This window comes from Arachis ipaensis, chromosome B3, assembly GCF_059453495.1.
Source record: "Arachis ipaensis isolate K30076 ecotype BB chromosome B3, ASM5945349v1, whole genome shotgun sequence".
Taxonomy (NCBI): Eukaryota; Viridiplantae; Streptophyta; class Magnoliopsida; order Fabales; family Fabaceae; genus Arachis; species Arachis ipaensis.
The window spans coordinates 117,459,288-117,747,645 of record NC_142438.1 but is presented as its reverse complement, the minus strand read 5'-3'; the positions used below and the strand labels follow the sequence as shown (position 1 = coordinate 117,747,645).

At 36.0% G+C, this 288,358-nt stretch overlaps 16 protein-coding genes, 1 long non-coding RNA gene and 3 pseudogenes across 18 annotated transcripts; 13 read left to right on the top strand and 7 right to left on the bottom strand.

Moving 5' to 3' along the window:
- Positions 1-6,582: 6,582 nt before the first annotated feature.
- LOC148572198 (zinc finger BED domain-containing protein RICESLEEPER 1-like) lies at positions 6,583-7,098 on the bottom strand. The gene has a single exon (XM_088507403.1). It carries the CDS (start codon positions 7,096-7,098, stop codon positions 6,583-6,585), a length of 516 nt encoding a protein of 171 aa, XP_088363529.1.
- Positions 7,099-58,288: 51,190 nt separating this feature from the next.
- LOC148572197 (uncharacterized) lies at positions 58,289-61,433 on the top strand. The gene is made up of 3 exons (XM_088507402.1): positions 58,289-58,639; positions 60,666-61,146; positions 61,233-61,433. The coding sequence occupies exons 1-3, from the start codon at positions 58,407-58,409 to the stop codon at positions 61,431-61,433; spliced, it is 915 nt and encodes a 304-aa protein (XP_088363528.1). The 5' UTR covers positions 58,289-58,406.
- A 1,376-nt stretch (positions 61,434-62,809) lies between these two features.
- LOC107630824 (bifunctional UDP-glucose 4-epimerase and UDP-xylose 4-epimerase 1) lies at positions 62,810-66,858 on the bottom strand. Its single transcript, XM_016334075.3, has 9 exons — positions 66,218-66,858; positions 66,065-66,114; positions 65,834-65,969; positions 64,278-64,379; positions 63,937-64,164; positions 63,654-63,735; positions 63,438-63,520; positions 63,240-63,331; positions 62,810-63,047 (listed from the first exon to the last, which is right to left on the bottom strand). The coding sequence occupies exons 1-9, from the start codon at positions 66,410-66,412 to the stop codon at positions 62,963-62,965; spliced, it is 1,053 nt and encodes a 350-aa protein (XP_016189561.1). The 5' UTR covers positions 66,413-66,858; the 3' UTR covers positions 62,810-62,962.
- Positions 66,859-77,792: 10,934 nt separating this feature from the next.
- On the top strand, positions 77,793-78,682 carry LOC107630823 (protein P21). The gene has a single exon (XM_016334074.3). It carries the CDS (start codon positions 77,836-77,838, stop codon positions 78,511-78,513), a length of 678 nt encoding a protein of 225 aa, XP_016189560.1. The 5' UTR covers positions 77,793-77,835; the 3' UTR covers positions 78,514-78,682.
- Positions 78,683-80,745: 2,063 nt separating this feature from the next.
- Positions 80,746-81,617, top strand: LOC107630822 (Calcium-dependent lipid-binding (CaLB domain) family protein). Its single transcript, XM_016334071.3, has 5 exons — positions 80,746-80,826; positions 80,908-80,973; positions 81,049-81,175; positions 81,307-81,421; positions 81,552-81,617. Exons 1-5 carry the CDS (start codon positions 80,760-80,762, stop codon positions 81,615-81,617), a joined length of 441 nt encoding a protein of 146 aa, XP_016189557.1. The 5' UTR covers positions 80,746-80,759.
- Positions 81,618-82,192: 575 nt separating this feature from the next.
- On the bottom strand, positions 82,193-88,032 carry LOC107630821 (uncharacterized). Of its 2 annotated transcripts, none has more exons than XM_016334068.3 (9): positions 87,760-88,032; positions 87,455-87,535; positions 87,235-87,342; positions 86,539-86,673; positions 85,565-85,660; positions 85,160-85,279; positions 84,689-84,752; positions 84,380-84,562; positions 82,193-84,242 (listed from the first exon to the last, which is right to left on the bottom strand). In XM_016334068.3, the coding sequence occupies exons 2-9, from the start codon at positions 87,533-87,535 to the stop codon at positions 82,465-82,467; spliced, it is 2,565 nt and encodes an 854-aa protein (XP_016189554.1). In that variant the 5' UTR covers positions 87,760-88,032; the 3' UTR covers positions 82,193-82,464. The 2 variants fall into 2 exon arrangements, with proteins under 2 accessions (XP_016189554.1, XP_020974869.1); XM_021119210.2 differs by having other exon boundaries at positions 87,235-87,336; positions 87,760-87,995.
- Positions 88,033-94,955: 6,923 nt separating this feature from the next.
- Positions 94,956-97,942, top strand: LOC110270275 (protein FAR1-RELATED SEQUENCE 5-like; annotated as a pseudogene).
- Positions 97,943-110,431: 12,489 nt separating this feature from the next.
- On the top strand, positions 110,432-111,620 carry LOC148572196 (uncharacterized; annotated as a pseudogene).
- A 609-nt stretch (positions 111,621-112,229) lies between these two features.
- LOC110270274 (uncharacterized) lies at positions 112,230-117,259 on the top strand. Its single transcript, XR_002359626.2, has 4 exons — positions 112,230-112,370; positions 112,584-112,717; positions 116,345-116,903; positions 117,039-117,259. It is a non-coding gene; the product is annotated as an uncharacterized LOC110270274 (long non-coding RNA).
- A 1,441-nt stretch (positions 117,260-118,700) lies between these two features.
- On the top strand, positions 118,701-121,931 carry LOC148572195 (uncharacterized; annotated as a pseudogene).
- Positions 121,932-122,524: 593 nt separating this feature from the next.
- Positions 122,525-142,542, top strand: LOC148572192 (uncharacterized). The gene is made up of 16 exons (XM_088507401.1): positions 122,525-122,551; positions 122,654-122,921; positions 123,042-123,070; positions 135,158-135,240; positions 135,381-135,508; positions 135,592-135,676; positions 135,791-135,923; positions 136,208-136,365; positions 136,592-136,715; positions 136,806-136,988; positions 137,100-137,243; positions 140,286-140,372; positions 140,988-141,409; positions 141,681-141,897; positions 142,006-142,215; positions 142,318-142,542. The coding sequence occupies exons 1-16, from the start codon at positions 122,525-122,527 to the stop codon at positions 142,540-142,542; spliced, it is 2,523 nt and encodes an 840-aa protein (XP_088363527.1).
- Positions 123,600-124,308, top strand: LOC148572194 (uncharacterized). The gene is made up of 2 exons (XM_088509013.1): positions 123,600-123,623; positions 123,673-124,308. Exons 1-2 carry the CDS (start codon positions 123,600-123,602, stop codon positions 124,306-124,308), a joined length of 660 nt encoding a protein of 219 aa, XP_088365139.1.
- Positions 124,385-131,824, top strand: LOC148572193 (uncharacterized). Its single transcript, XM_088509012.1, has 3 exons — positions 124,385-124,576; positions 124,656-124,738; positions 131,122-131,824. The coding sequence occupies exons 1-3, from the start codon at positions 124,385-124,387 to the stop codon at positions 131,822-131,824; spliced, it is 978 nt and encodes a 325-aa protein (XP_088365138.1).
- A 3,017-nt stretch (positions 142,543-145,559) lies between the features above and the next one.
- On the top strand, positions 145,560-147,224 carry LOC107630820 (small ribosomal subunit protein uS17). Its single transcript, XM_016334067.3, has 6 exons — positions 145,560-145,705; positions 145,806-145,846; positions 145,952-146,052; positions 146,513-146,657; positions 146,750-146,839; positions 146,925-147,224. Exons 1-6 carry the CDS (start codon positions 145,694-145,696, stop codon positions 147,016-147,018), a joined length of 483 nt encoding a protein of 160 aa, XP_016189553.1. The 5' UTR covers positions 145,560-145,693; the 3' UTR covers positions 147,019-147,224.
- Positions 147,225-159,680: 12,456 nt separating this feature from the next.
- Positions 159,681-160,583, bottom strand: LOC107633497 (uncharacterized). The gene is made up of 3 exons (XM_016337116.1): positions 160,363-160,583; positions 160,049-160,302; positions 159,681-159,865 (listed from the first exon to the last, which is right to left on the bottom strand). The coding sequence occupies exons 1-3, from the start codon at positions 160,581-160,583 to the stop codon at positions 159,681-159,683; spliced, it is 660 nt and encodes a 219-aa protein (XP_016192602.1).
- A 407-nt stretch (positions 160,584-160,990) lies between these two features.
- LOC107633496 (uncharacterized) lies at positions 160,991-161,401 on the bottom strand. The gene has a single exon (XM_016337115.1). The coding sequence runs from the start codon at positions 161,399-161,401 to the stop codon at positions 160,991-160,993; it is 411 nt and encodes a 136-aa protein (XP_016192601.1).
- A 22,535-nt stretch (positions 161,402-183,936) lies between these two features.
- On the bottom strand, positions 183,937-185,810 carry LOC107633495 (uncharacterized). Its single transcript, XM_016337114.2, has 3 exons — positions 185,312-185,810; positions 184,707-185,233; positions 183,937-184,029 (listed from the first exon to the last, which is right to left on the bottom strand). Exons 1-3 carry the CDS (start codon positions 185,808-185,810, stop codon positions 183,937-183,939), a joined length of 1,119 nt encoding a protein of 372 aa, XP_016192600.2.
- A 6,662-nt stretch (positions 185,811-192,472) lies between these two features.
- LOC107630819 (uncharacterized) lies at positions 192,473-194,965 on the top strand. The gene is made up of 5 exons (XM_016334066.2): positions 192,473-192,566; positions 193,103-193,360; positions 193,599-193,730; positions 193,822-193,938; positions 194,362-194,965. The coding sequence occupies exons 2-5, from the start codon at positions 193,103-193,105 to the stop codon at positions 194,698-194,700; spliced, it is 846 nt and encodes a 281-aa protein (XP_016189552.1). The 5' UTR covers positions 192,473-192,566; the 3' UTR covers positions 194,701-194,965.
- A 544-nt stretch (positions 194,966-195,509) lies between these two features.
- On the top strand, positions 195,510-198,024 carry LOC107630818 (Stress responsive alpha-beta barrel domain protein). The gene is made up of 10 exons (XM_016334065.3): positions 195,510-195,690; positions 195,802-195,904; positions 196,029-196,156; positions 196,239-196,378; positions 196,498-196,566; positions 196,787-196,925; positions 197,132-197,194; positions 197,283-197,326; positions 197,536-197,638; positions 197,719-198,024. Exons 1-9 carry the CDS (start codon positions 195,525-195,527, stop codon positions 197,620-197,622), a joined length of 939 nt encoding a protein of 312 aa, XP_016189551.2. The 5' UTR covers positions 195,510-195,524; the 3' UTR covers positions 197,623-197,638; positions 197,719-198,024.
- Positions 198,025-199,950: 1,926 nt separating this feature from the next.
- Positions 199,951-203,742, bottom strand: LOC107630817 (DEA(D/H)-box RNA helicase family protein). The gene is made up of 10 exons (XM_016334064.3): positions 202,701-203,742; positions 202,516-202,622; positions 202,386-202,441; positions 202,087-202,311; positions 201,708-201,914; positions 201,507-201,593; positions 201,217-201,312; positions 200,928-201,143; positions 200,612-200,794; positions 199,951-200,480 (listed from the first exon to the last, which is right to left on the bottom strand). The coding sequence occupies exons 1-10, from the start codon at positions 203,561-203,563 to the stop codon at positions 200,250-200,252; spliced, it is 2,271 nt and encodes a 756-aa protein (XP_016189550.1). The 5' UTR covers positions 203,564-203,742; the 3' UTR covers positions 199,951-200,249.
- Between the last annotated feature and the right edge of the window lie 84,616 nt (positions 203,743-288,358).

The window sequence follows — 288,358 nt, the reverse complement described above, 5'->3', positions numbered from 1 at the left end:
TTTATCCCACCACTTGGCTGTGAAACTGGGGGCAAAGCCCATCGCACAGAGAAAATGAAGGATGTCCACAAAAAGAGAAAATGAGGTGGCAAAGTAGATGACCAGCTTGTTGGAAGCTGGCTTTATCACAAAATTAGACTTCTCCATGTGGTCGTCGAATGTGGTTCTCGTAAAGAAGGCGACTGAAAAATGGAGAATGCGCATAGATTACTCAGATCTTAATAAGGCCTGCCCAAAAGATTCGTTCCCCTCCTCAATATAGACTCCTTGGTGGATGCGGTGGCAGGATACAAGTTCCTGAGTTTCATGGATGCTTACTTAGGATACAATTAGATCTCGATGCACCGATCTGATGAGGAGAAGACGACGTTCATAACGCCAGGGGGGACATATTGTTATAAAGTCATATCATTTGGGTTGAAAAATGCGAGTGTGACCTACCAAAGACTGATGAACAAGGATCACATAGGAAAGTCGATTGAAGTATATGTCGACGATGTCCTTGTCAAAACGACAAAGCCAAAGTCTCTGGTGGCCGACTTGCAGGTCATCTTCGACTCCCTCCAAAGATACAGTATGAGGTTAAACCCCCTGAAATGTGCTTTCGCCATGGAGGCGGGGAAGTTTCTGGGATTTGCGATTACTCAGAAAGGGTAGACGCTAACCCGAACAAGTGTGAAGCCATGCTTCGCATGGCAAGCCCCAAGTGCGTGAAGGACGTACAAAGTTTAGCAGGGAGGTTGATGCCTCTTTCCCGCTTCCTCGAGGCGTCGGCAGCCAAGGCACTGTCATTTTTTAACTAGATGAAAAAGGAGATGGCCTTCGAGTAGGGCCCATCTTGTGATGAAGCCTTTAACCATTTCAAGAGGATATTGTTGGAGCCCCCCATACTTGGTAAGCCGAAGGAAGCGGAGTCCTTATACTTGTACCTTGTAGTGACGGAAGAGGCCCTTGCCACCGCTCTGGTGCGTGAAGAAGGCTAAACAATAGCAACATGTATACCTCATAAGTAAAGCGCTCCATGAGGGCAAAGCTCAGGTATACAAGGCTAGAAAAGGTGGCTTTCCCCTTGCTGATTTCCTCTCGGAGGCAAAGACAGTATTTTCAGGGGCACTCGTTACGGTAAAAACTGACTAGACGATCAAGCAGATATTATAGAAGCCCGACCTAGTAGGGCGGATGATGACTTGGCTAATAGAGTTATCCTAGTATGAGATTCAATACGAGCCTCGCCATGCCATAAAAGCCCAAATAATGGTTGACTTCCTTAGAGGAGGTAGTCAGGGACCCCCGAGTCCCCGAAACAAATGGTGAAAACTCCATATTGATGGAGCATCTAACCAAGCATTTGGTGGGATAGGAATAATATTAGAGAACTCGGAGAGGATTACTTAAGAGCATTCCATAAAGTTTGAATTCCGGATCTCGAATAACCAAGTGGAGTATGGAGCCATGATTGAGGGCGTAGCGCTAGTAAAAGAAGTTAGGGTAGCAAGACTCGAAGTCAACAGTGACTCGTAGGTGGTAACAACCCAAGTGAATGGAACGTACCAAGCTCATGACCTGCTATTACAAAGGTCCCTGGACAAAACCAAACAGATATGTAGGGGTTTCGAAGAGGTGGTGGTACAACATGTTCCCAGGGAAAGGAATGCTAGAGCAAACCTATTCATTAAACTGCTAGCACTAAACCTGGAGCGAAAAATTGATCTCTCATTCAAGGCTTGGCGAAGGCGCCATTGATAGCCTTGTGCTTGACCCAGGATCATCACCGGAAACTTCCTTCTTGGATAGACCCGATTCAATGGTTCCTTGAAGAGAGAGACCTACCCGAGAACACGAAAGAAGCCAAGCTCATGAGAAGAGAGGCGCCGCCAAGTACACGATAGTGCAAGGCCATCTATATAACAGATGGCTCAACCAACCTTTATTGAAATGTCTATGGCCCGGGAAGATAGAATACATCTTGAAAGAGGTACACGAGGAATGTTGTGGGCATCACATCGGTGGAAAAGCTCTAGCCCAGAAGCCTGTTAGGGTTGGTTACTATTGGCGCACAATGATGGCTGATGCCAGCGAGTATGTAAGAAAATTCCCCAATTGCCAAGAAAATGTAAACTTTCGCAAGGCACCAGCATAAGAGTTGAGCTCTATCATGGCCTGCAAACTTTTCTCCCAATGGGGAGTTGACCTGCTAGGACCATTCCCAATGGCTCCGGGTAAGTAAAGTATCTGATAGTGGCTATTGACTACTATAAGAAGTTAGTGGAAGGGAAGCAGAGCCACTAGCGAGTATATCATCAGCAAATTGCCACAAATTTTTGTGGAGGCAGGTAATCGCCAGGTTTGGAATCCTTGAAGTCGTGATATCAGACAATGAGACGCAATTTTCCGATAAGAAATTCGGAGAGTTCCTAGCAGGTTTTGGTATCAAGCAGCGGTTCTCTTTTGTTGAACACCCTCAGAGTAACGGGGAAGTAGAGGCGGTGAACAAGGTCATCCTAAATGGATTGAAAAAGCTCCTAGAACAAAGAAGGGCTTATGGGCAGATGAGCTAGCCTCAGTCCTATGGTCCTACAAGACGACACCATATTTCATAACCGATGAAACGCCTTTCTGCCTTACGAAGTAGATGCCATTATTCCTATCAAGATAGGGGAACCTAGTCCAAGGCTCCTACTAGGGGGCAGTGACGAGGCAAATGAAAAGAATTTTGTATACGAGATAAGGGAGATGGCCCACTTGTCGGAAGCAGCATTGAAGAAGAGGTTGGCACTGCGTTACAATCGCAAAGTGGGGAGCAAAAGATTTGAGGAAGGAGATCTAGTCTTACGGCACAACAACATTAGGCTACTGACACAAGGAGAAGGAAAATTGTCTCCCGATTGAAAAGGGCCCTACAGGGTGAAAGCAATATAAGGGAAATGTGCATACAAACTTGAGCGACTAGACGGGAAGGAGCTCCTAAGAACATGGAATGCGGCGAACCTCAGGCGATTCTACTCATAAGGGATAACGCTGATAAACCCCAATTTTGTGGTTTATCTTCTGTTGAATTTAAGGAATTTTATCATCTTTTCTAACATTTATTCAATGAAATAGCATGGTTTTGTGAATTTCTCCTAATTTGTGTTTAAGAGTAAAAACATGCTTTTTAGGCCTTTAAATCGCTAATTTTAATTCACTTTAATTCCATTTGATGCCTTGATATGTTTGTTAAGTGATTTCAGGATTAGAAGGCAAAGGTTGGGTTGAAGGAATGAAGAAAAAGCATGCAAAAATGGAGAATTTGTGAAGAAATGAGGATTTGCTGAACTCAAGACCACGCGCACGCGTCACCCACGTGTACACGTGGGAAGGAGATCTGCCAGCAACGCGCACGCGTGAAGAGGAATTTTGCAATGTGACGCGTACACGTGACCCATGCGTACGCGTGACAAGCATCACGTGACCAACTTAAGGGCAATACGCTAGGGGAGATTTCTAAGCTCAAGGAGGCCCAAATCCAACTCATTTCTTATGCTTTTGAACCCAAGGATTGTAAGAAAATTAGGGGGAAGTCATCATAGTTTAGTTTTTTACCATATTTTAGGGTAGAATTTTAGAGATAGAGGCTCTCTCCTCTCTCTAGATTTTAGGGTTCTTATTTCAATTCCTTTTAGATCTATATTTTAATCTTGTTTCATTTTATTCTTCCCTTACTTTTATTTGTTCTAACACTTTAGTTTATCTACTTCACTTGTTAATTTCTTATTTTGCTCTCTTTTATGTTTATGAACCCTTGTTGGATTTTAATTTTCTTTTAATGCAATTTTATATTTCTATGTCTCTTGATGTTTACCTCACTTTCTATTGTTGATTTCTTGCTTTTGTTAGTTATAGCTTTTATTAATTCTTGCATTTTGTGATGTTTACTTTTATTGCACTCTAGGTGTTTGATGAAATGTTTTCACTAGTTTTAGAGTAGTTTTCTTTACTCTTGGCCTAGGCTAAGGGAATTGAGTGACCTTGAGTTATTGGATCTCATTGAATTAGTGATTTGAGAATCTTTAGTGGTCAATTTGATACCTATTAACGCTAGCCTACTACTAAGTCAATTAGTAGCTAGGTTGGAACTTATGGGTTGATGTTGATCAAGCCTATTTGACGTACTTCAAGCATTGAAGTAGACTTTTGACGTACTTCAAGCATAGAAGTAGACTTGATGGGTTGGTCCCTCATAATTGTCAATACATGGTTTATAGACTAGGATGGTGATCTCAATTTCCATGCCTTAGCCAAGAGTTCTTTTCATTTTCTTTATTAGTTAATTGTCATTTACTTTCTTGTTATTTACTTTTCTTGTCAAATACCAAATCAAACCCCCTTGTTCCTTCATAGCCAGTAATTGAGCACTTCATTGCAATTCCTTGTGAGACGACCCGAGGTTTAAATACTTCGGTTCATTTTTATTGGAGTTTGTACATGTGACAACTAAATTAAAACTTTGATGGAGAGTTATTAGTTGGTTTGGAAATATGCTTACAACGAAGAAGTTTTTTTTATATTGAGAAATTATAAACCGACAATAATTCTTCCATCAAGCGCCCTTTCCGCCGCAATGACATCCCAGGAATGATTCGGTTGTACTTTGTTATTTTTTGTTTTCATTTTATTACGTTTGATATGCTTATGCCAAACTTTAGTATCACCTTTCTTGCGCACATCTTTGCATTGACCATTTCAGTTTGTAAGAAAGGGGTACTTTTTCCCCTCTCCATTAGTCTAGAACGGCAGCAAGGGATTTTAATGAGGCCCACTTTTAATAAAATTCCTTTTTTCTTTTCAAGAAAATTATTTTTAAGTTACAACTATGGCTTCTCGGGAACTGATTAACCCGAGAGCCCCCTACATGGGAAAAAATAGATATCCATCGAAAGACGACTAAACGGCCAATTTAGCATAAACATCACACAACTAGGATGCCAAACTAGCATATACATGCAAATACGAGTTTGAAAATTCAAAAGATTACAAAATCACACCCAAGTTCAAAAGTCTACAAATAGGGCAATAAATCGGCCACCAACACAAAACGACTAAAGTAAGAGAAATAAAGTTCAACTACAGAAACAAAAACAACTACCTCCTCGTCATGTCCACAACCTTGCCATCCTTGATCATCTTGAAAGCTCTGATGGAAGAAGTGTCAAAATCGGGAGCAAGTAGGAGCACTTGAGCCTTCATCGCCTCCTTGATAGCAGATATGGCATCCATGGCATCCCTTATGATCTTTTTATTCTTTTTTCGCATATTGGTGGCCTCAAGATGAGCAGAATCCACCGATTTCACGGCTTCAGCCAAGTTCTTCTCTAGCTATTTTACTCTATTTTCTACCGTGATGGCCCGACCTTGAGCATAATTGATCTGCTTCAGAAAAGTGGCATCTCGGTCGACAAGGCATTGGATCTTCTCGCTGGCCTCCGTCAGCTGCTTCTCAGCATCTACCAGCTTTGTTCCCATAAGTTCCCCCTCAGCCTTCAAGTTAGAAATTTCATGCTAAGCCATCCTATACTTCCCATCCAAAGTCTAGCATTGGGCCAAGACTGGCTTCACTTTCCTCGCAAAAACAGCAGCTCGGAGAAGGCTCTAATTAGTCCACTTGGCCTGTGTCCCCAGGTCTTTATCGCAAAAAAAATTTCAGTACCCGACAGCAGTTGAGAGTAGGGGTGAAAACAGGTCAGGTCAGACTTTACTCTTAATAGGCCAGACCTGTGATAGAGTATATTCACCTATGACTGGCTTGTAGCCTGGTATAAGCTTTTTAATGAGTACTGAGCTTAGCCTGTTGTCAAATCTGGCCTGGCCTGAAACTTGTCAGTAGGCCTATTTTTTTAATAAATAATTAAATTTAAGGTATAATTTAATTTCAAAATTATAAAATATAAAATAACAAATTTATGGATAATATTGATACAAAAAAGATAAAATATTGATAAATAACTATCATTGATTAAAAAAAAGACAATGTATATGAGTATATTCTCACTTGGCTACCTCCAAAATATGTAACATATCAAAATAAAATACTTCATCAATATCGAGAGTTGTAATAAACCAACTACACATAACATCAAATAAAAGTTAATAACTACTTAAATCAAAACAAAGTAAAGGAAATGTTGGACAATTAATCGATTAATTCTCCAAGCTTGAAAATGATTTAATCTTCTTGTTCTAAAACCTTGAAAAAAAAATCACACATACATATATCATTAGATTTTTAAACAATGTAAATGCAACAAATACTTTTTTTTTATTAGTACAAAAGAGAATGATCAAAATAAAATTACGGTCATAATCTTAGTATAAATTATATGATACCTCATTCATATATCATGAAAATTCAACTTTATTATTCTAGTTACTCACATCATACCAATACCAATGTTCTCAAATTTAAAAAGAGAAATATTTTCTATAACATGGATTCTTAGTCAAAAAGAGAAATATTAGAAAATTGATTTTTACCTTTGGTTTTTTCTTCAAACCATACTTGTTGTGAAGCCAATATCCTCCATAAATGAGAGCTTCAATGGACTCTTAATTTAGTCGAGAACGATATTTATCAATAACTCTTTCTCCAGTACTAAATGAAGACTCTGAAGCCACCATTGAGATAGGAATTGCTAATATGTCTACTGCCATTTTAGATAAAATCTTAAACTTCAGGCTATTATTTTTCCACCACTTCAAAGCACTAAAAGACTTAGAATTGCCTTCAGAAATGTAAGCACTCTCATCAAAATAAACCTCTAATTCTAATTTTGTTGCATGAATGGCTTCTTTTTTCTGAACCACATTCCATATTTCATCAATTTTACTGATTTCAGAACTAACCACATTAGAAGAAGAAGCAACTGGACCATTAGTGTTAACTCCACTTATTGTTGTCTCACCATGACATTTTTCAGCATAGTCATCATACATTTGTTGCAATGTATTCTTCACTTTATCAACATTTTCAATAGCCACAGGTTTGTAAATTAAAGGAAAACAGAATTTCATAACATGTAATTTGCACCTAGGATCCAAAACACAAGCTAGAAACATTGCCATATTGCACTATCCCCAATATTTGTCAAACTTTTCTTTCATTAAGGTTGTCATTTCTCTCGTGAAGGAATATCTATCCTCAATAGCATGTCAATTACTTGTTTCAATCTCTAAACTTCAAAGGTACAAATTTGTAGTAGGATACTCACTACCAGAAATGACATGAGTAGAAGATTAAAAACTTTTAGAAGTTTGTAAATCTTGTCAACTTTCTTCCAATTATCCTCTAGTAATGGTTCGTAACTGTAGTGGGGTTCTCTTTTCCTATACACGGGAAACACAGATTTAAACTTCAAAGTCACAGATAACATTGTAAGTAGAATTCCATCTTGTTGGATAATTAATGATGAGTTTTTTTCCTTTCAAATGCTTGTTCTCAGCAATCTCAAAAAAATTTTTGAATCTTGAATCATTAAAATTGACATACTAGACACTTTCATGAACTTTGTGAATAATACCTTTAATTTTACCTAGTCTATCTTGTACCAACAAATTCAGAATATGTGTGCAGCACCTAACATGAAACAAACTACCACCAACCAACAGGTAATGAGTTGTTATCTGAAATAGTATCCTTAAGAGCCCTTAGACATGAATCATTATATGAAGCATTGTCAACAGATACTGAGAAGACTTTGTTTTCAATTTCCCAAGTCTTTAAACACTCGAAAATAGCATCTGCAACATCAATGCCACGTCTAGGAGCAGGTACTTGAACAAGACTTAAAATCCTTTTATGAAGATTCCACCCTGCATCAATAAAGTGACCTGTGATAACCATATATTCAACAATTTGATGGCTTGATCTCCACATGTGAGTTGTCAAACTTATCTTTCTAACATCTTCTAACAACGCCTTTAATTGTTTCTTTTCTGCCTCATATGTTTCCAAGCAATCACTTCGAGCAGTTTCGCGAAAAACTTTATGAAATTCAGAATTAGCATATTAGAAGCCCCACATCTAAACTTTATCCTCAACAATGCTGAAAGGATGCTCATGAATTATAATTACTATAGCAATTATTTGTGTCATCTTCTCTTGAAAATATCTTGCTTCTAGTGTCACAAAGGGATTAACACTTGAATTGGAAGGTTGAAATGGAATCAATGGTTGCTCCTTTTGTGCAGTAACATGCAATCTTCTTTGTAAGCAACTACTAGAATGTATCCATAAATGAGAAGTACTAGCTCCTGTTTCAGCGTAAGAAAACATTGATTTGCAACATTTGCAAATATCTTTTGTACCTGATACGGATTATAGCAATCTATAATTCGACAAGTGTACCAAATCGTTTCAAGTAATACTATGGTGGATGGGTTATCATTCTCACAAGGACAGCAATGATTAATTGATTAGTTTAGCTAAATGATTCAAAATATGGTTAAGGATTGTGCAAAAAATAAAGATCAAATTGAAAGCAACAATCTAGTGGAAATTAAAGGCAATTAACTGAAGCAATAATGACTTTAAAGGAAAGCAAGTAAATAAGCATAAGTAATTGAAAGCAATAATATGAAAGCAAATGGGATGAAAGCAATTTAATGAAGGTAAGTAAACAAATGAGAGAGTAATTTGATTAAAAATATTAAGGGTTGGAGATGCGAATTTCTCAGGATCAATGATTCTCACTTTCCTTTTAACCATGCAAAGATAGATCTCTGGCAAATCATAAGTAATTGAATCTCAATTCCTTGATAATTTAGTTTTCTTTGACTTAATCAATTGCCAGTTTCTTGATTAATTACTCGTGAAAAGAGATGAAGCATAATATCTTATTCAAAGCCACACAATTCTTAAGATCTAAATAAGGTTAATTCCATGTGACTTATCAAACCCAAATCTAAAATTATAAGAATTGTGAGAAAGAAGTTTTCAAGCTCAATTACCATGACCATTCTTCCAAGTGAATCATAGAATTCAAGTGAGATTCAAACTATTTTTCAATATATTTAAATCCTTATAATGAAGAACAAAAACTCTTTCTTAGAACAACAATGCTTGAATTAGAAGAAGAGAAGTAATAACATCAATTCATTACAATTCCACAGAGCTCCTCCCTTTAATGGAGAGAATTAGTGACTCATGTTCAGAGCAAAACTAGAATTCAAAAAGAAGAAGAAAAGTGTATGAAAAAGATAGGTCCCTAACAAAGTGCTCTCTGTGCCCTTTTAAAATCCTAAATTACAATCTTCAAATTCAAATGCAAATTTAATTCAAATTACATTAAATTTAAACTTTTCTAATTAACTATCACTAGATGATTCTTGCTTGTAACTGGAACTTCAGCCTTGATGAGTTACTAATTGTGGGCTTCACTTGGCTGGGCTTGCGATGGACTCTCATACTAGGTGTACAACACCCCAATCCTGGTGTACGAAGCGCCACCAATGTGTGTGATATTGGGCTTTTCGCTTGGCGTACAGCACGTCAATGTGTGGCATACAGAGCGCAAATTCCATGTTGAGTTGGGAAGGCCTGGGTTGCGTCAAAGGTGTCTCAAAATGGTACGCTTCACAAACCTGGCGTACAAGATGCCAACAACATGGACCTTCTTGGATGACTTCATTTCTGGCATATAGGACGCCATGTGTGGCGTAAGGGATGCCAACTTTGCATGTCCCTGGGGGCTTCCCCCTTCTAGCATACAACACGCCAATGTAAGCATACAAGATGCCGCTTCATTGCACCCCTGGCAGCTTATTGGGTTTGTGGCATTTGGAGTGTCATTTCAGGCATGCAGAGTGCTAGCAAAATTGAATGTCTACTATAGAGTATTATATATTGTTGGAATAAACCTCGATGTTAGCTTTCTAACACCGCTGAAATCACTTCATTTGTACCTCTATAGCTCAAGTTATGCTCGTTAGAGTATGAAAAGGTTAGGGAAGTGGAGCTGGCGTGCAACACACCAGCCTTGGTGTGCAACATGCTGGACTTTTTTGTTGATTTTTCTTGCGACAATGAATGGTGATTTGCGCTCTCAGATTCAGTGTTCACTATAGAGTATTATATATCATTGGAAAGCTCCAGAAGTTAGGTTTCTAATACTACTGAAACTCCTTCATTTGGACCTTAATAGCTCAAGTTATCCTTGTTAGAGTATTAAGAGGTCAGGGTTGCAAATTCTCTTTGAACTTTCCTGGGCTTGTTTCCAACTCTTGCTTTCCTGGGAGGTTGCTTCCTCTTGCATGCCACCTTTCTTGCTTCTCTCAAAAGCTTCTTTGATTGTCCATCTCCTCCTTTGTTCTTGTCTAAAATCTTTCAATAATTTTCTACACATATCAAAGCATAAAGCAACTCCAAAAAATATTGATTAAAGTACAAAAATCTCAATTAAAATAAAAAAAATCCCTAACTTTGTTCAAAGAAAGAAACTCTAAGAAACCTTGATTAAAAGCATAAAAATCTTAATAAAAACAAGAGATCATTAACTTTATTCAAGAAAATAATAACTAAAAATAACTAAAGATTCTCATGCATCAGTACCTTCAAAACTTTCACCTTGATCAAAATCGTCCCAAATTGGTGAAGTCATCTTCCTTTTTTTTGTAATAACGGTTTCATTACCACCATTTTCATCAGTAACTTGTTGATTTGTAATAGTTGTTGTATATGTTGGTGCTGATGTAGTTGTTGGTGTTTGTAATAGTACAATCATAGTATCTGTTGTTTGCACTGTTGGTACTGATTAATTTCTTCTCCATTTAAAGAAATAGAATTGGCTAATGGATCACTTGGAGTTATAGATTCAGCCATTTTTAAAGCCTATTGTAATGCCTAAACAAAAAATTAACAGACAACATTATCTTATGACTTTTTTTTACTTTCATTATATCAAAGGCATAAAGTAAGAACCTTTTAATAAAGCAAAAAATTGATAAAGTTTTATGTTTGAAAAAGTAAAAACAATATCACAACACAAACAAAAAAAAAATCAAACTTAAAAAAATCTTTGAAAAAATAAAACCCTAACTAATGAATGATAATTAACATTATAACAACAAAGATTAAAAAATAAAAAAATAATGACATGAAGAAGAAGAACAAGCACATACTAAAGAAAAGAGTCAAAGAGAGAGAAGATGAAGAGGGTGGTAGAGAAGCATGTAGAGTGGATAAGAAAAGAGAGAATTTTGTGGGAATATAAACGTGTATGTTTGTTTATTAGCGTGGATGGAATAAGTTTTTAGAATTATTTTCTTTGATTGACTTTTGATATTCCAGCATAAAAGATTAAAGATATTAAGAAAATAAAAATGCATATTTAATTAAAGAGACAAATGGCTTAGTGGATAAAGATGTTTTAATATTATAGAAGAACCAAGTTCAAATCCTTCCAATTGTATTTTTACTAGTCTAATAAAACTCTACATATATCTTTGCAGACCCAGACTGGCCTAACAGGTCCAACAGGCTATTTCAAAAGCCTAGGCCTAACTTTTTAAAGAACTTAGGCTTTTTAAATATCCTGAGCCTGGGCCTGTTTTCTATCAGGCCAGGCTGTAGGCTGCCTAACCTTTTTTCACCCCTAGTTAGGAGTTAATAAAGGTGTTCGCATCGAAGTATTTTTCCATAACAAAGAGAAGTTGCTCGGGGATGAACCCAGCTTTCCTTTTCTCAGGATTAGGAATTTCTAAATCATCATCGTCCCCCTCCTGAACTCCCGAAGAGGACCCAACTATGGCCCCCTTATCCTAGTCAACCTCGCCATATTGTTGTGCCCAGGTTAGGATTCAGGTTGGACCTCTGGCCCCTCGGGCTGAGGAATCTCCACCCGGGCTTTGGGAGAATCGAGGGCGTCGTCATCTCCATCAAGGAAAAAGTGCATCATCAAGCAACTAAGGGTAGTGTTCCCACCTTCCATCTCAATTGCAAAGAAAAACCAAAAACCAAGTTACCAAGTTGTTAAGGAAACAGAAGCAAACAAGTTGGAAAAATGGAAAGAACAGTACCCTACTCTTACCCACACAGTTTTGGCTGACGTTCTGATCACCCATCAAAAGATTAGGGTTAAGGGTATTAGAGTCGTACACAGCCAGCAGAATGTTAACAATCTACTAGTTCTGCCGACCTATACCCTTGTAAGTCACTTTGATCAAGTAGTTGGAGCCGGCGCCAAGACTCCAGAAGGTCAGGATACGCCTCTCCTCCTCAAGGGTAAGCCAAAAGGGATCGCGACCTCGAGCTGGTCTTACTTTGAAAAAAGTTTCTTTGAAACCATAGAAGGAGACTTTGAAAAGGCTGAAGAGCCTTCAATATTGCACAGCTCAAAAGGAAAGATACCCCTTCTTGTGCTTACCCTCCCAGGACAAATTTGTAAGTCGAAAAAAGGAAAGGAAGACTTCTACAGTAGCCGAGAACTCCAGGTACTTGCAAACCATCTCGAAGCACCAGATAGCAGCCCAACTATTCAGATGAAATTAAGATGGGCAACATCACACCTATTTAATAGATCCTGGATAAAGAGGAAAAGAGAAATCGGACACCTAGAACAGTAAACATAGGTTTGTACACCCACCTCCAATCGGAGACACGGGGGACATCAAGGTTAAGGTGACAAATATGTTCGCGGAGGCCCGAAACTAAAAGCTTGTAGTTCCCTCTCCTTGGGACTGCCTCCGCATATCGCTCATGTGTCATAAAGCTCCTGTAGGTCCTCGGGGGTCACTCTAGTTGTGGTACTCGTCACGTTGGATGTACACTATATATAACGATTCATGAGCCTAGGTAGAGGGAGAGCCATACTGTGAGGTCACATCGTCATAACTACTGTGGGACACCACTTAAGTTAATCACAAGGCTAAAAGAATATCCTAAGCCAAGGCTAAGTCATTCTACACCAAACCACCCTAGCCTAAACCACGAAAATGACACCTAAAAGCTACCTAGCAAATACCAATTTGATTCAGAAGTAACAACAGCAAGAACACCAAGGCAGCAATGGTAGAGAATAAACAAAATGACACAAATGAATAATCACTTACCAGTGTTTGTGGCGCAGAAGGGTGCTGAAAGCATGCAATGGCAAATCCCTCACGGTGGCAGAGCAAAATCCACAAGCAATGGTGGAGGTAATATTTGTAGAAAGGTGGCAAAAGAAGTAAATGGTGGTGGCAGTTACAGAGGGAAAAAGGGAGGAATGAAAATGATAATATGGAGTAAGGGAGGTAACCGTAACTGTAACTGTAGAAGAAGAAGCACGAAAGGTCAAGGACAAAATCGACTTTTTCGTGTGCTTTCAAATCACATTTAAACGTATTTAATGCCTTGAGTATGATAAGCAAAGTGACGCCCTCGAAACAGGTGTTGGGGCAATTCCCAAGCGCGAGGAAAGCACCAGAAGCCTAGACCCTCGCCGACGAACCCATGTTGGGTGGAAAGTAGGCGAATGCGCCACTTCTGGCCCAACCATGTTGTTACAATCGGACCAGACCGAATGGTTCGACCAAAAAATTGGTGAACCAAACCCTATCGATCTGGGTTAGTATACAGACCGTTTAAGGAGATGAATTGGTCAAAACCAGCACGAACCGATCAAACCGGCATAAACTAGTCCGATCAACAAGTGCAGTCTGGGAGTCGAACTTGGCTCTTCTCATATAAAAACTAAGTTGACAACCATTGCACTAATATGTTTTCTTGGTATCATTCATGCTTTTTATAGTATATATTGTATTTTATATAATATCCTAACTAATACACATATATATATATATATATATATAGAAATACTTAACTCGGTATTTTTTATTTTCAACATTTTTTAAATTAATTATTTTTTAATTGAAGTACAAATAAATTAATTTTAAAATAAAAATAATCATTAATATAAAAATAAAATAAAATTACTTATTTTGAAAAGAAAAATAAATTTATATATAATTATTTAATTATATAAAGATATTCAGACTTTGAAATTACTCTTTGGATATAGTTCATAGATTGTTATTCTTATTGTGTCCAATTAAGATACTATTATCGTAGTACAGACTAATTCTATGTCTATCTTTGTATTAGTTATTTATAGAATTCGAGACTTAATTGTTTTTAAAATGTTAGTAAAAATATGTATTTCAAATTTTAATTTTAGGTTTTTGAATATTTTATATTTTCTATTTACGTGAGACCGATTTTACCAGTTGGACCAGTAATTCATCAGTTAAACCAATAAACTAGTGAATGGTAACATTACCGGTTCGGTTCTGACAACTATAGGCCTAACCAAACAAGAGCCGGGATTCTACTAAGCGGACACGCTCCCCTTCCGTATGGCTAGATGCACTCAGGGGAGCCGATCTTCTTTAGGAAAATCTCAACAGCTAGTAGAATGAGGGTCCACCCGAAAAAATAGGGATAAGGGAGGGGGACCTACCCCTCTCCCCAGGCACGTCACTATTACCTTAAATTAGCCACCTCATCGTACGGACGCTAACTTAAACATCGGAGTGTCCTTGTAAGTAGCTACCCCAGCTGACCAACCGACGATCCATTGGTGCAGCTCCCCACTTTAGAACCCGTACTCAAGTCCTGATCCTCTTCCCAACATCTCATAACCGACCGACTGAGCGAACTACCAAATAATATCTTAAATGAAAATATTCATATAGCAAATGGTAAAAAAGTCCAAGAAAAGGCAAAAGTAAAAAGGAATCTCTTTAGATCTGTACATAATTGGCCTTTTTGTTATCTACGCTATATAGAACTTTCCTAAAGCAAAAAGGTGAATTGTCTCTATACATCTCTAGAGTATATACATCATAAAATATGCACGATCACAATTTCATTAGATTGACCATAAATTAAACATAAGTTATTGGTTGGTTCTGAGCAAACCTGAGCTTTACCGCTATCAACAACTACCGGTTTACCTGAATCGGCAGCTTCCAACATAGTTGGGCAAGAACAAATGGTGAAGATAATCCGTTGCAAGTTTCTAATCAAATCATGAAGATTATTACCCGTATGCATTTTGAAATGTATTTCAACATGCATAAAGCGATGATCTATGAATATAACCCTCAGATTGGGGTTAGGTAACAAAGATTCTGCATGGACAGGTGAGTTGAGTAAGTTACTGACCATTTTGGTAGCCGATTGGCCCAGGTCTGCTCATCGCTCCACTCGACATGAAGTAATGTAGTTGCTGACTCTTGATCTTACATGGTAGCAGAATAAAAGAATGATCACGGTGGATTCTCAGACGTTTGAAAGGCATAACAGATGGGGGCCCAATCACCAGAGGCAATAAAGGGGCCACAAAATTTGAATAAAAGACAAGTCCTGATAGGTTCTCATGATGTGCAAAAGGCAATAACAAATGGGGCTCAATTGCCGGTGGCAAGAAAGGAGCTACAGAGTTTGAATAAAAGACGGGTCCAGGTGGGTTCTCAAACATGCGGAAGATAGTAACAAATAGGGGCTCAATCGCCCAAGGCAAGAAAGAGGCCACAAAATTTTATAAAAAGACAGGTCCCAATGGGTTCTCAGACATTCGAAAGGTAATAATAGATAGGGCCCAATCGCCGGAGCCAAGAAAGGGGCCATAGAGTTTGAATAAAAGATAGGCTTCGATGGGTTTTTAGACATGCAAAAGGCGGTAACAGATGGGAGACCAATCGCTGGAAGCAAGAAAAGGGCCACAAAGTTTAAATAAAAGACCGCTCCTGGTGGGTTCGTAGATGTCCGAAAGGCGGTAACAGGTGGGGACACAATGGACGGCATGAAGAAAGGATGGTTTAAATAACAGACTGCTCATGGTGGGTTCTCAGATGTCCGAAAGGCGGTAACAGGTGGGGGCGCAATGGCCGGCGGGAGTAAAGGGTGATATGAATAAAGGACCGGTCCCAGTGGGTTCTCAGGCGTGCGAAAGGTGGTAACAGGTGAGAGCACAATGACCGGCAGGAAGAAAGGATGATATGAATAAAAGACTGATCCCGGTGGGTTCTCAGACATGCGAAAGGTGGTAACAGGTGGGGACACAATGGCAAGCAAGAAGAAAGAGCGATATGAATAAAAGATCAATCCCCGTGGCTTCTTAGATGGGCAAAAGGCGGTAACAAATGGGAGCCTAAACGCCGGCAGGAAGAAAGGGATGGAATGTGAAGAAAAGATTAGGACCGCTGGGTTTTCAGACATGTGAAAGACGGGAACATATGGGGTTCCAATCGACTGCAAAGAGAAGGTGGCAGGAGAAAATGGTGGAGGTATCTCCTCCATGACAGAAAGAAAGGAGGGGAGGGGTGACAAATAATGGTGTTGGTAAAAGAGTTGAATTACAATTTGGTTTACTCGAGGCCTCTACTCCTCATGGGTGAGCTTTCTATAGAAGTTGGAAAATGAAGAATTGAGAATGAAGTTTGACCAGGTGACTTAAATTATTAGAAAAAAAGAGTTCCCACACACACTTGATGACCACTTCAACCTCCCTCCTCTCCAAAACCCATTCTCACTACCACGGCCTTAGCACTTATCAGTTCTCAAAACAGTTTCGTTCCCGCCTGATTCTTTACCATAGCAAAACCACCATATCCTCCAAATCCGAATATGATTCCCCATTCTCCTTCCCAACTCTTCCCACTTTATTCCTTTATCTCAGCTCAAAGTACTCTCTCAAACAATTTTGAAATGGATTTTAGCTAAAAATCGCTATGATGCATGTTCATGTTCTGTGTGTTTGATCGTTGGTGCTTAAGCATTTTTGCGCTATAGGTGTTTTTGGTAATGCGTGTGTCTATCTTGCTATGCCTTTGTTTATTTGATTATGTGGTTGTTACTTGATCTTGTTTTTACAGTAAAAGAACTTCGGCTTGTCGTTGAAGATCAATGAAGGATTCGGACCCAATGGATTGGGGATCCTCTTGGTTACCGATGTATGTATGTTCCTGATGTTGCATTTGACTTGTTTGTTATTTACTTATTCATTTATTGTTTCAATCATTCGTAATTGTAAATCACAGTTTTCTAAAGTTATTGATGTGATGAATTATGGATATTATTCAATAAATCAAGTTGCTGGTTCTATATCCTATGAACACATTTAACGAATAAGAATAAATGCATCACTTGTTAACACTTAGCTTCGCCATAATAAGTACTTCCTATTCCTTTGGTTTTACGATGTCTCCCATTTCTATATTATTGAAAGTATTTTATTGGAATTGATTATATGTTCCGAGATACTCTTTATTGCAGGCAAATTTGCTGCGTCTTGCTCCAAGGTATCCTTTGCATGTAGCAGGTGCATTAGTGTAGATTCATACATCAAAGTGGTAATGGAAACGACCTAGTTTTTGAAAATTAAATAATTAATTATTTGTAATTTATTTTATTTGTTGATAATTTTATTTTAAGAAAAATTATTTTACTAAAGGTAATTAAATGGAGTTTCATGATAATTGAAGTTTAAATTAATTAGAATTTTTATATAATCTTTATTAGATATTTGATACAATTAAAATTATAATTTTGATAATTGAAAAATAAGAAGAATTGTATAATTTAATTTAAATAAATTCTATTTTGAATGAATTATGTTATTAATTTGAACTCCTAGAAATTATTTTATTAGAAATGATTAGATTGATATTTATAAATACTTTAAGTTTACGTCAATTAATATTTATGTACAATTTTTATTATAATTGGTTATTTTATAAATTGAAATTAAAGTTTAGTGATAGAAAAATAATGAAAAGTTATATCATTTAATTTGAATGATTAATATTGAGTTTGAACTATATTTTATAATTATATGATTAATATGTTTATTTTATAATTTAAATTAGAAATAATTGATTGAACTTAGCAATATGTTGATAAATAATGTTTCTAAATATTTTTAATAAAGTAAATTTGATTTTAAAATTATCCTACCCTTCAATTTTATCAAAATATCTACTCATATCTATCCTTATTTCTTTATAAAATCCTAATTTCTAACCCTAATTTCCCAAATTGGAAACCCTAAGTTACTAATGAGAAACCCTAAGCCTCCCCCACTCTCCTCAGCGCCGTCACCCTCATCACAAGGGTACAGACTCACCCTCTCTCCCTCAGCTTCACCGCGGCACACACACACACTCAGGACACCACACTCATTCAGCCCACACCCCTTCTGTCACACACCCACACCTCGTGAACGGAGCTGCACCACGCCCAGCCCGCCTCGCCATCGCCACCGTCATTATTGCCGACGAAGAGGACGCCGTCGTCGCTGTTCAAGGAGGAAGGAAGAACCGCACGAGAGCCAAGCGAGGAGAGAACCTTTGCTGCGTCGCCGCCATGCCTCCATTGCCACCGAACGCCATCAAGCGTGGAGAGAGAGCCAGACACCACGAGGAAGAAGCCTCTCGTTGCCCTCACAGTCACTGTCGCTGGGCCTGTAAATCGCCGCTGTGACCTATGCGAGCGACCAGCCTTGTCGCCGTCAGCGCTGTGGGTTGCCGTCGCCATCCTCGCGAGCTGCCACCGCGTCATCGTTACTGAGCCGTAGCGCCGCCGTTGCCACACTCTGCTGCCTCCGTGTCTCACCAAGCCGCCGCTGGACGAGGAGCGCTCGCCAGTTCTGCCTCTGCCTCTGGGTTCTGTGAGTTGCCGGAGCTCTCTACCACCGGGAACTAACATTCGAGTTGCCCAGGAAACCACCATTAGAACCACTACTGTTTTGGTAAACTCTACCCCCTGTTTCTTCTTCCTTGTCCTACCAATTTGTTTCTACTTTGAAGCTTGTCCCTGAAACTGTTTGTATTGTATAAAGAGATTATTGTAAAATTACCTTGTCGCCGCCGTTACTGGAGGTAGCTGCCGGCTCTATTTGGAGATTGCTAGTGCCATTGGAGTCGCCGGGAACCAATGTTGGAGCCGCTCTTGATGATTCTGATGCTGCTACGTAGGTCCCGAGCTGCTGTGTTGTTGCCAGACGAAGGGAACTCATAGGAAAAACATCACCGATGCTGCTGCTTGGTTTAATTACGTTGTTAATGCGACATTGAGGTAGGAGATTTAACGTTTTTATTTTAGAATGCCTATAAAGTTATTCGGATAACTGCAAATAGTTAATAATGTTTAAGGGTTCATTAGTTGACGTGAATTGTTTGAATTTTGTTTGAGAATAGTTAGTTGGAGTGATTATTCTGATTTATTATTAGAATTGAATGTGGTTGTGATTACGCTGAATTGTAATTGAAATTAGATGTGGTTGTGAATTGCATTTCAAATTATTGATTTTTGGCAATGAATTGGCTGAGATTCTGATCCTGAATGAATTACTTTGAATTGTTTGATATTGAATTGGAAATTTAATATATTAGGAATGGCTGTAAAATGGATTTGTGACAGGTTGGAATTGGTTGAAATGTAGCTGCAAATGGTAATTCAGTTAATTTTACTTATTAAATTGAGATGTGCTGAGCTGATTATTGAAAAGCTGGAGTATGGATAACTGATAATTGAGTTTAGATTATGGCTGTGATTGTGACCGGTTTTATTGTTGTGAGTGATTAACTAATGAGATTGATTTTGGTTGGAGATTGTGATTCTTATTGGTTTCAGATTGTTTTGTAATTGCTGAAAATCCTGACATTATTTGAGTATGCTAAATTGGTTGAGTTGTGTCTGTATTCTTGATTATTGAGAATAACTGCTTGTTGTTAATTTTAGATATTTGATGTATCGGGATGGCTATGAAACTGATTTGGGATTGGTTGAAAATGGTTTTGATGGTTGTTAATATTAATTCATGACTAATTAGAATTAAGTTTGAGGACCATTAAAAGATTGAAGTTTGTTTATTAAATTATTTTCTTGAAATCTGACTTTTATACTAAAATAGTAACGTTAATAATAAATAAACAACTTAAAAACATGGAAGGCTGATTCATGGAATACTAGTTTATTGAGTTTAATTTTGAAAGAATCCTATAATAAGTGAAAGTTAGTTACGAATTGATGAGGTGAAAGTTGAATTGATGGGTTATGTAGGAATTGTGGGTTATGACCGAACTGTTGGCTATTGTAAATTGTGAATTTTCTGACTGATTTGAGAACCTCTTATTTGGTAATTGTTGAGGAAAGGGGGAGACCTGTTGAGAAAGAGGGAACCCGTAAGGGTGGCTAATTTCGAGTTTTAGGGGAGGTGCTGCCGAAATTTTATAAACTCTGAAGTTTTATTTGAAAAGTCATTTTAGAAGATTTGAACTTGGAAAATTATATTATTTGAGTTTTATTTAGGTAAGAAAAGAATTATACTATTTTGAATTTGAATTACCAAGGTTTATGTTCAAGTTTGAATTATTTATAAAAGAAGTTATGTTTTGAGATTTATTCAATATGAAGAGAGTTATGCATGGGGTTTGAAATAAAGGATTACTTTTTAGAAGTTTAATGAATATATAATATTTGAATTTGAATGGTAAAGAGAGATGGTTTTTGAGTCTTTGGGAAGTTAGTAAACTTGAAAAAGAGTTTTATTTCGTTACTTTTAGTAAGAGGGTGATGTTTTGAAAAGTATTTAACGAATTTAAAATAAATGATTTTCTTGAGTCTTTTGAAAAAAAATTAAACCAGAAAATAGTTTTAAAATTGGTTCGAGTTAAGAGAGAGATATTGTATAAGAATATGTAACTGGAGATGAATAACGAGAATGAAGATATTGTATAAGAATATGTAACTGGAGATGAATAACGAGAATGATAACTTATGATGATAATTATACTGATTCTTGTTTGGAAAGGTATTCAATTTATGAAATTGTTGGCAAGGACGTGGGTTTTGTCCCGCTTGCGTATTTATGATTATAAAAGAGAATAAAAAGCAGAGGACCTATTGAAAGGTCATTTGTTGCTTGAGGCAACCCAAGAGATGTGTTTATTAATTTGTTGCGTTAAGGCAACACCGGATATACTTGTATGAAGATCTACTGCGTGAAGGCAGTCAGATAGATGGTGGTACGACCACTGAGAACGCTTTCCTGCGGTACAGATCCATATTTTAATTCTGTAAGGCAGAGGGGTTATTTTCTGCTACAGAAGTACCGTGACCACCTGTTCCATTTCTGTAGTGGCAGAGGGGTTATTTCCTGTATACAAAAGGTGTGTCGGCATACATCCTGCAGTGGCAGATGTGTTATTTTCTGCGTGCAGTGGACCTTGTGGTGGCAGAGGGGTTATTTCCTGTATACAGAGGTATAGCCAACTGGAAAGCCTTACCTGGTCAAAGGACTCCGTGTAACGTCAGGAGCAGGTCTGTAACCGACAAATGAGCTCATTACCTGCACTAGGGCTAGACATGCATCATCCTTATTTGCGCATCTGCATTTGATTGTGTTTGCTTGTTTTATTTCTTGTAATTTGTGTTGCTTGTCTTGTTTCTTTGTGATTGTGCTATTTGTCTTGGTGACTTGCTTGTGTGTTTGATTAGATATTTTTGTTGATGCTGTGAACTTAGTAAAGTATTGAGGAATGGTATTTGTGAAATGAGGTTTGGGTATATTACTTATGTTGCTGATTTACTTAGTTACTGTGATGGTTGAGGAATGCTATTTGTAGCTGATGAATTGCTAATGCGGTTGAGACTTTATGTAAGTAATATGATTTAAAGAAAGGGATTTAAACGGTTTCAAGTAAGTCTTAAGAAATTTTTGAAAAGGTTTGATAAAGAAAACTACATTGGAAACTTGAGTTAATTATTTGCATGTTAATCATTACATTTACAGCATTCCCATTCCCTACTGAGAATGTGTGGTTTGTTCTCACCCCAAAATCCTCTACCTTTTCAGTGACACAGGTTCGAAGACACAGTGTGAAGCTGCGGGCGATTATAGAATTTATTTATGAGTTAAGTGTGAGTTAATTTGCTTTCATAGAGTTCCCTCACTCTTATTGCTTAAGATTTATATTTTATACAGAGGGATAGGATTTGTTTCTGAGTTTTACTTGAAATCTTTTTTATGACAGATATTATTATTAATAATTATATGATTATTACTACTTTGAAATGTTTGATATATGATTTTGATAATCAAAAACAAAATTTTCTGGAATTTTTTCTATAAAATTGAAACGCAATATCGAACTAAAGGCTCAATAGTAAATAGTTAATAAAGGAAAGCAGGTTGGTAACGCCTCACTTTCGGTACGATCATGACGTTCTGGAAGTTGGGTCGTTATAAATGGTATCAGAGCAGTTCGTTCCTGTTAGAGCCTTGGGAATGGACTGACTATGCTTCACTGCATACTCTGAGTGTCTGTCATGCTTTGTGACTTGTTCTGATAACAAGTGTTTGAGTTTTATATGCATGACTGTCTGATGATCAACGCTGTTAGTCTACCATTGCATACTTCATGGTATTAGGTCTGGCCAACTTAATACTAATGATTTATGTATATGGGAACACTAATGGGTTATCATAGACGAAATAGAAGAATAGGTAATACGATTCACGGGGTTTGGGAGCGTTAGAAGTTATGAAGTTAGCTTCGATTCAACGTATAATCTTTATTCATGCCACATGAACTCGTGCCATCTTTTTCTTAGTTGCTTTCATTAGAATTCTCTAGTTTGAATTTCCTCCTTAGAATGTGATTTGATTGTTTTCCAACCATACCTTGTCATTCTTGTATATCTTTGCTTGCCTATGAATCTATTTGCTTACTTAACTCTTTGAATATTCATCCTTAACATTGCCTATACTTTTGTCCATATATTCTGCTTTCTTTGATTTCAGTTTGAATTTATTTTATTCTAGCAATTTTCGAGTGTGAAAATTTTTCTAAGGTGGGTAGAATGTAACAACCCTAGTTTTTGAAAATCAAATAATTAATTATTTGTGATTTATTTTATTTGTTGATAATTTTATTTTAAGAAAAAATATTTTACTAAAGGTAATTAAATGGAGTTTCATGATAATTGAAGTTTAAATTAATTAGAATTTTTATATAATCTTTATTAGATATTTGGTACAATTGAAATTATAATTTTGATAATTGAAAAATAAGAAGAATTGTATAATTTAATTTAAATAAATTCTATTTTGAATGAATTATGTTATTAATTTGAAATCCTAGAAATTATTTTATTAGAAATGATTAGATTGATATTTATAAATACTTTAAGTTTACGTCAATTAATATTTATGTACAATTTTTATTATAATTGGTTATTTTATAAATTGAAATTAAAGTCTAGTGATAGAAAAATAATGAGAAGATATATCATTTAATTTGAATGATTAATATTGAGTTTGAACTATATTTTATAATTATATGATTAATATGTTTATTTTATAATTTAAATTAGAAATAATTGATTGAACTTAGCAATATGTTGATAAATAATGTTTCTAAATATTTTTAATAAAGTACATGATTTTAAAATTATCCTACCCTTCAATTTTATCAAAATATCTACTCATATCTATCCTTATTTCTTTATAAAATCCTAATTTCTAACCCTAATTTCCCAAATTAGAAACCCTAAGTTACTAATGAGAAACCCTAAGCCTCCCCCACTCTCCTCAGCGCCGTCACCCTCATCACAAGTGTACAGACTCACCCTCTCTCCCTCAGCTTCACCGCGGCACACACACACACTCAGGACACCACACTCATTCAGCCCACACCCCTTCTGTCACACACCCACACCTCGTGAACGGAGCTGCACCACGCCCAGCCCGCCTCGCCATCACCGCGGTCATTATTGCCGACGAAGAGGACGCCGTCGTCGCTGTTCAAGGAGGAAGGAAGAACCGCGCAAGAGCCAAGGGAGGAGGGAACCTTTGCTGCGTCGCCTCCATTGCCACCGAACGCCGTCAAGCGCGGAGAGAGAGCCAGACACCGCGAGGAAGAAGCCGCTCGTTGCCCTCACAGTCACTGTCGTTGGGCCTGTAAATCGCTGCTGTGACCTATGCGAGAGGAAGAAGCCCGCGACCATCCTTGTCGCCGTCAGCGCTGTGGGTTGCCGTCGCCATCCTCGCGAGCTGCCTCCGCGTCTCACCAAGCCGCCGCTGGAGGAGGAGCGCTCGCCAGTTCTGCCTCTGCCTTTGGGTTCTGTGAGTTGCCGGAGCTCTCTGCCACCGGAAACTAACATTCGCGCTGCCCAGGAAACCACCATTAGAACCACTACTGTTTTGGTAAGCTCTACCCCCTGTTTCTGCTTCCTTGTCCTACCAATTTGTTTCTACTTTGAAGCTTGTCCCTGAAACTGTTTGTATTGTATAAAGAGATTATTGTAAAATTACCTTGTCGCCGCCGTTACTGGAGGTAGCTGCCGGCTCTATTTGGAGATTGCTAGTGCCATTGGAGTCGCCGGGAACCAATGTTGGAGCCGCTCTTGATGATTCTGATGCTGCTACGTAGGTCCCGAGCTGCTGTGTTGTTGCCAGAGGAAGGGAACTCATAGGAAAAACGTCACCGAGGCTGCTGCTTGGTTTAATTGCGTTGTTAATGCGACATTGAGGTAGGGGATTTAACGTTTTTATTTTAGAATGCCTATAAAGTTATTCGGATAACTGCAAATAGTTAATAATGTTTAAGGGTTCATTAGTTGACGTGAATTGTTTGAAATTTGTTTGAGAATAGTTAGTTGGAGTGATTATTCTGATTTATTATTAGAATTGAATGTGGTTGTGATTACGCTGAATTGTAATTGAAATTAGATGTGGTAGTGAATTGCATTTCAAATTATTGATTTTTGGCAATGAATTGGCTGAGATTCTGATCCTGAATGAATTACTTTGAATTGTTTGATATTGAATTGGAAATTTAATATATTAGGAATGGCTGTAAAATGGATTTGTGACAGGTTGGAATTGGTTGAAATGTAGCTGCAAATGGTAATTCAGTTAATTTTACTTATTAAATTGAGATGTGCTGAGCTGATTATTGAAAAGCTGGTGTATGGATAACTGATAATTGAGTTTAGATTATGGCTGTGATTGTGACCGGTTTTATTGTTGTGAGTGATTAACTAATGAGATTGATTTTGGTTGGAGATTGTGATTCTTATTGGTTTCAGATTGTTTTGTAATTGCTGAAAATCCTGACATTATTTGAGTATGCTAAATTGGTTGAGTTGTGTCTGTATTCTTGATTATTGAGAATAACTGCTTGTTGTTAATTTTAGATATTTGATGTATCGGGATGGCTATGAAACTGATTTGGGATTGGTTGAAAATGGTTTTGATGGTTGTTAATATTAATTCATGACTAATTAGAATTAAGTTTGAGGACCATTAAAAGATTGAAGTTTGTTTATTAAATTATTTTCTTGAAATCTGACTTTTATACTAAAATAGTAACGTTAATAATAAATAAACAACTTAAAAACATGGAAGGCTGATTCTTGGAATACTAGTTTATTGAGTTTAATTTTGAAAGAATCCTATGATAAGTGAAAGTTAGTTACGAATTGATGAGGTGAAAGTTGAATTGATGGGTTATGTGGGAATTGTGGGTTATGACCGAACTGTTGGCTATTGTAAATTGTGAATTTTCTGACTGATTTGAGAACCTCTTATTTGGTAATTGTTGAGGAAAGGGGGAGACCTGTTGAGAAAGAGGGAACCCGTAAGGGTGGCTAATTTCGAGTTTTAGGGGAGGTGCTGCCGAAATTTTATAAACTCTGAAGTTTTATTTGAAAAGTCATTTTATAAGATTTGAACTTGGAAAATTATATTATTTGAGTTTTATTTAGGTAAGAAAAGAATTATACTATTTTGAATTTGAATTACCAAGGTTTATGTTCAAGTTTGAATTATTTATAAAAGAAGTTATGTTTTGAGATTTATTCAATATGAAGAGAGTTATGCATGGGGTTTGAAATAAAGGATTACTTTTTAGAAGTTTAATGAATATATAATATTTGAATTTGAATGGTAAAGATAGATGGTTTTTGAGTCTTTGGGAAGTTAGTAAACTTGAAAAAGAGTTTTATTTGGTTACTTTTAGTAAGAGGGTAATGTTTTGAAAAGTATTTAACGAATTTAAAATAAATGATTTTCTTGAGTCTTTTGAAAGAAAATTAAACCAGAAAATAGTTTTAAAATTGGTTCGAGTTAAGAGGTTGCAAAAGTGGAAGTCGTAAAGTCTGTACAACATGATTGAATAAAGAAAGAGAGAGATATTGTATAAGAATATGTAACTGGAGATGAATAACGAGAATGAAGATATTGTATAAGAATATGTAACTGCGGATGAATAACGAGAATGATAACTTATGATGATAATTACATTGATTCTTTTGAGGAAAGGTATTCAATTTATGAAATTGTTGGCAAGGACGTGGGTTTTGTCCCGCTTGCGTATTTATGGTTATAAAAGAGAATAAAAAACAGAGGACCTGTTGAAAGGTCATTTGTTGCTTGAGGCAACCCAAGAGATGTGTTTATTAATTTGTTGCGTTAAGGCAACACCGGATATACTTGTATGAAGATCTACTGCGTGAAGGCAGTCAGATAGATGGTGGTACGACCACTGAGAACGCTTTCCTGCGGTACAAATCCATATTTTAATTCTGTAAGGCAGAGGGGTTATTTCCTGCTACAGAAGTACCGTGACCACCTGTTCCATTTCTGTAGTGGCAGAGGGGTTATTTCCTGTATACAGAAGGTGTGTCGGCATACATCCTGCAGTGGCAGATGTGTTATTTCCTGCGTGCAGTGGACCCTGTGGTGGCAGAGGGATTATTTCCTGTACACAGAGGTATAGCCAACTGGAAAGCCTTACCTGGTCAAAGGACTCCGGGTAACGTCGGGAGCGGGTCTGTAACCGACAAATGAGCTCATTACCTGCACTAGGGCTAGACATGCATCATCCTTATTTGCGCATCTGCATTTGATTGTGTTTGCTTGTTTTATTTCTTGTAATTTGTGTTGCTTGTCTTGTTTCTTTGTGATTGTGCTGTTTGTCTTGGTGACTTGCTTGTGTGTTTGATTAGATATTTTTGTTGATGTTGTGAACTTAGTAAAGTATTGAGGAATGGTATTTGTGAAATGAGGTTTGGGTATATTACTTATGTTGCTGATTTACTTAGTTACTGTGATGGTTGAGGAATGCTATTTGTAGCTGATGAATTGCTAATGCGGTTGAGACTTTATGTAAGTAATATGATTTAAAGAAAGGGATTTAAACGGTTTCAAGTAAGTCTTAAGAAATTTTTGAAAAGGTTTGATAAAGAAAACTACATTGGAAACTTGAGTTAATTATTTGCATGTTAATCATTACATTTACGGCATTCCCATTCCCTACTGAGAATGTGTGGTTTGTTCTCACCCCAAAATCCTCCACCTTTTCAGTGAAACAGGTTCGAAGACACAGTGTGAAGCTGCGGGCGATTATAGAATTTATTTATGAGTTAAGTGTGAGTTAATTTGCTTTCATAGAGTTCCCTCACTCTTATTGCTTAAGATTTATATTTTATACAGAGGGATAGGATTTGTTTCTGAGTTTTACTTGAAATCTTTTTTATGACAGATATTATTATTAATAATTATGTGATTATTACTACTTTGAAATGTTTGATATATGATTTTGATAATCAAAAACAAAATTTTCTGAAATTTTTTCTATAAAATTGAAACGCAATATCGAACTAAAGGCTCAATAGTAAATAGTTAATAAAGGAAAGCAGGTTGGTAACGCCTCACTTTCGGTACGATCATGACGTTCTGGAAGTTGGGTCGTTATAAATGGTATCAGAGCAATTCGTTCCTGTTAGAGCCTTGGGAATGGACTGACTATGCTTCACTGCATACTCTGAGTGTCTGTCATGCTTTGTGACTTGTTTTGATAACAAGTGTTTGAGTTTTATATGCATGACTGTCTGATGATCAACGCTGTTAGTCTACCATTGCATACTTCATGGTATTAGGTCTGGCCAACTTAATACTAATGATTTATGTATATGGGAACACTAATGGGTTATCATAGACGAAATAGAAGAATAGGTAATATGATTCACGGGGTTTGGGAGCGTTAGAAGTTATGAAGTTAGCTTCGATTCAACGTATAATCTTTATTCATGCCACATGAACTCGTGCCATCTTTTTCTTAGTTGCTTTCATTAGAATTCTCTAGTTTGAATTTCCTCCTTAGAATGTGATTTGATTGTTTTCCAACCATATCTTGTCATTCTTGTATATCTTTGCTTGCCTATGAATCTATTTGCTTACTTAACTCTTTGAATATTCATCCTTAACATTGCCTATACTTTTGTCCATATATTCTGCTTTCTTTGATTTCAGTTTGAATTTATTTTATTCTAGCAATTTTCGAGTGTGAAAATTTTTCTAAGGTGGGTAGAATGTAACAACCCTAGTTTTTGAAAATCAAATAATTAATTATTTGTGATTTATTTTATTTGTTGATAATTTTATTATTTGTGATTTATTTTATTTGTTGATAATTTTATTTTAAGAAAAAATATTTTACTAAAGGTAATTAAATGGAGTTTCATGATAATTGAAGTTTAAATTAATTAGAATTTTTATATAATCTTTATTAGATATTTGGTACAATTGAAATTATAATTTTGATAATTGAAAAATAAGAAGAATTGTATAATTTAATTTAAATAAATTCTATTTTGAATGAATTATGTTATTAATTTGAAATCCTAGAAATTATTTTATTAGAAATGATTAGATTGATATTTATAAATACTTTAAGTTTACGTCAATTAATATTTATGTACAATTTTTATTATAATTGGTTATTTTATAAATTGAAATTAAAGTCTAGTGATAGAAAAATAATGAGAAGATATATCATTTAATTTGAATGATTAATATTGAGTTTGAACTATATTTTATAATTATATGATTAATATGTTTATTTTATAATTTAAATTAGAAATAATTGATTGAACTTAGCAATATGTTGATAAATAATGTTTCTAAATATTTTTAATAAAGTACATGATTTTAAAATTATCCTTCCCTTCAATTTTATCAAAATATCTACTCATATCTATCCTTATTTCTTTATAAAATCCTAATTTCTAACCCTAATTTCCCAAATTAGAAACCCTAAGTTACTAATGAGAAACCCTAAGCCTCCCCCACTCTCCTCAGCGCCGTCACCCTCATCACAAGTGTACAGACTCACCCTCTCTCCCTCAGCTTCACCGCGGCACACACACACACTCAGGACACCACACTCATTCAGCCCACACCCCTTCTGTCACACACCCACACCTCGTGAACGGAGCTGCACCACGCCCAGCCCGCCTCGCCATCGCCGCGGTCATTATTGCCGACGAAGAGGACGCCGTCGTCGCTGTTCAAGGAGGAAGGAAGAACCGCGCAAGAGCCAAGGGAGGAGGGAACCTTTGCTGCGTCGCCGCCATGCCTCCATTGCCACCGAACGCCGTCAAGCGCGGAGAGAGAGCCAGACACCGCGAGGAAGAAGCCGCTCGTTGCCCTCACAGTCACTGTCGTTGGGCCTGTAAATCGCTGCTGTGACCTATGCGAGAGGAAGAAGCCCGCGACCATCCTTGTCGCCGTCAGCGCTGTGGGTTGCCGTCGCCATCCTCGCGAGCTGCCTCCGCGTCTCACCAAGCCGCCGCTGGAGGAGGAGCGCTCGCCAGTTCTGCCTCTGCCTTTGGGTTCTGTGAGTTGCCGGAGCTCTCTGCCACCGGAAACTAACATTCGAGCTGCCCAGGAAACCACCATTAGAACCACTACTGTTTTGGTAAGCTCTACCCCCTGTTTCTGCTTCCTTGTCCTACCAATTTGTTTCTACTTTGAAGCTTGTCCCTGAAACTGTTTGTATTGTATAAAGAGATTATTGTAAAATTACCTTGTCGCCGCCGTTACTGGAGGTAGCTGCCGGCTCTATTTGGAGATTGCTAGTGCCATTGGAGTCGCCGGAAACCAATGTTGGAGCCGCTCTTGATGATTCTGATGCTGCTACGTAGGTCCCGAGCTGCTGTGTTGTTGCCAGAGGAAGGGAACTCATAGGAAAAACGTCACCGAGGCTGCTGCTTGGTTTAATTGCGTTGTTAATGCGACATTGAGGTAGGGGATTTAACATTTTTATTTTAGAATGCCTATAAAGTTATTCGGATAACTGCAAATAGTTAATAATGTTTAAGGGTTCATTAGTTGACGTGAATTGTTTGAAATTTGTTTGAGAATAGTTAGTTGGAGTGATTATTCTAATTTATTATTAGAATTGAATGTGGTTGTGATTACGCTGAATTGTAATTGAAATTAGATGTGGTAGTGAATTGCATTTCAAATTATTGATTTTTGGTAATGAATTGGCTGAGATTCTGATCCTGAATGAATTACTTTGAATTGTTTGATATTGAATTGGAAATTTAATATATTAGGAATGGCTGTAAAATGGATTTGTGACAGGTTGGAATTGGTTGAAATGTAGCTGCAAATGGTAATTCAGTTAATTTTACTTATTAAATTGAGATGTGCTGAGCTGATTATTGAAAAGCTGGTGTGTGGATAACTGATAATTGAGTTTAGATTATGGCTGTGATTGTGACCGGTTTTATTGTTGTGAGTGATTAACTAATGAGATTGATTTTGGTTGGAGATTGTGATTCTTATTGGTTTCAGATTGTTTTGTAATTGCTGAAAATCCTGACATTATTTGAGTATGCTAAATTGGTTGAGTTGTGTCTGTATTCTTGATTATTGAGAATAACTGCTTGTTGTTAATTTTAGATATTTGATGTATCGGGATGGCTATGAAACTGATTTGGGATTGGTTGAAAATGGTTTTGATGGTTGTTAATATTAATTCATGACTAATTAGAATTAAGTTTGAGGACCATTAAAAGATTGAAGTTTGTTTATTAAATTATTTTCTTGAAATCTGACTTTTATACTAAAATAGTAACGTTAATAATAAATAAACAACTTAAAAACATGGAAGGCTGATTCTTGGAATACTAGTTTATTGAGTTTAATTTTGAAAGAATCCTATGATAAGTGAAAGTTAGTTACGAATTGATGAGGTGAAAGTTGAATTGATGGGTTATGTGGGAATTGTGGGTTATGACCGAACTGTTGGCTATTGTAAATTGTGAATTTTCTGACTGATTTGAGAACCTCTTATTTGGTAATTGTTGAGGAAAGGGGGAGACCTGTTGAGAAAGAGGGAACCCGTAAGGGTGGCTAATTTCGAGTTTTAGGGGAGGTGCTGCCGAAATTTTATAAACTCTGAAGTTTTATTTGAAAAGTCATTTTATAAGATTTGAACTTGGAAAATTATATTATTTGAGTTTTATTTAGGTAAGAAAAGAATTATACTATTTTGAATTTGAATTACCAAGGTTTATGTTCAAGTTTGAATTATTTATAAAAGAAGTTATGTTTTGAGATTTATTCAATATGAAGAGAGTTATGCATGGGGTTTGAAATAAAGGATTACTTTTTAGAAGTTTAATGAATATATAATATTTGAATTTGAATGGTAAAGATAGATGGTTTTTGAGTCTTTGGGAAGTTAGTAAACTTGAAAAAGAGTTTTATTTGGTTACTTTTAGTAAGAGGGTAATGTTTTGAAAAGTATTTAACGAATTTAAAATAAATGATTTTCTTGAGTCTTTTGAAAGAAAATTAAACCAGAAAATAGTTTTAAAATTGGTTCGAGTTAAGAGGTTGCAAAAGTGGAAGTCGTAAAGTCTGTACAACATGATTGAATAAAGAAAGAGAGAGATATTGTATAAGAATATGTAACTGGAGATGAATAACGAGAATGAAGATATTGTATAAGAATATGTAACTGCGGATGAATAACGAGAATGATAACTTATGATGATAATTACATTGATTCTTTTGAGGAAAGGTATTCAATTTATGAAATTGTTGGCAAGGACGTGGGTTTTGTCCCGCTTGCGTATTTATGGTTATAAAAGAGAATAAAAAACAGAGGACCTGTTGAAAGGTCATTTGTTGCTTGAGGCAACCCAAGAGATGTGTTTATTAATTTGTTGCGTTAAGGCAACACCGGATATACTTGTATGAAGATCTACTGTGTGAAGGCAGTCAGATAGATGGTGGTACGACCACTGAGAACGCTTTCCTGCGGTACAAATCCATATTTTAATTCTGTAAGGCAGAGGGGTTATTTCCTGCTACAGAAGTACCGTGACCACCTGTTCCATTTCTGTAGTGGCAGAGGGGTTATTTCCTGTATACAGAAGGTGTGTCGGCATACATCCTGCAGTGGCAGATGTGTTATTTCCTGCGTGCAGTGGACCCTGTGGTGGCAGAGGGATTATTTCCTGTACACAGAGGTATAGCCAACTGGAAAGCCTTACCTGGTCAAAGGACTCCGGGTAACGTCGGGAGCGGGTCTGTAACCGACAAATGAGCTCATTACCTGCACTAGGGCTAGACATGCATCATCCTTATTTGCGCATCTGCATTTGATTGTGTTTGCTTGTTTTATTTCTTGTAATTTGTGTTGCTTGTCTTGTTTCTTTGTGATTGTGCTGTTTGTCTTGGTGACTTGCTTGTGTGTTTGATTAGATATTTTTGTTGATGTTGTGAACTTAGTAAAGTATTGAGGAATGGTTTTTGTGAAATGAGGTTTGGGTATATTACTTATGTTGCTGATTTACTTAGTTACTGTGATGGTTGAGGAATGCTATTTGTAGCTGATGAATTGCTAATGCGGTTGAGACTTTATGTAAGTAATATGATTTAAAGAAAGGGATTTAAACGGTATCAAGTAAGTCTTAAGAAATTTTTGAAAAGGTTTGATAAAGAAAACTACATTGGAAACTTGAGTTAATTATTTGCATGTTAATCATTACATTTACGGCATTCCCATTCCCTACTGAGAATGTGTGGTTTGTTCTCACCCCAAAATCCTCCACCTTTTCAGTGACACAGGTTCGAAGACACAGTGTGAAGCTGCAGGCGATTATAGAATTTATTTATGAGTTAAGTGTGAGTTAATTTGCTTTCATAGAGTTCCCTCACTCTTATTGCTTAAGATCTATATTTTATACAGAGGGATAGGATTTGTATCTGAGTTTTACTTGAAATCTTTTGTATGACAGATATTATTATTAATAATTGTGTGATTATTACTACTTTGAAATGTTTGATATATGATTTTGATAATCAAAAACAAAATTTTCTGGAATTTTTTCTATAAAACTGAAATGCAATATCGAACTAAAGGCTCAAGAGTAAATAGTTAATAAAGGAAAGCAGGTTGGTAACGCCTCACTTTCGGTACGATCATGACGTTCTGGAAGTTGGGTCGTTAAAAATGGTAACAGAGCAGTTCGTTCCTGTTAGAGCCTTGGGAATGGACTGACTATGCTTCACTGCATACTCTGAGTGTCTGTCATACTTTGTGACTTGTTCTGATAACAAGAGTTTGAGTTTTATATGCATGACTGTCTGATGATCAACGCTGTTAGTCTACCATTGCATGCATCATGGTATTAGGTCTGGCCAACTTAATACTAATGATTTATGTATATGGGAACACTAATGGGTTATCATAGATGAAATAGAAGAATAGGTAATATGATTCATGGGGTTTGGGAGCGTTAGAAGTTATGAAGTTAGCTTCGATTCGACGTATAATCTTTATTCATGCCACATGAACTCGTGCCATCTTTTTCTTAGTTGCTTTCATTAGAATTCTCTAGTTTGAATTTCCTCCTTAGAATGTGATTTGATTGTTTCCCAACCATACCTTGTCATTCTTGTATATCTTTGCTTGCCTATGAATCTATTTGCTTACTTAACTCTTTGAATATTCATCCTTGACATTGCCTATACTTTTGTCCATATATTCTGCTTTCTTTGATTTCAGTTTGAATTTATTTTATTCTAGCAATTTTCGAGGGCGAAAATTTTTCTAAGGTGGGTAGAATGTAACAACCTTAGTTTTTGAAAATCAAATAATTAATTATTTGTGATTTATTTTATTTGTTGATAATTTTATTTTAAGAAAAAATATTTTACTAAAGGTAATTAAATGGAGTTTCATGATAATTGAAGTTTAAATTAATTAAAATTTTTATATAATCTTTATTAGATATTTGGTACAATTGAAATTATAATTTTGATAATTGAAAAATAAGAAGAATTGTATAATTTAATTTAAATAAATTCTATTTTGAATGAATTATGTTATTAATTTGAAATCCTAGAAATTATTTTATTAGAAATGATTAGATTGATATTTATAAATACTTTAAGTTTACGTCAATTAATATTTATGTACAATTTTTATTATAATTGGTTATTTTATAAATTGAAATTAAAGTCTAGTGATAGAAAAATAATGAGAAGTTATATCATTTAATTTGAATGATTAATATTGAGTTTGAACTATATTTTATAATTATATGATTAATATGTTTATTTTATAATTTAAATTAGAAATAATTGATTGAACTTAGCAATATGTTGATAAATAATGTTTCTAAATATTTTTAATAAAGTACATGATTTTAAAATTATCCTACCCTTCAATTTTATCAAAATATCTACTCATATCTATCCTTATTTCTTTATAAAATCCTAATTTCTAACCCTAATTTCCCAAATTGGAAACCCTAATTTACTAATGAGAAACCCTAACCCTCCCCCACTCTCCTCAGCGCCGTCACCCTCATCACAAGCGTACAGACTCACCCTCTCTCCCTCAGCTTCACTGCGGCACACACACACACTCAGGACACCACACTCACTCAGCCCACACCCCTTCTGTCACACACCCACACCTCGTGAATGGAGCTGCACCACGCCCAGCCCGCCTCGCCATCACCGCCGTCATTATTGCCGACGAAGAGGACACCGTCGTCGCTGTTCAAGGAGGAAGGAAGAACCGCGCGAGAGCCAAGGGAGGAGGGAACCTTTGCTGCGTCGCCGCCATGCCTCCATTGCCACCGAACGCCGTCAAGCGCGAAAAGAGAGCCAGACACCGCGGGGAAGAAGCCGCTCATTGCCCACACAGTCATTGTCGGTGGGCCTGTAAATCGCCGCTGTGACCTATGCGAGAGGAAGAAGCCCGCGACCAGCCTTGTCGCCGTCAGCGCTGTGGGTTGTCGTCGCCATCCTCGCGAGCTGCCACCGCGTCATCGTTACTGAGCCGCAGCGTCGCCGTTGCCGCATTCTGCTGTCGCCGCGTCTCTCCAAGCCGCCGCTGGAGGAGGAGCGCTCGCCAGTTCTGCCTCTGCCTCTGGGTTCTGTGAGTTGCCGGAGCTCTCTGCCACCGGGAACTAACATTCGAGCTGCCCAGGAAACCACCATTAGAACCACTACTGTTTTGGTAAGCTATACCCCCTGTTTCTGCTTCCTTGTCCTACCAATTTGTTTCTACTTTGAAGCTTGTCCCTGAAACTGTTTGTATTGTATAAAGAGATTATTGTAAAATTACCTTGTCGCCGCCGTTACTAGAGGTAGCTGCCGGCTCTATTTGGAGATTGCTAGTGCCATTGGAGTCGCCGGGAACCAATGTTGGAGCCACTCTTGATGATTCTGATGCTGCTACGTAGGTCCCGAGCTGCTGTGTTGTTGCCAGAGGAAGGGAACTCATAGGAAAAATGTCACCGAGGCTGCTGCTTGGTATAATTGCATTGTTAATGCGACATTGAGGTAGGAGATTTAACGTTTTTATTTTAGAATGCCTATAAAGTTATTCGGATAACTGCAAATAGTTAATAATGTTTAAGGGTTCATTAGTTGACGTGAATTGTTTGAAATTTGTTTGAGAATAGTTAGTTGGAGTGATTATTCTGATTTATTATTAGAATTGAATGTGGTTGTGATTACGCTGAATTGTAATTGAAATTAGATGTGGTTGTGAATTGCATTTCAAATTATTGATTTTTGGCAATGAATTGGCTGAGATTCTGATCCTGAATGAATTACTTTGAATTGTTTGATATTGAATTGGAAATTTAATATATTAGGAATGGCTGTAAAATGGATTTGTGACAGGTTGAAATTGGTTGAAATGTAGCTGCAAATGGTAATTCGGTTAATTTTACTTATTAAATTGAGATGTGCTGAGCTGATTATTGAAAAGCTGGTGTATGGATAACTGATAATTGAGTTTAGATTATGGCTGTGATTGTGACCGGTTTTGTTGTTGTGAGTGATTAACTAATGAGATTGATTTTGGTTGGAGATTGTGATTCTTATTGGTTTCAGATTGTTTTGTAATTACTGAAAATCCTGACATTATTTGAGTATGCTAAATTGCTTGAGTTGTGGCTGTATTCTGATTATTGAGAATAACTGCTTGTTGTTAATTTTAGATATTTGATGTATCGGGATGGCTATGAAACTGATTTGGGATTGGTTGAAAATGGTTTTGATGGTTGTTATTGTTAATTCATGACTAATTAGAATTAAGTTTGAGAACCATTAAAAGATTGAAGTTTGTTTATTAAATTGTTTTCTTGAAATCTGACTTTTATACTAAAATAGTAACGTTAATAATAAATAAACAACTTAAAAAGATGGAAGGCTGATTCTTGGAATACTAGTTTATTGAGTTTAATTTTGAAAGAATCCTATGATAAGTGAAAGTTAGTTACGAATTGATGAGGTGAAAGTTGAATTGATGGGTTATGTGGGAATTGTGGGTTATGACCGAACTGTTGGCTATTGTAAATTGTGAATTTTCTGACTGATTTGAGAACCTCTTATTTGGTAATTGTTGAGGAAAGGGGGAGACCTGTTGAGAAAGAGGGAACCCGTAAGGGTGGCTAATTTCGAGTTTTAGGGGAGGTGCTGTCGGAATTTTATAAACTCTGAAGTTTTATTTGAAATCTTTTGTATGACAGATATTATTATTAATAATTATGTGATTATTACTACTTTGAAATGTTTGATATATGATTTTGATAATCAAAAACAAAATTTTTCTGGAATTTTTTCTATAAAACTGAAACGCAATATCGAACTAAAGGCTCAATAGTAAATAGTTAATAAAGGAAAGCAGGTTGGTAACGCCTCACTTTCGGTACGATCATGACGTTCTGGAAGTTGGGTCGTTACAGTAATCAGAAGCAATTTAGTTTGCTAACGTTTTCATTTTATTTTGTCAGATTGACAAATTTTCCTAAAGAAATGAAAGAGTATGTTCTCCATTATTCCATGTGCATGCTTCAAAGATTTATCTGCCATTTTTAATGCTATCCTTGTTGGTTGTTCCTTTTTGATCTGTAGCTTCTTCATCACAGATAAGGGCATTAAATCGATGCTTGCTCCCAGATCACATAGGACTTTCTCAAAGGTTGTGTTTCCAATGGTACATGCTGGTATTTGAAAGCTCCCTAGATTAGGCATCTTCCTTGGCAAATTACTCTGAACTATAGCACTATATTCCTTGGTCAAAACTACTGTCTCATCTCCCTTTAAAGGATTCTTCTTTGATAACAACTCCTTCATGAATTTAACATAGAGAGGCATTTGCTCCAAAACTTTAGCAAAAGGAAATTTTAATTTATAACTTTCTGAAAACTTCCAAGAACTTTGAAAACTGCTTGTCCTTGGTCTCCTTTTGAAGTCTTTGCAGATATGACATCTTAGGCTTGTACTCAAGAGGCTTAGGTAATGTCGGATGTGTGTCAAGAGTGACTAAAAAAAGATTGTCTGCACGCCTAGGTGGGGCGTGTTCGACCTCCTCCTTTTTCTCCTCAACCGGCTCCTCAGTAACTTGTGCTTCTGTACTTGCCACTTGTCCACTTATCAAGGTGATAGCCTTGCACTCCTCTCTTGGATTTGGAGTTGTATTACTAGGAAGGGAATTGGTGGACCTCTGATTAATTTCAGCAACTTTTGTGGCTATTTGACCCATCTAAAGTTAGTGGTCTTCTGAGGTTGAGAAGTTGCTTGCTGAGGATATTGTGGCTGAGATGAATGAAACTGGCAATTATTGAAGTTATTTTTATTAAAACTGCCCTGAGAATTATTGAAATTCTATGGCTTCTGAGGTTTCTCTCCCCACCCAAAGTTTGAGTGATTTCTCCACCCTTGATTAAAGGTCTTGGCATATAGATCATTGTTGGGGTTTTTAGGAGCATTCCCCATAAAATTGACTTTTTCAGGATAAAATTGAGCATATTTATAATTCTCACATTGAGTGAAGCCACCATTAATGTCATATGGAGTCTCTTGAAGGGCATTCTGAGCATTAACAGCTGAAACTTGCATCCCACTCAAATGTTGAGTGATAAGACTCATTTGTTGAGATAAAAGCTTATTCTGAGCAAGAAGAGCATCTACTCATTTGTTAAGACTCACTTGAAGGTTTGGACATCTGTTCCCAGCTTAGTCAGCTTCTGAAGAGGGAAAAACTTGGTTAGAAACTTATCAACCAATTTTTCCCATGTGTCCAAGCTTTCCTTGGATTGTGTATCAAGCCACTGCTTGGCTCTGTCCCTCACAGTAAATGGGAAGAGCAACAACCGGTAAACTTTAGGCTGGACTCTATTGGTCTTCACTGTGATGACAAGTCATCTTATCCTAGTTTTTCAAGAAATTTTTCACTTGTTTAATAGGTTTTATACACTTTCTTGAGTTACAAGTAAGCCATTTGGGTAGAAATTCATGTGTACTTGGATTCAATCAACCATGAGTAAATTGATACATTTTCATGAGGTTTTGTAGTATAATTCCTTATATGTCAAGGATGAGAAGAAGTCTCATGATTTTAGCATAGTTTTGATGCATTTGTTGATTGATGATAGGTGACCAAAAGGCTTGGAGGAAGGTTGAAGAAAGGGGATGGCAGGAATGGAAATGAAGGCAACATTAAGAAGATCACGTTTGAGTCAACATTTGCCTCAAACGTGGAATACAGCTAAGAAGCACCTGGGAGGAAGCTAACGTTGGCTTAAAAGAACACCCTGGAGGAAGCCAACGTTTGCCTCAAACGTGAGGTCAAACGTTGGCTCAATAATACACCCAAGAGGAGCTAATGTTTGCACCAATGTTTGCCTCAAACGTGAGGTCAAACGTTGGCTCAATAACACACCCAGGAGGACTTAACGTTTGCGCCAACGTTTGCCTCAAACGTGAGGTCAAACGTTGGCTGCAAAATTGCCTTGGAGGGAGCACGTTTGAGCTCACGTTTGACCTCAAACATGAACTCAAACGTGAGTGACAGCAAAACTCCATTCTGCATAATGCTAATACAAGACGTTTGAGTCAATGTTTGCCTCAAACTTTGACTCAAACGTGAATGATCCCAAAGTCCATAGTGCAAATGGATTTCTTCTCAAGACCAAGAGAAATCAACCGGGGCTATCTTCAATCCAATTTCATCAAGGCCAAGGCCTAAATTCAAGGCTTAATGATCAATAGAAGGAAGTGTATAAATAGAAGCTAGTTTGATTTAGAAAGGACTTTTACTTTGAACCTTTTACCTCTTTTAGAATTTTGACTTGTAATTTTGAGAGCTTTCATTTGGATCTTGGAGAATTGGGAGGAGAATTGAGTTCTCTTCCTCTGGGTTTTCTTGTTTTCTTTTCTGCAAAGCTTTATTTGAGTCTTAAGTGTGAAGAATTGAGGAAATTCTATCTCACTCTCCTCTTAAGATCTCTTTGTTCAATTTACTGCACAATTCAAGAATTTGTGTTCTTCTTTACTGATTTTCATCTTCAATTCTCTTTAAATTGTCTTCTAGATTGGATCAAGGAAGGTAGTGAGATCTAGAGTTAGTTCTCTAGTCTCTTGACCCCTGAGATCTTGCATTTCCATTTAGTTCATATGCTGAATGTTTATACAAGCAAATTTACCTTTCTGTTTGAGATCTACTTCAATTCAATTCATCTTCTACTCATCTGCTTGTTGCAATTTACTTGTGATTGTTTAATTTCTGCACTCCCAGTCCCCAAATCCTTTTATTATTCAAGCCATTTACATTTCTTGCATTTTAAGTTTTGGTTATTTACATTTCTTGTAATTTAAGTTTCTGCAATTTACATTACTTGCACTTTAAGCTTCAGCTCTTTTAATTCTTCTGCACTTTAATTTCTTGTCAATTACCCTTCTCCCTTTAAATTTCTTACAATTTACCTTCTGTTGGATACAAATCACTCAAATCAACTCTTGTTCGCTTGACTAAATCAACCATCTAGCTAAAATTTCTCAATCCTTCAATCCCTGTGGGATCGACCTCACTCACGTGAGTTATTATTACTTGATGCGACCCGGTACACTTGCCGGTGAGTTTTATGTTGGATCGTTTTCCACACATCAAATTTTTGGCGCCGTTGCCGGGGATTGATTAGGTTGACAATGATTAAGTGAGGTGGTGATCTAGATCAAGCATTTTTCTTTTCTGTTTCTTTAAATTTTTGACTAACCCACTAACTGTTTGAATCTTTGCTTAAGCTAACCAAAACCTCACTTTAGCAATAGAGTAAAGTTTTCCTGGTTTTTCTGGTCCTGTGCGTTTCTTTTATTTTTGCTTGCTGAGTAAACGACAGAAGCAATATTTTTCCTATTGATCTTTCAAGCCTATTAACTATTTGACACATTGTGTCAACTAACCCTCTAACCACATTTTGGCATGAGTATATTCAATCTCCATTTGGACTGTTTGTGATTATGCAGATCATGGAGGAGAACCCAACAAATCCCAGTCATTGTGGGAGTAGTGTCCTCACCCCAGATGACAATGTAACCCATGAATTGAAGCATCCGCTCATCACCATGAACGAAGTTGCTCAATGGCTTGAAGCCTTCCCACAAGGAAGCATCACCAGATGGGAGGATCTAGTGAGTGAATTCCTGGCCAAGTTGAAACCACCCCAGGAAATTGGTAAGCTAAAGGCAGAAGTCAACCATCCACACAATTGAAGGGAGTGATGGAAATTGAATGTGTAAGTGCAATCATGGCCCAAAACAAGCAGATACACCAACAACTTCAGCAACAAATAGACTTGATGGTCAGAAAAATCAATGAGCTACGAACTGCTGTAGTAAATGCACACAACCTACCTCAACACTCACATGGTTGGAATCAATCTGAAAAAAAAATTTGGAGCAATTAACTATGAGCAACAAAGTCCTAAGCGATTACACTCTCCAAACAGTACCTCAAGCCTGTTCCAACACAAGTCTCAGGGTGGTGTGTACAACCTACCTTGGAGGACTCATTCCAACTCGAGGAGAAGTGAGCACCAAAATCAAGGACCAAGGGACCTCAATGACAACAACCCTAGCTTCACAAACCACTACACACCACCACAACACATATATTTCCAACCCCATTACACTTCACAATTCTCCCAAAATAACTTTCATCAACCATCCCATTTGACGCAACCACAACCAAATCCAAACTTCCAAAGAATCTCTAGTCTAGAGATAATGATGGAGAAACTCATAAAAATTCAAGAGATGGCAAGACAAGATCAGGAAGCAACAAGTAAAGATCAAGAAGCCTCAATCAGAAAACTTGAGAGGCAGATGGAACAAATAGCTAAACACATTGCAGAAATGGATGAGAAAAGGGCGAATACCATCCCCAGAGCCACTGAAGATGACCCAAAAGACAACGAAAAAGCTGCTAGGTGGGAGAAATGGAAAGCAATCATAGAGGAAAGTGAGAGGGCTATGGAAAAAGAAACAATCATCCAAGAAAAGCATCACAGAGAAGTTCCACAAGAAGAAACAGAAGAAAGGAAGCCCATAGTGAGAGGAGAAAATCAAAGGCAACATGATTTTCAACTTCCATGATCAAAGAATGGAGGATGTCAAGCTAATGACAATAAAGAAGCGCTTGTTGGGAGGCAACCCAATCTGAGGTAGTTTTCTTTCCATTCAATAAAAAGGCTAAGTAGCTTTCTCTATATTGCAAGGAGCTAAGTTTGGTGTTGCACACCAAAATAATTTAAGGGAGAATGAAGAATGCTAAGTTTGGTGTTCTACCAAAAATCTCATTTAAAAAACACATTCTCACCTTCTGCATAAAGGGTTGCTAGCTCCAAGCAATCAGAGAAACTACTTAACCAATGTCTATTTTCTAGTTTTTAGTCTTATTGCCTTTAGCAAAGAAAAAAAGTTTCACATATGGTTAATTTGATGCATGAGAACCATTGGCAAGGTACTAAGTTTGGTGTTCCCACACCAAAGTAAGTTCAAAAGCCCACAAATAATTCATGCATGCTAACCATTTCTTCTTTCAAGTGCTTGGGGAACAAGCAACTTTCAATATCATTACAGAGGTTTATCCAAGTTTTTGGGAGGACTAAGCATCATCAACTAAAGAGATAAAGAGGAATGTGAAGACCAGCGATGATGATGATGAGGAGTAAAGCACGAAAACTCCAAAAGGTTGTATTGTTAAGTGATTATTTTGCATCAGACACTGCTATGATTGGAAGTGATATTGTATTCCTGTCTGTCTGTCTGTCTAGTATAGTTTCTCTATAATTCAGTAATTGAGATGCTTGATTATTCACAACACTACACTCTTCAAACTTGCTTGCTCTCAATATTTAACAAGACATCAAAGGACAATTCTTTGAAAAGAAGGATTGAGGAATTAAAAAAAAATATTTTTTTGAGGCAAGCAAAAGATCAGGAGAAGTGGTGGTTCTAGTTGTATAATTATGCATTGAGGTTGCATGCTTATGAAAACTTGCATGGGAGCTCATAGGCAGGACATAGAGTTCAAAGAAGTATGGTGGAGATTCTCAAACATTTATTGATCCAAGAAGCAGCAAACAAAAGAAAGAAAACACAAAAAATGAAAGAACATGGCCCAAGGCTCTGAGCATCAATTACTAGGCAAAAAGAAGGAAGAAACAAAAACTTAAAGAGTTGTTATCCTAGTAAATGCTTGTGGTCAAATTGTGTCAAAGAGAGAGGCTTGAGCAAGTAAATCCTTAGGGGTGTTTTAACACCTAATACATTAAAACCAACTGGTTTAGGAGTATTGATTAAAAGCTTATCTAAAGAGCCGCTTTGAGACATGACACTTAGAGTCAAGGCCAAAACACAAAAATTATAAGCTGCTTCAAGGTGATTACCTATAGAGAGATCTCCATGATATTATTTGGATAAAAGTCCTAAGACCTAAGACTTCCAAGATGTAGGGACTAGTAAGCATTGAAGCCCTTGCATGAGCATATAATTTAGAGTTCACCCCACTGTCACTTAATCACTTCACTCACAGGACAGTACAAGTTATTCTTCAATCCACTTCTAATTGAAAGAACCTTTGAGCATAATTATTTTTTCTTGCTTGGGGACAAGCAAGGTTTAAGTTTGGTGTTGTGATGACAAGTCATCTTATCCTAGTTTTTCAAGCAATTTTTCACTTGTTTAATAGGTTTTATACACTTTCTTGAGTTACAAGTAAGCCATTTGGGTAGAAATTCATGTGTAATTGGATTCAATCAACCATGAGTAAATTGATGCATTTTCATGAGATTTTGTGCTATAATTGCTTATATGTCAAGGATGAGAAGAAGTCTCATGATTTTAGCATAGCTTTGATGCATTTTTTTATTGATGATAGGTGACCAAAAGGCTTGGAGGAAGGTTGAAGAAAGGGGATGGCAGGAATGGAAATGAAGGCAACATTAAGAAGATCACGTTTGAGTCAACGTTTGCCTCAAACATGAACTCAAACGTGGAATACAGCTACGAAGCACCTGGGAGGAAGCTAACATTTGTGCCAACGTTTGCCTCAAACATGAGGTCAAACGTTGGCTTAAAAGAACACCCTGGAGGAAGCCAACGTTTGTGCCAACGTTTGCCTCAAACGTGAGGTCAAACGTTGGCTCAATAATACACACAGGAGGAGCTAACGTTTGCGCCAACGTTTGCCTCAAAAGTGAGGTCAAACGTTGGCTCAATAACACACCCAGGAGGACTTAATGTTTGCGCCAACGTTTGCCTCAAACGTGAGGTCAAATGTTGGCTGCAAAATTGCCTTGGAGGGAGCACGTTTGAGCTCACGTTTGACCTCAAACGTGAAATCAAACATGAGTGACAGCAAAACTCCATTCTGCATAATGCTAATACAGGACATTTGAGTCAACGTTTGCCTCAAACGTTGACTCAAACGTGAATGATCCCAAAGTCCATAGTGCAAATGGATTTCTTCTCAAGACCAAGAGCAATCAACCGGGGCTATCTTCAACCCAATTCCATCAAGGCCAAGGCCCAAATTCAAGGCTTAATGATCAATAGAAGGAAGTGTATAAATAGAAGCTAGTTTGATTTAGAAAGAACTTTTACTTTGAACCTTTTACCTCTTTTAGAATTTTAACTTGTAATTTTGAGAGCTTTCATTTGGATCTTGGAGAATTGGGAGGAGAATTGAGTTCTCTTCCTCTGGGTTTTCTTATTTTCTTTTCTGCAAAGCTTTATTTGAGTCTTAAGTGTGAAGAATTGAGGAAATTCTATCTCACTCTCCTCTTAAGATCTCTTTGTTCAATTTACTGCACAATTCAAGAATTTGTGTTCTTCTTTACTGATTTTCATCTTCAATTCTCTTTAAATTGTCTTCTAGATTGGATCAAGGAAGATAGTGAGATCTAGACTTAGTTCTCTAGTCTCTTGACCCTTGAGATCTTGTATTTCCATTTAGTTCATCTGCTGAATGTTTATACAAGCAAATTTACCTTTCTGTTTGAGATCTACTTCAATTTAATTCGTCTTCTACTCGTCTGCTTGTTGCAATTTACTTGTGATTGTTTAATTTCTGCACTCCCAGTCCCCAAATCATTTTATTATTCAAGCCATTTACATTTTTTGCATTTTAAGTTTCGATTATTTACATTTCTTGCAATTTAAGTTTCTGCAATTTACATTACTTGCACTTTAAGCTTTAGCTCTTTTAATTCTTCTGCACTTTAATTTCTTGTCAATTACCCCTCTCCCTTTAAATTTCTTGCAATTTAGCTTCTGTTGGATACAAATCACTCAAATCAACTCTTGTTCGCTTGACTAAATCAACCACCTAACTAAAATTGCTCAATCCTTCAATCCCTGTGGGATCGACCTCACTCACGTGAGTTATTATTACTTGATGCGACCCAGTACACTTGCCGGTGAGTTTTGTGTTGGATCGTTTTTCACACATCACAATGTATCACAAATTTGCAGGAAACTGGCGATAAACAAGTTAGGATCTTCCTGCGAAAGTCCATGAAATTGACAATTTTGCTGCACCAGAGTGATGAGTTGAGGCTTCAACTCAAAGTTGTTGGCTCCTATAGTAGGTACAGCAATACTATTTCCATAGAAATTGGGATTAGGTGCAGTGTAGGATCCAAGTGTTCTCCTAGGTTGTGCATTGCCATTAGGAGGATTGTTGTTAGGGGGATCCATGGTGAGCTCTTCAATCTCTTCTTCAAAATTCTCCTTGAGATTTTCAGCAATTTTATAGAGTCTAGCTTGTTACAAACGCCATCTCAAGGTCCTCTCAGGCTTAGAATCAAAATCTATAAGAGGTTCCTTGTTCCTGTTCCTGCTCATAAACAAACAAAAAACAAGAAAAGTGGGAATCTCTACGTCAAAGTACAGAGAATTCCCAGTAAGGCAACCTAAGTACAAGAAATAATATAAAGTAAACTATATAAATAAAGCAATAAAAATTCAAAAATTATAAGCAAAAATTGGAACTGAATTTTGAAATTTTTAAGACAAATAAACAAGAAAATTAAGATAAAATAACTAAGGGACACTAAACTTAATTTTTGAAATTAAGTAAAAATAATTGAAGTAAAATTTGAAAATTAAATCCAAAAAATTAAATAAAATGAAATCTAAAATGCCTAATCTAAACAATCAAATAACTAGTAGTTGTCAATCACAGTTAATTCCCGTCAATGGCACCAAAAACTTGGTGTGAAATTTAAAGTCCACAAACTAACCGGCAAGTGCACCAGGTCGTACCAAGTAATACCTCTGGTGAGTGAGAGTCGATCCCATGAGGATTGATGGATCAAGCAACAATGATTGAGTAATTGGCTTAGTCAGGCAATCAGAAATTGGTGTTTTGAGAATTAATTGCATTAAATAGTAAATTTAGAGAATTCAGAAAACAAGCAGTAAACGGATTGTGAAATATATATGAGAAAACAGTTAAGGTTTCAGAGATGTTTATCTTCCGGATTAACTTTTCTTACCAACTATTTTAATCATGCAAGATTTAATTCATAGCAAACTGTATGTGACTAAACCCTAATTTTTTAGTAATTTAGTCTCATCTAACCTTTATTAACCGCCATCATCGTGGTCACTGAATTCAGATTAGAGGGTTAAGTTCAAAACTAGTTTATGGCCACAAAAATTCTAATTATCCAAAGTTAACAGAATTATATGTTACGTATCACAATTAGTTCATGTAATTAGAAATTTATAAGAAATTTACTTTTAAACTGTGTTCAGGTGAGAGACCTCTTCCAAGGGTCACAAGAATGCATCTAGAATAAGGGCCATAAAATGGAAGAATAATAGTATCAATCCATACAATAAACAGAGCTCCTAATCTTAACAATGGAGGTTTAGTTGCTCATGGAGAAAATAAACCCTAGCAGAGAAAACGTAAAAGTGCGGAAGAGAGAAGTCTCCAGAAGGGCTGAATCTTTTCCCTTTTATATCTAATCCTAATTAATGTAAAATATATTTTCTAAAACTAAATAATATCTTTTCCTATTTGTAAATAAAATAAAGTTTAATAAAAAAATATAAAAAGATCTCGTGCTGCTTGTAGAGACGTGGGGACCACTTCGAAACCTTGAACCTGGCGTCAAACTTGGCTAGTGCCACACCACCCATTTGTACACATAAAGGAGCTTCATCCTGGTGCCAAACTTGGAGAATCCCAAGTTTGGCGCCACCAAGGCAGTGTGTTTGGCGAGTTTGCAATGATCATAGCGCCAAACTTAGAGAATCCCAAGTTTGGCGCCACCAACGCCATATGCTTTGGAAAAAAAGTGTATACTATTATTATATATCGTTAGAAAGATCTTGAAGTTAGCTTTCCAATGCTACTGAAACCACATCAATAGAACCGTTGTAGCTCAAGTTATGCCCATTGGAGTGCAAGGAGGTCAGGGTTAACAACATAATCCACTTTCTTCCTTTTCTTCTACACCAAACCCTGTTAAATCCATTCGAATGCTACCTAAAATAAACCAAATTGCACACGACTCAAAGTAGCATTCATAGTGGCTCAAAAATACTTAAATCTTGGTTAAACTTAACAAATTCAAATGCAAATTCACTAGGAAAAGATAGGAAATATGCTCATACATCACAACACCAAACTTGAATTGTTGCTTGTCCTCAAGCAACCAAAACTAATATAAACTTAGGATGTGAATTTGCTAGGGGTGAGCACGGGTCGGTTTGGTTTGGATTTATGGTAAAATTAGAATCGAACCGATCAAATGTAATTGGTTCGGTCTGGTTCGGATTTGTATTTTTTTGTACATGTACCTGAACCAAACCAAACCGATTAAGAACGGATTGGTTCGGTTCGGGTAATTGGGTACCCGATGACTTTGAAATTCATAAAAAAAACCAAATTTTCATCTTAAAAATTCAACAAGTACAATAAACATGTAACATTAATAGAAATAATCCAAACATGTTAAACACCAAATACATTAAAAACTAAACTAATTAAAATCCAAACATATTAATAATGAATAATCATTGTCTAATGGAAAAACCATATATATTTTTTATTTTTTTATTTAATTAATATATGATCGGGTTCGCGGGTTGGTTCGGGTTCCGCACCCCCAAAACCGATACCCGAACCAATCACTAACAAAAGCCATCGGTTTGGTTCGGGTTGGACCCAATTACTCGTTAGTTTCAAAACCAATTTAATTGGTTTGGTTCGGATTCGGATGGGTAATCGAGTACCCGCTACCCGTGCTCACCGCTAGAATTTGCATGAGAGGTGAGTGCTCAATTAAGCTCCTGCCTATCTCAAAGTGGGGTTAACAATACTGAAGTTCTGAATAGTTTTGGCATCTCACTATCCTTTGAATCTTAGGAATGTCACTGTCATTTGGAATTAGAATTCGGATAATATTATGAATTTTCTGGCCTTTTAACTTCGGATTAATCCTTGAACACAGCAAATTTTTTAATATGTTTAGTTTAGGAGACAGAGACAAAATACATATTTTTGTACATGTCTCTTAGTCAAATTTCTGTATTAGTCTCTACTTGGGACATCTGGAGACACAGGATTTAGAGACCATTTTAATATTTTTTCCTTCTTTACCCCTAATATATTTCAAAAATACCAGAGCTTATCCTTCCTTTATCAAAACCCTAGCTTCATCTTCTCCTTCATTCTGTAACTGCGCAACCAACAAAGAAGAAGAGAAGCTCGTGCCTCTTCCTCTTCTTCTTCATTTCATTTCTAACCCTTTTCATTTCTCTCTTTTTTTTTATCTTTTCTAAGGTGAAACTTCCAACTATTTTCCATCCTAAAGCATCACATAACTACAGGTATATAGAGTTTATTGTTTGTGTTTGTTTGCTAACTCTATTATTTTTATTTTTCATTTTTCTTTGTAGATTTGGTAGCTTTAACACATTTGTCGAAAAAATTTTGCTTCAGTTAAAATGTTTTATTTTAAGTAGTATTCTATTTTTAATTTATATTGCTTCTTCATTTTTTGAATATGTAATCTTCTTTATCATGGATTCTCTTAATTTTTTCTTATGAATCAGTAATATTTTTGGATTTTAACAACCATGTAAATACAAGCATTTTAGATATATGATTCTTCTTCTCTTTTTCTGAATCAGTAATGCTTTTATCATGTTTTTCTTGTAATATTATTTGAAAAAAAATAGTTTATATCAATTCAAATTGTAAATAATTTTTTGATTTATTGATACTATTTTTTTATATTCTTGTCTTTATTTTGCTTTTCATATATTCTAATACAACTCTTATCCCTGGATTTGAGTATTTATAGGAAGAAATAGACCGTAATAAACAAATTAGATAATGTGTTAGTTATTATATTTAGATGAGGATGCAACTTGGCACAATGTTGTTGATTATTTTTTAACTCTATTTTTGCATGTAAAAAAGAAAAGTAGTGGTCGTCATTTGTTTGGATTAAGGACAAATACAATTCTATTAAGAGAAGATGCATTAGATCGGATCATTAGCGGGAGGGATAATGATATGAATTGCATGTGGGAGTTGAGAATAAGTATCAATGCATTTGTATTATTGTGTGAGTTACTTCAAGTTTAGGGTGGGTTAAATGAAGATGGATTTGTTTGTATTTCTTAACAACTAGCAATTTTTGTTACTAATTCTAGCTCATCATACTAAAAACTATAGCATTCAAATTAGATTTTATAGGTCACTATAGCATTCAAATTAGATTTTATAGGTCAGGTAAAACAATTAGTAGGTATTTTTACAAAATATTATGTTCAATTATACGTGTTCAAAGTATTTTATTTGTGAAGGCAAATCCGATCTCAGATGACTGCATAGATCCTAGATAAAAGTGGTTTAAAGTACTATGGTACTCCACGTGCATTGCCCGTAAGTTTAGATAACCACCTCAGTTGAAGGACATATTTTGGAGCCTTGAAGATAGGAAATGGATCCTCTCCAGTTTTTTCAACACTTGAGAAAATGCAGTGTAATCTCTCACCATTAATGTCATAAGTGGGGCTAAAATTAAATATGAGAGAGAGAGTAATGAAGGGTGAGAGATCACAATTGACACCATCCAGTTTTTTCTTCACCGGAGAGGATCCACTTCCTTGAAGATATGCAAAAAGCTGCCTATGTGAAAGCAATTATATATAATTAGTTGCAGGCTCTATGATATAGTATTTTTTGGGTACAATGGTACTATATTTTTGGGTATAGGCTTTAATGGATACATAATCTATTACTTTAAACTTAGAATGAATGTTATTTTGGTTTGGATTAGGTAATGTAACTGAATTATGCAGCAAGTAGTATGAATGTTATTTTGGATTGGATTATGTAATGTAACTAGTATGAGTGTTATTTTGGATTGGATTATGTAATGTAACTGGTTATGTATGCAACCATAGTATGAATGTTATCTTACATGATTTGTAGCAAAATTCTTAGGAGGTGGAGATTACATTATGCAACTAGATATTTTCATATATACAGTACACAATATATCTTTTGATTTATGCACTATTTTTTATTTTTAAAATATAATTGACAACCAAGAAGTAATAATGCAATAGTAATTTTATGAATTTGTTCGTTTAATTATTTGACTACTTTTATGAATTATTAAAACTTGATTAATGAACGTGTGAGAAATACATGATTTTGACCTTAGTTTGAGTAAGCATATTTCGTGAAATAGATTTTTCCTGAGTTGTATTATTGTTGTACCCAGATAACATGTAAGTTCTCTAATTAAAGATACTTTACTATTAGATGAGGAATATTACTTTATTCAACGTTACTATCTTGACAGCAAAGACAATGCTATTTTTCTCTTGGCATTTGGCGATGCTAGAATGTTCGGCAATATGCAAATAGAAAAATGATTAAAACCTTATGACAATACGCTTATTGAAGATAGACATGTAAAATACAATAAAAATAAAATAGACATGTGAATAATGAGAATAATGATATAACTCGGAGTAGTCAAATTGATGTCCTCTGCTTTGGACTTTCTAAGTGCATGAAATAACCTCTTTGAAAAATGGGAATAATGATAACTTAGAATTAAGTGCATGTTACAATAATTATTAAACTCGAGTATTCATAGGCATGGCAACGGGTACCCACAGGGACGGGGACATGCCTCCCGCCTCCATATTCAGTCCCTGTTCCTGTCCCTTCCCCCCACGGGTAACGAAGACCCTGTATCCGCTGGAGATCGGTGACTCCACGGATATTCGTGAATTTTTAAAATATTAAAAAAAATTAGAAAAAAATTAAAAAAAATCATATCAATCATCATGTTCCTTGTCTCCAAAGCATTAACAACAACAAAGATATTAACAACATGTTTCTTATCTCCAAAGACATTAACAACAACAAAAACATTAACATGTTCATAGTCTCCAAACACATAACAACAACAAACAATATCAAACATGTTCCTTGTCGCTCCTTCATTAGTAGTTGCGGTATCCGTTGGGAGTTCTTGAGGTTGAGATTGAGGAGCTTCTTGTGTAGTTTGAACATCAGTGCCTACAGACAGGGATGGCAATACCACCCGAATTCGCAGGTACCCACCCCGCTCCTACCCGTTCAGGGTGGGTACGGGGCGGGTTCTTGTGCAGGACGGGACGGGGCCGGGTTTAAGTACTACCCGTCCCGGTATATATATAATATATAATTTTAATATATAATATGTGTAATATATGTAAAATAATTAGTAAAATGATTGATAATATTGTATCATATGTAAATTTTACTTTAATTTATGTTATGTATGTGATGATGGTTATATAAATTTTGAAATTTAATTTTATTTATTAGATTTTAATAATTATAGGGGCGGGGCAGGTACCCGCAGGGGCGGGGCGGGTTAGGGTTCAACTTTTTACTACCCGCCGATAGGAGCGGGACAAATTTTATGCGGGTTATTGTAGAGCAGGACGGGGTCGGGTAGAGCAAAAACCCGCCCCTACCCGCCCCGTTGCCATCCCTACCTACAGATTCTTCTGATGGAGTACTTTTCTCAAGAGTATTACTCAATGCATCCGAAGAAGACATTCTATAAATCATGAAATATAAATCATGAATCAGAATCACATTAATCCAAAATATAAATCATGAATCAGAAATACATTAACCTAACTCCAGATTAACTAAAAATTGACTCAGAAATATAAATCAAAATCAGAAATCAGAATCACATCAACCTAACTCAGAAATATAAATTAAAAATTAGAAATTCAAAATCAAAATCTCATTAACCTAAATTCAGATTAACTCAAAATTGACTCAGAAATATAAATCAAAATCAGAAATCAGAATCACATCAACCTAACTCAGAAATATAAATTAAAAATTAGAAATTCATAATCAGAATATGATTAACCTAACTCAGAAATATAAATTATAATTAAATTAGAAATCAGAAATTAGAATCTAATTAACCTAACTCTAGATTAACTCAAAATTGACTCAGAAATATAAATAACAATCAGAAATCAGAATCACATCAACCTAACTCATAAATATAAATTAAAAATCTGAAATTCAGAATCAGGATCTCATTAACCTAACTCCAGATTAACCCAAAATTAACTCAGAAATATAAATCAAGAATATTCATTCAAAATCACATTAACCTAACTCAGAAATATAAATTATAAATCAGAATAAAAAATTTAGAAATTAGAATCTAATTACCCTAATTCAGAAATCTAAATTCAGAAATTCTTAAATCAGATCAACCTAATTCAGAAACATAAATTCAGAAATCACAGGGCTAACTTATCCGACGGAGAAGAGGAGCAGACTAGCGAAGACCGCCGATTTGGCGGACGAACGGCCAAGATGCAACGGTCGGCGATGAGGAGAAGACGCTGCTCTGCCGTGACGAGGAGAAGACGATGACCGGCGATGACACAACGAGGAAAAGACATTGCTCTGCCACGACGAGGAGAAGACGACGACCGGCGATGATGCGACGAGGAGAAGAAGATGACGTGGCCGCGACGGTGAGCTCGAGATGTGCAGTGAGCGACCGAGCCACTCAGGGGTGAGAGGTGGTGCTGAGGGACCTAGGGGGTAGGAGGTGGCGGTTGGCGGTCGACGGTGTTCGGGAAGGAGACAGGAGGGGCTAAGGGTTTGAACTTTGACGAGGAGAAGAGACTCTCTGTCTCTAAACTCTGAAGCAGTGAAGCATATGTTATGACTAAGGTTTTTCTCAATGGCTCGCATATATATATATATATATATATATATATATATATATATATATATATATATATATATATATATATATATATATATATATATATATATATATATATATATATATATATATATATATATATATCAGGGGTATTTTCATCTTTTCATATAAATGGAGATTTAACGGGTCTCTACGGGGTGTGAATTTCTACCCCTCCTGCTCCCACCCCGTTTATTATACGCGATGCCGTCCTCCGTCCCCGCGGGTAAAAATTATCCTTCATACCTGCCTCCCGGCGGGTAAATCCCCGCAGATACCCGTCCCGTCGGCAATTTTTGCCATCCCTAAGTATTCATATTTTGCTGCATAAATACATTACAAATCCTACTAGAGTAAGCATATTTTGTTGCATAATTCATATTTGTTCTTCATAAAGATACACATCCAAATAGAGTTTTCCAAAATAAAAGTATCTATTCATGAGTCTAATACAATACAAAATAACAACTCCTATTAAGTATTAATAATTCCAAGCAAACAATCACCACTATTTGACAAAGGCCTTTCTCCTCTCAATATGAAATTTTTTCTTAATTTTCATATATTTTTTATGCATTCTTCATGTGAGATGGCATGTGCAATAGAGGGATAATACACTTCTTCAACCCACCTAAAAAAACCACAGCTTTGTGACTTATTCTCCTAAATTGGACACCTCTAAAATTTTTTACCAAAAATATATGGCTTTGTAGACTCAATATTGATCATGGTTCTGAAAATTGGACTGGACCGGCCGGTTAAACTGGTTCAATCGAGAACTGACAATGAAAACGGTCCGGTCTATTGCCAATAACTACTAATTAGAGAACTGTTCAAAAATCGTTGAACCGACCGAGAACCGGTCGGTTGGATCGGACCGAAAACCAGCCGGTTCTAAAAAACAACGTCATTTTACGTTTAAAAAAAAAATCAAAACCAAGTTGAAGGCACTCGTGACCCCCCCCCCCCCCAATTCCCTGATCATTCATGCAAAGCAACTCCCTCTTTGAAGCAAAGCAAAGCAAAATTAAAACGGAAAAACCCTAGCCTTAGGTTCCTTGCCGCCGCCGTCCCTAGGTTCTAGGCGCCTCCGCTTCTTCTTCTTTCCCCTGACCGGAACCTAGGTAGCTCGGCACGTCATCCACTGGCTTCTCTGTTCGTGGCTTGGAGCAGCTTGCCGTTTGCCGTCGTCTCACCTCTCCCTGTCGTCTCGCCTCTCGCCGTTGTCTCGCCGGTTGCTGTCCGTGTCTCCGTCGAAGGTGAGTGATCGTGCTTTGCTTCCTTTTGATTTTGCTCTGATTACTGTGGCTCTGTTTAATTTCTAAATGCTCGATTCTTCTTCTTACTTTTAATTTCTGAATTTTTTGTTCAAATAATGTTGCTAATGTTCTTCTTCTTCTTCGCTAATGCTCTATTTAATTTAGTGTCATCACTATTGAGTCTGTTTCAATGTTTTGAATGTCTGATACTCTGATTTGTGATTTCTGAATCTGAAAATAATTAAATCATTGATTTTGTGTTGTTGAAATTATTGATTAAAATAGATTTGTTATGTGTTGTTGCCGTTTTTTAATTTTTGAATATGATGTTTCTGAATTTTTGTTGAAATAGTTATTGATTTTAGGGTTTATAGTGATTATTTGTTGCTGATATTTAAATTTTGTTGCTGCTTCTTTTTTATTTCTGGTTCTGTTAAGTTCTGTTAAGTTGCTACATTCAAACTTGTGCATTGGCCTGTTCATCTTCACTTGCAACAACAAAAAGCTTTTTATTTGATGATCTATTAACTACCTCATTTTCTAGTACCATTCCTTTTGTTATTGCTTTAGCTGAAGAAATTAGAGGGCTGGATAAGAAGACATTGATGCCTCAGAAGACACCACCACCATCACCATGTCCTTGTTACTTGAAGGTTTCTTTAGCACAATAGTTAAAATCACAATCATAATTACATAATATGTTTAAATAATTATCCCAAAAAAAAAAAGAAATTCACAAGAACATCTTGGGGTTTTGATGAATTAGACTTCGATGATAATTTCTTGCCCAGAATTAAGTTTCTACTCCACTTTCTAACATTTTGTCTTCCCATCATTCAAAAGATCAATCTGCAAGAATCATGTACTAATAAAAAACTCAATGTCTTTTAAATTAGAAAAAGGCTAAACTAAATAAAACAATCCCAATCAATATCAATTTATACCATTTCTCTATTCTTTTACTCAGCAGGGTGAAAATAAAGGTGAAGATGATCCCACTGAAGTAAATCTACATCAAGTTCTTGTGAATTTTGATAATTGATAAATCTTTATATTGGCATTTAATATTTGATATTTTTTTATACTATTTAACTTGAGTTTGTATATTAATAAGATCATATGAATTTTGACTGATGACATTTAATGTAGTGTTTTAAATTTAAAAATTATTTTAATATTTATATTAGACTATAATTATATTTTAGGATGTTTATTTATAATTTATTTATTTTATTTTAAAACAATTTTTTCGGTTGAATCAATAAACCAATAACTAAAATGATTTGATGACCGGTCCGATTTTTTAAACCTTAATATTGATTTAAAACTGCATCTAGAATAACAGCTATTTGCAGATGCATTTGATGATAAAGATGAGGACCTGAAACACAAAATTTTAAAAAAATAATCATAAAAATTAGATAAAGTAAAGTTATACAATTATCCAACTAGTATTCATTAAGGGGAACAACATAGAACATTCGTGCAAAAAAATATATGGTTGTATTAAAAATCCAATATCAAATTATGAAATGAATGAAAAAGTGCAATATTAGGTAGAATTTGATAAAAAAAAATCTATTACATTTTTTTCTAACAAAAGAGCAAGAAACATTACATTTTGCTCGATGTTATTGTAGCGTTAGCTATCAATCGAAACAAAATTTCAGTAACTCAAACTTTATTTAAGAATCAACAAATCCTAAACACAAAAAATTACTAGAATCAACAAAAATTTTAAAGAAATGTAAAAAATCAATATTTACCTTGCTGCCATGACAACCTCCTGCTAGTTGGTTATCGTCTGTGTTATCTTGGGTTCATCGTCTCCGAAGTTTACTCCCACCTATGCGTACTCGTATTGTAACTGGAGAAGCAAGAGTGAAAAAGATGAAAGGGCGAAGAAGATGAAAGAAGAGTATGAAGGGGAGTAAAGAAAATGAAGGATTAGAAAGATGAAGGAAGAGTATGAATGTGAAGTAAAAAAGATAAATATTGAACTAGTTGAAATTTGATCGAAATAGATCAAGAGGACACAGGGAAGGGAAGTGTTTTCTTTTATTACAAGACGGGATTTGATCGCAAAAATAAAATCAAAATGGTATATAATGTCTTTTGTTATGTATTTAATAAATTGTGTCTATCTTTCCAAACACAATCTATCTCTTTTTTTTTTTTTGTGTATCTTTATCTTTATATTTTTGTCTTAGGTACAACATCCAAACATAGCCTAAGAGTCATAAAGGCTTGATCTATTTTTATGATTGGGTTATTTGAGCCTAATATTTATCTTCTTTTTTATCTACCAATACAATTTAAAATTTTCTAAAAATATTCTAAATGAAAAAGGGACTAAATGGAGTTATATATTAACATTATGATTGTTAATAATTAATTACATATTTAGATTACTTTGAGTGTGTTAGTTGTTAATAAAAATGAATGTCAAAATATGAGTTAAACCCCAAAGTGGTCCCTAAGATTCACGATTTGCACCAATTTAGTCCCTAACTTACCAATTGCACCATTTCTGTCCCTGACTTTGTTAAAATTGCACCAGGGTCGTCCCTCCCCACAACTCCGGCCAAATTGACTGCCGCCGGCAGTGACATGGCACTGAAATGCCATGCTGGGTGCCACGCTGGATCACGTTTGGCGCTAAAAGATGGAACGACGTCGTTTGATATACGATTAGAAACAAAACCCAAATAACCCATGATCACTTCATCTTCCTCTTCGTCTTCTAAAAACCAAAACAACACACCATGAAGTTCTGAGTTCTGGGCACTGTATAAAGGTTTGAAGGTTGAAAACGTTTTGTTCCGTGGAGTTCGCTGCGACTGTGATAGTTTTCTGTGATCGTTGTCGTTGACGGAAGCAGAAGGAGTTCATTGGGAGCACACGAAGGTACGTCTGAACTCGGAAAAAACAATGCTTTTCAACAAAAAAATATGTATCAATGTCTGTGTTTGTTGAAAACTTGATTTTGGGTTGATGAAAGTTTAAAGTTTTTCATTATCTGTTAGGGTTTATGTGGGTAGTCCCCTAATTTTTTTCATGCTCTGTTTTTAATGCAATTTTAGTTAGGTTAGTTGATGGGTGTTTCTGGTGTTTTGTATGTGATTGAATGTCAATTTTTGTTTTTGCATGTGTGAAATCTAATTGTTTGATTCTTGAATTTGGTTTTTTGCATAATGTAGATGGAGACTTTGATGGATATCATGTTCCATCATGGAGGGACATTTAAAAAAAATGATGATGGAATATTAGTGTACTCACCAGATAACAGAACTTGCTTAGGAGATTTAGATGAGGACATGTTGGATGTGTTCTTTGTAAGGAACTATTACAAGGAGCTTGGGTATGACAACATAATTCAGTGTTGGTGGCTGCCTCCGGGGAGGATCTTAGATGGTGGACTGAGGGCTCTTACATGTGATGGTGAGTTAAGAAAGATGTGTTTTGCTGCACAGAATAATGATAGAGTTGTTGATGTGTATTTTGAGCATGGGGTGTCTACACCAGAGGTGATTGCAGGGAAGGAAGTTGTACTATGGCTTGATGATACTTGTGAGGGAGACTTGGTGAGCAAGAAGAACACTAGTGAGGGTCCCAAAGCTGATGGCAACATTTCAAACCCAACTACAGAACCGAATCCCATCCCAAATGCAAACCCAAGTCCCAAAAACAATCCTATTCCAACCCCCCCCCCTGAAACCAACCCTGTCACTATTCCAAATCCCATTGATGATAACACAACCCCCAATCCAAATCCTGCTAGGGGTCATGACAAACCTATTCTAAAGCCCAATTCTGGATCAAAGCCCAAGCCAAAGTCAAAGCCCAACCCAACATCCATCTCCAAACCCAAACTGACTGAAAAGCCCATTCAGAAACCCATCCCAAGCCTGAAAACCAAGCTGAGAGAGACTACCAAGGCATGCTCCACAGCAAAAGGAAAAGACAAATAAAAAATGAAGTCCAAACCTCAGTTCTTACCTAAGAGAATTACAAGATCTCAAGCTGCTGGAACATATAGAAGGTCTGCTAATAAGGGCAAGGAAGCTCTTCATGTTGACTTAACTGTAAATGATGAATCCAGTGATGATGATAGTTCAGATGATAGTTCCTTTAAGCCAATCCAAGAAGACAGTTCTAGCAGCGAAGACAATGCAAGTATGTCCAAACTGAGAAATAGGAAACTAAAAGAAGTCAAGAGACGTGCATATGCTGCTGCTAAGACAAAAGAGAACATAATGCAACCAGATGATGCATTGGTTGAGGATGTGTCAGATGGAGAGGTAGACTTGGGGTTTGTGGGAACTCCAGGGATTGTTGATGTGTATGAAGCACTTGACCCAGGTGCAGAGTCTGATGGTGCTAATTCTTGGCACTCAGAGGAGATGAAGACTCCTCCTAATTCAGAGGATGAGCTGCAATCTGATGAGGACTCAGACGAATTCCCAATCTTTAGAAATGGTGCAAGATTCGGTGAGCTACAACTACAAGTGGGGATGAAATTCAACACCAAGTATGAGTTCAGAGAGGCTGTAAGAGAGTATACTATCCAAGAGGAGAGGAGAATTAAGTTCAAGAAAAATGACAATATTAGATGCAGGGCTGTATGCAAGGTGAAAGAGTGTGCATGGGTTGTGTATGCCTCAAGGGACTGTGATGACTCATGTTGGCAGATCAAAACTTTCAATGATGATCATACTTGTGCAAGGGAGAACACTAACAGGGTTGCTAATAGGGCTTGGCTTGCTAGTAAATTAGTGAAAAAGGTAAGAAAATACCCCAATTTCAAGCAATGTGAGGCTGCTGTGTACTTCAGGACAAAGTGTGACCTTATGCTGAATAGAAATTCCATTGCAAGGGCACTGGCAGATGCAAGGAATGTAGTATATGGGGATGAGAGGGCACAATATGCAAAGCTAAGGGACTATGCTGAAACTTTACTGAAGACGAATCCTGGATCTACGGTTCAGATCTGTGTCGAACCTCAACCAAACGGAGAGGTCATATTTGATAAGATGTACGTCTGTTTGCATGGTTGCAAGATGGGATTCAAAGCAGGTTGTCGCCCCTTGATTAGGCTTGATGGGGCATTTCTGAAGACACAATTTGGAGGTCAGATCTTGGCTGCTGTAGCACAAGATGCCAATCATCACATTTACGTGATTGCCTGGGCTATAGTTGAAATAGAGAATACGGACACTTGGAAATGGTTCTTGGAACTGCTTCATGCTGATCTTGGAGACTACAAGACTAACGGATGGTGCTTTATTTCTGATATGCAGAAGGTAATGTTACCTTTCATATGCCTTTAACAATCTATGAGACTCTGGATTTATAATGAACTGTCTTGGAATATTGGTTGTTACATATGGCTGGATTTTGTATGCATGAGGTTGCTTCTGGATAATATGCATAGTTAATTATGTAGCTATAGCAGTAAGGATGAACCGTGCATTTTACACCTAAATTAAGGGACTAAATTGTATTGAAATGCGAAAGTCAGGGACTATATTAGGGTCATTAATGTAAACTCAGGGACTATTCTGTGGCACGATAAAAGTGTGTACATCACTTTTTTTGTTCTGACACATAGTGTACCAACCATATTTTGCAGGGTTTAATTCATGCTGTCCAGGAGGTGATGCCAAGAGTTCACCACTGTTTCTACGTTTGGCACCTCTGGAGGAACTTCAACAAACAATGGAAGGACCTTGAGTTGAGGGGACTGCTTTGGGAATGTGCCAGATCAAAAACATTCCAAGATTTCATTGATAATCTAAACAAGATTAAGAGGGTGAACGAGGAAGCTTGGGCATATCTCAACAAATGGCCTAGAGAGTCATGGACAAAGTCCCAGTTCAGCCATAGGCCAAAACTGGACAACATTTGCAACAACGCCTGTGAGGTTTTCAACGCAAGAATCAAAGAGGCCAGAAGCAAACCCATCATCACATTACTTGAGGAGGTGAGAATGTTTGTGATGAGAACTATTGCGAAGAATAAGGTAAAACTGGCAAATCATGTTGGCATACTCCCCCCCTGTAATTCAAAGTCGCCTAGATAAAATCAGAAAAGAATCAAAGAACTGGATGCCTATCTGGACTGGTGATGAAGACTATGAAAAATTCGAGGTTCATGGCCATCCAACAAACATGGTAGTGGATCTTGGAAAAAGACTATGCACTTGCCAGTTTTGGATGCTGACCGGTGACCTTTATCAATCTCTTTAACTTAATTATTAATATTTGTGTACTTTGATGACTGTGATTGTCTTACTTTGCATTTGTGTTACTAACTGTAGGCATTCCTTGTGTTCATGCCTGTGCTGCCCTTGCAAGGGTAAACAAGAGGCCGGAAGACTTTTGTCACCAACTGTATACTATGGAGGCATACAACAAGACTTATGCCCATCACATTAACCCTCTTCCTGGCCAATCATTGTGGGAGAAATCTATGTACACTCATCCACAGGCCCCTAACATTAGGAGGAGGCCTGGAGCTCTGACAAAAAAAAGGAGAAAGGATGTTAATGAGGGGAACAGTGGTAACAAGAAAGCCAAACCAAGTGGAAGTTTGAAAAGGGTTTTGAAGCCATTCACATGTAGGTATTGTGAGGTAAAAGGGCATACTAAGAGAGGGTGCTCAAAGAAGAGACTTGATGAAGTTGCTGCTGCTGTTGCAGCTGCAAAGGCTGCTGCAGATAAAGCCAAATCAAAGGCTGCTTCAGAGGCTGGCCCTGAACCTCATACTGCTGCTTCTGCTACTCAGGCTGGCCCTCAACCTCAAACTGCTACTTCTGCTTCAAATCTTGGCCCTCAACCTCATACTGTTGCTGCACCAGTTGATAAACCTCCTGCTGTGGAGATTGAGATATCACAACCAAACTACGAAGGATCACAGGTAATACAGTTCTTGACATCACAACATAGCAAAATATATTTTTGTTGTTTTCTGGGCTCATGTGTTGAGCTATTTTCCTACTGTAGGACATAGCAAGATCTACTGCACCTGCACCATCAAAGCCGGAGAAGTTTCCCACCAAAAGGAGGAGCTCACCACCACCTCAATCCATTCATGTGGATCCAATGCAAGGAGCCAGTGAGGCAACATCTTCTAGATTGGCCAATTTTATGAAGTTTGTTCCAACTCCCGGTTTCAGAGCACCAAGAAAAAAGAACAATTCATGACTTTGACATCAGGATGTTTAGGACAATACTTGATTGTTTTGTTAAAAGCAGTTAATAGATAGTAGCTTTGTGTAGGTTGCTTGTCAAAACTTTTGTATTGCCAGCCTTGATATATTAGTTGTGGCACTTCTTTTGTTCCTTTAATGTAATGTTTGCTAATGTTTGCAACTCAAACATGTTAATGTTTGCAACTCAGATATGTTTATCTTTGCTACTCAGATGATCTATAATTATTTCTCTTTATGATAACTAGTCTATCAAAAACAGGGCATAATATAACTGAAGATAAAAAACCAACTCCTATTTTCATTCATCCATGAACACATTACATACAACATAACATTGTCAGAACTTCAAAGTCATAACCAATACAACAACTACAACGAACAACACCACTATGCCTAAGAATTGTATCATACATTTTTGGGTCCTCACTTCAGCTTCCAATTTTCCAATCCTCCAGGCTAAATTGACTCTCACTTGCTCATTGTCAACTACAGTTGCATCCACTCTTCCTTCATGTTCCTCTTCTTCTGCTACATCATCAGCCCAGAGAAAAAATCCACACCATATTTTTTCCCTAGTCTGAATATGAGATATGATAAGAAGTAAAGAACAGAAAATCACTAAACAATTTTTGTCACCAAAAACTCACATTGTAATTTGGACAACCGAAGAAGGGCTTATCTGGGTTGGTATTTGTTCCGGACCAACGAAGCACAGGCCGGCAGCCGCATCCACAGCGGTCAGGCACCCGCGACGGTCTGGTCCGACTCCGCGTTCTCGTCGTCGATCGTGTAGAGCTTCCCTGACCCTGGCTCGGACGCCCAATCATGGTTTTCGTTTCACTTCCACGAGTCACAAAAAGGAAGCATGAGAAGAACGTTGCTGGGCAGAGACAAGAAGAACGTTGCTGGTAAAACTAGGTATAGGGACCAAATTGGGTCAAAAAGTTTCAATTACCACCTCAGCTAGCCGTTATCTACGCCAGCGTGGCATCTCAGCGCCGTTATCTACGCCAGCGTGGCATCTCAGTGCCATGTCACTGCCGGCGGCAGTCAATTTGGCCGGAGATGTGAGGAGGGACGACCCTGGTGCAATTTTAACAAAGTCGGGGACAGAAATGGTACAATTGGTAAGTCAGGGATTAAATTGGTGCAAATCGTGAATCTCAGGGACCACTTTGGGGTTTAACTCGTCAAAATATTGAGTTAATGAATTATGTTAATAAATTTTACATAGTCGTCCAATCACATCTGTTCTTTTAAATGACCCATTCACACAATTGTAGTTATTTTTGCTGATATGTAATTACGTAATTAGATATAAGTGTAAAAACTAGTTTATATTACCAGTGCATCAAAATTAAATTCATATTTTGAAATCAAAAGAAAAATTTTTAGATATTATTCATTTTTTTCTTGAAAAATAACAAACTTTATCCTCATGATATTGATATCGAGGGCGTAAAATATAGACAATTGAAGTTGTTGTACATATATAACTCAAATTATGTTGTCAAGTTTCATTCAAGGCTTCCCTTTGTAGCCCCACGGGTTGTTCTTTGCCCAATTCCATTGGTCCCTGCACATCTCCTCTACGCCATATTTTGCCCTGAATGTAAGAGTAAAATAATAACAAACCAAGAGCGTAAATGGAAAGGTAACTGCGAGTTGTTTAGTGCAATGATGCTAATCTTTTAAATATAATTATCTCAGCCAATAAACACAACCTGGATAGTTACCAATTTGACCATGTTTGTTACTTGTAAAAGATATAAGATAAAGATTGCAATTGACTACTTACTTCCAACCAAGTTCTTTCTCAGCCTTCGCTGTAGATGCATATACCTCAGTAGCATCTCCCGGCCTTCTTGGACACAATTTTATGGGAATTTTCTGAAAGATTAAACATCCAATGGAAAATGAGAAACCTGTGAGTGCGATCCAATGAATTCATTCATTTGAATATTCATGAATGTATGTGGGGAAGTCCCACAATTACCTTGCCAGAAGCTTTTTCAAATGCTGCAACCATTTCAAGCACAGATGTACCTTGGCCAGTTCCCAGGTTGTAAGCAGTACAGCCTGAGTACAAATTTATTTACATCAGTATACAAAAATGCAAAACAATCGATCTATAAATAACAAAACACTTGAAATGTCAACAGTACTGCAGGGAAAAACAATATGTAAGGGAAGAAAAGGGGGACAAGGTGACCTATGTTATCCGATGTGAACAGCTTTCTCAAGGCAGCAATGTGGCCATCAGCTAAGTCCATCACATGGATATAGTCCCGTACCTAAATTCGTATATGGAAAAAGAAAGAAGGGTTAAGCTTTTTCAGGGAAAATACATATATCTCTCCCATGTAATTTGGTTTTATCACTATTAATTGCTTCTATTTACGCTTGTCCAGTTTGTGAAGAAAAATTATTCTTATTCTTGTTACAATATTATAACATGAAAAAGAAGTTGCAACGTTTGTGTGAATTTTACGAACCGCAGAGCCATCCTTTGTGGGATAATCATGACCGTATACATTAAGTTCGGGCAGCCTTCCAACAGCAACTTGTTGAATGTAAGGCATGAGGTTATTTGGGATACCCCTGGGATCTTCACCCAGTCTACCACTTTCATGGGCTCCAACTGGATTGAAGTATCTCAGTAAAATGATCTTCCACTCTGGCTCAGCCTTTTGGATATCTCGAGCAATTTCTTCAAGGAAAACCTACAATTAATTTATTAAGTTCAAGAGAGCAAACAATTAGGCCTAAAACAAAAAGTACGCATTTTCAACTCAGTAGTTTATAATTAATATTATGTAGCTAATACAGTAACTACCTTGGTCCGTCCATAGGGATTCATAGCCTGTAACTTGAAATCCTCCATGCAAGGTATCTTTTCAGGTTGGCCATAAACAGTTGCAGATGATGAGAAAACCATCTGTCCAAGAGAATACACATGCTAAGTAATAATCTTTGGTACCACAAGATCCAAAGAAGATATTAAACAGAAACCATCCCAGTTATTAGGGGCCTAAACCATTTGCAATCGCTTATATTTTAATTCAAAAACGGTGAAAGATTAGAAAATAGAGATAAACAAGTGATCAAGTTGAGCGTTCAGGAGTTTATGTTAAAATATAATAAATTTAAAACCGAACAAGTAGTAACTAGTTTTGTTTGATTCCAAGAAATGATTTGAATGATCCAACTAACCAAACTAAATTCTATTAATATTTGAGTAAAGTGATAAGTAAACCCCGGATAATTTATACTTCGGAAAAATTAGTCCCTAAAGAAAAAAAAAAGTACTAATAAAGTCCTCCAGGATAGGAGATGTGAAGACACTACCTCTAAATTAGCCCCTATGATTAACGTAGAAGGTCTTAATTTTAAAATAATTTGTCTGCGTTTGCTATCGTGGAAGCCTTCATTAATACTTTTTTTTCTTTTCCTTTAGGAATTCATCTGTCTAAGATGTATTTGTCACTTTACTCTTAATTTTTTATCTTCAGCTTCGTTTGATGAATCCAATCCCGACATTCCTATAAGTTTGATATACAATTCTCAAATATTATATGCAGAAACAGGGAAGGGAAGACCACATGTTATGAACCACTATTCATTGTTTCAGTTACACTCCAGCAAACAGATTCAAGATATCTTTGGCTTACATGAGGACATGAGGTTTAAATTGTGGATAAGACCATGTTTTAACGAAAATGACAACGAAATAATTGGCTAAGAAGAGACGAGAACCTAATACTTCATCACTTGGTACAGACGTACAGTGATATATGTATATAACTATATATATCTTCAATTATTGAAATCATTTTAAAAACATATTTTATTTTATTCTTTGAGCTTCTTTATATTGTTTCAAAGAATAAAAAAAGGTAAATTATTAAATTGGTCCCCTCCATTTTGGAATAATCTTGTTTTGGTTTTTTAAAGTTTAAAGTATTCTATTTATATTCAAATAATTTTATTTAGCTTCAGTATAATCGCACCGTGAGGTCAAAATTACACCCAAACTTAGGACACCAATTTAATACTTTACCCTAAAAACATAAAAAAAAACCCTAAACGGCCCCTGACAATTACCTCTAAAGACAAAGAGACATTTTACTTTTATGGGACTGATTAGCCCATATCTTAGTTTTTTTTTTTTTCCTGAACTAATCAATCCCATAAAAGTAAATTTTAGGAACTGGGTTGGTACTTTTTTGTCTTAGTCTTTTCGAGATAATTGTCACAGTCGGGTTAAGTATTCACTCAAAAAAAAATAATGCCGACTTTAATGATTCCTCTCCATCTTAATCCAAAGACTGACCTCACTTAGCTTGTATTCATTTCTATCCCAATTTGTTCCAAAGAAAATAGAAGACGCACCTTTTTGCAATTATACTTGGCCATAACTTCATATAGATTGATGGTTCCAACCAGATTGAAATCAAAATAGCGACGAGGCTTGGCAACGCTTTCTCCAACAGCTTTAAGAGCAGCAAAGTGGATAACAGCATCAAACCTGTTACATATGAAAAATGAAAAACAACGCTTCCACATATATTTTCGAAGAAAAACATCACAAAAACAGAGTCTGAATTCTAATGTTTCACTAACTTTGTTTTGGAGAAGAGTTTCTCCAAGTCATCCTTATTCCTGAGATCGCCCTGCGAAAAAGGAAGGAAAGGAAACATAAAAATTCAATTGAAGGCAACGCAGATTCAAAAAAAAGAGCGTTGCTCGAAGAAAACGATTGAAATTGGAACATACGAGGTTGAATTCGAGGTTCTGAGAGAGGTGAGGACCGACGAGCTCTCTGACCCGGTCAACAGCTTCCATGACGGAATTGTCGAGATTGTCAATGATTGAAACCCTAAAACCTCCCTTGAGGAGTTGAACCACAGTGTGAGTGCCGATGAAACCGGCACCACCGGTCACCAGTATCGTTTGATTGGACGACACCATAGTCTCTCGGAAAGAGAGAAGAAAGTGTTTTACTGTTTTGAGCGAACAGAGAGTGATTAATGAGAGCGATGGAAAAGAGAGAGAATGCGATTGAGGTGTGAGAAGGAGGAGTACGGGTTGTTTATAAAGGATAAGTAATGGGTACAGGAATCTTTAATGTGTGAAAAACAGTTTCTATTGTGTTCCCTGTATCCCTATTAATCCGTTTGATTAGTTTGGTTTGGCGCCTCTTTTTTCATCGTCTTTTCTTTTCTTTTCTGGTTTGTAATGCAATTCAGTTTAGGCTTTGCGGATTGGGTTTACACGTCAGGTCCCACTATTAAGTGCGATTCATTAATGAACTGGGACTACAATCACACTCCCATTCCCATTGGGATCGCTCAATTACAGCTGCACAACGCAAAAGCTTAGGATTACGTTAGATGTGTTGTGATAAGAATAAAAGTGGATATCTATTAAACGGTTCGATCTTTTTTATGATAAAAATCATGTTATTAAGAGAATTTTATTAAATGAGGGTTGAAAAATAAATATTTTATATATTTATAAATAGGATATGATTTGAGATTATATACACATGAATAATCAATAATAATTCCTTTTTTTTATATTGTTTATACACAATTTTTTTTTTTTCATATGTTACTAATATAATAATAGTTAATATATAAGTTACTTTTATTATTATAGTGAGATAATTATATTGGTAAATATTAATATTAGAGTCTTTTTTTTATATCTTATTTATTTATTTATTTATTTTACAACACGTTATCAGCACGAGACTCTGATCAAATTTTAGAAAGACTCGAGGTAATAAATTTTCATTATGTCGAAGTTCTCTCATCTTGAATTTAATGCTCTTGATATATCTAGAAACAATTATTTATCATAGATACTAGATGCTGAAATCCATTTTGATTCAATGGATCTTGAAGATACTATTAAGGCTGAAAATAATGTATTCCAAAAGGATAAAGCCAAGGCCATTGAAAAATGAATATCTTACAATAAAAGATCCTGCAGATCTATGGGAAGACCTTGAAGAAAGGTATAATCATAAAATGACGGTGATACTTCCTCAAACCTGATATGAATGGACGCACTTGCGTCAACAGGATTTTAAATCCATAAATGATAAATGAATATAATTCAGCAATGTTTCGAATCACCTCACGAATGAAATTATATGGGGAAAGGATATCTAATAATGATATGTTAGAGAAAACTTTCTCGACCTTCTATGCCTCGAATGTGCTCCTGCAGCAGCAATATCGATAAAAAGGATTTAAAAAGTATTTTGAGTTAATTTCTTGACATTTTGTTGCTCGATGAATTACTTTTAAGGAATCATGAAGTGCGTCCAGTTGGCGCCGTCCCATTTCCTGAAGCAAATGCGGCAAATCATTACCCCCGAAGAGGTATGTGGCAAGGTTTTGGTAGCAAAAAAAATTATGGAAGGAAAAAGAATTATATTCACAAGAAATGATCTCACCAGAAGTGGGATAAAGAAAGAAACAATGGGCAAAAATAAATCAATTGAGGATCCTGAAGAAAATATTAGCTATTTAATCAATGATGGAATAGTTTAATACGTGAATTTGTTAAGTATTCATGTAAATAAATAATAAACTTTTTGTTAAGTTTTATTTTTATGCATCTGAATTTCAAATATGATATTTATGAATTTCAAAATTATTGAATGTGTATTTCTACTCATTTTATTATTATTTATCTTTGAAAAAAATGGCAAGGATATATAATGAGGATGTATGCCTTGTGGATAGTGCAAGTTCGCACACGATTCTTAAAAGTAATATATATTTTACCCATCTTGTGCTAAAAGAAGAATATGTTAATACTATTATTGGCTCAGGCAATGTGATAGAAGGCTCCAGAAGAGCTATAATTTTGTTTCCTGGAGGAACAAAATTCATAATAAATAATGCATTATTGTCTACTAAGTCTCTAAGAAACTTATTGAGTTTCAAAGATATTCGTAGAAATGGATATCATATTGAGACAATGAATGAGGAAAATTATGAGTACTTGTATATCACAACCCATGATTCAAATAAAAATGTTATATTAGAAAAGTTACCCTCACTTTCATCTGAGTTGTATTATACTAGAATTAGTACAATAAAATTAGTTATCCTCAATTAGGTTTTTTCTCATTGGGTTCTTTTTGACAAGGTTTTTAATGAGTCAGTTCCCAAAGGATATTCTACTCTTTTTCCTTCACTAGAGTTTTTTTCCATTGGTTTTTCTTTAGTAAGGTTTTAACGAGGCAATAATCCTAAACGGACATCCAAGAGGGAGTGTTGTGATAAGAACAAAAGTGGATGTCCATTGAACGGATCAACCTTTTCCATGATAAAAATTATGTTACCAAGAGAATCTCATTAAATGAAGGTTGAAAAATAAGCACTTCATGCATGTATAAATAAGACATAATCTGACGCCATATACACATGAACAATCAACTCTCTCTCTCTCACACACAAAACTTTTCTCTTCTCTCTTTTATACGTTACTAATATAATAGTAGTAAATATATAAGCTACTTCTATTATCATAATGAGATAATTATATTGGTGAATATTAATATTAGAGTTTTCTTCTTATATCTTATTTATTTATTTATTTTACAACAAGATGCGCAATTATTGAAAAATATATAAAACTAAAAATAAGTTTTTATTATCACATAAAGGATAAATAAATAAATTTGATTTAGATAAATCTTTTTTATAGAATATTCTCTTTTTAATTTTATTCTTAGATAAATTTTAAAATTGAGACACTTTATTATACAGAATAAAGTTATATAAAAAGAAAATATAAATTTTTTTTATAGTTATTTTTTATTATATTATTATTATTATTCAAAGTATGACCCTAGTTTCTCAAGTAATATTTCATTCCATAAGAAGAAAGATTTATAAATTTACATCTTTATCTTATAATTATTATTTATAATAAGAAAAAATATATTATTTATTCGTTGGATTAATTGTGATGTTAGTTGATTCTGGTGATAGTGTTGATTTTGTTTGCGTTATTAGAAATTATAATCACTACAACATTTTGGGTCTATGGCCATGGTTTTTTTTGTCACGGTAAAAAACCGTGACCATAGACCCTCTATAGTCACGGTTTTTTACCGTAACAAAAAAAAAGCTATGGTCATGGTTTTTAGGAAAAAGGTGACTATATAGTACCTATGGTCACAGTTTTTTAAAACAAGGTGGCCTAAAGGAGTCTATGGTCACGATTTTAGGGGGTGACCTAAAGGGGTCTATGGTCACGGTTTTGGAGGGTGACCTAAAAGGGTTTATGGTCACGGTTTTGGGGTGACCTAAAAAGATCTATGGTCACGGTTTTTCAAAAAATGATGACCTAAAACGGTCTATGATCACGATTTTGGGGGTGACCTAAAGGGGTCTATGGTCACGGTTTTAGGGATGATCTAAAGGGGTCTATAGTCACAGTTTTTCGAAAGAATGACCTAAAAAGGACTATAGTCACAGTTTTGGGGGTGACCTAAAAGGGTCTATGGTCACGGTTTTGGGAGGTAACCTAAAAGGGTCTATAGTCACAGTTTTGGGAGGTGGCCTAAAGAGGTCTATGGTCACAGTTTTTGGGGGTGACCTAAAAGGGGTCTATGGTCACGATTTTTTGAAAGGGTGACCTAAAAGGGGGTATGGTCACGGTTTTTATATATTTTTTATAATTTTAAATATTTTATATATTAAAATTTTTAAACTAATAAAAATTTTATATGATTTACTTTAAATATTAAAATTTTAAATCTAATTTAATAAATAAAAAATTAAGTTGAATACTATTAATTTTAAATTAAAAATTATTTAAGACTTAAAACTAATTATTAAATTGACAAATAAATATTATATTTTTATAATAATTTAAATAAATTATGGTTAATTTTTAATTACTATTCTACCTTCTAATTTTATTAAAATTTCTAAACTACTCTAGTCCTAACCCTAATTCTAATTACTATTCAAAAATATTTTTGTAACTAAATCAGATTTTGATCATCTAAATATAAATTAATTAAGATTCTTATATATATATTTTTATAATTTTGGGTATTTTATATATTTAAAATTTAAAAATTTTAATAATTAAAAACTAATGATAATTTATATGATTTATTTTAAAATATTTTTAGTGGAGTATATTTAATTTAAAATTATTATTCTATCCATCAATTTTATCAAAATATCTATTCTATCCAAATTTTTTTATAAAATTCTTAATTTCTAACTCTAATTCCCAAATTAAAAATCACAAACCCTAACCCTAAACCCCCAAACCCCTAATTTCCCAAAATACAAATCCTCAACCCCCCTCTTCACGGTAACACACGCACACACCCATGGAAACGCAGAGAGAGAGAGGGGGAAAACGGAGAAGGAAAGAGAGGGAGGAGGAATGAGATGGCACCGACGGAGCTGGCAGCCGCCGTCGCAATCAATGCTCGCAAGAAAGAGAGGGAGAGTGAGGGCAATCGAGCTGAGAAGAAGCAGAGAGTGAGAAGACACGAAGAGGAGGAGCCATCCCGCACCGCCACTGCGTCGTCGTCACTATCACGTGATGGAGGAGGAAGCCGTTGTCGTCGCCATCGAGTACGAGGGAAAGAGAGAGGTTGGCAGTGGAGTGAGAGGGAGATAGAGACAGGCGTGATCGAGAAGGAAGCTCGCGACAGAGATGAGAGGGATCGTCGCCATCACCGCTGGTGTGGTCGGAGTTGCCGTCATCCTCGATTGAAGGTGTCGTCGTCGTAGTGGAAGAAACCCAAAGAGAGAGATGAACAAGGCCCGAAGAGAGTGAGCGTCGCTCCTCCGCTGTTTCTGCTCAGCGTCGCTACCGCCGGAGTTCATCTCTGCCGCCACCATTGGAGATAAACCCAGTTGTTCTCTTACTGCCGGAGGTATTGTTGTCACTGTTCTGCCTCAATTATGTATTGTTACTGTTGTTGGCTCAAGTACTTTGGTAATATATACAACTATCTCTTCAAGTACTTTATATTGTTTTATGTGTCATATACTATGATGTGGATGTGTGTTGTATAGTGTGTACTAGCTATTATATGTGTGATGTATATATGTTTTAATGATATGTTTTATTTTTCCTAAGTTGAAGAAGAATAAATGTAGGTGTTTTTGTCTAATGTGACTTTACTTTGCATGTTAATGAAGCAGATGCTGAGCTTTCAAATGTTTAAGTGGCTGAAACAAAAGTTCTCGAGCATTGAGAAGAAAGAATAGCAATACCAGAAACAATCTATCCTGGCAAAGTCTAAATTGTATTGCTCTCACGCCTGTGGAACAATTTTGTTAATAGTGTCTACTTAGTGTTAGTGTATATATCATTGTATAAAACTAAGATTGAGACAAATGTATTTACTCAACTATATTGATATATTAGCTGGTTACTTTAATCACAACTTATCTTAATTGTTGATTATCATTTATTTTTAAATTTATTTTGTGATCATCATCATTTTGGGATGTGATTATGCTTTAAAAAAAAATTAAATCTCATAAAACAAAATAGGTTTTGGTCACGGTAAAAGCCGTGACCATAGATAAGGCTATGGTCACGGTTTTGTGGGGTGACCATAGATAAGCTATAGTCACGGTTTTAAGGTGGGGGTGATCATAGAAGCTATGGTCACAGTTTTAAGGAGGGGTGACCATAGAGGCTATGGTCACGGTTTTAAGGTGGGATCTATGGTCACAGTTTTAAGGAGGGATGACCATAGAATCTATGGTCATGGCAAAAACCATGATTATAGATAAGGTTATGGTCACAGTTTTAAGGAGGGGTGACCATAGAGGCTATGGTCATGGTGAATAGATAAGACTATAGTCACGGTGAAAAAACGTGGCCTAAAGTATCAGAATTTGAAAATTGAAACCGTGACCATAAAAATCGCGACCTTAGATAAAAAAACCGTGACCATAGACCTATGGCCACAAGAGAATAGGCCACGGTAAAAAACTGTGATCATAGGTCCAAAACTGTGACCATAGATCTATGGTCACGATTTTTTACCGTGACTATAGGCCTTTTTTTTGTAGTGTAATGGGAGTTAGCAAATAAGTGTGTGTTTGGATTACAGTTTGTAAACGAGAGTTTGCATAGAATTGATTTTGCAAACTTGATTTTGATGAAAAGTAAGTTTGTGTTAACGTGATTTATGTTTGGCAATCTTTATATTAAAATGGATTATAGTAAAATAAATGTTGTTTGGATTTTGCTACTCAAAATCACTTTTAGGAAAAAAATTACTAAAAGAGACATCAATTTAAATAATATTTTATATTATTCTATCATTTTATTTTAGATATTTGAATAGATCTTAGTAATTTATTTTATAATAAAAATATTTATTATATAAATAAACATTATTATTTTATAATAATAAAATAATATCTATCTTTTGAGAAAAAAATATAATAAAAAATAAAATTATAAAAGAGAGTACGTACTATACATTCTATAATGTCAAACAAAAAGAAAATGTTCTATAATCTTTTTAGTATTTTATTACTCTTTAATTTATATCATTTTGGAATATACATTTTTATTATTTATAACTCTTTTGTTACTTATATTTAGTATATAATAAAAATAAAATAAAATACAATAAAAAATACAATAAAAAAAATTTTCATATCAAACATAGTATATAATAATTACAACCAACAACATGTATCATATGAACAAAAAAATTACAATAAGAAGTAAATAAAATTGATATGAATAAAACAAAATAAAATAAAAAATTTATACACAACATAAATATAGTACAATAAAGGATAGAAAAAAAGGAATTTATATAAATAAAAAATAATAAAAATTAATAAAAATAAGAATTTATATCAACAATAGTTGTCATATGAATAAAAAATTACAATAAAAATATAATAAAGCACTAAAAAAATAACATCAAAATACTAAAAAAATAACATAAAAAATATTTATCGTATAAATAAAAAAATACAATAAAAAATATAAAAATCAAAATATGAAAGAGAGTACTAAAAATAATAAAAAATAATTAAATTTTTTACCTTAGTAGTGATTGAAACAGATCTGAAAATTTTTAATAGAAAAAAAAAATTCAGAACAAAGAACATACACAACAAATGAACGAAGAACTACTGTGAAAGTTATGGTTACTTGCATCCTTTTTATAGAAGAGAATAGAGGGTAGGATTGGTAGAAAAGGAATAAATTTTTCACTTAATTCCTCCAACGGTAATCAACTTTCTCAACGTGAACGCAGAAGTAAGAAATTTTAGCTTCACGTGAACGTACGTTAAGAGGTGAAAGCACTTCTGAGTTTAGAGTTCTAACAAATTGCCAAGCATAAAAGTGGGACGTTCAAGACACTCAAACGGGCTTCTTTCTTCTCCAACGTGAACCCCAAACACACCCTAAAATGTTTGGGAATGATTGGGAGTAATAGTATTTTTCAATAGAAATTTTTGCTAAGGATATCTTTTAGCTTGAAATGTGGGTTAACGAGATGTTATTTGTGAGATGAATTGTATAGAAGCGATTAATCTTGTTACTATCACCAAGATAATTTTAAATTTATTGATCCATTAATGCTCAAAAATAAAGAATATCATGCATTAGAATTAATATGTTAACTTTGGTTTGATTATGAGAGATACAAATATAGTGACAAATACCATAACAAAAATAGTGATGAGATTATAATTTTATCATGTGAAGTTTTTTTTAAAATTTAAAAATAATTTTAAATAAAATTATCTTCTATTTAAATAATTTTTTTATTTAACTTATTTAAGTCACAAAAAATATTCGTTGGTGATGGGTTAAAAATTTTAATTGCTGACAAAACTGTTATTATATGATTGTGATCCGATGAAATCATGAAAAGAGAAGGGAGTCAGCGCAAAACAAAATAACAGAAGAACATGGGCATACATAATGAGTTGAGCAATTGACCGGCACAGCTGAATCCTTGCTGAAGATTCGAATATGAATATGTACGAGGTGACGTAATACGGCCAGCAAATGATATGGATAGGATAATCAATAGAAAGAAAATGGAACGGATAAACATTTTAATTAAATAAATACATATATTATTGGAATTAGTATAGACATAAAGATAATGGCATATCTGTAATGTGTCCCTACATGTGTTTTTAGCTTAGAAATGATGCGTATCGAATATCGGTTACCTTAGCCTATTCCCAAATCCCAAGAGATATTGTTCCGTGAACGAAAGCCTTTTCCCTTTGGAGAAAAACAATAACATCTAAGAAAACTTTGTATCTGTCTGCACTGTGTTTTCAGAGGTAAAAATAGGGCAACAAAGTAATTTACGTGATTTATAAGCATATAATAGGCTAACAGCGACTCCTATCAAAGCATGTATCTGATCTTGCAACGCTATATGAGACGACAAACCATGACATGTGAGGAAATAGGCCATATATACAGCATCTAATTATCCTCAGAAGAGGTGAACATGGCGCTAATTGGTAGGGACCATATTATTTGGTGAACATCACAGTGCTTTTTTGGTCAGGAACATCACAATGCTTGAGATAGGAAAGGAGAGGAACTTTTATGATTTTTTTTTTGGTCTGGACTTTAGCTGATTATTGCATTTGGTGGATTTATCTTAACCTTATTAACGGCCCATTTTCATAGAGAAGAATATTTTCTTTATCTGAATACAGAAGAATTCAACCTATGATGGAAGTTTTTTTTTTCCCTAAAGTCTATTCGGCTTAGCCCAAATGAATTTGATTATATATGATTTAGAAGAAAAAACGTTCTGACCAACAAAAAAGAAAAGAAAGGGTTTTTTTTGTTGGATTTAGGCATTGTCCAAAACCAACTCCCCACCCAACCCAATACTACAAATATTTCATCCTCAACTCCAATACATATTCCAAGAGGAGAAAGTATGAGGAGTCAATGGAATATAAGACTCATAGAATAGTATCTTCAGCCACTAATTTTTTTTTTAAATCGTTCTTACAAATTCGACTCTAAACAAGGAGAAAAACAAAGAATTTGTAATTCTTACAAAATTCACGAGTTTTTAGCCACAACAATTATAACTCAAAATACACCAAACATACACACTAAAATAATCCACACCAACCATGCAACACATCATTAAGATCATAAGAAAAGCATTGTACACAATTATTTATAACAAAAAAAAACTATTGAAATTATGGAGCGCTGCCAATGCAATCAAAATGAACACCACCATATTGCCATGAGCTTATTAGATTTAAGCATACCATTCACCTATGACATGCATGTCTCGGTCTAGCTATAGCCACTGCACCCAATTGTTATTATTGTCTCACTAGAAGGAAAAGAAGTTTGATGATGTAATTGGGGCTGCTTGGCCTCCTAGAGTTGTTTCTTCTGTGTAGTCTCTTTGTTTGGGCCTCTGTCCCCTCTGTTTAGAAAAAAAATAGATCAAACAAACAAGAAAGACTATGAAGGTGAGACTATTCTAAGTCATAGTTTACACTTTACACGGCATTGGATAGTGAATTAAACGAACGAAACTTCCCTGTCCAAAAAAAACGAATGAAACTTCCAAGCAATCTTTAATTCTAGAAGAGCTCGATGAAAAGGCATTGCGTCTCTATACTTTTATCCACTTTACTTGTTTTCAATTGAACAAGATATTTTACGTTTTATCTGTCCAAAATTATTTTTTTTTTTTGAGAATAATTTTTAGCTAGATATCTTTTCTTTTTTTTTCTTTCTTTAAAACAAATTAAAAAACCTCGTCTCGTGCGTCTATATTTTGAAGGGAAAACAAACTCGCATTGTGAAGACTGGCGTTTACATTTGTCATATTAATCATGCATATTTTGACTGATTACTTAGTGTGTGTTTGGATTTCAGTTTGTAAACGATAGTTTGTGTAAAATTGATTTTGCAAACTTGATTTTGATAAAAAAGTAAGTTTGTATTAAAGTGATTTATGTTTGGTAATCTTTATATCAAAATGGATTATAGTAAAGTAAATATTTGTTTAGATTACACTACTCAAAATTATTTTTAGATAAAAAATTACTAAAATAGACATCAACTTAAATAAACTTTTTATATTATTCTATCATTTTAATTTAGATATTTAAATAGATATTATTATTTAATTTTATAATAAAATTAATATTTACTTACTAAAATAAAAATAATATATAAAAATTGACAAAATATATTTTTATATCAAAAACAAAAATAATATATGAAAAATATATCAAATATATTTTATTAAATTATATTACTTATAATTCTTTTAATACTTTTGGTACTCTTTTATTTAATACTATTTTAAATTATAAATTTTAATTATTTATGATTTTATTCTTAGTTATAATTAGTTTTTATTTACTTTGTTCTTTTTAATGGAATCAATAATTTATATTATAATAAAATTATAATAATAAATTAATATACAAGAATTACACTTACAAATTTTAATAAAGTCAAATAAAAATATATTTTTTATACAAAATTAAAAGTAAAAATTTAATAAAAAAATATAGTTATATATTTGAAATATTTGAATACTAAAGAGACTACAAGCAAGGAAGTAAAGGATAGAATTGGTAAAACAAAATAAATTCAATCCTAAACGTTATTTTTTTAACGCAGAAGCTACAATTTCCAACTTCTTATGAACGTACGTTACGAACCTGAAATCACGTTGGCGGCCTTGGCGCGTTTAAAAAAAAAAAAGACATCCAAACAAAAAGAAGAAACGTTAAATGCACTCAAACGTGCTTCTCTTCCTTCTAACGCAAAACCAAATACAGTACTATTTGTTCATTTATACGTGTTGAGCGCACATGATTTGACCACGTCTGAAAATGTGTGTGTTTAGACTTTAGCCGTGTGCAGATTTTCCACATATAGTTGATCGTATCGCCGGTGAATAATTTGGTTGATTAATATTGCCATCTCTTCTTTTTTCAACGGTAATGCTGGAAAAATTAATAATAATATCACCATCCAAGATTCATTATAGAGCAACAATAAAATGTTCAACACACGAATTTCTCAGCCTTGGCTTTGGCTAAATTAAATAGTTTGCGATAATCACGGCAAAACTCCTTTCGTAAATATATAAATTCAACAGTTGATTAAATATGTATTTTATTATTGGAAATTAAAGTGAAGTACATTTTTATACACTAACTATGGTGGCCTATATGTTGAACTTTCCAATTACATTGCTTGTTGACTAGTCTATGATTTCATCATATTATCTTTCAAGAACACGGCATCGATCGTCACAAAAAAAAAATCCTATATATAAAGCACAACCCTCTTGCACTCAACTGAAACCAAACTCAACAATAATAATGGCCATAACCAAAACCCTCTCCATCTTCCTCGTCCTCGCCACCACATACCTCACTGCCGCCAGGGCAGCACAGTTTGACATAATCAACAAATGCTCCTACACCGTCTGGGGCGCCGCGGTGCCCACCGGAGGCGGCCGGCAGCTTAACTCTGGCGAAACATGGACCATTCAGGTTGCCGCCGGCACGACCGCAGCACGCATTTGGGCCCGAACAGGGTGCAGCTTCGACGGTTCAGGAAACGGACACTGCAACACCGGCGACTGCGGCGGTCGGCTCCAGTGCAGCGCATACGGCCAACCACCAAACACGCTGGCAGAATTCGCCCTAAACCAATACAACAACCTGGACTTCTACGACATATCCTTGGTGGATGGTTTCAACGTTCCGATGCAGTTCAGCCCCACCTCAAACGGGTGCACGCGCTCTATTAGCTGCACTGCCGACATCATTGGACAGTGCCCTAGCCAGCTGAAGACTAATGGCGGCTGCAACAACCCTTGCACTGTTTTCAAGACGGATCAGTATTGTTGCAATTCTGGTAGCTGCAGCGCCACTGATTATTCAAAATATTTTAAGACTAGGTGCCCTGACGCATACAGTTACCCTAAGGATGACCAGACAAGCACGTTTACTTGCCCCGGAGGAACCAACTACAAGGTTGTCTTTTGCCCTTAAAACCTCCCCTACACCGCCGCTAATTAATTATGTTAATTAGCACCTCCAAATAAAGGGCCCACTTTGTACGTCTTGGGCGTATATAAATCTCTGTCATTAACATAATAATTAACACATGGAGTGTTCTTAATAAATTATTCATGGTGACAATAAAAGATTAAGGCTGTCAGGCTGTGTGTACATTTTCATTGTCATTACAGTTAGTGTTATTGGCATCCTTCAGATAATTAATTTAAATTGGTCTAATAGTTAACTTTTTAATCCGTTTTAAGTAAGTGTTAGTTCGAATTATACAGTCCTTAAGCTAAGGACAAGCTCTTAAATGGATACTTTCTAATAAAATCGAAAGAATATATAAAGAGTATGCAAGGATAATAAAATTCTAAAAGAATAAGAAAAAAAGATAAGAAGAATATTATACTTTATATTTTTTTATTGATTGAATTGTATTATGAAGATAAAACTAAATATATATAGAGCATTGATCTAAGAAAGATAAAAGCAAGTAAAGATAAGATAATAACAACTAAAGATAAGATAAGATAAAATAATAAAAGACTAAAATTATAACTAAATTTATGTATTCTTTTGGGCTAAATTTGTGGGTGACTTCTTTATTGTTGTGATGGGCTAAGGTAAAAGAGCAGTTTAATACGCCCCCGCAAGCTGAATCCATAGCTTGGATAAATTCTGATGAAATTGTTGAGGAAGACGACGCGTCTGACGTGGTGACGCAGAGGGAGATGCATGCGGCGGAACTACAGCTGCCGACGGCAAAAATATAAAAGGAGATGCTGTGCTTGAGCAGCGATATTCAAAAGAAAAAAGAAAAAATAAGCGCGTAGAGCGCAATAAGATTGATCTTTAAAGGACGCGTATGGCGCAATAAGAGTGGTCTTCAAAGGATGCGTAGAGCGCGATAAAAAAAGAGGGCACATGGAGCGCAATAAGAGTGCATATAGAACTGCTAAAACAGATGCAGATTGAACTGCTGAAACAGAACGCAGACGCTGGAAGAAGGTGCAGGAAGAAGGCGCAGATAGGTCATAGTAACTATTCCATGAATGATAGTTGTTTCCTATTAGAACAGGTGTAACCAAGACTGATGTTGGATTTTTACTTGGATGGACGTAATAGAAAATGGTTGAATTTTGAGCTAAATTAAAAGATTGATTATTCATCGTGGGAGGAGGTTGAAAAAGAAGTAGGGTGATTTTTCACCGAAAAGATGATAGCTTATGTATCTTCTTCAAGGAGGATATCAAGGCTCTGATATGCCATAATAAAACGGAAAGAGTACATAAAAAGTATGCAAGGATAATAAATTGTAACTGAATATTCTGTTGGCCTAAATTTATGGACCACGAGACTTCTTTATTGTTGTCATAGGCTAATATTGATTATTTATCGTGGGAGGAGGTTAAAAAAGGAGTAGGGTGATTTTTCATCGGAAAGATGATAGTATATGTATCCTCTTCAAGGAGGATATAAGACTATGATGCCATAATAAAACGGAAATAGTACATAAAGAGTATGCAAGGATAATAAAATTGTAACTAAATTTATGTATTTTGTTGGACTGAATTTGTGGCCATGAGACTTTTTTTTTTTTGTAATTCAATTTCATGGAATATATCGAGAGTAGTGATGGGTGCATGCGTGGAGTCCACTAATAATGAGGAATTCTTTCTATATATGACTAGAAGTGATACTGTAAGGGCTGCCATGGAAAATTATGTTGGATATAGTGGAGTGAGTGATAACATTTTCCATAGAGAGAGAAAGGAAGAAACAATAAAAGCTTTATTGAAGGCGACGATAATAAGTTATGCATTCTTGATGGATGTGCGAAATCCTCTTTGTTAGTACTTGGTGCTTTATTGAAATAATGAGGTTAAAGCAAGCTTGCCGTCAACGTTGCTTAGCTTGAATGCTTTGCATCCGGATGGATCGGAAATTCGGAATCGATAGTCCAGAGCCATCAATTATGAGTAGGAAAAATCATAATGCTATTTGTTGAATTAAACGTTAATGGACGTGAATGTCCCAAATTTTAACTAAAGAATTAAATGGCAAATATGGAAAAGCAAATAATAGAGCCTCGTTCGTTCTCATTAGCATCACATGATGATTCCTAATCACTCGCCTTGGAAACCGCTTAATGTGTTGTTAGCAGGCATAAAATAAATAATAATTTCCGCCATTTTATCTTCCCAGATGATAGTCTCTCTCCCCGTAAGCCCATAATGCCGCAAGGAACCCTTGAAGTCCTTCTTGTTAGTGCCAAGAAACTTGAGAATACTGATTTTCTTTGTAAGTTCATCATGCACAAACATACATATACAATTATTACATTTATTATTTTTACCCATATATGAAATAATGATGGAGCAGGTAAAATGGACCCCTTCGTGATCCTCACATGCCGTACTCAGACGCAGCAAAGCAGTGTTGCATCAAGTATGTATGCATGTGTCTACTACTTGTTAATTAGTTCGTTTTTCATTCTAATTACTTACATTATTGATCATGCAGACCAGGGAACGAATCCAGAATGGAATGAGACGTTTGTGTTCACCGTGTCTGAAGGCGTTAAAGATATCCATTTGAAGATCATGGACCAAGATCTCGGCACACGTGATGACTTTGTTGGAGAACTTACGTGAGTATATATTGCATGCAATAACATACATTTTCTTTTCTTTTCTTTTAGATAATTGTTAGTGGGATTATTGATTCAAACAACATCCCTGTTATTACAAGTTTAATTCTAGTTTTGATAATTTTTTATAGCATTCCACTGGCTTCGGTGTTTGCTGAAGGAAGAGTTCCACCCCATTCATACACCGTTGTCAAGAATGACCACTATTGTGGGGAGATTAGACTTGGCCTGAAATTTACGCCCGATGTATATTCTTTATTCAGCTTTCTCTCTCATATCAACCACAAGAAAATTTCAATTTAAAACATCGTAAAAACAAACCCTTTGTTACTTGATTATTCTTCTTCTATTAACTTACATTTGTTCACTAATGCAGCAAAACCGTAATCGGGGTATGGACGAAAGTTTTGGTGGATGGAAGGAGTCTGCTGCTTATTACTGAGACCAAATATTTTTGAATTCTTTATTAACATTAACATTAACATAATTTAATTTCTAAACTTGTACCACATGAGGATCTTGATATTAGTTGGCCATTGTAGGAAGTTTATTTTGAGTAGAATTAGTACTATACGCGCTAAATTAGTTATAATTTGGTGGCTTCATGTATGTAAATCTCTATATCACCAATGAAGTTATAATTTTGAAAATGCATGCATCCATTCTAAATGAGGCCATGCCTATCATTGCATATTTGCATTTGACTTTTTATGTAATAATCGAGATTACATCAGTGGACATACCGAGACAGGTAACTTAAATCTGCAATGCAAAACGACATTGCGATTTGGGAGGCACGATAAGACCTAATGTGAGTTTGATTTGAAAGAGGGAGGAGAGGTTTGAAATATAAAGGTTATACTTAATTTCATTTTAATCTTTCCCATCTCTCTCTAACACAGTAACACTCCAATAAAACCTCACAACATACCCTTAGATAAGAAAGTGGCAGTAACACTCTAAACAAGCAGAGTGAGATCTTAGGATGGAGGCAATAAGCTTAAGGATTTGACAGCATTTGGTAGGAGAAGTAAACAATACTACACAATACAACATAGATACAATAGTTAGATAGCTTAGCGAAGGATGACAAGATCGGAACCTGCCTGCTTTACCTACCTACCTGCCTAGACATTTTCCAGAAACAATGCAGAGCACCAACCAAACTAGGTCTTATGTTCATAATGTATTCACAAATGTCACCATCAAAACTAAGAAAATATGGTGACAATCTATAAAGTACAATCAGTAGCAATATTTCTGGGGCATGCATCAAATCTTTTACTAGTTTACCTTGGAAAATGATTCTGGAACTGAGAATATTGATTTTGAGGATCAACTTCAGGATAACCTCGCTGGCTCGCCTTTTCTAAGGGTGGAATTGGATTGCTACGTGATGATTGTTGCCCCGGCATGGAATTCACTCCTATGTCATGGTAAAATGAGAAATTACTCTGAGAAAAGCTGGAAGATCCAAAGTCAGGAAACAATGAGCCACCATCGATCTGGTTATGGAAATTTGGAGGTTGCTGTAAATTATTGTCCGCTGATGTCGCACCTGTAAGAGTCTTAAATGCAAATTCAAGGCATGGATCAGACCAAGAATTTGCAAAGGAGGCACAGAACTGTGACTTAGAGTTATCATGGTTTACAGTTCCAGTTTCAACCAGAGGTGGCCCGATTATAATGGATTCACCCTTATGAACCTGTGCACCTTCCTTCAATGGCTCTTGGTGTATCACTGTATGATGCATGAGTGGCATTACGTTTCCAACTTCACTATGTAAAGATTCTCCAGCTAAATTCCTTGTGTAGCCTTCATCACCATAAGGTTCACTAGTTGTAAATTTAGGAGCATTCTCTAGTTGCCTTGGGAATGGTTCTGCGGGATTAACCATATTAAGCTCTTTCTTGCTCTGGGGTTGGTTTGAGTTATCATGAGCTTCTTCACTGGTTATCATCACCCCATGCAATTCAGTATTTGGTAGGTAATTAAGATCGGGAGTTATAACAGGCAAAATGTCAGTGGCAGGATGAAATAGCACATCGTCAGTAAGAGTCTTGAATGCAAATTCTAGGCATGGATCTGACCAAGAGTCCCCGAATGGCACTGGAAGCTGTAGCTCTGATCTCTCATCACCGGTATTTTCAGCTTCAATAACTTTCTGCAATTGTTCCTTGGGAACAGTTGGGGCATCGCATGACTTCTCACTCTGGTTTGATGATTCTCTTAGTACTTCTGTTTTCAAACTATGAGATGCATGACATGTAAGCTTGGTTTCTTCCTCAAGGTTAAGATGGTCAGATGCCCCATCAATTGAAATTTCAGTAGCAGTTGCAGGTGGTGGTTCTTTTCTTGATTTTCTAGTGGCATATTCAAGAGCTCTTCCGGAAGGCTGTACCTCAGGTTCAAGGCCAGCAAGTCGCTTTGATACTCGCATAGGCACTTTAAGCTCTTTCTTCTTTTTGGATTTATTTGAACGTACCTGTGGGTTTCCATCCCCGCTTCTTCCAGTAACACTGTCAACCGATTTCTTTTGAATATCAGTTTGAAGAACTGTAGTGATTCCAGTAGTATTAGGTCCATTCTCAACTAGTAACATACTCTGCAGATTATTAGTTGCATTTTCTAAGCTTGGGTCAGACGAAGTGTAGTTGAATGCCGACGACACTTGGGGTTCTGATTTCTCATCATACATTTCTTTACCTCTCAGTTTCTCCAGTTGATCACCTGTAATAGGTGGGGTTTTATAAGATTTCCGTCTTTTATTTGCTGACTCTCTTTTTGGCGGTGCACAATCTGCAAGCTCTGCAGCTGACACACCCTCACGTTGTTGCAAGTCTGCACTGATATCAACTTTTGACCTTTTGCGACCTTGTTTGGGGGTCTTTTCACAGGATATGGAATTATTCGTCTTCATGTCATCATCAAATCCACCAAGTTGCTTCAAAACCTGGGAAGGACTGTGCAGCTCTCTCATATTATGGAGTTGTGGTGAAGATTGGCGATGCACATTGAACTCCCCCTCTCTCATCCTATTCCCAACATGCTCCTCTTGCATATCATCTGCAGAAATTCAGTCCAACTTCAGCAAGGAGCAAAGTTTATGATTCTTTTGAGAATTCATTTTCTTTTTTTTTAATCTTTCTTTTTCTTTTTAGAAAAATGCATCAAAAAATATAAAAGAAGCAATGATGAGCTACCTGGATCAGACATTTTTTCAATTTCAGAAAGGTCTTCAGCACTATCATCCTCTAGTGAATGCATCTTTACAACAGAAATAGGAGCAACCATCATCATTCCAGATTGGATGTTCACATCTTGTCCTTTTCTTGAGCTGTTGTCATCTATCAGTTCTAAGCTGCTTTTATCAAATGTTGCTCCACCTGAAGTTAGAAATGTATACAAGTGGGTTTCATATGTGAATGACATAATTCTCCACCCTATTAGCATTATGAATTTGTTGAGCAATTGATCAAGAAATCCAAATATATGCATGCATGACTTCTTACCAGCAGAAAGCTGTTGTTCAGGTGCAGACTCATTCAGTTTGTGTCTTTTACCAGCAGGTGATGGCTAGATCCAATGAAAGCAGAGAAATAACTAAGAATTATTTTCAACTTGATTTCTCACATGCAAAAGTCAAACAATAAAATAACTGATTGGAAGACCAACGTTATATAGCATGCTTAGATTTTAGACAATTAACGGCAAAGGACATATCTGGAACATACATATGCAAAAGGGAAACACTTCATGAAAGAAAACATCATTGTTATCTAACACTAGAGACGTAAATTTATCATTAAAATGTCAATATGGTTGAACTCTTGCAATATGTCACAAGTCTGACATGATTGAAGAACCCTTATATTCTTTTTAATCTTTTAGCAGTTCAGAGTTGGCACCAATAGAAAACGGGAATCCTAATAACAGAAATAATAGTAAGGTGGTACTCATAGTGATTAGCCAAAAAGCCTTACAGTTAACTTGTCTCCATCCTGGATTCTTTTTCTAGAAGGCCTAATATACCCAGATGCAAGATAACGCTGTACATCCCTCTTGGAACGGAATGCATGGCCACTTACTGGATCTTTATATACCTGTTGGAAGTATAAGTATAATGTATTCATAATTTATATAAGCAACACAATTTTGGAATATTATCCAATCATAATTTACATAATACATGGGACTTATTGCAGCCCACCTCTTCAAATGGGAAAGGAGATAGCTTTTTAAGGGGAAGAAAAACCTTGATTTGAAGCAAAAAAAAGAATGTGGTTGTACGAATATCCTAGCTTGTATATACTTAAATAAGATGTCTTTAGGGCAGAGGGGGACAATGAATCTTGAATCTCTACCAATCATTGAATGAAATGTCATACCGGATCTTTCCTGATGCCGTTGTGGTTTTTTCTAATTGTTACTTCTTTTATCCACCCAGGTGGTAGATCCTCTGCAATGGATTTCTCAATCGCAACCTAAAAACAAAGCAAAACTATGAAACTATATTTTTTAAAAAGAATTTTACAGATACAAGTACACATCTTATTTCTTCTAACAGTAATCACTGGATTAAATCGAGGTCATTCAGTAATCAATATCAAGAAACTTACTGTGCCTTTTGTCTAAGACACGTGCACCAGACGGCACCAACGGCAGATACCCCAAGTGAAGAAGAGTAACAAAATCACACAAAATGTGATGCAATTTTAGAGGCAAATACCAACCAGGGGCTAATTGTCTTACAGTTCATAATATATAACACATAATCTTAAGGCCTAAAGCTGATGCAGCCATTTCCAGTAACAGAATAGCTTTTCATTATGTGTTGTACATTCTTCCATGATTTAAATTTCCTTGATTATGGTTGTATGTTCATGTTATTTATCATGTCCTGGCACAAAGCCCAAGTAAAGAAGAATCAACAAAACACTAAAACTTATGCAACTTTAGGGGATAATTCATAGCATGAAACATACAATTGTAATTTGTAAGGCTTCAAGTGGTTGTGGCCATTCTCATTATCCGACTAGCTCTTTCACTATGGGTTCTGCATTCTTTCATGGTTTATTAATGTATAACTTTGTCTTTATTTTGGTTGTACTTTTATGTTATTTACAATGCCATAGTCCTTTGTACAGAGTTAGACACACACAAGAAGAAGAAGAAAAAGAGATTCTGTTAAGTGTACTTGACACTGGCTCCATTGGTTCATGAATAGTTCTTAATTATGAAAATTATAACTCGTGTGTCTCACAGCAACATAATGAATGCTGATAAGAAAGAAAATATGATAAATTGACGGTAGAATAATAGAATTCACCCGAAACCAAACTAAGGATATAGGGATACTAACGATGCTTGGGGACCCTGTGGCCGGGGATTTCGCTTTCTTCTTCTTCGGAATGCATGTATTGTCCTTAGGTTCCAGATATCGTAATACAGCAGGTTTGGAGTAGAATGTGTATCCATTTAATGGTTCAATGTAACACTGCAACAAGAAAACAGTTTAATAGTGAACAATAAGATGCACTACTGATGTTGACAGGTACATAACACATTCATTCAGAGACTTCATTAGCAATTTCAAAGAATAATTAATAGATGGGAACAGAATAAGTACAATATGAAGGATAATACTGCATTATAGAATTAATCTATCTAAGCATTAATTGTTAGTCCAACAAGGCAACAACAAAACAACAGAAAATAGATTACCACCATTTGCAAATAATTAGGATATTAATGTCAAAAGATGTCTCTAAATCCAGCACAGCAATTTAGGATGACTATTTGAAGGCAACACTTCAGAATAATCAGATTTCAGAAATTATTCTACTATTATGAAACTTAGTCACGTTTCAAGGCCAGAAACCTAAGTCCTGTCTCCTGTGTAAATAAGAGTTAGTGGCAATGTTTACCTTCTCAAGACGGTCCAGAAAACAAGTATAAAGAAAAAAAAATAAAGAAGACGGTCTAGAAGTTGCTAAAGTTCCAGAAGATCTCTGAAAAGAATATCCAAACAAGTAATTTTGGAGAATATATGTACCACCTTATATCCAGATCCCGTAAGCGAACCAGTTTTGCGAGTTCTGATATCCACAGTCCACCCATCAGGTAACCACTCAGGGCGATCAATAGCTTTGTCTACAATCTGAAGCTGTCATGCATCAAGCAAGTGAAAAGTGATAAAAGGCTAAAAAGCTTAGCTGATTGGGGGAATATATTACTTAAAGAAACAATCCAAATTCAAATTCAAAATATATACTAACTTGTTGTTCAGGTGTGCATTCTGCGTTACTGCTTATCTGGGTATTTGTTTGTTCAGGCGTTTCGGTATCAGGTTCGGCCATCTTCAGAAGGCAAGTTGGATCACCAAAGATTAATTGATATACAACTATTCTATCATCCCAACAAATTAATTCAAGATAACACCAACAGTCAAAGGTAAAAGTCGCCTATATGAATTTTTTTTCTTCTTCAGTTAAGAAAAAGTGTTGATGAAAACTGAAAAACATTGAAGCAAGTGATAATTAAAATTGAAAAGACAAGCGGTGAGGGTTAGCGGTGAACTTACGGTGCCGTAGTTTAGGGAATTAGGAATTGGAGGATCTGCAACTGCATGTGAACCTGTTTGTGCGTCTGAAACCAAAAGAGCTTTCAGTTCAAAGGATGTGTCTTCAATCTCTTAGTTGAGTATTGATGCCAAATGCCACTAGTACAATTACAATAATATATCTATCAATTTTAATTTTAATTTAATATTTAATATAATTTTAGTCCAGCCCACGTGTTCCTCTCAATCAAAGATTGAGGTGCAACTTCCTTCGCACCTCTTTTCTACTTTCCGCTTTCAACCATCTTAATTGATTCAATTAAATTAATAAAAACTCGTGTAGTTGAGTTTCAAAGTCTAGGAGTGAGCTGGTCCACGGTGCGTTTTAGTCACAGTTAATTGTTCCCGAAAAAGGAGATTCTTTTGGATAATTTGCATCAATTACAGCTGAATGTGTTAATTTTATGAATTAATATTCGTTCTTGTTACGTTAAATTAAAGAATTACTCTACTTGCAATATTTTTCCCCTTTTTCATATTTCAGTTAATAAGTTCTGCATATGTTGAAGACTTGAAGTGTTTTTCACTTTTTAAAGTCCAAAATCGTTGAGTGTAATAAAAATGTAAACTTGTTTTCATCAAATTATTTTGTTTTCACCGCCAATAAGTTCTCAGTGTGGGCCTTCCACGGTCCTTATTGGGTGTGATGGAATTTTGTTTTTGTTTTCGTAATTCTGGACCCTCATTGCAGTCTTAGGCTTGAGAATTGGTTTAGGGGTGGCAAAAATAGTTCTTCTTCGCAACGAAGTAGTCTTCCTCTTGTTAGGGTAAAGAATATTGTAAACAATTAAAAAAAAAATCGAAATACGGGGATCTTTGCAGATATTGCTTCAAATGGGATTCAAAAATAGAATTTTTTTTCTGCAGAAATAGAAATAGGAGATGAAATTCTTTCAAGACAACTGCGAGACTCCGAACCGAATAATACGAATTTATTTAATTATCCTTAATATCTTAGGTATTACTATAAGTATTTTAATAATCTCATGTATTATATATATTTTTTGTATCAAGACTTATTTTAATTTTTTATATTATGTTGTGTTATATTATTTTTTGGATTTAGAGGTTGAATTTTAATTAATTTAATATTTTAAAATTAAAAAAAGATATATTTATATATTGTTTTAATGTATTATATGTTTTTTCTATTTTTAAAAAGTTTTTGGTTAAAAATTTTTACAAGAATATGAAGAGATGAAATCACACTTTTGGACCAAAAATATAAAATAAAAAATACCTGCTTAAATGAATTTTGACTCGATGATGATTGATGAATTATTCTTAGACTAGAAGTTAATGTAAAAAAAATTTACTTGTGTTTTTTTTTAAATAATTAAAATAGAATATAATTATTATGTATTATTATTCTTTTCATCTTGAAATTGTTTTAGCGAACATTTCATCTAATTTATAAGAAATAAAATTAAAATAAAAAGCTTACAAAGTTTAATAAATTAAAAGAAAAAGTGTATTTTATAAATTTTTTAAATAAATAATATAATTATTTTATTATTGACATAATTTTTTATACTACAAATCATATGATGCAAATTAATAAATATACTATAAATTATATGTTTTGGTAAATAAAATAATTAAATTATTTATTTAAAAAATCCTATTTTATAAGAACAAGTAAATTAACTAAAAACTAAAATAAAAAATAATTACTTTTGTCCACCGTTTAAAATTACTTATTTATTGCATTTTGAAGATGGTGGTAAGCTTAGCAATATAAAATTTAGGATTCATCAGTTGAGAACAATGATTTATATAATTATTTTATTACTTCATATATTTGTGGCCTTTTCAATTCATACGAATATATTTCTCATAAGTTATGATTTTAATTTTTAGTTATTCCTGAATTTTTTATTTGCCTTTACGGTGATTAGTTTAGCGATGAAAATTCAAGGGTTCACCATTTGAAAAAAAGAGTTTGTATCATATTTTTATTACTTTTTATATAATTTAAAATATGACCATAAATAATTAGTCTTTTTATTTTAGAATATATGATTTAATATACTAAGTGTAACACCCTAACTTTTAGTATTTCATGATCGCACTAAAAGCAAGGCGTTACTAACCTAATACATTTTATTATCTATGTAATATTGAGCCTTTACGCGTAAATCTGTCGATGGTTTTTACTAAAATTTATAACATTTCCAACAAGAACAAACAACACATATTCACATACTTAATATTGATAATACATTGTAGTATTACATACAAAAGCAATTACAAAATCTACCCTTCTGAATAAAACTCTAACTAACGAGTTGAGGGGAAAACAAATTCTAACAACTCAACTCGTAAACATATTCTTCTGTGCTATCGCCGCTTCGCACCTGTAGCTGAAAGGGGGTGGAGATAGGGGGTAAGAATTGGGGAGTTCTTAGTAGGGTTGGGGTGTATAGTTATATCCATTTTATATATACTTGGTTAGCAACAACAGTCAACAAAGTACGAGCCAATTCAGCAATTATAGAACACAGAATCCAATCACAAGCACACACAATCATAGAAAACACACTCACAAACAAATATGCGCAAACAAGTATGATGCATGTCTATCCCTAGTGCAGGTAATGAGCTCATCTGTCGGCTTCAACTCGCTCCCGACGTAACTCAGCAACCTTTGTCTGAGTTTGGTTTCCAGTGTCATAACCTCTATAAGCAACATCTGTCTTATAGGTGCGACTCTCTTGAGCCGATGTATGCAAACATAACCTCTGTAAGCAACCTCTGTCTTACAGGTGAGGCTCTCTCTGGCCAATGTATGTATCGATAACCTCTGTAAGCAACATTTGTCTTACAGGTGCGACCATCCCCTGAATTGGCCAATGTATCTTTGGAAAGCAAATCTCAGTGGACTCACCACCATATCTCTGCTCATTTTCAGCAGGTACACAATCATTTCAACTCATTCTTTCTTTCGTTTCTTTTATTCCTGCTCTCTGTTCTCCTGTGACAGAGGTTCTTTTTACTTAAAATATCCTTTTTTTCTGTGCTTCTTTTTTTCTTTTATTCTCTTTCTCATCTTTCTCTTTTATTTTTCTTACTTCTTTTCTTTCTATCTTCTTTTCTTCAATCTTTTAACTCCTTATCATAACCCAACTTCATAATCTTCCCTCGCCTTTCCCTAACTGTCTTATGGAAAAGAATTATAAAGTACTTTAATTAAGTCTGCGTTCTCTAAAGCTTTTAAGATCACTCTGTTTACTCTTCCCTGACTTATAATACTATTAATAATATCTTTACTATATAATATTCTTAATAAAATAATAATAACAATAAAATAAGATATTTTAAATGGTAAATAAATAATATTTATATCTATTCTTAAAAACTTAGTTTCGTAAAACTTTTATTCTTCAACTCTTGCTATCTATGTTTTAAACCTCAAACTCTTAAATATTTTATTTTTAACTCAACATCTTTATAAAACTATGTTTGAAGCTTCACTTATCTCAATATTTATAAAAGTAACCCTGAATTTTTATAAAATACCCATTTCTATCCATGAACTTTATTTATTACCTAAAATACCCGAAAAACTTATATAATTATAATATTAAACTCAATCTTTTCATAAAAATACAAGTATATTTTCTCAAAAATAATTCTTCTTGGTTGATTCTTCTCTTCACCAAAAATGAAACCCTCCTTATTTTCTTTTTAAAATATACATTTAAATCTTAATCCGTTTTTAAGTTTTACGGTTACCGATTTTTCACAACTTTTAATTTAATTTCTCGGCCATTGAACCTCATCTACTTTATTCAAAAACTAACACAATGACAGTCCCAAATCAGCCTCATTATCATAGTTTGGGCAGCACAAACATGACCAAATCACAAGCTTAATCACATATAATAATATATCAACAAAATTCAATATAAAGTCAATAAAACTCCATCAATAATCCATCATAACAACCATTCACTTATCCAATACAAATTTAATCGGTGAGAATTTACCAAAACCCTACCTCCGTAAAAAATGAAAATACTCGAGGCTAAGGAGAAGCTTTCTGATCGAGCTGTTGAAGAAAAAAATGTCAGAAATCATCTGTGCCTCCTAAAACTCCAGTTGGTCGAACTCAAAGGGTAGGGGAGCTACGTCACTGTCAACTTTCACGATCAAATCTGGCACTAATGTGTAGAGAAAGAGGATACGAACACTTTTATCGGATTAAATTTTTTTATTGAAGTTACGGATCTCAAGAATTCGAAACTGGAAGTTTTTGGAAAGTTCACTGTTTCTTTCTTTTCTCTCTCGGTGCTATCTCTCTTGTACCACCCAAAAATGAAGCATGCAATGCTAATTAGGTGCTAATGATCATGATTTATGAAAAAGGTTACACATAAGAGGGTTTAGGTATCATAAGTATATATATATATATATATATATATATATATATATATATATATATATATATATATATATATATATATATATATATATATATGGCAAGTTCTATGGTATAGATATTAATTTAGTATATATATATATATATGACAAGTTCTATGGTATAGATATTAATTTAGTATCTACATGCGTAGATAATTGGTGGTAAGCTGTGGTGATGACAGGTGGTATAGGTAGGGGACAAATTGTTCGGGGTTTCAGAGAGGTTGCAGGAAATGTTTATAAAATCACGTGAGGGGAGTCATAATTAGATTGTATAACTAAATGTGATAATGAGTAATTAATTTTGGGTGTTTAGGGGCCAAGCCTTGGCCCTTTTTTTCGTTCTTGGACAAAAATATTTTCTTTTTGGTGTCATAGGCCTTTACAGTAAATACCCAAAAGAAATGGATCCAGGTCATTCCCAACCCCCCCTCGTGACCCAACCCCCCCCCCTCGTGACCCAATCATTCATTCATTCATGTAATGGAGAACACAGAATCAAAGAAACCCTTGTCGCAGCCCTCCGCCTAGCCCTCCATGGTTGCCGCCTAACCCAGGTCCTCAGCATCGCCGCTGTCCTAGGTCCTCAGCTCTGCCGCCATCCCAGGTCCTCAACACTGCCGCTTCTTCCTCTATCGTCGCCGCCTAACCGAGGTCCTCCATCGTCACCGCCTGACCCAGTAACTCGGCAGGTCCTCTTCGGCTCTTCATCTTCGTTGGCTTCTCGGCACGGACCCAGGTTAGTGGCTTCTCGTCTTCATCTTCACTGAGGGTTTGGTCTTCTTCTTCAAATTTTGTTCCATTTTTCTTCAAGTTTGCTTCGGTCTTGCTTTGCATTTTGGTTCTGAAGTTTGGTTCTTCAATTCTTCTTCTTCGGTCTTTGGTCTTGATTTGAAGTTTGATTCTGTCTTGTATTTGCAAATTTGTATGTATGGTTCTGAATGCTCTGTTACTCTGTGAAAATTTGTATGTATGGTTGCTAATGATAGAAACTTACTTTGCTTCTAATGGTGAAAATTTGTATATTGTTGAATGCTGTAAAAAGAATTTGAATGTCTCTGAAGTACTTGGATTATTGAATTTGAATGTCTCTGAAGTCTGAAGTAGTGATTTGTGATTTTGAATATCTCTGATTACTTGATTATTGATTTGTGTTTTAAATCTGAAAATTTGTGATAAATGATAACTGATTTGTTCTGCTGCTTTTGCCGTTTTTTTTTTCTCAGTAAACTCATAAGCATTGAACTGTGCCGTTTTCCCTCAAATTAATTTTGGTTCATGTGATTTAATTGGTGTTTAGGGTACAAAGTGAAAAGCTGTTTTTAATTGGATTTGCAAAGTGATTTTTGGTTGACTTTTTATTTAACTTGGTAATAGTGTTTATGATAGGGCTGAATGATGGTTGTTCTTTCTTGCCTCTGTTTAGTAATGTTTATTGAAAATTTGTACATTTTCAATGAATATTTGTACATTTTCATTGCTATTATACTTGTTCAATAAGTATCTGATTAATTATTATTCGAATGTTGTGGTTAAAATTTTTATCTAGTTGATGATTTCTTTACCCATTTTCTTTACTTGAATTTGTTAAGTTGATAGTGTGTTAAATTGGTTTGCTGCTGCCGTTTTAAGTTGCAAAATTTTTTACGGTTTTGCAATTTCAATTTCCGGATTATCTATTCAGGTGTTGTGGTTGTTTATTTGTTAAATTGTTGTTGTGTGTACCTATTGTTGTGTATAATCATTGAGTTGCCATTTTCTTCTCAAATGACTAATTTGCTGATTTGGTAAATTGTTGTTATTGTGATATTTGAGATTGTGGTTGGCTATTACTGGGTTGCTGAGTTTTTCTACGAAGGTCTTATTCTTGTTAAATTGTTCTTGTTTCCATGCATAACTTGTCCTTGTGGTCTATAGTTTCATTAGGTTTGGTTTTGAGATAGCTTTGATGTATTTTGGTAATTGTGATGTCTTTTAATGAGATGCGGCCCAGAGTAGCCTTTGATTTGGTTTATATATGGTTGACGGCTTAGAACTTGCTTGTACTATTCAGATTCTGCTAACCCTACTCAGATTGAAAAAACATTCTCAGTTTCTATGTTTGTAGGAAAAATTATACATTTACTTTCTATTATACCTGTTCCATAATTATTCGATTAATGATTATTCAAATGTTGTGTTTTAAATTTTCGAATGAATGATGATTTGGTTATTGATTTCCTGGTCTTGAATTTGTTAACTTGATAGTTTCTTAAGTTGGTTGGCTGCTTCTGTTTTAAGTTGTTAAATTTTTACGGTTGTTGCAGTTTGTTAATTCCTGGATTTTCTATTCAGGTCTTGTGGTTGTTTATTTGTTAGGGTGTTGTTGTTTGTACCTGTTGTTCTCAAATTATTACTTTGGTAATTTGGTACTTTGTTGTTATCGTGATATTTGAGATTGAGATAGGCTATTATTGGGTTGCTGAGTTGTTGAATGAAGGTATTCTTTTGTTTAAATTGTTCTTGTTTCCATGCATAACTTGTCCGTGTGGTCAAAAGTTTTATTATGTTCGGGTTTGAGATAGCTTGGATGCATTTTTTGGTAATTGTGATGTCATATAATGAGATCTAGCCCTTAGTAGCCTTTGATTTGGTATATATATGTTTGATGGCATGAAACTTGGTAGAGGTTAAGGCGTGTAATTTTATAGCAGAATTAGTTATTATTTTGAAAACCAACTTTTACAACTTAATAGATGGAGTCCTATGGTGGGATGGGCAAGGCAAAAGGTTTGTCTCCGGATGGAAGTGAAAATGAGTTATGCCTTTCAAACAACGACGTTGTTGACGAGGATGACTTAAGAAAGGTTAAGTTTTTGTCAGATGAAGATGGTCGTGAATATGGAGACGTGACTGGGTTGAGTGCAGAGGATATAATGAAAAAGGTGTTTCGAAGTGAAGAGCGTGCATATGAGTTTTATTGTTGGGTAGGAAAATGCAACGGATTTGGGGTTCGTAAAGGAGACTATGCAAAGGATGAAGATGGGACTGTAGTGAGAATGAGGTTCTTCTGTAATAGGGCTGGCCTAAGGGATGGAAAACACTACAACAGACTAGACAGGAAGAGATTCCATAGGCCTGAGACACGCACGAATTGCCAGGCCCTGATGTCTGTATACCTTGATAAGGGTATCTCGGTTTGGAAGGTTCGAAAAGTAACCCTCGAGCATAACCACGAATTGATACCGAGGGGAATGGTTCACATGATCCGAAGTTTCTGGGTGATATTGGGTTCCGCAAAGGCCCACATCGATGGAATGCATGCGTATAGGTTGCCGACGTCTAAGATACTGGGGTACATGGCTGGGATTGTGGGTGGTTATTCTTCTTTGGGTTTTACCAAGAAAGACGCATAAAACTATATTGATCGGTCAAAGCGTGCAAAGGTGGTTGATGGAGACATGAATGCTGCTATAGTATACTTGGAAGGCAAGGCAGCTGCTGATCCCATGTCTATGGCCCGGTACAATTTGACTGAAGAAGGTATGTTGGAAAACATGTTTTGGGTAGATGGTCCTAGCAGGGTTCATTTTCAACACTTTGGAGACGTCGTTGCATTTGATTCGACGTATAAGAAGAACAAGTACAACAGACCCCTTGTCATATTCTCAGGTTCAAACAACCACAAGCAAACAACGATTTTTGGGTTCGGTTTGGTTTTAGATGAGACAATCGGTTCATACAAGTGGATGTTGGAGAACTTGTTAGAAGTCATGTGTGGGAAGCTGCCCTCTGTTGTTGTGACTGACGGGGATGAATCAATGATCGCTGCAGTTAGGGAAGTGTTGCCCCGGGCAACCCATAGGTTGTGTGCATGGCATCTACATAAGAATGTGACCTCGAACACCAACGAGCAGATGTTCCGTGATGTCTTTGCCAAGTGGTTGTATGCCAACATGGAGGTTGAAGAGTTTGAGGGTGAATGGGCACAGGTTGCTGAACAGTATGGGTTACTCAATAAGTATTGGGCGTTATAACTGTATGAAAAGAGGAAGATGTGGACAAATGCGTACTTGCGTTGCAAGTTTTGCGCTGGGTTTCGCACGACGTCTCGGTGTGAGGGCATCAATTCCCATCTAAAAAAATTTTTGTCGTCGAGGCACACTATTCTAGAGCTTGTGCAAAATCTAGAACTACTAGTACGGGAGTACTAGAACAATGAGCTGGTTGCACAGTTCAGTTCAATGTACGGTGTTCCCGTTATGACGACCTGTCTTGATCCCGTGGAACAGTTTGCTGCATCGGTGTACACGAAGGTCATATTCACGCAAGTCAAAAAGGAGATTGATTCTATCTCGGTCGTTAACTTCGTAATCAAACGACGGGTCTCAACAACCATGGTGTACATGGTTGAGGAGTATGGATTCCCCGGTCAAAATGTGGTGGCATTGTACGATCCAAAAAGAGGGAGGTTGGTCTGTCGATGTGGATTTTGGGAGAAAGAAGGTTTTCCTTGCAGGCATATGTTTTTTGTCATGAAGCACGAGCACCTAAAAAGAATTCCCGAGCGGTTGATTTTGAGTCGATGGAGGAAGGATGTGAAGACAGTCAACGAATACACTGAGAAGACGGTACTAGCTGATGAGCAGGGTTTCTTGTTGAGACATGGAGCCCTGCATGCTGCTTCGCAGTGGATTTTGTTCGTCGGATCTAAAAACGACAATCTGTACAAGAAATGCATGAGCAGAATCAGGCAGATATGCTGTGATCTACAAGTACGCAGCGACAATGACACGATGGATAAGAGTCCGAATGCCGCCTGCGATGTTCGAGATCCAACTGTTGTGCGCACCAAAGGGGGACCCAGCACACGTGGACACAAAGGTAGAAAAAGGAAGTGCACGAGATGCAGGAAAATTGGGCACACAAAGAGGAGGTGCACTGAGCCACAAAAAATCTCAACCTCGACAAAATATAAACAGTGTCCCACCAAGGAAATGACACTAAGCAAAGTTGAGGTACACAGTTGTTTGCAGTATCTCTATTCACTAGTTAAATAGTTTTACCTCATTGCATCAGCAACATTATGCTCAATTTTGTTGTGATATAGGCTGTTTTGCCGAACTTTAACCTGCACGCTGATCAAGACAAATGGTTAGAAGAGGGAGACGATTGTGGCATGAAGCAGGATGCCGGAGCTTACGAGGGATGGGACCATGTAATAGGCACAGCGCAAAGCCAAACCAGGAACATCGGCGGAGTGGGTAACACCGTGGACTGGAATATAGAGGTAATCAACTTGTGGCTTGGTAATCTCACTTTCGATTGTTACTCGTAATCTAATTTAAAATTTGCATAGAACACGCTTTATGGAAGGGATTGTGTTTGGAAAGTTGTTGATGCTATTTCATGGAGCTTTTTGTATTAGGATTTTATTGTTATGGAACATGCAAATTAGCTCTATGTACTTGATTTTGTTATGCTAATTGTTGAGCAGAAGTAGTTACTGTGTTTCATTTACCTTGAGTGAGTTTGGATTAATGTGAGGTTCTTCGTTGTAGGTGTTGGAGATATTGCGGTTGTTACAAGATCGCTGCTGAAAGTATTGACCACACGGTGTTCTTTGATGAAGGAAAATTTTTTATACGTTACCAAGTGTATAAGGGTCCTAAATTTCCTTGGTTTGTATTTCGTTAATCTGGCTGATGCTCGGAATCGTGCAGCTGCATCCAAGTTAGCATGAAAAGTAAATTTTCTCGTTGTTATACCTCCATATATTGGATGAAATAGTTTTGCAGTTGAAGGCAAATTCAAAGACAGCAACAGACCTATTTGTTATCCATGCAATTTATAAATTTAGTTCCATTTACCTGTTCCAACTTTTGCTTGCATTTTAACGATAAAGAAATATCAGATGATATAGAATCTCTCGGGTCTATGAATTTGTATCTCCAGGGAATGCATTGCAACTTAACGCGTTGAGAGAAATAAAAGTTTTCACAGATTTGTTATTAACCACGAACACGCAAGCACTGATTTTGACGTCGCCCACTTGGAATATTAAAATTTGCCTTTCATATCTTTATCCTTTCTTCTTGTAATAGTAAACATTTCTCGACTATACATTCATTCCATTTATAAGGTTCACGTTTACAACCGCCTAGTAATTGTGCTTATGCCTTCAGGCTGATTGAAATTTCTATAACATGTACTGTGTTAGTTATGGTTTATAGGGACATTCCATTTTTTACATATCTCGACTATAATTTCTTTCCATTAGTTACATGTGTTTTTTAATTATGGTTTACATGATATTTTTAATTATATAACAAGATCTTTGTATATATAAAAAATGTTATAGATAATTCAATTTTTTTATTAATTAAAAAATATTGACAATTTCAAATTTTAAGTTTTTTAGTTACATATTGTCTAGAAAGAGAATTAGTTAATTTTAATATTTGTAATATATAACATATATAACTAAAAGTTTAAGGATAATACAAAACTCTAATAAATCTATAAAGACTAACATAATTAGCGCTTAACTAAATTAGAAAAGTATCCTGGCTAGACTTCAAGGGATTTAGTGCAACAGGTTTCATTGATGTTAGATAAAGCAGGTAACTTAAAATCCAATACAAATTATGAACCCTTCTAACGGGTTTAGGCCATCACTTTGGCACGTCTACCCATTTTAATTACCAATGGCGGTAGCACAAAATACAAAATGCTATACTGCATGCAACATAATAATAACAAAAGGTTGTATTCAATGGGAGAAGGAATGTTTGGAATGACATTAACACGTCAGGAAAATGAAGTTCGTCATCACCAACGAGCAGGGTTCAAAAAAATAAACATCCTCTAATATGTTACTTAGATGGTCAGGCTTTGGCTGCTCATGCTGCCGGCTGTTGCATCCTCTAGCCCGCCATCCTTGGTGTGACACCCATCGGTGTCGAAGTAGCTCTTCACTAAGTTATCCCAGAAATATCCTGCCTTCTGACATACCTCCTCCCTCTTAGGGTTCGACTTCGACATAACCAGATCCACAGCCAATCTTATCCGAGTTTCATTGTCAACCCTCTATAAACAATAAAATTAGCAATTGAGTTACTTCTACACAGGTTCATGGGTTTAGGGATTTTCCAAAACATTTTGCATCACACAATTACTCGTAAGTCACAAATTCACATACACATACGTAATAGAAACCAGGAAGCAACATGCGGTCGGGTTAGGGGAACACTTATGCATACCTCCAAGTCAAAGAATCCCCATAGATATGACAGCTCCATCCATTGAGCAACACAGATGCCACAATCATTGGACATTGGTGCTTGTTACCTGTCACAGGCTTTGAAAATTTGAAATCCGTGACTTGTGGTGGTTTGCTTTCTGACCTATCATAGAACTTTCCTTCTCGCAGCAATTGTTGGATGTACCTAGCCTGCAATGCCAAATGGACATCATACTCAGGTATAGTAAATTTAAATAATGGCACTCATCTTTATTTAGTAGAACACAAGGGATTGTCACGTGGTGAAACTACCACAAAATACATCTGCTTGATCCTGCCGTCACGCATATTTTGAGACTTCAGAGAGTCCAGATAAATCAGGGATTCATTCTGGATATCGATGATCATTAGGTACCAATGATGATTTAAGTGCATCGGTACATAGATCTGGGAAAAAAACTAGTTTAACATTTGGCAGGGACATATATAGATGGATCAAACCGCAAATCCATTGTCCTGTGGAATACAGGGGTGTACCTTCGTGAGATCATCAGCCCGGCCCATGTAGTGTTGCCAGATGTAGATAATGTCTCCTGGCAGAATGCGACAGGATTCAGGGCCACTTGCTGCATTATCGATATGATCTGTTAGTTTCCAATATGGCACTCGTGCTTACAATATACATAACAGAAGTTGGAGTAGTTGTTAAACAGTTGCTAAAACACCGTTTAAACACTTAATCTAGTCTAGCATGGTGAAATTAAAATTAGCAGACAAACGACATCATTCGGGGTTTAGGCGACATACTGCGAATGTCGTCGGAAGCCACCAGATGTGCCTATCTACTCGCTCATCAGTCAGCATAGTAGCTAGCAGAGTCAGCACCTGCACGAAGCGTCACAGTTGATTTCTAATTGTTAAAACAAAGCTTATCAATACAAACGATTAAACTAAGACAAGTAACAGTGAGTGGACTAAATGTTAGTTCAAACAACTTTACATTATCCACAACTTCGTCTCCCAGTCGCAACGTCCACAAAGCTTGCCTGTCTCCCTAGCAGTGTTCGTTGGGGATCAGCACCTCCCTGCAAGGGTTGATCAATCGAAATTAGAAGTTGTTAGAAAAAAATTATAGCAAAGAATAGTTGGAAAAAATAGCAGCATAGTAAAGGTGAAGAAATTCACTGGGACTTCAGCGTAAAACTAACAATATGTGAAATATGAGGAAGGAGTCATAATTAAACTAGCAGATGGGAGGAATGCGGCAGATGTACGCAGAAAATTGATTATACCATACTTTAATCCTGGGCCGAAGCCCAAGAAGGCCCCAAAAGGTTCAGAGGAAATTTGAAGGTCAAAGCATGGACGTTTTGCAAAGTGTTTACTCCTTATTTCATTAATATTTAACAAGAATTCAACTATGTTATTATCATATATCAACTAGGCTGTGAGATTCAACGATATTTAAGAAATACATTACAAGAAATTGTTCATTGTGGTTATTTATAATGCATCATTTTAGTAATAATTATATAGCTTACAGTTTTCCAAGGGACTTAATGAACCTTTTTATCTTTATGGACTTAGATATTTAAATGGAATGGATCACCTAAATTCCTAATGTTTTTGGGATGTAGTAATTGCAAACCGAACCATGGGCCTAAGGCCCAAATTTAAATAGCCCATTTCTTAACCAAATGGATTTTTTGGTGGCCAAAAAATGCATGCTTCTTTGACTTTGCCAAAAACTGAAAAATAAGGGAGGGGGGGAGCAGTTGTACTAAACTTTGGGAGATTGACCAAAAAACAAAAAAATTTGGGGAAGAGCCATGCACCAAATTAACGTTGTTACTACCTAATAACTCCTTTAAGTAATGAGCTAATAAGAAATACACAATGCTACACGGATGGCTTATTGTGATCCTTCATGAAAGAGTCTGGTTAAAAATGTCTAATGAGAAATGAGAACACAAATCTAAGATGCATATGGTGATGGAAGTTTTGGTTTACTAAAGCACCTTTACGAACCACCAGGACATGCAAGTAAGAACTGAAAAAATCAAACTATTAAAGTAAATTGACGAATGAGGGGGACGTACTTCATCGAGAGCCTCCGACCGAATACGTACGTAGCGACCGCTAACTCAACAGCCATAAAGTTGACACTAGCGGGGGGACGGAACACAACGTCAATACACTGCACAGTTGTCCGGCATGATATTTTATTTCTCCAACTCATAAAGATCATGTAAACTCCACAAAGGCGGGAACTAAGGAAGGTTATAGTACTTACGTGTGGGAGGTCTCCACCATCCATGAATCCCGATGCACCCACTCGGTAAAAGAGAGGGACTTTGTTACCACCGTGGGCACGAATGGTGTATCGACTGGAATCATTACCAGAAATGAACTCTAGCCGCCATTAAAAAAATTTGTCAAATGAATCCGGAAAACAAAGAAGCATTAGCTCGTGATAAAAAAATCTATAGATGTAAAAAACCTCGAAATAAAACAGTGTTCCAGTGAGAGACCAATAGTGAGTCCTTGCAGCATTGCTACCTTGAGTGGTTATTGCTTAACAGTGCTAGAATGTGATGCAGGCATTGTACCCTTTTTGTAGTCAGAATTTTTTGCATGGTCGAGGTTTGTGTTTACAGCATTCATCCCAGCGCCGATCTTGGCTATAATAGCATCGACGTCGTTAGTAACAGCCACCGTGTCGACATCCTCACAGGCCAGCTTCGACTTTCGGTGAGACTCCTTCTTTTGCTTCTTTGTGTCGTGCACAGCAATACCTTTAGTTGAACCATACTTCTCCTGGTGCGTTAGTGGCCTTTCTTGTCCTTTTGCATATTCTGACCACAGTATCTCCAGTAGGGTTCCGTGACCATCGACCGTACACTTAAGCTTCTTAATCTCCTCTGCCTGAGTTTCAACAATAGATCTAGTTGCTCCATCAGATCCAAGCAAAATCTGGAAACCCAAAGAAAACAAGTATCAACTAAAAATATAGACACACATTTGAAAGATAAAATCAACTAAAGAGATCCATTTGGAAATGATCATTAAGCAACCAACCTCACGCACTTTGTTGAACACGTCGATGATAGGATCATCCGAGGTGGAAAATACCTCCTCAGTCACAGTCGGCATCTGCTTTGCCTCTTCCACACCGGATTCATCTTTCGAGGTCATATGAGGACCACCAACATTCAGCAAAGTAGCCTTCCCCTTGTTTTTCATGTCTGCCTCCAACAATGTAGAGCAGAGAAGATTGCACCAACGTAATTGGCGCCAAGTTCACACGGGCCAACTAAAGAGATTGCGGGATGCAGTATGATGGAGATATGCCTTACCTCATATTGAAAAAGTTGAGGTAATGGGCTTGTAGATGTTAAGGCCCAAGTGTTGTAGGTTCATGAGAAGAAAGGCTTGGAGTTCTACAGAATAAACGGTCTCAAAGAAGCATAATTTTGGATTAGACAGCAAAAAGCACTAAAAGAGGTGCATTTTAGAGAGATAAGGTTTGAAATCTCGGATTTTTGCTTTGCACACATTTCGAGGTATTGATTATCTGATGTTGCTTCCAAAACACCCTTTCCTACTGAAACACTCTTTTCGAGTAGAGACTAATTCATTGGATGCAAAAGTCATCCATGAGGCCCAACTTGCAGGGCTGACTGAAAACCTATATTTGCATCAGCTTGCCACTACATGTATTGCCATTCCATTATCAATTTTTGATCCGTTAGTTTTTCTATAAACTAGTTAGCAGAACCACAACCTTATGGCACGGTGATTTTCACCCTCTGAATTTAACAGTTTGCTAATTATGGAACGTCATTCTAGCTAAATTGTATACACTGATCATGTAGACATTAACATAATTTAGTTTCGTAAAAATGTTGGGGATGAAGCAGCATATTAGAAAATACTAATTTCTTTTGACCAAAAACTTTGAATTAGTGTACCACCATGAAACAGAGTTCCCTCGTTAACATGGAATAAATTGTTATTAGGCAAAAATTAAGAGACTGTCTTGTGTTCCATTAATTTAGATATTACTTGTGCAAGGAGTTGGATACTCGTGCAGTTTAGAAGCAACTTAAATTGTCATATTAACACCTGTATCTAACCCCAAAATAAAATGGCATAACATTAACGACTAGATTAAATTTAAGCCATTACACAAATCATGAGCAACATAGCAGCAATAATATCAGTTTCAATCGGATATTTGCCAGCCACCCAAGTAGTCTAGCCCGAAAGAAAAAATTAACAAGTACAGCCAAATTACTAGTTCTAAATTACACTAACATAGAAATTCCAAAGCCTGGCATACCTCCATCCGAACCATGCATTACATGATCAGGCATGCACCCTATTCCTCTAACATCTCCCTAAACATTTCAATTTGTCCAGAAAGTTTCTTATTTTCTTTTTTCTAGTATATAGATTCTCTCACTCAATCTACCTACTTCGTCATCCCTCGACTGATTCAAACGTTCTTTGAGGCGGCCCAAGATGCGATCGTTGTAATCATGAATGGAATAACCAATAGCCCCAAGAATTTTATCAAGCATTGTGAATGAAACTTCTTGACGAGCAACACGTTTCTCATAGCACAAAGGACCATGAGCCACAAGATCTATACCTCTGCTATTATAAGGCAGAACCACCGTGAATCCAAATAGCACACGCTCATCATTCATGTTGATTTCCTGAGGAACAAAAAGGGGAGAACCAATTTTAAAAAATGAGCATGCCTACATCAACATCAACTCCATGTCTTCCACATACACGAAATGATCTTCTGTCCCTGTATCCGTAACTGTACGAGCCAAACCAAGTTATTGTTTCAGAATAATGCACATCTACAACATCACCATTACTCTGCCTTTACAGGAGTGCTACAAGAAAAATACTTATTCAAGATTAAAAATAATATAAATGATATTCCTGCTCACCAGTCACTCCAGTAGGGTTGCTGCCACCACTACCATCTCCAAAGTCCAAATTGTCAACTGCCATGAGGACGGAAGAAACTTTCTGACTCGAAGGGAGTGAACAGAAAGTACCTTCTAACAATCTTGACGGTCTTCTTCTCACCGGTTGAGCATGTGGTGTTGGCCGACGAGCGGGAGGAGATGCTGCACTACGCAGCCAAGCCAAGGCTTCCGACAGATCATGGAAGCCACGGTGTTCATTGTTCCGGAACCCGTTCACCTGATGCTCGCATTCCTCCCATGACCTGTAAATGCCTGGGACACGACCTCTTCGAACGGCATAGAAGGAAAAACGACCAGCTTCGGTCGTCATGACCATTAACACATGCAACTGTGGATGTATCTTCAAAGAATACAGGAAAAACGAAGAGTGTTGACACCACTATGAAAAGTATGAGGAAAGGATTTTATGATTTATGGATATATCCTTTAACACCCCCTCCCACCGGCCCAACCAAAATCCACGTGACTCTGATTTCACATTCACCCTAAACTAATTTTACTCACATAAAGATGGTAAAAACAACTTTTTTTAGTTGTTTGTTTAGCCACATTTAAAAATATGCTCTATGAAATATAAATTAGTAACAAAATATTACTTATAAATACGATTGAATCAGCAAATAAATTAAAATATAATTTTATAAATTTTAAAGAAAAGTTTTAAAATTTTAAAAATTTTAAATAAATACTGAACTCGTGAAAATTTATTAAATTCTCAAATTAAAAAAGTATTAAATGATAATGGCATAAAAACAAAAACATAACATTATAAAATTTATAAATAATAATAAAAAGTAAAATAATATAAACAAAAACAGATAGATTAGTATTTTTATGTTTGTATAGTTTAGTTATAGTTAAATAACAAAAAGGTAATTAGAATTAAACAAAAAAAAATTAACCTAAAGTTGATCCGCCTATAGAGATCCAAATCATAACAAAACAAATCTCATTCCAAATAATAACAATGATAATATAATACGTTGTTATCATAACACAAAAAATAAATATATGAAAGTTTTTATTTTTACTTGCATTTCATTAAAATCATGTTCATTTTTTTAGAGTAATATTTAACTCTTTGCATTGATTTTTTGGCCTTTTCTATTTTTCGATAAATATGACTTCTCTCAAAAATTCTCAAGCAATTACAGCAAAAACATTTGGCTAATATTTTATGTGGTAAAGTCATACAAAAAATACTAGACAGTGAACACCTCATGTAATTTTTACTAGTTTTTAATGTAATTTGGGTACATGATGCAACTACTACTCAATTGAATAGGAAAACAGGATCTTTGCTTTCATTTTTTTTCAAATTCTTTTTTTTTCTTAATAAAAAACCAATATAAATGAATCAAAAACTAATTCAAAGGGCATGATAACAAGATGTTACTTTTTGGACACGGTAACTAAAAAAATTAAAAATCCTCAACTTTATTCATTAGGTAGGTAATCATTATATGTAATAGATTACATTCCCAACACATTTCAATCTCAAAATAAATATACATAATGTTCACTGAAAACACTTAGGACCACTGCTAACCCGTCCTTTTTTTAGTTTCACTGTGATTCGTGCAATTGGAAAGCTCATCAAGTCCTCATCGACTCTTCCGTAACCCACCCTAATCTCCTCTACTTTTTTTTTGTGACCTAATCTCATCTACTTGAACCCAGAATATATGCTACATGCATCATTATGACAACACCAAACCTCCCACTAATAATAATAAATAATTGATATTCTAATAATTTCACCATAACATATACAGTTTATTATTTTAATTAATTTATATTTATAAATTACTATTTATTTTAGATCATTTTTATAGGTAAAATCATTTTATATAATTCATTTAGATTTTATGTTTTTAAAAATTTGTAATAAGAATACCAAATGTTTAATATCTTCGCCTTTTCATGGATAACTTGCTAAAAAATGTTATTAAATAATAATGTGAGGTTATCAAAAATATATTTATTCTTTTTTATATCTGTTTTTTACAATTTTTATATAGTATTTTGTTTAGTACTCTATTTAAGCATAATTATTATTTATTGTTATAACATCAAGTTAATATTTTTTCAATAAATTAATAATAACCATAGTTTTAGAAGTGAACTGCTGTTTGAACTACTTGGATTATTAAGTTACTGAGTCTCTAGTCCAACTACAAGTCAATGATTGAACCGGTTCACCCGTTCATATATAGATAAAAAATAAAAAAAATACTCAAACATTTATAATTAATATTTAAAATACATATTTTAACTAATTTTTTAAAAATTTCTAACTCTACTAAAATTAAATAGTACATAATGAATAAGTATTTTGTTAATCTCACTGTATCATGTTTGTCGTTGTTTTCTTCTAATATTAAAATAACTACTGTTTTCATTTTTTAATAATTTATTAAGTAGTTCATATACATTATACTACTATATACTACAACTATTTTAATAAAAACAATCATAAAAGATATTGTATACTTAAGAAAAGAAAAACTAGCTAACATTATAATTATCACCTTTATAAAAATAAGCTTAATCTAAGAATGAGTGACTTCAAAACTTAAATTAAAACAAACTAGATAGGAGTAAACTATTTTATGAAAGATATTTACATGTATTAACACTTGCAAGAATGTTAACAACAAGGTCAACGACAAACCTAAGGAAACTTTGGTGAAAACAAATGATTGCTAAATACTTCTTGCGTACGGTCTAAGGCCTTCGAACATGTCATCGTGTTCTCTCCTCTGGGCAACTGGAAAAATGATATGGAAAGAGGAAATATTCTTATCGGAGCCTGCTACCGACTTTAACGAAACTCATTCGCTGACCTTCTACAACAATAGAATGCATACTGTTGTCGGAGTTGCCTTGACCCAGTTGACTCAATATATAAACATTGCAACTTGTAGACAGTGGACCCTAAACCTAACAACAACTAACCAACACACATCTCTAAAATGAAAAAATAAAATTTACAACTAACCAAGATAAGATAGCAATAATAACAACTCAAATAAACAACAATAAACATAAATAACCTCAAATTGTATTAAAGAAAAATGGAAACTCAACTCGTGTTCCTAAACTAAAAATAGTAAAAAAATAAAACAATACACTAACAAAAAAAACCAGGTAATCTTAGATGGTAGGAGCTGATAATATAAACAATACTCAACTAAAACGGGATCAAAAACTAAAATTAGAGGGAAGTTAAATTAACACACCCGAAAACCCTAAAACAGGATGAAAACTTACTTGATCCGTGCTTCGAATGCTTCAGAAATTATTTTGTTCGGACCTAAAATGAGATTGAAATCGCCAAAAAAGTGTTCGTTCAGGCGAGTCACATGCCAGGGGTCATGCGTATGCGCCTATGATGCGTACGCACGGATTGAGGATGAAGCGTACGCACCAGTTGGAGAATTTACAGTATTTATTTTGTCATGAATCATCCATATTTGCATATTTTTTCTCTAACTTCCTAAGCCATCATAACCTTCTAATACTTATATCACTTAAACAAACATATCAATGTATCGAATGGAATAAAAGTGAATTAAATTTGTCAATTTTAAGCATGAAACGTATTTTCTTTTTAAAAAATTAGCCACAATTAGAAGGCAATTTACAAAAGCATGCAATCTTAATGAATAAGTGCAACGTAAGTTGTTAAAATTTCCTCTTCTCAGATAAAAATTCATCATAGAATTACGGATTTACAAGCATGTTCTTAGTCTCAGCCACTCAGGCCAGTTCATGATGAACCCATTGTGTTTTGTTTTCTTTAGAGTAGTTTTTCAAAATGGAATGCTCGTGATCTCTAATTTTTCATATATTTCTGTTGTTAAACATTAGTTTACTTTTCAACTAACTACAGTGCAAAATATTGTATACAGTCATGCAATCACATCTGTTCTTTTAAATGACATTCACGTGATCACTTTAAAAATTAGTTTTTTCCTCCGGTAGTACTACGTAATTAATTGCACGTGCAAAACAACTATATACAGATCAAAATTAGCTTCTATTAAATATATCATAAAAATTTTGTATGAATATGCCTTTTAATTTCAAATATGCCTAAAAGAATTTTTTATTATTCTATATCCAAACTTCTCCATTCGAGCATGTACTATAATAACAATTTTAGGCTACAAACATAAATACTGTAATTATTACTCTATCATTACAATTTTTTGTCTACGTTAACATTTGGTAGCAATAAATATTTTTTTATTACAATTTTTTAGTAACTTCTTTGTCTTTAAATTTTTGGTTGGGTATAGTGTATAGATATTTTTAAATAAATTTTTTTATAAATCAAAATTTTATAAAAAATAAATTAATATTCATAATTTAAATTATGTAACCAAATTCATCAAGATAATGTTTAAGCATACACATTTAGTATTTATTCATACATACATGATTTTTCATTTATATTATATCTTAACAACAGTATATTTTTATAATACTGTGCATAATAATGTGTTCATATAATATTTAATAAAATATATCATTTGCAATTTTATAAGACAAGAATCATTTTTTGTGGACGTATTATATATTTTGGTGTTTTTAGATATCCAAATAAATATAAAACAAATCAAACTTTATTATTTGATTCACTTTTATAGTATTTTTATTTTAATTTAAAATGATTCATTAAATTCTGCATATGGATTATGCTAATTGGATGAAAGCCCAAACTTAGAAAGGATTAGTAGAGGCAGCGAGGTCCTATTTTATTTTTTCTGTGAATAATTATAATTGGAGTGATGTTTGGGTTTCTTGGATATTGAATAAAAATAATGTTAATATATGCTATATTTTTTGGCCTATGACAAAAAAAATACGTTTTTGTCCAACAACGAAAAAAGGGCCAAGGCTTGGGCCCTTAATTACCCAAAATTAATTACTCATTATAACATTTAGTTATACAACCTAATTATAACTCTTCTCACGTGATTCTATAAATTTTTCCTGCAATCTCTCTAAAACCCTGAACAATTTGTCCCCTACCTATACCTCCTGGCACCTGTCATCACCATAGCTTGCCACCAATTATCTACACATGTAAATACTAAATTAATATCTATACTACTTGCCTATATATATATATATAGAAAGCATGTAAACCACATTCGGGTTGCTTTCTTTCCTTATTTATATATGTGTGTGTATATATATATATATAATGGTATCCTAAATTAATATTCTAATTTCCGATTTTAACAGGACACGTGTCACAACTCCCGCTCATGTTAGGTTAGTGAATTCTTTTTTTCAACGTCCGTATTTCATTCTCAATTTTCAACTCCGGTATTTTACCGGTCTTAAATTTCATGAATCCATCTACCCAATTCATCCTTTTGAGTGTTGACAATTCAATGATTTTTGCTGCTGCCATTTATTGCCGACATCAGTCCATTTCTTAGTTGTTGTCCATATTCTTGCTCTCATGGTATCCATTAGTAAGTGTCGAAGAGTTTATACAATTTTTTATTTGTTAGCAAACTAATAAACTATGAAGCACAATAAAATTTATCTACTAATGTATAATGTATATCCATTAATGTATTGGGTATTACATGTCTATTACATGTTATATTATTAGCTATTACATATCTTTATGTATTTATTTATATTTATACTGGTATTTATTTTCTATTGTCTTTGAATGTATTAATCTATGTATGTATCTATGTATTAAGCTACCTATCTGTACTGTATAACTATGTCTTTATGCATCTATTTATTAATTATTTATTTATTCATTAATTTATTTATGTATTTGCTGATTTTTTATTTATATATTATCTATTGTTTATGCATTTGTTTCTGCATTTAAGGAGAGCAACACCCACGGTGTAGAAAATCACACCAACTAACGAAATCATTATCCTGTTTACAGAGCATTTCCTCATTCCTCGCTAGCATAGAATCTCAGCACCGATTTGGAATGTCCCGAGCAACAGTTAAGGAGGCTGATCATGCCTTCCGCGGTGGACATTGCAGGGATGAAGTCAATTTGAACATCTCTGCACTGCCAACGGATCTGATTTTGAAGATATTTCTTCGTTCTGACGGAAAAATCATAGGAAGAGGGAGGTGTATGTCGCGTGATTAGTACAATATATTGAACCGGACGGATAATATGGTAACTCATTTCAAATCGGCCGGGGGGGGGGAAGGCGGTGGTTCTTCACTTGGACAACCCCCTAAAAGAGGCTGACTGTGGGCGACTTTCTATGTTCGTGCTTGAAACTCATGTCGCCGTTCCGATTGCTGCTCCTCTTGACTGGACGTGGTTTTCCATGGTGGGTACAGACGCTGCCAAGGTATGTGCAAGATACTCAATGGATGGTCGTTCGAGTTCATTGATCACTTGGAACTCGTTCGGTTCCTAGAGGTCTGTTATTCCTGATCCGGGGTCTGACGGTTACCACTTCAACCACCGTGATGAATGGTCTGCTTATGCCTTTCTCAGCATGGTGGGTTGTGATGATTACAAGATTCTCAGCCTCACGAAGCATCACTTGACAACTCCTGGTTACGACATGCAGATGTATCTCTCGAGTGCGGGTTAGTGGAGTCCCGTTGCGCGGACCCCGCCAATGATTGATAGACTAAGCAGTGGGTATGCCGTGGCCAACAACTGTGTGTTTTGGGTCAATAGTGAAGGTAGATTAAGGAAGAAACCGGTCTCTATGGTTCAGTACGCAACGGTGGAGTCTGCGTGGGATGAGATAGAAATAAACGCAACCGCATGTGTTGATCATCCCACGTTGATTTCCCACCACGATCATGTGGATTTCGTTACCTATGAGCAGTCCGCTTTAAGGTTCGGAGTACATGTGATGACCATCAACCTTGGACCTGTAGGCACAATGGAGTGGGGTTGGCATCTCTTTATTGGCGATCCTAACCTTACCGAAACACCGTCTGTTAAGTTTGGTCGCGACCTCCTCCGGATCAGCCATTCTATCTGTGATTTCGACACTGTTCAGTTGTCGCTTGATGCGGTCATTTCGGAGGCCCAGTTCCACTCTATTGGTCTGACTGACGGCGTTGCGAGGTTCATTGGGCGCGTGACAAGGCCTGGAGTTGTTTGCATCAAGGGGTGCATGGGGTTTTCTCTAGAAGTCTGAATATTGCTGAATAACGTGTTGTTGTTTCCGCGTTGTATTTTGCGCTTTGCTTTGTTAAGATTTCTGTATGCACTTTGTGAACAAATTAATGGTTTCCCATTTGTAATATTTAATTGTGGCCCCTGATTTGATTGCATGCTATCCTCGGGGGCTGATTAGTTCGCTATGATTCTGATCTTCATCTCCATGTCTTTGGATCTATCAATGTTTAATGTGTTATTTATATTTTATAAACCCCACTGTATATCCCGCGATTATTATGTAATGTATTGTGTAGTTTATATTAGTGAGGCCGAATCTGGATTTGGTGATAACGAAAATGGCTGGTTTGGCCAGGCAGCTTGTGTTGCGGTTCATTTTTTCCTCTCTTTGCAACTTATCATATTTTAGTCCCAGCCGGGCTATGTTGCTTTGGACTAGCATTTTGTTCTGGCCATTCTATTAGGAAGATATTAATTCATGCATCATTTTATTTTCAAGCATTGCCGGCCTTTTATCCTGACATGGGCCCAATCTGTTCTCTTTGTAACTATGGATTAGGTGAGCATTGGCCCACTGTGATGTTTTGACCTTATCCTCGTGCATCCATCCTTCTTTCCCCTCCAAACCCTTGATTCCGCCGTCACTCCCTTCACTTAGGCGGGCACAGCAAGGCATGTGAGGGATCGTTTTGCCGGTCCTTCTTTTAGCCGTTATTGTGGATCTTGCTCCTCACCATGTCCAGCACGCTATCTGTTCCATATTACCTCGGTAATTCGTTATTCATCTATTCTTTTTGTTATGTACTTTATGTTTTTTTTATCACAATGATTTCACAAATAAAACCTCCTCAGATGCTTATCATGCTATGATGTACCATAAAGTGCGTCCTCCAACCTTATGTATGTAACATTGTTTTGTATTAACTTTTCCAAGACGATCCCATTCGTTGAATCTGAATAATTTCTTTGACCACAAGTTTAGACACCCTTGGCTTTTGAGCTACCTGTGGTCCGCTGCAGCTCCGACATTTATGCGGCAAGGTACATTTCAGGAATTTCGAGGATATACGATTTGTTGGCACATTTTTGGTTGACTTTGGACTCCTCCCTGCGCAGGTAATTTTTCATTTGTTCTTTTTGGTTATAATGGTAATAGTAATAATACCTTCAAATAATAGTCATCCTCACTGTTTTCGTCTATTTCGTTGTTTAGTATTTATATGCAGAATACATTTTAATGTGCGATGTTGTTATTCTTTGCTAATCTGATTTTGTGTGATTAACTTTAGCTATTAAGGATTACTGATGATCTTTAAATTGGTGAAGAAGCTATTAAATTTTATCAAGCCATGTCTTTTAATCTGCTACAATCCTCCCTAATCTAACCCTAGCTACCTAACTTTTGCTGTTCAAGTTTAGCGATGATCTCTACGCTGAATAACAACCGATTAGATGCAATAAAGCAACGCCTTTAATCGTGCTCCCCTAATTTTTGTCTGCCAAATTAATTCTTGTGTTTTCTACGGCCATGCCTATATGTTAGACCAGCATTTAGATTGCACAAACATATTTCGTTGTTTAGTATTTATATGCAAAATTTATTTTAATGTGCGCCGCTGCTATGCCCTGCTACTTTGATTTTGGGTGACTAACTTTAGCTATTAAGGATTACTGATGATATTTAAATTGGTAAACAAGATATTAAGTCTTATCAAGCCATTCCTTTTAATATGTTGTTGTCCCTCGCTAATCTAACCTTGGCTACCCAACTTTTTCTATTCAAGTTTAGTGATGATCATTAAATTGGTAAACAACCAATTAGATACAATCAAGCAACGCCTTTAATTGTGCTTCCCCTAATTTTTGTCTGTCAAATTAATTCTTGTGTGATCTACTGCCATGCCTATCTATTAGACCAGCATTTAGATTGCACATACATATACATATACACTTTTGAAATCTTTCGCAGTGTTCATTTTTTACTATAACGTTCCGGTTTCTTTTTTGCTTGGTTCCCATGTATCCCTCCATGTATCGTATATCCCCCGGACTTCCCCATTCAGCTTTTCTTACCCTCCATTTCATTCTTCTTAGTGAATCAATGCAATTAATTACTTTAGTTGTGTTCCAGTCTTTCTCATTCGTCCTGTTCAACCCCTGTGACTCTCTGGTGACAAGACATTTTTCTACTTGGAGTAATTGAACTTCAGTTTATATCCTTGCTTCAAAATTTACTGTGAATTTCATTTAATGGTACTCTATCTTCTTTCAGTCATACTTATGTATGGAGTAATTAAACTAAGTAATTATCACTGTTATTTTTAGACTTCACCCTACTTGTTTGCTGACTAATTTCAACCAATGAGTTGCATTTATTGATTACCTGTCTACTATTCATTTTCATCGGGCTTTCTTCGAGAGGCGGGAACTTTTTCTTCTTCAATTTTTTTTCACTTTGGTTAAGGACTGCGTATAAAGTGCTTCGTATAGTCTCCGTAATTAATTATGCACCATCGAGATGAATTCTTTTTTTGCTTTTCTTATAAATTTGACCTCTTTTTTTAGGATATATCATTGTCATTAGACTATACAGTATATATTATATTATATACGTATTATATTATCGTCATTATCATGATTATTGATCGTTGTATTACATGCTAAATATTCGAGCTGGGTTATCTGCTAAGCCGTTTGATCATCACATCAACTGAGATTCTATGCATTGTGCTTCGGGGGGCCCAAATTTTATTAATGACCACCACTTGGTTCCTTAGATCCTTGAACAGCATCAGCTTAATATTTTTTTGGTCACTAGGTCAAATTCTAATAACTTTGCTTTGTCATTTTAGTCGGTTAATATGTCCCACTATCAATTACTTCAGTGTTTAATTTACCTTACCCAATTTATTCTCATAAATATAATCCCAGTGTTCACATTTCTATTAGTCACGTCACTTAGGAAGTATTTTTGTTATTATATCTTCAATATTTATTCATGTCAATCCTTTAAGCTATCTAATCCAATCTCTTCTTTGGTATTCGGGTCAGGGTGGCCCAAACAATATACCTGACCACGGCTTCGATTCCCTATATGTTATAACAATACCAATAACTATGACACCATCTGCGCAATTGGTTTATTCAGTGGTTAGATAATATAATTGTCATTATTATTGTATTATTCAAATATTTTTTTTAAATCATTATTTTTATCTCTCACATATTTTGAACAATTACAACAACAATTATTATTATTATTTATACTATAACATTTATTTTTGATAGGCACGGATTACTTTTTATCATAAATATTTTAATTTAGGCTATCTAATCAGGGGTCTTCTTTGCTATCCAGGCGAGGGTGGCCCAAATAATATACCTCACCAGGGTCTCGATTCCCTGTATGCTATAAGAATAACATTAATTATTACTGGATTTACTCAATTGATTTCTTCGTTGGTTACATAATATAATTGTCATTATTATTGTATTCTCCAATTATTGTTTATGAATTTTTTATTTTATCTCTCACTCTTTAATCAATTACAACAATGATTTTATTATTATTATTAATATTATTAATATAACATTAATATCTTTTTAGGCACCGCTTACTCTTTATTATAAAATATAAAATATAAATAAATTATAAATAAATATAAATATGTGAATAGGTCTTTCATAACCCTGCCCATATCCATAAGCATATCTCACACACACACACACACACACACACACACACACACACACATATATATATATTCTCGGTCTACCCTACATCAATAACTCAATCCACCACATTCCACACCTTCCCAACCACTCTCCACCATTCCGCTGTTTCCCTGGACTTTGGTTTTTTATTAGCCATGCGGTCACTATCTGAAACGTTGTAAAAGTTTATTTACGGTTTGATGGACCATGGGTAAGTGAGCAATATGCATCTTGCTTTCTATTTATATTCAGACACACATACCTATATGTTCCTTTTGTAGCGTTTTCTGTAGACAATCTTACCCAATATGAGAGATTCTTGTCTGTACATAGCATCTTATATTGTTGATCTTTTTGTGAAGTATGTGTCTTTGTCCATCTGCTGACCCAAGCGACAATGGTGATCCCAATCCTGATTTTTATAGGCTTCTATTCCTTACATTGGATCTCGTGGCCGTACGTTTCCTTTTGCCTCAAAACCTCACTTATTCATATATTCTATCTATTTAATATACTCTAATTCTAACATAAAAATAATCATCTGAAACGTTATCTTTTATGGCACTCACACCTCCATCCTTTTTTCCTTTGGCTAAATGGCTGCATGCCATATTTTCATCGGTTCTTTTAATCTATCACATACATTTATATTCAAATTTATCTATGTATATAGCACATTATTTACATGATATATATTGTGTCCATATATATGAGTTGAAAAGTTTTTTATTATAGAAATATTTAACATATTAACATATAACATATTTAGTATATTTAATATATTGTCTCCATATACATGAGTTGAAAAGTTCTGGATAATAGAAATATATATTTACATATTTGTATATTTATATTTATTTATATATTTATATATGGGGAGACTGCCAGAAACCCAAGAGGTCTTCATGCACGTACGTATACTTAGCTATTCTAATTTTTTTCTTATGCCAATGTCGGTGTTTGACATATATATACATATATATAAAGTTTTTTTTAAGTTTGTCTCTCCTCTCTCTATATGTTTTTCAGAGACGAGTTTCAGTCCCCGATCTGTTTTAACGCGCTTTTCGTCATGAACTCGGTGATTTCATGATGTTTAAGGACAACCATGGGAATGAGTTACGCGTCATGTTAGACAAGGTTGGTAACAATGCATTTTTTTTCAAGGGATTTCATTTCATAGTTGCCGCGTACAACATAAAACATGGGGCTTGGATGCGTGCCTATTATGAAGGTGATGGCACCCTATGCACCTCTATAAGGAACTTTGACGGATCTCGCATTGTGTATCCAAAGTCACATTCTCGAAGTAGCTTCACTGCTCCAGCAGTCAGTAGGGTTAATCTTCACCGAGCAGGCGTCCTGTCTTGTGATGTGATCCATACGGGCAACGTCATACCTCCATTTTCCATTGAATACACTCCTCCAACTTCTCCTGTTCGTGGCAACGCCTTCGGTAGTCCACAATATTCAACCAACAGCCTAGGTTGTCCTGTGTATTTTGCCTCGACTTTTTCATAAGCTAATCTGGTGGGACAAGTTGACCTCAGTTCGCAGAGGCAATCGCTTAGTCCGCCCCTTGTAGGAGGTAACGGCCAAATTTTTTAATATTAACCAATGGTGTTGGGGTTTTCTCTCTTCCATAAATTTTTTATTTTTTTTCTTAAATCGGTTCAATGGGTATCTAAGCATTAGAAGTTTCTGATAATATTTTTGGCTACAGATGCTGGCGGCTTCTCCAAGTGGATTTGTCGTTAGATTTGTTTTCGATGTTGCCTTGCGACCGAGGATGCTCCTACTCATTCCTAATCCAACTTTCAAGTTTAAACTCAACTCTTCACTGTTTCTTCATTCGTGCTTTGGCATGTCGTTGATCCTATTTTGTTTCTTTTCTTTTGTTAATTTATCCCCGGACGTGTGGGCCAGTGCATTTTAAACCTTTGTCGTTCCAATCAGGCTTATGGATAACTATGCTTTGTGTTTTATAATTTCTTATATATGTATCTAATCTTTCTAATATATATTATATTATATTATTTATAATTATAATACACTGTGCTATATAAATTAGTATCGTAAGTATCGTATTAGTTTCATGTGCACCTATATTACGTCAACCATCTCGATGCTTATAATCATAAATTAATATGCATGGATAATAGTATTCATATAAATCATTGTGGAAATTGTAGAAATATATTTAATAATACGAATAATGTACGCTCCTGATTTCATTATTAAATCAGCTTACGTGGCTTGAGGATACATTGATTGATATTCATTGATAATTGATGTTGATATTGTTAATTGATAAATCATAATTTATAACTTACATTAACATACATTACAACGAAGCTAATATTATAATCGTGATATACTTTTTTATACTATTCTCTATTTTCTATACATATATATGTATGTATACATATATACATATACTATATACTATATATTTTATTTCCAAATAACTCCTACTATTACTTGGCTATATTACTATTACTATTTTAGTATATTACTATTATATATATATATATATATATATAACACTATACACCATACACCATTCTGATCTCTTCAACACTTAAATTAATTTTATTACCTATACATCTTAACAATTGTTTCCATTCAATTAATGCATCTACTACTTTGACTTTGCTGTTATCCTCTCCCATTCCCTTTAACTAAAAAAAGAGAACTATCCAATTCCTTCTCGCTTCAAATTGGTTTCTTCATCCGTTAGCCATTCTAGCTCATTTGCTACCATGCTGGATATATTTTAGCAAGAGGCGAGTTGGTTAACTATTTTTTTTGCATGTTAAAGCTTTTGTTGTGGTTATCATCGGCCAAGCAATCTGATTTTGTTTTGTTCCCGGTCCTTTCCATCATTTTTTCCATGAGATTGGTGGTTCTTTTAGTATAGTTACTTGCCCAGCCTCCCACAAACATCGTTTCAGTCTTGCTGGGTTACTTCTGCTTGCCTGCTTGATATTGGGTATGTTGGTAATCTCTACCTTTGTTTTGGCTAAATTCATTCGATCATTTTCTTTGTTGTTTGTGACTGGCACTATTTTGCTGGCTAATGGTGTCATTGCACTTTCTGCTGCGGCCTGTTTTGTGTTTCAGGAAACATGTCTAATTTATTCCTCTCAGTAGTTGCACGTAGATGCATTTTTTTGTGTGGACTCCTGCTTGGTGCATCTTTTTCTTCCGTCACATAAGCGTATGATGCACAAATTATGATATGTGATTGATGTAAACATTATTGTAGTAACAAAAATTTTACTTTCAGGCCACGGTTGCTCTTCCCCGAATTTTTTACGGTGAATTTTGGTCTAAATTGCCAGATGAGGTTAGATTTGTCGATTTTTTCAGCCGTCAGTTCACCATGCTGCTCCACAAGACTCCCTCTCTTTGCCTAATAGTGGGAGGGTTTCCTTAGTTAATTAATACCTTTACCATTAAGGGAAGAAGCTGGTTTTTTATGGCCTATGTCGGTCATGCCAAGTTCGTTATTTTTCATGTGCTAGATGCGAATGCGCGTTTTCCAACTTCCGGAGTTTCCTCGGACGACCTTTTTGCTCTAGATGAACAATTCAAAAATATTTATAGCAAATTTTCTACTTATTCTGTTCCCCCTTTGCCTGATGATGAGGATTTCTTGCTACCAGATTCAATCCACTTGAATTTGTCTTCAGCAATATATCCCAAGGGTGATACATACACCATCCAGATCGCATCAACTATACAAAATTTGTCCCATCCTTTCGTTACTTCTGAAAATGTATTTGACTTTTGTTACTGCTTTTGTTGCAAAACATCTTTACTATTGCGCCTTTGCTTCAATGTTTGGTCATTATTCACTTGCCTACCCTGGGGCACTTCATAGCTTGCTACCAAACCGTGAGACCGTTGTTGTCGACAAAATGATTTCAAAATACCAAGCTGACAAGTATATTCTGGTAAGGATTTAATCAGTCGATCCTTGTTTCCGTGTTTGGTTTATGTGGGTTTCCGTCCTCCATGTTTACATCTATGTAGTCACCAAAATCTTAATCTTAGATCATTTTCTCTCATTTGTTTTGTAGACCCTCCCGATCAGTTTTGTTCAAAGGGCTTTTGGGATTAGACCTGATCAAGTCGACGTTGTCGATGATGCTGGTGTGTGTTACAAGGTCGATGTTTGCTCCAAGCCAAGTCGGCCCCGAGAGTGCTATTTTGGTAGGGGTTGGAGGCCTTTTAGTCAGCACCACATGCTGTAAACGGGAAGCGCCATTAGGCTAATGGTTTATTCCCTCAAGAATTGGCGTATGCATTGTCATGTCCTATGTATTTGATGCTTTGTTCCCTGAAGCTGAAAAGTGTGCTCCCACATGGTGTTTCAGCAATGTGTGATATTCCTTTTCATATGTGCTCCTGGTTAACTCATTAACTTAGACAATTTTAGATTTATTGACCGAATATAGGTAAGAAAAATTTTAATTATATCTAGTCAAAAGTACTTTCGTTCTTTAATATACTCTTGGACAATGTTATCTATATAAAGGATGTGATTCTGCTGTGTTAATGATGGGACAAATTTGTTATTTTGTTACTCCTTCATAAAATAACCATCGTGTTATATCTGTATATAGCCTTTAGGGTCACACTATTACACTTTTTGGTTTATCAGAGATGCCTGCCCATTATGGTTTCGGAAAAATTAGGTCTATAACACTCTTGACATCTTGTGATTCCTTTAAGTAATATTATATCCATTTTGCACTGAAGAAATTTTTTTTTCATTAATTCACCCATTAACCAAAGTTTTATTCTTTTTATATTAACGATTGCCTTCAAAAAACCATTTAACGTAATATTTTTTTATTCATTAGATTCCTTTTTATACACCATTCCATAGTTATTATTTTTTCTTCTTAAAAACCTTTCAACAATTTGTAAATTATTAACTTATAACTTGAAAAATTATGTTTTTTTATATGGTTACTTTTGTGGTTTGTATGTATTATTGTTACATGAGATGAAAAAGCCTTCCTCATTATTTCTTCCCATTATAGCATCTATACATTAATTTTTCTATACATTAAAAGTGGTCAGACCTTTTATTTCATTATTATAATAACGTTTTTGGATATCATCGAACGAGTTGTATAATGGTCGAAAAAAATCCACACCATTTGGCTTAATCTTAGTTTATCAAATATTTCTTTCTTATAATTCTATCCACAAGTTGTTATTGTCATTAGTATTTAATTCCCGTGTTGCCACATGGGTCAGGCATTTTCGACTAACTCACTAAGTTTTCAGCCCATGCTCCCTTTCACCTAGAAAAGTGAAGTGCTTTTTCGTTGTGACCTTTGCTCTCTCTAGATTAATTCATTTCATCTTTGGCCTATTACCTCAGCCTTATAATCGAGAATATCTTTGGAGTCTTTTGTTGGATTTTGTTAAACAATACACTTTATGCGAAAAACCTAAGGCTATCGTTTAAGGACATTCACACAAATTCCCATTCGCGACCATTCCAACTCAATGTCAAGTCTATCTGGTCAGTCTGCATTTATCGCTCTGAGCCGGTACCTGCTTCGCTGATTCCTACATTCAATGTATTTATCGGTGGATTTTGACCGCCATCTCCCAATTCTGCAAGGTTTGCCCTCACCTCACCTGCTTAACCTACTATCTGACTCCTTGCTCAGTCCAACGAAAATATCAAACACGAGCTTTGATTATTGCTTGGCGTTACCCCTTTCCCATAAGGTCCTCAGACCCAAACTTATTTAATAGCTATTTAATTATTTAATTGTTAATTACTTAATTATTTAAATTAATTCTTTATTTGTTATTTTATTTAATATTTAATTGATTAGTTATTAGTTATTTAATTAGTACTTGGTTATATTAGTTATAGTTATAGTTATAGTTATGGTTCTGCACAATGCATGTGAATATATTTATTTTGGCCTTGAATCCGCTTCAACATGGTTATCAAGATGGAGAGTCTATTAGTATATATGCGTATATGCGTATTAATAACACCCATATTATAATAACAACCATCTAATCTAATCTAATCTAATAGAATATAAAATATAGTATAATATTTTAATATTTCACATAGTATAATAGTATAATGATATAATATTTCACATATACTAAATAATATTTGTAATATCTCTCAAATATATTAAGATCTCATATATCTCATATATATCTAAATATTTAATATTGATATAATATACAATATATACAAATATAAATATACACTATGTTACAATATATAACATATAATAATATAATAATATAATTATAAATATCAATAATATAATAATAATAATAAAATACAATACAATTCAATATAAATAATTGCTCGGTCAAATTAGATGGCTACCGTTCAAATTGTATCTCAAGTAAGGGTTTCAACTTTTATATTGATGGGTTTATTGATTGATGGGTTTATTTAAATTCTAACTTTATATTCAAATTTAATTTAAATTTAAATTTAAATTTAAATTAACATTTAAATGTTGTCTCAGCAGCGTCAGCCGGTCCAGACCGCAATCCGGTTTCTAGTATGGTAAATTACCCTTGGTTAATGCTGGGACCTGGTGCCCTATAAATTCATCTCTTCCTTTCAACATGCTTGCACACTCACTTGCTCTGCATCTTCTATACTAGTGTGTTTTAAGATGTCGTTTTCTCATCTTCTATACATGTTTACTATGATTGCTATTGCTACTGCTATAGGCACATGTGTTACCACGATCATCGTTTTGTGTTCGTTTTTTCTCCCAATATTGTAATAGATAAGATCGTTGTGAGGCACATAATTAACTATTCCTTCATAGTTGTTGTTACCAAAAAAGAAGTTAATGCATGGCTTTATTCTTATGATATGCATAATTGGCGTTATATTTATTTTTGCTTCATGTTCCTCCCTGGATGTGGATTGTGCTTTTTCGTGTGCATTTGTGTCTCTTCATGTAGATTTTCTTTAATTGATTTCTAGAATTTTTTGCAGTTAATCAGGTACCCAGCTCATATTTTCTTATAAAGCTTATCCGAGAGCCAAATCCACTCTCCTAGATGGATCAGACATTTGATTCTGTTAAAGACCTTTCTCTTATTTTCGAAAAGAACTAGTGCATTAAAGTAAGGATTTTGAGGATGTGAAAGGTTCCGTCATATGAAAAGAGTTACTCCAAACCTTCAATGGAGTTGGTTGTACTTGACAAAGAGGTACGTTTCCGCCTTTTGTTACATCATGTATGTTATTCCATTTGGTTGTTTGTCACCTCCGTGATATAAGCCATCTCTTTATTTTTTGTTCCATCGTTGTAGGGATCTCGAATCCATTGTTTCATCCGGTCCGTCTATTACCGTCTTTTTGAACCGATCCTTGAGGAGGGGAAGGTGTTTGTTGTGGCCAACTTAACCATGGACTCAAACACGAAGAAATACAGACCCACCAAGCATATTATGCAGATCATATTTAAGAGGGACACATTGGTCTCGAGTGCTGATGACCTGGATATTCCAATTGAGTCATTTGATTTCGTAGCTACCAAGGAAATCTTATCCTCGGTTAGGGATGACTTATTTCTTATTGGTATGCTCTTTGATGTCCTCATTGTGCCACCCACATATAGGTCATTTCCCTAGAATATCATTTATTTGCCTCTTCCAACTGTTTGTTAATGCCCGCTTATCTTGTGGTTATCTGGCGTAGATTTTGTTGGTCTTCTGTCCGCAAAAAGTGTAAGACCCAGAATCTTTGAAAAGTCTTATTATGATCAAGTCTCAAATCATATAGTTATTTATAGCCTTAATTTCGGAAATCATTTTATTAAAGATAATTAAGGCAAGTTGTGATTTATTGAATTTGAGACAAGTTATGATTTATTATCCAATTTTACAACTATTGGATTATTTTCTATATTCAAATTATAAAGTTGGTAGTTGCGAAATAATAAGGATTTCTATATGATTTGGATTAAATAAGTAATATTTTAAATATTAATACTGCTATTTTGGAAAATGAAGAAATTGAGTATATTATTTCTAATTATTTGGTTGGGACATTTTATTGAAAATAATTTATGAAATTGATGAGCAAATAGTATTTTTATACATTATTATTAATGGATTAGAATTTATTTCTAATTACTATAATATCCCTATTTTTATTTGAAATTACCAAAATGCCCCTAACCCTAATTTTGAAAGAGAAACCCTAACCCTAAAAACCCTACCCGGTTCCCCTGACCCGGTACACCTAGAGTACCTAATGCAGCAGCAGCAGCTGCAAGCTGCTTGAAAGAAAGAAAGAAACAGGAGTAGGGAACGAATTGAGAGGGAAGGAAGAAGGAAGGTTCGCCGGCGTGGAGAGGGAAGGGAGCTCACAGTGCCGCCGTCGCCCTCACCGCGTCGCGCCGCCGCGGCAGTCCACGCGTCCTTGTCACCGTCGCGAGCCTCCTTGCCGTCGCCACCATGAAGCCGCCGATCTAGTCCGAGTAAGAGAGAGATCCGAGAGGGGAGGAGGCCAACGCAGCCGCCGAGCCCGTCACTGTGCCGATTCGTCGCGCGAGGAGCTCGTGCCGTCGCCGATCATCCTTGCGCAGCATCAGAGGCAGAACCGCGACCTGAAGAGAGCGCGAGCCATAACCACCGATGGAGAAGGAGGAGCGAGTGCGGAGAAGGTGAAGTCGCCGCTGTCGCCGGCACCTCCATCCCGCGTCACCGCCGAACGCGCCGTGACCTCTGCCGTCGCCAGTCTGGTTTGCTCTGCCGTCGTGCCGTTGAGGAGAAGGCCGTCCAGTCACACCGAACAGGAGAGACAGAGAGATCTGAGGCTGAGCTGGGGGTTCAACCACCATGCCCAGCCGTGCTTGCGTCGCCGGCGCCGCCTCGGTTGGAATTGTCGCCGTCAGAAAAGGGTCCAGGCCGCCGCTAATGGAGCTAGCCGGAACTGTTCCAAGGTTTTGCCGCTTATTTAGATCCTGCTCTGTTTTGGTTAGTGGCGTTATCATTGTTCTGGCCGCCGGAAAACCTTGCTGCCGTCGCCGGAAACGTATGCCGGTAAGGGTTTCAAATTTGGTTTTCATTTCTTGTGAGATTATGGGAGTCTTATTGTCGCGGCATGTTGGTTTCAGTCACCGTCGCCGGAGTTGGGTCGCCGCAGCCGCTGAAGGCGGCTACCGGGGCTACCGCCCAACCGGTTCAGAGTCCGTTGCTGTTCGGTTCAGCCGTTCTTTCTTAGTTTCAGTAAGTATTCCGGTTTCGAGAGCTCTGCGTTAGTGTTCTGTTCTGTGTAATAAAGTAATCGTAATGTTAATGGTTTTAGGAGCTAGAATCCGGTTTGCTTGTGCCGTTTGGGGCTGTTTCTGCTTTTGAGAGAGCGGGCAGAGCCAAGATTTTGATTTGCCGGTGATTTCGGGTCGAGATAAAAGGAGTTGGTTAACGAGTTGGGTTGTGGTTCCAATGTTGTGAGGTAGGGGCGCTTTCCAAAAACTATATTTTTATATGTTGGAATTATTACATATGGATACTGATGTGAGAAAATGTGTATTTGGTGATTGTATCGGCTTTATGTATTATTTGATTGACTCGAATGTTTATAGATGTTGGTTTGGCTGAGTTGTTGTGCGGCTTTGTGAAATATAATGTTTTGAAGCTGATTCTTTAAATATTTGAAATCTGAGTTTAATCCATTGAGGATTGATTTGAATCGAGTTGATTATTTTGATGATGTGAAAGATAAAATACTCTTGAAATTCAGCCTGGGTTTCTTTAATTGATTTGGTTTTGATAAATGATTTATTGCTGAACCGATTCTTTAAAGCTTGGGAAATGAGTTAAATCGGTTGACATTGAATTGATTTTGAAATGGTTTTCTTGAGATATGCCACTGAGGCGACTGTTGGATTTAGCTTGCCTTGAATTGATTTCTGGTTTTGAGCTGTTGAAAAGGAATGAGAAAATGGTTTAGTTGGGACCCGAACTGGGTGGCAAAAGTCCAAGTTTTAGGGGAGGTGCTGCCGAAATTTCTATAAAATCTAAGTCTTGTTTGAAAGGTTATTTAAAAGATTTGGATTTGAGAAATTGTATTATTTGATTTATTAAGAGGATAATTATGCTTTCCAGCTTAATTTATTTGATGAACCTTATACGTTGAGTTCGGTTTATTTAGAACTGAACTATGTTTACCGTTTGAATCACTGAAGGAAAGAATGATGCTATAATATCGATTTCAATATAAAAAGGAGTTTTTTTAGTGATTTTAAAGGAACCTAGATTTTTGATTGAGTAATCAAGTTTGAGGCATTTTAAAAGAGTTGGAAAAATGGGTTCCAAAAAGAAATCTGAAAGCGGTTTGATTCAAATAAACCGGTTCCGTTTCAAATGAGTTGATTTTTGGACCGGGTTGGAACTTGTGATTTCGTATGGTTCAGTTTCATAATAAATTCAGTTTTATTTACTTGAACCGAGAATCTATGATTTTAAGAGTTTCAATGAATTTTAAAGAATTGATGTAAGATGACCTTCCCTAAAGACTTGGGACTCTGCCGAAAAACTTTTGTTATAAAATCCCATCGTTGGATGGATGATTTTGAATACTGTGAAACAAATCCTTAACTTGCCATGGTTTTGGAAGTTTTGGAAAGAGAATGCCGAGAGTGGCTTTGTTTTAAAAAGGGAACTCACTTTGAGTAAATTCGGCTTATGAGCCTGAGATGATTTGAGAAATGAGATTTCTAAAGCCAGGGCTGAAAAGAGTTGAAACTCGATTTCAAAGTGAAATGAATTGAGAAAATGATTTATGGCTTAAATGCCGACTTTATGAATTTAATGATGTTGAATGGTGGAAGTGCTGTTTTGTTGTGAGCCGGAATGGCTGTGTATGATATGAGTATTGGTTGGTTCTGGATTGAACCGTGAGCCGAAATGGCTGTGTATGATATGAGTATTGGCTGGTTCTGGACTGAACCGTGAGCCGGATGGCTGAGATGGATGTTGATCCATGGATGAGATTGAATGCATGTTTATGCTGAATCATTGATAAATGTAAATGTTGCACTTCCACTATCTGAGATACGAGTTTCCCTGGGTAGTAGCAGTGGCTAGCCACCACGTGCTCCAGGTTGAGACTTGATACTCTGTTGACCCTATGTCGTAAGTGTGGCCGGGCACTGTGAAAGTCCCGGATGAGCTCGCCCCCATAAATATTCACCAGTGATGGTGATGGATAAATATTCACCAGTGAGGGTGATGGATATGGATCATGATTATGATCAAGTTTATGATGAGTATAACTCGAGTTGGGGATGCACGACAGAGGGACAGTCCAATGGTTAGCTACCAGGACTTGTCGGGTTGGCTCTATAACCGACAGATGATATCATCAGCCACTAGGGACAGGCATGCATCATATGCATTTGTGTGACATTGGTTGGGTGTGCATATTATACTTGGTTTGCCTATGTGATTAATTGCTAACTGTTCTACTTGTAATAACTGTTTGTTTGTGCTTGAACTTCCTATCTGTGTTTGCATCTGGGACTCTGTTGGATTGTGGTGATTGGTTGTTGGTTGGATTGTTTGGGCCTAGGGCCATGGTTGGAAAGAGATGAACTGACGGTTGATTTCGGTTTTGTGTTTCTGGTTTGGAATAAAATTATGAAAGGCTATTTTGGTTCCGCATAGATAAACCATTTTGAAAGGCTTTTGAGTTTTGAGAATTGAACGGTTCTTCTTTCCGAAAAGATTTCCGACTTTACTTTCATTGTAAACCGCTGTTTTTGAAAAGAGGCATAAGACGGTTATGAATCACTGGTGCGGTTATCTTCATGTATCCTATTATAGTAATTCCCAAAAACCCTCTACTGAGAACCCTTTCGAGGATGATGTTCTCACCCCCCTACATTTTTCCCCTTTCAGGATATGGACGCAGAAGTTATGAAGAGTTCATTTAGTTGTTGTTGAGATGCTTTGTATTGTGTTAGTTATGGTTTATTGTACCCTCGTCTTTATCTTGATATAATCTGTAAGAGGGATAGGAATTGTATTGGATAATGACTGTAATATTATGTATATATATATATATATATATATATATATATATGGATATATATGGATGTACTCTTTATGAGTTTTGTAAGTTGTATGGTATTTATGGATGTATGATATCGGATGAAAGTATTTTTGGATCGGTATTGCGGTTTAAAGTTTTTAAACAGGCTCATATTTTAGTATTAAATAGTGTAAGTGTCGTCGTAATGTCCGAGCTATCAGAGTCGCGCAGCCGGAAGTGTGAACTTTGGTAGTTAGGGTGTTACATTATGGTATCAGAGCAGTTCTTCCTGTAGAGCCTGAGGAATGGACTGACTATGCTTCAATTGCATACTCTGAGTTTTTGTCATGTATTAGGTCTTGTCGGATGACGAGAATTAGAGCTTTATGCACATGACGATCTATTGATTAACGCTGTTAGTCTTGCATTGCATAATTCCTGATATTAAGTTTGGCCGGCTTAATACTAGTGAATTATGTATATGAAAGCACTGATGGGTTATCATAGATGACGTACTAGTTTTGAGTAAAGCAAATCGTGGGTTTCGGGAACGTTGTAAACTATTTCTCGAGGCTATTCAGTTGTGTGTTTTGGATTTTGTTTGAGTCGACCTGTTCTTTCATGTCCTAACTTGAAGTTCTTGTTTGCTAATCCTTTGAAAAATAGTTTGACTTTTTAACTCTATTCCTCTATTCATATGCATTCTTGTTTGATCTTAAGTGCATATGCTTGGTTGAACTCCTTGTTGTATCTATCTTTCTCTGTTTGAGTTTTTCTTGATTCATGTATCCTTTGACATGACTTTGAACTTGTCCTACTGCACTGTGCATTTTAACTCCGGATTCCGAGTCCATTATTAGAGAAATTGTTGATTCAGTTTTCTCTTATTTGACAGTGATTACAGCCAATTTTGAGATTTTTATAAAAATTTGCTGTTGATTATATATACACTTATATATATATGTGGAACTTTGAAAATTCCTTATACAGTTTAATAACTATTTAATTCTAAGGCCCCGTCCGTATTTTTACTGGTTTATGGAACTGCATTTACTTTAAATTACAATTGACTTTCTAGTGATTTTACTATAGTTCCAATCCACATCTTCATTTGATTATGCATTTGGATATTTTTTTCAAAATTTTGAAAAGAAAGGATTTTTGACTTTTATTCCGGTTGAGTTTCATTTGATAAACTTTACTTAATTCATTTTGATTTGAGTTTGATTTAGCATACCACATGGTTTATGCTATTGTTGTTCTTTTAAAAATATTGGACTCATAGCTTTCTTCTTATAATCAGACTCGCTCCTTCTTAAGCTTTTCACCTCTATGAATGTCATGCGTGATTCTGTTTTTAACTAATCTTTTACATCTTGTGAACATTACCATTGATCTTGGTTTGTCCTCTCTTGTGAATCTCATTCTTATATGAGTCAGTTTGATTCGTTTCAAATTAGTGCATCGTTTATTCTCTTATTACCTCTACAAGAGTTTTTAGTCAAAATTTTATCATTGAGAAATTACAAATGATTGAGTTGTCTTTTCTATGACTTTGTATTCTTTTGGATCAATTTAAAACTTGTTTGATGTTTCATGTCTAGTGGATCTTGTTTGAACTACTTTAATTTAAGATCCTTTCTTGCAAGGCTTGACTCCTTTTTAGTACATCTTAAACTTCTTGAATGTTCTTCTGAGATGGTGATTTCAAGAGCACTTTTGGAGTCTTGTTTTGAACCTTTTTAAAAGAACTTTGAATTCTCTTTGAAAAAATATTAAACGGAATTTATTTTCTGTTGCTTGATTGAGATTGAAACCATTATTCAATTTTGACGAAGTTAATTCAAAGTTGGCAAGCGCTATTTTAAATGAGGTTTTGGAAAGCTCCCTTGTTTAGTGGAAATTGGTTCGTTTGTAATGCACCACTTATTTCCTTTACCAAATTGTAAGCAAATTTTTACTTCGGAGTTTCTTTTCTAAAAAGAGTTTAACTTCCTCTTTCGTACTTGTTATGAATGTTATACACACTTGTTTGAATACGAAATTTTGAGAATTTTGAACAAGCATTTGATTACTTCCGAGTTTTTATGAACTGCTTTTGGTTAAGTTGTGCATCTAATTATCTTTCTAAAATATTTGAAGAAATATTTTAGCCTTTAGCCAAACCCGTGTGCACCTTGTTTTTAGAACTCGGCAAAATCTATTTCAACATGAACTTGCATTAAAGCAAAGCCACGATTATGCTTTTGTTACTCGCTTGAAGGATGTTGTTAATTAACCTTACTTTTAGATTGCGAAGTGGTTTTTCTGCAAGTTTCGGTTCCTTTATGAACAATGTATTTGGAAGTACTTTTAATCGTGCTTTTGAGTTCTGTGAGCTTTGTCTTGGGTTTGAAATATTCTCTTCTGTAAACCTCATGCTTCCTCGACTCAGCTTGAGTTTGTTTCAAAATAATGCGCTGAGTTTTCTTCTTATTGGTCCTGTTGGATTTCTTTGATACAAGGGTTATCTTTGAAGTTGTCAATCGATTTATTTCTAGCAAACTTCATTGGTAGAGTGTCTTTGTTTACCTGGATTGGATACATTCTCCCAAATCTATGAATATTAATCTTGACATATGTCTTTCCTATCTGAATCTGGTATCCTTCTGAGTAGACTCGAGAATTGTTTTGATATCATGTGTGACTTGTAGACGTAGTAACGCGATACGTTAGTTCTTTAAGACGTGATGTGTATACGAAAGTTAAAGCGGTAGGTGTGCAACGTATGAGTTGTGGGTGTTTTGTTCCTTGCGAACGGGTTTGCGGTTGTTAGGCTTATGATTGGCTATGAGGTTGTAAAGTGCTTGATGGAGTTGGAAAGTTGAAGCTTGGAGGTTGAGATGAGATTGATGTACGGATGTTAAGCACGTCATTTTAACCCCATCCTGTTTTATAGCCTTTGATGCTTTGCCCTACTATCACATGATTGACCCATGTTATCTTTTGCATTGAGCCTACCTTGTAACGTTTGCTTTGCAATCACACCCCTGCCTTTGTACCCTTATGCATATGACAATCAAAGTATTTGAAAATCGTATATATGTTTAGATGATGAGATATTTTTGCTTCTTCCTTAAATGTGTTCAAGGGTGAACTGTTATGGAATTTCTTTCATTTTGTATCAATTTTCGAGGGCGAAAATTTTTATAAGGTGGGTAGAATGTAAGACCCAGAATCTTTGAAAAGTCTTATTATGATCAAGTCTCAAATCATATAGTTATTTATAGCCTTAATTTCGGAAATCATTTTATTAAAGATAATTAAGGCAAGTTGTGATTTATTGAATTTGAGACAAGTTATGATTTATTATCCAATTTTACAACTATTGGATTATTTTCTATATTCAAATTATAAAGTTGGTAGTTGCGAAATAATAAGGATTTCTATATGATTTGGATTAAATAAGTAATATTTTAAATATTAATACTGCTATTTTGGAAAATGAAGAAATTGAGTATATTATTTCTAATTATTTGGTTGGGACATTTTATTGAAAATAATTTATGAAATTGATGAGCATATAGTATTTTTATACATTATTATTAATGGATTAGAATTTATTTCTAATTACTATAATATCCCTATTTTTATTTGAAATTACCAAAATGCCCCTAACCCTAATTTTGAAAGAGAAACCCTAACCCTAAAAACCCTACCCGGTTCCCCTGACCCGGTACACCTAGAGTACCTAATGCAGCAGCAGCAGCTGCAAGCTGCTTGAAAGAAAGAAAGAAACAGGAGTAGGGAATGAATTGAGAGGGAAGGAAGAAGGAAGGTTCGCCGGCGTGGAGAGGGAAGGGAGCTCACAGTGCCGCCGTCGCCCTCACCGCGTCGCGCCGCCGCGGCAGTCCACGCGTCCTTGTCACCGTCGCGAGCCTCCTTGCCGTCGCCACCATGAAGCCGCCGATCTAGTCCGAGTAAGAGAGAGATCCGAGAGGGGAGGGGGCCAACGCAGCCGCCGAGCCCGTCACTGTGCCGATTCGTCGCGCGAGGAGCTCGTGCCATCGCCGATCATCCTTGCGCAGCATCAGAGGCAGAACCGCGACCTGAAGAGAGCGCGAGCCATAACCACCGATGGAGAAGGAGGAGCGAGCGCGGAGAAGGTGAAGTCGCCGCTGTCGCCGGCACCTCCATCCCGCGTCACCGCCGAACGCGCCGTGACCTCTGCCGTCGCCAGTCTGGTTTGCTCTGCCGTCGTGCCGTTGAGGAGAAGGCCGTCCAGTCACACCGAACAGGAGAGACAGAGAGATCTGAGGCTGAGCTGGGGGTTCAACCACCATGCCCAGCCGTGCTTGCGTCGCCGGCGCCGCCTCGGTTGGAATTGTCGCCGTCAGAAAAGGGTCCAGGCCGCCGCTAATGGAGCTAGCCGGAACTGTTCCAAGGTTTTGCCGCTTATTTAGATCCTGCTCTGTTTTGGTTAGTGGCGTTATCATTGTTCTGGCCGCCGGAAAACCTTGCTGCCGTCGCCGGAAACGTATGCCGGTAAGGGTTTCAAATTTGGTTTTCATTTCTTGTGAGATTATGGGAGTCTTATTGTCGCGGCATGTTGGTTTCAGTCACCGTCGCCGGAGTTGGGTCGCCGCAGCCGCTGAAGGCGGCTACCGGGGCTACCGCCCAACCGGTTCAGAGTCCGTTGCTGTTCGGTTCAGTCGTTCTTTCTTAGTTTCAGTAAGTATTCCGGTTTCGAGAGCTCTGCGTTAGTGTTCTGTTCTGTGTAATAAAGTAATCGTAATGTTAATGGTTTTAGGAGCTAGAATCCAGTTTGCTTGTGCCGTTTGGGGCTGTTTCTGCTTTTGAGAGAGCGGGCAGAGCCGAGATTTTGATTTGCCGGTGATTTCGGGTCGAGATAAAAGGAGTTGGTTAACGAGTTGGGTTGTGGTTCCAATGTTGTGAGGTAGGGGCGCTTTCCAAAAACTATATTTTTATATGTTGGAATTATTACATATGGATACTGATGTGAGAAAATGTGTATTTGGTGATTGTATCGGCTTTATGTATTATTTGATTGACTCGAATGTTTATAGATGTTGGTTTGGCTGAGTTGTTGTGCGGCTTTATGAAATATAATGTTTTGAAGCTGATTCTTTAAATATTTGAAATCTGAGTTTAATCCGTTGAGGATTGATTTGAATCGAGTTGATTATTTTGATGATGTGAAAGATAAAATACTCTTGAAATTCAGCCTGGGTTTCTTTAATTGATTTGGTTTTGATAAATGATTTATTGCTGAACCGATTCTTTAAAGCTTGGGAAATGAGTTAAATCGGTTGACATTGAATTGATTTTGAAATGGTTTTCTTGAGATATGCCACTGAGGCGACTGTTGGATTTAGCTTGCCTTGAATTGATTTCTGGTTTTGAGCTGTTGAAAAGGAATGAGAAAACGGTTTAGTTGGGACCCGAACCGGGTGGCAAAAGTCCAAGTTTTAGGGGAGGTGCTGCCGAAATTTCTATAAAATCTAAGTCTTGTTTGAAAGGTTATTTAAAAGATTTGGATTTGAGAAATTGTATTATTTGATTTATTAAGAGGATAATTATGCTTTCCAGCTTAATTTATTTGATGAACCTTATACGTTGAGTTCGGTTTATTTAGAACTGAACTATGTTTACCGTTTGAATCACTGAAGGAAAGAATGATGCTATAATATCGATTTCAATATAAAAAGGAGTTTTTTTAGTGATTTTAAAGGAACCTAGATTTTTGATTGAGTAATCAAGTTTGAGGCATTTTAAAAGAGTTGGAAAAATGGGTTCCAAAAAGAAATCTGAAAGCGGTTTGATTCAAATAAACCGGTTCCGTTTCAAATGAGTTGATTTTTGGACCGGGTTGGAACTTGTGATTTCGTATGGTTCAGTTTCATAATAAATTCAGTTTTATTTACTTGAACCGAGAATCTATGATTTTAAGAGTTTCAATGAATTTTAAAGAATTGATGTAAGATGACCTTCCCTAAAGACTTGGGACTCTGCCGAAAAACTTTTATTATAAAATCCCATCGTTGGATGGATGATTTTGAATACTGTGAAACAAATCCTTAACTTGCCATGGTTTTGGAAGTTTTGGAAAGAGAATGCCGAGAGTGGCTTTGTTTTAAAAAGGGAACTCACTTTGAGTAAATTCGGCTTATGAGCCTGAGATGATTTGAGAAATGAGATTTCTAAAGCCAGGGCTGAAAAGAGTTGAAACTCGATTTCAAAGTGAAATGAATTGAGAAAATGATTTATGGCTTAAATGCCGACTTTATGAATTTAATGATGTTGAATGGTGGAAGTGCTGTTTTGTTGTGAGCCGGAATGGCTGTGTATGATATGAGTATTGGTTGGTTCTGGATTGAACCGTGAGCCGGAATGGCTGTGTATGATATGAGTATTGGCTGGTTCTGGACTGAACCGTGAGCCGGATGGCTGAGATGGATGTTGATCCATGGATGAGATTGAATGCATGTTTATGCTGAATCATTGATAAATGTAAATGTTGCACTTCCACTATCTGAGATACGAGTTTCCCTGGGTAGTAGCAGTGGCTAGCCACCACGTGCTCCAGGTTGAGACTTGATACTCTGTTGACCCTATGTCGTAAGTGTGGCCGGGCACTGTGAAAGTCCCGGATGAGCTCGCCCCCATAAATATTCACCAGTGATGGTGATGGATAAATATTCACCAGTGAGGGTGATGGATATGGATCATGATTATGATCAAGTTTATGATGAGTATAACTCGAGTTGGGGATGCACGACAGAGGGACAGTCCAATGGTTAGCTACCAGGACTTGTCGGGTTGGCTCTATAACCGACAGATGATATCATCAGCCACTAGGGACAGGCATGCATCATATGCATTTGTGTGACATTGGTTGGGTGTGCATATTATACTTGGTTTGCCTATGTGATTAATTGCTAACTGTTCTACTTGTAATAACTGTTTGTTTGTGCTTGAACTTCCTATCTGTGTTTGCATCTGGGACTCTGTTGGATTGTGGTGATTGGTTGTTGGTTGGATTGTTTGGGCCTAGGGCCATGGTTGGAAAGAGATGAACTGACGGTTGATTTCGGTTTTGTGTTTCTGGTTTGGAATAAAATTATGAAAGGCTATTTTGGTTCCGCATAGATAAACCATTTTGAAAGGCTTTTGAGTTTTGAGAATTGAACGGTTCTTCTTTCCGAAAAGATTTCCGACTTTACTTTCATTGTAAACCGCTGTTTTTGAAAAGAGGCATAAGACGGTTATGAATCACTGGTGCGGTTATCTTCATGTATCCTATTACAGTAATTCCCAAAAACCCTCTACTGAGAACCCTTTCGAGGATGATGTTCTCACCCCCCTACATTTTTCCCCTTTCAGGATATGGACGCAGAAGTTATGAAGAGTTCATTTAGTTGTTGTTGAGATGCTTTGTATTGTGTTAGTTATGGTTTATTGTACCCTCGTCTTTATCTTGATATAATCTGTAAGAGGGATAGGAATTGTATTGGATAATGACTGTAATATTATGTATATATATATATATATATATATATATATATATATGGATATATATGGATGTACTCTTTATGAGTTTTGTAAGTTGTATGGTATTTATGGATGTATGATATCGGATGAAAGTATTTTTGGATCGGTATTGCGGTTTAAAGTTTTTAAACAGGCTCATATTTTAGTATTAAATAGTGTAAGTGTCGTCGTAATGTCCGAGCTATCAGAGTCGCGCAGCCGGAAGTGTGAACTTTGGTAGTTAGGGTGTTACAAAAAGTGACTTGATTCCTTTCGAAAAAAAAAAACGGAAGTCACATTACATGAAAATCGAGCTTGATTATCTGAGGTAAGTCTTTCCATCTAATTGTGCATAAACATCTGGATACCTAATTCATGCCGTAACCAATACTTACCTCTGATTGTGTTGTTTAATAATTGTAACTGTTCTATCTAAACCATGATAAAAAATACGTGTGGTCCCAAAAGTGGCAGTGAGAACCTTTCATGCACCTTGTGGGAAAATTATGCATCTGAATTGGTCACTCTTCTTGGTGCCAACAAGGCCACCGAATTTATAATCATGCTCCAATTTGCGAAGATGAAGTTCTACAATGGTATAGTTAACATTGCCCATTTATCAAGGAACCTGCTTATATGTAACCAAGTATTTGTCTAATCAAATTTAATTTTGTTTCAGGTGTGATGACTATCACCAACACAAACTACACCACTAGGCTTATGGTTAATGCTGACCTTGAAGTGGTTAAGAAATTCCGCCAAAAGTCCAGTTCTTAAACAAAGGCTTTAATTTTTTGTTCACCAATATTTACCAAGTTGCTTAACGCATTTCTATATTGGGTGTGATATGGTGATGTTGTTTATTAGTTTGATGCCAGGCTGATTGGACTTGGTAGCAAGCATAGCACCAGCGTTAATGTTATAGGCCGGGTAGTGAGGCATTCTCCTTCTGAATACTTTCTCAGCCTTACACCCTATGCACCCATACATCAGATAAAGCAAACTCTTGAGGTGTGTTCATTATGTGCTTCGAATTTTATGGCTGTTTCGCAACACATTTAAATATATTCTTTCTGGAAACGATCATGAAACAATTGAATACATGAGTTCCATGTTTTCAGGCGATACACTACTCTTTGCATGAATTCTTTAAAATGACTCTCCATCATGCATTTTGTTTATTTCATTATTGTTATTTTTTACCTATGCGATACACTGCTTTGTGCAGGAATTCGTTAAAATTGTTCTCCTGCCTGCATTTTGTTCATTTCATTGTGGTTAATTTTTTGAACCATAAATCAACCTACGTGACCTGTGGAAGGGTCATCGACATTGACAGAGATCATGCATGGTGGTACAAGGCTTGCAGGCAATACACACAGGGACTGGAGGCACTTACTGACCAATTTTACGGTGCAAAATGCGATGTTTACTCTACAATTTTTGTGCCAAGGTTGGTTTCCATTCCTGTGTGGTTGGTTTGTTCCTGTGTATTCTCATTATAGTCAAGAACTTTAGTTTTTTTTTTCTCGGTTTGATGGTTTACCTAGATTTGGGATTGGTAACATCGAACAGCCATGTTGCACGTCTGTGATTGTTGTTGAACCTGGTCTGAGCATTTGTTGCATCATTTAGATGTACCCCATTTTTTTATGCGTTTTATTTATTTATGCATGAAGGTTTTGCATTCAGGTTCATGTTGTTGATGAGTCGGATACGGCAACTTTTGTTCTCTTTGAGAATTCGGCATCAAAGTTCTTAGGCCTATCTGCTGCTGACATCCGCACCAGCCTGCTTACTAGGGTTCATTATTCGGTTTTTGTTTCGTTTTGGTCTGAGATTTTGTGAATTCTTTGGCTGCCGACTTACTGACTTCTTGTCTTCAACAAACAGGGTTATGGAAGAGACCATTTCCCAGAGGTGCTGAATGCACTGATTGGGAAGATACTTCTATTCAAGCTTACTGTTAGGCATGATAGCCTAAATAAATTTCAAGCGTGCGTGATCACCGTTTCTTGGATTTGTTCTGATCCGAAAATTATAGCTTCACTTGCTTTAGAAAAGAACATTAAATTGGTATGGGTCTTTGATTACTCCACAAAGGCCGTTCATTTTGCATTGTGTATTCAACTGTTGCCGCTTTTTGTGTTCCTTAACACTTTACAATCTAACCTTCATCTGTTCCAGGATGCATTGCAGAAGTTGCCCACTGCAGCAGGTGTTCGTAGTAGTGAATTGATTGGGACTGGAAGCATAATCGGGGATGCTGGTTCCAGCACCCCTCCGAGCACCAAAGCCCCATCTGTTTCTGACCTTGAAGCTGACCATGTGGTACACAGACTCCTTTAAAGCGGGTGTGCATTAGATCCAACGATGACCTCTCCTCCGGTGCCCCACTCTCTGCCTTCAAGAGTCTTCTGCCTGCATTTGAGAGGTGCATCCCAGAGAATGCCACCGATCCTGATACAGGGGATATGTGAGCCCGTCATCCTTGCGTCTCAGAGCTTCAAATAAAAAATAAAGCCAACCCAACTTCTTGGCGTTAAATAAATCGCTCTGACTCTTTCGTTTTATCAAGTTGATATCGACTTAACATTTCCTAATGTTACATTCTCAGTTGGCATTTATTTTTACACGTTCACATTAGCAATGTCTCTCGCCCGTTGACATGCTGCTGCATCGTCTTATTGTTATCATTGTTGTTTAGTTTGCTCGATCATAGTGTTAGATCTAATGGCTGATCTCGATTGGGTCTCTCGCCTAGTTTGGATTGAGATGCCACGTGTGGTTGCTACCGTTGGTTTATAGGCTGTTGTGTTTATGCTTCCATGAGGTTTTGTAATGCCCTTCACATCTTATGTCACTTCTTCACATGCTTATCAAAATCTTACTGGTGTGCTTAACATTTTAGAGTTGCCTATTTTTTTTTCTCTATACTGTTTCTGTGTATTGCTATCAAATTCACCTGATGATTGTATGTCGTTAAATATAGGATTTCACGGGCTGGATATGCTTATTCACATTGCTTTGTTATGCCATGGGAGGGGGGGTGTTTCAACTGGGGTGCTATTGGGGGGGGGGTGTTTCTTAATGCGAATTAATTGGATTCATGGATTCCTTCTTCCATCCTTCAAAACATCATTAACATTATTCATACACAATCAATAATGAATTAGCATAACACATGATAGACTTGGGTATGCCAAGTACTTTTGCATTTCATTGCTGCTATATAAAAAAATATATCTCCTTAAACAGACTGCCATCCGCCAATAATTTCACCTTCATTGAATAATTGAATTATTCTATCTGGATAAGCCTCTTGTGATTCATACACATACTTCGCAATATGATTTGCGCGATCATCCTTAATTTGTGAAGACAAACCATATTTATAAGTACTTACATTTTCCCAATAGCGCCAGCGGATTTGTCTTTGAATAGAAAGCCCATTTTTTCTATATTGCTTGTGTACATTGCATGCTTCCACGTAAGAAGTGATTGTCAACATTTTCTACAAACTTCCGTGGGTCAAATAGAGCAAGCGGTTTTAAATTTTCACTCATTCAAAGATAAACAACTCTTATCTATAAGCAAGGCTATTTTATAACTTTTCACTTAGGGGTTTTATTCTGCTGTTGTTTATTTATGCCCCTGCCTTCTGCTACCATTTCGATTTCAAGTCAGACTGCTGCCAATTTATGGTCGTGCTAATAAATTGTCATTAAGCACAAAAGACCAGTGAAAAATATCATTTACCTAAACGCATCAAAGATCTTTTCATGCATCAGCGCTCCTAATTATTGCACAATAGTTGATAGTCACATTAAACAACTTTCATTTGCAGGTCCCATATGTATAATTAGTCTACGTTTCTACTATGCATATTTTGGATTGGACCTATAATTAGAGGGGAAGAACATAAAACCTAAGCTTGCGATCTGATTTATATATCTAAACTCTAAACATACAGTAGCTTCTTGACCTTTCGATGTGAATGATTGTTTCTGTTAAACTGTATTTATGACTTGCTAATTGTTTATTAGTGTTATTGTTAGTGTAGGTAGATTTTGATCGAGCAAAAAAGATTGTTAGTGTTAGCATTTTGATCATTCTTTGAAGAGTAGGATATTTATCGTTAATGCTCTTCCTAATTTGATTTTCTTTGCTTTTGATGCTAACTTGAGAGGAAATAGTTTCTCCAAAATTGTTTTAGTGTAGTTCTATGTATTCTTCAATCTAAAAAAAAAAAGGTTAAAAACAATTAAACAATTATTCTAAAAAAATCAATATCAATCTAAAAATAAGTTTACTACTTTCTAACCAAAAGTTTGAGTTAAAATAATAATAAAGGTCTTATATCGATCAATCATTCCTAAATTATTAAAATATGATTATTTTAACCAATCAAATTCTCCCTTATGCTGATATATAGCTAAATTTTATTTACCACATATTTTATATCAACAATGCTCATTTCACGCTATTCCTTTTGAGCCTGCATAATAAGTTGCAAGGCCCGTTTTGGAGATTAAGTTAAAATACATTGCATTACTTCTTTTCTCTTAAAAAAACCTCTATAATTCTTTCGATGTTCCACTAATACTTTTTTATGTTACAAATAAGTGTAACTATGATTCTGCAATTACCATTTTCCCCAATAAGCTAACTTCCTTTTCTCTTTCTTTTTGGTCATGTTAAGGTCCCCGTGCTTGACTATGTTTTGAGTTCATCGTATTTGCAATTTGATTCAGTCACGGGATGCCAAATTGTTCCCTTTCATTTGTGTTGTGGTCTCTTTTCCTTAATGGTCAAAGACTAACCAAGCGGGTGAGCACATGTGTCTTTCATAGTCCAACTTTGACATCGTTCCTGATGCAGATATTTCAGTCATCTTCCTTCTTCCCATTCTTTGTTGACTTTTGTGATTGCGTGTTGCCTTTCTTGTCTTGCTGAGCGGTGTCCAATTTTGCCATTGTCTGAGATCAGTTTGAGTGCCTGTAACAAAATAATTCCACACACCTACCCCTTTGGCAAACGGTTTGGTTGCCTGAATTCAATGGAACACCAAGCTAAGCTCGCATGGCAGCGACGGATGAAGTTGCTGGGTCATAAGAGGCACCGGGTCAACATGTTTCTGAGTCCCTCCGGCTCCAAGAGTGGTTTGTTCGTCGTTCTCCACTGCATAGTTTTCACCATGCTCGGCGTCAATTTTCCATTTAACTATTTCTTCTTCCTCGTGATCCATTCTTTCCCCTGTGGGGGAACATGTCAATTTTTGCTGGCATTCTTGCGTGATGTTAGGCTTGCTGCTCTCCTAGTTTTTTTATGCATAATTTATAAACTTTCATCTTCACTTTTGTGTTTTTGCAGTTGATCCTAATAGACAGATGTGTGAGTCCTTCCAAATCGATATCGGTGTGCTCCAAAAATCACCCGCCACTGTTGTCACACGCCAAGGTTAGCTTTACTTTGGCAATCTAAGTTGGGTCTCTTTTCTAATTTATTCTTTGCTAATTGGCTCTCCGCGGAACGGAACGATATTCCCTCCATGTGCGATACTCATCGCTGGTTTTGCTTAGTTGTTGTGATCACCTGTGCTACTCCGTTCATTTTTTACATTCTGTTCCTTTTTTAAATCCTGCCCCCCACTTCCGTAATAGCTTGTCCCTCCACAGATAACACCCTTTTTTCCATTACAAGTTCCTCATCATGCAACATACCTAGGTCCGGTGACAAACACAAGAGTTCTATAACAAGTACCACGTAAGTAATGCCTGAAATTGCCATTTCTCTTGAAACTCTGGAGTCAGGAATTAGGCTGGAATTAAACAATTAAACAATTCTCACGTATAAGCTGGTGCAGATTTCTTTCATCATTAGTATGGGACTTTTTGCCTAGCCTCACCCGTAGCCACGGTTGAATCGGTCTTTTACCGGAATGTTCTGCCAACTAAATCACAATCGTCTAAATTTCTCGAATTTAACTCCGACAATTGATCACTTGATCTCATCAAATGCAATCTGGTTGGCTATTACCCTTTGTCCCGGTCTGGACATTTGTATCTGCCTCAGGCCAGCGACGCCCAAGTTGAAGCTTTTGCTGCATCTTCTACTGAACCAGGTGTTATTCTCAATGATTATGATTATGAGTTTATAGATATTTGGACCTATTATTGCACTTCTGTAAAACTTGATTTGTTTTATTTCATATGTTTACTAGATGTTTGGTCTATTGGGCAACCCACACAAAGATGTGTTTTCTGTGGGGCGAACATGTGGATGCACGAGCGCCTTGCGAAACGTGGAGCCAATAACACTATATTATTTGCTATTTGTTGTATGAGTGGAAAGGTCACTCTCCCTTTGTTGCCGGTTCCCCCACCATTGTTGGGGACGTTGTTGGATGGTGATGATGAACGAGCTTTGCATCACCAGAAACATATCAGGGCCTTTAATGGTATGTTTTCGTTCACGTCTATGGCTGGAAAGATTTAGTACACATTAAACAAGGGTTCCGCTCCCCCCATGTTTGTTATTAGTGGCCAAAATTACCATTCAATTGGAAGTTTGATGCCACAGCAGTCTAGCAAACCCAAGTTTGCTCAGCTATATTTTTATGATACGGAAAATGAAATCCAGAACAGGATTGACGCAATTGGGTGAGTTGGTTGTACTGATTGGCTGTTAATATTTTAATATGTGTATTATATGATTCCTGTGTGACTTGGATTTATCTTGATGTATTTTATTTTTGGGTTAATGTAGCCTGTCTAATCAACACAAATCTATGGATCATACCATTGTGGCCGACCTCAGCAGCATGCTTGATTCCCACAATTCTCTTGCTAAATCTTTCCAATATGCTAGGCAAAGGTTCGCTGAAGATTCAACCACTCCGCTACAGCTTCGTCTTATCAAGAAGAGGAATACAGATGGTAGAAGATATAATCTACCATCAGCGTCTGAAGTTGCTGCTCTTATTGTAGGTGATTTTGATATGGATAACCTTTCAAGGGGCGTTGTACTTTAGACGCATTCAAATCAGTTGAAACGCATTGATGTTAATCATCCCCAATACTTTGCACTACAGTACCCCTTGCTTTTTCCGTACGGAGAGGATGGTTTTCGGAGTGATATCTTAATATCAGATGAAAGATCTAAGCAACAGTTACATAAGCGAGAAACAATTAGCATGAGGGAGTTTCTGTCTTTTCGAATCCAAATGAGATCACATGAATCGCAAGTTCTGCTCAAATCAAGACGTTTGTTCCAACAATTTTTGGTTGATAGTTACACCATGGTAGAAGCTGAAAGATTATAATATCACAGGTTCCACCAGACCAAGTTTTGCTCCCATCAATTGTAAGGCTTACATGAGTGCCTAATTCAGGGTGAGACATAGGTTGCAAGAACTGGCAAACGAGTTATCCTACCATCTTCATTTGTCGGGGGTCCCCGGGACATGTACAACAATTGCAAAGATGAATTTGCTATTTGCAAGTATGCCGGTTACCCTAGCTATTTCATTACTATCACATGTAACCCAGATTGGAACAAGATTAAAGATTGCGTTGCGGACTATTCAATAAAGCCAAGTGACAGGCCTGAAGTAACAAGGATATGTTGATGGTGGTGGTGTCTTCTGAGGCATCAATATCTCTTCATCCAGCCCCTCCAATTTCTTCAACTAAAGTCATAACAAAAGAAATGGTACTAGAAAATGAGGTAGTTAATGGATCATCAAATGAGAAGCTTTTTGTTATTGCAAGTGAAGATGAATAGGCCAATGCACAAGTTTGAATGTAGCAACTTAACAGCAACAAAAGTTAAATACCAGCAACAAATAATCACTCTAAACCCTGAAATCAATAACTATTTTAACAAAAATTCAAAAACATCATACTTAAAAATTAAAAAATGGCAACAGCAGCATAACAAATCCATTTTAATCAACAATTTCAACAACACAAAATCAATTATTTAATTAATTTCAGATTCAGAAATCACAAATCAGAGTATCAGACATTCAAAACACTAAACCTTCACCCAGCAATTACAAACAAAGCCAGCAAAACCAGCACAACCAGCAACTAAAGCCATTAGCAAATTTGAACAAAAAAATTAGGAGCCATCAGCAAAACCAGCAATTAGAAAACAAAGCCAGCAATTACAAAACACTAAACCTTCACCCAACAATTACAAACAAAGCTAGCAAAACCAACACAACCAGCAACTACAAATCAAAGCAAAACCAGCAACTACAACAAAATGAAAAACAGATATGAAATAAAAAACAGCCCCACAACACAATGAACAATAACAAGTTAGGAGCCATCAGCAATTAAAAACAGGAGCCACAACACAATGATTAACCATGTTATTAACCTAAAGCAGGAACCATCAGCAATTAAAAACAGGAGCCAAGACCCAAGAAGAGTAAGTTTTCAGCATTAACAAAACAGCAAAACAGAATAAGTTTTCAGCATTAAAAACAGATATGAAATTAACAAGACCATATCTAAATTTTGCCTACAGCATTCAACAATATTGCAAAACATTACAAGTTTCCAGAGTAACAGTTAGAATTACAAAACAGCAAAACACTAAAACAGCAATATTAGCCTATTAGGTGTTCTGGATACAAATCACATAACAGAGACAGTTTCCAGCATAAGCAACCAATCCAAACATACATACAAGGAAGACCATAGATACAAGGAATTAAAGAACAAAGAACGAATTTCCACAGCAATCAGAACCATACATACAAGGAAGATCGAAGAACAAAGAACGAAGAACAAAGACTGAAGTCCGAAGAATGAAGACTGAAGATCGAAGAAGAAGAAGAACCAAACTTCAAGCCAAGACCCAAGAAGAATTGAAGCAATATGGATCAAAAATTGAAGAAGAAGCTCAGAGAAGATGAAGACGAGGAGCACTCACCTGGGTTCGAGAAGCCAGCGAAGACGAAGAGACCTGCTGACTTACTGGGTTCCTGAGGACTTGGGGACGGCGGCGGCGCTGACGACCTCTGAACGGCGACGACGATGGAGGGCTATGGTTCGGGGTTCCTAGGGCTAGGGTTCGGCGACGATGGAGTCCTTGGAGTGAGCTGTGAGGTGATTAGGTGAATGATTCTGAATGAATGGGAAGGGGGGGTTGGAGAACGAGTGTTTGGGTTTTTTTTTTAAAAAAGTAAAAAAGGCGTCGTTTTAAGGGAACCGGCCGGTTACCGATCTGGCCCAACCGGCCGGTTTGCCGGTTTTTGAACGGTTTTTTTCCAAGCGGTTATAGGAGGAGGACCGGACCGCTTGCGTCGCTGGTTCCCGGTTGAACCGATCCGACCGTCCGGTCCGGTCCGGTTTTCAGAACCTTGATTGCGACACATAAACTCAATTTAAAACATAACGGTCAGAAGTGCACCTTATTTACATCCAGAATGAACCGAAAATTAAATCCAGAATGAACAAAAAATTAAATCCAGAATGTACTGAAATTATTTAATGATTACAATACACAAACAAACTCGTTTCAAAACAAGCACAAACCAAGAGAACCTTATTTAAATCTGAAATGAACCGAAATTACTTAATGAGTGCGACACACAAACTCAATTTGAAAATAAGCACACAAACAAAATTGAATTATGAACAAAAATACATCTAAATCAGTTTTGTATCAGACAACATCATCAATATGGCTTAAATGACACCAAAACTACTACAATTATATTCGACGACCTAATTACATCAAATCCAAGTGAACGAGATTAAATACACTTCAATTAACTTAAAAATGAACCGAAATTAGTTAATGATTGCGACACGCAAATTTAATTTGACAACAAGCAGACAAAATAACTGAATTATGAACAAAAATACATCCAAATCAATTTTAGATCATTTAAATAAAAAAAAAGGAAAAAAAAAGATGACTAACATCAATGATGAAGAAAAAAAAGAAAAAAAAATTGAAAAAAAAATGTGCGTACGTAAATTAAAAAAAAGAAAAAAAACACATGATAAATATTTCGAACTCTTTGTATATGATATTTTGTTTTGAGTGAAAGATGGCTGAGTTTCAAACTCTATGAATGTGATATTTTTCTTTGAATGAAAGATGGTTGGGTGATAGATATATTTTTTTGCACATTTTTTATATATAATTTTATATATTAAAAATAATTGAAAAAAAATCATAGAAAGAGAATATACAAAAAAATATTATATAATTATAATGATTGAGGATCTTAATTTAACTTTTTAATATTTAAATGAATAAATTAAAAAATAACTAAAAGATAAAGGAAATGAGATAAATTTTTAATTATTTTTCATATAATTATATTATTTTACAATAAACTTTCTTTCTCTCTCTTGTTTTTAAAATAATGTTTATGCCGGTCTATCTATTTTTTTTTTTGTTATTTTTTTATGATATAAGAAATAAATTTTTATTTTTTTATCGATAATTTTTTATTTTTAATATAAAAAATAAAAAATATACCATCATTAATGGACAGACGAAATAAAAATGTATAAAGTGGGTAATCATTAATGGGCCAAGAAAGAATGGACCTGTTCATAAATGGACTTAAGAAAGAAATAGTAGGGCTCCATGATTGAAGGAGAGCCCATTTGGGATAACAGGTCCTTTGTTTATAATAAAGCGATCGATCCTCTTGGCTCGAATTAGGGTTTTGCGTGCTCCGTGCTGTTCGCTGCTGCTGCTGCTCATTCTCTCTGCTGCTTGCACCACGCACCTTCTAGGATTCACCAATGGCGGAACAGGTTCCATCATCGATCCACTCTCTTTTCAACTCGATAATCGCATCAACTTATTATTCTTTTCGTTTCTGAAGTCTCACACTTTCTACTACTTGTTCTGCAGACGGAGAAGGCTTTCTTGAAGCAACCCAAGGTTTTCCTCTGGTAATTCTCTTCCCTCTTTTTCCCTTTCAGTTTGTTCATGATCGGTTACTCCATGTGTTCATATTCTTAGTGGCTAATGAGCATTTTGGAATCTGTGTGATGCAGCTCGAAGAAATCAGGGAAAGGGAAGAGGCCTGGAAAAGGAGGCAACAGGTTCTGGAAAGGCATTGGTTTAGGGTTTAAGACTCCCAGAGAGGCTATTCAAGGTTTCACCTTCCACCTTTTTTTTTATTTATTATTTATTATCTCTGTTCAACTATTGAGTTTTAATTATTCTTTATTTAACTGTTAAATCCATTGTTTATAATGTAATTGCTTCTTGTGAATCACTATTATTGGGCATCACATTGATACATAATAATAGATTGTCCTTTCAATGCTGTAGCATGGTCTTATTTATCTATGCTTGTCTGTGTAAACTATTCATGGTGAGAGTATAGATTATATTCGTTAAGATGGTATCTTCCTTTAGGTTGGAAGTTACATAAAGTTTTAAGAGTGCCATTTCAATGCTCCTTATTTGTTGTCTGATCAAAGATGTAATTGATGTTGGAATTGTACATGGAATTTTCAGTTGTGTTTGTTGGAGTTACATGGACACTTTCACTCGTAGATGTGATTATCTTCTATGCCTCTGACAATAGTGGTTTGTCTGCTTGTTTCTAGGGACTTACATTGACAAGAAATGCCCATTCACTGGCACTGTGTCCATCCGAGGTCGCATTCTTGCCGGTACTTGCCACAGTGCCAAGATGACCAGGACTATCATCGTTCGTCGCAACTATCTTCATTTCATTAAGAAATACCAAAGGTGATCCTTCTTTTTCTACCTAGAGAAATGTTAGGTCACCCAATAAATAGTTTTCCAATTGCTTACTCGAATTTGTTTTGGTATCACTGTAGGTACGAGAAGAGGCACTCAAATATTGCAGCACATATATCTCCATGCTTCCGTGTGAAGGAAGGAGATCATGTTATCATAGGGCAATGCAGGTTGGTATTCGATTCTTCAATCTTGTGATCTTTGTGGCTTAGGAAAGTCTTTTCTGTCATTTATTTTATTGAATTCTTTTAACAGGCCATTGTCAAAGACAGTGAGGTTTAACGTGTTGAAAGTGATTCCTGCTGGATCGTCCTCTGGAGTTGCTAAGAAAGCCTTCACAGGAATGTGAAGACTTCTGCCGATCCCATTTCCCAGATATTAGATTTAGGAACTCGCGTGTGTGATTTCCTAAATTCGTTTAGGAGGGATTTATATTTGTATGCTTTTGATTTGATATTTTATTCCAGTCTCTTTTTTTTTTCCCACCCTCACAGCTGTGTTTTCAGTTTTGACTTTTGATGTTTGAAATACAATTAGTCCTTTAGTTTCTGGCAACCTCAGTTATGATGTTTCTTGGGTAAATTTATGGTTTTTGCTATAATGTTCGAAGTAAGTTCTACAAGAAGCATTAAGATGAGAACAAGTAATTAAATATCAAAACAGAAAAGTTCTAAATCCAAGTTTTTTATCTATCCAAGTCCATCCAAGATATTTATCTAACCAAGTTCCTTTATTCTTGAATTTTTTATTCCCTTCCTTCGCTTCTTTTCTCAATTTTTTTTAATTTATTGTATTCATATTTTCAATTTTCAACATGTGTTACTATCAATCAATACTTTGAATTGAACTTCAATTTAGGAGTGTTCAAATTTAAATTAATTCAAATTAAACCGTTCATCTAATTCAATCTAAATCGAAAATCAATTAAATTTTAACTAATTTGAATTGGATTGGATTTTAATTTTTGCAAATGGTTAGATTGGATGAATTTACTTTTTACAACCAATTCAATTTAATCTAAACCGTATAATATAAGTTATAATATTATTATTTTATTATTATATTTACAATTATATTTATAACATATTTAGTGTTATATATTTTTATATTTTTCATGTATTATTATTATTTAATAAATATTTTATATTCAAAATGTGATTTATTTATTTATTTTAACTAACTTATAATTTTATTTCTATTATTATATTATCGTTGAGTTTTTTACTCAATCGATTCAAACCGTACTGCAAACACTCTTACTTCAAACTCAGAACTTCAATTCATGTTTTATTCATGTTGAATATTATTGCTCTGTTTTGAATGAATTAATTGTTTAAATCACACATGAAACCATATTTTGTTCCCAGCTCTTTTATTCTCCGAAAAACAAAATCTCAATGTGGGTGTTGCTGGTGATGTGTGGTGGTTGTTTCTGTATGTTTTCCGTCTCTCTTATAATCCTCTGTTTAGTGTTTCCAATTTATCGATGTCTCACTGTCACTTCTTCAGTCATGCGTCTTTTTTACTCTCCTCAACCGCCTGATGTTTGGTTCTCTACTCTGTTGTTCTGGGTATGTTTAAGTTTTTTCACCCATTGTTGTTATGTCTTTATCGTTTCTTTATTGCGGTTCCGAATTTGCCGCAATGCTCAAATATCCAATAGAATATAGACAAGTGTTATTATGTGGGTCCAACAAAAATGAAAGCTTTTAAACGGAGTTAATTATCTCTTGAAGGAATGGACAAATGGCTTTTGTAAAAGTATGAGGCATTACTGTGCTAGCCTACTGAAAGTCTGAAATGTTTTAATTTATATTTAACTAGTGTTTTTATTACTTTGAAAGACTATTTAAGGGTTATCTTATTAAATAATTAAAAATATTTTTTTTAACTTAAAAAAATATAGATAATAAATTAACTATTTTTATTAATCTGGCAATACGTACAATATTAAATCTATTGTTTTTAATATGTCAGATTAAATTTTAATAATTAATAAATATTTATATATACACATTATATTTTATCATTTTAATTAATAAAAATATATAAGTTTATATATATAGTGTAACACCGTAGTTTTTCACATAATTAATTTAAAAATTTTTGTGATGATTTATTTATTATTATTTGTGATTGAATTTTAACACTAAAACTGTAAGACATATAAAACCCGGCTAACATATACGAATCTGTTAACATAGCAGATTCTTGTGTATAGTATATATAGTACAAAGTCTACAATTTTATAAATTTACTCGGAAGTAGCGCTTAATAACTGATAGTATTTAGACCTACTAAAAATTTGGTCGTTACATAATTATAATATTCATATTTGTTAAGGTGTAATTTTTTTATTTTTATCATATCTAAATTATAATATTTTTGTTTATTTTATTGAATGAATAATAAATCTAATTAAATTTTTTATAATAGCTAGATAGAAGACATAAACTATATATATAATTTTTTGTATATAAGTTATAATTTATTTATATAAAATTATAGATAATGTTATGTCATTTGAGCTAATCCTATTTATACTATACACAAAAATAAATATCAGTGATTGAGTAATATAATTTTTATTTAAATAACAAAATATAAATTTATTAATTTGTATATTTAGTCTTATTTTTATAGTTAGACACTACAAAAATTAGATTTGTAAAATATTTTGTAGTTATATTAACAAAAAAATGAAAATGAAAGGAAATTTGTGGTTCATTACAACCATCAAAAATGAAAATAAAATGTATTACTTTTGCAGACTAGGAAAATGAGATTAATGTACAAATTGATCATATTTTTGTATTCTTATTTAAATTAATAAATAGAAAATTTTGATTAAATAAAAAAACCTTGAGTACTGTTTTTGTATGGATACCTGGAGGGAGAGCTCGGTCTCTGGAAATCGACGCCGAGTTGTTATCTTCGGTGCCAACCTTTGAGCTTTGTGGTAATCCGAGCTTTACTCCAAGAGGATGTCCAATCGCGTAGATCTTTGAGCAAGAAACAGGGGGAGTGTACCTGCAAAGGCACTCCGAAACTTAAGTCAGTATTGAGAATTCAATGTATCATTTGAAGATAAAATATCATACCTTTATAGGTGAGATAAAATAGGTCGGTTATGTTTCTATTGATCATCTGAATTGAAGAGCAATTAATAGGTTTTAATAAGTGATAATGTTTGGTCGGACGTTTTTATTCCAGGATGTAGTTCGTTGAGTCTGATTGTAACGTATAACGCCGAGTTATAACGTAAAGTGCCAAGTTATAGTGCATAATGCCGAGTTATTGTATCTAATGCCGAATTATGATATCGGATTTGTAACGGCCGTATCATAGCCCCCAAGCTTAGCCTGACTATATTTTGATAAAGCAGGTTGAGCTTTTTTAGTTATAACTCGGCGATTTGAGGTATAGGTATGGAGCCCCCAGATCAACTTACTTTATTAAAATAATGAATAATTTGAATTTCAGACATGATTTGAAGTTAACGTGTATTGAAAAGTGTAGTAGTCTTGTCATTGATTGTGTCTTTGATTTTTCTAATATAATTTTGAACCGTTGATTTAATAGATGCAACGGTTAGGTTTTTTCATGGAACTGAATAGTTAATTTGAATAGTTGCTGAGACGATTTTGATAAAAGTGAATTGGTTGGACGAGAATATTGAGTTAGTTCACCGTTGTTTGGTGATTTGATTGAGTTTGATTGCGCATGTGTAAACGATGCGACTTCGATTTGAAGAGTTGTTGCGAATGGATCAGTGTTTGTACTTGTATGATATGTGATTGAGTTTGTTGACTGTTGATAGTCATAGTTCGGAATTGAAGATTGAGTTTGATTGCGCATGTGTAAACGATGCGACTTTGAATTGAAGAATTATTGCGAATGGATAATTGATTAAAGATCGTTGATATAGATCTGATGATAGTTGATATAGATTTGACAATGACTGATAATGATTGATATAGCATAGTATGATTGATATAAATCTGAAAACTGAGATAATAGACATAGATTTGAAAATAGAAAAACAGATATAGGTCGACGAATAGAGATAACAGATATAGGTCGGCAAATAAAGATGACAGATATAGATCAGAGAATAGAGATAACATGTAGATCGACAAATAGAGATAACAGATGTAGATCGAAAAATCAGATATAGATCGACAAATAGAGATATCAGATATAATTTGGCAAATAGAGATAACTGATAAAGATCGACAAATAGAGATAACTGATAAAGATCGGCAAATAGAGATAACTGATAAAGATCGGCAAATAGAGATAACTGATATAAATAGAAAAGTAGAGATGATAGATATAGATCGGCAAATAGAGATATCAGATATAAATTGGCAAATAGAGATATCAGATATAAATTGGCAACTAGAGATAATTGATAAAGATCGGCAAATAGAGATAACAGATGTAAATCAGAAAGTAGAGATGACAGATATAGATCAGAAAATCAGATAACATATATAGATTGGCAAATAGGGATAACAGATATAAATCGGAATATAGAGATGATTGATATAAATCGAAAAATAGAGATGACTGATATAAATCAGATAATAGATATAACAGGTATAAATTGGCAAATAGGGATAACAGATATAAATCGGAATATAGAGATGATTGATATAAATCATAAAATAGAGATGACAGATATTGATCAAAAAAATAGATATAGATCGGCAAATAATTATACCAGAGATGATTTGAAAAATAGAGATGATAGATTATTTATCGGAAAAACAGATATAGATTGGCAAATAAATATAACAGATATAAATTGAAAAATCGAGATGACAGATATAGATGAGAAAAACAGATATAGATCGACAAATAGATATAACATATAAATTAAAAAATTGATATGACAGATATAGATCGAAAAAATAGATATAGATCGGCAAATAATTATACCATAGATGAATTGAAAAATAAAGATGACAGATATTGATCGGAAAAGCAGATATAGATTGACAAATAAATATACCAGATGAATTGAAAAATAGAGATGACCGATTTTTTATCGGAAAAATAGATATAGATTGGCAAATAAATATAACAGATATAAATTGAAAAATCGAGATGACAGATATAGATGAGAAAAACAGATATAGATCGACAAATAGATATAACATATAAATTGAAAAATCGAGATGACAGATATAGATCGAAAAATAGATATAGATCGGCAAATAATTATACCATAGATGAATTGAAAAATAAAGATGACAGATATTAATCGGAAAAACAGATATAGATCGACAAATAAATATACCAGATGAATTGAAAAATAGAGATGACAGATATTGATCGGAAAAATAGATATAGATCGGCAAATAATTATCCTAGAGATGATTTGAAATATAGAGAGATGACAGATAATGATCGGAAAAATAGATACAGATCGGCAAATAAATATACCAGAGATGATTTGAAAAATACAGAGATGACAGATAATGATCGGAAAAATAGATATAGATCGGCAAATAGATATACTAGAGTTGAATTGAAAAATAGAGATGACAGATATTGATCGAAAAAGCAGATATAGATCGGCAAATAAATATACCAGATGAATTGAAAAATAGAGATGACAGATATTTATCAGAAAAGCAGATATAGATCGGTAAATAAATATACAGATGACAGATATTGATCAGAAAAGTAGATATAGATCGGTAAATAAATATACCAGATGAATTGAAAAATAGAGATGACAGATATTGATCAGAAAAGCAGATATAGATCGGCAAATAAATATACCAGAGATGATTTGAAAAATACAGAGATGACAGATAATGATCGAAAAAATAGATATAGATCGGCAAATAGATATACCATAGATGAATTGAAAAATAAAGATGACAGATATTGATCGGAAAAGCAGATATAGATCGACAAATAAATATACCAGATGAATTAAAAAATAGAGATGACAGATATTGATCGGAAAAGCAGATATAGATCGGCAAATAAATATACCTGATGAATTGAAAAATAGAGATGACAGATATTGATCGGAAAAATAAATATAGATCGGCAAATAATTATACTAGAGATTATTTGAAAAATAGAGAGATGACAGATAATGATCGGAAAAGCAGATATAGATCGGCCTTTTTCTGGCCTTAATGATTTACTATATGACCTTTGTTTACAAAGGTGCAGGTAAGTTTGAAACCATTAGAAGGAAATAGGGCCTATAGAAAGAAGGGTGTTTATTTCGAGGCCCCACGGTGGGCGCCAATTGTTCTTGTATGGATACCTGGAGGGAGAGCTCGGTCTCTGGGAATCGACGCCGAGTTGTTATCTTCGGTGCCGACCTTTGAGCTTTGTGGTAATTCGAGCTTTACTCCAAGAGGATGTCCAATCGCGTAGAGCTTTGAGCAAGAAACAGGGGGGAGTGTACCTGCAAAGGCACTCCGAAACTTAAGTCAGTATTAAGAATTCAATGTATCATTTGAAGATAAAATATCATACCTTCATAGGTGAGATAAAATAGGTCGGTTACGTTTCTATTGATCATCTGAATTGAAGAGCAATAATTAATAGGTTTTAATAAGTGATAATGTCTGGTCGGACGTTTTTATTCCAAGATGTAGTCCGTTGAGTCTGATTGTAACGTATAACGCCGAGTTATAACGTAAAGTGCCGAGTTATAGTGCATAATGCCAGTTATTGTATATAATGCCAGTTATTGTATATAATGCCGAATTATGTACAATAACAAGATAAAATATCATACATTCATAGGTGAGATAAAATAGGTCGGTTACGTTTCTATTGATCATCTGAATTGAAGAGCAATAATTAATAGGTTTTAATAAGTGATAATGTCTGGTCGGACGTTTTTATTCCAAGATGTAGTCCGTTGAGTCTGATTGTAACGTATAACGCCGAGTTATAACGTAAAGTGCCGAGTTATAGTGCATAATGCCAGTTATTGTATATAATGCCGAATTATGATATCGAATTTGTAACGGCCGTATCAAGTACCAATATAAATTTTTTTTATATTATTAATATATTATGGTTAAATTTTTATTATCTCCTGCTCATATTACTTTTATTAATCATTATACGCTAATGGAGTAACTTAAGATTAAAATTTAATTATAAAATTACTAAATTATTATTATTTTTTATTTTTAATTAACAAGAGAATACACCTAAAAAAAGTTAGAATAATTATTTTAAGAATAAAAAATACCAATTATATCAGTATTTAATAATTAATTATTTATTAAAATATATTGTGTAAAAACTAAATATAAAAATGCTTAATATATTATATTCAAATGAAAAACAATAATTTTAGTGGTCAGAAGCCTTTTCTATAAACGAGAAAATGAAAATTTATATTTGTTTTGTAGTCTGAATTTACATAATAGTTAAACAAAATTTTAAATATTAACAAAGAATATATAATAATCTTGGAAAGTACCACACCATCCAGTCAATTCACACTCGCTGACGGTAGTAATTAAACTCCGTTCAAGTACTGTGTATTTCGGCAATTTCGGTATCAAATTCTTAGGCACCGAAAAACTCACCTTGCACAAATCTCATTTGACATCCTTTGAATTTCACGAAAAGATGAAATCCTTTGAATTTGTAAGTATTTGACATCTGGACTTTGAAAAATTTTGAATAACTTAAATATAATAGAATAACTTAACCAAAATAAATACATTATGCAAAAGGAGTAGAATAAAAAAAAAAGACAAAAAGAAATTTAAAAGCTAATCGAAATTCATTTTCCTCGGATAAATAATACCTGATTATCTAAACATAAAAAAAATTGGCAAAGCGAAAAAAGATGTATCATAGGAAAAAAATTATACTCCTATAACTTGAAATTAAAAAAAAAAGATTAAAGATTGTACAAATTTGTCGGGATATTTTAAAATATTAGCTTAATTCATCTTTAAAGGAAGAATACACTTGTTTTCAGAAAAATTGTTTTTGTTAAAAACAATTTCCCCGCAATACTTTGTGGTTAAACAGTGAGAGTAAAAAAAGGGTTAAGGAATGAAATTTTAAGTTGTATTTGTTATTATTATTATTATTATTCATATATATACAAGAGGATTAGGCACTCTTACTCTAATGGACATATTCTAGCTAACAATCTATATACAATAAAATACCTCAGGAGTACTTAAAAGCATAACATGAAATAATATTTTATTACAAGGTAACTTACTATATAAAGATGTGAAGTCATAACATGATAACTTTTTAATTTCGAGAGTGATCTCTCTTGGTATTGTTTGATAAAAAATATTATTTATTGATATTAATTGTTATATATATTAACAGTGTAAATTGTCTATTTAATTAAATGTAAAAATAATAGACATTCATGTCAAGGAAATTAATAGTCAAATAAAAAAAATACTTGTAAATGAAAGATTTGGTAAACTCACATAGTAATAATAAAGAAAGCATTTAATGGTATTTTTTAATGATATAATTTTATTATTGGTGTAAATTTAACAGAATATTTAGTTCAAAATACAAACAAATCAACAGACAAATTATTTGTTTTAATGGATTTTAGTAAACAATATTTTATCACATAGGAAAATATTTAGTTGATTTTTGTAAACAATATTTTATCACATGGAAAAATATTAATTGCAAAAGATTATTTTGTAGAATGAAAATTTTCTAAAGAAAAATAGTAGAGATAACGTGAGCTAACAGAAAATGATAAATGGTATATAGAGTTTTTTTTTTTTTTTAAATAGAAGTAACGGTAGTGAACATTTTACCAACAAAAAGTAAGTGGTGGATTGAACTATCTCTGAGTTGAGGTGGCTGGAGTAATTTAAAAAAAAAAAAATAAAAGATCTATAAGCATATAAATGAAAGAGCAGGTTGGGTACTTTTTTTTTCCTTACTCTACAATTTTTTGCCTTTAAGCAAGTTGTGATCATCAATGCTTTTTAATAGGCAACAACTCAAATTGATGATGACAAAAACATCTTTTTATTATAAAGATGTTTTATTTAAAAGTGTGATTTATTTATTTAGTCACACTTTAAATAAAAACAATACTTTTATAAATATTAAAATTTAATCATCCAATCTATCATTCAAAGGTTAAAAAAAAAATTTTCACATAAAAACAATTATAAAGTCTTCATTGTAATATCCACCTTCTTAATAACCTATGTATAATCTGAAGTAAGCAATAAACATGGTATAAAATAAGATAAACAGATGATATAGGTTAAATGAATCAGATGGTCAAAGAAAGTAAACTGTGCACACAAATAACAAATAAGGCAATATATTAAGTTGCTAGAATGAATCACCAAAAAAACAAAGATTAAATTATTTTGTTTGCAAAAGAGTAAAAGTACATCGGATTGATTGTTGTATTATGTCAATAGGAAATTTAAGCAACATGAATTAACGCTAAAAAATAGAAATGAAAGTAACCAAATCAAAAGAAATCTCATTAGGAGAAGATAATCATAACAATCACATGCAATTACTGTGAGAAAAAAAAAAGAAACGCATTTATTAAAAGACAATATTAGCAAAATAGCAACTGCATGATTTGACTGGTGGTAGTTAGCTTCACATTTAAAAGATAGCTGACAGCATAATCATTCAGAAGAAATAAACGTAAAAACAATTAGAATAGATAAACAAAACATTAAACTGGACGGAAGATTTATATACATAGAAGGAGAAACTAAATGAAAAAGCATGTAGAAAATAGTATTTTAAGTAAAACCGAAAATGAGCCAATCAAAGTAAGCATTATGCAAAAGAGTGAAAGATAAACATATATTCATAATAGAAAATGTATATACACAAGGAAACATTGTATTCATTGCAGTTGACATGGTTAATATTGTCTTAATAAAAAAAAGAGAAAATAATAGACCATTACATAAAAAAAAAATTAGACGCGACAAAAGAGACAACATGAAATAGTAAAGATAACATAAACAATAAGGCAAAAAACATTACATCAAATAATAAGTGCAAATATCACTAAAATCTGCGATAGCCATAAACAACTTTGAAATCAACAACAGATTGCCATCGCATGCTACCAGCATATTTTCGAATCCATTCAATCGTTGATATACTACAAAAATGAATCAAAGAAAAAGGCCTCCCATAAGACGGATTGAAGAAATCAACATCTCGAATGGAATGAATCATGCCAATTAGGTGAGATCCCAACAAGATTGCTCCAATGTTGATAGTTGCAACATGCAACCCATACCTTGAAGAACACTATAAACAATCAGCACTGAATGCCAAAACAAGATTCTCAACACATGCTGAATTAATAAGCTCAATCTTATCCCAAGAATTCCTTGCAATGGAATAACAAACAACAGAGAAGGGTTTCTTGAATAATCTGCCCACACTATTTAGTATTTACCCAAAAAATTGTGTTATCATACACAACATATTGATCAGAAATCCTATCAACAAACAAGGGTGTGTGACGAGGATCACTCCAGTGAAAACTCCTCGAATCATATACATGCATATCATACCCCTTAGTTAGTAAGCTACTCTTTATCAAACAAACAAAGTGATAATCATAGTTTTGAATACATGCAACATAAGCATACACCGAAAAGCCAGGACGGTGATTTAGGGGAAAACCAACAAATCTAGGATCGACGACCTCATTCAGAAGAGCAGAAAATGGCTTCCATACTAACAACAACGGATGACCTTGGGCAGAACCAAAAAGCGAGAACCACTGACATTCAACGGGATTGGCCAAAGGGATCTCGCTGCGAGTTTGTAGATCATATAAAGAAAGCCTACCATGATCGTCATCATTCAGTGGATTATGAAGGTGGATGACAACTGCATCACCTCCCTTGATAACATAATACTGGCACATATTTTCTTCAAGAGTAAGAAAGTGGTACCAATCTCTAGACATGCATCTTCCTCTCGCTATGGTTGCACCGTCAGATAGTAAAAAGATCTTCAATATAATATCCGTTGGAAGAACACGGACCACATTATCAAAATCAGTAGGAATAACCATCGATGAGTTTCCTATGTTGATGTCAGGAATGTTTAATAGAGAACTAGTACTGGAAGAAGATGCACTTCCATCGGAACATTTGTTACCGGAAAATGTCAAAGGGATTTTTTGTGATGACGAAGAATGAGACATAATAGGAGGATAATTTTTGGGTATGTGAAAAAGAGAAAAAACAACTGGGGTATTCTTTTCTGTGTTGGAAGACAAGTTTGGAGAAAGAAAAACTGTAGGCTTTAGACAAATAATCTGAACAAAGATGAGAGACTCTAACAACACTGATGAAGAATGCTAGGTAAACAATGACTATTTTGAACAACATGAACAATCACCAATCAAATAAAAATACACTACACCCTAATTTAATGCTACTAATTAAATTTATGGTTAATTTACTCTTTTAACCCTATTAATTTACATTATTCACACATTGTTAAAAAATGTTGTTGGTTACCTATACTTTTCCAAAAAAAATACACGGAGACAATCATTTCAACGTGTAGTTAAGGCCATAAATAGTGAAACGCAACCAAACTTTGAAAAATGAGCAACAGTAGTTCTGCCTTTCGTTTTCCAAGGTAGTAAAAAAAAAGTGGAAACTCAGGTGTAGTCGAATTTATGTGAAGTTGATACCTGAGAGTCGTTAGATAATTTAACTGATTTGACTAAATTTCCATCTAACGAGTCTCATATATCAACTTCACGTGAAGTCGATTTCACCTGAGTTTTCACAAAAAAAAATAATTTAAATATAGAGAAACAGTTTACCAAAAAAAGACCCGAGAAAATTTTAATAAATGCTTTTAAAAAGATGAGTTAATTATTAAATAAAAACAAAAATTTTATAATAATTGTGAGCATACTTTGGGGCATGAAAAAACAATATAGCTATGCATCAAGATGTTAAATAATTTATGAATCTAAGATATCAAAGCGCGACTATAGCCTATACTCTAAAAACGATAGATTTCAATATGCTCACAATAAAAAAATTATTACACTTTACCAAAGCCTACAAACCATCACATTGAAGTCAGTCGACATAACCAAAGTAGTTTATGGGAAAAATAATGCCACACATCGTTTTCAATATCTTGGGATAAGCATTGTAAAATTACTTAATATAAAGAAGAACATATTTAACTTTTATAGTTAACGACAAGCATTATAAAATAGCTATATGTGTTCAATAAAACCCCTAGTAGAAATATGGATGGAGTCTCACTTGGTAAAGAGAGTTGTAGATTCGTAAAAAAGAAGAGGAGCATTGACTCTTTCTATGATGTTATTAGTCAAGAAGAGCTAATCCTGCAATCTTTCTAAAGCAAGAAGCGAGAAACTTGACTTTGAGAAAGTGAGAAAGAAGGTGCTTGTTGCCGCTTTCTTTTTTTTTAGTAAGTAAACTTCTTTTGTTTTATAAGGTGAAAGGTTTCTATTTTTATAATTATTATAGCGTTAGCGCTTTAGTTTTCAATAAGTTTAGGCTTGACTAATAACATAGAAATTTGGAATCAGGGTGCGCAGGTTTGGAACCCTATACAAAGGGCCTTTCCTTTCAAATGAAAACTGCCTCTTCCTGCTACGAAGGCCTTGCACGAAACCAACCCCCCACCCCCGACCCAATATCTTTCAATTGTATATGTTACTGCCTATTTTGAAGTTGGGCATTTCTTTGGAGAAATTGATGGTATGGTGCAAAATCTTCCTCTCCCAACTGAGGTTGTGATAAGCCATTTTTCGACATCGTCATACTCTAACCCTTGAGAAAAATTTCCTGCATAAGTGTCTCTTTCATCTTCAACAATCATATTATGCAATATATTACAAGCTCTTATTATGTTTGCAAGCTTCTTCTTTTCCCAAAAGCGCATTGGACCACGTATAATTGCAAAGTGTGCTTGCAACACTTCGAATGCTCGCTCTACATCTTTTCTTTTCCCTTCTTAATATTGTGCAAATAACTTGCGTTTCTCCCCTTGTGGCTTTGAGATTGATTTGACAAATGTGGCCCATTCAGAATAAATACCATATGCTAAATAGTATCCCATAGTATAATTATTACCATTAATAGTATAATTTACCTCCGGAGCACGGTCATTTAGAATATCAACGAACACTGGTGAATGATCTAATACATTGATATCGTTATTTGAACAAAAAACTCCAAAAAACGCATGCCATATCCAAAGGTTTGAAGATGTTACAACTTCAAGTACTATGGTTGCAACCCCACGGTAACCACTCATCATGTACATACCTTTCCACGCCTTTGGACAATTTTTCTATTGCCAATGCATGCAGTCAATGCTACCTAACATGCCAGGAAAGCCACAACCCTCCACCATTTGTAGCAGGTGTCGTACATCATTTGAATTTGATTTTCGCAAGTATTCATCCTCGAACACCGAAATGACACCTTCAACAAATTTTTCCAAGAATTTAAATGTAGTTCTCTCGCCTATGCGCACATAATAATCAACAGCATCAGCTGCTACGCCATATGCTAATATCTGTATCTCATTTTTGGAGTGGTGACAGGCCTCTTTTTCCAGTTTCACCGACCCTCTGTTGGAAATATGGATAGACATTTGAGAGAGCGTCTACTAGAAAATGTCAGCATTATACATCGGCTCATCTGCAAAGTAATCTTGAAAAAGGCGATCATGTCCTGCTTCTCGATCTTTGTTGATCCATCTACGAGGATTTGGGATAGAGCTTCTATCGATATCTTCTTCTGAATAATCGAATAAACACTCATAGATCCAATTATCCATGAGTGTATTATCTCGCCATCTTCTTTTACCATACAAAGCCTCATTAAACATATCATCAAAATTTCTAGCCATATCTTGAAATGTATTTTTTAGTATTCTTTTGAGATGAGAAACTAGAGTTGAAATGGAATTGTTGAATCATTGATAGGTGATATTTATAAATATGTCCACAACAAGTAGCTACTTCTCAACGGCTAGTTTTGCAACGGCTACTTTAACGACTAGTTTTTTCTTGTCTAAGTTTAAAACGGCTAGTTTTGCACGCAGTGGCTACTTAACGGCTAGTTTGTTTTTGTCTAAGTTTAAAACAACTAGTTTTGCAATGGTCACTTTCTTAAACATTAACGGCACAATAATATTGACTAATTTGAAAAGTTACATCACAAATGAATAAAACAGACTACATCACATACCAGTAATATGCAATAAAAATAAAACATACTACTTAACTCTACGAATACAAGGAACCATTAAGTAAACTACTTATTGATTATTTTCTCACATGCAATCTCATGAAGCGCTCGTCGTTTTTCACTCATTGTAGATGTATCAACATTAAGTATTTGCATATCCATTTCTCTTTCTTTTTTCTTATTCATTAGTTCCTTTTCTCTAACATTCTTAATATCATCCATGAGAGATAATTTCTTAATAACTGATGATTTTCTTTTGCCAAGCTCTTCAGACATTTGTGCTTTTTTATTACCTTTTCTCTTGCTCTTTTTTGTTCCTTGTGGGCAAACGGGAGAGTCCACACCAGTTTTGTCAGCCAATGGTGTTTCTGGATTTGATGATGATGAGTATGCTCCAGTTGCACTAACCTTGGTTCTCTTTGAGCCTCCACTTTGTGTAGGTAGTTGGCTTCTCCATTTTTTCTCCAAACGAAGCATATTCCAATGCCTCTTAAAAGTGAATTTTTGACCATAATTTGTGGAATAAAGTTTACAGGCCAACTCCTTTATATCATCAACATTCGAACCACTCTTTATGTTTTGACTAACTTGATCGTAGCAACCAGCAAATTATGCAACAACCTTGTTGATCTTATACCATCGTTTTTACATGCAACTGCCCCCTTTTTATGTCGGAGCTGAATTTCACACAATATCTGTGAATTCGACTCCAAATATTTCGCCCTTTTGGTAAGTACCAACTATAGAGTCGGTTGAAACATTCAACCATGCACTGATCAACGTCTCATCCTCTTCCCATTTTCAATGTTATCATTAAGGTCGATAGCATCTAATCAACGAGGGTTGGCAAAATTTGAATATTGCGAATTTGGACTAGATTGTATCAGAGTATGAAGGGATAGGTTAGAAGAGCCACCAACACCAGATGAGCTATGTCTCCATGCACTGAATTGAGTTAAAAACGGCAAGGATGTTGGAATAATATTTCCGATAGAAGGGTTAAATATGGATAAAAATGGAAAATGTGGTGTTTGTGAATTTTGATTTTGTGGCTGGTAGATAGGAAATTGATTATTATATGGAGCTTGCAAATTGAAATTAGGAAGATTTTATGGATTTGAATTTTGAAATGTATTTGGTAGTGTGAAGTTTTGATTTGGAATTTGAGAGTTTGAAGTTTGAGATTGTTGGGTATTTGGAGTTTGAGAAAAATTTTGTAAGTAATTGAAAAAAGAGCGGAGATAGTTTGGATCTATTTTTTCGAACAAAAAAAAAATATCAATAGAACTTTAGATTTCGTAAACTTTGAAAGAAGATGAAGAAGAGTAGAAGAAAGTGTGAGAATAGAAGTGTATATAAGTAGTATATATAGAATAAAAAAATATTAATTTATTAACAGTAACGGTAACATAGTAACGGACTAACGGCTAGCTTTCAATGGCTAGTTTTGCAACAGTTAGTTTTGTAATGTGGTTAACATTTCAAATTTTATAAATAAAAATAAACAACTCACTAAAAAATTATTTTGTAATATGTAAAAAATTAAATTTATTTTTTTATTTAAACAAATTTAATTAATTATAATTTAATATCACAATATAAATAATATTTAATATTAATTTAGCATAATTATTTATATTAATTATGATTTAAATAATTAATATAAATTATTAATTAAATAAAAATATAATTATTTAATATAATTAATTATTATAATTATTAATAAATTAAATATAGTTTAATTATTTAATTAATTATTATTTAAATTATTATATTAAATAATTAAATTATATTTAATTTATTAATAATTATAATAATTAATTATATACGTAAAGTATAATATATATAAAGTTAATACATATTATGTAACAGTCATCTCATATATGTATAATAAGTATTTTTAATTTTATTAACAAAATATTATTTATTTTTTTTAAATTTAATTAACACATATCTATATATTATTGGTTATTGTCAAAAGAAATTAAGTCTTTCTCAGCATGACTTTTACCGTTTTGAACTACGTGAAAAAATTCTCTTTTCTTTTACTCCAATGTTAAAGCATCACCTTTTTCTAATACACAGTAAATGAGACTCCAATTTATTTTACCGTTGGAGTTGCTCTTATATACCAGCTGCCACACACAAGAAAAAAAAAAAGGAGAAATAGAAAAATTCGATAACCATAAAATCAACTCAAAATATTAAAAGCAACATATGATTAGCTATGTATATTCAACGAAAAAAACTTTGATTCTTAATTTTTATAATGAAAAATATAATATATTATATATATTAAACCATTCTTCCACGGACAACAATAAAGAAGTCTCACAGTCCACAAATTCAGCCTAACAAATTTAGTCTTTATTATCTTATCTTATCTTTATATTATCTTCTTATCTTATCTTATATTTACTTTTATCTTTCGTAGGCAATGCTCTATATATATTTAGTTTTACCTTCATAATTCAATCAATCAACAATCAATAATTTTTTTTTCATATTTTCTTTTCTTTTCCTATTCTTTCACAATTTTATTATGGTATCAGAGCGCTTCTTAAACTCTGCTGACATCCATAGATAAACCAACTAATTCAGATCTTCTTCGAATTGTTGAGCTGCCTCCCTACTCTATCCTAGATCAAGGAGAAAGGACACACCAGCAACTTCATCAGAAGCCTCTTTTGAACCTCTCGTCAACCCCGCACTCTTTTTTCATGGCATTTCTTTCTATAAAGAAAATCGTCATTCAAATTAACTTGAACTTTTATCAAGTCCACTTACTCATTATCTTTGTTCTTTCAGTACTTTTTCTATTGTTAACAATTTTTTAAATCGAGATTCATTCTTGAACACTTGGATCATTGATTTTGGTGCCACAGATCACATTGCATCAAATTTTTCTTGGTTCATCTCTTACACACAAATTTCTCCTATTATTGTTCATTTACCAAATGGGTCTCAAATTACTGTTTCTTATAAAGACATTGTTCAATTTTTACCATCCTTGGTTCTTCATGATATTCTTTATTTACCTCATTTCAATTTTAATATTATCTCCATCTCAAAAATTACTTCAGCACTCAAATGTGAACTCACTTTTTCATCTTCTTCTTGCACTCTACAGAGCAACAATTTGGGAATGATTGATTTTAGCAGAATGAGAGAGGGATTATATCTTCTTGAACCCAATTTCGATAAAAATTCATCCACTACATATTCCATAAATTTCATCCAATCCCCACCCATTACACCTTCAAATATATGGTATTTTCGTTTAAGACACCTTTTTGGACAAAGACTTAATCATTTACATAAATATTTTTCTTTTATCTCTATGCATCATGATGAGACTTGTGATGTTTGTCATCTTTCTAAGCAAAAGAAACTTTCATTTTCTCAAAGTTTTAACAAAGGCAATGCAAATTTTGATTTATCACATTTTGATATTTGGGGTCCGTTTCGACAAAATTCTATTCATAATCATAAATATTTTTTTTTACTATTGTTGATGATTTTAGTTGATTTACATGGGTTATTTTATTAAAATCAAAAGGAGAAGTGCAAAATCATGTAAAAAAAATTTATTACTTTAGTTGAAACACAATTCAACTCTAAAGTCAAAGCTATTCATTCGGATAATGGATTAGAATTCATTTTACATGATTTTTATGCTTCAAAGGGCATTATTCATCAACGTAGTTGTGTTGAAACTCCTCAACAAAATGGAAGGGTAGAACATAAGCATCAACATATTTTGAATATAGCTCGTGTTGTTATGTTTCAATCTAATTTACCATCATCTTTTTGGTCTTATGCTGTTAAACATGCTGTTTATTTACTTAACAGAGTTCCATCATCCGTAATTAATTTTAAAACACCATTTGAAATTTTATTTAATGATCTACTAAATTATCATGACCTTAAAGTTTTTGGATGCTTATGTTTTGTTTCTACCCTAATGACAAACATATCAAAATTTGATCCAAGAGCCAAAAAGGTTGTGTTTATTTGTTTTCAACATGGTTTTAAATGATATATTATTTATGTTTTAGAAGATAAAAGAATTAAAATTTCTAGAAATGTGATTTTTTATTAAATGATTTTGCCTTTAGTCACCAAAAATATCAAATTCAATACACTCAACCCAACATTGCCAAACACTTCTCAAAAAAAGATTCAGTTAGTCTTCCAGTGAGACCCTCGCCCATACCCATTGACCCACTTCCATCAAATTCTTTCTCTTCTCCAACAACCCCTCTTTCTTCCTCACTGTCGTGTCCTAACCAACTTGAACCCATGGCCCCCGAATCTATTTCAAGTCATACAACCTCCCCTCTTTCCGCAATAGACACTAACCCACCATCACCTCTTCATCCTACGTCACCTTCCTCGTCACCTGAGCAACCCCAGCCTTGTCATTCTAATCGACCTCACCGACCTCCAGCATATCTCTCTGATTATTTGTATAATTCCTCTCTCAGCTCCACAAATCTCTCTCCTTCAAAATGTCGTTATCCTCTATCTTCAATTATGTCTTTTTCTTCTCTTTCATCTTCTCATCATAAGTTCCTTTTATCTCTACATTATGATGTTGAGTCAAAGTCTTTTAAGGACGTCAATCAACACTCTAATTGGCGTAGTACTATAAAAGATGAGTTGGATGCTCTTGAGTTGAACAAAACTTGGCATCTAGTTGATTGACCTGCAGGCGTTAAGCCGATTGGCTGTAAATGGGTCTATCACATCAAACGCAAGTCTGATGGTTCAGTTGATCGATATAAAACACGCCTTGTGGCTAAATGGTTCACTCAAACTGAAGGTGTTGATTTCTTGGAAACCTTCTCCCTCGTTGTCAAGCCTGCCACCATTAGATTAGTTTTGGCATTAGTCTCTATGAAGCATTGGCCCATACATCAGTTGGATGTCAATAATGCTTTCTTACATGGGAATCTTTTTGAAGATGTTTATATGACTCTGCTACCCGGGTTTACATCTCCTCGACCGAATCAATGCTGCAAGCTGCTGAAGTCACTGTATAGTTTACAACAATCTAGTCGTATGTAGTATGACAAACTTTCTCATCTTTTGCTATCTCGTGGATATTAGCAGACCTTATCTGATTATAATCTATTTGTTAAATTCACTGGTACTCAAATTTCTATCCTTCTAGTCTATGTTGACGATATTGTTCTCTTTGGTAATTCTATTTCTGAACTTGCTGCCATTAAGTCTATTTTGCACCAACACTTCCGAATTAAAGACTTGGGTCCATTAAAATATATTTTGGGTATTGAGGTTGCTCAATCAGCGAAGTGAATTTGCTTATCTCAGAGAAAATATTGTCTTGATCTTTTAGAGGATTCTGGTTTATTAGGTGCTAAACCTACCTCTGTTCCAATGGATAGTACCATAAGACTATATCAAGATAAAAGTCCCTTGCTATCTGACCCTTTTGTATATCGCCGTTTGGTTGGGCGTCTTATCTATCTCACCACTACTCGACCAGATATCATGTATGCCACTCAACAATTAAGTCAATTTATGGCATCACCTACTGAATCTCATCTTCAAGCTGCTAAGCATGTGTTACGATATCTGAGAACTAGCCACGGCAAAGGACTTTTTTTTCAAGAGAATCAGAAATTCAGCTTCTCGGCTTCAGTGACTCTGATTAGGCCGGATGTCCTGACACTCGACGATCTTTAATAGGCTATTGTTTCTTCTTAGGCAGTTCTTTAGTCTCTTGGAAGACCAAGAAACAAACCACCATTACCTACTCATCCACTGAAGCAGAATATCATGCACTTGCCAACACAACTTGTGAACTTCATGGATACTAAATGTGTTATAACTTTTACGCATCTTTTCTATCCATCCACCAGTTTTATATTGTGATAATCAGAGTGCTCTTCATATTGCTGCTAACCCGTTTTTCATGAACGAACTAAACATTTAGAGGTTGATTGTCACTTGGTTCGATAAAAAGCTCAAGCTGGAGTGATGAAACTTCTCCCCATTCTCTCTTCTGAGCAGCTAGCTGACATATTTACCAAGCATTTGTCTTCTCAACCCTTCCATCTTAATTTCAATAAGCTTGGTATTTTTAACATCTTTCATCCTCCAACTTGCGGGGGCATATTAAACCATTCTTCCACCACAACAATAAAGAAGTCTCACAACCCACAAATTCAGCCCAACAAATTTAGTCTTTATTATCTTATCTTATCTTATCTTTACTTTTATCTTTCGTAGGCAATGCTCTATATATATTTAGTTTTACCTTCATAATTCAATCAATCAACAATCAATAAATTTTTTTTCATCTTTTCTTTTCTTTTCCTATTCTTTCACAATTTTATTAATATATATATAGAGAGAGAGAATGAGAGGGAAAGAGATAGTGAGAGAGATAGCGAGTATTAGAACGAATTTTTAGTTCCGACACATATACATTGCGTAAAGAAAAAGGTAGACAAAAAAATACCATATATTAAGATATAATAGAATAGAAGAGATAAATTCTACCATAGCCTTCTAAATTTAAAGGGTAATTTATCCCTTGTTACATGTCATAATATTAGTGGTTGAATTATATTAGTTTGTCATACTTATATCCAACTTTTTTATTTAATTGAAATTTTGAGAAACCAACTATAACTATGGTATAACTATTTTTTCACTTTTAAAAAATTTATTAAAATATATGTTATTTTGCAAATTTTTTTTCTAAAATCATATATTTATTAATAATTTCAGGCAGAAAAAATCTAGAAAAATAGAAGTAAACAAATATGGAAAATCATTTATTAATCATGTTGTATTTTTTTTACAACCCACATATTTATTAATCATTTTAAGCAAAAAAAAAGTTCAAAAAATATAATACATAAACAAATAATTCAAAAGACATAAAAAATTCTTGTAAGTCTATCACTTGATAATTCTGTAACACTTAATTCGTATTATTAAAGAAAAGTTCATTTTTCCTACGAAGACAATTTGAAAAAAGAGAAAAGGATAAATAGGTCCCTAACCTTTTGTCCCGCAGATATTTTTGTTTCTAACCATTGAAAAATACTTTTAAGTCCCTGATCTTCACAAAACTTTGACGGATCAGTCCCTCAGTCCAAATGCCTCCGTCAGGGACTGATCCGTCCAAATGCTTCCGTCAGGGACTGATCCGTCCAAGTTTTGTGAAGGTCAGGGACTTAAAAGTATTTTTCAATGGTTAGGGACAAAAATGTCCGCGGGACAAAAAATCAGGGACCTATTTGTCCTTTTCTTAAACTCAAGGTTATTGAGAGCAGAAACAACAAAAGGGGAAAAAAAAAACTATGCAATCTGCACCAAATTTAACGAAATTCAAATTTAATCGACAAAAATTAAGGGGATTTATTTAAAAAATATATGTTATTTTATCAAATCTTTTTATAATTTTACGTTCTGGATATATGTGTGTTTATTTATTCACAAAGTTCATCCAACATACAAGACTCTAATTGAAGTGTAGTTGAAAATAAAGTTTATTGTAATAGAAGGTTTTCTAGTAGGTATGAAATATAATGTATATGAAGAGTTTTTTTTTTTTGAAAAATATGAAAAAAGTAAGACATGATTATTAAGATATAATGTTTTGGAAATTTTTAATAACAGAAAATAATTGAAAAATAACTAAAAAATTAAAATATGAAAGAGATTATAATATGTAATGATATAACAAGTAACACTTGGGTAGAATTATATCTAGAGTTGAATAATCAGAAGACTCTTAAACAAATGATATAACTATATTCAAAAAAATGGAAAATATAACATAAGATAACTCTAAAGAATATTCAAATAAAAATTAGCAAAAGAGATTAAAATAAAAGATAGAATTATTCAAATATGAGCAAAATGTTATAATAAACACGCATGAAATTTTTAACAACTAATCGCAAATAACTTAGTAAAAAAAGATTTTACCTGACGAACATAAAAGAAATGTAGCCAAAAAAAAAAAGAACAACTTATTTTTTAACCCTTAAAGGAAACTGTAAAATCAAACCGTCAGGCCATACCTATACAAATAAGTTAATAAATGGAACTCCCTTTTTTTTCTAAAATATTTAGATTCTTTTTAACGCTAGACCGTTAAAGCTTTTTTAAATCACCGTTAATAACAAAGGAAGAATTACTTAACTTGTTAATGATTAAGTTGGGATCTTTTTGGAGAAGAAAGAACTGTATAATTAACTTTTTTTTATTTCAATGTTCAAAACCCTAATTTCAATGTTCAGTTTCCTTTCGTATGATTTTTTTTATTCGACCTTTATTTCAATGTTCAATTTTCCCTCGTATGCATTTTGTCGCTATTTTCAAACCATGTGTTCCCTCTTGTTCAAGACTCAAGAGCATCGTATAAAAACTAAGAATTTAAAAGCACATCAAAATTGATAGCGAAGTATCATTGTTTTTTAATATTGAAATGAAAACAAAAGATAAACACACGGTGACAACTGACGAAACATGAAACAAAACGAAACAACTCCTTATTTAATATTAACCTAAAATTATTAAGTATATGGAGTTAGTGCACAACACAACAATTACGACTTGAATCAAACTTCATCGTCCACAATAAAGACATTCTTCTTCTTCTTTCGAGAAACATCAGAACCATTTCAAACAAAGATATGTGGTAATCTTCTAACATCTAATTAATATGCACCTGTTAGTTCAGTGCAAAAAAGATATGTAAATGAGGTTGGCAAATCTCTCACTGCTTCGTTAGGCCTAAGTTCGTTTTCTCCCGAATTCAAAATTTGGGTGTTGGAGTTGCTGGTGGTGTATCCTGTCGTTGTGGGTTCCTTGTCGTGTCTCTGTGTCTCCTTTGTCCAGTGTAGCCAGCTTTTCTGCTTCTTTCTTTTGCTTCTTCATTATGCAACTTGATCGTTATGACTTGGATAGATACAGAGAGTGCAAATATTAGATTTTCATGATATGGATCATATTCAGTTATAGTGTGTGTAAGTTACTACTGTTTGCCACTAAACTGATTCCTTTTGGTTCACTTTTGCGAGTTTCATAACAATTCTATGGTTTATATTTATGTCTTATGTTTTATATGGGTATCTCCTGCAGGTTTTAAATATTAGTATTTTTTTTGTGAGAATATTTAGATATATAAAACATTTTCAATTGTTATTACTAACGGATTCAAATCCCTATTAAATGGGAAATCATTATCACAAATTGCATTCTTCTTTTCCTCACATTGTTAGTGCTGGTTACTACTACTAGATGGGTTTGAATGTCATTGTGTATAGTTGCCATCCATAAATGTATCTTTGCTCTTCTTCTACACTGAAATCTAAAATTGGATTATCTGCTTTGCTGGTGGTGGCTGGTAGAGAAGTGTCGTCTTTCGGTTTACCGTCTCTTCAATCGACTAATCTACTTCGCTTCTTCTCTGCCACCGTCCCCTAATTTTTTGTGGTTTGTCTCTGCCACTTTCCCTCTCTTATTATTGATCGCATCTGTTTTCTGATTTGCCTCCCCTCAATCGCTTAGTACTACCGTTAATCCCATTTGCTTTATGTCTACATAGCCTTCGAAAACTTCCAAAAGTAACATTTTCTCATCTTTTCGCTTCATTTATACCTTTGAAATAATTTATTCATGTGTGTTTTGATGAGTTTGGAAAACTTTAAATTAATATTTGTGATGACTAAATATTATTAAACATTTAATTAAAAAATTATTAATTTTGATCTTCAACTAACATATGTTAATTAATAATTTTGTGTTGCAGGTTATTAATTGGGCTGAAATAAAAAGAAAGATCCCAAGCCCAATAAATTAAATTTCAGCCCCATGTAATTCTTGTTGTGTGATTTTTGGCTGAAATGGTTTTATTAGTTGGGCCATAATATTTTATCTCTATAAGCCCAAAGAAAGCCTTCCCATGTATTCATTGCTTGATCCCATTTTCATCAGGAAAGCAAATGTTATCATTTGGGCCAGATTAAATCTTAATGCTACCAGGCCCAACATTATTTTGATAAAAGTTTCCAAGTTTGGTCCGAAACCAAGTTTAAATGAAAGCTAAATGGCTTCATGCTTTCCAACGGATTCCATCTCTTGTTAAGAATGGATTTCAAATCTTAATATGTTAACATTGGAAACATGAGAGAGAACTTGACTTTGATTTGATGGAAATCATTATGATTAATGCTATACGCTACTCAAAGCAAGGGAAGTAAAAAAAAAAAAGCAATCTATCAACTTGTTTTATTTTCATTTAATTGCTTTTACTTTAACTTCACATTCTCTCTCATCTCTTTCTTCTTCTTCCTTCGGTCTTTGTCCAGTAAACCATGGACGCTGTGCTCATCAACAAAGAAAAAGAAGAAGTTGCATGCATCAAGACCATCAAGCTAATGATGGCAAAAAAACATACTAAAATAAAAATGAGCTGTGGCTGAGATATTCACCATATTTGGTTAGATTTGGTGATGTATCTTGAGCCTCTCATGCTCAAAAATGGACGTTGAAGATTCGGCCAGCATGGAGGAGATTCTTGAAGCATGGCTTGTCTTTGATTCTGCTCAACCACCACAGGGAGTAGCTAGAGTGGCGAAGTGATGGTTGAAGGCAGAGATTGAAGCAGATGAAGTCATCATCATCATGAAGCATCAAGGGCCAGAAATCCATCTTGGAGAGCAAGCCAAGGATAGAGAGCTCGGATTGATGAAGGGTGATGATCAAGAAAGGTCCAGAGGTAATTGCATGTTGGGTTTTACATGGTTATCTCTTCTCTCTCTATGTGGCCGAACCGGTTCTGTTTGTTGAAGGAGGAAGAAGTTAGTTCGGTTTTGGCTTCAATAAGTGGAGGCTCCCCTCTTCTATAATAAGGGTGGATAGCCACTGTTTGAAGCAAGGAGAAAATTTGAGAGTGCAAGGCACAGTGTTCTCAGAGCTACCTGAGCTAACAATTTTCTCTTCTCCTTCAATATATTCTGTTTTGTATTTTTCTGTTTAATTTTGTCATGTCTTGAGTCTCATGGAAAAAGGCAAACAGTGAGGTTTGTAATGAAAAAGCCATAGAGCGGAAAAAGGCAGAGAGTGCAAAATTAAAAGAAAAAGCCATAGATGTCTTAGAGTTCCTTTGTTCATCTATGTTGTGTTTCATAATTCTGTGGGAATCCCCTTGTAAGTTGGGTTAGCACTTTACAAGTTGTAGTCAGATTGATTATAGTGAAATTCCATCATGTTTGTGATGGAGACTGGATGTAGGCTGCACTTCACTTAGCAGCTGAACCAGGATATATTTGGGTGTAATCTTTCTTCTCTCCAACTCCATTTCTGTTTTCTACTGCACAGGAGCAAAAACTAAAATGTCTCGTGCCGAGTGACGAGACAAAACAAAAAGTCTCGTGGCAAGTGACGAGCAAAAACAAAAAGTCTCGTGTCCAGAGACGAGCTAAAACAGAAAAGTCTCCTCTGAGTTCAGCAAGCGTTAACAACATAAAAAGGGAGCTAAGATTCAACCCCTTCTCTTAGCCACTAAAACCATCATGTTTCATTGTGTTTAAACAAATGTATATAAATTGTGGATTTTGCTGGGTTTTACCTTTTCGCTTGGTTTCTCCATTTGAAACAATTTATTGATGTGTGTTTCATTGTGTTTAAACAAATGTATATAAATTGGGGATCTGGCTGGGCTATGGATCCTTTCGGTGCTACATATGTTATTTTTATTGCCGTTTTTCCAATGCTAGCATGGGTTCACTTTTCTGGGAATCACAGTCGACCATCAGACACGCTGGGGGGTAACCCTTTGGTTAACTATTTCCTCAAGTTTTTTTCATTCTAATTCATCTTTTGATATGTTTTTTTTGTATTTTTATACACGACTACCAAAATTGGGAATCTGCTTTGGCCAATGTTGATTCAATTTATGCCTGTAGTGTTAAAGTCTTAACTTTCATGATGTTTTCCGGGTTTTCTTTCATCTTTTCATTCCACTTTGTGCATTTTTATTCTGGGTTTTTTAGTTGTTTGCTATTTTCTTCTTCTTTTAATTTTTTATTTTCCGTTTCTATTTCCTCATTTTTTCTGTAATAAAAGACTGTAGCTGTTGTAACTAATTGTAGGTTTATTGCTTTTTAGTTGTTATTTTATTCTTTTTAACTTTTTTTTAAGGCCTTTCCAAGCTGCTTTGGCTAAACTTCCTGTATTCAAGGATTGGACCTGTGAGCATGATATCTTTCAATAACTGCATGATTGAGCGCCATTATTTTGTTAAAAAAATATCTTTTTTTATTTTTTAACGTGTTTGGCAAATTTCCAGTAGTAAAAGTAAAAGCACTAGTAAAATAAAAAAAAGATCTTTTTTGAGAAGCTGTAATTTACATTTTTCTTAAAAGATATTTTTTCCTTAAAAAAAAATGTTTTTCATGTAATAAATAAATAAAAAAGTACTTTTATATTGTTATACCCAAACATAATTGATAGATAAAAAGACCTTTTTACATGAGATATCCAAACATAAAATTACTTTTACTTCTTTATAAGATCTTTTAAAAAAAGATAACTCGAAAAAATATATTTTCTTAAAAGCTCACCCAAACAACCCAAACAAGCCTTAAGGCTGTGAGTGTATCTTCTGCATCTTTTCCAGCTATTTATATATGCATATAAATATCTTTTTTTTATGTTTTTGTTGCACCTTTGATAGACTGAATTTGCTTTGATATGCTGAATACAAAAGCGGTGAATAAGCATTTTGAGAATAAACGAGGGGATGCCGAATCATCAGTTAACGATTCCATTTACAAACACAATGAAACACACATGAATAAATTATTTCAAAGGGATAAATGAAGTGAAAAGGTGAGAAAATGTTACTTTTGGAAGTTTTCGAAGGCCGTGCAGACATAGAGCAAATGGGACTAAGGGTAATACTGAGCAATTGAGAGGAGGCAGATAAGAAAATAGATGCGATCAATAATAAGCTAGGGAAAATGGCAGAGACAAACCACAAAAAATTAGGGGACGGTGGCAGAGAAGAAGCGAAGTAGATTAGTCAATTGAAGAGACGGGAAATCGAAAGACTACATTCCTCTACCAGCCACCACCAGCAAAGGAGATAATCCAATTTTTTATTTTAGTGTAGAAGAAGAACAAAGATACATCTATGGATGACAACCATACACAATGACATTCAAACCCATGGTGTAGTAGCCATCAGCACTAACACTGTGAGGAAAAGAAGAATGCAATTTGTGATAATGATTTCCCATTCAATAGGGATTTGAATCCGTTAGTAATAACAATTGAAAATGTTTCATATATCTAAATATGAACAAAAAATACTAATATTTAAAACCTGCAGGAGATACCCATATAAAACATAAGACATAAATATAAACCCTAGAATTGTTATGAAACTTGCAAAAGTGAACCAAAAGGAATCATTTTAGTGGCAAACAGTAGTAACTTACACACACTATAATTGAATATGATCCATATCACGAAAAACTAATATTTGCACTCTCTGTATCTAACCAAGTCATAACGATCAAGTTGCATAATGAAGAATCAAAAGAAAGAAGCAGAAAAGCTGGCTACACTGGACAAAGGAGACTAAGAGACATGACAAGGAACTCACATTGACAGGATATACCACCAGCAACTCCAACACCCAAATTTTGAATTCAGGAGAAAACGAATTTAGGCCTAACGAATCAGTGAGTGATTTGCCAACCTTATTTACATATCTTTTTTGCACTGAACTAACAGGTGCATATTAATTAGATGTTAGAAGATTACCACATATCACCAGCTGTGCATAAGAAATTGGAACCTCCACCCACCACCACATTTCACATTTCACATTTGACTCAAAGAGTTAATTATTTCAATACAGAACAATAGTGGTCGAAATTAGAGAAGCATAAATTTCCAATATAAAATGAGGAAAACAAAATAATGAAACAAAACACTCAAGAAATAACAACAGTAGGAGAAAAAACTTATAACATACCAACCACGATGAGGAGCCTAAAATAGATGCATGGATGAAGAAGTGAGACAAGGACGTAGATACAAATAAAAAAAATCAGGGGATGCTGGCAGACAAGAAGAGAAGCAGAGTAGTCGATTGAAGAGTGGAGAAACTGAAAGAGATGGAGCACAGAAAAATCAGGGGATGCTGGTAGAGAAGAAGCAAAGAATATCAGGCGATTGAACAGAGGAAAAACCGAAAGACATAACTCCTCTACGCTCTACCCGTCATATGTGCTAACAACGATAACACCCAACCTAAATCAAGAAATCTTTGCCTCTCAAGATCCAATGTCAATGAAATCAGTGACAACATAATCTGAATCGATAAAAAGCAAACACGAAAACAAAGATAAATAAACATATGGATTAATAATAGAGCCTGATGCAGCAAATAATCCAATTCAAAACAATAACGACAACAAGAAAATAAAAAAATTACAACAAATTACAAATAATGATAGATAACATTCACGAAACAAACACAATAACATACATCCTAACAAAATACCAGTGGCAATAATTAGATAAAAAAAATAGAAGACAACACGGAACTCCTAAAAATGATGATAACAGGATCTAAAAAATTGGAAATCAATAGAAAGAATAACCCGACAAAGATAACGGAGATCAGAGCCTAAGATGAGACCTAAATTAACAAAGAACAACTCCAAACAAATATAAAGGTAACTAAATAATCAGATACAAATAGAGCGCAACACCACCAAGAAAAACAAAGCTTAATAGTAAACCATAGCGAACAATAAAGAGAAATTAAAAAAATTTAACGAAAACTAAGGAATCAAAGCAGAATAATAAGACCCAGCAAAATTAGGAGAACACAATTGCACGTCTGGATAACACAGCCTCAAATTCAAAGGAGTTGTACTAATCACTAAGTGCAAAATGCCAAAAAGAAAAAAGCAAAAAAATATATAGTATAAGAAGATTACATGCATAAAAATGAAGAGAGAATCCTCTATCACATTTACCTAAATGATCCATTAAAAACAAAAATTTACAATACTGTAGTGATGATGAATGAAGAGGGTGATTGGAGAAGAAAGATGTCAGAACAGAGAAGAGAAAATTTAGAAACCCATGAATGAGAATCAGAAAAGGGGACCAAAAAAATCAGAGAGGATAGGAAGAGATACCAAAATAAATTGAATTTGGAGAAAAGGACAAATAGGTCCTTGACCTTTTGTCCTGCGGATATTTTTGTCCCTGACCATTAAAAAATACTTTTAAGTTCCTGACCTTCACAAAACTTGGACGGATTAGTCCCTGATGGAGACATTTGGACGGATCAGTCCCTGACGGAGGCATTTGGACGGAGGGACTGATCCGTCAAAGTTTTGTGAAGGTCAGGGATTTAAAAGTATTTTTCAATGGTTAGGGACAAAAATGTCCGCGAGACAAATGGTCAGGGACCTATTTGTCCTTTTCTCTTGAATTTGTCGAAGATAAAGGTGGTGCATATGTGTTGTTGAACAAAAGGGAACACGTGGTTTAAAAATAGCGACAAAATGCATACGAGGAAAGGTTGAACATTGAAATAAGGGTTGAATAAAAAACAAAGAGTAAAAGACAAATAGGTTTTTAACCTTTTTAAATGCGGACATTTTAATCCCCATAACACCCAAAAGCCACTCCAGTTATTATAGAAAACCCTACCAGAAGACAAACAATGTCTTTCTCCCTAAAAAAGGTCTTCCTCCAGTTGAGAGTGGTGTTGTGCTAAGTAGACGTTGTGGTTGGCGAAGGTAACGGCAAGCTTCGTCTGCCAAGAAGTTGCCATCTTCTACAGAGATAAGGATAATAGTCGAGGCTATGTGCGTTCTTGTTTAAATGTTTGTGACAATATAATGCATGGGGTTGGGTTTAGGGGTGATTGCATGTTTTATTTCGTGTAAAAAAAAAGAAGAAAAAGCTATGTGGAGTTTACTGATTTCAAAATTTCAGGCACTTGATCTAGGGTTTATGCTCTGATTTATGTATTTGTTGATAATGCAGATGGAGGATATATATGCAGTTCCTGTTTTCATCACGGAGGCCATTTTAGTAGAACACCCAGTAGAATTCTTGTGTATGTTGATGGAAAAGTTGAAAAATTTTCGAAGATGGACTTAGACTTCGTGAATTTTGGGGACTTGGTAACATTGTTCAAGGGTCTGGGCTATGTATCCTATAGGGCAGTTTATTGGTATGACCCAACAAGCAGTGATATTGAGTCTGGACTACACATTTTGAGAGGGAATGCAGGAATCAATGAACTTCGAGAGAACAAGCTGAGGAATTCAACTACTGATGATTTTTACATATACTTCGACCACCCCGTTGATGAGCCAGAGATAGTGGATAATGCAAGGAAAGAAGATGCTGCTGCAGAAAAGGGAACGGAAGAATTTGATGATCGCTTTGATATAGCATCATGAGGGAACTTCAGTCATCATTATCAACAGAAGATGATGCGTACAAAAGTGGAGAGGACGAACTGTATAAACTTCTTCTGGATGTCTCTAAAACTGTTTTAGATGAGGATTATTCTAGCTTTGATGAGAAAGATGATGGGATGAAGAGAAAAAGAATTTTGAAAGGAAAGGAGAAGGTTCTGCCAAAAAAAAAAAGCTCAATGTGAAGCAAGTAAAAGGGGCAGACTCAGGTGGAAGTAAAAAAGGAGCTGGACCAAGGAGTGCAAGTGGAGTGATGTCAAAAAAACTAGGCCTATTGTGAAGTCCAAAAGAATTGGGCCTATTGTAAAGCCCAAAGAAACTGGGCCTACTGTAAAGCCCAAAAGTACTAGGCCTACTGTACATTCTGAAGGAGCTGTGCCTACTGTGCAGCCCAATGATAGGCCTCCAATCGGCCTTTATGTGAATGAGGAGGATTCAGATGATGATGATCCTATTTATGAGTATAAATCAGAGGATCTTCACACACCAGTGTCTTCAGAAGATGAGGGACACAAACATGAATTTCCAGTATTAAATTATGAGTATGGGTTTAGAGTGGGTAGATTTGAGATTGGAACCAAGTTTGCAACCATTGGTCGGTTCAAAGAACTAGTAAGGGATATGTTCATATATGAAGGGAGGAAATTTGTCTGGATAAAAAATGATAAGGAAAGGGTGAGAGTTGGCTGCAAGGGTGAAGACTGTTCATGGCTGACTGATGAATCCACATTTCATGATATTTATTTGCTCTATTTGGGTGGATTTCATCAACTTTTCTTGTACTTATCCATTGAAATAGCATAGTTTCATGATTTCTTCCTAAATTATACTTGAAAGTAAAAACATGCTTTTTAGGCCTTTTAATTGCTAAATTTTATTCACTTTAATCCCATTCGTTGCCTTAATGTATTTGTTAAGTGATTTCAAGTTTCCAAGGCAAGTATGGGTTGAAGAAGTGAGAAAAAGAGCATGCTAAAGAGAAGAAACCATGAAGAAATGAAGTTTGGAAGATTCAGCATCCGTGCGTGCGCACAGTGATGCGTGCGCACGCACAAGTGCGAGCTTGGCGACGCGTACGCGTGAGGATGAATTTCGCCAGGTGACGCGTACGCGTGACCCGTGTCACGTGAGCTCATTAATTGCAAATCACTGGGGGCGAATTCTGGGCCTCCAAAACCCAGTCCAACTCATTTCTGAAACTATTTCAAGCCAAAATGAAAAGGAATGAAGGAGGGAGGGGGGAATTAGGTTTAGATTTTTCTATATTTTTGTCTTAGTTTTTTAGAGAGAGAATCTCCCCCCTCTCTCTAGAATTTAGGTTTTCTTAGTTAATTTTCCTTTAATTTCAGCTTTTAATTCTTGTTCTAATGTAGTTTCATTTATGTTTTCATGCTTTATTGTCTTAGTTCTCTTAGTTCTTCTACTTAGTTTCTCATTTATGTCCCTTTTTATTTTATGAACACTCTTGTAAATCTTAATTTCCATTTAATGCAATTTATGTTTTATGTTCATTTAATGCTTGTTTGAGTTATTGTTATTATTTTCTTGCTTTTGGTAGTTAGATTTTATTTTTAATACAATTTAATATTATTTTATTTTCATGCACACCAAGTGTTTGATAAAATGCTTGGCTTAGTATTTACCTAGTTTTTCTTCACTCTTGGCTTGGAATTGAGGACTTTGGTGACCCTTGAGTCATTGATGTCCATTCTTGATTGATATATTAGAGTAGTTAGTTGATTTGGTTTCCATTAACTCTAAGTCTTCCATTAATAGAGTTGACTAGGACTTGTGGATTGAAATCAATTATGCCTATTTGACTTATCCTCGATGTAGGGTTGACTAAGTAGGATTAACTCTTCATAATCATCATATGTTTGTGGTCAATGACTAGGATAGGTAACCTTAGCTCTCAATCCATGCCAAGAGGTTTCTTAGAATTTGAATTTCTCTTTTCTTTGATTAATTTCCTTTGAATTTAATTGCTCTCATTTAATTCCTTACATGTTTATTTACTCTTTTGCTCTTTACATTACTTGCTTCTCTCGCCATCAAACCCCATTTCCCCATAGCCAATAATTAAGCACTTCATTTGCAACTCCTAGGGAAGACGACCCGGGAATTAAAACTCCCAGTTTATATTTGTTTTGAATTGTGACATCTTTTGAATTTAAAATTTGATTGAGAGGATCCATTGTCGGTTCGGACTATACTTGCAACGGAAGAAATTCTATTTTCTGAATTGGCATAATTATCTCTTTTGTGTATATATTTTAGTTTGAAAAAAAAAGAGATAAAGAAAATAATAAAAAGAGGACAAAACGCCCCAAAGTAAATTAATAATAACAATGCATATGAGTTGTGATTAAAAAGAGAATGCATGAGTGTGTAAGAAAAGTGAGGAATGGGTAGTTAAGTTTGCTTTGAGTTGTATAGGTTGTTATATATGTTAGTGAGAGCTTAGGCAAATCAAGATTCAAATATTAAGCTCACTTGACCATATGCATCCTTATACACACTTAGAATTCCCAGTTTATAATAATTGAGCATTTCATTTGCAACTCCTAGGGGAGACGACCCAGGATTTAGAAGTCCCGATTTATATTTTGTATTGATTGTGATATCCTTTGAACTAAAATTTGATTGAGAGGATCTATTGTTGGTTCGGACTATACTTGTAACGGAAGAAATTCTATTTTATCTAAATTCCAAATTGGCATAAATTCTCTCATCATCAAATTTTTGGCGCCGTTGCCGGGGAGTTACAATGTGTGCTATTTATTGGCTATTGTAAATATGTTAATATGTAAATAGCTTGATTTTTGGTTGTCTTTTGTTTTTGTTAATGGTTAGGATAGGGATCCCGGAGGACATTGGAAATTTAAGCATTGGTGGGGAAGTCAAGCACAAGCCACCATAGCAAGGGATCTCCCAATTGTCTAACTTAAAGATAATAAATGAAAGTGCTAGGTGGGAGACACCCCACCATGGTAACACCTTTCTAACCCTCTCTTTGTATATAGTTTTAATTTGTTGCATTTTGTTTCTTGTACATAGCTTATGCTTAGTTTAATTTCAAGCTTAGTTAGGTTAAATTTTAGTTTGGATAACGTGGTTGTGCAATGTTGGATGTTTTGGGGTTGGAACCTTTTTGTTGAGCTCAAGTTTGGTGCCTTAGAGCTCTAATTTTTTTTTGGAAAAAACAGAGCATGTGCGTGCGCACACACCTGTGCGTACACACCCCACCCTAATTTCTGCACCTGTGCGCACACACCTGTGCGTACACACCCCACCCTAATTTCTGCACCTGTGCGTACACACCCCTTTGTATAGCCCCTGTTCGGAGCGCTCGCACGCGTCTCCCTCTTTTTGCCTCTTGTGCGTACGCACGGACCTATTATGCTACAACAAGACACCGTTATGCTTTCAAGTAAAAACTTACAAGCCAGAGTATACATGTGCAAGAGATTTAGGTAGTAATGCTACTGATCAACATTGGATCAGTAAGAAAGTGGAGATGAGAATGGCAACTCAATCTCATATGACAACTAATGAGGCAATTGACTTCCTTAGAGAAGAATTTAACTTGGTGGTGCATTTGAAGATGGTTTATAGGGTAATGAAAGAGACCAAAGAGAGGATTATGGGAAATGAAAAAGATCAGTATGGGAAGCTCAGGGACTATAGCATGGAGATAATTAAGAGTAATCCCAGGCCGACAGTAAGAGTAGATGTGAAGCTTATCCCACAATTCCTTCCTATTTTTGACAAAATTTATATCTTCTTTGAGGGCTGTAAGTAAGTTAAGAGTGGATGTAGGCCTTTCATCCATCTAGATGGAGCTTTTCTTAAAATATACCATGGAGGCCAACTACTTTTAGTAGTGACACAAGATGCGAACAATCAATTATATGTAGTGGCATATGGTGTTGCAAGATCAGAGACCAAGGAATCATAAAAATGGTTCCTCACACTGCTTCAGGAAGATTTGGGTAATGCCAGTCAATTTGGTTAGAACTTTATGTTCGACCAGCAAAAGGTCAGACTTTTACACTGTTTATTTTGGGTAGATTAGTCTAGTATGCATTGGTTAGAATATTGCATGATTCTGGACTGTTGTGTCAATAATATGTCTTTGCAATCTCATATGTTTGTAGGGCCTTCTACCAGCATTAAAGGAGGTCATGCCAAGAGCACATCATCACAACTGTGTCATGCACATGTGGAAGAATTTCATTAATCAATTCAAAGACATGCACATTAGAGACATAGTTTGGGAGTATGCTACGCACAATAGAACCAGAGTTCAAAGAGACCATAGAGAAGCCGAAAGGGGTTAATAAGGTGGCATGGGAATATTTGATGAAGTTTGACTCAGCCACTTGGGTTAAAGCTTTTTTCAGCCACAGACCCAAGGTGGATAGCCTTACAAATAACATGTGCGAGGTGTTTAATGCAAAAGTAGTGAGGTATAGATGCAAGCCATTGTTGACAATGTGTGAAAAAATTAGGTGCTATTAATGAGGAGAATGACCAAGCACATTAGGTTGTTAGAGCACTATACTAGAAAGCTTGCACCAGTCCAGGAAAAAAGGTTACAGAGGCGGATAAAACCTAGCAACAGGTAGATTGCTGAGTGGGTGGAAGACAATGAAAGAAAAAGATTTGAAGTTAGCAGAAAGAAGACCAAAGTGGATGTAGATCTCATCAAACACACATGTTTATGCAACATATGGCAATTGACTGGTAAATGGTTTAATTTGTAAGATTTTCTTTTGATTTGTCTTGATATAATGCTGGGTCAAATGTGAATTGTTTTGTATTAGGCATGCCATGCATAGATGTTATTGCTGCAATAAGAAAGAGGCATGATCAGCCACAGGATTTTGTGCATCCCTGGCTGTGTATGGAACACATTCATAAGACATTGCATAAAATTGGTTCCTAGTGAGAAATTCTGGATTTTCATTGACCAGTTTAGGCCTGCTCCACCACCCATCAAGCGACCTATTGGGAGGCCAAAGGTGCACAACCGCAACAAGGACCCTCTAAGGCTCATATTCAGGGGGACAAGCTAAAGAGAAGTTTTCAATTTACGTGTAGCAAGTGCAATGAGAAAGGGCACAACTATAAGAATTGCAAAGGAGCACCAAGCAACTCCAACTGAAAACCAAAAAAGAAAAAACCTAAGAAGTCTATTGATGACTCACAAGCCTTGGTTCTGCTTCCCCTTTCACAGTCAGCACCTCAACCAGAGGTAAGCAAGTATTGTTTGAGCATTAGGTTGTACATATATACTCGTAAGGATACTTTTGTAAATTTTAAAATTAGTCAGTGGTTATAATGTCATTTTTTATCTTTCTTAGGGACTAATTTGTCCATTTTGTTACTTTGCTAGATCTTTGTTACATAGGATCTAAACCAATCGCAGGGTGAAAAAATTGCTAAAACTAGTACTGTGCAAGAACAATCTGCTGTAAGACCACCCTAAACAATACACTTTTAATGCCAATAATATACTTCTTGAACCATAATTTGAATCTCTGAGTATTTTGGTTATTATTGCAGAATAATGTCATTAGCCAGAATACTCTAAGTCTACCAACTAACACAACAATGCAGGCAGCAGTATCAGGGATTGCACCAATAGCAGCACCAATCTATCCTCAAGTAGCTATAGCAACAAGACCATCTGCTCTAGTCCAAACTCCACTTAGGCCTCCATCCCAGCTGCCAAGAATGGGCTAACCCAAACACCGAGCTGCTGCCTCTAAATTCAGACCCAAGCAAGCAATTGTCAGGCCCCAACAAGTATAAATCCACCACCAAATTCACCAAATCCACTCCAAACTCAAAGCACCAGCACCAGTAGGGTACCATCAAAGGAGACCTTGAAAGTAGCTAATAGTGGCACCACAAAGATTTTTAAGTTTGTCTCTAATCCTAGATCCAAGCATTAGAAGAACTGAATACAACTGCATGAATTCTGTTTTTTTGTCCTAGTTAATAGCACCAATTGAACAATGCTTTCTAGCAATCATAGTTTGGCAAACTTGTTTACATGCCAACTAGATTTTTTGTTATTTTGTGGCGAACTTATGCTGTTATGTAATGTTTGGTTATAATCTATTTAGAATTACTATCTTATATAATACTTGACTTGCAATATTGTTTAGTTATTCTAATTTCAAAGAAAATTGGAGTTAGTCCAAAATAGACTTCACATTACACAACCAGCAGTGGTAATTTTCATTACAACATCACCACAGAAATTAATTTATAAATGGATTAGAAAATGGTGAATTGGTAAAAAATGGATACATGGTGTGTTATGCATAAATGTGGAGCTGACATTTTTCAGAGAGCACAAAACGTAACTTGCGTTTTGGCTGGGACGAAAAACAAGAAAGAGGAGCAAGCTGCAAAACGCATCCTGCGTTTGGTAGGCCTAGGCAACCAAAGGACGAAACGTGGCCCTGTGTCCCCTGCATGCAAACTGCTTCACTTTTGACCAGCTTTGGAGAAGGCAAAACGTAGGTTGTGTTTGTCAACCTGCCAGAGCAAATCGGAGGTTGCATTTGGCAGCCACCTTAGCTGCATGTGTGACACGCATCATTTTGGGTGGTAAATTTGTTTATATAAGCGAAGACCAAACGCAGATAGGAATAACGGGAGTGAAACGAGAGTGAAACCAGAGTAAAAGGAAAAACTGAAGAAGTAAAAGTGAAGAAGTGTGGGAGAAGAAGAAAATGTATACAGTAAAGGAATAAAAAATAGTTCATAATTTTATCAAACTGGAAGAACACATTATTGAATATCTTGATCATCTTCAATGGGTAAATATATTTTTTTATTTTGATAGTGTTATTGTTAATTTTAATATTATTATTATTATTGTTATTGTTATTATTATTATTATTATTATTATGATTACTGTTATTGCTATTATTATTAATGTTGTTATTGTTAATGATATTGTTATTATTATTATTATTATTATTATTATTATTATTATTATTATTATTATTATTATTATTATTATTATTATTATTTTCTAATAATAAAAATGAATGTGTAATAAATTTTTTATTATTTTTAATAATTATTATTATTATTTAATTATTTATTATTAATTTTTATCATACTAGTCGTACTGTCTAATAAATTATAAAAATAAATTAAAAGTTTGTTGTTATTTTTAAATAATTTATTAAAAATAAATGGTACCTTGCAAATCTCAGACATCTTGTACACGTCGTGTACGTGTATACCTGCCAATCAAGACGCTGGTTGGCGCAACATGCAAGCACGTGGCGACATGAAAGTCGCTCGACCTGGAAATGACTACAGTCGTAGTGTCGTTGCGCAAGGTTAACAGTGTAAATGGTACCATCTTTCATTTCGTGAACCTCAAATATCTCGTTGCGCCTGACGAACCCGTTGACCACAATGTTCCCTACACGTCGAAAGCTTTCTTCAACTCTCTTCGTTGCAAATTCTGAATACGTGAATCCGTTGCGGCGACGCTCATGAGCCTCAGTACTCTTCCGAGTGAACAATTCATTCAGCCGATAGAAAGTGGACCGAACAATGGTAGTCACAGGAAGGTTGCGTGCACCCTTTATGACAGAATTTATGCACTCTACCAAGTTTGTCGTCATATGTCCCCAACGATGACCACCGAATGCCAACACCCATCTCTCAACACTGATGTCATCGCACCATTGAGTATATGCCTCACCCCGCTCTTTAAGTCTTTGATAGTTTTTGTTGTACTCCTGTTCCGTCCTAGAATAGCCTGTTGAACAAACCATTTATTCACTAGCAGATGCCACAAATTTACTATGAATAGAACCATAACAGCGAGTTGAAATACCTGTGTTCACCACGAGTTTATGCAAATATGGAGCTTTGAACCTCCTTAAGAAGTTGGACCCGATGTGCCTGATGCAGTACATGTGCCACGCTCTTGGTGGTGACCATGCACCATTGGTGCGAGCTATTGCAGCGTCGATGGAGGTATGGCGGTCAGAAATAATACCCACACCATCGACGGTGACAACATATCTCCGCAAATTGGTTAGGAAAAACTCCCATGCGTCTGCCGTCTCGCCCTCGACTGTCGCAAATGCAATAGGCACAATGTTTTGGTTCCCATCTTGTACAACTGCAACCAGAAGTGCACCTTTATATTTTCCGTACAGGTGCGTGCCATCAACCTGCACCAGCGGCTTGCAGTGTCTGAATGCTACAATACACGGATAGTAGCTCCAAAAAACGTGGTGCAGAACTCTTACACCTTGAACTTCCTCACTCTCACGGTAAACAGGGAGCGTTTTTATTTGAACACGAGACCTCGGCATCTTCACAGTCATTGCTTTCAACCATACTGGCAGAGTCTGGTAAGAAACTTCCCAATCACCGAAAACCATTGCGACAGCTTTCTGCTTTGCCAACCAAGCCTTGCGGTAACTCACAGTGTAGTTGAACCTAGATTGAACTTCTGCAATAACAGATTTCACCTTTATCGAGGGGTCTGCTTCGACCAACGGCCTAATGGCATTTGCAATTGTGTCTGAGTCCAACTTCGCATGATCTTGTGAAATCTTGCCCATGGTGCACGTGTGCTTGCCATTGTATCTTCTGATCTCCCAACATGCTTTCTTTCTAATCAAGCTAACTCGGATAAGCCAATCGCACCCTGCACCATACCCCTTGCATTTCGCACAGAATGTCTGCGGTCAGACTCATACATAGTGTAATCAACTCCTCTAGAGATATGGTAGTTTTTGATTGCAGATATCACTGACTCTCTTGAAGCAAATTCTATTCCGACACTAAACTCGCCATCTTCCGCCGCAGCGTTGCCTTCACCTACGACATGCGCACCACCATTCGTTAGACAAGGCAAATAAAATGCACACTAGTGATAAATTGAATGAATAATCATAACATACCGATATTCGCATACTCAAGAAATTCCGGGGCATGCATGGCTTCGAGATCTAGAGTCCGCATAAAAGACGAAACACCAAAGGGGTGTTGATTTACAATCGCCTCCGCTTCATTTTGTACCGCCGGATTGCCTGCCAAGTCTCCGTCATCATTTTTGTTGTCAAATTCGTAGTTGGCTTCGAAGTCCTCTTCACTGTCGTTGTTATCTTCTTCCCAATCTATATCCCCGAGCTCATCAATATTGACCTCGCCAACCGCGTCCAGCCCCGACTGTTGTTCGAACTCCACGTACAACTCTATCATCGGCACGTGAAATCGGGTTTGTTGATAAATATAGAACATCTGCTGCATACTTGCGTCGTCAGTGATGGACATTATTTGAAACTGTATCAGCTCACCAAATACTTGTCCAGGATTCCTGTATAAAATACTGCTCACCCTTTTCGAAATGTGACTTTGTATGTTATCACAAAGACCGTTTTGCAACTCTACAAAATTTATGGTGCATGGAATAGCAAATGAAAATGGATATTCACAAACAAAAGTCACTCATTCGTATATGTTGGGTATAATCTCTCCATTATAATATACTCGCAAATTTGCGACACATTCTATAATTTCAACCTTACCTAACTCGACTTTTTTGACACAGAAAACTGTCAAAAAAACCTCACAACTCTAACACATACGGAAGAGAGAGGAATAGGAGAAGAAGTGAAGTGAGGGACTCCAAATGAACTCCGGATCGTATATATAGGCAACAATCTGGATTAAAATATTTTTTTCGCAAAAAAACACAACCTGCGTTTTATGTTTTCCAAAAAAAAGTTTCTGACACCTGCAAAAACACAGGTTGCATTTTGCTCCCTTCAAAAATAAATTCTGACAGCCCAAAAAACGCAGGCTGCGTTTGTTGTTTCGAAAAAATTTTTTTTTTTGCCCATCCATAAAACGCAGGATGCGTTTGGGCCAAAAAGAAATTAAAAAATATTTAAAAACCTTAAATTTTTAAAACGGAGCCTACGTTTTGTTAGTTTAAACAAATAAAAAAAATAAACTATTGAAATTTGTAAAACGTAACTTACGTTTTACTCTGACACCATAGCAGTGGAATTTCTTTCCATTGCTCCTTCACGTTTCTTTTTTCCATATAGGAAAAAATCAGCCACATCACCAGGTACATTAATCATCTTCAGCCCTTTAAGAAATATACAGCAAGAATAACAACAACTACACTAATCACAGTAATAGGCCACAAATTCATGCATTTTTTCTTTTCAATACGTAACAATTTCCTCTCCAATTCTTCTATTTTTTTTCCAATTCTCGCCTTTGAAATAGTTGTTCTTCAACGTCTATTCCCTCAACATCATCCACAGCACCCAATGGTTGAGTCTCTATGCTCCTAATTTTTTTCAGGTGTTCATCAAGTCAGACAAAGTACCTGCAGTACCGTTGTTTATCTTGGAGCAAATTTTCAAAGAATCATCCAATTAGACACATTACAGTTTCATCCAACTATTGAAAAAATAGTAACTTACCTTAAAGAATGAACACCCGAAAAACTTGTTCTTGACTTGTACAGAATGACATATAGGCCATAGAAGCACTTTGGCGCAATCCCATCTCTCTCATATCCTCCTGGCACGGTGCATGAAGAATCTCCTCCAGGTCTTGTGCATGAAGAACCCCCTTCACTCGTTATGGACGATTGCACCGTCAATGGCCATGACTTCGTCGATGCATTTCGATCAAATAGAACTCAGTGATGATAACGACGTCGTTTTGAAGCATAAGGATCAATTTATCCATTAATAATTTGTTCACTATTCACATTATCAATCAAAACGGACACCTCAATCTTCACCCCTTCAAGTTAACATTTTCTATTATCATTTTGCACTCCAATTCCACAGAAGAGTATAATTGTCACACACTTTATAAAGTGAAAAATTTAAATATATTTTTTAATTATAAAATATTAAAATATCTGCATTTAAAAAAATTAAAGATCTATTTATCTTTTACTCAAAACAAAAACATACGAAAAGAAACTAACAGTTAAAATTAAGATTTTGAACATTGAAATAAGGATTGAATAAAAAATCCAAAAATAAATAAAAAATTGCCACATCAGCAATCAAATGCTAGATTTTAAGATATGAAAGTTTTCAGGTGTTCCACCTACTTTATTGGAACTCCAATGTCCCATGTACGATTAAGTTGCAGGTTGAATTTTTGTCTTATAGTTATTCATAAAAAGACGAAAATAGCCCTTTAATCATAAAATAAAAACTAAAAAGACAAAAACAACCTTAAAGAAATTTGCACTGCTGTACAGAGAAGCCATGTGTAGAAATTTTATTTCTTTATTTATTATGAGTTATATTATTTGTGAAATCTCATATATAAAAAAAAAATTTTGTTTACAAGATGTTTAAAAATAAAATTAGTTGCATTAATTTGAGCTAAATGTATAAAAATAAAAAATTTATTAAAAGAAACAATACTTTTTTATATTCCAAAAATTATATATATCATGTTATTGTATATTGATTAAATAATTATGTATTTATTTTATATATTATTTCTTAATTTAAAAAATTATAATTTATATAATTGACACATTGATTTTAATTGAAAAAATTTAAAATAATAAATTTTAATCTTATTTTATACATGATACATGACAAATTATTAAATTAATAAAGACTTAAATTTAATATTTGCAAATATGATAACATTATGTTGTTATAATTTACTTTTTCATTGTTCAAATAAAATTATTCAATTTGAGTAATTTATTTTTTTATTTTTAAAGGTATAAATTGTAATTATTAATTTTGATAAATGATATGCCTAGTAAAAAAATAATTAAAACTTATTTTACTTTTATTTTTTTAAAATCAAAATATTATTGGTTTTTAGAACAATCAAATAATATTTTTTGGTAAAAATTTTTCTTTCAAATGTATCAAATATGTTTAAAATTTAATAAAAATACTTTATTATTTTAAAAAGTGTTTTTTCACAAAAAAATTCTAATCCAAATAGAATATTTTTTGAGTAATTATACACATTCAAATTTTTTTATGAATCAAGTCAAACCAAGTTAAATAATAAGATTTGGAATAATACTAGTTATAACTGATTTTTGTGATGTTAAACTAATTTAGCTATACTTGGTTAACAAAAATACTTAGATGTATAGCATTATTTTTTTTCTTTAGGTTATTCAATGTATTTAATATTAATATTATTTCTCTTTAATAAGTATAGATGAACTAAAAAGACAATCATATTTGCCTTGCATATAATGACTTCTTTCTTATATAATAGTATTTAAATATAGTATAAACATATCGATTTAAAAATATTTTTATAATATATTATTGAAATTTGTCTTTTTACTATATTATTTTAAATAAGAAAAAAAAAGATAAATAGAAAAAAAATGGTGATAAAAAATTAAATAGATCTCTATAATTAAAAATGATTTTTTTTCATTCTTTTCAAATTTTCTATTTCTTTGCTTTTGTTTATCTACTTATTTATAATATATTAAAGGTGAAATTAAATATTGTTATCTTGAAAAACTAACACATAATATAAATAAAAAATATTACACATACATCTTAATAATAAAGTTGATATATTTTTCTATTTAATATTTTTTTCGTCCATCTTTAATTTACTAATATTAAGATCTTTTCTCTTCGTTTACTTTTCTTAATTATCAGCATAGGGTATGAAAAAAATATTAACAACAATACTTATTAAAATCTAAATTAAAAGATGATTATTCTAAATAGATTCTAAAAAATCACAACAAAAAAGTTCATATGTGCTCATTTATTTTTTGATAAGAATTGTCATTATTTTTTAAAATATTAAACTAAATTTTATCAAAAAATAAAATAGGAGAAAAGAGTCAAACAAAAGAATATTAATTTAGGATAATTATGATTCTAAAATTTTTCATTTAATCAATTATAAGTAGCATAAGTAATTATCATTAACTTACAAGTATAAGCAATTAGTTAATAAAACTTAACAAAAATAGATTTATTATTAATTTTAAATTTATTTATTAAAATAGTTTTTTATATACAAAAAAATTAATTCATTATGACTTTACAAAATTTGTGAGTCTATAATTTTAGTTTTTTTTTTTAATTTAAATACAGTTTGGTTTAGTAAAGTTTTTTGAAGAGGTGTTTGTGCTTTCTAAAAGTACAAACTCTTCATTTTGTGTTTGAATTTACCGTTTAAATTTATGTCTTTTATAGTATTTTTAAATTTTAAAAGCAATTTTGCCTAACATAATTGTTTTTGTTTATGTTTATTAAAAATAATTTTTAATTTAATTTAGCAAACATAAATGATACACTTTTTAAAAAGTAGAACCGAACGAATCTACTGGCGTCGACGTCGAGGAGCAGCGGCGAGGACCGAACGACGAGAAGCAGATGAGATCTAGCGACCGAACGACAAAGAGCTGCGGCGATGGCGAGGAACAGCGGCAGCGGATTCCCTTCCCCTTTTCTTTTCCACATTCCCTCTTCCCTCTTATTCTATTAAAAACCCACCTCCCGAGCATGATTAACTCTTCCCCTGTTCCTAACCTTTAACCTGTTTTTTTTATATTTTTTTAATTAAGGGTAATTTAGTAATAAAAATGAAAGTTTTGGTAAAAATGATGATTTTAAAATTAAGATAAACGTTTGAGACCATTTTGTAGCGAAAAAATACCAAAAATAAAATAAATTTTCAGTTTCTGCCTTAGAGGCCAAAATCGTAAACTTTTTTACCAAATTAAGTCCCCATATATCTTTCACTTAAAGATGTTAATTAATGACTTAATATTTTATTTTTTTAATAAATATTTTTCACAAATACTATTAATAATGCACAAAATTTATTATTTATTTTTTTTATCAACCTTTATTATTTATCTATTGTCAATTTCTAAGTTATTCTTGATATGTCCTGCTCATGAAACTATTCTATATCGTAATTTAGTTAATAAGAATGATGAAATTATCTTTTTTCGTAAGATTTATCATTAATTAATTTATTGAAAAAGATTTTACTAAATTTATTTCTTTAATTAATAAATATCAGATAAAATTAATTTATTGTGAAATTCTATTTTATCGTTAAAAATTTAGCACATTAAATTTAATACTTATACTTTGAAATGAGTTTAGTTGATAAAATTAAAATATAAGTAATATTATTTTTGTACAATTTTTTATTAATACTATTATAGTGGTATTTATTTGAACAATTAAATTTAGCTTATGCTAGTCTTAAAATTGTCCTATTTATTATTCTAGTCATTTAGAATATATATATTTTAAACTTATTTTACATTCAATTAATTAAATTAAAAATATATTTAGTGACAGTTCCAGTTAATATATCATTTTTTTTCAATAAAACAAATTAATAAACTTACCTTACTAGTAAAGTATTATTTTCTATGTCACCAAAAAAAAAAGTATTATTTTCTATTAAGCAACTTTCTTTTATTAAGCAAATATGTAAGTTCATTTTTTATAAAAGAATAGAAATCTTACAAAGCCTAACTCGCCTAATGATGCAATTTTAAATACATCTACTCAAACTAACTTGAAACTAATTTGGACAAAAAAGACATTTTCAAATCAATTAAACTGTCCAAAGAATGTAACGGTTGCATGTTTACCATATAGTTTCTTTGTGGATGTCCACAAAATTTTCTTTTCTTAAATCTAGACCATTTGTATTTTTTTATATTAAATCTGATTGGTTACAAACAATAGTGATATTCCAAGGATTTGGATCCTCTAAAGTTTGAATTTTACTTTAGAGAGTAAAGTGTGATTTTCTACTCTTGAATAGTTTCTCTTTTATATTTATTTTTGGTCCCACCTATGAAATTAATGGTGAGAGATCACACTTTACTCTCTAAAGTGAAATTCAAACTTTAGAGAATCCAAATCCATATTCCAAAAAGTATAGTGGGACAGGTGAAAAGCTTCCCTATATTACGATAGATATATATTATATATATATATATATATATATATATATATATATATATCCTTTTGCATTTTGGGGGTTGGTACGAAACACAGTTTGACTTGAGGAAGAAGCAGTTGCAGCAAAGTCAGTGAGAACTATCCTTCAAGGTTCGGTCATCTTCCCTCCCTTTCTCTCTCTCAATTCGCTTCGCTTTTTGCTTCCATGAACCTAAACCACACAAATAATATGAATGTAACTGCAATCCTTTTAATTTCTACGCTTTACTTCCAACCCTAATTCCATAAACCATGTAATGTAATTCATTTTGATTTCTCCTTGTCGCCCTCCGTTCATCCTCCAAATTTCTCTCTCCATTTTCAGTTTATGCAGATTCAAGCTCAATTTCTCTTCCTCTCACTTGGATATTTTGTTATCATATAAATCTGATGTTTTTCATTTTCCTTTCACTAATTAGTTTTTAGTTGTTTAAGAATTCTCTCGACTTGTTTTGGAAGGACTCTTATTAATTTTATGATTTGTGAAACTTTCAAGATTCTTCGGTTTGGAATTTCGAATTTTAAACCCGTTGAATTGAATGTTATATAATACACAATATACAATAAGGCCTCTCCTCAAAAGAAGACAACTCGAAAAGAACTGTTGGAAGTTGTCTAAAATGTTTTTGAGATGTTTTGGATGCCAGATGGGGTTGCAAGAGAAGCTGGAGAAGTGTGAATCAACGCTATCGAGCATTGCAGCAAGCAAGCCTGCTGCAACCCAAAAGTCATCTTCAACCCCAACAGCAGCTGCACTTGCTGCTGCCTCAGCCAATGGAAGGAGCAACATAGCAGCCCCTGCTGTCAAATTCTCCAATGATACAGAGAGGCTTCAGCATATTAACAGCATACGCAAATCCCCTGTCGGTGCTCAGATGAAGCGTGTAATCCATCTCCTGTATGAGGTACCTCTCCAAAATTGCCATTCCATTTGCATTGTATGCTAAGTTGAGCTTGAAGCCATGTTTTCTTGTTGGCTAACTTGATGGTAAGGAAAGGTTGTCCATCCTAAGTTATGGGCATGCCATAAGTCGACTTACCATGATACTTATAGATGACTTGCTAATGAACATTCACTACCATCAGTACTTGATTAGTTGAAAATTGAAACAATGTTGATTTGGTGTTTGTGTTTGATTTTAGACCCGGCAGGCTTTGACGCCAGAGCAAATAAATGAAGCTTGCTATGTTGATATGAAGGCTAATAAAGATGTTTTTGACAATCTGAGGAAAAACCCGAAAGTAAATTATGATGGGCAATGTTTCTCTTACAAGGTAACTTCTTTTCATGCTTTTAACCCTTTCTGTATTCAGATCTTAGTTTACTGCTGAAAATAACAACTTCTGTTATGCTTTCTGTCTATAGTCAAAGCATAACCTTAAGGACAAAATTCAGCTTCTTCACCTGATACGTAAGTTTCCAGAGGGCATTGCCGTTATTGATCTAAAGGATTCTTACCCAACTGTGATGGAAGACATGCAGGTAAAATGCCTTTAATTAGTCTGATTGTATTCAAAAGAATATCTTTTTGACATTAATTTTGAAGTCACACTGGTGCTTCTGTTCATAGAGATAGGTTACTCATTTCTCACGCATTTAAATTCTCTGCCTATGGAAAAGGACAAACCTGAAGATATGGATACCAACTCATAGCACCCTTGAAAGAAAATCAAGTGTTATGGCCAATAAATTAACACCACATTTTGCCACGCTTTAATAAGTTCCATTATAGGAATGAGGCTAGTACTGAAAATGGAAAATTTTCAGTTTGAAATCTTGCCATTTAATGTGCTAGCTTTAATGTGGTTCAACATTTTCTGCTGCTCACTGTCTGTTGGTTTTCAAGCTGACACACAAGGACAAGCTGGGTTTTATGGTCTTACTGAAATATATTGCTTTGTGTAGGCTTTGAAAGCTGTGAGGCAGATTTGGCTGCTATCGAATTTTGATTCACAGGAAGACATTGCGTACCCCAATGACCCCAGAGTGCCCATTAAGGTGGATGATGACCTTAAACAGCTCTTCCGTAATATCGAATTACCCCGCGATATGATAGATATAGAGAAGGATCTTCAGAAGAATGGAATGAAGCCTGCTACCAACACTGCAAAGAGGAGGAGTGCAGCACAAATTCAAGGCATCTCTCCCAAGCCAAAGGTTAAGAAATCTAGGCGAGAAATCAACAGCAGGACCAAGCTCACCAATGCCCATCTTCCAGAGCTTTTCCAGAAATTGATTAATTGAACAATTCATGATGCAAGGAACTCATAGTAACAGCAAGAATTGGATAAGTTGACATAGACTGTTTGTTAGTCTAATTAGACTGTACAATAGATAGCAGACATGGTTTAGTAGAGTAAAATTTATATAGGAGCTTCTTGTACTCTGTCCTGCTCTTGACTTTAGTTTTCCGTAGGCCACAGACCATTTGATGAATTATAACCGCTGTATAGTAAGTCTGAACTGACATTTCATTCACACAATAATTCAGAGTGACAATTTACTTTAATATCGAATGTCTATATTAAAGTGAGCTTTAAATTTTATTAACCAAAATATATCCAAAGGCGAATTGTAGCATGTTAGAAAATCGGAAAATTGGTCTCAACTACCGGGGTTTCACTTAATTATTATAATAATAAAAGCAAAAACAGAAATACTCACCACGGTTAGAGATGAGTACTTTAATTTATTTAAGAATGGGCTAATAGAAATTACACTTGCGGATTTTAAACATTGCAGTATTGAATTGGACGTCACTTTCATTGGTAGTTACTAGTTAGGTATTGTAGTATATTTACTCTCGAAATTTAAAGGATTTAACTAATATATATATCTTTAAAGTACGTGATAAAATTTTTAAATTAATAAATACATTAAAAACTTAAATTTTGTATATTTTTTCATAAAAATTTTTCTAAACTATAATCTTAACATATCTGCTTGTCTGAATGTAAATTTAAAATGAGATGAAAATAAAAAAAATGATGGATGACAGGTAAGAGTGCAAGAGGGAGTGTAAGAAGCAGCGTAGTTCACGTTCACTTAAAATGTAAGGCGCGAAATTTATGTGCGGTATTCAAATGAAGGTGTTGTGTTTCCTCGTCCACCCATTTTCGGATTTTCCTATCGACCAAACACGCCGCATGCTCTTTCTGATTCAAATGGGTTTTGCAATGCAATGCTCGATTTGTCTCCCTCTTCGATTCCCCAAAACCCCTCTTTCTCTTCATCGTGAGTTCAATCCACTTCTCAACTCTCACATCACACGTCACACTCAATTCAGTTCTATTCAATTCTCCGCTTACTGATATAAATTTGTCAAATTACTTTCTTCTTATGCAGCTTACCAATGGAACCCATTCAAAGGTTCCCCAAAGAATCAAAGGATGCTACTTTCCGCTGTCAACGATGACCGAAACTCAAACCTCGCTTCTGCCAAGAAAAGGTATTGGTTATTATATATAGTCTTAGCTCCTTCAATGTTCAATCTTTAGTAATTGAGTTGAGGATACAAAGTTGACGACGATGGTGACTACGATTGAGCTTGCTTTACTTTCAATTTGCTGTAGAAAAGTTGTGGAACACGTTTGTCTGCTTAAAGCAAAAGATGAATTGTCTGAAGAGGAAGAGAATGACATGCTGGACCATCTCTATACAACACAATATCAAATGGGTGGTGTCGTTGCCATTTCCTTAGGTATACATCTGTAGAGTATATACATGACTCAGCATAACACACACACAAAGGTGATTGATCTTTGTTGTTGTTGCTCCTGCAGGGCGCATTTCTGACCCAAATCCCGAGCATCTTACGCATGCTCTATATATGCGCTTTCAGAGGAAGGAAAGCCTTGACAAGTTCTATGCGAACCCCTTTTACTTGAAAGTTCTCAAGGAGCATGTAATGACTTACTGCCATGTATGCACCACCATGTAAACACCGCTTCTCTGTTCCTTTACTTTTCCAGTATAATATTGCTGATTCTACCTTGCTGTGGACTATTTTTTTCCTTAGCCCTCAAATGCTTTCTGTTCCAGGGATTGATTAATGTGGATTATGAATCAGAAGTGGAAGATGAAATTCTTTCTATATTTCGGAAGGGAGAGGTACAAAGTAACTTAATTTCCTCTCCCCGAATCTAGGAATTAAAAAGCTGTCCATTACATAAGTGCACCATCATAACATCTGTGTTCTACACAGTTGTTTCTATGTAATTTGGAGTTTAGATTAATCAACTTCTTTTTTCCCTTTTCTTGTTGTCACTATGCCTATTTCTGAATTTTGATTCAATAAGTTTTTTATGGTGGTTTAAATTATTGTGAGCAGGATTTCAACCAGGGAGTGGAGTTTGTGCTTCTAATATTATTTAATGATGGTGTACTGGGTAACCTAGCTGAACACGCGTTGGCCTCTCTAGCATCGCTGATGTTGGGATCTCCTTCCTTGATAGTCCAATTTACTCATGGTGTGTTTCCTGTTCCATCAAACTTATCCAATTCTTGGCTGTATGTCTTAGCTGTCATGTAACTTAATCGTTAACTTAGATATTGTTGTTGAGAAGTTCAACTTTCTTTAAAAAGACCCAAAAAAATAAAAAAACAAAAAATAAACCCTTATTGTGAAGTTTTGATTTTCCTGATGCTGCTGATGTGTACTGTTATTTGTTATCAGGTTTGAATTTTAATCCAAGCTCTAAGGAGTACACTCATGGAGTAGTAGTACGATTTCGATCAGGTGAACTCAATTGCATTTTCTGTAATATCTTATTTTCTTTTGCCTCGGTCATGTTGACTGGTACTGATGTGTAATGGCTTTTTTGCAGTTGAGGCATTTGAGATATTTATTGACAGCAAAGAATATAAAGATGTAAGACTAATTTAGCTTTATTCATTAAGTATTTAAATAACTACACTTTTGGTCTAAACTAGCATGTGATTAAGTTATTTCTGACTTATGATTCCATTTAACCATAAGCCATGTTGGACTGATGGATGATATCTTATCAAAATGATACCAAATGTTAACTTTAAACAACCACTATTAGATTCTAAACTATCTTTGAATTTGAAAAATAGGTATGGCTTTCTGAGTTCGACCCTATTGTCCAGAAATCATTATCACTCCATTACTCCGTTGACCCAGTGGGAACTGAAATTATGTAATGAGGAATTTCTGTGGGTAAGTTTTTACTACTTAATTATTGGACTTAAGTGGAAATGAGTTGCTTATTCGTCATCTTTTATGTGAAATGTTTGTAGGTTTTTTGACTGGAAATGCGGCTTGGTTTCCTCTGCTTTTTACAACAGGGGTTGCTATTTTCTTGTTTATTTTTACCTGTTGATTTGTTGTGAATTATGAATCAATATTATATTTGGTCAATATCTGTGTCTCAGGGATATGCTTCTAGTGAGAAGAGTAATGATTTTCCTCGAGGCTCGAGAGTTGGATAAGTGGTCTTGAGTTAAAGTCTGTGGTTGAAGTGTCCTACTTTTCGTCAGCAATCCTGCTGAACCAATTTTTTTTCTTATCCATCTTTACTAATATTGCTACTTGCCTCTTGATCCTAGCGTTTCTGCATGATCCTTAAAAAACTTGGCTTATCATGCACCACCTGCACTGTTTGAGTAAATAGATTTAGAATCCATTGAACAAAATAAAACTATATTTTACCTAGATGTACAATAGCCTAAGTTTTGTCTAATAAATTAATCCTGGTTGCTAGTTGGCATAATATAGCCAACCATGTCAGTAGTGCGTTGACATACTTATTTTGCTTTGAGGCCACTTCAGTTGTTTAGCGAGTTACTATCTTTTAGCTATTGAATATAATAAAACTTCAGGTATAATTTTTCTTTTTCAGTTATTATGGAGAAAATTTTAAAGTAAATTACAAAATGATTATGTTTACATCTTTAATGGGAAAATAGAATATTTTACACACTATAGGCCTGCAAAAAAAAATCTGTCTAACTTGATAAGCAGCAGATTGGTAGATTGCTGATCAATTATGAAGTGGGTTTGGACCACCTGGTACATCTCTTAGAGAGACTCCATAAATAGGGTGGACCTTCTCTTTGCTTGGTTCTTGTTGTATCCTTGTATAGGAATGCCATGTGAATTGCTGAAAATTGATTCTCTTTTTTGTTTGCTTGATTTCTGTACCCATCCATCTGCTGGCCTTGCAGCAACTTGATAGCTGGCTCATCACCATTATCATCATTATGATCAGAAGTGACAGCCTTGAATATTTAACTTCCATGAGAGTTACGATGTCAACTAACACAGTAACAAGGAGTATGGTATGAATTTAGTTGTCCCTTGTTGAGAATGGTTTATCCTCCTTTAATACAAGGTCAGGGAAGCTGTAGCAAAGATAGAGCCAAAAACTAAATTGATTTTAATGAAATGCCTGAACTACCCTTGATCATAAATTGACTAAACTAGTTGACAAGACATTAAGGATTGAGCAGTTCTTGTTTTGGCACAGTGCCAAGTGTTGGACTTATTCTGGTGCTGTCATATTGGAATTTCAAATTTAAAATGAGTTTAATTTCTTAAAAATACATAGAGGTCTAGACATTTCCTTTATGGAGCACTTAAGAATGGTGTTCGCTGGCCACTAATAATTCATCATAACCAGCGATGACGTTGAAGTATTGTCAATTTGTTGTGCCTTCCATATGTGGAGTGCTGCTGCTGCGCTCTTCAAGATGAAGATCGGGTTCCCTCATACTCCATTCTTTCCACGTTTATGACTCCTTTCTTGTCCATCAAGAAATAGTAAATGGGCTTTCTTTTGGGGGTATTGTTGGCAATGAAAAACAGACAGATTTGTCAATGGTTCCCAGCATCATTAACTGTAGCACAGTAGACTGAATTAAACTAATCGAATTGGGGACAGGTTCGGCGCCCTTTCTAATTGACTCGACGCAGTTATTAGAGCTGGAGTTTCAATTTGACAATCAAGTTTTCTAAAGAAAAGTCTAGGGTCCTTTTCAATCATTTATTTTCTTGAATTGTTGATATAAGCCTCTTTGAACGAGTGCCTAGAATTACTGTGGTTCCCCGTATTTCTTGTTAAATTATCGCAATATTTTCAAGAACAAGGAGTAAACTCTTTAAGATATTTCTAGGAGCTTTCGGGAGAAATGCTACTTTATTTATTATACAACATGCACCACGCAAGTTAGATGCATCCATTATTCTAACTGTATTTTCATTACTGAGAAGGCTTAGAACCTAATCTGCAACAATAATAACAGTGTCTTTTCCTATTACGGGAGTCTATTACACAAACCAAACGGTCGCCTTAGAATATGATCGAATCATTTTAAAATTGTTTAATAATGTGAGTGATAGTGATCACATTTTAAAATGTCTTGTGATGGGGGGACCAGTTTGACTCCAGAGTTAACAAGGTGGACCCATGGCGTGGTTATATATATAGGTCAAGGTGATTTCGTGCGAGGCACAACAACAACGGACCCATTACGTTAAGTGCGGGGAGCAGAACTGAAACTCACTCACCAACTAACCCCAACACAGTTATAAGCAGAATATTCTGTGGCAATATATCCTCTTAAGTTTCGGGTGTTGACTTGGACACGCAGTAAAGAGGATATACTCAAAATCTCATCCATTACCTACCCAACACTTGTGTTTCACTGTTCTGTATACGCTGAAACATTCATCTCTGCTAAGTGCTGAGAATGCAACTTCAAATATAAGCAAATGATGGAAATGCAGATACGGTCTGTGTGTAACACATTTAACTGCTCCTAGGCCCTGGTTATCTACGAATTCTAATGCCAGGAATGTCTTTCAAACCCATCTTTAAAGCAGTCTTTCGAAAGAGCGCAGGAGGCTTCTGTAAACCAATTGATGCAGAAAACCGGTTTGCAAGCTCAGCTATGGTGGACTTCTCCCTCCCAATTTCCCTAATTGAGTTGTAATAACCCAGCCAAGCATGATACGCGGCTTCTTTGACGTCACTGTCTATCTTTCCCATGGAATGTTCTATCTGCAGAGTATAACACAGTTTATATATTCTATATATAGTGATGTCATGCACGAAATGAAATAAATGTGGTAGATCACTACTGCTTTTGTTATCTATAATAATGTAAGTCAGAACATGAGCAAGAAATGTACCTTAAGCTTTGTCTGTGGATCTATATCTGGAAAAGGGAATCTCTCTAGAGGAAGATCCTTGATTTCATCTAAAAAATATTCTTCCCATGGAGCAATCAACAATATGCCTTCCCCTTCTTTGCCTTCCCGTCCAGTTCTTCCAAGACGATGTATATATTGTTCACGATCAGAAGGAATACCCACCTGGATAAAGCAGTGCATTCAATTAACTAGAGTGGAAATTCTATGCAGCTCAATATATTATACTAGCATAATTAGCATTGACCTGAACATGATTCAAGGTAAGAGTGGAAACACATTGAAGATTTAACAATACCTGTATGACTAAAGTAACATTGGGATAATTCATTCCACGAGATGAAACATCAGATGAGACAAGAATCAGTTGTTTGGATTCCCGAAACTCATCTGATATGCGAGTTCGATACAGTTGGGGTTTTCGAGAGTGTAGCTCCCTGACGTTCATTTTCATTTCACGGAGAAGTTGATACATAAGTGATGTTACCATTCCAGCAACACAGAAAATAATAACCTGAATGCAAATTTACCAGTCAAACCCATAGATCATCTTGAAAAGCCAAACTTGAAATATCAATTGTATTAACCTTATAATCTGGTGTTTGCATGACATGCTCCTTTAAAATATGGTGTACTATTTGAAAATGTGATTCCTGTGGAGCAATAAGAAAAAATTGCTTGACCTGTAATCACAAACCAAATCAAGCATTAATGCCTAATGCCGCAAATTTTCAATATATTAATTGAAATATATAAGAATAACAGAAGCAGTAATAAAAAAGGATGTGTAGTCTAAGGTCCACAGAAATCTGGAATACATATTTTCTTTTTGCAACTCTTAGAGTATGAGTGTATGACAATGGTTACTGTAACTTGCCTTCACTGGAGTTTCCAGACAACCCATACCAACTGTATCAATGTATGCATGTTCCCTTTTCAAAACAAGTTGAGATACACGGCGGACCTGCATATTTGTAAAACATCAGTTACATCTGAATGCTGCAGCAACTTAAAGCTGTTTCGAAGAAACTGAAGCTAAAAAGTAATAATAAAAGTAGATTGAAAAACCTAACCTAACCTCCTTTGGGATGGTTGCAGAAAACATCAAGGATTGCCTTTGACGAGGCACACAGTCAACAATCTTTTCTACGTCCTTTCGAAATCCAAGGTCCAGTAAATGATCAGCTTCATCAAGTACAAGCATCTGCAAGCTCATCAATCGCACAGATAGTCCAGACTTATTCTCAATATGATCTAGCAACCTACCAGGGGTAGCAACAAGTATCTGCAAGATTCAATACAAGATATACAAGATCATTATGCTGGGCATGATATTTTACACAACATCAACCTCCTTTCTCCCCATCATTCTCCCCCTCCAGCAAAATGCATTAGCATTTCAGTTGGTCTACACCAACAAGCTAGGAAATAAAAGAATTTTGGCTACAGAACACAACCTGGCATGGATCGGATTCAAGACGCTTTTGGTCAACTTTAAATCGCACCCCTCCTACGAGAGTTTGTACACCAATGCCATCTTGATACTTGAGCAAAGCCTTTGCTTCAGCAGCAATTTGACTGGCAAGTTCTCTGGTAGGGCAGAGAATAAGAACAAATATAGGTGGCACATTTTGACGCGACTTGCTATTCATAGCTTTCAAAACTGTTTCAATGGCAGGAAGCTGTTTGCATTCAATGTCATTGAATTAAAATAAGATGCAGTGTAATACTCCAATGTAAAAGAACAAGGGTGTACCAAAAATGCTGCACTTTTTCCCGTGCCAGTTTTAGCTTTGACCAGAGCATCCTTACCTGCATTGCAACAGAATCATAAATAACAACAACAACAACAATAAAATTGAAATAAAATCTAATAAGGAACATACCCTCAAGGCAAACAGAAAGGCTTGCCTCTTGCACCCGGGTCAGGTGGATATAACCAGCTGAAGAGAGAGCCTTGACTGTCAATGGCGATATACCGCACTCATCAAATCTAGAAAAACAGAGACATCCAAATTACTGATTGCAACCACAGAATAAGCAACAAAGCTAACATAGAAACATGGAGTACCTTGATTGGGTTAGGATGGATTCTTGGTCCTCAACCCTGTACTCTTCCATTTCCTTCTGTTTCAACTTCCTCTTGTTAATCTCATACTTAATCAGCTCAACCTGTTCTGCAAAATCAGCCTCTTCATCATATGGTTTTGGCATCACTCTCCTCTCCCTCTTCAAATCATGCTTCCTCAAAGAAGCACTACTACCCATCTTCCTAACATCCCAATTATTAACCCTCGAATCGTTCTCATCCTCGGATTCACTCTCACTCGAAGAAGAACTATCGTTCCTCCAAAATCTTCTCCTCCCAGCAGGCGCAAGTTTCTTACTGCTACCAACACCGGAATTCACCTCAGAAACAGAATGGTAACCCCTCCTCTGACCGAAATTCCCACTCGAATTCATTGAATTGGGGTTCCGTTTCTCTTGTATCAGCTTCCGCAAATCCACCGGCGCCTCAATCGAACCTTGCTGCCGCGTGGGAGAAGAACAAGAAGAAGAAGAAGCGGTTAGGGGACCGTCGTCGTTGTTCCAGAGATCTTCAGCTCCTTCCTTCATGAAGCGGTTGGCGAGGGCCCTAATGTGGTCAGTGGGGGAGATAGGGCCGTGGGTGGTGGCGGCGGTGGCGGTTGAGTTGTCGGGTGCGAGGTGTGAGCGTATGTGGGAGCGAATGCGAGCCTGATAGAGCTGTTTCTCATGTTCGAGAAGTCTCTTCTCTTTGTCACGGGCGCGCTTCTCGTGCATGCGCTTCCACTTCCACTTGTTGACGCCGCCGGGGAAGGTTCGAGGGCCGCCGCCCATGTTGCGGGACACTGTGAAGGCGAATAGAAGCTTCGAGAATGCCCTTCGTCGTTCTGAAATCGCCGACCGCCACATTGGGGGAGACGAGTGATACAGTTCTATAATCGGGAAAACGAGGGTTTTGTAAAATAGTAGGTTTTAACCGTGTAACTAACACAACACAGGGTTTAAAACTTCTTTTCTCCATTTTTAATTTTTCTTTTTATATTACATTTTGTTTCCGTCTTTGCCAAATATCCAAACCCTTTTTTTTCTCTTCCTTGGGGATAAAGTAAAACAGACCCCTTTGTTGCTCCCGTACTCTACATTTCTAGTGTGTTGTTTTGTGGATCCATTTATTTAATTTTACATTATTAAACAACTGAGATCAAGAAGGAATTTTTTTAAATAAATATTTTATTTATTGAAATAGTGGATTTGTAGCATTTTTATCAAAATGTATCCTATATCTTATTTCATGCTTTATTTGTTTACAGTATAAATGAAATATGTGTAGTATTAATTCGTTTACAATGTAAACGAAATACGTGAATAATTATGATGTGTATAGTGTAAACAAGATATTTAACGACAAATTTTCAGCAACTATAAAAGGATGTGCAACCCTTTGTATTTTTTACCAAACATTTCACTATTTCTTCTCTACCTTTTTCTTCCGAAAATAAACCAAAATGTCCAATAATAGTGGATATTTTGGTTATAAGTGTGTATTTTAATTGTCATATGAGAAACTGTGATAATGGGGTGATATTTGAGTGTGAGAATTCCATTTTGTTACGTATCCAGCAAGTAAGTTCTTTGTCCGAGTTGAAGAGTTTGATATTGAGTAGCGTCGGTGGTAGCGGGAGAAAAGAGATCAGAAGGGTGGGTATAAGATGCTAGCACTGATGGAAAACGGAGTTTTTCGGTTTCGTCTGTTTTGCCTCCATGGCGACGAGCATGTGCGCCTGATGTTTGACATCCATGGGAGAATAATAGCGGACTAAGTGATGGAGCTTTCTGCGGAGGTTGGTGATGTCGGCGATGGTGGATCTGGGCAACCGGACTTTGTGCAAGATGGCCCACCTCTCGCATCTCCACCGATACATGTGGTTAGTCCAATGGAAGACATGGACGTTGACGGTGAGGACTCAGACGAGGAGGAGTTTGTACCAGAGACCCTGGTCGAGCCATCATGTTCGTATCTTCTGCCTGCCCCGCACCCAATTCCGGCCTTGTCTTCCGTCCGCAGTCACTATCATACGTTGGATCTGGACGCGATGCAAGAGAAAAATATATTTTCCAACACGGGTCAAGACGATTACAACTTAGACAATGGTGTGGAGTTTTGGGTTGGCCACAGGTTCAAAAGCAGAGATGTAGTACTATAGGATGTCAAGAATTACAGCATTTGCAGAAGTGTTGAGTACCGAGTTCTGGAGTTGGATCAATTGAAGTACCATGTGCATTGACGACAATATGAATTAGGCTGCCCTTGGAATCTCCGTGTTGCTCTCTAACAGAATCTTGGATATTGGTAAGTTCAAGTTTAATTGTATTCTAGATGGCGAAGCGAAAGACAATTGTGCATGATGAGATCAGTGTTGTACCGTATTATGATGAGCACCTCATGGTGCATGATTACAGCATGTTTGATAAGGTATTTTGGGCCTTCTCTGCCTGTGTAGAGGTTTTCGTGCATTGCAAGTCATTCGTCTCCGTCGATGGCACGCACCTGTATGGCAAATATGGTGGTGTTTTGCTTATTGCGGTGGCACAAGATGGTAACAACAATATCCTTCCTGTGGCCTTTGCAATTGTTGAGTTTGAGATGACGAAGTCATGGTCTTTCTTCCTTACCAATCTGAGGTGACACGTCACCCCATAGGAAGGCCTGTTGATTATTTTTTATAGATCTCAGGTGATCAAGGCTACACTGAGAGCAGGCGATAATGGTTGGCATCCTTCTAGAGCGTTTCATGCTTACTGTGTCCAGCACATGGTGGCGAACTTCATGTATCATTTTAAGTCTACCCAGGGAAAGCAGTATCTCATAAATGATGCTTACAATCCAAGCAAGGTTGGGTACGAGTGGTACATGGATGCATTGAGGGATTTGTCGCGAGAGATGGCAGACAGGGCTGGTAGGTTCAACAAAGAGATCTGGCTCTAACACTGTGATAGCGATCGCCAGTTTGGGCACATGACGATGAACCTCTTCGAGTGCATGAATGCTGTGCTCAAGAGTACACGCTATCTACCGATTTCAGCCATCGTGTCATGCACCTACGAGAGGCTGCAACAATTGTTCGTCAGCAAGAGATGGGAGGCACATGCAAAACTAGTGGCGGATAATCAATTCTCACAATGGCTGATAGCAGCTATTGAGAAGAACAGAGAGGGAATCTCGAAAATGTGCATCACTCACTACAACAAACGGGCTTCAGTATTCCTATTCGAGGAGTTAGAGCCTTTCGAGGGTTGGTCGCAAGGGTCGTTCCGTGTTCAATTGATGATTGGCACGTGTGACTGTGGCCTTTTTTAGTCACTCCATTTCCTATGTCGACATGCACTTGCCGCCGCTAGCGTTGAATGGGGCCCAAACGTCCATCTGGTGTACATGCAGCAGGAAGTGTTCAATGTGTATGAAGTAGAGTTCCCCCCGATACCAGACGAGAGGTTTTGGCCAAAGTGGTATGGAACGCGACTTCGTCCTAACCCTGCCACGCGTAGGAAGTCCACTGGCATACCTATTTTTCCTAGGTTTCGTAATGAGATGGATGAGGGCGAGCACCGAGAGAAAAGGTGTGGATTATGCAGGGAAACCATTCATACCCGAAAAGGTTGTGCAAACTAGCCGACGAACAAGGCTTAGTTTACGCTCGTAGTCTATATGTGTTTGTTGAGATTGTTGTTTGCGTAGTTCATGTGGTGTGTGATTCATGTCATTGTTCACTTTGTTCTATTTTCATTAAGCATATTTTGTATTCAAAATTTATGCGATTTAGGTTATTCATGATGTCAGCATTTATGTTGTACTTGAATTCTATAGCTTAAACTACAACATGGATATAAGAAGACCATAAATAGCGAACCCAAAATATAATATACATAGTGTTCCAAAATATAATATACAAAGTGTATCAAAATGCATCAACAGTAATAAATGGAATAATAAAATACATAAATAATAATGATGCCATCGGTGGTAATCACTCGGGAAATTGACACCGATGTCCGGTGCCATATGGCGAAGGCTGTGCATGTCTCTGAGGTTTGCTAGGACGTGAGTTCGCAGGAGGCTATGGGTGACGAGAGGAGTCCGGTGGCTACTGAGGCAGCTGTGGTGGGAGTGGATGATGTGGTAGACCATAACTCTCCAAGTAGATCATTGACAAATACTGAGGCACGTAAGGTGGAGCAACAGGTGGTGCCAGGATAGGCTGCGATGCTGTCATCAGTAGGTCATAATCCATCGATAGCGGTGTGGCATACTGAACACCCAGTTGGAACTGTGTGCCGTATTAAGTGCTAGAACCCAGAAAAATGTATGGAACCCAAACAGTGCTGGACATAGGGGAAGATGACTGCTGCTGTGGCTAACCCATGCTCTACTCCCTACCTGTGCGAAACTGCTCTGCAATGCGCTACATGGTGGCCTGGTCGGTGGTATGTATATGGAATGCCTCCTTAATCTATATCTCATCGACCATTGATGCCTCTTGATGAGAACTGGACCTACCAAGGTCATGCAAACCAGGGGGCAACATCCCAATCATCTTGAAATGACTGTGAGCCTGACTCTAAAGGCGGATGTCGTGGTAGAGGTGAAGGAGGGCGGTAGTGGTGGGGGGAGGCAGTAAGTCACCCTGGTCATCCAGGATATCACTGTGCTCCTCTTGTCGGTGATGCTCCGCCTCCTCATTGGACTCCACATCCTCCTATCCCTCTGGCATCCTGTAGCTCATCCGCACTCCCTAACACCCTTGTTTCTCCTGGTAGGCCACCGGGTGTCCGGGCAAACCTCTCTGGCCCGCCTATGATGGTCCGTGACGTCCTTGGAAAGGTCTAGGATGTCCCAAGACTGGATGGAAGTAGGCTACACATCTCCCAGTAAGTTCAACAGCCTGGGGTCATCAAGCACATTCTGTCCCGACAAGTGTCTAACACGAAAAATGGATATCCGACATCCCTCTTGAAACCGAGCCCTCTACTGGTCGTACCACTCCTGATGCTTGGTAGGCCACCAGACATCCTCGCCCCATCTTGTGGTCATCAGAAACTTGTCGATGTTGACCGGGTCCCCTGGCACTGGGTGCTCACCATTGACTCGAGCGCTTCACCCGGGCGGCATGATAGAATTCAACTATGTTGAAGAAGACTAGGGGGACAACAGACATCTAGGTCCCCCACTCTGCCTCTTCCTTTAGCCATAGTGGGCAGATATCCTGTAGTGCAGGATCGTCATACGATGTTCACAGGAACTACAAATGAAGGAAGTAAAATAATGATCAGTGACAGATGCAAAAAAATTTGAGTAATCTATATAAGTTTAACAAAATAAAAGTGTAACTCGCTGACCTCATCCCACAGTAACTGATCCAACTCCCGACACCATCATAGGACTCTCTGCTCGTGCTGGTCCCTGTCATGCCGATCAACCTATGGACAGATGTAAGAATAACCATAATTCACTTAGTTGCAAAAGTTATTGAATTGCGAAAACGAAGAAAAGTAAAAACAAATGAGACAGTTACCTTGCAACCATCGGGTACATGTAAAACATGTCGCTCAGGTGGACATCACTTAGGGAATCTCTGGTAGATCCAATATACCAGCAGTGAAGTGTATCCTGCGATGTTTGTGGTGGAGCGGTGTGCTGCAGAGCATAGGGAATGGTATGTCCATGCTTGCACCGCAGAACCCCAGGACAAAGAACGGCACCTCTGAAAGTCATCTAGCGGCGGGAGTCACAGGAGATGGACCGTATTATCGGATTTATCAGTCATCAGGTAACCCATGATCATCAACAGTATATAGCACCTAGCGTACTATTGGAGGGTGGAAGGATCATCAGTATCGGGTATCTGTCAGACACGCTCCTGAAGCTATGTCAGCTACAGGGAGAAAGATTCCCTCCTCTGCGCTCCCTGCTACTGCACTACAGGAGGCCTGGCACCGAGTAGCTGCTCAACCATGTATGGAAGTCACGAAAGCACCAACCAACGGGCTCCCCATTAGCGTGCTGCCTGAGGTGGTACGCGATGTCCTGGAGGGTGATGGTGCACCCACCCCACGACAGATGGAAGGTGTGGGTCTCTAGATGCCAGCACTCCATAAATGGCATGATCAGGGAGTTGTCAAACATGAAATTCTTGAGTAGCACGGTGTCGCCGAAGGTGTGAAGGGGGTGAATGAAAATAAGAGAGGGAAGTGTATTGTTGTGTGGTGAGAGTGAATAAGGAAGTAGGGTTTTATAGTGGAGTAGGGGATTTACAGTTAGTAAATAGGTGGTTGAATGTGATTAATTGTGGAGGATTGGGAAGTAGAATGAAGGGATTTAGGAGTTTAATGAGATGTGGTTGGTGAAGAGGAAGGTCGGTTGGTGATATGGGGAAAGGAAGAAATTGATTTAGGGAGTTGAAGAGAAGTAAAGAAGAGAGAGGGGGTGGAACAGTCAAAAAGTTGATGGGATGGGGGTGTCACCGTTGGTAAAAATTCAAATCTCCTTCTTCAAAACCGTCTCTATGTTGCTGGCGCTAAACGCCAGCCTCTACGTTTAGCGCCACAACGCTACGTAAGTTGTGCCATCTGGGGCATTTAATGCCAATGCAATCTTTTTTTTTTATTTTTTTAGGGACGAGGCTTGGCGCTAAACGCCCAGCTGGTGTTTAGTTCCCTATGAGGCCTGGGTTGCCCTGAAATTGGTGCCATCCAGGGCATTAAACGCCTTCCCTGGCGTTTAACGCCAGCACCTTAGCTGCCAATCCTGGCGTTAAACGCCCAGCCTGGTGATGAGCAGATATTTTATACGCTTTTTGGGGATAATTTCATATAGTTTTGAGTATGTTTTAGTTAGTTTTTAGTCTATTTCTAGTAGTTTTTAGGAAAAATTCATATTTCTGGACTTTACTATGAGTTGTGTGTTTTTCTGTAATTTCAGGTATTTTTCTGGTTGAAATTGAAGGAGCTGAGCAAAAATCTGATTCAGGCTGAAAAAGGACTGCTGATGCTGTTGGATTCTGACCTCCCTGCACTCAAAGTGGATTTTCTGGAGCTACATAACTCGAAATGGCGTGCTTCTAATTGCGTTGGAAAGTAGACATCCAGGGCTTTCCAGCAATATATAATAGTCCATACTTTGCACAAGAATAGATGACGTAAACTGGCGTTCAACGCCAGTCCTCTGCCCAATTTTGGCGTCCAGCGCCAGAAAAGGATAAAAAACTGGAGTTGAACGCCCAAACTGGCACAAAAACTGGCGTTCAACTCCACAAATGGCCTCTGCACGTGGATTGCTTAAAGTCTCAGCCCCAGCACACACCAAGTGGGCCCCAGCACACCAAGTGGGCCCCAGAAGTGGATCTCTGCATCATCCATCATAGTCCACTCATATTTTGTAACCCTAGGCTACTAATTTAGTATTTAAACAACTTTTAGAGACTTATTTTGTATCTCATGACATTTCAGATCTAAACTTTGTATTCTCTGACGGCATGAGTCTCTAAACCCCATTGTTGGGGGTGAGGAGCTCTGCTGTGTCTCAATGAATTAATGCAAGTATTTCTGTTTTCATTCAAACACGCTTGTTCCTATCTAAGATGTTCATTCGCGCTTAACTGTGATGATGGTGATGAGCTGTGACACTCATCACCTTCCTCAACCCATGAACGTGTGCCTGACAACCACCTCCGTTCTATATCCGATTGAATGAGTGTCTCTTAGATTCTTTAATCAGAATCTCCGTGGTATAAGCTAGAACTGATGGCGGCATTCATGAGAATCCGGAAAGTCTAAGCCTTGTCTGTGGCATTCCGAGTAGGATTCAAGGATTGAATGACTGTGACGAGCTTCAAACTCCTGAAGGCTGGGCATTAGTGACAGACGCAAAAGGATAGTAAATCCTATTCCAACCGGATCGAGAACCAACTGGTGATTAGCCGTGCTGTGACAGAGCGCGTGAACGTAGTTTTCACTGGAAGGATGGAAAGTAGCCATTGACAACGGTGATCCACCAACACACAACTTGCCATAGGGGGACGTGCGTGCGTGAACAAGAAGACAGAGGAAAGCAAAGATTCAGAAGACAAAGCATCTCCAAAACTCCAACATATTCTCCATTACTGCACAACAAGTAACTTTTAATTTATGCTCTACTGGTTACTCACAATTCAATTGACAAACATAATTGACTTCCTGACTAAGATTTACAAGATAACCATAGATTGCTTCAAACCAACAATCTCCGTGGGATTCGACCCTTACTCACGTGAGGTATTACTTGGACGACCCAGTGCACTTGCTGGTTAGTGGTACGCGTTGTGAAAAGTGTGATTCACAATTCGTGCACCAAGTTTTTGGCGCCGTTGCCGGGGATTGTTCGTGTTTGAACAACTGACGGATTATTTTGTTGCTTAGATTAGGAAAAATTTTCTCTTTTTTTTGGTTTAGAGTCTTTTATTATTTATCCCTTGTTAAAACACTTTAAATTTATAGCTCAGTTAATTAGAACGTGGTGTTTATGTTCATGGTAATTGGCTATCATATTTTTCAAAACCTTTTTCAAAAATAATTTTTTTTTATTAAATCCTGTGCCAAACTTTAAGTTTAGTGTTTTCAAAAATAATCTTTCTTAAAATTTCTTATTAAGGTCCCATAACTCATTTGGCTAGAGCGTTAATCTGTGTTCTTGGTAATTGGGTTAGAATCTTTTATACTCTTTTCAAAACCTTCTTTTTCAAAAATATTTTTTTTTTCTCTTTTTTTTTTCTTTTTTCTCTCTATTAAATCTTGTGCCAAACTTTAAGTTTGGTGTTTTCTTGTTGATTTCCCTTTGATTTTCGAAAATTTTGGTTTGGTTTTCTAAAAATTTTAAGTTTGGTGTTCTTCCTTCATGTTCTTGTGTTCTTGTGAGTCTTCAAAGTGTTCTTGAGTTTCCTTGTGTCTTGATCTTAAAATTTTTAAGTTTGGTGTTCCTTGGTGTTTTCCCTCCAAATTTTTCGAAAACAAGGAGCATTAGATCTAAAAATTTTAAATCTTGTACTATCTTATTGTTTTTCTCTCTCCTCACTAAATTCAAAAAAAAAAAAAATATCTTTTCAAAATATCTCTTCTAACTTCCTAACTTCTTATCTTTTCAAATTTGTTTCAACTAACTAACTAACTTTTTGTTTGTTTCTTAACTTTTTCAAAACTACCTAACTAACTCTCTCTCTCTAATTTTCGAAAATATCTTCCCTCTTTTTCAAAAATTTCGTTTTTTTTTTAACTAATTAATTTTAATTTTTTTTTTACGAAAAAAAAAAATTTATTTCAAAATTCAAATTCTTTTTAGTTATTTTATTTTAGTTAAGTATTTACTTCTTATAAAATAAAATAAATAAAAAGGTAAATCAGTCCAAGTTATATCCATAGATCCATCATGGACATAAGTGGAGATGGACAGTCCAGGAGGACTTTGGGGTCATATTCTAACCCCTCTACTGCTTCGTATGGGAGTAGCATATGCATACCCTCCATTGGAGTTAGTAGCTTTGAGTTGAATCCTCAGCTCATTATCATGGTGCAGCAAAGTTGCCAGTATTCCGGTCTTCCACAGGAAGAACCTACAGAGTTTCTGGCACAATTTTTACAAATTGCTGACACAGTACATGATAAGAAAACAGATCAGGATGTCTACAGACTATTACTGTTTCTATTTACTGTAAAAGATCAAGCTAAAAGGTGGTTAAATAACCAACCTAAGGCCAGCATAAGAACATGGAAACAGCTGACAGAAAAATTCTTGAATCAATATTTCCCTCCAAAAAGGATGACACAGCTAAGGCTGGACATCCAAGGCTTTAAACAAGGAGATAATGAATCTCTTTATGATGCCTGGAAGAGATACAGAGAGATGCTACGAAAATGCCCCTCTGAAATGTTTTCAGAGTGGGTTCAGTTAGACATCTTCTACTATGGGCTTGCAGAAGGAGCTCAGATGTCTTTAGATTACTCAGCTGGTGGATCTATCCATATGAAAAAGACAATTGAAGAAGCTCAAGAGCTCATTGATACAGTTGCCAGGAATCAGCATCTGTATCTAAGCAGCAACCCTTCCATGAATGAAGAGGTTAAAACAGTAACTGCTGAATTCAGTACTGTAAAACAGGCTGCTGAATTCAATCAGCAATTAGATTTTCTAACAAAGCAGCTAGCTGAATTCAAAGACAGGTTACAGGAGACAAGGATAGCTAATATACATATGGAAGAACAGTTTAAGCAAACAAAGCAGCAGCTATCAAAGCAAATAGCAGAAGAATGCCAAGCAGTTCAATTAAGAAGTGGGAAAACATTAAATACCCCACCTCAAGGCATCAAAAATTCAAGAAATGAGCAACCCACCAAAGATTCCCCTGAGGACAGTAAGAGCCTAGGAAAAAATAATTCTGGCACTAAAACGCCAGAAAATGGGTGGAAGGCTGGCGCTGAACGCCCAGACCATGCCCAAAACTGGCGTTCAGCGCCAGAAATAAGGCAGGATTGGCGTTCAACGCCAAAAATGGGGCAGAATCTGGCGTTGAACGCCCAACAGGGGCACATTTCTGGCGTTCAGGCGCCAGGAACAGACAGTGAGCTGGCGTCTAACGTCACTCCAGCTTCTGACTCTAGCATTCAATTGCCAGTGAGGGATCAGACACACACAAGTGCTGACAACAACCCCTCTAAAAAGGCTTCTTTAACCACTAAGGTTGAGGAATATAAAGCCAAGATACCTTATCCTCAAAAACTCCGGAAAGAGGAGCAGGATAAGCAATTTGCTCGCTTTGCAGATTATCTAAGGACTCTTGAAATAAAGATTCAATTTGCAGAGGCACTTGAGCAAATACCTTCTTATGCCAAGTTCATGAAAGAGATCTTGAGTCATAAAAAGGAGTGGAAAGAAATAGAAAGAGTTCTCCTCACTGAAGAATGCAGTGCAGTCATTCTGAAAAGCTTTCCTGAAAAGCTTAAAGACCCTGGGAGTTTTCTGATACCATGCATATTAGAAGGTGATTGCACCAAGACAGCTTTATGCGATCTTGGGGCAAGCATCAACCTGATACCTGCATCCACTATCAGGAAGCTTGGCTTAACTGAAGAAGTTAAACCAACCCGGATATGTCTCCAACTTGCTGATGGTTCCACTAAATACCCATCAGGCGTGATTGAGGACATGATTGTCAGAGTTGGGCCATTCGTCTTTCCCACTGACTTTGTTGTGCTGGAAATGGAGGAGCACAAGAGTGCTACTCTCATTCTAGGAAGACCCTTCCTAGCAACTGGACGATCCCTCATTGACGTCCAGCAGGGGGAAATAACCCTGAGAGTCAACGATGACGAGTTCAAATTGAACGCTGTCAAAGCCATGCAGCATCCAGACACATCAACAGACTGCATGAAAGTTGACCTTATTGACTCTTTGGTAGAAGAGATCAACATGGCTGAGAGTCTCAAATCAGAGTTGGAAAACATCTTTAAAGATGTTCAGCCTGATTTGGAGGATTCAGGGGACATGAAAGAGCCTCTGAACTTTCTTCTGAAAGAGGAAAAACCTCCTAAACCAGAGCTCAAGCCACTGCCACCATCCTTGAAATATGCATTTCTAGGAGAAGGTGACACTTTTCCAGTGATCATAAGCTCTGCTTTAAATTCACAGGAAGAGGAAGCACGTATTCAAGTGCTAAGGACACACAAGACAGCTCTTGGGTGGTCCATAGGTGATCTTAAGGGCATAAGCCCAGCTAGATGCATGCACAAAATCCTATTGGAGGATAATGCCAAACCAGTGGTTCAACCACAGAGGCGGCTAAATCCAGCCATGAAGGAAGTGGTGCAGAAAGAGGTCACCAAATTACTGGAGGCTGGGATTATTTATCCTATTTCTGACAGCCCCTGGGTGAGCCCTGTTCAAGTCGTCCCAAAAAAGGGAGGCATGACAGTGATTCATAATGAAAAAAATGAACTGGTTCCTACAAGAACAGTTACAGGGTGGCGCATGTGTATTGACTACAGAAGGCTCAATACAGCCACCAGAAAGGATCATTTTCCTTTACCATTCATAGACCAGATGCTAGAAAGACTAGCAGGTCATGATTATTACTGCTTTTTGGATGGCTACTCAGGCTATAACCAGATTGCAGTAGATCCCCAGGATCAAGAGAAAACAGCATTCACATGTCCATCCGGAGTGTTTGCTTATAGAAGGATGCCCTTTGGGCTATGCAATGCACCTGCAACCTTCCAGAGATGCATGCTCTCTATTTTCTCTGACATGGTGGAAAAATTTCTGGAAGTCTTCATGGATGACTTCTCAGTATATGGAGACTCATTCAGCTCCTGTCTTGATCACCTGAAACTTGTTCTGAAAAGATGCCAAGAAACCAACCTAGTTTTAAACTGGGAAAAGTGTCACTTCATGGTGACTGAATGAATTATTCTTGGGCATAAAATCTCAAACAAGGGAGTAGAGGTGGATCAAGCAAAAATAGAGGTAATTGAAAAATTACTACCACCTGCCAATGTTAAGGCAATCAGAAGCTTTCTGGGGCATGCAGGATTCTATAGGAGGTTTATAAAGGATTTTTCAAAAATCGCAAAACCTCTAAGCAATCTGCTAGCTGCTGACACACCATTTGTGTTTGACACAGCATGCCTGCAGGCGTTTGAAACGCTGAAAGCTAAGCTGGTCACAGCACCAGTCATTTCTGCACCAGACTGGACATTGCCATTTGAGTTAATGTGTGATGCCAGTGATCATGCCATTGGTGCAGTATTGGGACAGAGGCATGACAAGCTTCTGCATGTCATTTATTATGCCAGTCGGGTTCTAAATGATGCCCAGAAAAATTACACAACCACAGAAAAAGAACTACTTGTAGTGGTTTACGCCATTGACAAGTTCAGATCATACTTAGTAGGATCAAAAGTGATTGTGTATACTGACCATGCTGCTCTTAAATATCTACTCACAAAGCAGGATTCAAAACCCAGGCTCATCAGATGGGTATTGCTTCTGCAAGAGTTTGATATAGAAATAAGAGACAGAAAAGGGACAGAGAACCAAGTGGCTGATCATCTGTCCCGGATAGAGCCAGTGAAAGGGACGTCCCTCCCCTTTTTTGAGATCTCTGAGACGTTCCCTGATGAGCATCTATTTGCCATTCAGGAAGCACCATGGTTTGCCGATATTGCAAACTATAAAGCTGCAAGGTTCATACCCAAGGAGTACAATAGAATACAAAAGAAGAAATTAGTTACTGATGCAAAGTACTACTTGTGGGATGAACCTTATCTCTTTAAGAGATGTGCAGACGGAATTATCCGTAGGTGTGTCCCCAGAGAGGAAGCACAGAGAATCCTATGGCATTGCCACGGATCTCAATATGGAGGCCATTTCGGAGGTGAGCGAACAACCACCAAGGTCCTCCAATGTGGCTTCTATTGGCCCACACTCTATAAAGATTCCCGAGAGTTTGTACGTAATTGTGACAGTTGCCAAAGAGCTGGTAATCTGCCTCATGGTTACGCCATGCCTCAACAAGGAATCTTGGAAATAGAGTTGTTTGATGTATGGGGAATTGACTTCATGGGACCTTTCCCACCATCATACTCAAACACTTATATTCTGGTGGCAGTTGACTATGTATCAAAATGGGTTGAGGCTATTGCCACACCCACCAATGATACTAAAACAGTGCTGAAGTTCCTCCAGAAACATATCTTTAGCAGGTTTGGTGTCCCTAGAGTGTTAATCAGTGATGGGGGCACTCACTTCTGCAATAAACAGCTTTATTCTGCCATGGTTCGGTATGGAATTCGCCACAAGGTGGCCACTCCATATCATCCACAAACCAATGGGCAGGCTGAAGTCTCTAACAGAAAATTAAAGAGAATCCTGGAACGGACAGTAAATACCCGTAGAAAGGATTGGGCAAGGAGCTTGGATGATGCTCTGTGGGCTTACAGAACAGCATTCAAGACCCCTATAGGGACCTCTCCATACCAACTCGTGTATGGTAAGGCATGCCACTTGCCCGTGGAACTGGAACATAAGGCCTACTGGGCAACCAGATTCCTAAACTTAGATGCCAAATTAGCAGGAGAAAAACGATTGCTCCAGCTAAATGAGCTAGAGGAATTCAGATTCACAGCTTTCGAAAATGCCAAGCTTTATAAAGAAAAATAAAAAAAATGGCATGACAGAAAGCTGTCATCTAGAATCTTTGAACCAGGACAGAAGGTCCTGTTGTTTAACTCTAGACTCAGGCTATTCCCCGGGAAACTGAAATCCCGGTGGAGGGGACCATACGTGATTACAAGTGTGTCACCATATGGTTATGTGGAGCTTCAGGATATTGATTCTGATAAGAAGTTCATTGTCAATGGACAGAGAATCAAGCATTATCTTGAAGGCAACACTGAGCAAGAATGCTCAAGGCTGAAGCTAGATTGAAAGCTCAGCAAAGTCCAGCTAAAGATAATAAAGAAGCGCTTGTTGGGAGGCAACCCAGCCATGGGGCATCAATCTTCTAAGCATTTTTGCCCTATTTTTATTTTTATTTGTTTATATAAAGTTCACTGACACTAAGGTACAAAATCATTTGTATAAATTTACAGGGTTACAAAAGGAATCAGCACATAAAACAGAGTAAAAGAGCTCAATGGCAAGAAAACGCCAGTAAAGGGGCATTTTGGGCGTTCAGCGCCCAAAATGGGCATCCACTGGGCGCTGAACGCCAGTAATGGCAGCATTTGGGCGTTCAACGCCAGAAATGGCCACCCACTGGGCGTTGAACGCCAGGAATGGCAGCAACTGGGCGCTGAACGCCCAGGAGATCAGCATTTGGGCGCTGAACGCCCAAAACAGGCAGTGTTTGGGCGTTCAAACGCCAGGAGGACAGGGAGGAGCCAATTCCAGTAAACCCACACGTATTTCCATTTTAATTTCAAATTTTATGCTTCAATGCATGATTTTTACATGAACATATCAAGAACCCTGATTTCTAAAATCCCTAATTTCTAAAAATCCATATTTCCAAATTCAATCCAACTCTTTTCAAAATCTTTTCAGAAAACAAATCTATCTTTTTCACTCAAAAATCTTTTCAACTAATCCATATCTTTTTCAAATATCCATATTATCTTTTTCAAAATTCAGAGTTATCTTTTTCAAAAATCTATCATATCTTTTCAAAATTAAACTCTATCTTCTATCTTATCTTTTTCAACTCAATCTTTTTATCTTATCTCCTCCAATTTTTCGAAAACCCACCCCCACCCCTTTAAATTGGGTTCGGCCTCCCCCCTCCTTCATCATCAAGTGCTACTCAATCTCCTTCTATCCCTCTCCTTTCTTTTCTTTTGCTTGAGGACAAGCAAACCTCTAAGTTTGGTGTGTTTATCCGAGATCACTACTAAGATTATGGCTCTCAAAGGAAAACAATACACTCCTAGAGGCAAGAAAGAGAGCGTTCCAAAACCACTATAGAATCAAGGGAAGTTCTTATCTAAAGAACACTCAGACCATTATCTTAAAGTAATGGGTCTGAGATCAGTGATCCCGGAAGTTAGATTCGATCTGAAAGAAGATGAATATCCGGAAATCCAGGAGCAAATTCGAATCAGGAACTGGGAAGTCCTAGCTAATCCTGAAACGAAAGTAGGAAGGAACATGGTCCAGGAGTTCTATGCTAATATGTGGCAGACTGACAAGCAAAGACTATCTGGAACAGCCTGCTACGAATTCAAGACCATGGTCAGGGGAAAGATTGTTCATACCACCCCTGACAAGATCAGAGAGATATTAAAGCTACCTCAACTAAAGGATGATCCAGACTCCTTCAACAGGAGAATGATGAGAGTAGACATTGGCCTGGATAAGATTCTAGAGGACATCTGTATCCCTGAAGCCAGGTGGACCACCAACACAAAGGGCGTTCCAAATCAACTCAAGAGGGAGGATCTCAAACCAGTTGCCAGAGGATGGCTGGACTTCATTGGGCGTTCTCTATTGCCCACCAGCAACCGTTCTGAAGTCACAGTTAAAAGAGCAGTGATGATTCATTGCATCATGATGGGAAAGGAAGTGGAGGTTCATCAGCTGATTTCAACAGAGCTCTATAAGATTGCTAACAAAAATTCAAGAGAGGCCAGGTTGGCTTATCCAAGCGTGATTTCTCTGCTATGCAAGGACGCTGGAGTCAAGATGGGAATAACTGAATATATCCTAATTGAAAAGTCAATCACCAAAGCATCAATGGAGAGACAACAAGCACAGGAGGAACATATCAAGAAGAGAGCACAGGAATTCCTCCCAGAGATTCCTCAAGCGGAATATTGGGACTATCTTGAGACGTCTGTCAACAAGATACAGGAAGCTATGGAGCAAATAATAAAACAACAGAAGGAACACAGTCAAATGCTGACCCATATGCTCAAAGAACAAGAGGAGCAGGGACGTGACTTAAGGGAACTGAAGCGCCAAAAATCTTCTGTGATACCAAGTCTCCCAAGGATCAGAGGAACCCCCATACCCCCAGAATAAAGGTTGTTAATTTCCAATTTCTGCCTTAACTCTGTGAAAGTGTCCTTATAAAAGTACCTTAGAAGTCATATAGTAGTAGTTAGTATCTATTTTGATTTTATCTCCAATTAAGCTATAGTTTATTTTTCTCATCATCATTAAACATGAATAAAATAGTAGATCTTTTGAATAAGAAGCAATAAAATCTCGAGTTTAAATAAAACAAATTCTAATTGGTTAAATGTGGTGGCAATGCTTTCTGTCTTCTGAATGAATGCTTGAACAGTGCATATGTCTTTTGAATTTGTTGTTTAAGACTGTTAAATATGTTGGCTCTTGAAAGAATAATGAACATGAAACATGTTATTGATAATCTGAAAAATCATAAAAATGATTCTTGAAGCAAGAAAAAGCAGCAAAGAACAAAGAAAAAAAAAAAGCAAAAGCAAGCAGAAAAAGCCAATAACCCTTAAAACCAAAAGGCAAGGGCAATTAAAAAGGATCCCAAGGCTTTGAGCATCAGTGGATAGGAGGGCCTAAAGGACTGAAATCCTTGTCTAAGCGGCTAAACCAAGCTGTCCCTAACCATGTGCTTGTGGCGTGCAGGTGTCAAGTGAAAACTTGAGACTGAGCGGTTAAAGTCAAGGTCCAAAGCAAAAAGAAGAGTGTGCTTAAGAACTCTGGACACCTCTAATTGGGGACTTTAGCAAAGCTGAGTCACAATCTGAAAAGGTTCACCCAGTTATGTGTCTGTGGCATTTATGTATCCGGTAGTAATACTGGAAAACAAAGTGCTTAGGGCCACGGCCAAGACTCATAAAGAAGCTGTGTTCAAGAATCATCACACTGAACTAAGAGAATCAATAACACTATCTGAATTCTGAGTTCCTATAGATGCCGATCACTCTGAGCTTCAATGGATAAAGTGAGATGCCAAAACTGTTCAGAAGCAAAAAGCTACTAGTCCCACTCATCTAATTAGAATCTGAGCTTCAATCAAAAACTCTGAGATATTATTGCTTCTCAACCTATTAGTCTTCTATTTTATTTGTCTAGTTGCTTGAGGACAAGCAACAGTTTAAGTTTGGTGTTGTGATGAGCGGATATTTTATACGCTTTTTGGGGATAATTTCATATAGTTTTGAGTATGTTTTAGTTATTTTTTAGTCTATTTCTAGTAGTTTTTAGGAAAAATTCATATTTCTGGACTTTACTATGAGTTGTGTGTTTTTTTGTAATTTCAGGTATTTTTCTGGCTGAAATTGAAGGAGCTGAGCAAAAATCTGATTCAGGCTGAAAAAGGACTGCTGATGCTGTTGGATTCTGACCTCCCTGCACTCAAAGTGGATTTTCTGGAGCTACAGAACTCGAAATGGCGTGCTTCCAATTGCGTTGGAAAGTAGACATCCAGGGCTTTCCAGAAATATATAATAGTCCATACTTTGCACAAGAATAGATGACGTAAACTGGCGTTCAACGCCAGTTCTCTGCCCAATTCTGGCGTCCAGCGCCAGAAAAGGATAAAAAACTGGAGTTGAACGCCCAAACTGGCACAAAAACTGGCGTTCAACTCCACAAATGGCCTATGCACGTAGATTGCTTAAAGTCTCAGCCCCAGCACACACCAAGTGGGCCCCAGCACACCAAGTGGGCCCCAGAAGTGGATCTCTGCATCATCCATCATAGTTCACTCATATTTTGTAACCCTAGGCTACTAGTTTAGTATTTAAACAACTTTTAGAGACTTATTTTGTATCTCATGACATTTCAGATCTAAACTTTGTATTCTCTGACGGCATGAGTCTCTAAACCCCATTGTTGGGGGTGAGGAGCTCTGCTGTGTCTCAATGAATTAATGCAAGTATTTCTGTTTTCATTCAAACACGTTTGTTCCTATCTAAGATGTTCATTCGCGCTTAACTGTGATGATGGTGATGAGCTGTGACACTCATCACCTTCCTCAACCCATGAACGTGTGCCTGACAACCACCTCCGTTCTATATCCGATTGAATGAGTGTCTCTTAGATTCTTTAATCAGAATCTCCGTGGTATAAGCTAGAACTGATGGCGGCATTCATGAGAATCCGGAAAGTCTAAGCCTTGTCTGTGGCATTCCGAGTAGGATTCAAGGATTGAATGACTGTGACGAGCTTCAAACTCCTGAAGGCTGGGCGTTAGTGACAGACGCAAAAGGATAGTAAATCCTATTCCAACCGGATCGAGAACCAACCGGTGATTAGCCGTGCTGTGACAGAGCGCGTGAGCGTAGTTTTCACTGGAAGGATGGAAGGTAGCCATTGACAACGGTGATCCACCAACACACAGCTTGCCATAGGGGGACGTGCATGCGTGAACAAGAAGACAGAGGAAAGCAGAGATTCAGAAGACAAAGCATCTCCAAAACTCCAACATATTCTCCATTACTGCACAACAAGTAACTTTTAATTTATGCTCTACTGGTTACTCACAATTCAATTGACAAACATAATTGACTTCCTGACTAAGATTTACAAGATAACCATAGATTGCTTCAAACCAACAATCTCCGTGGGATTCGACCCTTATTCACGTGAGGTATTACTTGGACGACCCAGTGCACTTGCTGGTTAGTGGTACGCGTTGTGAAAAGTGTGATTCACAATTCGTGCACCACCTGGCGTTTAGCACTACCTTCCAGCGAGCTCCTTGAGAATTGTGCCATCTCTGGCGCTGAATGACCATTCTGGTGTTTAGTGCCAAGGCACTCGAGTAAAATGCTCTCCAGGGTATTTTATTTCTCTTTCAGATACCTCCCATTCCTGTTCTAAACACCTTGCACGACTACAAACATAAGTAAACCAAGGAAAACTACGAATAAAAATCATAAATAAATGAAAATCAAACTCAAAGAAAAACCAAAGGATACTCAGGGTTGGGTTGCCTCCCAACAAACGCTTCTTTACCGTCACTAGCTTGACGGTCAGCTCTGCTAAAGAGAGGGATGGTCAGAGGCCCTTAGCTCCTCACATCTCACTGTGAATCTTTTTCCTGTGCTCTCATGGATTAACTCTATATGCTCAAGAAAGAGGATCTTGTTCACTATATAAGGCAAGATTGGACTTTTAGTAAATACCACCTTCATTCCTAGTGAGAAATCATCAGTGGGAATCTTCTTGTTTCTCCAACCCTTGGGTACCTTCTTCTTGGGGCTTTCCTCCTTGGTGGATGATACAAACCCAACACCAAACTTAGGTTTGATATCAGGGGAAATTGTATTGGTTCCCACCAAAGGAGGTTTGAACTGTGGACTATGCTTTACTTCAGTCAGGCATCCTTGGAGACTTGGGTTAGTGAGCTCACTCTTCATGCACGTGCCTCCTTCACCAGAGTGATGTAAGGGTCTAAAAACCTTGAATACCAAGTAATCCTCATGAATTTTCAAAACTGATTCCCCTTTCTCCACATCGATCAGAGCTCTCCCAGTGGCTAAGAATGGTCTTCCTAGGATTATAGAGTCATTTTCATCCTCCCGCCCATGTCAAGAATCACAAAATCTGTAGGGAGGAAAAATTCTCCAACCTTAACCAAGACATTTTTCACTATTCCATGTGCATGTTTGAGAGACTTGTCTACTATTTGTAAGGCTATCCTTGTTGGTTGTGGCTCTTGAATTTGCACCTTCTTCATCATAGACAAGGGCATTAAATTAATGCTTGCACCAAGATCACATAGGGCTTTGTCGAAGATTATACTCCCAATAGTGCATGGAATTTGAAAGCTCCCTGGATCTGACATCTTCCTTGGCAATTTTCTCTGAATTATTGCACTGCATTCGTTGGTTAGGACCACTATTTCATCTCCCTTTAAGGTCTTCTTCTTAGAGAGTACGCCCTTCATAAACTTGACATAAGGAGACATTTGCTCCAGAACCTCGGCAAAAGGAATATTGATTTACAACTTCCTAAAGATTTCCAAGAACTGTGAGAATTGCTTGTCCTTAGTCTCTTTTTGGAGTTGCTGAGGGTATGGTATCATCGGCTTGTGCTCAGGTGCCTTGAGTGGGGTGTGCACTATGGTACCCTCAGTCTTTTCTGGAGCTTCTGTTTTCTCTGATCCTTCAGCAACCTGTACTTCCTCCTCTACCACTGGTTCACTTACCAATGTGATAGCCTTCCACTCTTCTCTTGGATTAGGTAATGTGTCAATAGGAAGAATGTTAGGAGGTCTCTTAGGTATTTACTTACTCAACTGACCCACTTATATCTCCAAGTTCCAAAGTGAAGCTCTAGTCTCCTGCATAAAACTATGAGCGTTCTTCGAGAGTTCTGCAATTATAGAGGCTAAGTCAGGAGAATTCTGAGACTGAGTAGATGCTTGCTGTGGCTGAGAGACTTGAAATTTACGATTGTTGAAATTATTTTGATTAAAACTGCCCTAATAATTATTGAAATTTGGTTGCCTCTGAGATTGGTCTCTCCACCTAAAGTTAGGATGATTCCTCCATCTCTGATTAAATGTCTTAGAATAGGGATCATTATTAGGATTTCTGGAGGAATTGGCCATGAAATTAACCTGCTCAGGAGTATACTGGCTATAATCATAAGTTTCACCTTGAAGGAAGCCACCACTCATATCATAAGAAGTATCTTGAGTATTGACAGCTGAGACTTGCATTCCACTCAAGTGTTGTGTAATAGCATTGATTTGCTGAGACATAGCCTTATTTTGGGTAAGAATAGCATCCAATGTATCCAACTCCATGACTCCCTTCTTCATAGAGGTCCTCTCAGAAGAGTATAAATACTGGTCATTAGCAACTATTTCAATCAGCTTCATGGCCTCATTAGGGGTCTTTTTCATGTGGAGTGACCATCCTGCAGAATTATCAGGGACATCCTAGCGGTCTCAAAGACTCCATCATAGAATATCTGCAACTGTATCCAATCTGAGAACATATCAGGAGGACACTGATAAACCACTATTTTATGGTTTATCTTGTGCTAATTTGAGTGGTTTCTATTAATTCTTTGCTCACTTATTCATATAATTTGTATGGTTTTACAATTCCTTCCGTATTCTGTGATATAATTGAAAACATGTTTCCTAGGCCTTTAAACTGTTAATTTTAATTATCCTTTATTACCATTCGATGCCGTGATCTGTGTGTTGAGTGTTTTCAGGCTTTATAGGGTAGGAATGGCTTAGAGGATGGAAAGGAAACAGGCAAAAGTGGAAGGAACGTGAAAAATGAAGTTTTGAGAAGCTGGCAGCGACGCGCACGCATGGACGACGCGTACGCGTGCCTAGCGCAGAAGACGAGCGACGCGTACGCGTGACTGATGCATACGCGTGACAAGGAAATTTTCCAAATGACGCGCACGCATGATCGACGCGTACGCGTGACATCCACCATGTGCAGAAAGTTGTAGAAAGTGCTGGGGGCGATTTTGGGCTCCTTTTTGGCCCAACTCCAAGACCGAGAACATAGAATAGAGGCTGTAGAATGGGGGAATCATTGAATCATTCATTCATTCATCAATTCACAACAATTTAGGTTTTAGATGTAGTTTTTAGAGAGAGAGAGAGGTTCTTTCCTCTCTCTAGGTTTTAGGATTTCTCTTAGTTTTAGGTTTATTTCTTCTCAATTCCAGGTTTAATGTTCCTTTAATTTAGTTTCTCTTCTACTTTTATTTATTCTAGCATTCTAGTTTATTTATTTTCTCAATTAAGTTTATGAATTCTAATGTTAGACTTGATTTTCTATTTAATGCAATTTGAGGTATTTCAGACTTATTGTTTCTTCCTTTAATTGTTATCATTGATGCTTGCAATTGATTGTTTAGATTTTACATTTCCTATTACTTTCTATGTTTTTATGTTATGACTTCCAAGTGTTTGATAAAATGCTTATGAGAGTTTTAAGTTAGATTTTTATGATCTTGGCTTTGGTTGAGTAATTGGAGACTCTGGAGTTATCAAACTCCTTTGTTGATTGATAATTGAAAGTTGCTAATTGACTTGAATTCCACTAACTCTAGTCTTTCCTCGGGAGTTGACTAGGACTTGAGGATTCATATTGATTTATCCATTTGGCCTACCTTCATAGTTAGAGGTTAACCAAGTGGGAGCAATGAACAATTCTCATCGCAATTGATAAGGATAACTAGGATAGGACGTCTAATTCTCATACCTTGCTAAGAGTTTTTCTTAGTTATTAATTTAATTTCTTATCATTTACATTCCTTGTTCAACCTTTCAAAAACCCAAAAAGATATTTTTCCATAACCAATAATAAATACACCTCCCTGCAATTCCTTGAGAGATGACCCGTGGTTTAAATACTTCGGTTTATTTTTATTGGGTTTCCTTTAGTGACAACCAAATTTTTGTACGAAAGGGTTCCTTGTTGGTTTAGAAACTATACTTACAACGTGATTACTTTTGTGATTTCTTTACTAGCAAAAATCCATTCGTCAAAATGGTGCCAAAAATTGATGCGAGCGGAAATAAGCCAATTAAGAAATTAATATAAGAAATACGTTGCAAGTACAGTTCTTAACCAGCAAAAATCCGCTTATCAATTTTGAAAGGGTTGTCACAAATTTTAGAATAAAATACTGGGAGTATGAATCTCAGGTCGTCTCCCAACAAGTTGACAAAAGAGTGCTATTTTATTAGTCAGGAGTTTTCCGAGAAATTTTAAGAGTTGGAGAACAGAAAAGTAAATGATTGTAAATTAAAGCAATGAGAATTAGCAAGAGAATTTATATAATCAATTAAAAAGCCTTGACCGGGGGAATGATTAATTGGAAGTTCTATCCTTGTTGGATTTCCCAAGTGTAATATTAAGAGGTTGTTGTTCTACTTAGTCATCCCTTATCTGATAAGGGAAAGTCAAGTAACTAACTAACCAACTATACCTCAGGTCCTAATCCTCTCCCCAAGGAAGGATTAGAGTTAGAGACTAGAGAGCCAGCCAACAACTTCCAGTTAAAATTAACACTTGAGTGTTCCAACTCAAGGTTCTCCTTTTATCAACCCCCAAGTCAAGTTGGGAGTTGGTGCACAAAATTGTGATCACACTTTTCACAACTCTGCACAACTAACTAGCAAGTGCACTGGGTCGTCCAAGTAATACCTTACGTGAGTAAGGGTCGATCCCACGGAGATTGTTGGCTTGAAGCAAGCTATGGTCATCCTGTAAATCTTAGTCAGGCGGATTCAAATGGTTATGAGATTTTGATAATTAAAAGATAAATAAAACGCAAATTAAAATAAAGGTACTTATGTAATTCATTGGTGAGAATTTCAGATAAGCGTGTGGAGATGCTTTGTTGCTTCTGAATCTCTGCTTTCCTACGGTCTTCATCTAATCATGCATGCTTCCTTCCATGGCAAGCTGTATGATCCTCTCGGATGAAAAATACCAGGTACGATTTTTGCACGGCTAATCAATTGTCGGATTTCTCGTCTCGGATGAAAAATACCAGGTACAGCTACCGCACGGCTAATCATCTGTCGGTTCTCACTAGCGTCGGAATAGGATCTCTCTATCCTTTTGCACACTGTCACTGTGCCCAACATTCACGAGTTTGAAGCTCGTCACAGTCATCCCTTCCCAGATCCTACTCGGAATACCACAGACAAGGTTTAGACTTTTCGGATCTCAGGAATGCTGCCAATTGGTTCTAGCCTATACCACGAAGATCCTAATCTCACGGACTCGGTCTGTGGATTAAAGACCCAAGAGAATATACTCCGGCTGTCATCCAATGACTATGTTGAACATCATGTAGACCGCTTGTGGTTGTCAGGCACGCAGATCTTGGCTAAGCGAGTAATGAAGATAGTGGGTGATTGTCATGGGTCACCCCTTCATTTTGACTTAACTAAATTAAGTACGAGAGTATATTTTGGAGAAGAAGTAAGCGTGAATTGAAAGAGAAACAATAGTACTTGCATTAATTCATGAAGAACAGCAGAGCTCCGCACCTTAATCTATGAGGTGTAGAAACTCCACCGTAGAAAATACATAAGAGAAAAAGGTCTAGGCATGGTCGAATAGCCAGCCTCCAAAACATAACATATGGCCTAAACTCTAAAGATTCAATTCAAATACAATAGTAAAAAGTGCTTTTTATACCAAACTAGTTACTAGGGATTACAGAAAATAAGTAACTAAGTGCAGATAGTGCAGAAATCCACTTCCGGGGCCCACTTGGTGTGTGCTTGGGCTGAGCATTGAGCTTTACACGTGCATAGGCCTTTTCTAGAGTTAAACGCCAGCTTGGATGCCAATTTGGGCATTTAACTCCAGTTCTGGTGCCAGTTCTGGCATTTTATGCCAGAAAAGGGTTTTTGGCTGGCGTTTAGACACCAGTTTAGGCCATCAAATATCGGAAAAAGTATGAACTATTATATCTGGAAAGCTCAAGATGTCTACTTTCCAACGCAATTGAGTGCGCGCCAATTAGGCTTCTGTAGATCAAGAAAATCCATTTCGCGTGCAGGAGGGTCAGGATCCAACAGCATCTGCAGTCCTTTCTCAGCCTCTGAATCAGACTTTTGCTCAGGTCCCTCAATTTCAGCCATAAAATACCTAAAATTATAGAAAAACACACAAACTCATAGTAAAGTCCAGAAATATAATTTTTGCATAAAAACTAATAAAAATATAATAAAAAGTAACTAAAACATACTAAAAACTATATAAAAACAATGCCAAAAAGGGCATAAATTATCCGCTCATCAGGAGTCTACTCCATTGACATGAATACAACGTTCACAAACATATAATAAGAAGACATGATAAATGAAATAAAATAGGAATTGAAAATTAATTAAAAGTAAAAATAGTTCCTTGCATTAATAAATCCCAAAATGCAACATCCTTATCTGAACAGGATTAATAAGTAATCAAAAGAGTAAAGGAATAAGAAAGCAAACTAGAATAATAGCAACTTCAATGGAGGTAGTGAATCTTCTCCAAATCTAACGCAAAAGCATAAACTATAAAGCTAGAAATCTATGAATATGAAGAAAACCTAGAGGAAGAGTGATTTCTCTCTAAGATTCTAATCTAAAATAAAAAACTATGCGAATGAGAATGTGTGTTGAGTCTCTGCTTGTCCCCTGGCTCTAGTCTGTGTTTCTGGGCTGGAAACTGGGTCCAAACTTGGCCCAAAATCGCCCCCAGCATTTTCTGCGAATTCTGCAGGTAGAGCATGTCACGCGTACGCGTCGCTGGTCATTTTCGCGTATCACGCGTATGCGTCAAGCACGCGCACGCATCACTGTGCAGACTCTGATTCACGCGCACGTGTCGTCCAGGCGTGCGCGTCGCTGCTCGCTGGTTGTCTCCTCTATTTCTTGTGCTCCTTCCATCCTCTGAGCCATTCTTGCCCTATAAAGTCTGAAAACACTTAACGCACAGATCACGACATCGAATGGTATAAAAGGGGAATTAAAAATACACAATTTAAAGGCTTAGGAAGCAAGTTTTCAATTATGGAACAAAACTAGGAAAGAATTGTAAAATCATGCAATTCGTATGAATAAGTGTGCAAGGACTCGATAAAAACCACTTAATTGAGCACAAGATAAACCATAAAATAGTGGTTTATCAAACTCCCCACACTTAAACATTAGCATGTCCTCATGCTAAGCTCAAGGAGATAGAAAGAATGAATAGGGGAAAGCAAGACTCATGAGATGCAACCTATGAATGCAACTGTACGCATCGTCCATGTGTGCGCGTGCCTAGCGCAGAAGACGAGCGACGCGTACGCGTAACTGACGCGTACGCGTGACAAGAAAATTTGCCAAATGACGTGCACGCGTAATCGACGCGTACGCATGACATGCGCCACATGCAAAAAGTTGTAGAAAGCGCTGGGGGAGATTTTTGGGATCCTTTTTGGCCCAATTCCAATCCCGAGAACACAGAATAGAGGCTGCAGAATGGGGGAATCATTGAATCATTCATTCATTCATCAATTCACAACAATTTAGGTTTTAGATGTAGTTTTTACTCTCCTCTTTCTAGGTATTAGGATTTCTCTTAGTTTTAGGTTTATTTCTTCTCAATTCCAGGTTTAATGTTCCTTTAATTTAGTTTCTCTTCTACTTTTATTTATTCTAGCATTCTAGTTTATTTATTTTTCCAATTTAGTTTATGAATTCTAATGTTATATTTGATTTATTTATTTATACAATTTGAGGTATTTCATATTTATGAATTTAATTTTGCTTTTTACATTCTTAGCTTGGATTGAGTAATTGGAGACTCTTGAGTTATCAAACTCCTTTGTTGACTGATAATTAGAATTTACTGGTTGATTTGGATCCCTCTAAGCTAGTCTTTCCTTAGGAGTTGACTAGGACTTGAGGAATCAAATTGATTAGTCCACTTGACTTTCCTTTATTTAGTAAGGGTTAACTAAGTGGGAGCAACGAACAATTCTCATCACAATTGATAAGGATAACTAGGATAGGACGTCTGATTTTCATACCTTGCCAAGAGTTTTATTAATTATCAATTTACTTTCTTACAATTTATTTTTCTTGTTCCTTACTCAAAAACCCCAAACAGATACTTTTCCATAACCAATAATAACTACACCTCCCTGCAATTCCTTGAGAGACGACCCGAGGTTTAAATACTTCGGTTATTATTTTTATTGGGTTTGCTTTAGTGACAAATAAGTTTTTGTACGAAAGGATTCATTGTTGGTTTAGAAACTATACTTACAACGTGATTACTTTTGTGAATTCTTAACTAAGCAAAAAAAAAAAAATCCGTTCGTCAAAATCATAGTGAAGAAACACACAAGAATAAAATACTATGGCTAAATAATGTAACCATGCAATTAAGCTCAAAAACTCACGGACTGTGTGTTCTTTAGCTCAAAAACCATATATCCAATTATACATATCATGCAAGTTACTGAAAGGGGTTGTACTCAAATGCCTTTCCTAAAAAATAAATATATTCCTTGAAAATGTCATCAATTGACCAACATTTATTACTATATATATATACACTAAATGGATTGTTGTGATTATGAAAATTAAAAATTTTTAGTTTACTCCCTATTTTCAATCAAACCAAATTCTCATATGCTAAAAGGGTAAATTAAGCTCAATAATCCATATTTTTCTATATCACAACTAATAGACTAAAGGTGCAATTCCAGCTAAATATCTAAGATATATACAGCCCAAAGTACAAAATGTAACAAAGTAAAAATAAACAAAAGTACAATAAAAGAAAATGTGCAGGTACTGAAAGGAAGATAAGATAAAATAAAATAGGATAAGGCAAAGATACAAAATAAAACAAAAAAAATAGGATAAGAGGTCTAAAATAGTTCACCAAAGATAGAATTTGCTAGAGATGGCGACCTCCCCACACTTATATCACAGCATCGTCCTCGATGCTCAGTCAAGCTCAGTGTGAACGGTCATTGCCTCCTGAAGGGTGTGCTGCTGCTGGGTCTGTGGGTGATGGTTGTGTAGGTGCCTGGGGCTCTGCCGTCTGCTCAAGCTGAGGCTCCTCGTGCTGTGCATGCTGCTGGTCTGCTACCTGTGCCTCCTCATCCTGCTCATCCTCCTCCTCCGCCTCAGAGTGCTCCGATGGTGTGTCAGGCTCGGAGGGGATATCAGTATGCCCAGTCCTCATCATCAGCTTCAGATGCTCATAGCATTGCTTGTTGTGATGGTCAGACTTCTCAATACCGCGCTGAGTGCGGCGCTCCATTTGATCGATGCGCTCAATGAGGCAGTGCACTAGATGGTAGATGGGCTGGGAAGCGGAAGATGGTGCTGTGGATGCAAGAGGTGCAGTAGGTGCTGAGGATGCTGCGGAGGATGTGGCCGCATCAGTAGAGGTAGTAAGAGAAGGTGGTCTGTGGCCTAAAGCTTCGAACCACTTGCCATGTGGAATAATCTTTTTGCATTCGGCAACCGGTGGCTTCTCATCCTCAAGTTCCCAAGGTACCTTAGCTCGGCGGGCCATCTGGGTAATCAAATAGGGAAAAGTAAGGGTGCCTCTGACATGGACTCTAGCCATGTATTTCCTGATGAACCATGGAAGGTACAGTTCCTTACCTTTCATAACGCACCAGATGAGAATGATCATAGTAGCCGGCACCTCTGACTCGTGAGTACTCGGCATAACATAGTTGCTCAGTATTTGTTGCCATAGCCGAGCCTCATCATTAAGATAGATAATCTTGATGCACTTTGGAGTTACCGTCGACTTACCTATAGCCCATGGAACAGCAAGATCAATGGCTATGGTATGCCTCACAGCATCCCAATCAAAGCTCATAAGCTTAATGGACTCTTCAGCCTTCTGATAACCATCTGCTTCGGCTGGTTTGGCTGTAAATGGAAGATATCTTCTATGGCCTCCTCAGTAACCAGGATCTGTTTTCTTCTTAGCTGGACTGCATCCAGGGTCGTCTTGTAATAGTTGCAGTAGAATTCCCAGACCCAGGATGCGTTAATCTTTGTCAAATTCCTTTCTAGAAAGAACCAACCTCTCTGTTTGATCTGCTCTGCAGTGTACTGCTGTAATTCAGTTGGTATTCTGAGAGTCTTTTCCAAATAGAGGTGCCTCTTTTCCGCAAAGACCGAAAATTTCAGTTCACAGTAGCGATTTGCAAACTTGAGTGGGTCAGTTGCAGGCACTAGTTGATCTTCTTTTTCTTGTGGAGTGAAGTTCTTCTCACGCTAGGAATTATCCCCTAGAATATCTGACAGAGCAATAGATGACTGTCCTCTTTTCCTTTTACCAGTGCTGGCCTTAGCCTTGCCTTTTTCTTTTGGATCAGACATCCTGAAAAACAGAAATTCCAGGATACAGATTAACAAATAAAACAGGGAAACAAATAGGCAATTAATGGGCAAACATAACAAGCAATGGATAAGTAAAATAGGAATGAAAGCTAAAGCAAGAAGTGAGTCATATAGATATAGAATTTTGAACTGGATGCAAGGTAGGAATCAAAGAAACCAATCAGAAATCACAATCCAAGAATCTATGAAATGAAATTCAGAATGCTTGTTTGTCAAGAAACAATAATAAACATGCCTGGAAAGGGGTTGAAAGGAGTTAGTGTAAAACTAAGAGAAAAGTTAGGAAATCAATGAAGTCAAGAGTTAGAAAGGTAAGTTAAAATTAGTGGCATGGTACTGTAGTTCCTAGCTAATAGAAGTTCACAAGATTGAAGAATAAGCAAGCTCACGTTCAAGCAAAGAATGCAGATTATTGATGATAAATCAGGTAGTAAAGAAAGCACAAAGAGAAATAAAATCATCAACAATGCAATTCAATTAAGAAGGGAACCAATTGGAATGGAAATGCCAGCCCAGCATCTCATGAAATGGCTTTGGTGGAAACCAAGTAAATCGCAATTTCAAAAGCACTAAAGCCAATTCATGAGTGGAAGTTAAGTAAAACATTTTTCAAAAAAATTGGGCAGCATTCCGGTAGTAAAAGGGACGTTCCCGAAAAAATAAACAGCAAAAACTCAGTTCATATGGATTCAAAGCAGTTCAGAAAAGAGCATCAATCAGTATGTCATATGAACTCAGAGTAACAATTGCAATCAGCACATGAATTTCAATATATGGCAACAGCAAGAAGAACAAGGTAATTCATGTGACTCAGACATCAGAAAGCATAAGAAAGCAGCAGGCTAGTTCCAAATTCAGCCTATCAGTTTGGACTTCCTATGAATGCATTAACCATTAAAAACACGAAAACCATTTGTAGCACAAAAGCAAATTCAGATAGGATCCCGGAAAATTCAGATAATACGCAGCAGCAACAAGAAACCAGTGTAGCACAAAAGCAAACAATGAAATATAATCATAGCATCAATAACAATTCAACACAGGGCAGAGCATTGGCACAAACAGAGATGAATTAACATTCCAGTCAGCAAGAACGGAGCAGTTATCAGAGCTAAATCCACTAACCACAACCTAGCTACCTAACCACCTAAAATCCACTAAAAACATGCATCTCTAACTATCCTAAATTGAGCAGAACTGAAATTACACTAACTGACTTAATTGAATGAAAATGAATGTAGAGGAAGACATGGGAAACCTAGAAGGAGTCTAGGAAGCAGATGCGGAGATGGAAACTGGAAGGGGGGAAAAAAGGAGGGATGGTGCGAAGTGCTGCCGGTGTCGAGGTGGTGGCTTACGGTTGCTCAGTGGTGCCCGCGGTGGGGTTGGGGTCGGCGGGAGGGCAGGGTGGAGAAAGAAGGAATAAGGAGAAGAAGAGGAGAAGAGAGGGGGGAAAGGTGAGCGGCGGACGGCGGTGGTCTGGGGTTTCCGGTGGTGGCTGCAGTGGGAATTGGACGTTGAGGGAGGAGAGGAAAGAAAGGGGCACGCGAGAGTTAGGGTTCTCGCGTCAGAGGGGTTATAAAATTAAATTCACGCGTATGCGTGGATCACGCCTGGGCGTGGATGGGGGGAAAATGCGTCGACGCGTACACGTCGTAGATGCAAACGAGTGAAACGGGATAAATGAAGATGACGCGTACTAGGGGTGTACATGGGCCGGGCCACACCGGGTTTGGCTTAACCCAGACCCGGCCCGAAATATAGACCGGGCCTAATTTTTAGACCCTAACCCGATCCTAGATCCGATGAAACCTATGCATCTTCGGGCTGGGTGAAAATCGGGTAAAAACCGGGTGAAAACCGGGTCTTTAGCTTGTAAAAATCACCTAATCTCCAACCATTATTTCACAATTCACATAGTAAAATTCACTTAAAAAAATATAACAAGAACCAACCCTTCTCTAAAATTAAAGCATAACCATAATCAATACTAATATTGTCTAATAACACCAAATATTTAAATCAATACAAATAACACTATTATGCATTAGTCTAAAGTCTTATGCATTTTAAACATAAAACATTAACTTATAATCTTATAATGACTAATAACACAAAATATTAAGGTTTACAATATTTAAATTCCACATAAGAATAGCCATAATCCATCACTAATAACACAAAATATTAATTGTGTATGGTGACCGGGCCACCGGGCCGAGTTCGGGTGACCCGAGCTATGGCCCGGACCCGACCCGAAATGATGACCGGGTCTATTTTTAAGACCCTTACCCGGCCCTAGACCCGATGAAATCACACTAAATTTGCCCCAAAAGTGTTCAGGGCCGGGCCGGGCCATGTACACCCCTAATGCGTACGCGTGAAGCACGCGTATGCGTCGACCAAAATTGTGCTAAACGCACGACTCCAGCACCGGTTTGGCACAACTCTGTTTGATTTGGAAGGGGCTAGATTTTTCATGCGACGCAGGTGTGTCGGGCACGTCCACGCGTGGTGTGCTAAAATGGAATTGACGCGTACGCGTGGGGGACGCGTACGCGTGGGCCAAATTGTGCCTATAGCACACCAGCTGCACGATTCCATTATAACTTTCTGGTCGTTGGATGGAGACGCCGAATTGAGATGCACGCCTATGCGTGGCCTACGCGCACATGTGGTGTGGTTTTTTTTTTTCAGTATGCAGAATGCAGATGCTAATGTAGACATTATGAATGAACACTAATAAAAATAGGATAAAATAAAACTAAGAATAAAACGAAATAAAATAAAACGAAGACTGAAAAAGAACGATCATACCATGGTGGGTTGTCTCCCACCTAGCACTTTTAGTTAAAGTCCTTAAGTTGGACATCTAGTGAGCCCCTTGTCATGGAGGCTTGTGCTTGTATTCATCTTGAAACTTCCACCAATGCTTGGACTTCCAATAGGCTTCAACGTCTCTAAATAAATTCACCAATCGTTGATGAAGTTCTCCACAAATTTTGAGCTCCCAAAATTGATCCTCTTGTATGTCCGGATACCAAATCTTGTTCCTATACCCGTCTCTAAGTGGGTCATCATTGGTCCAACCGGGTGACAGACAGTCTGAATTCTCTATGCAATACCAAACTCTTCTCTTAGATCCAACCAAATGTTCACTAGTCTCACCCTTGCATCTAGCTCTTGAAGTATCAACCTTGATGAGCCTTGATTTGCAACTCTAACAACTAAACGTCCTTCTCTTACGCTTAATTCCACAAAACCTCCTAAGTTGACCATCTGTTTTAAGAATACCATATTCAAGTGGAATGGTAAGGCGAATAGAGACAAGCCTTACCCACTCAAATGAAGGGTTGGATGGCAACCTAGGTGGAGAAGTCTCCAACGTTCTTGACAAAGCATACTTAACTTCCGTCTACCCTTTCTGAAGGACTTCCGCTTCCACATCATTCTCAGACTCAATCAGAGGGGAGTCTTCATATTCAAGGAGTTCATTTGTGGATGCATATTCATCATTAGGAGGACTTGATTCATGATCCTCATCACCAAGGGAACTTGCTTCTTGATCTATCCCGTCCAAGTCTTCATAAGGAATATGCCATGGGGGTGTGCACTAGCCTCCTTAACATCAAATTCAATCTTCTTGGATGGATACTCTACAACTCTAGATTCCTATGGAGGTTCAGCGTCTCCTAAGTCTTCAACCACTTCTTTCTCTTCAACTATTACGGCTTCCTCCACTTGTTCCAATACAAAATTACGTTCCTCATTATCCATCGGAGTTTCTAGTGTCTCCTTCATACTACGCTCTTCTAATGATTCTCCACATGTAGCCATGTGAGTGCTTTGAGTATCGAAGTGTAGAGAGGCAAAATTACCCACCACCTCGGTCAAGGTAGCTACGAACTCTTGTGTCGTCCTTTGCATCTCTCTTTGTCCTTGAAGAAGAACACTTAAAGTGTCATTCATTAGAGATTGGGGTGGATATGAGGGTTCATTATTTAGGAGGAAAGGTTCATAATAAGAGGGTGGTTCATCATATTCAGGATGTGGTGGTTCAACGCTCTCCATCTTTTCTACTTGTTGCACAACATACTTCAATCCTTGGTCCTCAAGTTGAAATTCTTTAGCCACGTGAGCTTCGGGTGCTATTCGGCTCACCATTTGGTTCAATTGATGAAGGGTTGCATGAAACTGATCCACTATTTCCTTGAGACGATCCTTTGATTCTTGTTCCACTCTGATAGCATAATTAGGATCATATGGCTCTTGGATTGATGGATATGGACAGGGTGTATATGGAGGTGGTGGTTCTTGGGAGTAATTGGATTGGAATTGGGGTGGTTCTATGTATGGTTCTGATAAACCCATATTTTATGATATATTTTTTGCTCAATTTAGGTGATTTATTCAATCCTTCACTCATTCATGTAAATTGCATGGTTTTACTTTCCCTTCCTTATTATGTGATATATGTGAAAAACATGTTTCTTATGCTTAAAAAATTATCAATTTTAATTACCCTTTATTACCATTCGATGCCGTGATTTGTGTGTTAAGTAGTTTCAGATCTCTTAAGGCAGGAATGACTTAAAGGATAGAAAGGAAACATACAAAAATGGAAGGTGGTGCACGAAATTGGAAATAACAGCTCTTCACAAATTCGCACAACTAACCAGCAAGTGCACTGGGTCGTCCAAGTAATACCTTACATGAGTAAGGGTCGATCCCATGGAGATTGTTGGCTTGAAGCAATCTATGGTTATCTTGTAACTCTTAGTCAGGAAAACAATAAAATAATTCACTTATCAAATTTGATTGCAAGGAATAAAAGGGCAGAACACAAATTATACTTGTATGCAATGATGGAGAATATGTTGGAGTTTTGGAGATGCTTTGTCTTCTAAAATTCTGCTTTCCTCTGTTTCTGATTCACGCACGCATGTCCTCCTATGGCAAGCTATGTGTTGGTGGATCACCGTTGTCAATGGCTACCATCCATCCTTCCAGTGAAAAGGGTCCAGGTGCGCTGTCACCGCACGGCTAATCATCTGCAGGTTCTCAATCGTACCGGAATAGGATTTACTATCCTTTTGCGTCTGTCACTACGCCCAGCACTCGCGAGTTTGAAGCTCGTCACAGTCATTCAATCCCTGAATCCTACTCGGAATACCACAGACAAGGTTTAGACTTTTCGGATTCTCTTGAATGCTGCCATTAATCTAGCTTATACCACGAAGATTCCGATTAAGAGATCTAAGAGATATTCATTCATTCTACAGTGGAACGTAAGTGGTTGTCAGGCACGCGTTTGTGGAGGAATGATGATGATTGTCACGTTCATCACATTCATATTGAAGTGCAAATGGATATCTTAGATAGGAACACGCATGTTTGAATGGAAAATAGAAATACTTGCATTAGTTCATCGAGACACAGCAGAGCTTCTCACCCCCAACAATAGAGTTTAGAGACTCATGCCATCAAAAGGTACAAATTTTAGATCTAAAATGTCATGAGATACAAAATAAATCTCTAAAAGTTGTTTAAATACTAAACTAGTAACCTAGGTTTACAGAAAATGAGTAAACTATGATAGATGGTGCAGAAATCTACTTCTGGGGCCCACTTGGTGTGTGCTGGGGCTGAGACTTAAGCTTCTCACGTGCATGGGCTGTTTTGGGCATTCAACGCCAGGTTGTAACCTGTTTATGGCGTTGAACTCCAACTTGTAACTTGTTTCTGGCGCTGGACGCCAGACTGCAACATGGAACTGACGTTGAACGACAGTTTACATCGTCTATCCTTGAGCAAAATATGGACTATTATATATTTCTGGAAAGCTCTAGATGTCTACTTTCCAACGCAATTGGAAGTGCGCCATTTGGACTTCTGTAGCTCCAGAAATTCCATTACGAGTGCAGAGAGGTCAGAATCCAACAGCATCAACAGTCCTTTTTCAGTCGAATCAGATTTTCGCTCAGCTCCCTCAATTTCAGCCAGAAAATACCTGAAATTATAGAAAAACACACAAACTCATAGTAAAGTCCAGTAATATGAATTTTGCCTAGAAACTAATGAAAATAAACTAAAAACTAACTAAAACATACTAAAAACTATATGAAATTAACCCCAAAAAGCGTATAAAATATCCGCTCATCACAACACCAAACTTAAACTGTTAATTGTCCCCAAGTAACTAGATAAATAAAATAGACTACTAATAAGTCAAGAAGCAATAATATCTCAGAGTTTTTGAGTGAAGCTCAGATTCTAATTAGATGAGTGGGACTAGTAGCTTTTTGCTTCCGAATAGTTTTGGCATCTCACTTTATCCATTGAAGCTCAGAGTGATTGGCATCTATAGGAACTTAGAATGCAGATAGTGTTATTGATTCTCCTATTTCAGTATGATGATTCTTGAACACAGCTACTTTATGAGTCATGGCCGTGGCCCTAAGCACTTTGTTTTCCAGTATTACCACCGGATACATAAATGCCACAGACACATAATTGGTTGAACCTTTTCAGATTGTGACTCAGCTTTGCTAAAGTCCCCAATTAGAGGTGTCCAGAGTTCTTAAGCACACTCTTCTTTTTGCTTTAGACCTTGACTTTAACCGCTCAGTCTCAAGTTTTCACTTGACACCTTCACGCCACAAGCACATGGTTAGGGACAGCTTGGTTTAGCCGCTTAGGCCAGGATTTTATTCCTTTAGGCCCTCCTATCCACTGATGCTCAAAGCCTTGGATCCTTTTTACCCTTGCCTTTTGGTTTTAAGGGTTATTGGCTTTTTTGCTCTTGCCTTTTGGTTTTAAGAGCTTTGGCTTTTTCTGCTTGCTTTTTCTTTTTCTTTCTCTATTTTTTTTCTGCAAGCTTTTGTATTCACTGCTTTTTCTTTCTTCAAGAATCATTTTTATGATCTTTCAGATTATCAATAACATGTCTCATGTTCATCATTCTTTCAAGAGCCAACATATTTAACAGTCTTAAACATCAAATTCAAAAGACATATACACTGTTCAAGCATTCATTCAGGAGACAGAAAACATTGCCACCACATGTAAATAATTAGAATTTTTCTTGTAAAAAAACTCAAAATTTATTGCCTCTTATTCTAAAGAAATTCTTCTATTTTATTCATGTTTAATGATGATGATAAAATTAAATTATAGCTTAATTAGAGATAAAATAAAAAATATAGATACTAATTACTACTATATGACTCCTAAGGTAAAACTAAAATAAAAATAGTTATCACAGAGTTAAGGCTAAGATTGGAATTTAACAACCTGTGTTCTGGGAAGTGGATGTTCCTCTAATCTGCGGGGTGCTTGGTCCTTCAAGAGATAATTTCTGGCGCTTCAATTCCCTTAAATCACGCCCTTGCTCCTCCTGTTCTTTAAGCAAATAGCAAAGAATGCTACTTTGTTCCTTCTGTTCTTTCTTTATTTGTTCCATAGCTTCTTGCATCTTGGTAATAGATGTTTCAAGATACTCCCAGTATTCAGATTTAGGGATTTCTGGGAGAATTTCCTGTGTTCTCTTCTTGATGGGGTCATCATGTGCTTGTTGTTTTTCCATTGATGCTTTGGTGATTGGCCGCTCAACTGAGATATACTCAGTTATTCCCATCCTTACTCAAGCGTCCTTGCAGAGCATAGAAATCAAGCTTGGATAAGCCAACTTGGCATCTTTGGAATTTTTGTTTGCAATTTTGTAAAATTTAGTTGAAATCAGTTGATGAACTTCCACTTCTTTTCCCATCATGACGCAATGGATCATCACTGCTCTTCTAATAGTGACTTCAGAACGGTTGCTAGAGGGCAGCAGAGAATGCCTAATGAAGTCCAGCCATCCTCTGGCGACTGGTTTGAGATCTTCTCTTTTGAGTTGATTTGGGACACCCTTCGTGCTGGTGGTCCACCTGGCTCCAGGGATACATATATCCTCTAGAATCTTATCCAGGCCCTTGTCTGTTCTCATCATTCTCCTATTGAAGGAGTCTGGATCATCTTTCAGTTGAGGTAGCTTTAAGATCTCCCTGATCTTGTCAGGGTGGGTATGAACAATCTTTCCTCTGACCAAGGTCCGATAGTCATAGAGAGCAGATCCAGATAGTCTTTGCTTGTCTGTTTGCCACATATTAGCATAGAACTCCTGGACCATATTCCTTCCCACTTTCGTTTCAGGATTAGCTAGGATCTCCCAGTTCCTGATTCGAATTTGCTCCTGGATCTCCGGATATTCGTCTTCTTTCAGATCGAATCTAACTTCCGGGATCACTGATCTTAGACCCATTATTTTGTAATAATGGTCTGAATGTTCTTTAGTTAAGAACTTCCCTTGATTCCAAAGTGGTTTTGGAACACTCTCTTTCTTGCCTCTTGGAGTGGGTTATTTTCCTTTAGGAGCCATGATCTTAGTGGGTATGGTTTAGTGATCACGGATAAACACACCAAACTTAGAGGTTTGCTTGTCCTCAAGCAAAAGAAAAGAAAGGAGAGGGATAGAAGGAGAGCTAGTGTAGGATGATGGATGAGAGGAAGGAGGCCGAATGGGTTTTTAAAAGGGAGGGGGGTTTTCGAAAATAGGGAGAAAGATAAGATAGAAGATATGATTTTAAAAAAAAATAAGTATGATAAGAAAAGATATAATTTAAAATTGAAAAGATATGAAAGATATTTGAAAAAGATAAAATTGGATTTTTGAAAAAGATAATATGGAGATTTGAAAAAGATATTGATTAGTTGAAAAGATTTTTGAATGAAAAGAGATAGATTTGTTTTGAAAATTTTGAAAAAGAGTTGAATTGGATTGAAAAAAAAGGATTTGTGCTTATGGATTAAGATACATTTAATATTTTTAAAGAAGGGTTTTTAGAAATTAGGGATTTTAGAAATCAGGGTTTGTAACATGTTTATGCAAGAAATCATGAATTGAAACATGAAAATTAAGATTAAAATGAAAAATATGAAGAAAAAACGAATTTACCTCCTCCCCACCATCCTGGCATTTGAACGCCCAAACGCTGCATGTTTTGGGCGTTCAACGCCCAACTGCTGCTTCTCCTGGGCGTTCAACGCCCAGCTGTTGCTTCTTTCTGGCGTTGAACGCCAGGAACTCCTTTGTCACTGGGCATTTTTTTGAACGCCCAGGACGCTGTAAATCTGGCGTTAAACGCCCATATGGCTATCCTTACTGGCGTTCAACGCCCAGTGGATGCTTCTTTTGGGCATTGAACGCCCAAAATAGACTTTTACTGGCGTTTTCTTGCCAGTGAGCTCTTTTTCTCTGTTTTGTGTGCAGAATCCTTCTGTAACCCTGTAAACTTATACAATTGACTCTTTACCTTAGTATCAATGAACTTTATATAAACAAATAAAATCAAGAATAGGGCAAAATGCTTAGAGGAAGTGATGCCCCATGGCTGGGTTGCCTCCCAGCAAGCGCTTCTTTATTGTCTTTAGCTGGACCTTGCTGAGCTTTTAATTTAGCTTCAGTCTTGAGCACTCTTGCTCAATATTGCCTTCAAGATAGTGCTTGATTGTCTGTCCATTAACAATAAACTTCTTATCAGAATCAATATCTTGAAGTTCCACATAACCATATGGTGATACATTTGTAATCACATATGGTCCCCTCCACCGGGATTTCAGTTTCCCGGGGAATAGCCTGAGTCTAGAGTTAAACAACAGAACCTTCTGTCCTGGTTCAAAGATTCTAGATGACAGCTTTCTGTCATGCCACTTTTTTTATTTCTCTTTATAAAGCTTGGTATTTTCGAAAGCAGTGAATCTGAATTCCTCTAGCTCATTTAGCTGAAGCAATCTTTTTTCTCCAGCTAATTTGGCATCAAAGTTCAGGAATCTGGTTGCCCAGTAGGCTTTATGTTCCAGTTCCACGGGCAGGTGACATGCCTTACCATATACAAGTTGGTATGGAGAGGTCCCTATAGGAGTCTTGAATGCTGTTCTGTATGCCCACAGAGCATCATCCAAGCTTCTTGCCCAATCCTTTCTATGGGTATTTATAGTCCGTTCTAGGATTCTTTTTAGCTCTCTGTTAGAGACTTCAGCTTGCCCATTAGTTTGTGGATGATATGGAGTTGCCACCTTGTGGCGAATCCCATACCGGACCATGGCAGAGTAAAGCTGTTTGTTGCAGAAGTGAGTGCCCCCATCACTGATTAGTACTCTAGGGACCCCAAACCTGCTGAAGATATATTTCTGGAGGAACTTCAGCACTGTTTTAGTATCATTGGTGGGTGTGGCAACGGCCTCTACCCATTTTGATACGTAGTCAACTGCCACCAGAATATAAGTGTTTGAGTATGATGGTGGGAAAAGTCCCATGAAGTCAATTCCCCATACGTTAAACAACTCAATCTCCAAGATTCCTTGTTGAGGCATGGCGTAACCATGAGGCAGATTACCAGCTCTTTGGCAACTGTCATAGTTACGTACAAACTCTCGGGAATCTCTATAGAGTGTGGGCCAATAGAAGCCACATTGGAGGACCTTGGTGGCTGTTCGCTCACCTCCGAAATGGCCTCCATATTGTGATCCATGGCAATGCCATAGGATCCTCTGTGCTTCTTCTCTTGGCACACACCTACGGATTATTCCGTCTGCACATCTCTTGAAGAGATAGGGTTCATCCCACAAGTAGTACTTTGCATCAGTGATTAATTTTTTCTTTTGTTGCCTGTTGTACTCTTTGGGTATGAACCTTGCAGCTTTATAGTTTGCAATGTCTGTAAACCATGGTGTTTCCTGAATGGCAAATAATTGCTCATCCAGAAAAGTCTCACAGATCTCAAGAGAGGGTTGGGATGTCCCTTCTACTGGCTCTATCCGGGACAGATGATCAGCCACTTGGTTCTCTGTCCCTTTTCTGTCTCTTATTTCTATATCAAACTCTTGCAGAAGCAACACCCATCTGATGAGCCTGGGGTTTTGAATCCTGCTTTGTGAGTAGATATTTAAGAGCAGCATGGTCAGTATACACAATCACTTTTGATCCTACTAAGTATGATCTGAACTTGTCAATGGCATAAACCACTGCAAGCAATTCTTTTTCTGTGGTTGTGTAATTTTTCTGGGCTTCATTTAAAACGCGGCTAGCATAATAAATGACATGCAGAAGCTTGTCATGCATCTGTCCCAATACTGCACCAATGGCGTGATCACTAGCATCACACATTAGCTCAAATAGTAATGTCCAGTCTGGTGCAGAAATAACTAGTTCTGTGATCAGCTTGGCTTTCAGCGTTTCAAACGCCTGCAGACACTCTGTGTCAAACACAAATGGCGTGTCAGCAGCTAGCAGATTGCTCAGAGGTTTTGCGATTTTTGAAAAATCCTTTATAAACCTCCTATAGAATCCTGCATGCCCCAGAAAGCTTCTGATTGCCTTAACATTGGCAGGTGGTGGTAATTTTTCAATTACCTCTATTTTTGCTTGATCCACCTCTATTCCCTTGTTTGAAATTTTATGCCCAAGGACAATCCCTTCAGTCACCATAAAGTGACATTTTTCCCAGTTTAAAACCAGGTTGGTCTCTTGGCATCTTTTCAGAACTAGTTTCAGGTGATCAAGACAGGAGCTGAATGAGTCTCCATATACTGAGAAGTCATCTATGAAGACTTCCAGAAAATTTTCCACCATATCAGAGAAAATAGAGAGCATGCATCTCTGGAAGGTTGCAGGCGCATTACACAGCCCAAACGGCATCCTTCTATAAGCAAACACTCCAGATGGACATGTGAATGCTGTTTTCTCTTGATCCTGGGGATCTACTGCAATCTGGTTATAGCCTGAGTAGCCATCCAAAAAGCAGTAATAATCATGACCTGCCAGTCTTTCTAGCATCTGGTCTATGAATGGTAAAGGAAAATGATCCTTTCTGGTGGCTGTATTGAGCCTTCTGTAGTCAATACACATGCGCCACCCTGTAACTGTTCTTGTAGGAACCAGTTCATTCTTTTCATTATGAACCACTGTCATGCCTCCCTTTTTGGGGACAACTTGAACAGGGCTCACCCAGGGGCTATCAAAAATAGGATAAATAATCCCAGCCTCCAGTAATTTGGTGACCTCTTTCTGCACCACTTCCTTCATGGCTGGATTTAGCCGCCTCTGTGGTTGAACCACTGGTTTAGCATTATCCTCCAATAAGATTTTGTGCATGCATCTAGCTGGGCTTATGCCCTTAAGGTCACCTATGGACCACCCAAGAGCTGTCTTGTGTGTCCTTAGTACTTGAATCAGTGCTTCCTCTTCCTGTGAATTTAAAGCAGAGCTTATGATCACTGGAAAAGTGTCACCTTCTCCCAGAAATACATATTTCAGGGATGGTAGTAATGGTTTGAGCTCGGGTTTAGGAGGTTTTTCCTCTTCCAGAGGAAATTTCAGAGGCTCTTTCATTTCCTCTGAATCCTCCAAATCAGGCTGAACATCTTTAAAGATGTCTTCTAACTCTGATTCGAGACTCTCAGCCATGTTGATCTCTTCTACCAAAGAGTCAATAAGATCAACTTTCATGCAGCCTTTTGATGTGTCTGGATGCTGCATGGCTTTGACAGCATTCAACTTAAACTCATCCTCATTGACTCTCAGGGTTATTTCCCCCTGTTGGACATCAATGAGAGTTCGTCTAGTTGCTAGGAAGGGTCTTCCTAGAATGAGAGTAGCACTCTTGTGCTCCTCCATTTCCAGCACTACAAAGTCAGTGGGAAAGGCGAATGGCCCAACTCTGACAATCATGTCTTCAATCACGCCTGATGGGTATTTAATGGAGCCATCAGCAAGTTGGAGACATATCCGGGTTGGTTTAACTTCTTCAGTTAAACCAAGCTTTCTGATAGTGGATGCAGGTATTAGGTTGATGTTTGCCCCAAGATCACATAAAGCTGTCTTGGTGCAATTACCTTCTAATGTGCATGGTATCAGAAAACTCCCAGGGTCTTTAAGCTTTTCAGGAAAGTTTTTCAGAATGACTGCACTGCATTCTTCAGTGAGGAGAACTCTTTCAGTTTCTCTCCAATCCTTCTTATGACTCAAGATCTCTTTCATAAACTTGGCATAAGAAGGTATTTGCTCAAGTGCCTCTGCAAATAGAATCTTTATTTCAAGAGTCCTGAGATAATCTGCAAAGCGAGCAAATTGCTTATCCTGCTCCTCTTGGCGGAGTTTTTGAGGATAAGGTATCTTGGCTTTATATTCCTCAACCTTAGTTGCTGTAGGTTTATTTCCTACAGAAGTGGTTGAAGAAGCCTTTTTAGATGGGTTGTCATCAGCACTTGTGTGTGTCTGATCCCTCACTGGCAATTGAGTGCCAGAGTTAGAAGCTGGAGTGACGTTAGACACCAGCTCCTCATCTGTTCCTGGCGTCTGAACGCCAGAACTGTGCTTCTTTTGGGCGTTCAACGCCAGATCCTTGCTTGTTTCTGGCGTTGAACACCAGTCCTGAGCATGGTCTGGGCGTTCAGCGCCAGCCTTCCACCCAATTTCTGGCGTTTTAGCGCCAGAATTATTTTTCCCTGGGCTCTTACTGTCCTTAGGTGGATTTTGGGTGGTTTGCTCATTTCTTGGCTTATTGCTGCCTTGAGGTGGGGTATTTAATGTCTTCACACTTCTTAATTGAATTGCTTGGCATTCTTCTGTTATTTGTTTTGACAGCTGCTGCTTTGTTTGCTTCAATTGTTCTTCCATATTTATATTAGCCATCCTTGTCTCTTGTAGTCTATCCTTGAATTTGGCTAACTGCTTTGTTAGAAAGTCCAATTGCTGATTGAATTCAGCAGCTTGTTTTACAGGACTGAGTTCAGCAGTTACTGTTTTAACCTCTTCTTTCATGGAAGGGTCACTGCTTAGGTACAGATGCTGATTTCTGGCAATTGTATCAATGAGCTCTTGAGCTTCTTCAATTGTCTTTCTCATGTGGATAGATCCACCAGTTGAGTAATCTAGAGACATCTGAGCTCTTTCTGCAAGCCCATAGTAGAAGATGTCTAACTGAACCCACTCTGAAAACATTTCAGAGGGGCATTTTCGTAGCATCACTCTGTATCTCTCCCAGGCATCATAAAGAGATTCATTATCTCCTTGTTTAAAGTCTTGGATGTCCAGCCTTAGCTGTGTCATCCGTTTTGGAGGAAAGTATTGATTCAGGAATTTTTCTGTCAGCTGTTTCCATATCCTTATGCTGGCCTTAGGTTGGTTATTTAACCACCTCTTAGCTTGGTCTTTTACAGCAAATGGAAACAGTAATAATCTGTAGACATCCTGATCTACTTCCTTATCATGTACTGTGTCAGCAATATATAAAAACTGTGCCAGAAACTCTGTAGGTTCTTCCTGTGGAAGACCGGAATACTGGCAACTTTGCTGCACCATGATAATGAGCTAAGGATTCAACTCAAAGCTACTAACTCCAATGGAGGGTATGCAGATACTGCTCCCATATGAAGCAGTAGAGGGGTTAGCATATGACCCCAGAGTCCTCCTGGACTGTTCATTTCCGCTTAGGTCCATGATGGAGAAAGGGAGATGATGTAAAATAGAAGAAAAATATTTTTATTTATTTAATTATTTATTTATTTCGAAAACAAAATAAATTAAATTAAATAAAAATGGGTGAAGATTTTCGAAAAAAAATGAGGAGAGAGAGAGTGGTTAGGAAATTTTGAAAAGGATATGATGATTTTTGAAAAAGGTTTTAAATTTTGAAATAAAAATCTGAATTTTAAAGGTAAATTTTGAAAATTTGCTTTAAAATAGAGAGAGAAGATATTTTTGAATTTAAAGAGGAGAGAGAAAACAATAAGATAGCACAAGATTTAAAATTTTTTTAGATCTAATGCTCCTTGTTTTCGAAAATTTTGGAGGGAAAACACCAAGGAACACCAAACTTAAAAATTTTAAGATCAAGACAGAAGGAAAACTCAAGAACACTTTGAAGACTCACAAGAGCACAAGAACATGAAGAAAGAACACCAAACTTAAAATTTTTAGAAAACCAAACTAAAATTTTTGAAAAACAAATAAAAATTAACAAGAAAACACCAAACTTAAAGTTTGGCACAAGATTTATTCAAAGAAAAATTATTTTTGAAAAAGATTTTAAAAATAGGATAGCCAATTACTAAGAATATAAGCACCACGCTCTAGCTAATTGAGCTATACATTTAAAGTGTTTTAACAAGGTATAAATAATAAAAGACTCTAAACCAAAAAGAAAAATTTTTCCTAATCTAAGCAACAAAATAAACCGTCAGTTGTCCAAACTCAAAACAATCCCCGGCAACGGCGCCAAAAACTTGGTGCACGAAATTGGAAATCACAGTTCTTCACAAATTCGCACAACTAACCAGCAAGTGCACTGGGTCGTCCAAGTAATACCTTACGTGAGTAAGGGTCGATCCTACGGAGATTGTTGGCTTGAAGCAATATATGGTTATCTTGTAACTCTTAGTCAGGAAAACAATAAAATAATTCACTTATCAAATTTGATTGCAAGGAATAAAAGGGCAGAACACAAATTATACTTGTATGCAATGATGGAGAATATGTTGGAGTTTTGGAGATGCTTTGTCTTCTGAAATTCTGCTTTCCTCTGTTTCTGATTCACGCATGCATGTCCTCCTATGGCAAGCTATGTGTTGGTGGATCACCGTTGTCAATGGCTACCATCCATCCTTCCAGTGAAAAGGGTCCAGGTGCGCTGTCACCGCACGGCTAATCATCTGCAGGTTCTCAATCGTACCGGAATAGGATTTACTATCCTTTTGCGTCTGTCACTACGCCCAGCACTCGCGAGTTTGAAGCTCGTCACAGTCATTCAATCCCTGAATCCTACTCGGAATACCACAGACAAGGTTTAGACTTTCCGGATTCTCTTGAATGCTGCCATCAATCTAGCTTATACCACGAAGATTCCGATTAAGAGATCTAAGAGATATTCATTCATTCTACAGTGGAACGTAAGTGGTTGTCAGGCACGCGTTCGTGGAGGAATGATGATGATTGTCACATTCATCACATTCATATTGAAGTGCGAATGGATATCTTAGATAGGAACACGCATTTTTGAATAGAAAACAGAAATACTTGCATTAGTTCATCGAGACACAGCAGAGCTCCTCACCCCCAACAATGGAGTTTAGAGACTCATGCCGTCAAAAGGTACAAAGTTTAGATCTAAAATGTCATGAGATACAAAATAAATCTCTAAAAGTTGTTTAAATACTAAACTAGTAACCTAGGTTTACAGAAAATGAGTAAACTATGATAGATGGTGCAGAAATCTACTTCTGGGGCCTACTTGGTGTGTGCTAGGGCTGAAACTTAAGCTTCTCACGTGCATGGGCTGTTTTGGGCGTTTAACGCCAGGTTGTAACCTGTTTCTGGCGTTGAACTCCAACTTGTAACTTGTTGCAACATGGAACTGGCGTTGAACGCCAGTTTACGTCGTCTATCCTTGAGCAAAGTATGGACTATTATATATTGCTGGAAAGCCCTGGATGTCTACTTTCCAACGCAATTAGAAGCGCGCCATTGGACTCCTGTAGCTCCAGAAATTCCAATCCGAGTGCAGAGAGGTCAGAATCCAACAGCATCAGCAGTCCTTTTTCAGCCGAATAAGATTTTTGCTCAGCTCCCTCAATTTCAGCCAGAAAATACCTGAAATTACAGAAAAACACACAAACTCATAGTAAGGCCCAGAAATATGAATTTTGCCTAGAAACTAATGAAAATAAACTAAAAACTAACTAAAACATACTAAAAACTATATGAAATTAACCCCAAAAAGCATATAAAATATCCGCTCATCAGAAGGAAAGCACAACATGGAGTTTTTGAAGAAACTGGCAGCGACGCGAACGCATGGACGACGCGGCCGCATGCCCAGCACAAAAAGGTAGCGACACAAACGCGTGACTGACGCGGACGCGCGCCTTGAGCAGAACGCAGATGACGCGTACGCGTGACCAAAGCGAACGCGTGATAAGGAAAACTCCAGATGACGCGACTGCGTGACCCACACGGATGCGTGACAGATGCCACACACCAGAAACTGCAGAAAACGCTCCCAGCGATTTCTGAAATCCTTTTTGGCCCAGATCCAAGTCCAGAAAGCACAGATTAGAGGTTATAAAGTGGAGGAATGCATCCATTCACCAGAAGGCCTAAAATTATTCACTTTTCATAATTTAGATGTAGTTCTTAGAGAGAGAGGTTCTCTCCTCTCTCTTAGGTTTTAGGATTAGGATTCCTCTTAAAGGATTTAGGATTTCAACTCTTTCTCAGGTTCAATATTTCTTTTACTTCATATTTCTCTCTTACTTTCAGACACTTTAATGCTTTCCTTTAATTACTTATGTTACCAAATTGGCTTATGAACTCTTTATATTTTTGGATTAATTTCCTTTTGTTAAATGCAATTGAGGTATTTCAGATTTATGATTCTTATTTAGTTTTTTTTATATTCTTGGCTCTAATTGATTAACTGGAGGCTCTTGATTATTAAACTTATCGTGATTGTTTATTAATTCCTCTAATTGACTGGAATTCCACTAACTCTAGTCTTTCTTTTGGAGTTGGCTAGGACTTGGGAATCTAACTAATTAGTCCACTTGACTTTCCTTTGCTTTAGGTTAACTAAGTGGGGTTAACTCAATTCTTATAAGAATAACTAGGATAGGACTTCTGAATTTTCATACTTTGCCAAGAGTTTATTTTATAGTCATTTATTTATTTTACTTATCATTTAAATTACTTGTTCCTTACTTTCAAAACCCCCAATTTACAAAACTCATAACCAATAATAAGAACACCTCCCTGCAGTTCCTTGAGAAGACGACCCGAGGTTTAAATACTTCGGTTATCAATTTTTAAGGGGTTTGTTACTTGTGACAACCAAAACGTTTGTACGAAAGGATTTTCTGTTGGTTTAGAAGCTATACTTACAACGCAATCATATTCTTATATTTCTTTACCGATAGAAAAACCGATCGTCAAAATGGCGCCGTTGCCGGAGAACTGCAAACGTGTACCTTATTATTGGTTATTGTAAATATTTTTCTTTTAATTGTTTATTTGTTTTTGTTTTCCCCTTTTATTTCTATTAGCTACTATGAATTCTCACCCCTCTTGCTTTGAGTTTGGTTCTAAATTTGTTGAAAGGAGTGGAAGCTATAACAGGAATATGCATCAAGGTCTAAGCAATCAAAGATGGATGGAGCCAAGAGGCCCTGATCAACCCTTTAGGCAACAACACCCTCCAAGATATCATGGACGAGGACCACTCCACAATGCATACCAAGCTGATAGATATGGTGGACACCCTTGTAATTACCAACAAGCCCCACCCTGTGCTTATAGACCATCATCTCAACGTAGCTTTGAACCACCACACTCACAAGTTCCTTTTCACCATTCACCACCGTATGACCCTTATCCACCACAATCCCAATCCAATTACTCCCAAGAACCACCACATTCTTATTTTGAACCCTCTTTTCCAACCAATGAACCCTCATACCCACCCCAACCTCCAATGAAGGACAAACTTCGTGTTCTTCTTCAAGGGCAAGCGAGGATGTAAAAGGGCATACTGGAACTCGCTACTGCCTTAACTGAGGTAGTAAATATAATAGCTTCCTGACATCTGAGCACTCAAAGTACTCCCATGGCTGCATGTGGAGAATCAAAAGAGGAGCGTAGCATGAAGGAGACACTAGAAACCTCGGTTGACAATGAGGAGCATGGCTTTGTATTGGAACAAGTAGAGGAAGCCATGATAGTTGTAGAGAAAGAAGTGGTTGAAGATTTAGGAGATGCTGAACCCCATGGGAGTCGAGAACTGTAAAGGATTCTGCTGAGAAGTTCGAAATTGATGCCAAAGAGGACAGTGCACAACCTCCAAAGCATATACCTTGTGAAAAATTGGGTGGAACAGACCAAGAAGTTGATTCCATAGGAAGTGATGATCATGCATCAAGCTCTCCTAATCACAAACTCACATCCGCAACTGAACTCCTTGAGCCTGAAGAACCTTATCCAAGTACGAAGATCATGTCGAGGTAGATTTCTCTCAACCTCCAACGTATGACTTGAATGACGAGGAAGACATAGAAGACTTTGATCAGGACGCAGTTGCAGTTAAAAATTTTTGCAAAGAAGTGGAGGAATTCACAGAAGAATACAAGGGAGTAGAGCTTACAGAACCACTGGAAACACCTATCCCAAGGCCATTACCACCTAATACAAGCTTCAAGTGGGTACAATCCTTAACCTTTATCTTTACTTTTCCACTTGAATATGGTTTGCTTAAAACAGATGGCCAGCTTAGAGCTTTCTGCGGCTTTAAGAGCAAGAGGAAAATGGCTCGTACTTAGAGCTGGTGTGCAAGATTCAATAAGGTTCCACGCTTCAATTCGAAGTGCATGGATTGGTACCAAGTTCAATTGAATGGGTCTCGGAAGGCGTTTGGTCATCTTGGTGAGAATACAATTTCTAAACCGCCCTGATGGAAAAATATAGGTCAAGACAAGGGCGGATTTAAAATCAAAGTTTGGGATCCTGGAATCTATTCTGACATTCGTCACCCCGGGAACCTGAGAATCTGTTTGAAGCTGCTCAAAAGCTTTACATGCCTAGTTTGAGACCCCGGAGGCTGTTGGCATTCCAAACATTGGTGGAGATTTCTGGATGAATTTAAGCATCAGCCACCATAACAGGAAGCTCATCTAATGTCCAACTTAAGGACTTTAACTAAAAGTGCTAGGTAGGAGACAACCCACCATGGTATGGTCGTTTCTTTTTCAATTTTATTTCGTGTTGTTTGTTTTTATATTATATTATTTTCATTGAACTTGGATATTATTCTTTAGCATTGCATACTGCATAATTGCATAATTGCATAAAAAAAACCTCCCATGCGTCCGCGTCACTCACGCAAATGCGTGATCTGAAAATCGGCATAAACATCCAACGCCCAGAAATCTGGGTTGGAATCGTGCGGCTGGTGTGCATTTAGCAAAAAATGGCCCACGCGTTCGCGTCAGCGTCCCTGACGCGAACGCGTCACTTGAAAAACACTCATCCCACGCGAAAGCGTGAGCGACGCGTCCGCGTCGCGTGGATATTATGGCCCCCTAAATGGAGACAGAGAGTTGCGCTGAAACGACGCTGGAAGTGTGCGTCTAGCACAAATTTCAGCGACGCGGTCGTGTGCCCCACGCGTCCGCGTCAACTCCATTTCACCCTAGTCACGCGATCGCGTGCTCCACGCATTCGCGTGAATTCAAAATTACTAACCCCAACCACGCGAAACCCTATTTCCCCCCCCCCCCGTGTCAGCATTCTCTTCCCCTCAACCCCCCTCTGCTCCCTCTTTTCTCCCCACCCAACCACCACCACCCTCAGCCACCACTCCGACCGTCGCACCACCCCCAACCACCCAGACCACCACGCGACATCCCCCCTCCACTTTCTCTCTTCTTCCTTCCCTCTCCTTCATCTCTCTCTTCTTCCCTCCACCACCGCTGCCCCCACCGCGGCCAGCCACCACCACCACGCCACCAGCGCCGCCTCCAACCCACAACCCTCGCCCCCTTCTCCCTTCCTCTCCCCCTCACCCAACCCAAACCCCAACCTCCAACCAGCCCTGCTCCGCCACAGCGCCGCCACTGCCCCCCAGCGCCGCCGCTTCCCCACCACCATCTCTCTGCCCTTACCTCTGTTATTACACATACCAGGTTCCGCCGAATGGCAATTTCTCTATCACTTGTTGTTATTTATTTTTCAGATTATATTCGAATTAGGCTAGTTAGAGATGCGTGTTTGTAGTGGATTCTAGGTGGTTAGGTAGCTAGGATGTGGTTAGTGGATTTAGGCCTGATAATTGCGCCGTTCTTGCTACTGGTTTTATCAATTTTGCAATTCTGATTTTGCTGTGATGATCATATTGTTCATATGCTGTTCTTTTCTGTTTCATGCTGCTGTTACACTGCTCTTTCATGTTCATATTACTCATGTGTATTTGTAGCTTTATTTTAATTTATATGAACTGCTTTGCTTGCTGTTTATTACCCGGGAACATCTAATTTTAGCCGGAATGCTGCCCAATTTTCTGCGGCTTGTTTCATTCTAATTCATGTATTGGTTTTGGCAATTTTGAATTTTGCATTACTTAGCTTTTACCAAACCAATTCATGAATGCACGGGATAGCATTCTTATTCCTTCTTAATTCCCTGGCTAGTAAATCGCATTATTGATGATTTCCTTTTAATTTTTGCTACTCTCATCTCTATTTGAATTATCATTAATAACCTGATATTTTTGCCTGAATATGAGTTGATTATTCTTTAAATTTGTGAATTTATTGTTACCTAGGAAACATTTATCATGCCACTCACTTTAATTTTCTTTCTCCTAACTCACTGATTTTCACTTTCTCACCTCTTTTTCAATCCTAACCGATCTAACTTTCAAACTTCTCTTTTTGGTTTTTAATTATTTACTTTAACTTTCTAACTCAAGGCATGATTCTGGTTTTTCCTAATTAACATGAATTCTACTTATATTACATTTTGGTTTGTGATTTTTCATCTCGGATTTCTAACTCAAATACAATCCATAATGCACATATACTTAACTCATTTCATAATTCTACTGCTCTTTTGCCACTATGTGATTCTATTGTTATTATTCTATTTGCCTACTTGTTTTCCTGCTTTTGTTCTTCAATTATATCCTGGAATTTCTGTTTTTCAAGATGTCTGACCCTCAGCGCAAAGGAAAAGGAAAATCCACCACTGGCAAAAGGAAAAGAGGCAAATCCTCTATGTCTATCCTGGACATTATGCATGATGACTCCTGGCGGGAAAAGTACTTTACCATGCAGAAGAAGGCTGACCAGCTCTTCCCTGCCAATGATCCAGTTAAATTTGCAAACAGATACTGTGAGCTGAAGTATCCAGTGTTTGCCACCTCCAGGAACCTGTACCTGGAGAGGACTCTGAAAATTCCAGAAGAACTACAGCAGTACACCTCCGAACAGATAAAACAGAGAGGCTGGTTCTTCTTGGAGAGAAACTTGATAGAGGTCAATGCTTCCTGGGTAAGAGAGTTTTACTGCAACTATTTCAAGACTTCCCTGGATGCAGTGCACCTCAGAGGAAAACAGATATTGGTCACTGAGGAAGCTATTGAGGACATCCTCCACCTTCAGCCTAAATCAGATCGGCCTGACGGTTACCAACAGGCTGAAGAGGATACGCGCTTTATGCGATTTGACTGGGATGCTATCAAGCAGAGGATAGCCCTTAATCCTAATGTCCCCTGGGTCATGGGAAAGAATACAGTAATGCCTAAGGGTATCAAGCTGATGTATCTGAATGATGAGGCTTGGCTCTGGCACCAGATCCTGAGCAACTTTGTTATGCCGAGCACTCATGAGACGGAGCTGCCTGCTGCTATGATCACCCTCCTCTAGTGTGTGATGGAGGGTAAGGACCTGTATCTTCCACGATTCATCCGGTATTACATGGCCAGGGTCCATGTCAGAGGCACTCTCCCTTTCCCATATCTGATTACTCAGCTTGGCCGTTGAGCTGACGTGCCTTGGGAGCTGGCTGATGTGAAGCCGACTGCTGCAGATTGTAAGAAGCTTATCCCTCACAGCAGGAAGTTTCAGGCTTTGGGTTACAGACCCCTATTCCTCACCGCTTTTGATGAGACAGCCACACCATCAGCTGCCCTTTCTTCATCTACTGCTGCCCCAGCTACCACCACTGCACCTCCACCTGCCTCAGAACCCGTTTACCACCTCGTGCACTGCCTATTTCAGCAGCTGGACCAGATGGAGCGCCGCAACCGACGACGATATGAGCGATCTGAGCGTCGCAACAAGTGACGCTATGAGAACCTCAAGTTGATGAGCCGATCTGGCGGTGAGATCCCCTCAGAGCCTGACACACCATCAGAACCATCTGAGGAGGAGGCGGACGAGCATGAGGAGGAGACGCATACACAGAGAGAGGCTGAGCAGGCAGGACCGGAGCAGGCTGCGTCACAGCAGGAGGAGCCACACCAGATTCAGGCCGTAGACCCAGAGATTCCTCTCCAGTCAGCGCCTCCCCTGCAGCAGATAGATCCTCCTACCCTCATCCAGTCTGCAGACTTTCAGGCCACCTCAGAGACTCCAGCAGCCCATCTTTCCGGTGATGACACTCCTTCACACCCAGCTTGAGTGAGCATCGAGGACGATGCTTTATTTTAAGTGTGGGGAGGTCGCCATCCCTGGCGTATCTTTTTGGTGAACCACTACAGACTCTTTTTATCTTATTTTGTTTATTTTTCTATATTTTTATCTTTATTTTTATTTTTTAGTACTTGCACATTGTTCTTTTGCTGTATTTTTACTTTATTTCCGCATTTTGCACTTTAGTTTATATCTTAGCCATTTAGTTTAGTTGCAATTCTAAACTTATTAGTTATAGAATATGTGGATTAATTAGTATAGTTTACCCCTTTAGCATATAATAGTTTGGTTCAATTGAAAATAAAAAGGAAGTAAACTAGAGACTTTAGTAAATTAAAACAATCCACACACCTTGTATATATAGCATAACATGTTAGTTAGTTAACAACATTTCATCAAGGAGGAACACTAAGATTTTAAGGGCCACCCTAAAATTTACATTGAGAATAATGGAAACTCTTAATTTCTACTTGCATGACATGTATAACTGATATATGATTTTTGAGCTAGAGAACACACAACCTGTGAGTCTTGAGCTTAATTGTATGGTTACATTCAAATCATAATTTTCATTCCTATGTGTTTTACCCTTCTTTTTCAAATCTGATGTTCTTTACTTTGTTTTAATCTATATGTCCAATATAGAATATAGATACATACCAAAAGATGATTGATGCCATAATTTGAATTTTTCCTCACTTACCCCAAATTAGCCTACCTTGTGCATCACCCTTGTTGGCCCCCTTGAACTTTTTAATCCCCTCTTGTTCTATAAACCACGTTACTAGCCTTAAGCAAAAAAACAAAATAAAAATCCCAAGTTGAATCCTTGGTTAGCTTAAGATAGAAATTGTGTATTGTTTAAGTGTGGGAAATCTTATGGGAACATGGGATGATAGAAACAAAGTAGGAATTTAAAAAAAAGAATGAGTTGTTGCAAAAACAAAATTTGGGAAGCATGCTCATGTGAAATCAAAACAATTGAATTACCATGTGCATTGAAAAAAATATAATAAATAAAATTTTCCAGTATTTAAATAAGGGGATATAAAAATTCTCCAAATACAAAATAAAAAGAATCAATGCACATGGGACAAAATTAAATTTAATACATGAGTTTGCAATACAAAGAGGGAAAATTTGGGCAAATAGGTTAAGAAACTTTGATTTATAAAGTATGTATGTTAGGTGAGATCTTAAACTAATCAAGGATTCGCTTATTAGCTCACTTAGCCTTATACATATGCCTTCACCTTTACCTTGGCCCCATTACAACCTTGAAAAAGACCTCATGATTTTTGTATGTCTGTATTCCATATTTGTTGATTGGTTAGATGAAGAACAAAGCTATTGAAAGTAAGGATAGAAAAAGAATAGAGTGATTAACCCAATAAACACTGAGTGACTAGAGAGTAAACACAAATTTCAGTGAGGGTTCAATAGCTCATCACCATATATCTCTGCTTAATTGTTAAGTGTCTTGCAAGTTTGTGAAATGTTTTTACCCATCTCAATTGTAAAAGTGCTTTAACATTATCTAAGGTTTGGCTATGCATATATGATTCCTTGAGGATATGAATTAATTTGACTACATGTAAGCTTTATATACAAGTGAATAATAATTAGAATTACATGATTCATTTAGGTAGTTTGCATTTAGAATAGAATGCATTGCATGAAATTCCACCACTTTACTTTACTCTTTATCTTGGATTTAGCATGAGGACATGCTATTGTTTAAGTGTGGGGAGGTTGATAAACCCATATTTTATGATATATTTTGTGCTCAATTTAGGTGATTTATTCAATCCTTCACTCACTTATTCATGTAAATTGCATGGTTTTACTTTCCCTTCCTTATTATGTGATATATGTGAAAAACATGTTTTCTATGCTTAAAAAATTATCAATTTTAATTACCCTTTATTACCATTCGATGCCGTGATTTGTGTGTTAAGTAGTTTCAGATCTCTTAAGGCAGGAATGACTTAAAGGATGGAAAGGAAACATATAAAAATGGAAGGAAAGCACAACATGGAGTTTTTGAAGAAACTGGCAGCGACGCGAACGCATGGACGATGCGGCCGCATGCCCAGCGCGAAAAGGCAACGACGCGAACGCGTGACTGACGCGGACGCGCGCCTTGAGCAGAACGCAGATGACGCGTACGCGTGACCAAAGCGAACGCGTGATAAGTAAAACTTCAGATGACGCGACCGCATGACCCACGCGGACGCATGACAGACGCCACGCACCAGAAACTGCAGAAAATGCTCCCAGCGATTTTTGAAACCCTTTTGGCCCAGATCCAAGTCCAGAAAGCACAGATTAGAGGTTATAAAGTGGGAGAATGCATCCATTCACCAGGAGGCCTACAATTATTCACTTTTCATAATTTAGATGTAGTTCTTAGAGAGAGAGGTTCTCTCCTCTCTCTTAGGTTTTAGGATTAAGATTCCTCTTAAAGGATTTAGGATTTCAACTCTTTCTCAGGTTCAATATTTATTTTACTTCATATTTCTCTCTTACTTTCAGACACTTTAATGCTTTCCTTTAATTACTTATGTTGCCAAATTGGCTTATGAACTCTTTATATTTTTGGATTAATTTCCTTTTATTAAATGCAATTGAGGTATTTCATATTTATGATTCTTATTTAGTTTTTTTTATATTCTTGGCTCTAATTGATTAACTGGAGGCTCTTGAGTTATTAAACTTATCGTGATTGTTGATTAATTCCTCTAATTGACTATAATTCCACTAACTCTAGTCTTTCCTTAGGAGTTGGCTAGGACTTGGGAATCTAACTAATTAGTCCACTTGACTTTCCTTTGCTTTAGGTTAACTAAGTGGGGTTAAACTCAATTCTCATAAGAATAACTAGGATAGGACTTCCGAATTTTCATACTTTGCCAAGAGTTTATTTTATAGTCATTTATTTATTTTACTTATCATTTAAATTACTTGTTCCTTACTTTCAAAACCCCCAATTTACAAAACTCATAACCAATAATAAGAACACCTCCCTGCAGTTCCTTGAGAAGACGACCCGAGGTTTAAATACTTCAGTTATCAATTTTTAAGGGGTTTGTTACTTGTGACAACCAAAACGTTTGTACGAAAGGATTTTCTGTTAGTTTAGAAGCTATACTTACAACGCAATCATATTCTTATATTTCTTTACCGATAGAAAAACCGATCGTCAGGTTCATATGACTCATAGGGTGGTTGATATGGTGGATATGGGTTTGGATCATATGAGGGTGTTTGGTAGTAGGGGGTTCATAGGCATATGGTGGGCTTGTTGGTAACTACAAGGGGATCCACCATATCCCTCATCTTGGTACGCACCTCGAAATGGCTCTTGACCATGGTAATTTGGTGGAGGTTGGTTGTCACGAAAGGGTCCACCATAACCATTGTCTGGGGATGCATCATAGAACGGTCGTTGCCCATGGCACATTAGAGGAGGTTATTGCCGAAAGGGTTGATCAAATCCTTGTGGCTCCTCCCATCTTTGATTGTTCCAACCTTGATGCGTGTTTTCATTATAGCGTCCATTCCCTGCAACATAATTTGAACTAAACTCATAGCGAAAGGGGTGAGAATTCATAGTAGCAAGTGAAAATAAAAACTAATAAAAATTAATGAAAATAAACTCCTAAAACTAGAAACACTAATAAAGAAACGAAAAAGCAAATATTTAGAATAACTAATAATAAGGCACACGTTTGCAATTCCCCAGCAACGGCGCCATTTTGACGAACGGATTTTTTTTTGCTAGTAAAGAATTCACAAAAGTAATCACGTTGTAAGTATAGTTTCTAAACCAACAAGGAACCCTTTCGTACAAAAATTTGGTTGTCACCAAAGCAAACCCAATAAAAATAAATTGAAGTATTTAAACCTCGGGTCGTCTCTCAAGGAATTGCAGGGAGGTGTATTTATTATTGGTTATGGAAAAATATCTTTTTGGGTTTTTGAAAGGTTGAACAAGGAATGTAAATGATAAGAAATTAAATTAATAACTAAAAAAAACTCTTGGCAAGGTATGAGAATTAGACGTCCTATCCTAGTTATCCTTATCAATTGCGATGTGAATTATTCATTGCTCCCACTTGGTTAACCTCTAACTATGAAGGTAGGTCAAATGGATAAATCAATATGAATCCTCAAGTCCTAGTCAACTCCCGAAGAAAGACTAGAGTTAGTGGAATTCAAGTCAATTAGCAACTTTCAATTATCAATCAACAAAGGAGTTTGATAACTCTAGAGTCTCCAATTACTCAACCAAAGCCAAGATCATAAAAATCTAACTTAAAACTCTCCTAAGCATTTTATCAAACACTTAGAAGTCATAACATAAAAAATAGAAAGTAATAGGGAATGTAAAATCTAAACAATCAATTGCAAGCATCAATGATAACAATTAAAGGAAGAAACAATAAGTCCGAAATACCTCAAATTGTATTAAATAGAAAATCAAGTCTAACATTAGAATTCATAAACTAAATTGGGAAAATAAATAAACTAGAATGCTAGAATAAATAAAAGTAGAAGAGAAACTAAATTAAAGGAACATTAAACCTGGAATTGAGAAGAAATAAACCTAAAACTAAGAGAAATCCTAAAACCTAGAGAGAGGAGAGAACCTCTCTCTCTAAAAACTACATCTAAAACCTAAATTATTGTGAATTGATGAATGAATGAATGATTCAATGATTCCCCCATTCTGCAGCCTCTATTCTGTGTTCTCGGGCTTGGAATTGGGCCAAAAAGGAGCCCAGAAATTGCCCCCAGCGCTTTCTGCAACTTTCTGCACGTGGCGGATGTCACGCGTACGCGTCGATCACGCGTGCGCGTCATTTGGCGAATTTCCTTGTCATGCGTACGCGTCAATCACGCGTACGCGTCGCTCGTCTTCTGCGCTAGGCACGCGTACGCGTCGTCCATGCGTGCGCGTCACTGCCAGCTTCTCAAAACTTCATTTTTCACGTTCCTTCCACTTTTTCCTGTTTTCTTTCCATTCTCTAAGCCATTCCTGCCCTATAAAGCCTGAAAACACTCAACACACAGATCACGGTATTGAATAGTAATAAAAGATAATTAAAATTAACAGTTTAAAGGCCTAGGAAACATGTTTTCAATTATATCACAGAATAAGGAAGGAATTGTAAAACCATGCAAATTATATGAATAAGTGAGCAAAGAATTGATAGAAACCACTCAAATTAGCACAAGATAAACTATAAAATAGTGGTTTATCAATATCCCCACACTTAAATATTAGCATGTCCTCATGCTAAGCTCAAGGAGACTGAAAAAGAGTGAAGGCAGAATGGTGGAACCTATGCAATGCAATCTATCTAAATGCAAGCTACCTACATGCATCATGCTATTCTAATTACTAGTATATATATATATATATATATATATATATATATATATATATATATATATATATATATATATATATATATATATATAAGCATACATGTGGTCAGATTGAGTCAAATTTCAAGGAAATCATATATGCACAACCAAGGACTAATTCATATCAAAACCTATTCACAATTGAGTTGAGTCAACCAAAAGAGTTCACAATCTTGCAAGACAAACAATGATCAAACATGGACATATGGAGATGAGCTATTGAACCCTTACTGGAATTGTATATACACTCTAGTCACTCAGTGTTTGGGGTTAAACCACTCAAATTTCCTCTAATCATGCTTTCTAAAACTTTGTTCTTCATCTAACCAATCAACAAATATTTAATGTACAAATGCAAACATCATGAGATCTTTTCAAGGTTGTAATGGGGTTAAGGCAAGGGTGAGGATATATGTATGGCCAAGTGAGCTATAAATTGAATCCTTGACTAGCCTAAGTTCTCACCTAACATACATATACTCTATGTACTTCTAAAATCATGCCTAGCTACCCATAGTTCCCACTTTTGCATCACACACTCATGTACCAAATATTTCTTTAATTTTATCACATATGCATTGATTATTAAACTTAGCATTGGGAAAAATTTTGTCCCTTTATTTATTTATTTATTTGCTTATTTATTTGAATATTTTTGGTTTTTTTTGTAAAGATAAATATAACATATCAATGCACATGGTGTGTTAATTGTTTTGGTCTCACATGAGTATGCACCCAAATTCCCAACATATTATCAATAAAACTCAACACTTTCTTATCAACCCAAGTTCCCACGATTCTCCACACTTAATTGATACACAATCTCTATCTTAAACTAACCAAAGATTCAATTTGAGGTAATTAATTTATTTTTCTGCTTAAGGCCAGTGATGCGGTAATATACAGAATAAATGGGGATTAAAAAGCTCAAGGTGGCAAACAAGGTTGATTGAAAGGGTAGGCTATTTTGGATAAGTGAACTAATGACAAATGATGGCCTCAATCATATGCAAGCATGTAAATACACTAAACAGTGGACATATAGAATGGAACAAAGTAAAGTCTGCAATCATAGTGAAGAAACACACGAGAATAAAATACTATGGCTAAATAATATAACCATGCAATTAAGCTCAAAAACTCACGGGTTGTGTGTTCTTTGGCTCAAAAACCATATATCCAATTATACATATCATGCAAGTTACTGAAAGGGGTTGTACTCAAATTCAATGTGAATCTTTAAATGCCTTTCCTAAAAAATAAATATATTCCTTGAAAATGTCATCAATTGACCAACATTTATTACTAAATGGATTATTGTGATTATGAAAATTAAAAGTTTTTAGTTTATTCCCTATTTTCAATCAAACCAAATTCTCATATGCTAAAAGGGTAAACTAAGCTCAATAATCCATATTTTTCTATATCACAACTAATAAACTAAAGGTGCAATTACAGCTAAATATCTAAGATATATACAGCCCAAAGTACAAAATGTAACAAAGTAAAAATAAACAAAAGTACAATAAAAGAAAATGTGCAGGTACTGAAAGGAAGATAAGATAAAATAAAATAGGATAAGGCAAAAATACAAAATAAAACAAAAAAAATAGGATAAAAGGTCTAAAATAGTTCACCAAAGATAGAATCCGCCAGAGATGGTAACCTCCCCACACTTATATCACAACATCGTCCTCGATGCTCAGTCAAGCTCAGTGTGAAGGGTCATCGCCTTCTGAAGGGTGTGCTGCTGCTGGCTCTGTGGGTAATGGCTGTGTAGGTGCCTGGGGCTCTGCCGTCTGCTCAAGCTGAGGCTCCTCGTGCTGTGTATGCTGCTGGTCTGCCACCTGTGCCTCCTCATCCTGCTCATCCTCCTCCTCCGCCTCAGAGTGCTCCAATGGTGTGTCAGGCTCGAAGGGGATATCAGTATGCCCAATCCTCATTATCAGCTTCAGATGCTCATAGCGTCGCTTGTTGCGATGCTCAGACTGCTCAATACGCCGCTGAGTGTGGCGCTCCATCTGATCGATGCACTCAAAGAGGCAGTGCACTAGATGGTAGATGGGCTGGGAAGCGGAAGATGGTGCTGTGGATGCAGGAGGTGCAGCAGATGCTGAGGGTGCTGCGGAGGATGTGGCCGCGTCAGTAGAGGCAGTCAGAGAAGGTGGTCTGTGGCCTAAGCTTCGAACCGCTTGCCATGTGGAATAATCTTTTTGCATCCGGCAACGGCGCCATTTTGACGAACGGATTTTCTGCTAGTAAAGAATTCACAAATAAGTTTTCGTTGCAAGTATAGTTTCTAAACTAACAATAATCCTTTCGTACAAAAACTTGTTTGTCACTAAAGCAAACCCAATAAATATCATAAACCGAAGTATTTAAACCTCGGGTTGTCTCTCAAGGAATTGCAGGGAGGTGTATTTATTATTGGTTATGGAAGATTATCTTTTTGGGGTTTTTAAATAAGGAACAAGAAAAGTAAATTGCAAGAAAGTAAATTAATAATTAAGAAAACTCTCGGCAAGGTATGAGAATCAGACGTCCTATCCTAGTTATCCTTATCAATTTTGATGAGAATTGCCCGTTGCTCCCACTTAGTTATCCTCTAACTATGAAGGAAGGTCAAGTGGATAAATCAATATGAATCCTTAAGTCCTAGTCAGACACTTCCTGAGCATCAGCTTGTACCTTTTCCTGGCTTCATAGAAAGACTCACCCTCTCTTTACATGAAGGTCTGAACATCTATCCTCAGCTTAATCAGCTTCTGAAGAGGAAAGAACTTGGTCAGAAACTTGTTGTCCACCTTATCCCAAGTGTACAGCTCTCTTTGGGCTGAGTATCAAGCCACTGTTTAGCTCGGTCCCTTACAACAAAGGGGAAGAGAAATAGCTTGTAGACATCAGGATGGACTCCATTAGTCTTCACAGTGTCACAAATCTGCAGAAAATTAGAAATAAACAAATTGGGATCTTCCTGCGGGAGTCCGTAAAACTGGCAGTATTGCTACACCAGAGAGATCAGCTGAGACTTCAACTCAAAGTTATTTGCAGCAACAGGGACTACAACAATGCTATCCCGTAGAAATCCAGACTAGGAGCAGTATAAGAGCCAAGTGTTCTCCTAGGTTGTGCAGGCATATTCTGAGGATTAGCGACATTGGTATTAACCGCATTGTTGTTGCTGTTGTTGAGCTCCATAGTGAACTCTTTAGCTTCTTTCTGAGAGTTATCTCTGAGATTTTCAGTGGCTCTATAAGCTCTAGCTTGCTACAGATGTCTTCTTGCAGTCCTTTCAATCTTAGGATCAAAGTCTAAAAGAAATTCTTTGTCCCTGTTCCTGCTTATAAACAGATAGAAAACAAAGAAAAGTGGGAATCTCTATGTTAGAGTGCAGAGAATTTCCAGTGAGGTATCTTGTGTAACAGAAATAAAATAAAATGAACTAATTAAATATAATAAAATTTTGAAAATTACTAAGAAAATAAACACTAAATTTAAAAATAACTGAAAAGAAAATTAATCAGGAAAAATAAAATAAAATTACTACGAGGGACACTAAACTTAATTTCAGAAATTAAGAAAAAAATTTTAACTAAAATAAAACTAAAATTTAAAAAATTTAAAGTTCAAAGAAAAATAAAAACTAAAAGCTAAAAACACCTAATCTAAGCAACCAGACAACGGTTAGTTGTCAATCACAGTCAATCCCCAGCAACAGCGCCAAAAACTTGGTCACGAAATTCGAATGTTCATAACTGAACCAGCAAATACACCGGGTCATACCAAGTAATACCTTAAGTGAGTAAGGGTCGATCCCACAAGGATTGATGGACTGAGCAACAATGGTCGAATAACTCACTTAGTCAGGCAAGTAGGAAGTTGTGTTTTGAGGGTTGTAAATCGCATTAAATAGTACTTCAGAGAGTAAGAAAGCAAACAACAGAATTGGTGTGAAATATATAAGAGGGAATAGTTAAGGTTTCGAAATTGTTTATTCTTCTGGATTAAGTTTTCTTACCAACTACTTTAATCATGCAAGATTCATTTCATGGAAAACTGTGACTAACTAAACCCTAATTCCTTAGTGATTTAGTCTCCTCTAACCTAGTTAAATGCCAATGTCTTGGTCAATTAATTTTGATTAGAGGGTTAGGTTCAATTCTAGTTTACTGGCCATAAAAATCCTAATTACCCAGATATAAGAGGATTATATATCATGTATCCCATTAAGTCTAAGTAATTAGCAATTTAGGAGGAAATTACTTTCAAGCTAGTATTCAAATGAGATAACTCTTCTGTGAATCACAAGTAATCCTTGAAACTGAATCAATACATTAATTAAAATAGAACAATAACACTACAACAATTCCGTCAAATAGCGGTGGAAATTTTGTGGCGATTTTATTTTATAAAACCGCCAGAAAATGAATAATTTTGGCACATATCGCGGCAGTTAGGAGTGGGGCTACAATCAGCCTTGTATTTAGCAGTGGTTTTCCTAGAACCGCTGCGATATGTAACTTGGGTGAATTATTATTTTACGTTTTGCGGCGGTTTTCTTTCAACCGCCGCGTTTAATTACATATTTCAATGTTTTTTTAGTAATAAGCATATGGGTATAATCTAGTTAAGTTAACACTACTTTTTTAAACTACATATGTTTAAATCATTGTTACTTAAACTCGTAACACTATTTCTAGATTCGTTTTACGTAGAAAAGTTCACAAGTTAAATAAGTTATATATGTTATGAACAAATTTGCCAATAAGATTTTCTCATTTACTATATTATCATTTAAATTTGCATTCAAACATAAATGTAAAAGAAAAAAATAAATTTCTAACGAACATAAATTAAAGTTACTCTTCTTCGAAGTTATGCCTTACTAAACATAAATCAAGAAACTTTAAAAGTAGATAAACATATAAAACTATGACCTAAATCACTAAATTAAGGGAATCAACATAACTCTTATAATAAAGGGTCAAAATTTATCTTCAACATCGTATTGACCTAGCGAAAAATACTCTGTCAAGAATTTATAGGCTTCACATTTTACAGGATCTAATATTTTATCTCCATACCATGGCTTTTTGTTCAGATTAAAGCACCTTTTCGTAACATTTTATCATCTTCTCTTTGTTGGTCTTCTAAAGTTTCATTGTCTTCTTCCGGAATCTTATTGAGATCAAACTGCATGGATCTGTCCATTCCAACAGAGGAGATATCATCTAAATTGTCTTCTGAATCAGACTCTTCCCCATCTAGACGGTTAGGAACTATTTTCCCAGAATATTCAGGTAATACTGAAAATATCAATATGCATACAATAAAATAAGTATACCCAGTAGAAGCTGAGAACTCCCAAGTCATTAGATAGTGATTTAGAAAAAAAAATGGACGATAATATGCTAAGACAATTTTAAAACTAAACGCAAATTATCGACAATTACCATCTCCCTTGTTGGTAGTTTGGGTAAATTTCTTAGACAGAAGCTCTGTAGCGGATGTTGTGCTTGCACAACATGATGAAAAGTCCTCAGTTTTTATTTGTTCTGTTCCACCATCATGTTATGTTTACTAATGTTTAAAAATAATAACACTTGGAATTGATATCGAATATTAGATATCAAGATGATCAAAACTGCAACATTAAGAACAATAACAACTAAAACAACATTAAAGATTTAACGTAAACTAACTTTTGACGAAAAAAGTCGTTGAAAGAAACAGAAAATATGCTTTTATTCATGAAAAAACACAATACATTAAATACTTAACTGCAAATAAAAAATATACAAGTTTTTTGTAACCAAAGAAAACAACGTACATGGTTGAGTTTATTTAAGTTAGTTTATGACACAAAGATCCTTTTTAAATTACGTTAACTTTCTTCATATAAGCATTATGAAACATCATTGAAATTCTTTGAAGCTTTTTCTGTGAGGTCTTCTATATTATCCTCCCTTGTCAACTGTAAATCTCCAATGTTACCTTCCGCTGACATGTTCAACCCTAGCTGTGGAGAAAAACTAACTTCAGCTTCTTCATTCTCTTCTCCCATGTCATACAAATCTCGTGGATTCACATGAACTACAATACTCTATTTCTTATCTTCTTCATCATCCACATAGTATACAAGATGAGCTTTTGATGCCAATATGTACGGTTCATCGTCTTCTCGATCACCAGTGTGTATCGGACGAGAGAAATTAATGCTGGTAAGTCCCAAATGGTCTTGTTTGATGTCTTTATTGGTTGTGGTATCAGCCCAAACACATTTGAATAATACCACTGTGAAATGGCAGGCATTTAATTCAATTCAATTATGTCCACAATTTTTTTATAATACGGAACACTATCAACAGCCACTTTATTATCACGGATGCTAGCATAACTTCTTATATTAGATGATATATATACTCCACTATCTTGGATTTTCAGCCCGTCTTCCTTTGTGATGGTTCTAAACTTAACGTTGTACGCCCCAAAACATCTTGCCTGAATCATGGGACCGCATGCAAGCAACTTTATTTCTTTCGAATGAAGCGTACTTTCCATTAGAACCTGGCACCACATAGCATTCATGCCTTATATTAAAATCGGATTTCATAAAGTACGAATTTCAGGCTAAAAACATATTGGTAAGTTTAATATTCTATCAACCTCATGCTTGAACCACCGAAGAAATTTTGCATACACAACACTGTCTATCTTAGATTGAGATCTTGTTTGAGCCCGTAATCTTCGCTTTGTTTTTTTCCCTAAATGTACTTTATGATAGAAAAGAAAATTAGTCCAACTAATCACCAAGTGAAAAGAGTTATATTCGTTTTTTAAAAATACATGTGTATACTTACTTAAGAAACAGAACCACGGCCTCACAGTTGACTAGCACATGACGATGTGCTTGATATTTTTCCATTGGAGTGAGTTCGAAATGCGAAACAACCCCTAATACCTTTCCAATAGCTTGGAACATAGTTTCCCCTAAATTATGCGTAACATCAACGGGTTGATCATCAACTCACCCTGGTCGGTTGATTCTAGTCTCAATATTATCCAAATATCTAGATCAGAAAGTTAGAATTTTCTCAGATAAATAGCCCTTCGCAATTGAGCCTTCTGGTTGTGCCCTATTACGAACATATTGGTTCAAACGACCTAGATATCTTTTATATAAATATAACATAACGCTCAGTATTTACACAATTAATTCAACTGATTGTATTATAGGGATTTATTAGCAAGCTAACCTTTCTATTGGATACATCCACCAATAATGTTGATACGGAAATAATAGATAAACATAAAGACAAGAAATCAAACTGAATAAAAAGATATATTAAAATTGAAATAGAAACAAAAATGATAGATTGAAATTGAGTACAAAGAGAATCACTCTACTTCTACCCAATTTCTTGACGCAACAAGAAAGGGACTCCTCAACCTAACTTGTCAACGCCATGGTTTGGAAATTGATTCGAAGGGACTCCTCAACCTTCTAACCAATTCCCCGATGCAACAAAAGAGGGACTCCTCAACCTCAATTGTCCACACCATGGTTTCATCACGAAACCAAAAAGGGGTTTTCAAACCTCTAAAAATTCTATTCTATGACTACAATAGCTAAGGAGGTATTTATAACCTCTTATTATGTTAAAACAAAGAAAACCCTAAAGCCCATAAACATAAGGCCCAATCTAATAATTAAATAAACAAAATAAAAATACATTAAATAAAATATTCTAAAAATATAAACTAAAATATGTTCTAAATAACTCTTGAACTCTTCATATCACGAACATTCGAAGCACGTATCATTCTCCTCCTCTTCAAAAAGATTCGTCCTCGAATCTTGTAGGTGGAAAAAAAAACAATATATGAACAGGACAATAATTATAAAGAAGATAATTTCTTTTTTTTTTTGGTTTTTTTTCTTCTTTTTTTGGTTTTTTTTTTCACTTTATGCTTTTTTTTTTTACAATAATGAAACGCAAACGAAAACAAGAACATAAGAACAAAAAGAAAAACGCGATAACACTGGACTCTTTTTTTTATGATAAAAGAAGAACAAATATAGATTAATAAGAATTAATCTAATACCTGAGCTCTGATACCAAATGATACGGAAATAATAGATAAACATAAAGACAAGAATTCAAACTGAATAAAAAGATATATTAAAATTGAAATAGAAACAAAAATGATAGATTGAAATTGAGTACAAAGAGAATCACTCTACTTCTACCCAATTTCTTGACGCAACAAGAAAGGGACTCCTCAACCTAACTTGTCAACGCCATGGTTTGGAAATTGATTCGAAGGGACTCCTCAACCTTCTAACCAATTCCCCGATGCAACAAAAGAGGGACTCCTCAACTTCAATTGTCCACACCATGGTTTCATCACGAAACCAAAAAGGGGTTTTCAAACCTCTAAAAATTCTATTCTATGACTACAATAGCTAAGGAGGTATTTATAACCTCTTATTAGGTTAAAACAAAGAAAACCCTAAAGCCCATAAACATAAGGCCCAATCTAATAATTAAATAAACAAAATAAAAATACATTAAATAAAATATTCTAAAAATATAAACTAAAATATGTTCTAAATAACTCTTGAACTCTTCATATCACGAACATTCGAAGCACGTATCAAATGTACTGGTCCACCAAGATTTACTTCATCAACGAGATGCACTGTGAGGTGAACCATGACGGTGAAGAAGGATGGAGGGAAAGTCATTTCTATCTGACACAGGGTTTGCACAACATAATTTTGAAGGTCAGCAAGCTGCATAGGATTTATGGCTTTCCCACAAAGTTCTCGAAAAACTAATGACAAATTTGCAATCACATTGGACACCGGACTCGGAAGTGCATTCTTCACCAAAATCGAAAGTAATTATTCCATCAGAATATGACAGTCGTGACTTTTCAACCCAGACAACTTACGTTGTCGCAAACCAACACAATGAGCAATATTGCTAGAGTAACCATATGGAAAGACCACATTCTCCAGAGTTTTCAGGAATAAATCCCTCTGTGAATTTGATATCATAAATTTTGCAGCAGGATATTTACCACCTTTGCCCAGCTACAATTCAGGCCTTATGTCCATGCATTGTAAATCTTTGCAAGCTTTAAAATTGTCTTTTGATTTGCTGCTATCGTTTAAGATAGTGAAGACTACATTATCACAGACATTTTTCTATATATGCATCACATCAAGGTTATGACGTAACATCTGATCCTCCCAATATGGGAGGTCAAAGAAAACACTCTTCTTTTTCCAATGCAAGTAATCTCCATCCGCATCTTGACCATTGCATCTTTTTTTGGTTGTCACAGTTGAAATCTTCCCAAATAAAACATGCACATTAGACTGTTGTCTCAATACATCTGTTTCGGATAACTTTTTCGGTGGATCTCTACCTTCGACTTGTCTGTCAAATCTATTTCGGTCTAATCTGTATTTGTGTCCCTGATTCAAAAAGCGACGATGGCCCATGAAACACCATTTTTGACTGTTTCAGCCGATGAGGCTTAGCGTCCAAGTTACACATAGGACACGCTAACCCACTGTGCATATTCCAACCAGATAGGTTTCCCAATCCTGGAAAGTCGTTGATAGTCCACATTAGTACCGCACACATCTTGATAATGTTTTCCTCTTTGGCATTATACGTTTCAATGCCATCCCATAATTACTTCAACTCATCTACCAAAGGCTGCAAGTAAACATCTATGTCATTACCTGGCATTTTCGGCCTAGGAATAAGCGTGGATAGAATGAAAGATGTCTGTTTCATGCAAAGCCAGGGCGAAAGATTATACAGAATAAGAATCACAGGCCAGATGGAATACTTTGTGGTCATATTCCCAAAAGGATTAAATCCATCGCTCGCCAAGGCTAGGTAAACATTGCGTGGATCCTTCGAAAAGTTAGTATACTTTGCATCAAACTTTTTCCATGCTTCAGCGTCCCTTAGATGCCTCAGCAAACCATTATTATTACGTGCCTCTTTATGCCCTAACATGTCAGTTGATGTCTTGCTGCACATGAATAACCGTTGCAGTCGTGGCATAAAAGGAAAGTAATGAAGAGTCTTGGCTGCTATAGCTTTCCTATTTCTCTTCACAGGTACGTTGAGGCCTACAATAAAGTCCTTTTTAGTCTTCGGCTTCCATCTTGAACACCCACATCGCTTGCACCTGGTCAAGTTTTCATCATAACCTCGATATAGCATACAATTATTTGGACAAGCATCTATCTTGGTGTATTCAATACCCAACTTTCTTATTATCTTCCTGGCTTCATATACTGTCTTTGGAAGTTTTGCTTGTTCGAATGCGTCTCGTAGTAAATCAAGAATCATGGACATTGCCTTGTCACTCACACCGCACATACACTTAATATGATAAAGCTTCACTAAGAACGATAATTTAGAGTATTTTGAGCATCCGGGATATAACTCCTGCTCTCCATCTGATAGTAGATCGTTAAAATCCCGCGCCGCGCGACTTGTACCTTCATATAAGTACGGCAACATGTCTTCATCATCTTCGACATGTTCGATTGTTGTTGTGTCCTCACTCCCATATTGCAGCGTGAAATTGAATACCTCGTTGACCATTTGATTCACTTGGGATTTCGAATTTTCATGTACTCGTCTCAATCCAGATCTCTCTTCAATCAGCTTTTCACCATGACGCAGCCAAATAGTATATCCAGGGGAAATGACCATATCAACAGATGGTCGTATGCATCCTCTCTTGTTTGCATTAGTTGAAACCCATATTTAGGACATGTACACTTTATCATGTCATCGGAGGATGCATTCGCAAATACAAAGTCTAAAAAATTGTTTAATTTTTACCTATATTCCACACTATTCTGTGACTATGAAATTCAACTTTTATCAATATCTATTATAGTAGCAAAATATATCGAACTAATCAATAGTAACATGCGAATTACGAGAAAACAAACTTGTAAAAATTTTTATCCATCAAAACGATCCCAATATAGTTTATTGCTTTAATTAAGTTTAGCGAATTACAGTCAATATGAAATTTAGTGAGATTTGCTCAATATCTAAAATATCTTTTCTTCATTTACTACTATTTTAATGAGAATAAATGTGACCAATAATATTTAAATAAAATACAACAACCAATAGTCTTATTACAATTTTTCTATGTTTTTGACATTATTATTATTTAAAATTTTGTCTATGTACTTTAAAGAGAGAAATGTGGAACTAATGTTTTTATTAAATATTTTATTAATTCTACTTGTTTTATGTAAATTATTTATTGCGTGTCATAAAACTTGGTTGAACGTGTTTTTATTTTAGGTTAACTATTATTGATTAATAATTAAAGGTTTAATTACTATGTTGGTCTCTATAGTTTTGCGAAATTTTTAATTAGGTCCCTATACTTTTTCCTTTTAATTGAGTTCTTGCACCAATTTTTTTTTAATTGAGTCCCTACACTTTTTTTTTCTTTTATTTAAGTCCCTGCACCATTTTTTTTTAGTTGGGTCCCTATACAATTAAGCCAATTACTACTAAAAAATACTTAATTGAAAAAAAAATTTGGTACAGGGACCCAATTAAAAGGAAAAAAAGTATAGAGACCTAATTAAGAATTTCGCGAAACTATAGGACTAATAGAGTAATTAAATCATAATTAAATTAAACTCCAATAAATCTTAAATATCTTACTATTCATGGACCTTAAAATATTTTATATCACCTTGTAGGAAAATTAAAGGTAGTTATTTATGAATGAAATAATAAAATAAAGAACAACAGATGGTCATAAAAGATTTTTAATTTTTAATTTACATGTTTCAGTTATTTAAGAAACTGTATATGATACATATTTTATATAAGTATTATTTGTACTCGTACATCTTAACTTAGTTTTAACTTAATAAAATTATTAAGTATTTGTCAATTAAAATAATTTTATCAAGACTAATTTATTTAAATTTGTGTTAATATCTTTGGCTTTACTTTCTAATTTCATCATATTTGTATTGCATCTTATTTTGAGAAAAATATCTTTTAATAATAATTTGATTGAATTTAAATTATATCTTTTTGTACAACACATCCATGATACCGAAATATTAAAATGGAAACTAAGTACGTAATTGTTTTATTTGCTAAATATAAATATTAATTAAAATTTGATTTTAGAAAAGGTCGGAATTCGTACTATTTGTTTTGGGTTGTTTTTAAAAAATTATTAAAATTTTATAAATTATCTAAATATATGGAAAGACCCAACGAATCAAAGAAAACCCACTCTCACCACTTGAGAATAATACAGGGGAATTTAATTTTCATTTGAATTAATTAATTATTTGGTCCTATTAGCTTTCCTTTTATATTATTTTTTAACATAGTTTAATCCACTCTGACTCACCATTATCTTACTATGTGTTTGCTAAAATTATTTTTCATTCATTTAATTGTGCGACCCAATATAAATTAGAAATATAGTCTTGTAAGTTTTGCTGTTATTTGTATTAATTGTTAACACATCTAACCAGTAGAAGAATTAGTAGAATAATTAATGAAGAATTTTTTTAGTTTTTTTGGATAAAATTAATTATTATTTATTTAGCATTTTATTGTAAAATTTTGGATCTGAATTTTTAATTTGTTGTTATCAAAAAATAATAAATAAATTTTTAATAAATAAAATAGAGTAATATTAGTATTTTTAAAATAATAAATTTATCTTTTTTATAAATAAATACATACATCTTTCAAATTAACATATTATTAGAACCATTCTATTCAAATTTCAAATTATAGTAATCAAATTCAAAACATAATGTTTCTATTTCTATTTTGAAAAAAACTATAATTTCAAATCAATAAATATTATTTTACAATTAGCCACTACTTAATTTAGAAAACAAGATCCAAAATGGTATCATTTGGATTTCTCAATTATTATTTTTTTATAAAAGTTATATATTTTTTTATTCTATACAATTTATAAATATAATTTAATATATGATAAATAACATAAAAAAATATAAGTAAGTTACCAAAATAAATGGTTTGGAAACCAATATTACCGAAATACGACTTTGATACATTGAAGACGTAAATGCAACTTTCATAAATCTATAAAATCGCGAGAGAGGTATAGCGGATTAGGTAATACACATAACTGCGAGAGGGGTATAGCAATTTATGTTATAACACACTAAAAAAGAAACCACGACACTCCTCTAGTGGTTTCTTCACAAATTTCTGATGCAGAGAATTTATTTATATCTGCCACTGCAAAGTTTGAAAAAATGAAAAGGAACTACAATAAATTGCCACAAAATTCTCAGTTTGATTGAGAAATTATTGATTTTTTTAAGAGAAATTTTTATAATTTTTTTGTGTGGAACATATAGGTTTGGAAGAGAAAACTGAGGCTGACAATGTTGTTGATGAAAAAATGGCAGTAGCTAAGGCTGATAATAGTGATGAAGAATGGAATACTTATAAAGAACTTGATTTGGTAATTGTTATTTATACTCTCTGTGATTTTTAAGTTTTTCTCAATAGATTATATCATCAATGGCTTTTGACTTTTAATTTGTGTTGTTGACTTTTATTGTAGGTAGGAGATTGTGAAATATCTCTGCCGTCTCATTCTAGTATCCTTTTATATGTGAACTCTAATCTTTTATGTTTAATACTCAACTCTCATTGTTGGTTATTGTCTGACACCGGTTTAATTTTACATATAAATTTTAATCTTTTATATGTGAACTATAATTTTACATGTGAACTTTAATTTTATTTTAGATATTTAAATAAATAAATAAATTTTAATATTTTTTAATATTTTTAGTACATTTTGGTACTCTAATAGGATTAATAAAATTATAATATAAAGCAAAAAGAATATTCCATACAAAAAAAAATAATAATAGTAAAAAAATCCATATAAACAAAAAATAATAAGAATTTTATAAAAAATAATAATATGTATGAGAGAGTATTGGAGAAAAAATGTTATAAAAAATAATAAATACATGAATAATAAATGACACAATTGGTATATAAAAAAGTTTTTCAGTCCAACGTGAAAAAATAAATGTAAAAGAATCTTTCAAGGACTCATTTACAGAAGCTTTTTGTTAGCTTCCCCTCCAATGAAAATGACAATAACAAAGCACAGGAGATAGGAAGTGATGAAGAGTATTAGATATACCAGAAAGACAGTGACAAAAAGAATACCGATGAATGATTGCTGCTGCTATATAAAATTGGCAGATACACGTATCTCTTAAGATATTTTTTCATGTAAAGCAGTAGAGTGGTAGAAAGAGAATAATGGCAACTACATAAACCGCTATACCCCTACCATGGTTTATGCAGTTTAGGAATTCGTGGAAGAAACCGTGGTTTCTTCTTTGGTGTGTTATAACATAAACCGCTATACCCCTCTTGCAGCTTATGTGTATTACCTAATGCGCTATACCCCTCGCAATTTTTATAGATCTATGAAAATTGTATTTGCGTATGTAATATTTACAAGTTGTATTTCGGTAATATTAGTTTTTAAATAATTTATTTTAGTAACTTGCCCTAAAAGATTATTATTCATCTCTATCATTATATATAATGTGTATTCCAATTAATTTAATCGGTAAAAATTTAATTCTACTATGTAACTAAAAAAATATTACAGCTTAAACAAATGGCATTATAATAAAACTCTGGCCCACAAAACAAAAAATACAGCTACTAATAAAAAAAAACCCGAAACCCCAACGCGTCCCCCCTTCCCCTAATACTCCCTCCTTTCGTGAATTTTGTTTCAAATTTGGACCATAAACCACAAAACTTCCATTTTTCAAAGTTCAAAAGCCAACCCCCCCAAACCCCATTTCTTCAACGGTGTCGCGACCGCCGTTCGTGGTTGTCGGCGCTGCTGTGGCTTCCTCCTTCACCATATTCTAAAACCATACCCTCTCTTCTAGCTTACGTCGTCTATCCACCCATGGCGTCTCTGTCCGAGGCTTCAAGCTGCTCTGCGTAGTCTGGTCTTTGTCTCGCCGTTCACCGTCATCTTGCCGCTCGCCGTCATCTCGCCGCTCGCCATCATCATGCTCTCCGTTGAAGGTTAGTGGCATTATAATTTTAGGGTTTTGTGTTGTTTGATAGTTTCCTTTCATGCACTGTTCATTGAATTGAATCTGTTCTGAATGTGAACCTATTCAAAGGATTGATTTTGGAAAACTATTGGTGAAATTATTTCTGAAGATGGAAATGTTACTCTGCTGCTGCTGTGTTTTAATTTCTGTGGCTTCTTTTGAAATATTTATGAAAATTGATTTGACCATTTGTGAGTCTGCTGTTGTCAACATGTTTTTATTTCAGAATTACGGTGATTATATGATACTGTTTTCAATAATGCTTCTTCAAACATTTTTCTTAGCTAATTTGGTTGTTTTAATTTACAGTAAAGTCATATGTGTGTTTCATACTCTCATAATTCATTCAGTTGGTAATGTTTTATGCCAAATTTATTCTACTGGATTTTGGATTTTGGTCTTTTTACCTAATTGAAGTCTTACAGGTTGAAGAAAAAAATTACTATATTAGAATATAACAGGTTTTGATAATTAGCTTTTGGAAATAATTTAATTTAATATTATTTTAAGTTTTTTTAATTTTTTAGATGAATTTTTTAGATACAAAATTAAGATATTCAATAATTATTGGTGTTATACGAGGTCAAAGTTTTAATCTTTTAAGTTCCAAGCTAAATTCCAAACAATTATAATTTTATGTATTATTTTTATAAAATTATATAATTCTGTTATCTATTTTTTTATATTATTTTAAATTTTGTTATTTTTTTAGTTGAATCTTTTTATCGGTAAAAAATTCAAATTATCAATTAGCATTTATTATGATTTTTAATATTTATCATTGTAATGACAATTTTTTTTACATATTTAATATTTTATATATTCTAGTTTTTCTACAAATATGATGATGAAAATAAAAAAATTATGTCTTTTTTAAGAGGAAGGTTACTGCTAAAGAAAGAAAAATATATAGTGTCCAAGACGGTCTATTTTTAGTAGTGGTGAAACAGTACTTTAAAATTAATTTAAAGTTAGATTAAAATTAGAACAAGTATAAAATGGGATATCAAATAATACATATATGAGATGCAGATAAATGTTTACTTACATGATTGAAGATCCATATAACTGTCTATTGGTGTGAAAATTAAGGCCTTAAAAAAGCTGGAAAAAAAAAAACATTCATCGTGTGAAACCAAAACAATTTCATAAGACAAAAAAAATAATTAAATCCCGAAGAAATAAACCAGTCACGGAGGTGAGGTGCATAGGGAGTGCATATAATTGTTATGTAAAAACTATTTATAAAGCCCGGAAAAAAACTCTAGAGAAAAAGTTCAAAGTTGAAGATAAATAAATCTTTAAGAGAATACCACAAAAGAAAGAGAACCTGATAGTTGTGTGATGCTTGAGAAATAAATTGTGATGAAAATGTGTAAACTGATTTTATTGCTTATCAGTAAAGTTTATTAAAGATGTTTTTCTATTTGTTTGGAGTAGACCTATTTCCTAATTTTACCAAAGAATAATAACAAGGAACCTAGCGGATTTTGCAGAAGGCAAGGGGCTGCAAGAGAAGGTATGTTAATGATGTAACGATCAACTGATAGTAAACTTTTCTTATGACTCTTATTTTAGTGTTTTTTCTATTTGTTTTAATCTTTTGTTAAATTGTTGTTTTCTTAATATTTGTCTAGTAATATTATTTTTCTGTCAAGATTTGTAAAAATGCCTAGGAAACTACGGTACAACATTATACAGGAATCCCCAAAAGATGTCAGAACTAATGCCAAAACTGAGGATACTATGGTGAATGATTGTCGTTAACATTTTTTTACATAACCTTATGTTAAAATTATGTGTAACCTTCAATTGTATCATTGGGTTGTTTTGTAGGTTTTTCGTGGAAACTTACTAGTTTATTAATTCAATTGATATTCAGAATAAATTCTTTTTCTTCAATATCATTCTAAATGATTTCATATTGCCTTAAGGTTGGATCCATGACTAGAGGAGCTCAGATATCACGTGAGCAACCACGTGATAGCGCTCCTCCATTTTCGTCATCAGCTAATAGTGCTCCAGCATCCCGTATTAATGAGCCATTTCGTTCACCGCGCAATGATAGATGGCTTGCGCCGTCAAGTACAACTGATGACCCTCAAACTCCACAGAACGCACAGAGGCCCGGCATTGCGATGAAGTGGCTGATTATCAATCAGAGGATGCAGATTACGACCTAGAGGCGGATGAAGTTGGGTCATTTGAGGACCATATTGACGACTTATTTGCTGCCGATGAAGCAGAAGGTCAGAACAACGACAGGAAACATAAAGATACAGATTATTGGAAAGTTACTGTCATCGGTATACTTTTTTTGCCTTCTATTTTCGTGTTAATATTTATTTTGAAAGTCCTTTACTTCTATTTCACTTTTGTGTAATGATTATCTTGCAATTTTTTTTCCATACATTTCTTAGAGGACGGCGTGAGAAAAAGGTCTGACCTGAGCGTGAAGGATGCTATAGCACTTCCTTCCAATACAAAGATAATACTCTCATTTAACAAAGAGTTGCAACCAATTGGTCAGGCAGCTGGATTATTAAGTGATATCTTAGGGAGTTTGGGTGCTGACTATTCCCATCTCCCCATATGTGAAGAGAGTTGGAAGTATGTGAACAAAGCTAAGAAGGAACATGCATACGACATGGTAAAGGTACATCTTTTAGTTTCAACATCTTAAGCAAATTTAGTATTCAATTTTTTTTTGGGTAAGAACTTTTGCATGGGTAAATTATATTGCTGGTTAAATTTTCATATTTCGTTTTTCACATGTTTATGTCAGCATTTCTATCTTATACGTAACAGTGGCTTGTTGACCTAGATGTGAATGTTATCCTTTTTCACATTAAAGTAGCCTGTTTTGGCTATAGATATTCTTCAGATTACCAGTCTTATACTTGTTGATTGGGTTTGGTTAATGACAATTGCAAATAATTGCAACGAGTCTTTCACTATGAGGACGATGCCGGAGGAAAAATAAAACTAGATATTATGAAAATGATAAGAAAGAATTAGAAGGATACAAGACACAACTTGTATCATAAGTTTCACAAATCAACAAGGACTTTTGAGGAAAATGTTAAGCATCACCCATCAGAAATAGAAGAAAATCACTGGAAATGGTTCCTTAAATATCACCAGAAGGAAGAAACAAAGGTAACCTTTAGTATTTTTTATTATTTCCACGAAAACATACATGTGTATAGGAGTAAACAAAATGCTTTAAATTGGAGTAAGCAACTTTACATACATACTGGAAGCTCCAAAACATTTACAAGAAAAAAAGACGAAGTGATAATAAATAATTATTTGCTTTGAGATTTCGCTTAATCTTCCTGAATATGGTATTGTTATTTATATAATTGTGTCGATATCAATGTTATAGGAGAAAGTATGAGGAAGACCCGTTGGTTGAGGAGAGTTGTTTATCATCACTCATAAGAAAAAATGGCTCCTATATCCATGCCGATGCGTGTGTTGTTGGTGTAAGTAATGTTTGAAAATTTTAAACTTCTCTTATTGTATATATCGTGCTAATTTTAAATCATCATAACCCAATTTCTTGTATATATGTAGGAAGCAATTGCGAATATTGAGAGCCAAGATGAATTCTCTAAGAACCTTTCACAAAATGATTCGCTAGCACAAGTTCTTGGAAAGGAGCACCCAGGACGACGAGTTCATGCCTTAGGTGCTGGACCATGTCCCACACAAGTTTTTGGTAATGCTGCTGCACAACTGTCGGGTTCTGGTGTGCCAAATAAAGAGTATGAGAGGAGGATTGCAGAATAAACGGCTAAGATAGAAGAAGAGCAGGCGAAGAGGCAGTAGATAGAGAAGCTTTTGGGATATCTAATTCGACAGTAAGGAGACAATTTGCCAGCTGACGTTGTTGCAGAGCTGGATTATTTGGGCAGTACACCGACCTCATTGCGCACAAGGCCACCTTCATCTGGCAATCATGACCCGCAACAAAAATAATGACTTTCAATCATTGTTATTAGATACTATTGAATTTAAGTTGTTTTGGTGCTTTATGCTTATTTTCTTGAAATTTTTGAATTTTACTTTATATTGAATGATGCACTTATGACAATCTCATTATATATGTTTTGTTTGCATATATATAATTTAGTTTGTTATGTTATTTTCTTGTTTTATTTGGTTGGAAGTTCTTTAAATTAATCTATAATTAATAAATTAAAGTTGAATAAACTAACAGCTATAAAAGAGGCTGAAACTTTAATGGGAATCTAGAATTTGGCGGCGGTTTCTAACCGCAGCAAAACGGCCATCATTTTCATTTCCTTGCTATTTAGCGGCGGTTTGCAACCGCCACAAAATTGATATGCATTTTTCGAACCCCCTACGGAAGCTAGTAAAAACCGTTGTAAAACTATTTTTTATTTTACGGCGGTTATTCCAACAGTTAGCTTAAACCGCCGATATCCGTTTGCCGGCGGCTTGTCTTTTTAGCGGGTATTGAACCGCCGCAATCTGCCAGTAAGGTTGTAGTGATAATAGTCTTAATCCATAGAAAAAAAATAGAGATCTAACCTTAACCAAGGGGGTTTAGTGGCTCATGACTCAAAGAAAAAAGTAGGGTTCAGAAAATGTGAAAGTGCCAAAGAGAGAAGATCCCCTCGAAGGGCTGAATCTTTTTCCTTTTATATCTAACCTAATTTGATTTGAAACTAAAATAAAAATAATAAATTCTAAACCTTAGATTTTGTTTGTAATTAAAAATAACTAAAATAAAATAAAATAGAATAATTCAAAGCTAAATCCAACTAAAGATGCTCCATTAGTGAGAATGTGATCCAGATCTTTGGTGCTAAACATCAGATCCAGCGTTTAGCACCCTTGTGGGTAGAAAACTCCCATTCATCTCTGGCTTGCTAGCGTTAAACGCCCGCTTTAGCATTTAGCGCCCTAGTGGGCAGAAAGCTCCCTCGCGCTGTTGAGTTGCTGGCACTAAACGCCCAGGTCTGTGTTTAGCGCCAGCTTCGCAGATTTAAATTCTTCCTCTTTTCTTGCACATGAACTCTGCCAAACAGATCCAAACTTCACCAAAAATAATTAAAATATCAAAACAACTCAAAGTAGCATCTAAAGAAGTTTCAAACACTAAAATTTACTTAAAACTCATTTAATTTGTATCTAAAATAAAAATTATAGATAAGATGCTCACGTATCATACATGTAAACCTGTCACTCAGATGGACATCACTTAGGGAATCTATGGTAGATCCAAGATACCAGTAGACGAGAGCATCCTGCAATGTCTGTGGTGGAGCGGTATACTGCAAAGCATAGGGAATGGTACGTCCATGCTTGCACCACAGAACCCCAAGACAAAGAACGGCACCTCTGAAAGTTATCTAGCAGCGGGAGTCACCAGAGATGGATTGTATTATTGGACTTATCAGTCATCAGGTAATCCCCGATCATCAATAGTATGTAGCACCTTGCATACTGTCGAATGGTGAAAGGATCATCAGTATTGGGCATCTGTCGGACACGGTCCCGAAGCCACATCAGCTTCAGGGAGAAAGATTCCCTCCTCTGCGCTCCTTGCTGCTACACTACAGGAGGCCTGGCACCGAGTAGCTGCTCAACTAACTCTTAAGCCTCCGTCCTATACCATGTATGGAAGTCACGAAAGCACCCACCAACGAGCTCCCGATTAGCGCGCAGCCCGAGGTGGTACGCGATGTTCTGAAGGGTGATAGTGCACTCACCCCACGACAGATAGAAGGTGTGGGTCTCTAGACGCCAGCGCTCCACAAATGCCATGATCAGGGAGTTGTCAAACACGAAATTCCTAAGTGGCACGACGTCCTCGAAGCCAGCTTACCTCAGATAGGAGACAATGGCGTCCGGTGGTGGAAGTGTGGGACTAACTCTCTTGGGAAGAAATAGGCGAGGCCTCTAGTAAATAATTAAAAATACGAATCAGGAATGTGTAAACCTATAAAGCTATAAAAATTTCAAGGTAAATAATCCTACCAACAAACATTAACATAACAAATTAATTTGAATTATAAGTAAACTAATTTAACAAATAATTACATTCATCTACATTGTAAATTCATTTAATTAAAAATATTTACTTAAGTAATGAATAACTAAATTAATAAATGTCTGTATAATTTAATTTAAATAAAAAGATCTAAATAAAAAATCCGTAACCAAATTAATAAACATGTATATAATTTAATGTAAATAAAATTAATTAGTTAAATAATTAATAACAACATTCATTTCTCATCTCATAGATAACCTAGATTATGTAAAAAAATTTACTTAAATAACTAACAAGTACACCATCAACTTAATAACTTAATTTAAGTCTTAACAAATTTAAATTGAAAAACCAGTTACTTAAATGTTGACTAAATAGAAACATTCACATCTTCTTACATAATTAAGTTTGCCATAAATTTCTAATAACCCTATTTTAATAACTAAAGTCATAAAAATATGCTGAATAACCTACATTAAAGGAAAACAATTCTAAATAAATATTTAACTACCAAATCTATGTCAAAGTATGCTTAACATCACACCGTATCATTTAAATCATTCTTAACAATATATTCACTTTCCTAACATATACTGCATACTACTTCTATAAAAGTATCCTAACTATGGCAACACATCTATGTTTTAACATAAACATAAAACGAAGAACAACACCAACATCAAATTTGGCTGCCCCCGCAATATGCCACGTCGTGTTCAGTCGGTTGATCTTCGCATCGTGATTATTGGCGCATGCCATAATCTTGAAGTAAGTCGTAAATTTGATTAGAGAAGGATAAAAGTGGGAGAAAAGTTGAAGAAATGGATGGATTAAGGTACAAACAGCCACTGTAGACGAAATGTTTATATATGGGCATTGTCTAGTCTTATTTTGTTTACAGTATATACGAAATAAGAGCGTTACACACCATGTGTAAATTCCAAGTAATTAGTGACTAATTAGTTAATAAATTAATTATTAATCAAATAAATTATGATTTAGTGAGGTAGAACTAATTAAAATATGAATTTAGACACTAATTTTAAAGAATTTGGCCCAAGATTGGGCCGAACCAAGAAAATCGGGCCCAAAATAAGCCCAAGGCCCAACCCATACTTCACTAAAACAATGAGCTCAGCTCATTCTTTTTCTTCCTCATAGAGGAACCTGTGGAGCATGCACGGAAGGGGAAGAACACCTTTCCAAATCCAAACCTTCACTTCCATATTCAAATCCACATAACTTTTGATCCGGAGCTCTGATCGCCGCACCGTTTGCAGCCATGCATCCATAGTAACGAGCTCTACAAAGCCCAAAACATTGAAAGGTGAGGAAACCATATTCTCAGCTTCTATTTTTCTCTTCTCCAATTCAAAAATTTGGTAGTTTTGAGTGTTAAGATTTTGTTGAATGTTGATGTTTAAGAGCATTTTGACCTTGTGAATTTGTTGGGTCTTGCTTTAATTTTGTTTTGGTAAGGTAAGACAACTTTAACCCTAGTGAATCCCTTGATTATAGGTGTTTGGGTATTGAAATTGGAATATGAATGTGATAATATGTGTTAGGTAATGTATATGTGATATTGGAACTCATTTGAAGAGATTGGAAGCTTGTCTGGGCCTTGGGTGTTGAGATTTCAATGTTGGAGGCTTGTGAGCTTGCCTTGTGGGTTGTCCTGGGTTATACGTGGAAATCGATCAATGTATGGTTTCATTTTCTCGTAATTAAAATATAATGTGTCGTAAAAACGTAGGTTAGTTGACCGTAAGATAAGATTTGAATTATTGATGATGTTAATGATTGAGGTTAGTTAATATGTATGTTGGTTAGTAACCTTGAGATGGGAATTGATGCTATTATGAATGATGTGTTAAATTTTGTATATGCGGTTGGAAAGTGATGATAATGCATATGATGTTGTTTGATGTTGTCTTTAAGTGAAATTATTGAGAAAATGGATTATAATTGTGAATGATGTTCATGTTGAAGAGTATATGATTCGTACATCATATTGATTGGTATATGCGTAATGGTTGATGAATTTGAAGTTAAATATTGTGCTTATATGGATACTTGATGATGTATAATTGAATATTGATGAATTGGGAATATTGGATTGGAAATTGATGAAAATAGAGAATTTGGTAGGATATAGATGTAAGGAGGAATTTGGGTAATGTTTAATGTTGAATTGGTATGTTTTAGGGTTGGTCTTAAAAGGTTTGGAATTGGTAAGTTTTGAAAATAGAGGTTTGAGGGTTTTTGTGTAAAATTGATTTTTGGCCGAACTTCGGTGAGCCATAACTTGGCTTCCGGACCCCCAAATTGATTCAAATTTGCTTCATATAAAAATTGGAGCCGTGAAGTTCATGTCGTTTGAAGAACAGATGAAAAATATTCTAAAACAAAAAAGTTATGCGCGTCGGAAGTTTGGAGTGCAAAGTTGAAAATTCTGCAGTATTATGCATTTTTGCTGTTCTGCATAACTTGCATACGCGACCACTGCACACGATGTGACCAACCTATTTGGGTTGGGTATCTTGCGTATGTGATCAGGGTGCTTACGTACACGAGCATCGAAAATTGTACGCCCACGCGTACGCGTGACCTTTCAGAATTGCACTCCCACGCGTACGTGTGGTCTATACGTACGCGTAACTCCTGTTTTCAGCAAAATAAATTTTATGTCTTAAAGCTTAGTTTTGAACCTCTAAACCTCTATTTTTACCCTTTTAGCCTCTAAATCTTAGTTGTATATTGAGTGGTGAGAAGAAGGTAGGAAGGAGTGGTAACTTGGAAATGAAGGAGGTTTGGAACATGAATAAATGAACGAGTGAATGTAAAGGAAAATAAAAGAAGAATTATTACTGAAATATGATTGATGATTAATTGAGGAAGCTTGAAAAGGTGGCGAGTATGCCGGAGATGCATATATGAGTAATGAATGAATGTAGTAAATGAATCATGAATGGAAAATGTTGGACGTGAGTATACTTGTATTTTCTCTCTGGTTGTAAAGGTGACAGGGCACAAATACCCTCTAATGGTGACAGGGTACAGATACCCTCTAATGGTGATAGAGCACGGATTTTCTCTAATGTTATTAAGGCACAACAGAAAAACTGTGCCCGGGTTAGCTACCGGACACGTCGGGTTGGCTATATAACCGACAGATGAGACTCATCAGCCACTAGGACAAGCATGCATCATATGCATCTATATGTTTGTTTGGTATGCCTTGTTTGGATTGCCTAAGTGATTGCATAAATTATTTGCTACCTGATTCTGTGTTGTATATGCTTTCTATCTGTGATTTTCCTTGCATGCAATAATTGTGTTTGTAACTCTTGATTCCGGTGGTGGTTAGGAGGTTCAGAGGAGTTGGATAGGGGAATTTTAGATAGACTGAAGACCCTTAGCTAGTTGCTTTTTTCATCTGATGGTTTAGTTATTTATAAGACTTAATTATATGTCAGAAGTTCTAGGATTACCTTCGGCTTTCCTGGGACATTATATGTTAGATATGTGGGCACTGTTACCATACTGAGAACTCCAGGTTCTCATCCCATACAATATTGTTGTTCTTCAGATGCAGGTTAAGAATCACCACTCTGTATTCTGGAAACTCGGATGAAGCGAAGAACTCTTAGAACTCAGGGACATATTTTGGTTATATTTATATATGTATGTAGATTCTCCACCTTGTATTTTTTCCCTCCTAGAGGTTGACTTGGAGAAATGGGTGTTTTGTCATATATTTAGGATTACTCTTTTGGGTTATATATATGTATATGTATATATTTGCTTTGGCCGGTTCTAACTTTGTGAGCCGAGTCAGAAGCCTTGTTATCTGTATCTTGAAACTCTCTAATCCTACTTCATTACGTTATCGCTTCGTGAGTGTTGCGCTTTTCGTTTTACCACCTTTGTTTTGACTTTTCTTCAAAGGCTCCTAGTTATAAAATTTTTCAACTATATATATATATATATACTTTTAGAGGTCGTAATACCTTGTCACCTCAACTTTATGACTTAAGTATAAGACTCTGTGTGGTAAGGTCTTACACCATGTGTACAAACGTGATACATCCATGTCGTTTTGTGCCTTATTTCGTTTACAGTGTAAACGGAATACATGGAGTATTATTCTATTTACACTGTAAACGAAATAAGACATAGGATATATTTTGGTAAAAATGTTACAAATTGTCTATTTTGGTAAATAGAATATTTATTTTATTTATTTAAAAAAATCCCGATCAAGAAGTTATTGGATGGGCAATAAGCTACTTGATCTTCTTAAAGATGAGTATAGTGAGTTCTAAAAACATCCTTGTTAGGAAAGAAAATAACTTCAAATGCTTCTGTAACAATATTTTTCACAATCTACAATCTAGATCTGATGAAGTAAGCCAATTTCGACATTTTATACCAAATTATCAACTTAAAACATTTGAAAACTAGGAAATGATTTCAATGGGCTAATTAGAATTTTAGAACTTAATGATCCATATAAAAAATATAAAATAATTTTATAAAATGTATATATCATCCTTTTTTATATCTTCTTTTCCATTAAACATCTTCTATGATAATGCTTACTGCTACCGTCACAAAAGCATCAACATCACCATTAATGGCAAAACCAGCACCATCAATGGTCTCTCTTTTTTTGTAAAATTATTCTTGTTGTTATGCATCTAAACTTTGAACTAAATCATTGTCTCTCTTTTGCATTTTTCACCCAACACACTCTTGTGAATTTGGGCATTTTCTTCGTCTTAAAACTCTTTTTTGGAGACGTTAAAGCTGCGCAACAGAAATTGACATCATGGTGCCCTTCGACAGCGCTGTGATGCCTGTGCCGAAGAGGGCAAGAAGATGAACGGGTCCTTGGCTCATGGTAGAAGTTGCAGTGATAGTTGCCGCGGCAAACTCGATGGATGTAGGTTTGCCAACGGCAATAGTGGGTGTTGGCATGAACTTTCCTCAGCCATCGAAGGTGTTATCGCCGTGAGCGGCGACGTGGTTTTGGTGGTTGGCGGCACAAACTTGGTAGTCTTCAAAATTTTGGAGACTCATCTCCAAATACTTGTAAAATTTCATCATATATTTAGCAAAATAAAGACCGATTGTGTAGTCTAAATTGAAGTTTCAATTGCAAGCATAAACTCTTCATAAGTCATGATCTACTACACTTTGTTTTGTAAAAAAACACTCTTAGACACAATTTCATAAGTTGTTCAACACATTGTATGAAATGATACTTGATTCAGATGAACCCAACTTCTGAATGATGACCTACAAGAGGTTTTTTGGTGGTGGTAGAAGTAGTAATGATGTTTAGAGTGAGATAGAAAAAAAAGAAGAAAGGATAAAATTAGAATTTTAAAATTAAACTATTTTTTAAACTATTTAAATATAAATATAATTATTTTATAATTAATAAAAATTTTAAATTTTAACCATTGATTCAAAATTTAAATGGTCATGATTCATAAAGAATCTTAGACCATCAAGAACTAAAAAATACTTTTATAATAGTAGCAAACTCCTGAAAACTAACTTTTTCAATCAATATTTAACTGATTTTATCCCTCTCTTAATTTGAAAAGATTAATTCCATAGCTATTGAATAATTCAAAACTTGGCAAGCCATAAGTTTCTTTTTGTACAAAAATGTTACGTGGATATTTTAACAATATTTTTTTACATGAATATTACATTGTGAATCATTAAATAGATTAATATGTTTAACCAATTATATTTGATTGAGCTATCTAACGGTTTAAAATGTATTTTTCTTGTAAAGATATTGTTTCGAGAGTTACCTAAAACTGGGTTGCTTTTGGGCCTGAACATGAAGTCCAGACTCCTTTTGAGTAGCGTCCAACTTCTGTTGGTGCCGAGGTGCTGCCGTCCGAATTCCTCGTGAGGAGGTGGGAGTGATACCTGCAAAAGACTCTGATGCTTAAGTTAGCAAGTGTTTTAGTAGGCTTTTTGTAGATTGAGTTCTGCATATACCTGAGGGTGTCTGTGTATTTATAATAGAATAGATAACCACCCTTTAGAGTAGCTCCACCTTTTATGGTGGATGACCGTTTCCTTTTTCTAAGGAAGTTGTTGAGATATTCTTTCTAGATGAGTGAGAGATATCTTAGGAGTCGATTACTTACTTGGGTAAGTGGGGCCAGACTCTTGTTGCGGTGTCTAACCTCTATGAGATCGAGTGGGTGTGGATTGAGTTGTTGGATCTCTTAATTGGGACTATTCATTTTGGGCTGGCCATATTTCTGGGCCAAGGTGTGAACAGTATCCCTGCTTGATTTCAAGCTTTAGTGAGGTCAGGCTCAAGCATTTGT

Bases quoted from the DNA above. Each gene is read 5' to 3' on its own strand.
- LOC148572198 (XM_088507403.1), bottom strand. From the start codon at position 7,098: ATGGCAATGTTTCTAGCTTGTGTTTTGGATCCTAGGTGCAAATTACAT.
- LOC148572197 (XM_088507402.1), top strand. From the start codon at position 58,407: ATGTCCAAACTGAGAAATAGGAAACTAAAAGAAGTCAAGAGACGTGCA. The intron at 58,640-60,665 runs TCCTCCTAATTC...CCATCACATTAA, and splicing joins CACTCAGAGGAGATGAAGAC to CCCTCTTCCTGGCCAATCAT. The intron at 61,147-61,232 runs GTAATACAGTTC...TTCCTACTGTAG, and splicing joins CAAACTACGAAGGATCACAG to GACATAGCAAGATCTACTGC.
- LOC107630824 (XM_016334075.3), bottom strand. From the start codon at position 66,412: ATGGTGTCGTCCAATCAAACGATACTGGTGACCGGTGGTGCCGGTTTC. The intron at 63,521-63,653 runs GTCACCTTGTCC...ATTTGTACTCAG, and splicing joins GTTCACATCGGATAACATAG to GCTGTACTGCTTACAACCTG. The intron at 63,048-63,239 runs GTAAGTAGTCAA...TCTTACATTCAG, and splicing joins GAGAAAGAACTTGGTTGGAA to GGCAAAATATGGCGTAGAGG.
- LOC107630823 (XM_016334074.3), top strand. From the start codon at position 77,836: ATGGCCATAACCAAAACCCTCTCCATCTTCCTCGTCCTCGCCACCACA.
- LOC107630822 (XM_016334071.3), top strand. From the start codon at position 80,760: ATGCCGCAAGGAACCCTTGAAGTCCTTCTTGTTAGTGCCAAGAAACTT. The intron at 80,827-80,907 runs GTAAGTTCATCA...ATGATGGAGCAG, and splicing joins TGAGAATACTGATTTTCTTT to GTAAAATGGACCCCTTCGTG. The intron at 80,974-81,048 runs GTATGTATGCAT...TTGATCATGCAG, and splicing joins GCAAAGCAGTGTTGCATCAA to ACCAGGGAACGAATCCAGAA.
- LOC107630821 (XM_016334068.3), bottom strand. From the start codon at position 87,535: ATGGCCGAACCTGATACCGAAACGCCTGAACAAACAAATACCCAGATA. The intron at 86,674-87,234 runs GTGGTACATATA...TTCTTGTTGCAG, and splicing joins TTACGGGATCTGGATATAAG to TGTTACATTGAACCATTAAA. The intron at 84,563-84,688 runs GTAAGAAGTCAT...TTCTAACTTCAG, and splicing joins TGAACAACAGCTTTCTGCTG to GTGGAGCAACATTTGATAAA.
- LOC148572192 (XM_088507401.1), top strand. From the start codon at position 122,525: ATGGAGTTGGTTGTACTTGACAAAGAG. The intron at 135,509-135,591 runs GTATAGTTAACA...ATTTTGTTTCAG, and splicing joins GAAGATGAAGTTCTACAATG to GTGTGATGACTATCACCAAC. The intron at 135,924-136,207 runs GTGTGTTCATTA...TTTTTGAACCAT, and splicing joins AGATAAAGCAAACTCTTGAG to AAATCAACCTACGTGACCTG.
- LOC148572194 (XM_088509013.1), top strand. From the start codon at position 123,600: ATGCAGCAGCAGCAGCTGCAAGCT. The intron at 123,624-123,672 runs GCTTGAAAGAAA...TTGAGAGGGAAG, and splicing joins AGCAGCAGCAGCTGCAAGCT to GAAGAAGGAAGGTTCGCCGG.
- LOC148572193 (XM_088509012.1), top strand. From the start codon at position 124,385: ATGCCGGTAAGGGTTTCAAATTTGGTTTTCATTTCTTGTGAGATTATG. The intron at 124,577-124,655 runs GTAAGTATTCCG...TAATGGTTTTAG, and splicing joins GCCGTTCTTTCTTAGTTTCA to GAGCTAGAATCCGGTTTGCT. The intron at 124,739-131,121 runs GTGATTTCGGGT...TACCTAATGCAG, and splicing joins GCCAAGATTTTGATTTGCCG to CAGCAGCAGCTGCAAGCTGC.
- LOC107630820 (XM_016334067.3), top strand. The intron at 146,053-146,512 runs GTTTCACCTTCC...GCTTGTTTCTAG, and splicing joins TCCCAGAGAGGCTATTCAAG to GGACTTACATTGACAAGAAA. The intron at 146,840-146,924 runs GTTGGTATTCGA...TTCTTTTAACAG, and splicing joins GTTATCATAGGGCAATGCAG to GCCATTGTCAAAGACAGTGA.
- LOC107633497 (XM_016337116.1), bottom strand. From the start codon at position 160,583: ATGGCTAGAAATTTTGATGATATGTTTAATGAGGCTTTGTATGGTAAA. The intron at 160,303-160,362 runs GTATAATGCTGA...TATTTCCAACAG, and splicing joins TACTTTGCAGATGAGCCGAT to AGGGTCGGTGAAACTGGAAA. The intron at 159,866-160,048 runs GTAGCATTGACT...TCAATGTATTAG, and splicing joins TGGCTTTCCTGGCATGTTAG to ATCATTCACCAGTGTTCGTT.
- LOC107633496 (XM_016337115.1), bottom strand. From the start codon at position 161,401: ATGCTTCGTTTGGAGAAAAAATGGAGAAGCCAACTACCTACACAAAGT.
- LOC107633495 (XM_016337114.2), bottom strand. From the start codon at position 185,810: ATGACTGTGAAGATGCCGAGGTCTCGTGTTCAAATAAAAACGCTCCCT. The intron at 185,234-185,311 runs GTATTTCAACTC...TTTGTTCAACAG, and splicing joins TAAACTCGTGGTGAACACAG to GCTATTCTAGGACGGAACAG. The intron at 184,030-184,706 runs GTATACACGTAC...TCACACATGCAG, and splicing joins ACCAGCGTCTTGATTGGCAG to CTAAGGTGGCTGCCAAATGC.
- LOC107630819 (XM_016334066.2), top strand. From the start codon at position 193,103: ATGGGGTTGCAAGAGAAGCTGGAGAAGTGTGAATCAACGCTATCGAGC. The intron at 193,361-193,598 runs GTACCTCTCCAA...GTTTGATTTTAG, and splicing joins TAATCCATCTCCTGTATGAG to ACCCGGCAGGCTTTGACGCC. The intron at 193,731-193,821 runs GTAACTTCTTTT...TTCTGTCTATAG, and splicing joins GGCAATGTTTCTCTTACAAG to TCAAAGCATAACCTTAAGGA.
- LOC107630818 (XM_016334065.3), top strand. From the start codon at position 195,525: ATGTGCGGTATTCAAATGAAGGTGTTGTGTTTCCTCGTCCACCCATTT. The intron at 195,905-196,028 runs GTATTGGTTATT...AATTTGCTGTAG, and splicing joins CTCGCTTCTGCCAAGAAAAG to AAAAGTTGTGGAACACGTTT. The intron at 197,327-197,535 runs GTAAGACTAATT...TTTGAAAAATAG, and splicing joins ACAGCAAAGAATATAAAGAT to GTATGGCTTTCTGAGTTCGA.
- LOC107630817 (XM_016334064.3), bottom strand. From the start codon at position 203,563: ATGTGGCGGTCGGCGATTTCAGAACGACGAAGGGCATTCTCGAAGCTT. The intron at 201,594-201,707 runs GTTAGGTTAGGT...ACAAATATGCAG, and splicing joins CTGCAACCATCCCAAAGGAG to GTCCGCCGTGTATCTCAACT. The intron at 200,795-200,927 runs GTATTGTTAAAT...TGCTTTATCCAG, and splicing joins ATGTTACTTTAGTCATACAG to GTGGGTATTCCTTCTGATCG.